The following is a 288358-nucleotide window of genomic DNA, read 5'->3' on the forward strand; positions in this document are numbered from 1 at the left end:
GTTCGTCACACTGAATCATAGAAATCCTTTCAGTCCTACGTCACGTGCTTAAAATGACATCATAGAAGTAAAGAGGATATAAAATGCAGTCTAATAATAGTGAGAAAAGAATTTCTGAAAAATAGGAATATATTAACATCTAACACAAAGTTTAGGGGTTAGAAAGACTTTATTGAAGATATTTGTCTGGAGTGTAGACTTGTTTGGAATTCGAACGTGGACGATAAGTCGTTCATACTAGAAAAGAATAGAAGCTTTTGAAATGTGTTGTTAGATAACAATCCTAAAGATCGGATGGGTAGACTGAGTAACTATCAATGAGGTACTTAATCGAACTGGGGAAAAAAGAAAATTATGGTACAACTAAAAGAAGATATCAGTTCATAGGACACATCTTGAGGCATTGAGGAAGTATCAATTAGGCAAAAGAAGGAAGTATCGGAAGTAAAAATTGTAGAAGAAGACTAAGACATGAATATAGTAAGTAGGTTGAAATGGTCCAACAGTTAATCAGAGATGAAGAGGTTTGCATAGGATACACTAGCGTAGGAGGTGTATCAAACTAGTCTTTGGGCTGAAGCCAGAACATGTGCTACAGTTCATTAGTAAATTGAATACTCTGTCTATTTATAAAGTTCTTAGAGGAGACAGTTCCAAATTTCCATCAGGTTAATTTTAGTTGTTGACATTATCATTACACATTAAGAGCAGTATGGTTTATGTATTATTTGTTTGAAGCACTTAGTCTATTACGGATACTGCGCTGTGAGCTGATCATGTGAATTTGAGGGTTTTGCAAATACCGGAAGAATGTGTCAGTGATTTTTAATTCATTATATGTAGCAAAGCATAGAATGTTTGCTAATTGTAACTGAAGGTGATTTACGCTTCTTTTCTACAGGGTTATTACCCACTTTAGCGTTTAAATAGCCCAGTAACGGAAAATAATAATTTTTTATTGAAATGAATCAGTGCAATTGCCAATTACGTTGATGTTTTATTCAAACAAACGGCTGCGACTCTGTTTTGAGTCATAGTCATCTGTAAATGAATTGGTAACTGAGCCGAAACTGGCTGTATGAAGAAAACAACGACATAATTGGCAACATGGAAGTTTGATTTCAATAAGAATGCAATCAACAGTTGCAGAATAACTCCAGCGCTTCAAGGAATGGCAACTCGACCACTTTTTCGTGAGTAAGACACCAATAAATCTTTATTATTTTTAAATATTGTTATTTGAAGGTGTTGACAAACTTCTTTACTGAATAGTGTTATGTCTTCTTGTGGGACATAGCGGGATGATATTGAGTCATATATTCTATCGATTTTAAAGTTTAGCGTTATCATCAATAACAACTATCTGGTTCAAAAATGGCTCTGAGCACTATGCGACTTAACTTCTGAGGTCATCAATCCCCTAGAACTTAGAACTACTTAACCTAAGGACATCACACACATCCATGCTCGAGACAGGATTTGAACCTGCGACCTGCGACCGTAGAGGTTCCAGACTGTTGCGCCTAGAACGCAGCCGGCCAAATATCTGGCATCGACTCCTGGCTGCAGGCTTCCTCCAGAGCTCTCCACGCATTACACTCTTCAGCTATACTCATCCATGTTACTTATACTACGACTGCAGCTCTGCAATGTGACATTGTTACTGCAAATCGTGTCTAATTAGTTAATTGTATCACTTCGAATGAATCAGCGACATGCAATAATTATTCTCGTGGACTTAATCCCATGGTCTTTTTGTTACAGAGTTTGTAATTATCCGCGTTCTACACTTGAAGAGACTTCCCAGGACATGCCAGTAAGGTGATCTCTTTTACCTGCAACGTGGTGGTGAGCCCTGCCTAATTATATCGCTGCTTTCACTGTGACGTTTTGTGGGAAGACCATTAAATTAGAGAATAAATCCACAGTTGGTCGTTTTGAGTTGTAAATTATTATTGTTCACTTTGCTTTTTCGGCGCCAATTGTTAATATACAGAACTAGTACCAACTGTAGGAGAAAGCAGGGTACGATCTGGTAGCTAATACTCCAGTGCCCTTTGGAGCTAAACTATTTAACCTAGAGATTGTCAGATTTAGTGAAAATAATCATTGTTTAATTGGGTACAATATATTATTACTGAATACTCATAGCTTCAGTAATCTTTTAATGAAACGTTATTTTACAGGAAAAATCTAATTACATGGTCATGCCCAACTAGCGGGTTAAAAGTGGGTACATATTTTAACTTTATAGGATTATAGAAAACAATATTTTCAGTGGAAAAGCAGTAGAAAATCTTTATTGAAGAATAATTTAATTAAAAATATTATTCACAAATTCGCATGTAAAGCAAAACTCATCGTCTGCTCCATTACAGCTTTCTCTTGGGCCCAACAAAGACTTTTTCCGCATTGAATCCACCCTTCTTCTTCTTCCTCTTCTTCTGAGACTGTGAATATGTCGTCACAATAGAAGCAATTGACAGCTGATTTGTTTTTATTGTCTTCGTCCATAGAATCTTTGTCAAGGGATTGTGAATTTTATGATAAATCTCCTTTTTATGTTGGTTTGTCATGTACGTCTCTTTTTGGTTGATTTGCTTTCATGATGTCTCTTTCAGCTTTTCTGAGTCTCCAAAAAAATAATTTTCTCTTTCTTGAGAAGGCCATTCCAATATAGTTCTATTCTTGTTTGCAACTCGAGGTGTTGGCGTTATATCATTTGGTGATATAACAAACACCGACTATGTAATCGAGTTGTCACTCCCGAAAGTTTGTTGTTCCAAATGTTTAGAGCAGCAGGGCTCTTGGGTTCTAGAGGACACCGAGGCCTGTCTAGATTTCCAGGTTTATTCTTTCCTTGTGGTAAAGAATTTTCTGCTGCAGTTAGGTCCTCTTTTGAAATGAGATTTGCCTGTGGATGCAGGTTTATCTTCTAGAGCAGGGTTTTCTGCTAGAAGTAGGATCTCTTCTGGAATAGTAGTTACCTCCGGAGGATCAGGTCTGTCTGCCGTCTGGAAAAATAGATTTGTTGATGGATAAATTCCATTTATTGCAGTTTGCAATCCTGCTGGTTTCAGGAGGCAGCACCACACCATCTGGCTACCTGATGTCCATACAGCTCCTACAGGAAATGTTACAAGTCATTGCTGTCGCTAAGAGGTGTTCAAAGGAACCATGAAAGTCAAGTCCAGCGGCTACATTCTGTGGGAACTATGTGATGACAAGCACAATAAAGAAACATTGTTTTCTTTGGCCAAGTTGATCAGGTCGAGGCTCTTCGTATGTGTGGCGTGCCCTTCCAAAATCAAGAGAACTTGCTTATCTGCAAATGCCTAGGAAAATGCAATAAACTTCGAAACCTGTGTACATCAATTTCTACATCTACATCTACATTTATACTCCGCAAGCCACCCAACGGTGTGTGGCGGAGGGCACTGTACGTGCCACTGCCATTACCTCCCTTTCCTGTACCAGTCGCGTATGGTTCGCGGGAAGAACGACTGTCTGAAAGCCTCAGTGCGCGCTTTAATCTCACTAATTTTACATTCGTGATCCCCTCGGGAGGTATAAGTAGGGGGAAGCAATATATTCGATACCTCATCCAGAAACGCACCCTCTCGAAACCTGGCGAGCAACCTACACCGCGATGCAGAGCGCCTCTCTTGCAGAGTCTGCCACTTGAGTTTGTTAAACATCTCCGTAACGCTATCACGGTTACCAAATAACCCTGTGACGAGACGCGCCGCTCTTCTTTGGATCTTCTCTATCTCCTCCGTCAACCCGATCTGGTACGGATCCCACACTGATGAGCAATACTCAAGTATAGGCCGAACGAGTGTTTTGTAAGCCACCTCCTTTGTTGATGGACTACATTTTCTAAGGACTCTCCCAATGAATCTCAACCTGGTACCCGCCTTACCAACAATTAATTTTAAATGATCATTCCACTTCAAATCGTTCCTCACGCATACTCCCAGATATTTTACAGAAGTAACTGCTACCAGTGTTTGTTCCGCTATCATATAATCATACAATAAAGGATCCTTCTTTCTATGTATTCGCAATACATAACATTTGTCTATGTTAAGGGTCAGTTGCCACTCCCTGCACCAAGTGCCTATCCGCTGCAGATCTTCCTGCATTTCGCTACAATTTTCTAATGCTGCAACTTCTCTGTATACTACAGCATCATCCGCGAAAAGCCGCATGGAACTGCCGGCACTATCTACTACGTCATTTATATATATTGTGAAAAGCAATGGTCCCGTAACACTCCCCTGTGGCACGCCAGAGGTTACTTTAACGTCTGTAGACGTCTCTCCATTGATAACAACATGCTGTGTTCTGTTTGCTAAAAACTCTTCAATCCAGCCACACAGCTGGTCTGATATTTCGTAGGCTCTTACTTTGTTTATCAGGCGACAGTGCGGAACTGTATCGAACGCCTTCCGGAAGTCAAGAAAAATAGCATCTACCTGGGAGCCTGTATCTAATATTTTCTGGGTCTCATGAATAAATAAAGCGAGTTGGGTCTCACACGATCGCTGTTTCCGAAATCCATGTTGATTCCTACGTAGTAGATTCTGGGTTTCCAAAAGCGACATGATACTCGAGCAAAAAACATGTTCTAAAATTCTACAACAGATCGACGTCATAGATATAGGCCTATAGTTTTGCGCATCTGCTCGACGACCCTTCTTGAAGACTGGGACTACCTGTGCTCTTTTCCAATCATTTGGAACCTTCCGTTCCTCTAGAGACTTGCGGTACACGGCTGTTAGAAGAGGTCAAAAATGGTTCAAATGGCTCTGAGCACTATGGGGCTCAACTGCTGAGGTCATTAGTCCCCTAGAACTTAGAACTAGTTAAACCTAACTAACCTAAGGACATCACAACCATCCATGACCGAGGCACGATTCGAACCTGCGACCGTAGCGGTCTTGCGGTTCCAGACTGCAGCGCCTTTAACCGCACGGCCACTTCGGCCGGTCTGTTAGAAGGCGGGCAAGTTCTTTCGCGTACTCTGTGTAGAATAGAATTGGTATCCCGCCAGGTTCAGCGGACTTTCCTTTGTTGAGTGATTCCAGTTGCTTTTCTATTCCTTGGACACTTATTTCGATGTCAGCCATTTTTTCGTTTGTGCGAGGATTTAGAGAAGGAACTGCAGTGCGGTCTTCGTCTGTGAAACAGCTTTGGAAAAAGGTGTTTAGTATTTCAGCTTTACGTGTGTCATCCTCTGTTTCAATGCCTTCATCATCCCGGAGTGTCTGGATATGCTGTTTCGAGCCACTTACTGATTTAACGTAAGACCAGAACTTCCTAGGATTTTCTGTCAACTCGGTACATAGAATTTTACTTTCGAATTCACTGAACGCTTCACGCATAGCCCTCCTTACGCTAACTTTGACATCTCAACATAGGAAAGTCCACTGGACCTGACGGGATACCAATTCGATTGTACATAGAGTACGCGAAAGAACTTGCCCCCCTTCTAACAGCCGTGTACCGCAAGTCTCTAGAGGAACGGAAGGTTCCAAATGATTGGAAAAGAGCACAGGTAATCCCAGTCTTCAAGAAGAGTCGTCGAGCAGATGCGCAAAACTATAGACCTATATCTCTGACGTCGATCTGTTGTAGAATTTTAGAACATGTTTTTTGCTCGAGTATCATGAGTGTCTGGATATGCTGTTTCGAGCCACTTACTGATTTAACGTAAGACCAGAACTTCCTAGGATTTTCTGTCAAGTCGGTACATAGAATTTTACTTTCGAATTCACTGAACGCTTCACGCATAGCCCTCCTTACGCTAACTTTGACATCGTTTAGCTTCTGTTTGTCTGAGAGGTTTTGGCTGCATTTAAACTTCGAGTGAAGATCTCTTTGCTTTCGCAGTAATTTCCTAACTTTGTTGTTGTACCACGGTGGGTTTTTCCCGTCCTTCACAGTTTTACTCGGCACATACCTGTCTAAAACGCATTTTACGATTGCCTTGAACTTTTTCCATAAACACGCAACATTGTCAGTGTCGGAACAGAAATTTTCGTTTTGATCTGTTAGGTAGTCTGAAATCTGCCTTCTATTACTCTTTCTAAACAGATAAACCTTCCTCCCTTTTTTTATATTCCTATTAACTTCCATATTCAGGGATGCTGCAACGGCCTTATGATCACTGATTCCCTGTTCTGCACTTACAGAGTCGAAAAGTTCGGGTCTGTTTGTTATCAATAGGTCCAAGATGTTATCTCCACGAGTCGGTTCTCTATTTAATTGCTCGAGGTAATTTTCGGATAGTGCACTCAGTATAATGTCACTCGATGCTCTCTCCCTACCACCCGTCCTAAACATCTGAGTGTCCCAGTCTATATCTGGTAAATTTAAATCTCCACCTAAGACTATAACATGCTGAGAAAAGTTATGTGAAATGTATTCAAAATTTTCTCTCAGTTGAAACTTCCTGGCAGATTAAAACTGTGTGCCCGACCGAGACTCGAACTCGGGACCTTTGCCCGCGGAAGACAAAGGTCCCGAGTTCGAGTCTCGGTCGGGCACACAGTTTTAATCTGCCAGGAAGTTTCATATCAGCGCACACTCCGCTGCAGAGTGAAAATCTCATTCTCTTTTCTCTCAGTTGTTCTGCCACTAATGCTGCTGAGTCGGGAGATCGGTAAAAGGAGCCAATTATTAACCTAGCTCGGTTGTTGAGTGTAACCTCCACCCATAATAATTCACAGGAACTATCCACTTCTACTTCACTACAGGATAAACTACTACTAACAGCGACGAACACTCTACCACCGGTTGCATGCAATCTATCCTTTCTAAACACCGTCTGTACCTGTGTGAAACACCGGCAGAATTTATCTCTGGCTTCAGCCAGCTTTCTGTACCTATAACGATTTCAGCTTCGGTGCTTTCTATCAGCGCTTGAAGTTCCGGTACTTTACCAACGCAGCTTCGACAGTTTACAATTACAATACCGATTGCTGCTTGGTCCCTGCATGTCCTGACTTTGCCCCGCACCCGTTGAGGCTGTTGCCCTTTCTGTACTTGCCCAAGGCCATCTAACCTAAAAAACCGCAAGTCCCACGCCACACAACCCCTGCTACCCGTGTAGCCGCTTGTTGCGTGTAGTGGACTCCTGACCTATCCAGCGGAACACGAAACCCCACCACCCTATGGCGCAAGTCGAGGAATCTGCAGCCCACACGGCCGCAGAACCATCTCAGCCTCTGATTCAGACCCTCCACTCGGCTCTATACCAAAGGTCCGCAGTCAGTCCTGTCGACGATTCTGCAGATGGTGAGCTCATCTTTCATCCCGCTAGCGAGACTGGCAGTCCTCACCAAATCAGATAGCCGCCGGAAGCCAGAGAGGATATCCTCCGATCCATAGCGACACACATCATTGGTGCCGTAATGAGCGACCACCTGCAGATGGGTGCACCCTGTACCCTTCATGGCATCCGGAAGGACCCTTTCCACATCTGGAATGACTCCCCCCGGTATGCACACGGAGTGCACATTGGTTTTCTTCCCCTCTCTTGCTGCCATATCCCTAAGGGGCCCCATTACGCGCCTGACGTTGGAGCTCCCAACTACCAGTAAGCCCACCTTCTGCGATCGCCCAGATCTTGCAGACTGAGGGGCAACCTCTGGAACAGGACAAGCAACCATGTCAGGCCGAAGATCAGTATCAGCCTGAGACAGAGCCTGATACCGGATCGTCAGACAAACTGGAGAGGCCTTCCGTTCAGCCCTCCGGAACGTCTTTCACCCCCTGCCACACCTTGAGACGACCTCCCATTCTACCACAGGTGAGGGATTAGCCTCAATGCGGGCAGTATCCCGGGCAACCACAGTCGTAGTCCGATCGGGGGATGCGTGGGACGAGCTGGCCGTCCCCGACAAACCCCCATCCGGACCCCCACAGTGATGCCCATTGGCAACAGCCTCAAGCTATGTGACCGAAGCCAACACTGCCTGAAGCTGGGAGCGAAGGGATGCCAACTCAGCCTGCATCCGAACACAGCAGTTGCAGTCCCTATCCATGCTAAAAACTGTTGTGCAAAGAACGTCTGAACTAATCTACAGAGAGCGCAAAAATCGACACAAAATTTAAACGGTTATTAAAATACAAGATTGCATAGTAAATGCAGTAATGCTGCTACTTGCTCACTGCTGACACACTGCTCGGCGGCGGAAGGAGACAACGCGATTTTACACTATTCAGGTACTAAAACGCGATGCTACAACTCTCAAATACTATAATACGCCCGAAATTTATGAATTATACAATGCACGTACCGAAAACACGCAAAGAAATTAAGAATTAAACTATGTACCAAATGAGTGAGCTAGGAGTATACGACTTGCTGCTGCAGCTGCTTATCCAACGGCGGCAGGGAGCACACTGACTGTGACGAACCGACACTGGCCGTTCAAAACAAAAACAGAAGACAAACGACTACGTCATTTTACACTATTCAGGTACTAAAACGCGATGCTACAACTCTCAAATACTATAATACGCCCGAAATTTATGAATTAAACAGTGCAAGTACCAAAAACACGCAAAGTAATTAAGAATTAAACTATGTAACAAATGAGTGAGCTAGGAGTATACGACTTGCTGCTGCAGCTGCTTGTCCAACGGCGGCAGGGAGCACACTCAGTTTGTATCCATCCAGAAGAATGATACTGAGAAAGTGACCTTGTGGTGCTTCATAAATGAGCAAGGGGTTTCCCTCTTTCGAGAGAAAATAAACGTTGTGGGCCTAAAGGATCCCACTGCGCTCATAGAAATTTCAGCGGTTATTAAAGCACCACGATCAGTTGATACCGGTGATCCATTCTCCTTTTTCCCTGGTAAATAAGAACTTGTGATGACCTGCTGGGAACTGTGGTTACTACTGTTTCATCGACAACGTGTATATCACGAGGAGAAAAACTATGCTTCTTGTATACATATTCCAACAAATCAAAAAAAAATTGTTACCAGACTGTTTACTGAAACCCATGGCTCTTGATATCGAAGTATTTTCCGGAAATCATAAATAATGATTGAAACTTGGGAAATTAGTTGCAGAGTGTTTGCGAAAGAAGACAGTTCACCAAGCCTGGAGCAGTACTGTAAATGTTAGCCTTCACTGGAAAAGAAATGAAAAAACTATAGATTTATCAATTTTCCCTGTGCAACGTTCGGGATATTGGCAGACATTATCACTGACCGAAGAGGAAAGAAACAATGATTTTGATTCTGATCAAGCTGGAGAACAAGCCGGCTTTAGAAGTCTATGTAGCACAGTGGACTATCTGAAAGTGGTTAATGAAGTTACAGAACGATGCACTTAGTATTATTTAGCCTAGTGGAGCTTTCTCCCTAGTTAAACTACTCAACATAAATGGAAGTCTGGATAATACCCATTTTCACGTAAAAATGGGAAAATGTCCCACAGAAAATGTACAGGGTGAAATATTTGTCCCCATGTGTTAGGATAATTTAAGTACAAAGGAACAATTCATTGCCAGCGTGAGAACTACACTGATCAGCCAGAACTTGATGACCCAGACATACTTCCGAGGTATACCCGTCCAGGCGATAGCAGAGTGACCTGGAGAGGAATAACTGCTAGTCAGACACACGCACGGTGCATGTAGTATCAGTGAGCGTGCTTTCCGTTTGTACAATGGGGATCTGTGTTTAACCGAGGACAGGTTGTCATGGCGCGGATGTTCGGCACAAACATTTCAGAAACTGCACAATTTGTCGAGAGTTTGAGGACTGCTGTGGTGACTTTCTTCAACATGTGGCGAAACCAAGGTGAAACCATGTCCAGACGTCGTGGAGTTGGGCGGCCGCCCCTCATTACAGATGTCGGACGTTGTAGGCTGGGCAGACTGGTAAAACAGGGCAAATGGCAGAGTAAAAGTGTGTCTGAACGAACAGTGCACCGAACAAACCTAACTATGGGCCTCTGCAGCCAATGATGCCTGCATGTGTCAATGTAAACACACGACATCGGCAACTACGACTGAAATTGGCACGTCACCATCGGCAATGGACGTTGATGCAGTGTCAGAGCATTGCATGGTCTGATGAATCCCGATACCTTCTTCATCATGCCACTGGGAGGGCGCGAATCCGTCGTCTTCCAGGGGAACAGCTCCTTGACACCTGTACTGCGGGACGGGGACAAGCTGGCGGCGGCTCCATTATGCTCTAGTGAACATTCACGTGGACATCCATGGGTCTAGTGGAACTCGTGCAAGGCATCATGACAGCCAAGAAGTATGGTACATTGATTGCAGACCACGTACAGCCCTTCATGACGACCATGTTTCCTGATAACAGTGACATTTTTCAACAAGATAATGCGCCATGTCACAAGGCCAGGAGTGTGATGGAGTGGTTCAAGGAACACAGTGGCAAGTTCCAGTTGATGCGCTGGTCCCCCATCTTGCCACATCTGAACCCAATCGAACACATCTGGGATGTGACTGAAAGTGCCATCAGAGTTCATCGCCTCCCTCCGCGAAATTTACAGAATTTATGTGACTTGTGTGTGCAGCAACCTACCAAGGCCTCAGTGAATCCATGCCGCTACGCATCGACGCTGTTATCGTGTCAAAGGCTGACATACCAGGTATTAGGTAGGTAGTCATAAAGTTCTGCCTAATCAATGTGTATTCGTTATACCACTTTCAAAGTCGTGTAGGACCATCGCACTCAGGGAATGAGTGTAGGGGAGCAAATACAGAAAATATGCATCGCCATTCTAGGAAAAATCCTAAGGGAGATGGTTTGTCGTTGCATTCCTCCGACCTGTTATGAAGTCTGAAATGTGTGCATGTGACGTATGGATGACAGTGATGCAGGATTAGGTTTCTGTTGTTATGGTTGAATGGAAAGGAGAGGACGAAACCCGGTGTTGACACACAGCCAACTCTTCTCAAATATCACCAGTGGGATCACCGAGCTTAGTGACTCCACACCACAGACGAATCACCATCAACAGTGTCACATGCCGTCACTTAATGAGACACTCCAGAGATGTCTGGAATTTAACCCAGGACAATGGCGCAAAGACTGGCGATCAGGAGCTTTATGGCACCAGCCCTCTTCCCCTTGCCAGCTATATACTGGCAGTGAAAATTTTCTACGACCAGAGCTCGAACTGGCATACATCCTTGTCGAGTGTAAGCGCATAAGCGTGCGTTAGAGACCTTCTTATGTCGGTTTAAAAAAACCATATAACCTGCTCGTTACAGCCATCTTCGTTTTATCGTTGAATTTATGCTTCAAATTATTTTTTGTTGCAAGATCGTATGCCAGTCTTGGGACATCTGTCAAAGTTAAAGCAAAAAGCCTACTCTCTAGCATTAACATATGATCGACTAATTTTCTGTCTTATTCTGAAAACAGAAATGGGCATGACGTCAGTCGTCCTTTAATTGCCGCTTCCTTAGATGTTAGGTGATTTGATTAAACTTTTATAAGCTCTGCACTCGAGGTAAGACCGGGTATGTTGAGTGGAGGCAAGACCAGGTAGTACTCGGACTTTCCCCACCGTATAATATTGCACAACAAACTTTTATTGCTTTTTTCTTTTTTTATTCAGTATCAAATACACCGAGAACTTACCAGAGGAAGACAAATGGACAATCATGGAGCTAAGAGAGCGTGGAAGGGAAGTTGACGGTATATTTGACACTGAAAAGAAGGATAAAGACGACAAAATTTTGTTGTGCAATATTATATGGTGGGGCAAGTCCGGGTACTGCGTGTTCTTGCCCCCAATCAACATACCCGATCTTACCTAGAGTGCAGAAATTACAGAAACGAAACAAAAACATGCTGTTGCTGAATCAAATCCCTATAGTTTGCTAATGGTGACCACTTACTAATCATCTAATATTCCTGACTAGCGTTTTTATAAGTGTAATGGTTGTGGAATATTCGCTGTTTAAAAACAAAACAACATTATTCAGTTGAAACTGTAAAACAAACTTACCTTCACAGACAAGGTGAACTGAACAGCACCAACACCTCAATATGGTCGCCGTTTCTTCTCGATTAGTAGAGTCTAATTCTGTACCTCCCCACTTTGCCTAAAACACTTCTTCTGAGATCACTTCTGTACATGTTTCATTATTTTTCCTAAAATCCTCGCTCCTGTCTTGCACCCTCGATATTCTGACCCACGGGTGCGTTTACTTCTGTCCTGAACTGTGATCACACAGGTGCCGACAAAAAAACATCGTATGATACTTCCTGGCAGATTACAACAGTGTGCCGGACCGAGAATCGAACTCGAGACCTGTGCCTTTCCGAAGCAAGTGCTCTGCCAACTTTTTTTTTTCTATTGTTCGTTGTATTTGGTCTTAGCGGACGTGACATGACATCTGTTGAAGTTCGTTGCTGATCCCGTCACTCAGCCGTTTTATCACAGAGACCAGCCAGTTCTCTGACCGAACACGCTGAGCTACCATGCCGGCTCCAACTGTGTTCCCCAAGCACTCCGCACGACCCCTCTTCACATCTATACATCCACCAGTACCGCGTCTCCTACCTTCCAAACTTGTGCTAACATTTCTTTGAATGTCCAAATGCTTATACACACATCAAAAAATGTTTTGCTTTACAGCGGTTCCCAGAACACATGAAGATAGACGCTGACTGTCGACATATTATCACAGACACAGTCCCTTTGACCGTTCATATACGTCACTAAACCCGCCCAAAGATGTAAAAAACCATGCATTTTCAGCGCCTTTTAGACGGAGGGGGTCCGAAAGCCAATCAGTTCCAGACATTCCGCCAGGAAGGAGGTACACGGCTCGTGTTGTCTGTAGTTCAGCCATGCCTAGACGGTCAGTACCGCAGCTCGATCGCGCTCGCATTGTTACTTTGTGCCAGGAAGGGCTCTCAACAAGGGAAGTGCCCAGGCGTCTCGGAGTGAACGAAAGCGATGTTGTTCGGACATGGAAGAGATACAGAGAGACAGGAACTGCCGATGACATGCCTCGCTCAGGCCGCCCATGGGCTACTACTGCAGTGGATGACCACTACCTACGGATTATGGCTCGGAGGAACCCTGACAGCAACGCCACCATGTTGAATAATGCTTTTCGTGTAGTCACAGAACGTCATGTTACTACTCAAACTGTGCACAATAGGCCGCATGATGCGCAACTTCACTTCCGACGTCCATGGCTAGGTCCATCTTTGCAACCACGAAACCATGCAGAGAGGTGCAGATGGGCCCAACAACATGTCAAATGGACCGTTCAGGATTGACATCACGTTCTATTCACCGATGAGGATTGCATATGCCTTCAACCAGACAATCGTCGGAGACGGGTTTGGAGGCAGCCTGGTCAGACAGATAGCCTTAGACACACTGTCCAGCGAGTGCAGCAAGGTGGAGGTTCCCTGCTGTTTTGGGGTGGAATTATGTGGGGCCGAAGTACGCCGCTGGTGGTCATGGAAGGCGCCGTAACGGCTGTACGATACGTGAATGCCTTCCTCCTACCGATAGTGCAAACATACCGGCAGAATATTGGCGAGGCATTCGTCTTCATGGACGACAATTAGCGCCCTCATCGTGCACATCTTGTGAATGACTTCCTTCAAGATAACGACGTCGCTCGACTAGAGTGGCCAGCATGTTCTCCAGGTATGAACCCTATCCAACATACCTGGTATAGATTGAAAAGGTCTGCTTAGGGACGACGTGACCCACCAACCACTCTGAGGGATCTACGACGAATCGCCGTTGAGGAGTGGGACAATCTGTCCCAACAGTGCCTTGATGAACTTGTGGCTAGTATGCCACGACGAATACAGGCATGCATCAATGCAAGAGGACGTGCTACTGGGTATTAGAGATACCGGTGTGTACAGCAATCTGGACCACCACCTCTGAAGGTCTCGCTGTATGGTGGTACAACGTGCAATGTGTGAATTTCATGAGCAATAAAAAGGGCGAAATTATGTTTGTGTTGATCTCTGTTCCAATTTTCTGTACAGGTTGCGGAACTCTCGAAACCGACGTGATGCAAAACTTTTTTTTGATGTGTGTATTTATTTCCCTCTTTTGTTAATTTTTACGCCATCTGCCATATTAAGTTGTGATGTATGATCCCTGCCCAATATAAGGTCTTACTATTTATAAAAATTCTGTTTTGAATCGTTTCTCGTTTCGAATTTCCTTTTTTACATCTCTCGCCGCGTAGCATACATTTACAAAGTATTGTTCAGCTCACAGTTTCTTATCATTTACTACTGTCGTTTTCACCGAACCATCGTCTTCTCAGTAGCAGTTACCTAGTTCCATTCGAAAGTTTCTGGTTTTTTCCTGCTTTCTTCGAACCTGCAACAACGTTTTATATTCACATACGTGCCATTGTTAATTTACTGATCTTTCTGCATCTGCCAGTATAATATTCATTTTATAAAATGCTGATCTTCTTCCGTAATTCGATATGGTAGAACTCCGTTTTCTTAAATAAATTATCATAATATACATTTCTCACATCCTACTTGAAGCATTTATTTATTTCTAATATTGCGTCTATTCTCGCCATGGATGTTATAACTCTACGATCATTCGAATATCCTCATAGGGTTTTAAGACCGTCACATACAGAACAATGTCCGAAAATCGGGCACCTAAATGCAGCTGCAGGACGGTACTAATACACTAATAAAATAATAAGTAGAGAGAAATAATAATTTAATCTAACTAAACTTCTGCTGCAGATGTTGTTTACCACCCAACAACAAGAAAATAACAAAAATTGTACTGTAGAAACAAATCTGTCATTATTACTTTGAAACGCATACTACAGGCCACTGAAGATGTTCCACAAATAAACAGAAGCAAAATGCACATGGCACAATACAAACAGCCTTTCATCTAACTGCCTTAGACGAATTACATCTCCAAGTATAATGTTCTTATTGTTTGATAATTCTAAGTTAATTTCATTGTTAGTCCCATCTCATCCTTTCTAACTCAATTTCTTATTTTTTATATTTCATAGGTATGAGCTAATGACAGACAGGCGTGCTTCTTGGCAAATTATAGTAGAGTATGAACTTCATTATTTCTAGTATGATACCTAAGGTGTACTTGTAAACAATCATTCTTTAATTTCTGTCCTACTTTGCATGAAAGTATCCCACTGTCATGTTACATTAGGATTGGCTATCACTTAACAAATTTTGTATCCGTAATGGATAAACATAATTTTTGTAACCATTTGTAGAAGTCTTTTATCTCTTTATCAAAGATTCTTGCATCTTCTTGAATATTTCCATTCAATATATTTTCTTTATTCCTATTCTGTCTGACGTCGCTTCAATACCTGTAATACTGTTCTTAATTTTCTTGTTTACAATAAAGCTAACTTCTGAGTGTTCTTCCTGCACAGTTATTCTGTAGTAAGATACATGACATTAAGTTAATTCCCTTTTGTGTTAGTTTTTACGTGCATTTTGGTAACCCTACTGTAAAGTTTCTAGGGCTCTGCTAACATGTGATCAGCATGCTAACTGGCCGCACTGGTTCCACGCTCAGGTTCGTATGTACTCACGCTTAACCTGCGACTGCTGCGATGATTGATCTATTGAGATTTAGGATAAACTCTTCAATCTGTACTATGGTTGTGTACCGTAGGGTTGTCAGAAGTTTAAGTACAACGTTGATATGACTACCCTGGTGGAATAACATTGGAAGGGGTGGACTGAGGGAATTCAGGCAATGACTTCAGGCTACAGGACATGCCCTGCTCATTCTACGACATTACTTTGGTAGATGAACTTTTGCTAAAGAGAGAGTAATACGATGTTAGAAACGCAACTACTTCTATCATTTTTTTTAAAATTTTGGGACAATAAGCTGCAAACCTTTAGGTTCCGAAGATTGGTTAGTCAAGATGAAAGATAGTGTCGGAAGTTCCATGCAGCTTTTCACGGATGATGCTGTAGTATACAGAGAAGTTGAAGCATTAGAAAATTGCAGCGAAATGCAGGAAGATCTGCAGCGGATAGGCACTTGGTGCAGGGAGTGGCAACTGACCTTTAACATAGACAAATGTAATGTATTGCGAATACATAGAAAGAAGGATCCTTTATTGTATGATTATATGATAGCGGAACAAACACTGGTAGCAGTTACTTCTGTAAAATATCTGGGAGTATTCGTACGGAACGATTTGAAGTGGAATGGTCATTTAAAATTAATTGTTGGTAAGGCGGGTGCCAGGTTGAGATTCATTGGGAGAGTCCTTAGAAAATGTAGTCCATCAACAAAGGAGGTGGCTTACAAAACACTCGTTCGACCTATACTTGAGTATTGCTCATCAGTGTGGGATCAGTACCAGGTCGGGTTGACAGAGGAGGTAGAGAAGATCCAAAGAAGAGCGGCGAGTTTCGTCACAGGGTTATTTGGTAAGCGTGATAGCGTTACGGAGATGTTTAACAAACTCAAGTGGCAGACTCTGCAAGAGAGGCGCTCTGCATCGCGGTTAGCTTGCTGTCCAGGTTTCGAGAGGGTGCGTTTCTGGATGAGGTATCGAATATATTGCTTCCCCCTACTTATACCTCCCGAGGAGATCACGAATGTAGAATTAGAGAGATTCGAGCGCGCACGGAGGCTTTCCAAAAGTCGTTCTTCCCGCGAACCATACGCGATTGGAACAGGAAGCGGAGGTAATGACAGTGGCACGTAAAGTGCCCACCGCCACACACCCTTGGGTGGCTTGCGGAGTATAAATGTAGATGTAGATGTAGGAGTTTGATAAGATTTCATTTTTCTGTCATTCGCAAAATGATAGGAACGTGTGCTACTCTTCAGGTTTACCTTATCCAGATGGACAGTTAAGCAGAACAACTTCGTTGCTGTGTTATGATTATGCAGGGTGGTCAGAAACAGCCTGAAAACTTTTTAAGGGTACTGCAAGGTAGGTTATGATGCGAAACAATTGTTAAGGAAAAAAATTCAATAGTTTCTGTCCTTCCCGCGTTAATTAGCATTGAAATTAACCAATCAGTCCGTTGCTCCTTCCTTTCGTTTCCTAAAACCGGGCAAGAGAGCAATACAAAAATTGGACATGGGACGGTAGTAAAGCTCGAAACTGGGCCAAAGGCTAAGCAGTCTCGTGCGCTATCATCTAAGCAATGAGAACAACTCACACTAATGGTATATGACTGGCCGCTTGAATTTGCGTTCGCAACGGCTTGTTGGCTAACTTCAATGCTAATTAACTCGGAAACAAAGTAACGAAGCGAATTTTTTCTTAATAAATATTTCTCAGCGCAACCTACCCTGCAACACACTTATAAGCTTTTCAGACTGTTTCTGAACATTAAATAAAACAAGTTTACTGTTACCAGTCACCGTTGTATTTATTTCCATGACGTGTTTCAAAGGTTTAAACCTCCATCATCGGGTGGGTTTACATTAGTTAGTATGAGATTTGTGTGTGTGTTGTGTTACGATTTTTTGGAGGAACTCGGGGCACTGCCTAATGGAGAAACAAGACACTATTTCAGAATATGGTTTTGGATTTCTTCTGACAAAAAATTAAACTGATACCTAATGGTAAACATAAAATGAGTAAAATAGAGTACCTCCAGTGATCACTGTGACTGGTGACTGGTAACAGTAAACTTGTTGTTTCATTTAATGTCAATAACAGTCACGGTAAAGCCTAACCTAAAATGTTCGCATTTAATGTTTCTGAACATACTGTAAATATTTGCGATTACTTTGATCCTTGCTATGTCTTTTTCGTTTTTGCAAAAGCTGCAGTTTCAGTCTTAGTGGTAGTTGTCCGTCACTTTATCGAAGCTGAAGACATTTTTATTTCTCATACAAGACACCGCTCCTGAGTGTACCGAATTCTTTTTCTTTCTTCTCCGCAATAATCAAGTCTAGTACGGAGTCCACTGCACTCAGAATTTGGCAAAATACATTTTATTTAACTTTGCGATGGGCTGCCATTACTGACGCACAGTCATCAGCTACCTGAGAGAGGGAAATCGTGTGAGCCACCTGTCTCTGAATTGTGTAAACCTTGTTCTGTATGCGAACTGATTTTAGTTGTTAGTGTATCGTATTTTCAGAGGGATACATGGGCGACAACCAAGTATTTGCCTAAACGAGCGTGGAAAACTGTCTACACACCACACTCAGACTGATCGGTGCAGCAGCCACGGTCGTTAATCCACCGTAAGAATCGGATCCTGGCCCGGCTCACCCTCCTGTGTGGCAAGCTAGTGCTCTTCGCGTTACGCTTTACGAGCAGTTCTTGATTGTACTACTGCCTCAGTAAGTGTAATTTACTTGACGTGTAGTTAAAGAGTATATTACTTACAATAGCTGTCACTACGTCTCAACATTCTGTGTTAAACTTAAGTCCACAGTTGGACATTTCGAAACTGCCGCGCGGGATTAGCCGAGCGGTCTTAGGCGCTGCAGTCATGGACTGTGCGGCTGATCCCGGCGGAGGTTCGAGTCCTCCCTCGGGCATGGGTGTGTGTGTTTGTCCTTAGGATAATTTAGGTTAAGTAGTGTGTAAGCTTAGGGACTGATGACCTTAGCAGTTAAGTCCCATAAGATTTCACACACATTTGAACATTTGAACATTTCGAAACTGAGAGCTTCAAACAAAGGGTAAAAATAATTGGTGCAGAATGTCAGGCCTCTGTATTTGTGACTTGACAGATGAGTAACTATAGCAATGATGCTCCACCTTGGTGATAACTGTCACGGTAACAATGTTTTAAGATTGCCTGTTCTGACATAGTGAGCTTCGTAAAATTGTCACTGTTCATCCTAAAATGTGATTATAAAATAGGATACACTGTAGCTACACAGAGATTATTCATATATGTGTTATGTGTTGTACAGATATTGATAAAAGTTGTACACTTTAATTTATTTAGTGTCATCGTATTGCAACCATTAGAATATCTGTTAATTCATACAAATAATAACATGTAAGACTTTCAGACGCCTTCCAATCTTGCGCAAGGATGACGGTGTCATCCGCGTAGATTGCCACCGTCGTGTTGTGTGTAGCTGGGAGGTCGTTAATGTAGAGGTTAAACAGTAAGGGCCCTAGGATGCTTCCTTGGGGTACTCCTGCCTGGATACCATGTCGTGTCGATTTTTTGCCCTGCACGTCGCTGTTGTAACTCCTGTCCGTGAGATATGAGTGTATGAGACGTACGAGCCCGTCGGGGAACCCTGCGTCGCTGAGTTTTCGTATTAGGCCATTGTGCCATAGACGATCGAAAGCCTTTTCGATGTCCAGGAACACCGCCCCAGTTGCTTTGTTTGTATTGTATCCGTGTGTTATGTATTCAACGACGTGGAGGAGTTGTGTTGTTGAGTGGTGATTCCTGAAACCGAATTGCTCCGGTCTCAGGGTGTCGTTTGTGATACAGTGCCTGGTGAGTCGTTTTAATATTACCTTCTCAACGATCTTGCTGAGCGCGCTCAGCAGACTGATGGGTCGGTAATTTTGTTGGAGGGAGTGATCTTTCCCCGGCTTCCTGAACATCAGGACCTAGGCCGTCTTTCAAAAGGCGGGGAAGTGTTGGTGTTTGAGTATGGCATTCGTGATGTGTGTTAGGTAGTCTACAGCTTTGTCCGTGAACTCCTGAAGGACACGGTTTTGAATGCCATCGTGACCAGGGGCCTTCCTAGCGGTGGTACGCATGATGGCCCATTTGACTTCAACTGTACTAGCTTTTCGGATGATGTTGCGCGCCGGTTTGGACCAGGATGCGTGTGACCTCCTGGTCGGCAGCAAGTGTGAACGCTGGGACTGAGGGATCCAGGTTCGGTGTGAATGACGCTGCGAGTGTGAGGGCTATCAGTCCCGCTTTTTCTTCCGCAGAATATGCTGGTCCGTCGGGCCATTGTAGCGTGGGGGTGTACAGTTTCTCCCTGGTGAAGTGTCGGGCCAACTGCCACACGCCAGGTCGCGTAGTGTCCAGCCCTTCGAGCTTCTAGTCCCACTGTTGTGTCTTAAATGTTTATATTTTGTCCCGGATTATACCCTGGAGCTTGTTCATGTGCTGTTTGGAGTGCTGGCGCCTGGTACGCTGCCAATGTCTCCTGAGGCGGTTCCTCATTGAGATAAGGCCTAGGATCTCCTGGGGCAGGGCAGCACTGTGTTGTTGTTGAGGAGGGAGCAGGCAGAGTGGGTCTTGGGGTCTTTTAGTAGCTGTTCTTGGTGAGGAGAGGTGGTAACATCTGGTGCGATCTATGAACCGCGAATTTAAGTGATAGCGTGGTGTGCAGCTAGTTAGGACATAGTCATTTTGGCGCAACAATTAGTAACTTTGTTGACAGTAGAGATATTTCTTACTGAACTGCGATTTAATGAATAAGTTATTGCAAATACACTTGAATGAACTGGTTAGACGTGAAGAATTTGTTCAGATTAACGATCTGATGCACTGACAATGCCTTTGGCATACATCAGTCGTTGCCTGCGTGCACTCGACGCGCTCTGTTAGGACAGTTATTTCAGATTTCATTTATAGTAGTGTCTGTAATATTATCCTTTGTAGCGCCATCATTCAAAGTAAATATGTGTCTTCTGTGAATAAAATGTTAGCTAAGTCTAATCGTGTTGTCAGTCTAGATTAATAGCCTGAGGGCCCACAAGCTCTGTTTCCCTTTTTTAATTAATCACTATGTTATTCATGACTGTTTCCTTAGACCTCTCAGAGAATCATTAAATTCTTTCATAAGGGCGCAATGCAACAGTGAACAATCAGATCCCTAGATAAGCAGTCGAGCCACTAAATTAACATATGGTTACTTTCTCGCCCTCCCGTGCTTAGGTGCAACAAATTAGTATTATATGACGCTTAATTTCACTCTGTAAGTTTGTTACCGTAAACCATTCCAGGCGTTGCAGTCGGGTTGGCTCGTCTGGGATACTGCATTAATTTGCCTTCCATTCCGAGATTTATTTCGGAATCGGGTGTCACAACAATTTTTAGGCCTCTGGGCAGTTAGTGTGAGCAGTGGGCTAAAGACCGCTCCAGTACGTTTCGTAAGAACAGTTATACAAAAAAATGAGCCCCAAGCTATCGATGCAAAAGAGAAACAGAGGTAATGTAAATGCAAGGTTACAACTAATACAATTCCTTCGAAATTATTTACGAATAAGACCTAATCACCAACATTACTGAAAACAATATAAACTACAGAGAAACCGCTTTTCACCAGTCCACCATGTACTCCTCTCTATAAGACGATGTAAATGAGTAATTATTGGCCCCTAAACACCAAAATTCTACCATAGATTTAAGGAACGATCTGTTAAAAAGAAATCGTCAAACACATAGCTGCCCAAAGAAAATTTATTTGCAAAAACTCAGGCACTGATGAAAGCTGATCAGGATGAGCTCCTCTCAAAAGAAACCACTCATATTCATTCATGAAAGTCAAAATGTTCAAGTTTCAGTTGTTGAAAATTCCGTGTTGCATATGAAACTGTTGGTCACATCCCTTATGGATAAAAATACACTGACGGAAATGGAAAGTCTGAAACAATGAAGCACCATTCGGACATTTATCAGACTGTGGAGATGTTCATCACATAATTGGTATTAAATGATTAAACTTTCATTCCGCTCGAAACTGATGCCAACCATTAACATCAGCATAAGATGTGAGCCTCACGGGCACGAATACACCCCTATATTCGTTGTGATATGAAAATAAACACTCTCAGAATGTCATCTAGCGCAATTTGTCATGTCTGAAACGACAGTTTATCAAGATTGCTGGCTGAAGGCTGGTATGATAGTCTACGTTATTATCCCATCCCAGACGTGCTCCATAGTTGGCAAATTAAGGGACTAGGATAACCAGTAAAGGTATAGTAAATTCTTCAAGCCGTTTGTGGTGTAAACTACAGCGTGAGGTGTTGCATTATCCTCCTGGAATGTGCCAGCTGCTACTCTAGTTATGAGTGGTTTGACAACATGGTTTACCGTTTTTGTTAGATACTGGCTAAAATTGAGCCTCCCTTCAACAATTACCAAATCAGTCCTGTTGTATCGAATAGTTCACCACATCATAATTCCAGGAGACGGAAAGCCGGCCGAAGTGGCCGTGCGGTTAAAGGCGCTGCAGTCTGGAACCCCAAGACCGCTACGGTCGCAGGTTCGAATCCTGCCTCGGGCATGGATGTTTGTGATGTCCTTAGGTTAGTTAGGTTTAACTAGTTCTAAGTTCTAGGGGACTAATGACCTCAGCAGTTGAGTCCCATAGTGCTCAGAGCCATTTTGGAGACGGAAAGGTATATATCTCGACAACTGCTGCTTTCAGGTCATCTACGGACAAACTGCCGTTGAGCTAACAGCCACAAACAGAAGCGATACTCACCGCTGATTACCACAGAATACTACTCGCTATCCCTGTTGACTCTGACTTTTGCCCCGAGAGTCCATCTGGTTGTGCAGTCATTGCACTACAGCCAGCTGTCTGTGCGGTGGATAGATACGGTGCTCCTATGTCCCCCATGCCAATGATTCGACCATTCTTAAAGCCCGAAAAATGGCGATCAGCTGCACGTGCTTGTCCTGTGGGCACGCTGTGTTGCGATCTGAGCATTGAGAGTTCGAGTAACGTTAGACAGACCAAATAACCATCATGTACTCACACAATTTTTCGTCTGTAACAACAGCTTTTTCTCTGCACTGAAAATACTCAATATATAGACTAAATATTAATCAATATATCCTACAGGCAGATGATTACTGGAATACAGGTTTGATAGCGGTCGATAAGCTGTGGCTATATGAACGTCTAGAGCATATAACAACTTCATTTATACCACAGGTCATGTATTGTCATTACATCACACATGGCAAGAAATTAGTAATCTTTGAGATACTCTCCCCGGAACTGTTCAGAGCTTCTGCAGTTATGTTACTCCATTTCTCGTTCAGTACCATTTGAAGATCACACTGATAGTTTGCGGAAATCAACTCCTGGGAGTGTCCCGTATATACTGTTTGGAGTTGAGATGTGGGGAACACATGGGTGCGCCCCATGTACTCCCTATATGGATGTATGCGTATGGGCTGCCGTCCCACTGAACAAGGGAACAGTCGAATATATTCCTCCACCACCCTGAGAGTTTTTATTAACTCTGTTTGATTGTCTATGGTGTAAAGCGGTGAAGAGATATGCAGCGAAGTTATCGGACTATCGTGATGCTCATATAGGTTATAATTCCAGAGCCACGGTAATTCTCGTGGTTTAGATTTGGCAACACGTTCCTCGTCCTCTCCACTCGGACTACGCTGATGCTGTACTCATCTGAGAACAATGGCTAAATCGCTGTATCTCCTACACCACTGAAAGCTGTCACGGTGGAAGGTGGAAGTCAGTGAAATGCAGTATGAAGGTCTTCATGCAGGCAATCCGACAATGTGTAGTAATCATGTAATGGTTCATGGAAACATGTGGTTGCCTGGACACTAAAAACGTCTGAAGCTACTTCCGAACAGTATCATGCTTGGTCAATTTCGACATTAGGGCTATAACATGATCTTCCTTGTATTGTAAATATTCCATGAATTTCACAGTCACCAACTCTTCCTCGGGTAACGTCAGCTTTCTCTAATCCAAGTATCACACTTTTTGACACATCTCTCGCACTCGCGAAGGTAATGACTTTCTGAAAGGACTCCAGCAGACGTACTATCCTTTCGTAGTCAGCCTGGTGCCACTTTCCAACAGAGATATTAATTTAATGGAGCACTAACACACTAAGACCGATCGGTTTAGCCTTTGAGTTTTCCTGGGTTTGCTACATACCGACTGGCTGCCTCAGGATTGTTTTGAAACGTGATCTCTGTTATATCTGTTGCGCGAATGGCACAAACAGGCTGCTTGTCAATAGCCTAACGCAGATATGCCTCTCTCATCTATTAGGTATTAAGGAAAGTCAGTTCTTCCCGATGGGGGGGGGGGGAGGCGGAGGAGGGGAATGGGCGCCCAATGGCGAGATTATCAGATGAAGTAAAATCACTTCCAGACCCAACAGAACTGCTTCAGGAAGTGAAGGAAGGTCCATCCCAACCTGTTCACGAGAGAAAATTACGATGGAAACTGCGTGCAATGAACATTTGGAGACTGTCTCCTCGCAAGAGACTATTGCTCACACAGGCACATAAAGACGACAACAGCAAAGTTCATCGGGCTCGAAGGATAAGCGACTGTTTCCAATAAGCTACCGGGCAGCACGCACGGACAAATCGTTAAGTCTTTACCGATGGAGCAGCGAATCGAGTCACGTACTAGACCGCGGGTACACTGCCTCTACGTGAGCATAAGGAAGTAGCGATCAGTGAGACATTTACGTTTCAAGTGGACATTGTATGTAAACGTGAGTAAATTTAAGGTCGTGACTGGGTGACACAAAGGGGCAATCGTATTTGGCCGTGCCTGTGGCCATATGGCGTGTGAAATTGCTGGATTTGCTGGTGTTTTGCGGCGGACTGTTCAAAGTGTCTACAAGCAGTGGCGTAACACACGTGGTCAAGAAACACGATCTCAGATTGCTGGTCAGAAAAGATTCTGACTGAGCGGGATCGGAGACGCGTTTCACGGCTTGTGAAGTAAAATCACTTCCAGACCCAACAGAACTGCTTCAGGAAGTGAAGGAAGGTCCATCCCAACCTGTTCACGAGAGAAAATTACGATGGAAACTGCGTGCAATGAACATTTGGAGACTGTCTCCTCGCAAGAGACTATTGCTCACACAGGCACATAAAGACGACAACAGCAAAGTTCATCGGGCTCGAAGGATAAGCGACTGGTTTCCTAAAAATTTTCCATTTCGATTGGTCTGCAAAATCACCTGACTTTGAGACATGGTGGAAAAACGGCTAAAACGCCAACATCAGCACCCCGCAATTTCGTGGAACTGCGCGATCAAATCCTAAGCGAATGGCTTCATCGGTATGTGACGTAACTGCACAAAATTGTGGACTCACTTCCTAACCGAATCCAGGAGGGAATTGCAAATTACTAAATGACAGATGTAATGATTTCTCTACGGATAGTTAATTTTTTGTTCGGTGTGCTTAGTATTCTTAATTAAATTACTCGCCCACACAGATTCCCAGTCACCTATGCAGGTAGCTCTGACTTTTCCAGGCGTGAGATAGCTGGGATAATCCTCCAAGCCGTACATCTCTACATCTACATCATTACTCCGCAAGCCACCTTGGGATGTGTGTGGGATGGTATTTTCTATACCACCATAACTTCCCCCCTCTCTGTTACATTCCCGGTTGGATGGTGGGAAGAACGGCTGCCGATAAAGTTCCGTGTGAGCTATAATTTCTCTCATTTTTTCGTCGTAGTCATTTCGCAAGACATATGTGGGAGGAAGAAGTATGCTGTATGAAACATTCTTGGAATTCTTATCGCGTCAATTCAGGATCGTCGCATTGAGCAACGTTAGTAACGTGGAACGTAAGCGTCATGCGCAATTAACAAATGTTACCCTTTTATATGGATATTAAAATGTGTTTCTTGCACTGGCTTGTTCATTACTTCTCTTCCGCATGTCCCCACGAATGTTTCCACAAAGTTTAATCGTCCTACGACCACTAATTTCTCATGGGGTCTCTCTTAAGTAGCGAAAGTTTAATTATAACCACCCTGTATTTTAGAAAAATCGTAGACCTGTGGCAGCTGTAAAGTCTCGCAACTCACAAGCAAATGTAAAGGTTGCGCTCATCTAGACTAAATTCCTGTTTATTATTTGAATTCTAAATTGAATCAGTGACCTCATTTAAATGTTCTGAAGTGACCGTTCGGAGAATCATGAAGAATATGTGTACATTTCATTGGAAAAGGCAAATGTTAGACAGAAATTTATATCGAGAATTTCAGTAAACTGAAATTCTCTACGTAGGAAGTAGCTCACGAGTCTTTTAAGTTTTATATAGCAGTAAGCATCAGAAGCTCGTGATAAAAGCTATCCGATTACACGAAAATTATTCCAGCAGGACACCATTACAGTTCCTCGGTTGCCGTCATACAAGTAGGTAGAAGATGAGGTGGGTGACTTAGGACAGTGGAGCGCTCCTGTACTCTATGGGCAGACAGTTACCGTTCCAGGCTCGTTAAAGAAGAGATGGGCTGCTAATGGTAAAGCAATTTAAAACAGGGAAAGAATATAGTGGGGCAAATTTTTATCAGTTGTGGTGATGGTTGTGTCCTGGCGTCACAGTGACAAACGGTCACAGTCCCAAGAAAAATCGAGAACATATGGATCGATCACGACTGAAAAATTAATTTCTCCTTTCTTTAAAGGCGAGGAACATCTGCACAAGAAACAGATGAATTGAAAATCCCTTTGATGTCAGGAACGAAACTGTATCCAAAAGTCATTGTCCATTACTATGGAAAGAAAACAAGCTTGAATACCAGATTGAAACAAGATCTCATCAAATTCCATTCTCGTGGGCACAACGACAGCCAACAAAACCATAAAATATACATTAATAGGCTGTCAAACTTTCAGTTTGCATCTGTGAAATAATGTAGATTTAAATGAAGTAAATAGCTGATTTATATCCTGAACTTCCATTACTTCTAAGATGTATGACTACAAGCCACACGCAATCTGTTTATAACTCCACACGGAAGCAAGTGCCTCCTTATCCACGAGAAGTCCTGCTTGCATTACGAAATGTGAAGTATAATGTGTTTCCGCGTATCGCCTTTAAATACCGGATGTCGGACCTAATAGGAATGAGGCTAGAAGACCACAACAACGTATCTTCGCCGTGATATTTCTGTGTCATCGCTTCCGGAAGATTCTTATTGCCATTTTAACGAAACTGCAAGAAAGTGTGACAGGACCGTTACTGTTTATAATGTATATAAATGATCTACTAGAAAGTGTTGGATGCTCTTTAAGACTGTTCAGAGATGACGAGGTTCTCTATATCAAAGTAGCAACGTCAGAAAACAGTATCGATTTGCAATTGACCTGAAGTGGGCTGATGAACGGTGCAGGCTCTGGTTGTTGACCCTGGACGTAAATAAATGCAACATATTGCGAATACATAAGAAAAGAAATCTACTAATGTACATCTTCACTATTCATGGCAGCCAAACTGCTGAAACAGTATCTACCATAAAAATGTAGGAGTAACTATCCAGAACAACCTTAAGTGAAATGATCTGACAAAACAAACAGTGGTAGCAGATGCCAGCCTGAGATTCACAGGAAGAATCTTCAGGAAATGTAACTTAGCCACGATGGAATTGACTTACAATGCGCTCGTTCGACCGATTCTTGAGTATTGTTCACCAATAAGGCGGCCTTACCAGGTAGGACTGATAGAAGAGGTACAGAAAATTCGACAAAGAGCGGCGCGTTTCGTCACGGGATCGTTTAGTAGGCGCAAAGGGGTACCAAGATGCTCAAAATACTTCACTGGCGAACGTTACAAGAGAGGCATTGTGCATCACGGAGAGGTTTTCCATTGAAAATTCCATAGAGCACTTTCCGGAAAGAGTCGGACAACGTATTACTTCCTCCAACATTGCCGCCCGGAGTGGCCGAGCGGTTCTAGGCGATACAGTCTGGACCAGCGCGACCGCTGCGGTCGCAGGTTCGAATCCTGCCTCGGGCATGGATATGTGTGATGTCCTTAGGTTAGTTAGGTTTAAGTAATTCTAAGTTCTAGGGTACTAATGACCTCAGAAGTTAAGTCCCATAGTGCTCAGAGCCATTTGAACCTCCCACGTTCATCTCGTGCAATAACCACAACTAGTGGAATAGGGTAGGGGGAATCAGTTAGTGGTACCAGAAGTACCCTCCGCCACACACCATTAGGTGGCTTCCGAAATATGACGTAGATTTAGATGCAGACATTTTATTTATATTTTCGACGGGGAAACATTTTCCTCGCCTAGAATGCAAAAGATGGCTCTGTCCGTTAAGCTGGCCTGTTATCGTGGAAATGTTCGATACTAATTCGATTAATGATAACAATAATAACATTATTTATAATAATGTCAATAGTAAAAATGACAAGCGTAACAACGTTAAATTCATATTCCAATATGAAAACCACCTCTCGATATACAAAGGCGAATTATTACGGTATTAATGGTGAAGGGGTGCATCCTAGCTGGTGATTCATTCCATACATTGTGTCATTTAATGTTCTAAACAACTTGTGCACATCTCAATTCCTTCCTACTCCTACAGTTTTTGTCCTCTACGTACAGGAGGTGGAAAGAATATGGAAACACCAAAAACACAACACTTCCATGTCTGATACGATGTCGAAAAACAGTTGGCATTCGAAATAGTTTTCAGTCGTCTCGGAATATATAAATGCTGGTCTTGTATATTGTCATATGAATCTTATGCAAGAATAGTGGTAAGTGCAGGTAAAGACGATGGAGGTGAATAGCGATCACGCACCCTTCTCTGCCTAGCAGCCGACAAAGGCATAATAATATTGAGATCTGATGGCTATGATGGCCAGGGTAAGTGAGAGAATTCCTCCTCTTCGTCAAAAAACCAGTCCTGGACGATGCGAGCTGTGTGAACAGGTCGCTGCCGCATTCGAACACAGTGTCACAATTTGCGAACAACCATTCTACCGTGGGATGGACCTGATCAGCCAGAATGGCCTCATAACTGATGCCACTTCTCCCCCTGGAACGGAATTCGTGTACCTCTCTGTCTGCCTGTAGAGTAAATCTTACTTTCAAGTCAGAGAACGTTCCCTAAATGTTTGCATAGCGTGTATCTGAGGCAAGGCGTAAGTACAGCCTGGTATTTACGTAGTTGGATGTGGGAAACCGCCTAAAACCCACATCCAGCCTGGCCGGGTCACCAGACCTCGTCTTTAATACACGAGACGGATTCGAGCCAGGTCGGGCTCGTTTCCCCCCATACAGGAAGCGGTGTGTTAACGATCTCGACTCTTTGGACAGTTCCATTCTTCTAATTAGTGAGTTCCACATATACCTTTCCTCACTGATTCTGCGGAGATTCTCCTCATTCCTTACCTCATCAATCAACTTAATTTTCAGCATCGATTCTTTTCTTTTCCTGGTTTTCCCACAGGCCATGATTCACCTCCATGCCATGTTAAAGTGCTGTGCTCCAGAAATTTCTTTCCTAAACTGAGATCCATGTATGATACTAGCAGACTTCTTTTGGCGAGGAATGTCTTCTTTGCCTGTGCAAGACTGCTTCTTGTGTTCTTAGGCAATGCGCTATTTGCTTCTAAGGTAGCAGGATTCTTGCACGTCGACCTAGTAGATAGTGTCGGAAGTTCCATGCGGCTTTTCGCGGATGATGCTGTAGTATACAGAGAAGTTGCAGCATTAGAAAATTGTAGCGAAATGCAGGAAGATCTGCAGCGGATAGGCACTTGGTGCAGGGAGTGACAACTGTCCCTTAACATAGACAAATGTAATGTATTGCGAATACATAGAAAGAAGGATCCTTTATTGTATGATTATATGATAGCGGAACAAACACTGGTAGCAGTTACTTCTGTAAAATATCTGGGAGTATGCGTGCGGAACGATTTGAAGTGGAATGATCATATAAAATTAATTGTTGGTAAGGCGGGTACCAGGTTGAGATTCATTGGGAGAGTCCTTAGAAAATGTAGTCTATCAACAAAGGAGGTGGCTTACAAAACACTCGTTCGACCTATACTTGAGTATTGCTCATCAGTGTGGGATCCGTGCCAGATCGGTTTGACGGAGGAGATAGAGAAGATCCAAAGAAGAGCGGCGCGTTTCGTCACAGGGTTATTTGGTAACCGTGATAGAGTTACGGAGATGTTTAATAAACTCAAGTGGCAGACTCTGCAAGAGAGGCGCTCTGCTTCGCGGTGTAGATTGCTCGCCAGGTTTCGAGAGGGTGCGTTTCTGGATGAGGTATCGAATATATTGCTTCCCCCTACTTATACCTCCCGAGGAGATCACGAATGTAGAATTAGAGAGATTAGAGCGCGCACGGAGGCTTTCGGACAGTCGTTCTTCCCGCGAACCATACGCTACTGGAACAGGAAAGGGAGGTAATGACAGTGGCACGTAAAGTGCCCTCCGCCACACACCGTGGGGTGGCTTGCGGAGTATAAATGTAGATGTAGATGTAGACCTCCACATAGTCCTCAGCTTTTATGTTAGGTTTGTTGCAAATCCCAAACCTGCTACTCTTCAATATTTTCGTCTCTTTATAGATCCCTCCAGATCTATGTTCTGTGCTCAGCAGATTGTTCACTACATTTAGCAAATAGCCTCATACTCGCTCATTTTCGGAAAAGATTTGTATCTCATCAGAAAATCGTGTCATTTAAAAGATGCCAATTATTCTTTTGATTAGACTGAACCTTATTGCTGATCTTAAGCTTTATTCCAGGTACGGGATACATCTTTCTCCACATCCAATGGACATTGTGGAGCTATTGTGCAGTCAAGTGCCAGCAGTGCGTCTGTATTGGTAAATTCTACAGACTGCGATGTCGTCTCAAGACGGTAAGAGAATATAATGAGACCTGACCCTACAATTTATATAAAATGCACAATGTAATCTGCCTAAAGGAATTCAGTACAACTGATCAGGGAATGAGTTTCACTGAGAATTTAAAAAAGATATTTCTCAAGCACGACAGTTATTATCATTAATCACAGGAGATGGAAAGGAGCAGTAGAAAGCACGTAAGAAAAAGACTAGTGAATCACATTCCATGAAAATTGACATTTATTAATATGAGGTATACTTTCCTCGAGTTTAGCTATAATTTAACAAACATAAGTCATCTTAATATTATAGTTCCTTACATAACTTAATTTCTTAACAATTTCTATGGACATTACTCTGTCAGCAAAGGATCGTGCCATCGTTAGGATGGGGACGCTTCCTTTTGTGAATGCTTTAAAATCCAAAGCACTCGCTACAGCAGTGGAAGAAAGATATTAGACGATCAGTTCAACAATAGTTCCTAGGAACTGCGAGTGGTTGCCGTCACACCTGGTATGTGACCAATCATTCCGCTCAAAAAATCTGAAGAGCACAGTGGAGCAATCCTAACTGGGTGGGTAATGAAAAACAAGTCACCCTTCCAGAAACAAAGTTAAAAATTGATAAAATTTAGACGCACAGTGGAGCAATCCTAACTGGGTGGGTAACTGAAAACAAGTCACCCTTCCAGAAACAAAGTTAAAAATTGATCAAATTTAGACGCAAAAAGTTAGTTAAGATAAGTCTCTTGATAACTGAATTTAATAGGTGCACAAATTATCTACATCACGAAACGAAACGACTAACTAGATTTGCCAACCAATATTTTTTATCCTAGAACTACGAGGCAGCCTACATGTAGACTGTCACGTCTCATATACCAGTCTTAATTTTGTCTGTAATCATTACTATCTGAACTTAGTACCAGTTGCTAAGTAAAAATGTAATGGACAAAATTAACTATTGCCATATGAAGCTGTCCACCACTACACTAATTCCTCCTTTTACTGCTGGCTGTTCTATCTGTAATTTTCTCTTTATCTCAAGTGAGTGGTGAACCAAGCCTGACGGGCCAGGGCAGTGACACAATGTTAGGAACGAACCCCCCGCGGGATGCGTGTTCAGCGCAAGCCACAGCGACTGCTACAGGTGGTTTATGGAATAGGGATGTTGATAAAGTATCGATATATAGATATATCGATATTTTAACCAGAAATTATCCACATATAACGGCGATATACACTATAGCTCATTAATTTCAATACACCCAATAAATGGCATCTAGTTCTCTGTAGATAAGGTCTAATACCGTGCGTACGGTTGAAGAAGCAAAGGAATAGTGCAACAGTTGTACACATGTCATGATTTTTGTTTGTGGACACCGAGATACAATAGTATGTAACAAATAATGTTGTGTACATAAACGTTATGTACCTATACGATATGTTTGTTTACCTATTTGCCGACGGACGCCGCATTTGTAGCATCTGTGTTGTTTCCTGTAGTGACGTCACGTCCGCAGCAAACGGTAAGCATTGCTCCGATATATAACGTGCGGCTTCTGACACGTTCCTTCGTGACACTGAACTGTGCACATCGCTAGTATGGCTCCACGTTTGGAGATATCCATAGAAAAACGTGCTGCAATTGTAGCATTTATCCAAGCAGGTTTATCTATTCGCCAAATTGCGAAACAGTGTAGTGTTTCTATAGGGGGAGTGCAATACACCCTTCACCGCCAGAAGACGACAGGTAGCAATACGGACACACCATAACCAGGACGACCTCGTAAAACAACTAAAAGCAGGCCGCTGTGGCCGAGCGGTTCTAGGCGCTTCAGTCCGGAACCGCGCTGCTGCTCTGGTCGCAGGTTCGAATCCTGCCTCGGGCATGGATGTGTGTGATGTCCTTAGGTTTAAGTAGTTCTAAGTCTAGGGGACTGATGACCTCAGATGTTAAGTCCCATAGTGCTTTGAGCCATTTGAATCATTTTTTTTAAACAACTAAAAGTGATGAATAATATATCAGAATTACCAGTAAGAGAAATAGATTCAAAACAGCGCCCCAAACTCGTGCAGAATTGGTGTAAATGAACACAACAACAATATCTGTTGCAACAGAAACAAGGAGACTAATTGAATCCGGCTTGAAAGGATGTGTCACAGCAAGAAAACCCCTTCTAAGGCCCAAAAATAAACAGGAAAGACTTGAATTGGCTAGAAAACATCGTAATTGGACATCGGAAGAGTGGACGAAGGTGTTATTCACCGATGAATAGAAGTTCGAGATTTTTGGAACCAGAAGGAGAATATTTGTTCGCCGGTTTGTAGAGGAAAAGGTAGCCCAGCAGTGTGCTCTGCCTACAGTTAAACACGGTGGAGGTTCTATTATAGCTCTGGGATGTTCTGTCGGAGATATAGTTGGCGACATTCTGGAAATAGAAGGCTGTATGGATCAGAAGCAGTACCACCGCATACTTCAGTATCATGCAATACGAAGTGGATTGCGCTTAACAGGAAAGGGCCCACCACAACAGGATAATGAACCAAAACATCGGTCGGCATACTGTACGAACTACAGTGCATCAAAGAAAAAACAGAAAGTACTGAATGATATGGTATGGCCGTCCCAAAGCCCCGATTGCAATCCCTTTGAAATGGTGTGGGATGAAGTCGACAAACGTATCAGGGAAGTTAATATATCCAGCAAGTAACATCTCTTGAATATTGTTGAGGTTGTGTGGAATCATATACACTATGTCATTAAAGGTATACGGACACCTGGCTGAAAATTACTTACAAGCTCGTGGCACCCTCCATCGGTAATGCTGGAATTCAGTATGGTGCTGGCCCACCCTTACCCCTGATGACAGTTTCCATTCCCAAAGGTATTCTACAGGATTCAGGTCAGGACTCTGTTCAGGCCAGTCGATTACAGAGATGTTATTGTCGTGTAACCACTCCGCCACAGGCCGTGGATTATGAACAGGTACTCGATCGTGATGAAAGATTCAATTGCCATCACCGAATTGCTTTTCAACAGGGGGAAGCAAGAAGGTGCTTAAAACACCATTGTAGGGCTGTGCTGTGATAGTGCCACGCAAAACAACAAAGGGTGCAAACCCCCTCGACGAGAAACACGACCACACCATAACACCATCGCCTGCGAATTTTACTGTTGCCACTACACACGCTGGTAGATGACGTTCACCGGGCATTCGCCATACTCACACCCTGCCATCGGATCGCCACGTTGTGTACCGTGATACGTCACTCCACACAACGTTTTTCCATTGTTCAGTCGTCTAATGTTTACGCTCCTTACACCAAGCGAGGCGTCGTTTGGCATTTACCGGCGTGATGTGTGGCTTATGAGCAGCCGCTCGACCATGAAATCCAAGTTTTCTCACCTCCCGCCTAACTGTCCTAGCATTTTCAGTCGATCCTGATGCAGTTTGGAATTCCTGTGTGATGGTCTGGATAGATGTCTGCCTATTACATATTACGACCCTCTTCAACTGTCGGCGGTCTCTGTCAGTCATCAGACGAGGTCGGTCTGTACGCTTTTGTGCTGTACGTGTCCCTTCACGTTTCCACTTCTCTATCACATCGGAAACAGTGGAACTATGGATGTTTAGGAGTGTGGAAATCTCGCGTACATACGTATGATAGAAGCGACTCGCAATCTCCTGACCACGTTCGAAGTCCGTGAGTTTCGCGAAGCGCCCCATTCTGCTCTCTCACGATGTCTAATGACTACTGAGATCGCTGATATGGAGTACTTGGCAGTAGGTGGCAACACAATGCACCTGATATGAAAAACGTATGGTTTTGAGGGGTGTCCGGATACTTTTGATCACACAGTGTAGATTCACGATACCTACAAAAACTGAGTGACCGCATGCCTCGAGTTTATGAGGCAGTCATTAAATCCAAAGGAGGATACTTTGATGACAGTAAAATATAATGATTGTGATTGTATTATACAGGGTGAGTCACCTAACATTACCGCTGGATATATTTCGTAAACCAAATCAAATACTGACGAATCGATTCCACAGACCGAACGTGAGGAGAGGGGCTAGTGTAATCTACATCTACATCTATACTCCGCGAGCCACCTTACGGTGTGTGGCGGAGGGTACTTATTGTACCACTATTGGTTAATATAAACCATAAAAAAATGCACAGAAGTATGTTTTTTAACACAAACCTACGTTTTTTTAAATGGAACCCCGTTAGTTTTGTTAGAACATCTGAACATATAAACGAATACGTAATCAGTGCCGTTTGTTGCATTGTAAAATGTTAATTACATCCGGAGATATTGTGACCTAAAGTTGACGCTTGAGTACCACTCCTCCGTGGTTCGATTGTGGGTATCGGAGAGCATCGAATTACGTAGGGATCCAAAGGGAACGGTGATGGACCTTAGGTACAGAAGAGAATGGAACAGCACATTACGTCCACATGATAACACCTTTTTATTGATCTTTTTCACTGACGCACATACACATTACCATGAGGGGTGAGGTACAGGTACACACGTGGTTTCCGTTCTCAATTACGGAGTGGAATAGAGTGTGTCCCGACATGTCAGGCCAATAGATGTTCAATGTGGTGGCCATCATTTGCTGCACACAATTGCAATCTCTGGCGTAATGAATGTCGTACACACCGCAGTACATCTGGTGTAATGTCGCTGCAGGCTGCCACAATACGTTGTTTCATATCCTCTGGGGTTGTAGGCACATCACGGTACACATTCTCCTTTAACGTACCCCACAGAAAGAAGTCCAGAGGTGTAAGATCAGGAGAACGGGCTGGCCAATTTATGCATCCTCCACGTCCTATGAAACGCCCGTCGAACATCCTGTCAAGGGTCAGCCTAGTGTTAATTGCGGAATGTGCAGGTGCACCATCATGCTGATACCACATACGTCGACGCGTTTCCAGTGGGACATTTCCGAGCAACGTTGGCAGATCATTGTGTAGAAACGCGATGTATGTTGCAGCTGTTTGTTGCAACACGCAACTGAACGTCGGAGGTTTCAAGTGTCAACTTTAGGTTACAATATCTCCGGATGTAATTAACATTTTACAATGCAACAAACGGCGCTGATTACGTATTTGTTTATATGTTCAGATGTGCTAACAAAACTAACGTGGTTCCATTTAAAAAAACGTAGGTTTGTGTTAAAAAACATACTTCCGTGCATTTTTGTATGGTTTGTATTAAACAATTACACTAGCCCCTCTCCTCACGTTCGGTCTGTGGAATCGGTTCGTCAGTATTTGATGTGGTTCACGAAATATATCCAGCGGTAACGTTAGGTGACTCACCCTGTATATGTGGAAGTTAATATAATGATATTTTGTGAGAAATATCGTTTGATCTGTGTTGTAAATCTGAAATACCAGGGTGTATTGCAGTTAATGAGCGGTAGTGTATTTTCCTTCCATATCGATATCGTGAAGGCAGTATCGAGTGCCGATATTTTTATTTTATACGTATTACATTTTTTCGCAATTTTCGGTAAATATTTGAAATTGTAATAGAATATAATTTTATTTTCACTGTGTGAAAGAGTCTTACTACTTTTTGAGCTTTCTACACTTTTGAATGTGTGTAGAAAGCATAGGCGGCACAAAGAAGAAGTCCGATTGCACTGGGGGTGGCTGTGCGAATGGAATAACAAGATTTCCGATGTTAAGAAATTGCACACCAGTTACGTTAAAAAACAATTTCTAACGCAACTAGTGCGCTATTTCTTCATATCGGCATTCTTCAAAAACAGTTGCTGAAATGATGAACAAAAGTCTAAATGACAAGCTTGGTCTTTGCGGTAGGTGGAAACGTGTGAGGGGATATGCTGACGTAATCGGCGCTCGGCGCTACTAACAGAAACTGCAACGTTTAACTTCACCACGCAATTTTGTCACTACAACTGATAGGTCGCCGGCGTTTTTAGAAATGAAAAAAAAAGAAACAGGTAATTCGTCATTAAGTGTTCCGGACAATTTCGATATGTGACGAAACCGAATGATGGAATGGAGAGCGTGTAGCTGAACACGCTTCGTAGGTAGAATGTCTGTAATAACGTCGGTAGTCGTCACATCGAGCCCCTGTAGTAATGCATCAGTACTGGTATGTACATATAGTATACTGGGTCTTTTTTGTTTTGGAATAATGTAAACATGCAATATTTAAGCGTTAATACAAACAAATGTGCTTAAGTGATAAATGGACGTTTCATTAGTTTTCATTTCGTGTTTTTACCTAATAATTGTGCTGCTTCATGCCTACTTCAATTTCTCCAGCTGAAGTAGACGGGTTAAACATGTGAATTGAAACAGTTATAGAACGGAAACGGTACGTATCCGAACATGGCTTCCTATTCAAATTACTATGTACTCACTCTCCTATACAAGTCTTAGAAGTTTGTAATAGGAATTTCCGAACACCTTGAACCAATATCTTATGGTTCCATGTTTAACAATTACTGCACTGCATGGTTTAAACAAATACACTCATGCTATGTACCAAGTCTGTATGTAGCAACGTTTCACTGTAACTAACTTGTTCTTGGATTATTTGTCTTTTAAAAACAATGACATCACTATCAAAACTTGGCTTCTTCTATATGTACATATTTCTTATCTTAATTTGTATAATTTATGACCCAAAGTGGCAGAAACACTATGACGTCACTGTTAGGCTGTGTGAGGTTGTCTCCATACTCGTACACGTCTATCCGCTCGATACAATTTGAAACGAGACTCGTCCGACCAGGCAACATGTTTCCTGTCGTGAACAGTCAAATGTCGGTTTATCTCAAGTACAGATAGTGATGAGGATCAGTGGACAATGTTCAAAACCATCGTAAAATATGCATTAAATGAGTATGTGCCAAGCAAGATAGTAAGAGATGGAAAAGAGCCACCAACATGGTACAACAACCGAGTTAGAAAACTGCTACGGAAGCAAAGGGAACTTCACAGCAAACATAAACATAGCCAAAGCCTTGCAGACAAACAAAAATTACACGAATCGAAATGTAGTGTGAGGAGAGCTATGCGAGAGGCGTTCAAAGAATTCGAAAGTACAGTTCTATGTTCTGACTTGGCAGAAAATCCTAAGAAATTTTGGTCTTATGTCAAAGCGGTAGGTGGAACAAAACAAAATGTCCAGACACTCTGTGACCAAAATGGTACTGAAACAGAGGATGACAGACTAAAGGCCGAAGTACTAAATGTCTTTTCCCAAAGCTGTTTCACAGAGGAAGACTGCACTGTAGTTCCTTCTCTAGATTGTAGCACAGATGACAAAATGGTAGATATCGAAATAGATGACATATGGATAGAAAAACAATTAAAATCGCTCAAAAGAGGAAAGGCCGCTGGACCTGATTGGATACCAGTTCGATTTTACACAGAGTACGTAAAGGAATTGGCCCCCCTTCTTGCAGCGGTGTACCGTAGGTCTCTACAAGAGCGTAGCGTTCCAAAAGATTGGAAAAGGACACAGGTCATCCCCGTTTTCAAGAAGGGACGTCGAGCACATGTGCAGAACTATAGACCTATATCTCTAACGTCGATCAGATGTAGAATTTTGGAACACGTATTATGTTCGAGTATAATGACTTTTCTGGAGACTATAAATCTACTCTGTAGGAATCAGCATGGGTTTCGGAAAAGAAGATCGTGTGAAACCCAGCTCGCGCTATTCGTCCACGAGACTCAGAGGGCCATAGACACGGGTTCCCAGGTAGATGCCGTGTTTCTTGACTTCCGCAAGGCGTTCGATACAGTTCCCCACAGTCGTTTAATGAACAAACTTAAGAGCATACGGACTATCAAACCAATTGTGTGATTGATTTGAAGAGTTCATAGATAACAAAACGCAGCATGTCTTTCTCAATGGAGAGAAGTCTTTCGAAGTAAGAGTGATTTCAGGTGTCCCGCAGGGGAGTGTCGTAGGACCATTGCTATTCACAATATATATAAATGACCTTGTGGATAACATCGGAAGTTCACTGAGGCTTCTTGCGGATGATGCTGTAGTATATCGGGAGGTTGTAACAATGAAAAATTTTACTGAAATGCAGTAGGATCTGCAACGAATTGACGCATAGTGCAGGGAATGGCAATTGAATATCAATGTAGACAAGTGTAATATGCTGCGAATACATAGAATGAAAGATCCTTTATCATTTAGCTATTATATAGCAGGTCAGCAGCTGGACGCTGTTAATTCCATTATCTGGGAGTAGGCATTAGGAGTGATTTAAAATGGAATGACCATATAAAATTAATCGTCGGTAAAGCAGATGCTAGACTGAGATTCATTAGAAGAATCCTAAGGAAATGTCGTCTGAAAACAAAGGAACTTGTTCGTCCACTGCTTGAATACTGCTCACCGGTGTGGGATCCGTACCAGATAGGGTTGACAGAAGAGATAGAGAAGATCCAACGGAGAGCAGCGCGCTTCATTATTAGGTCATTTAGTAATAGTGAAAGCGTTACGGAGATGATAGATAAACTCCAGTGGAAGACTCTGCAAGAGAGACGCTCAGCAGCTCGGTAAAGGCTTTTGTTGAAGTTTCGAGAGCATATCGTCACCGAGGAGTCAAGCAGTATATCGCTCCCATCTACGTATATCTCGCGAAGAGACCATGCGGATAAAATCAGAGAGATTAGAGCCGACACAGAGGCATACCGACAATCTTTCTTTCCACGAACAATACGAGACTGGAATAGAAGCGAAGACCGATATAGGTACTCAAGGTACCCTACGCCACACACCGTCAGGTGGCTTGCGGAGTATGGATGTAGATGTAGATCTGGATGTAGACGGGCCCAGGCTGGGCGTGAAACTTTGTGTCGTGTAGTCATCAAGGGCACACGAGTCGGCCTTTGGCTCCGAAAGCCCATATCAATTATGTTCGCACGTTAACACTTGTTGATGGCCCAGCATTGAAATCTGCAGCAATTTGCGGAAGGGTTGCATTTCTGTCACTTTGAACGAGTCTCTTCAGTCGTCATTGATCCCGTTCTTGCATGATCTTTTTCGGCTACAGCGGTGTCGGACATTTGATGTTTTACCGGATTCCTGATATTCACGATACACTCGTGAAATGGTCGTACGGGAAAATCCCCACTTCTTTGCTATGTCGGAGATGCTGTGTCCCATCTCTTATGCGCCGACTATAACACCACGTTCAAACTCACTTAAATCTTCGTAACCTGCCATTGCAGCAACAGAAGTCGATCTCACAACTGCACCAGCCACTTGTTGTCTTATATAGGTGTAGCCGATCGCAGCACCGTATTCTGTCTGTTTACATATCTATGTATTTGAATACGTATGCCTATACCACTTTCTTTGGCGCTTCAGTGTATAACAATGATGGGCCTAGAAACTGCTGTAAGTTGTGGTTCATGCAGGTGTTAGTGGGGTTGTCCATGAACTTGTGCTTGCTACACAGGCTTTATCATTTGATTGGTAACAGCTCCATGAGGACGCCGACTGGTTAGCTGCCTACTTGCAAAGCGAACGGTCACACCAGGAATGAAGATGTATTTCATGAAAAAATTTGAACAATGTAGTACCATATTGCTCGATAATATTACCAACCGTGCTACTTTGCTGGTTTTGACGAACTCTGCTGTGTTTGAATCAAATTACACATTTTAGAGGAAAGGTATGGAGGTCTAAACTGGGCAACTAATGTATCTTTCCGACGAAAAGCCATGGAGTAATGCAAATGTATCCCGTTCTAAATGAGTTAGACCTCTCTTTCATGCCAAAAATATCGCAGCTTTGATCTATAACCACGCTCAGGTTGATGACGTGTTCCTAGCTATCGGAAGGCATTCGATACAGTTCTACACTTCTGTGTCGTGATCAAAACCCTAGCTTATCGAGTATCGTACCAGATTGGTGATTGTGCACAGAGCTTCCTTGGAGATAGGCCGCTATAACAATTATATTAATGAGCTATTGGATAGCATTGGAGGCTTCTTAAGGATATCCAAGGACGACGTTGTTGTATTTAGGGAGGCTGAAACGCTAGAAGACTGTACCGAAATGCAAGAAGACCTGCAGGGACTGGAAATTGACCGAGAGAGTAAATAAATTAACATACTGCGTATAAAAGGCGAAGAGATCTATCACTATTCGATAACGCTATTGACGACATCTCAGTGGAAACAGTAACGACCGTAAAACACGAGGGAGTAATGAAGGGGCAACATCAAATGGAATGACCACATAAAACAAGCAGTAGGATAAGCAGGTGCCAGACTGAGATTCATTGAGAGTAAGTTACAGAAATATGATACATCCACGAAAGAAGTATCTTACAAAACACTCGCTCCACCTGTTGTTGAGTATCTATCATCAGTCTTGGACTGTTACTAAGTAGGATTAATGGAAGAGATAGAGAAGATCCAACGTAGAACGATGCGTATCGTCACGGAATCGTTTAATCGCGGCGAGAGCTTTACAGAGATGCTCAATAAACTCCAGTGGCAGACACTACAAGAGAGGTATTGTCTATCATGGAGAAGTTTATTGAGACAATAGATACCATATGGAGCTTTCTCGACAGCCGTTCTTATGATGCGCCGTTTGTGACCAGAACAGGAAATGGGGGTAAAGAAAGTGGTACCAGATGTGCCCCACGCCACCACTGTAAGTTGTCTTCCAGATTATACATGTAGATGGAGATTTAACGTGCTTCAGCCGACCTCAAGAGTGAGACAATTTACAATTTTACTTCCATCAGGGTTAAAAAAATATTCAGTTACCCATGACGACATCTTGTTCACGCAATGAAGTCTTTTTTAGTGACGTAATTACTGTAATATTCTTATAGAAATTATTATTTTACGTGAAAAACAAATAATTTTTTTTTTTTTTTTTTACATTTACACATCACACTGTTTCAGTTGTACAGAGGCAAATACTGTGCATTACATAACGAGCGAAAAACGCTCCTACTGGAGCACAAAAAGGCGAATATATGCTCCTGTTTAGAAGAGACTGACTGAAAAGTGGGGAAACAGTTTCCTTATTCTACCTTCCTCAGCACGTTTAAAAATGTTCTCAAAAATTTTGGCATGCAAACATATTCGCGCTATTTTAAGATGCAGCTCACCTCTCACTCCCACAAGCTCCCCTAACTGTAACTTGCTCACACCCACTATCCCATCGCAGTAAGTTGCTCATACCCATCCGCTCCCACTCCCCCATTCTCGCACTCTCATTCAGCCCAATTGGAGGACAATGACTGTCCGCGTCCGTGACATTCCTTAAGTCATACGTGTCCTCTGGGTGGTGCTGAAGAACAGTCACTTCAAGGTAAATATCTAAAGCCAAGAAGAAGAGGCAACCAGATAACCTCAAAGATCTGGCTAAAATGAATTTGTCACAAGACAAGGATTCACACGGTTCGTCTCATGACCTTCCAGCTATAAACTTTGGACCTCTTATCAAGATCTGTCAGATCGATCTTGAAGGCATAAGTAACTCAAAATGTCAAGTCTTACAGAAGAATTTATCGAAATATAACATCGATGTTGTTGCTGTTCAGGAAACACATACCGATAATGGAGAAGAAATGAACCAGAAAGGAAAAATAGCAGGCTTTTTACTTACTAGGAGCAACGTACCACCGTACCTATGGAGTGGCAACATACGTACGATCGTCAGTCAAAAATGCATATCTGTGCTCTGTGTCTAATCTCAATGACATCCTCGAAGTTTTAGTAGAAATTGGAGAACTAATACTAATTGACATATAGAAATCACCAGCTATCTCTTGACCTCCACGGGTCACCTCTGTATCACAATACCCCGCTCCATATTTAGGATATTTTAAAGTCACCACCTCAACTGAAGTGCAAGGAAAGTGATGAAAATCGCGAAGCCGTTGTAAACTGGACAGAAGACAATAGCTTGTATTTGGTGGTTGATGCAAAGGATAAAAGAACATTTGTATTGGAAGCTTGGAGACAGGAATATAATCGTGATCTATGATTTGTAACAACTAATGAGAATAAATTGCGTCTTTAGAGTTCACGGTTCATATTACAAGAATTTCTCCACAGCCAACACCGTCCAATATTGATTGAAATAGGGACAAGTATCCCACTCACATCATCCTTTCCACGACCTAGTTGAAACTTTAAAAAAACTAAGTCGGATTTATTTACTAAAAATGTGGATAAATGTCTAGGAATCCCTAAAAGCAAACAAAATTGAGAGGCTAGTTGATAACTACAGCAAGGGAGGCAGTCCCTAGGCGATTCCAGATGCAACATATTCCAGGATGGAATAAAACTAATGAGAAATAATATGACGAATTTCTAAAAAGCAATGACCCGGAAATAGCGGATAACATACTTCATAACCTCGATAGAGGAAGACTTTCCAGTTGGACAGAGACTGTTAGGCCACTCAGTTTTCAAATATCAGATAAAAAAGTATGGTCATTATAAATGAAGTAGGGTGGAAATAAAATTAAAGTAAGGGATAATATTCATTTATCAGCTAATAGCATTGGGTCTTATTTACTGTCCATATCAAGGGCACCAAGGGATAAAACTCATAAAAGATATACCAGACGAAAACTTTCAGCCGGCCGGTGTGGCCGAGCGGTTCTGGGCGCTTTAGTGTGGAACCGCGCGACCGCTTCTGATGATCTCAGAAGTTATGTCCCATAGTGCTCAGAGCCATTTGAACCATTTTGTTGGGTATAAAAATGGTTCCTAACTCAAGGGCTATCCAAAACGCTTTACACTTGACCCTACCTTTCTGTCACCAATAGAACCCGAGGTATGGGCTCCAGAAGAATCCCGTTTGTATGCGTGGCAGCTTGGAACATATTGCTGTCGCATTCATATCGATACAGGAAGTAAATGAAACAAAATAATGTGAGCAGAACATCAGGAAGACACCATTATATGTCATTATATTGCTTTTGCTGAGTTCTGTAAAGAGTATGCCCAAAGGTAGATGCATTTGCAATACAACACACTTGTAGATGCTGCGTCATTACTGAACACACTGCTCTCAACAAATCTGAAGTACTTGAAATAATGCATTGCAAACCACAACTTTATTCCTCTACCGGTTTCGGTTTATAAAACCATCATCACTGTAAAGAAAGGTGGACGTTGGTGATCTACACATGCTTTACTATAAACTTGCGTTTTTACTTGGCTCACATATTTGCTAATCATTACAGCAACATGTGTTAGAATATCACGATCAAAACCTTATCTTCTTACATAAGCTGCTGTAACGATTAGCAAATATTCTATGAGCCAAGACAGAAGCAACTTTACAACGAGGGACCGTTGAACTGATATGTATGTGTAAATTACCAATGTCCCGCTTTCCCTCCAGTGATGATGGTTTTGTGAATCGAAACCGCTAGAGGAATAAAGTTGCAGTAGAGCAGCTGGTGGTTTGCTGTACATAATTTCAAATACAGATGTAGGTTATTGCTCCTAAGAAAATTATAGATGGGAATACTTGATTTACATACAGCAGTCGTTACTTCACTGTTTAATACCCTTCACAGTGTTTAGAACCTCATCGAAGATGAAATGTCTTACATGCTCCCATTGTGAGAAGTGTAGCAACGTCATATTAGCTGATCATGCCAGAAATTTCTGGACGGGATTGGCACTCGCCAGTTCAGAAATCAGCAGTTTAATGCACCTCTTGCTACTGAACAGTTATGAGCAGCACATCCATCATGTTGGAACCACATCTATTGACGGATAATAAAAAATGGTTCAAATGGCTCTGAGCACTATGGGACTTAATATCTGAAGTCATCAGTCCCCTAGAACTTAGAACTACTTAAACCTAACCAACCTAAGGACATCACACACATCCATGCCGGAGGCAGGATTCGAACCTGCGACCGTAGCGGTCGCGCGGTTCCATACTGAAGCGCCTAGAACCGCTTGAGAAATTAAAACGGTAATTTTCTAATAATAAGGTTAAAATACTTATCAATATACCATCATCAAAGTGATGGCTGATGACATACTGCTAAGTGATTTGGTTTCATTTTCAGCCAGTGTTTATTGGTTATTTGATCGAGAGTACTGGACGTGTGGGCGTGGGAGGAAGGTTTCACTTCTTCTGCACTGTGAAGGTGCGCTCTGTGGTCTCAGGGTCCTGTTGTCGGCAGAAGGTAGTCAATGAATGTCCTTAGGATAGGCGAGCCTCGCCAGGGAGATAGGTGGTTTTGGCGGATGTGACGTTGCATCCTGCTTCGTGCTTTTGTGGGCACAGCCAGCACCTGCCCTCTCCATTTCATAATGATTGACCACTGACTTTGAGCTCACATTCGTATCACATCGGATGACGAACATCGATGTGTTGTATCTTGTCGAAATTGTGGAAATGTCTGCTTTTATGTGGTGTATGAATATTACATTTTAGTTGAAAAGAGGATGGCATACTTTATAATATTTCAGAGAACGCGTGTTCTTTTTCGACCATTTTTTGACGTGTGACAAATTTGAGAAGTTATAGAAGTCAGACCGCAATTAGGAGAAACATTTCCTTGACGCAGTTTATAGATTCAATCATACTCAGCTTCCAGACGAATTGTCATTGCTTTCCAGTAAGATGTTTTGTCCTAATTATGGTGGGCGTAAATTTCTGCAATTCGTCTAACAGTGGTATACATTAAAAAGACGAAAACTGTAAATGCAAGCAAGTTTTCACTGCTGTTATGTTTTTATGCACATAAATCTACATAAAGCGCTAATATCACATCTTTAATTTATTTGCTTTTGCGTTTCTATTCGCTGTGTGGTCGCCGGACCTCTGAACAGTACTTCCACTTCACTGTTCATTGTTGCAGTGTTTACATCTCGGCTTCCCGTCAGATAGGAAACGCTCGTGCACCCATGTGTTGTTGTGCATTCGTATGAGGCACTGCTTCTAACATAATTATTTGCCTTGTACTTGTTTGAAACCATGCATCGTTAACTAAGTTGTGAAAAGTCTATGGTGATCAGTGCGCGTGCTTTCTCTGAGGTCAAAAAAGAACAGGTTGCGAGCAGTTCCATATCACAGCCAGTAAAGAGAACTTCTAAATATCTCGGTATTAGTGAAAGTACAGTGAAGAGAATATCAAGAGAATATAGAGAAACTTCATGCCTTTTATCACTAAAAATGAGTTCTGGCAAGAAACAGAAGTTTGTATCGGACGAGTTTACAGAGGGAGTCATAAGAACAAAAATCCACGACTTTAATATGAGAAAACAATTTTCATCAGTGGCAGCCGTGTTGCAGAAGTTGAAGATTGAAGTGTAAGAGTTTCCTGAAATGAGTGGAAGATACCTCAGGCGTACTATTCGAAAATTGGGCTTCAGATACAAAAAAATCAACAAAATTCTGTGCTGAAGAAAAATAACCAAGTAGCAGGAAAAAGAGACGAGTTCTTACTGGAAATAAGAAACACGCCCAACACTGGATGGAGTATTTATTACACTGATAAGAGTTGGTGTAGTGCAGATCACGTTGACAGGAACATAAATGCATTATGCATCAGAAAATGTATACGAATATCACAGTGGAAGTTTTCAAGAGTGGAATGACTGACATTAGGAATTCAAATACAATCCGGTTCTGAAAAAAGGATTACGTGCCACTTTGGGAATAAAGATGGGTTCGTGCAAAATGCTGGTTTATATTTTATTGAGCAAAAAGGAGGTGCAGATTATCATTCTGAAATGAATGCCAGACACTACGAAGAATTGTTTAGGAGCGTTCTCGAAAACTTGCCAAACAGATCTGCGATTGTTTTAGATCCGACTCCATTTCACACGATGACAATCCCAGTGTCACGAAATCCATCTACGAAATGGAGAAAGAACTCTATTAATGAATGGATACAAAACAATTGTGTAGAGCTTCCATCTAATGCAACATCATATGAGTAATTTACTAAAGCCGTCCTACTGCAACACGCGCGACCGCACTTCAGGACGCAGCCGCACGGGTTAGCCGCGCGGTCTCGGGTCCCTGCCTGGCCACGGTTCGCGCGGCTTCCCCCGTCGGAGGTTCGAGTCCTCCCTGGGCATGGGTGTATGTGTTGTCCTTAGCGTAAGGTAGCTTAAGTTACATTAAGTAGTGTGTAAGCCTAGGGACCGATGACCTCAGCAGAAACTTACCACAAATTTCCAAAGCGCAGGAATACCTTTTGGAAAGTATGTTGCTATCAGTGAACACGGAAATTCCCTGATGGACAGGCGCTTATGGCGCCTTATAAGAGTGGCGGCGCACTCATGTGACTGAGCGCCATTGATCTTATTTGAGCATTTGTCAAGAATAAGGTAACAAAAGAGAACAAGAATTTTAAAATAAATTATACTTTACAATTGTGTCGCTCCGCTATAGAATGAGTTCCTCAAAGTGTCTGGAGGAATTCAGTGAGTCATGAACACAAACTTCAAAACAGTTATGCACAAAGAGCCCATTGTCTTGAAATTGCAATAAAACCGTTGCTGATCCAAGCAGACGACTGCAATAGCAGTAGCGTAACCTCAGCCAGCAGCGAAAGCGATTAAGGTAGCTTTTATTTCAGTCATCATTCTATACTGCAAAATTAATTCGGGCTAATCGACTTTTCCATTTACTCTTGAAATATGCTATTCAAGTTTTCATTTATTGTCAGCTGCTTGCATATCGAGCATTTATTTTCAATTGTCGATATCATTTCCCTCTACTCGCAACAAAAACAGAACACGGCAGTGCTGTACTGGAATGCGAGTACGAAACTGCCGTTCTTCCCTGATGGACAGGCGCTTATGGCGCCTTATAAGAGTGGCGGCGCACTCGTGTGACAACTACGCTCCATCACAGCCTCCCATGTATTGCAGCCACTAACACAATTGCTTTACAGACCTTTAACTGACAAACATGGGGAATATTCATTAGTAAAGACATATGATGTAACCAACAAAAGTTCAAGCTTAACACCAGTGCCTTCTCCGCCGCAATAGCTACAACAGTAACCTCAATCGCAGCATCTTGCGATTGACATTATAACGATGAAACGAGTAATTAAAAAATAAGGAAAATCCGCCTGTAAATAGAATAAGATTGTATCTTTAAACTGTGCGAAGAAAATTTTTCTGCTAATTACGGTCTGATTTTTATGCGTCTTTAAAGTTGACAGTCACCGGACAAAGCTAGAAAAAGCACGGTTGCTTTTAAATATAAGCGTGTGTCACGCCCATTTCAGCTAAGATGTAATATTCGTAGACTAAATAATTTCTAAGATTCCGGCAAGGTATAGCATTTCGACATTCGTAATGCAATGTGACCGGAATGTGAGCTCAAAGTCAGGGGTCAATCATGGATATAACTGAGTATAACATTTTTGCCTTTTCTGCACCAAAATCAAATATCTATCTGCCGCAACTCTGCCAGGCCAGTGTGAGAAAAACAGTTGCTTTCACTCCAAAATTTTGGTCATCCAATCAACGTATGCCGTCTCACCACCGTGCTTGGTCCGAAGAGGCCAACCAATCGTAGAGACACTGCTCTAGACCAGTACCAACCTTGTGTTTGCTAATGTGCATTTTCTGTGCCAAGAATGAGAAGTTTCTGCCATGTGTAGTGAACAAGTTTAGTGCGGCTTAGTCGGGCAGCACGTTGAAACTTTAAGCAGTTTGCGTCGGCGGTGACACTGAAACTGCGTTATGCTATTACATTACAATAAAATGTTGTTGCTTATTATCTCTGAATATGGCAAGATAGTTAGCCAATTAGCCAGGAAACAACATTCAGCAAATTCCCCTGCTTTTTCATGAAATAAGCGATATTCTTATCTGCCACATTGACGTCAGCATTCAATCATCCCCTCCACGTAGAGCGAGGTGGCGCACACTGGACTCGCATTCGAAATGACGACGGTTCAATCCCACGTCCGGCCATCCAGATGTAGGTTTTCCGTGATTTACCTAAATCGCTCCAGGCAAATGCCGGGATGGTTCCTTTGAAAGGGCACGGCCGACTTCCTTCCCCGTCCTTCCCTAATGCGAAGAGACCGATGACCTCGCTGTTTGGTCTCCTGCCCCAAAACAATCCAATCCAGTCCTCCATGTAGAGCTTTTAGAAATTAGAGAGCTGAGAGAGAAGTAAGTTTCGTGGTATTCGTGTTCCAGCCACGGTTTATTTTGCCTCCCAGTCGCCATCTGGGGCTGATTTTAGGGAAATGTAAGTTCTGCCATCTACAGTAGCCTAATCCATACTTGAGCAGCTCTCTACGTACTTGTTCTGGCACGCAATTTAAATTGGCCATTTGATTGCAATTTGTGATTTTGTCTCATTTACGTTGAATCTGCGTGTTGCCCAGATAAGGAAAACATGTTGCTTTTTCTCCATGTAGACTTCCGTGTAATTTGATAGCTCTCCACAATGTTAGCATCAGTTTGTGTGAATTCAATCCATATTTTTAGAAAACTTTCCTTTCTGTTACTTGTTTGTGTATTGAGTTCAGTAATCAGAGCCAATAAAAATCTGTTATTCTCTGACTTGATTTAAGTTGCAAGGTCCTTTACATTGTTCTCCAACTTTTATATGGTTTGGCGATCCATTAATAATAAAGACAGCCTGTTGTAGACCTAAGCTTGTTGTTCTCACTGTTTTTTGCTCGACTATCATGTCGTTTTTGGAAACACAGAATCTACTATGTAGGAATCAACATGGATTCCGCAAACAGCGATCGTGTGAGACCCAACTCGCTTTATTTGTTCATGAGACCCAGAAAATATTAGATACAGGCTCCCAGGTAGATGCTATTTTTCTTGACTTCCGGAAGGCGTTCGATACAGTTCCGCCTGATAAACAAAGTAAGAGCCTACGGAATATCAGACCAGCTGTGTGGCTGGATTGAAGAGTTTTTAGCAAACAGAACACAGCATGTTGTTATCAATGGAGAGACGTCTACAGACGTTAAAGTAACCTCTGGCGTGCCACATGGGAGTGTTATGGGACCATTGCTTTTCACAATATATATAAATGACCTAGTAGATAGTGTCGGAAGTTCCATGCGGCTTTTCGCGGATGATGCTGTAGTATACAGAGAAGTTGCAGCATTAGAAAATTGTAGCGAAATGCGGGAAGATCTGCAGCGGAAAGGCACTTGGTGCAGGGAGTGGCAACTGTCCCTTAACATAGACAAATGTTATGTATTGCGAATACATAGAAAGAAGGATCCTTTATTGTATGATTATATGATAGCGGAACAAACACTGGTAGCAGTTACTTCTGTAAAATATCTGGGAGTATGCGTGCGGAACGATTTGAAGTGGAATGATCATATAAAATTAATTGTTGGTAAGGCGGGTACCAGGTTGAGATTCATTGGGAGAGTGCTTAGAATATGTAGTCCATCAACAAAGGAGGTGGCTTACAAAACACTCGTTCGACCTATACTTGAGTATTGCTCATCAGTGTGGGATCCGTACCAGATCGGTTTGACGGAGGAGATAGAGAAGATCCAAAGAAGAGCGACGCGTTTCGTCACAGGGTTATTTGGTAACCGTGATAGCGTTACGGAGATGTTTAATAAACTCAGGTGGCAGACTCTGCAAGAGAGGCGCTCTGCATCGCGGTGTAGATTGCTCGCCAGGTTTCGAGAGGGTGCGTTTCTGGATGAGGTATCGAATATATTGCTTCCCCCTACTTATACCTCCCGAGGAGATCACGAATGTAAAATTAGAGAGATTAGAGCGCGCACGGAGGCTTTCAGACAGTCGTTCTTCCCGCGAACCATACGCGACTGGAACAAGAAAGGGAGGTAATGACAGTGGCACGTAAAGTGCCCTCCGCCACACACCGTTGGGTGGCTTGCGGAGTATAAATGTAGATGTAGATGTAGACAGTGTTATAATTGTGCAAAGTGACCAGACTCAAAGATCATTCTCTTATTATTCAATGAAGGTAACGAGCATGACACTCACTTCTCTTGTTTGATCATAAGTCTGTTTATTGAGTGGAGAGAGCTAGGATTATAAGTTTGCTGTTGTTGTTTCCTGAATAATTGGCTAACGATCTTGCACTATTCAGAGATAATAAGCAACAACATTTTATTGTAACCTAATAGCACAACGCGGGTCCAGGGTCACCACCAACGCTAACAGCTTAAACCTTCATCGTGCTACCCGACTAAGCCGCACTAAACTTGCTCACTCCACTGTCGTTGGTTGAATACTTGACGAAGTCAATGTCGGTTTCTGACCACTAATACATGTATAGGAAATTTACATTCCAATGCTTTATTAAATAGGCCTCGTAAGTAAACAGTGTTTTGTCCACAAAACTAATCTGCTGTACTGTAGACGATGTTGAAAGACTCCCGTGAAGCCCTTGATGTAGGAAAATATCAGACAGACTATACTTCTGCTAATGAAAGATACATAGAACGGTTCTTTGGAAGCTAAAAATCTCTCCTTCTATTTGACGACAACCAGTATGCGGATTTATTGCAGTCCTTGCAGAGAAACTGCTCTTTGGGGTTGTGTTGTTTTGGGGGAAGAGACCAAACAGCGAGGTCATCGGTCTCATCGGATTAGGGAAGGAAGTCGGCCGTGCCCTTTGAAAGGAAACATCCCAGCATTTGCCCGGAGCGATTTATGGAAATCACGGAAAACCTAAATCAGGATGGCCGGACGTGGGATTGAACTGTCGTCCTCCCGAATGCGAGTCCAGAACTGCTCTTTCTCTGGTATAATTTCTCAGTCGAATAGTTTTCTTTGAACGTTCCTTCTAGTATTATGATGATATTAACCATAGTTTATCCACCAGTTAATTGCAGCTATAGGGTCTCTTACGGTATATCACATACAAAATAAGTACAAAATACCCTGTTTTACACCTTATAATGACAATACCAGATGGGCGGGAATCGCTGATTGGTACCAATTGCAATCTTAAATTTTACGATAGTTTAGTAATCTAGGGGTAAGAAAGGACAGCGTATACATGGGGACAGTTCTGCAGACAGTGTCGTTGCTGTTGGTACATCGTGGTGACATTTGCCTCAAATTAAGACCATAGCTACCAATTCTTCAGGATTAAAGGGCATGCTACTTTTGAAAACTATTTATATAATATCAACAATTAGAATAAGTGTTTTACAATCAAAGCACTGCAAAGGAATTGCAGTATTTCTCATAAAAACCCAAACTACTGCACTTCAGTAGAGACCGTTAGAGACCAACACAACTGTAGCTCAAATAGCTCTGAGCACCATGCGACTTAACTTCTGAGGTAATCAGTCGCTTAGAACTTAGAACTAATTAAACCTAACTAACCTAAGGACGTCACACACATCCATGCCCGAGGTAGGATTCGAACCTGCGACCGGAGCGGTCGCTCAGTTCCAAACTGTAGCTCCTAGAACCGCACGGCCACTTCGGCCGGCCAACACAACTGTAATAAAGTATCTCTTGTCTCGACGACGATGTTTCCCTTCGAGTGTGGAGTAAACATCACATATCACTTGCCTCGGTGGTGCCAGTTTCCGTGGTGCGTATCATTAACTTCTGGGCTGTGCAACATCCAAACGCACAAAAATCATGTACTCGTAAATCTGTCTAGTTTCACGCCATCATTTCTTGTTTCACTTAAAAAATAGTTATATTACTGAATTTGCCTCATACGCATCTTCTATTATGGTGCAAAAAATACCATAGTTCTGTTTGAAAATAAACTGTTGATCTCTGTATCTCGGTAACTAATGAAGCTGCGAAACCACGTAGGTATTTGTTTCGTTAGTCCTTCATCGTTGTTCGTTTGGATGAAAATAGGTTACAAATATATTTAAGGAATCAACGTAATTGGAGGTGTATACTGTTTTATGTGCTACTTTATTATGTATAACGTCTTAATATTTTACGCTGTGGTTTTCTTGTTTTTTCGGCCAAACGGCGTTGAGACAGTCAACCGCTCAGAAATGCTGTGAATGAATGTGTAAGATTTCTAAGTGGCTATACATTAAAAACGCTAACCATGTACATAATTACTGTATTTTAGTTAACCGTTTTAGTTAGTATGAATAATTCACTCACATTTCAGCTACAAGAGTCGAAGGACATGAAGCAGTAGTAAGAAAGAGCGGGATAAGAAAATTCAAATGGCTCTAAGCACTATGAGACTTAACATCTGAGGTTATTAGTCCCCTAGACGTAGAACTACTTAAACCTAGCTAACCTAAGGACATCACACACATCCATGCCCGAGGCAGGATGCGAACCTGCGACCGTAGCAGCAGCGCGATTCCGGACTGAAGCGCCTAGAACCGCTCGCGCGATAAGTGTTTAACATCCCGTCGACCGCAAGTAGCTGAGAAGGAACTGAGATAGGGCTGCAGTCTAGCCCTGATGTTTTTCAATGATCTGTACGTTGAGCAAGTAATAACGAACGGGAAGCAAAAACAAATTTTGAAAGGGAAAGATTTGCCTATTACATGATTCTGTCAAAGACGGTAGAGGGCTTGGAGTAACAGTTGAGCGGAATTAATAGTATCTTCACAAGGAATTATAAGATACATATCAACAGAAGTAAAACAAGTGTAATGGAAACTAATTGAATCAGATAAGACGATTCTGATGGTATTAGATTTGGAAATAAGGCACTAAAGATAGTAGATGACTTTTGTTAATTCGGCAGCAGAATAGCTGATGGCCTAAGCAGAGAAGATATGAAACGTAGACTGGTAATAGCATTTCTGAAACAGAGGAGGTTATTAACACCTAATAGAAATTTAAGTCTTAGGAAATCGTTTTTGAGGATTTTTGCCTGGACTCTAACCCTGTATGGAAGTGAGACTTGGATGATAGGCAATTCAGACAATGAGAAGACAGAAGCTTTTGAAATATGGTTTTACAGAAGAATACTGAAGACCAGATGGGTAGATCGCGTAGTGTATCGAACTGGAAAGGAAACGAAATTAATGCACATCTTGACTAAAAGGAGGGTTCGGTTGATAGGATACATCCTGAGGCATGAACAATTATTCCATAAATAGCGATTACTGTGATTACTGAAAATGCCTTTGGTGTAGCGTAACGCGTTCCGGTAAAATTTTCTTTCGGCGCGGGAACCGTGCGTCAGGAAAAATTATTCTCTGCAGAATGTATCAGTGAAGAAAGACACAGTAAAATGTACTTATACACAACTGATTCAAAGACGCCTGTCAGACACTAGAAAGTGACAAGACAGCGGGATGCCCTTCGGTAAGTGATACGGATGAACTTCTCTGTACCGCTGATTATAATGAAAGATTGGTGGATAGCGCCGTGAACTGTCAATGAGCAATCAAATATACGTGTAGCAAAACCATTTACATCATTCTGGCAGAGGAGTAGGCCAGACGAAAAGTGTGTAAACGCTTTGTTCCACATTTCTTTTCCTTATGCCAACAGGAACAACAGATGGTAGCAACCGGAAGCATTTTTGAATTCGTTAATTCATATCTAAACTTTATGAGGAAATATATCTGAGATGACGAATAACTGTGACATCAATATGAACCGTCCACAAAATGTTGTCTCCGAACTAATTTGTTGTAAGACCGTGAAGGAAGAGATACATATCGTGTTTTACCATCCTAATAACTTAATCCATTGCAAATCTTACCTCAAGGACAGACTCCCTACATCTACATCAATATCCCGCAATCTACCTGACGGTGTATGGTGGTTCATACTTCTAGTACCACTAACTGATCCCTATTATCCAGTCCTTTCGCAAATGGCGTGTGGGAAGAATGATTGTCGGTAAGTCTCTTTACTGACTCTATTTACCAGAATTTTCTCGTCGTGGTCATTTCGCGAAATGTGTGGGGAAGTAACATGTTTTCCGACTCTTTCCGGAAAGTACTCCGTCAAAATTTCGATAGTGAACCTCTTCGTGATGTACAGCGCCTCTGTTGTAGAGTCTGCCACTGGTGTTTGCTAGGCATGTCTATAAATGCCAACGGCCTTCGCCTAGCGATATCACGGAGCGATAGCTGAAGCACATTCAACATGTTAGCTCTGGTAAATACAATCCTCTGCTTAGTTAACTTACTCTTTTGCATGATAACTCGCACTCTCACGACAAACACAGTGTCACAATTTCAGTCAGGGAAAAAGAGTGGTTTAAACTGACTCTGGCATATAAGAGTGCGAATTACTCAACTAAGCAGATATTCAGCACGATTTTCGATGAATTGGAAATGTTCAGGGAAAAACAAAATCAATTTCTGGGAAGCTCGTGTAGACAGCGCTATGTTATTTAGCGACTTCAGGATCTACACCTTTTCTAAACGAGCACAAGAATATTCAAAACGCAAAGAAAGTGCTATGTATTTGGCGGTAGTTGTTTAAGTCGAAAAGTGAAATCCACAGTAAAATAGAAATACTAACCATCCTTATTTACTGTCAAATGTGTAGAGGGTGTGGTAATATCCTGGTGGAGGATGGTGGGTAAGGTTGACTTAGAAGCCGCTCGAATGTAACACAGTCCCTTCATTAATTTACTACAAGCTCAGGCCCTCATCTGGCATGTCATTATACATACAACGTTCCCATTCTTGACAGTTTCAGATATCTATATCACGGAAAACACTGATAATAGCCGGCCGGGGGGGGGGGGGGGGGCGAGCGGTTCTAGGCGCTACAGTCTAGAACTGTGCGACCGCTACAGTCGAAGGTTCGAATCCTGCCTCGGGCAAGGATGTGTGTGATGTCATTAGGTTAGTTAGGTTTAAGTAGTTCTAAGTTCTATGGGACTGATGACCTCAGAAGTTAAGTCCCATAGTGCTCAGAGCCATTTAGCCACTGAGAATAAACAATAAGTCTGTAAGATGTTTCGTCATCATTGTAGACCACATCCTTTTCATCTCAAAACATCCTACACGAGACAATACATACTATTAGCAAATCTTTTAGCACGTTGCCCATTACAGAGAAACATCGCTATAATGACCCGACGACAATGAAATTGAGTAACAAACTATCTCATTCTTCCATCCAACTCCTTCGGTATATCTGTCTTACCAGCACCGAAAGTGAAACTAACTATGGAGGCGAAGAGATGCGCAACCATCCGATCTGCTTATTTTCTGTGACACGGACGCTGGATACAGATTCAATTGATGATTATGTAAAGGCCTTTTAATAATTGAAATAAAAAATAACTGTATCTGATGGTATTGGCTATTGTAGACTCCTATATATTTCAGAACTTCATGGAATTACGAGGGAAGGTCAAGGATGGTTCTGAACTATGCAGAAAAAACGAAGAGTATACTTATTCTCAGATGCCCACAGAGAAAGTGCAAATCAAAATCTAACGGAGATGGTGTTATGTGGGTGTATATTATAGAGATATGTTCTCGGCTCTGGTCTTCTTAATAGAATTTTTTTAATATATTGTTGGAGACGAAACGAGATTATTGCATAATATGTGTAATCTAAACAAATGACCTAGCAAAGTGTGTGTGGGTAACTTTAGCTCATGGCATACGGGAAACTGTTGCTTTCCTACAACAAAACGAAGCGCATTTACTTTCAGATACGGTACTCTTGTAAATGCGTCATTTCAGTGAAACAAAATCAAGAAACAGTCAGAGTATTTTTAACATCTGGGACTTAATGTAGATGCCAGCCCTACTTGTGGGTTTCATATTCTGAAACTTTCACTGCTGTTTTCACCATGATTGTGATCTCTATCAGTCACTGATGCTGATACACAAGTGACTGTGTACTTAGTTTACATTCATGTTCGTTCTATTGTGTTCTTTGGTATCATATTTTGGGTAAATTTTGTACATTCTCGAAGAATGTTCTTAGTTATTAAGGTATTGTTACAGCTGTCTGAATTTTATGTCCACGAACGTCTTGTAGGTTGAAATTTACATGATTAGCACTTGGATAAACGTCCCTTAGTTATTGTACAGAATGGAGTATGCTGTTCAGCAGGTTCGATTTTCAATAGTCTCCCATCAGAATTAAGAAACATAAGGAATGAAATTCATATTTTCAAATCTTAGTCGGAAGCTTTGCAGCAACACGGTAAGTTTATTGCGAACAAGAAAAAGGATTCAACGCATAGTCAACATTAAGGTCGTTTGAGCTAGACCTCTAGCTTAGGAGAATTGGGGAGGAAATAGATAGCAATCTTGTTGAAGGAAATATTCCGGCATTCACGTCAAACAATTTAAAGAAATCACAACTAAATGACTATGGTCCAGGTTCATTTAAACCTGCTGATCAGGAATATATTTGCTGTGTCTTAGACACTGCGCCATCTCTCTCGGGAATTTTTACTGACCTCCTCATAAAATCCATTCCGCCAGCCTCTAATACATGAAGTCGTATTTTGGCTTGACGCTGAAGTACTGTTATTTGAACAATCTCAAATTGTTTGACAATTACAGTGCTGGGATAGTCCTCAGGTTTTCGGATATTACAGCGTTTAATACGAAAATTCATGGAGTCCTTAATGTCATATTGATGATGGAGTTTAGGTCAATTTTAAATCTTACACTCATAATAGAAATTTAAAATTATCAAAAATTTGTATCAATGTTTTCTTGTATGTGATGATTTGATACTTCTACGTCGACTGCAAATTTGAAAGTTTAACTAAAGCCTTTAGTGAAAATAATACACTATATTTGATTTATTTGGAATTGTAGCATGAAAATATTTTCCTGTTATCATTGTAACTACCTAAAAAAAGCAAGACTGATGAAAACGCGGTATTTTAGTATAAAGCGAAAATATATATGGTTTCATCTCAATCGCAATTGCCGGAACATATTCAGACTTTTAAACGAATGGGCGCCCGCTGAAGATGAAGCTGTTGTTGTTGTGGTCTTTAGTCCGAAGACTAGTTTGATGCATACGATATTGCAGTGCCTGTGTTATTCTGAGTACGATGCAAAGTTCCTTTGCACATGCATGCACGTCCAAAAGAACAGACACTGCGGCGACCACAGACGTTACGAAACACTTCAAATGAATGCGCAGTTGCGTATAAGGATTATCATCAGCTGTAGAATGGAATGACGACAATGAAAATGAAACCGTATATACCGCTTATCGCGAGCTATCCCCTTACTATTTGGCTATCCGTGCACGATTTACGGCAAGACCCAAACTTCCATACGTCGTCCGCCATGCGTCTACGGTCTGTACTCGTATATCCATTATGTTTAATCCCGTACACCCAAACGTTGTACTTCAAAGTCGCTTGCCCGGTATCGGCAGATAAATACAGTATTGCAGTGCCCGTGTTGTTCTGATTACGATGCAAAGTTCATTTGGACATGCATGCATGTATCCGGTCTGGCCGTGAGTCATGCACGGATAACCAAACGATAAGGCGACCGTTAGCGATTAGTGGGAAATCCGGGTTTGAGTCCCCGTCCGGCACAAGTTAGCATTGTCGTCATTCCATTGTACAACTGATGGTAGTCCTTATTCGCAGTTGCGAATTCATTTGATGTAGTTTGACGCAGTTCTCCAAGCTAGTCTGTCCTGTGCAGACCTCTTTATTTCTGCATGGTTCAAATGGCTCTGAGCACTATACGACTTAACATCTGTGGTCATCAGTCCCCTAGAACTTAGAACTACTTAAACCTAACTAACCTAAGGACATCACACACATCCATGCCCGAGGCAGGATTCGAACCTGCGGCCGTAGCGGTCACGAGGTTCCAGACTGTAGCGCCTAGAACCGCACGGTCACACCGGCCGGCTATTTCTGTATAACCACTGCAACCTACGTCCGTTTGAACCTGGTTTTTGTTCCTAGCACTTAGCTCCATACCAAATTGACGATTCCTGGATGCCTGAGGATATGTCCTCTACCGCGTCGAAGCATGTTTGCGCCATAAGAAGATAAATATACGAATTTTGCAAGGTGAACGTCTACAAATACATCTCATTGTTGTACTCGCAGATCATAGGTTATCATCAAAACAGGCAGCCGGTTTTGGTGTGGGAAGCGGAGCAGTCACCCCGCGGTGGCCTGTGGGAGAAAGTGGTGTCCTAAATTTGGGCAGAAAGGGTAGCAGCAGAAGGCTGTGATGCGGTTTCCCAACAGCGCGGTGAAATGCATCCTCCCCTCCCTGTGAGCCGACGCCGGCCGGCGCCGTGGCTGTTGGCTGGCGGCTGTGCGCATTAAGCTGCGTGCCGGCCCCGCGGACACCTCGCGCCGCCCGGTGAGTAGCCACGCGCTAATCCGCCCACACGACGATCCCGGCTTTTGCCTACCGCTCCACCTGCAACTAGCCGCGATCTTTCACCTCTACCAGCGGGCGATTTTCCCTATGTCCTAAAGGCAATGAAATCATTTTTTTAAATTTTTTTATTCATTGCTTGGGATTTCACGTTTGTTGACAACGGACATAGCTTAATCACATATATGTTCCGTTGCTCCATCCTAGGATTTATCTATCACTTATCACTTTAGCCACCTCTGGCAATGTATATTGATGTGAAAAATGCCTAGTTGCACCGTGGTTCGGAATCCGCGTTAAACTGTAGGTCCCCCTGTAACTAGCAGGGTAGGTCAGTTTCAAAAGTCGGAGGACGTAAACGGCGGCATACAACCTTCAACAGGACCTTGTCCAATAAGGCACTGTGGTGTTTAAAACAATCTTCGCCGGCCGTTGTGGCCGGGCGGTTCTAGGCGCTTCAGTCCGGAACCACGCGGCTGCTACGGTCGCAGGTTCGAATCCTGCATTGGGCATGGATGTGTGTGATGTCCTTAGGTTAGTTAGGTTTAAGTAGTCTAGCGAGTAGTCTAGCGAGCTGATGACCTCAGATGTTATGTCCCATAGTGCTTAGAGCCATTTGAACCATAAAACAATCTTCTGATTGGTGACTACTTTACTTTTTACTCCATCCTAATGAATGGAAATAGCAGGTTCAAATTGTTTCAATAGGAAAGACACTTCACAAAATTGATTTGTCTGGGAACGGATTGAGGTGGCGGAATACTTCGTGCACCGGAGCTATATTCCAGAATAGCAGGGTTCGAATTTCCTTGTGATCACTCTGTTTCAGCTTCTCATGCTCGCCCAAGGTAGCATTAGAGGAATCCTGGGTGTGATTGCTTTATATTGGTCATGACTGGCATCTGCTCAGTACTCGAAACTGTAATGACCAGAGGACGACAATGATCACCATTCCTCTCCCTGATCGGCTAGAAACTGATACAACTGAATTCTCCGAACTTGTTGGGTAATTTACTTCGTTATCCTTGATGTCAATGAAACACCGGCGAAAGACTGCGACTGTGTCATATGTTTGATCAATCAAAAATACTTTTGCCGGTAATTTTTTTATTCTCGCCGTTTTTCATCAACGACGCGTTTCGAAAAGGTCTTATCCTATCTTCCAATGGGAAACAATGTCTTTACATTCATTTTCCGACATCTGAGCGTGTAGAATTTCTCGTCCCGTGTCGTTTTTGCCAATATTGCAGCCCGAAAAGGCGTTCTATTAATTGTGAGCTAATACACACACACACACACACACACACACACACACACACACACACACAGACGCGCGTGCTCTCACGCGTAACCCATCGTTCGCTTCAGAGAGTCCATACACACAGAAATCGCAAGTCGAATGCAAGGTAAATATTGTCCACCTTAATAAGATTAAATATCTTTTCTAAACGAGAATAATAAACTTCATTAGGATGATTATTGCAGTGATAATTAATTTTCAGTCATCAAAAATAAGTTGGAGATTTAAGATATTTCAAACAACCTTCCATACGTCCATCCCATTTCGTCATTTTAAACGATTCATTAAACTTCGTAGTAAGCAGGATAATTGTAGATAAAGTTTTACGAACCTGTAGACATGGATGTCATAGAGCCACTACACAATCTTAGTAGGAACGTGCCTTGTTGATGGGACTATTCCTTTATTCAGCAGAAAAATTATTTAGAAAAATCTCAGTCAACATAACCGGATGAGCAACTGAACCCTGCTCATCCACATTGTAAGTCACGTCTTCATATTTGCGCTCCGTAGGCCTGTAAACAAACAACTTCTTCAGTTCACTTTTTTTTTAAGAACCTTGCGCCATTTGACTGTAAATTACAGTTCATTGATTCCACACAATCATGATACCGGCTTTATAGCACTTCTCAAGTACAAGTTGAAATATTACATAATGTCCGACATGCCAGGATGACAAGTTATCGTCGAAGATTCATATATCTGGTCTTATAAACTAGTCGTCCTATTACAGGATATGAGTGCACATCAGAGATACATAATAAGGATGGCATTGTTCACAGCGAATAAACATTAACAAATTGCGAGGAGTGTTTGACAGAAAATGTACTGCTGTGACCTGCATTCATAAATCAACTCTGTGATGTATGGACGTGATGAATTCAGGTCATAGCAATGTATTGGCTCTCAAATACTCATTACAGATTGTTAATGTTTGTTCGCTGTGCTCAGTGCCAGCTTTATTATGTATCTTTGATATGTACGCATATCCTGTAATACGACGACTGTTTTTAAGAGCTCATATATGTTACTTCGACGATGTCGGTCATTTTGTGATATTTCAGCTTGCACTTGAAAATAGCTATAAAGCCGAATTCACGATTGTGTGAAGCAAATGGATAGTAATTTACAGTCAAATGGCGCAAATTTCTTTCAGAAAGTTTCGTCATGACTGTAATACCCGACGAAGGAAAAATCATTCTTCAGTTTAGGATCAGCATTAGTAAAACCATTCGATAATGAACGGAAATAACTTGATATCGTTTAATACAACGTAGTAGCACAGATTTATAAAACACAGTACAAAAAGACTAGGTTTCATTTAGGCTAACTAACTCCGTTTATCGAAATCTGGTTCCTCTTTATGTATTTATCTACAGAGTAAACGAGGTTTAGCTTTAAGATGAATCCATCACTGGAAGCAGTCGTCCTGGAGATATAAAATTCGAAGCATATTTGCACTGAGAAGCTCCTAGGTATCCCCTCCCTTAAGAATGTCAATGTCATAACAGATATTTCCCGGTTCAATAACTTCAAGGATACTTGGTCACTTTGTCTGAGTTAACTCTCGGTTACTGCCCTGCAGAAGAAAGTCACCGTTGCAAAAATTTAGGAGAACTATGCACTATGAAAACCAAGATGGCTGGCTCAGAATCTTAACCCAAAGCTTTTCAGTATGAGTAACATTACTCCACCGCTTCACTAGCTTACTGCAGTACTTGAGAGCTGCGTACGGTCACCTCTGTGCTTTATACCATCAACAACTGTGGTCACAACTTTTGACTATCAAAATTTTATAAAAATCTGTCCAAGCAACTGAGGTGTTATACTGAAGTTCTTTTGTAAACCACAGTCTGCTTCGGACTAACTGTCATAATTTGATGCAATGGTCGAGCTCCGGGTATCATTTCGTTGACAAACTAGAGTTACTACGCATAACTCATGTTCGTCAGGGACAGGGGTCATGATTTAGATTCTCCAAGAGTCCCCTAAATCTTTGCGGGCAGTCGTCGGGTGGATTCCTCGGACAACACGAAGCCCTGTTTTCGTACTCAGACTTGACCACTTCTAACAACGGCACCGTCAAATAAACTCGTTGATAACAAAACGATAAATTCAGATATTCCTAATCAAACGCCAGTCCGAACGTTGGGTAGAAATTGTGAAAAAAGTAGAAATTCGAATTTTCAACTCATTTTGAGCTGTGGGTAAGAAAGAAAAAGAGTCCTTAACAAAGATAAACAAGAAGTACTGAGAGAATACAAATCTAGAGAGTGACGTAATCTCATAGCTTCTGTGGACAGCTGTTTCAGTGCCACGCAATGTTCAGCACATCAGTGCACAACGACTATTTCAGAGGAAACTGTGTGTGTTGAACTCCATATTGACATATGGACTCCATGCTGACTTACATAATAATATATCTGAATTAATTCAGAATTATTCATAAATTTCTAATATACTTATAGTAATGCCCAGTGGAAAACTAACATCACAAAGTAAATTGCATAAGTAATTTCAACAACACAATGACGCAACGGTAAAATTTCAGTATCTCGTCTACTTATTCTGTCGGTAAGAAAGGATACTGCGAGAACGTATCTCGTATTTTAGAGGAGCGTATCGCACATTACCATCGAACCATCGTGACTGGAATTTTCTACCGTTTCCATGAATTATAACGGTCATTCAGCTCCGTCTAATTCCCTCCCACACCCTTTTCTATCTCTACTGATGCTCAGTCTCCAGTGGCCTCCATATGAACGGGTGCAAAAATTTGGATTTCTGGAAACTGATGTTTCGTAATTTAATTGGGTACTTGTGTAGCGTGCGGCTCGTTGACGGAGTCGAATAGTATCAGATTATTGGAAATTGGAAATTTGTGGTAAGATCTTATGGGACCAAACGCCTGAGGTCATCGGTCCATAAGCTTGCACACTACTTAAAATAAATTACGCTAAGGATGACACACACGCCCTTGCCCGAGGGAGGACTCGAACTTCGCGGGGGGAGCCGCGCGGACCGTGACAAGACGCCCTAGACCGCCCGGCTACCCCGCGCGGCGCATCAGATTACAAATCTACCTTTGTTCCCCGCTTGGCGTTCTAGTTCTTTCTAGCACGTGTGATTTGTTTCACCTCTGTCAATGATTTGTACAGGTAAAAAGTATCAAGTTCTTCGCGATTCGGAATCCGCGGTAAACTTCATGTTCAACACTAACTGGCTGGGTATGGTAGTTCAAAGGTCGGAGGAAGCCAGAGGCGTACCGGCTCTAGTTGGTTAGCTGGTTGATTTGATCAGCGCGATCATCGGTCCTATCGGATTAGGGAAGGATCGGGAAGGAAATCGGCCGTGTCCTTTCAGAGGCACCATCGGGGCATTTGCCTAAAGTGATTTAGAGAAATAACAGAAAACCTAAATCAGGATGGCCGGACGCGGGTTTGAACCGTCCAGTGTGCCGACCCCAGTAGATCCAAGTTTAGTAAAAGGTATTTTGAAGTTTAAATCAGCCTTAGTACTGAGATAGCTTTAACTTACTTACTTTTATAGAAAGAAGGTAATATTAATATTGGTTCCTCAAAGTGCAATAGTTTGCTAGAGTGATCGTATTAACCCATTAGCTGCCGTGACTTCCATTTGGGGATTACATACTGTAACAGGCCCAGTAACGCTGTCTGTGTGTCTAGGACAAAAACTGAATGTTCTCTGCTTCGTGTGTAGCAACGAACTTAAAGTGATTACGTGCGTGCTTTATGTTGAGGACGCTTTCTTTTTTCAACCTCCACTCACCTCTTCCTACGACAAGTGCGTGAATTTTGACGTCAAATCAGACGTTACATTTCGAGGCATATTTTGCTCATCGTGATTTTTTTCTCGATTGCTGGTGATTGTTGATTACTATAGTAACACTGATTTTCATGCCGATATAATTATCGTGGCTACAATGGGCACAAATCTCCATTTGAGGGTTTGATTAAAATGACAAAATTATCAAAAGATTTGGCTGCAATACCGGGAAAGAGGTGACTTACTATTTGTGTATAAAGCAATAGTAACAAAAGAAAAATTTTTCAAAAAGAAAATAATTTGTAGTTAATGGGTTAATATAGAGGTATCAACATAGCTAGTTCTCCTTTTAACTTGTCGCACAAGACACAAGGGCTGTCCGAACGACATGGCTTTGTTTGATCTTTCAAGTTTTCATGCTTAGAAAAGTCCTAGGAACACTATTTAATGATGGCTATACTTTAGAGCATGTGTCGTCACCAACTGATTTCGACCAGTAGTCTTACCCACCATAGCTTTGAAGACACACAGGAACGAACAAACCTCAACAGCCTCGCGAAACATAAAGATACAATGAATGATAGTAAATTATATGTTTCAATACGAAACAGAAAAGTTGACTGTAATAATTTTTGTTAATTACGATTTCTCTTTGCTATTTAATTTGTGGGGAAAGGAAAAATAATGAGCTATTGCTAACTTTCGATACATTTCATGGCCTCTTGGCGGATATTTTTACGATTCTCTGTTACTGTTGATTTCATTATTACTCTTGTTCTCATCCTTATACTTGTCTCCTTGCAGATTCAACGGCTGCCATTGTCTCGAAAATACAAATATGTATCACGCGGATTTACACTTACACAGAAATTAATAGAATATTTTTCGTTAGAATTTGAGCTGGCAAGTTTGCTCAAATAAATAGTAGGGGTTGAATGACACTAAATATCCACAAAGCAATTTGTGCATCTAAAAATCGAGCAGCTGCAGGCCAAAATAGCAGCAGGAGAAAGCATGTGTGGAACCAGACAGAAACATACCTACACCACCAGCTTTTATTCATCAATGTGCGTTGCATCATTTTCAAAATGATAAGCAACTTCTAGCGACGTATTTTGCAGACAAGAAAGCATTCGTATAAGCATTACCCTGTTTAGTCATTGCTGCACAGACAGTCCGATCTAGCAGGCTTTGTAGGTGAGTGTGGCATACGTATATATATAAAATTCCACGACGTTATTTTCTTTCATTCTCTTCTCTATTTCATGCGACACTAGAACTTAAGCTTTCGTAAACATTAAATAATTATTGGTCTTCTGAAACTCTATAATTAGTGCAGACGCTATTGAGTAAAATGTAATAACTTAGTCTTCTACTCTTCGCATTTTTCTTATTAAACTGTTTCACTTTGTCCGTATTGTCTTCTCGGTATATTTATCTTGATCGCTGATTCTGCAGCGTCCCGGCTACTCAGTTCTAGAACCCCTAAGCAAACGTGTATTTTTATTCTACTCGTTGTTTTTCAGTCTTCGAAATATGCAGTTTTCCTTGAAAGCGTTATCAAACCATCGCAGTGAAAGTGACGTCTGAAATTGTCGTCGTGTTGAGATAATTAATCACTGGTACTGCATCCAGGAAATGTGCAGTCACAGTTTGTTTTCCGTGGTTTGTTAAGTAAACAACGGAAAATTATTGCTGCTGGCGAATGTCAGTATGGCTCGTTAAAGAACCCTAGTGTTAAGTCTTTCATCTATTTTCCCCTTGAGTAGCTAACGATTAGTCTCTAGAGTTCTTCTTGTTTCCTCCTTCTCCAGGAATTATGAACGAAGATATTCCTGGCTTCCTCCGTGTAGAACAGAAACAAAGTAGGATGGTGTGGAGACTTGCCTGAATATCAAGGAAAGTACTCAGAACGTCATGGCATGGCATAAAGGCCACTAGAAAGTGGTATAAATCAAATTTTGCTATACTTAACTTTATAGCCGAACAGGACATGCCAAAATCTGAATGCGTTGTTCTTCGTAACGAATGGGCCTAAAATCATTGTACTAAAGACGATTTTGCCTTTGGCTTTGGTAAACTTGATTGTACACTTGCAGTTGTTTACCATTAAAACAATTATTTTTAAACTCTGGAAGTTACTCCGAGTTGATAGTTACGTCCCCCATTTGATTTTCGTCTTGAGCTTCGTTTCCTGTTTAGTTAACCACAATTATTCTCTACGTTGCTGCGTTAGAGAACTGTTGTTTAGAGCAACAGAGTGCTGACTGCGGGGGAGAGGGGCAAGTCTGGTGAAAAGGAGAGTGCGGGTGTTTATAAGAGTGTGGCAGTGGTTGGGTGGAAGGCCACGGTTTGTGGTGACGCAGAGTGGCGCATCGTTTCGCCACCCTGTGTTTCTTGTTTCTCGACCGGCCGCCGCTGCCCGCTGTCGCACAGTAGCCAGCACGTAGCGGCGCCTTCCACATCGCGCGACAACCCGCTGCCCGAATGATGGACTCGCTGCTCCTCCACCTTGTCCCCTCTATTGTCGACCAGGTAACAATACTGTTTTTGATGTTTAAATAGACTTCTTTCCAGTAAAGTTCCACATAAAATGTAAGAACCGTATTTAAAAATAAAAATGAAATTTTATTTCGTTCTTCGGTGGCGTTCTCTCCAAATTTCGTTTACTACAAAAATATCCAGAAAAAAACTGCGACACTATCTTGAGAAGATGTTCCTGTTTTATATTTTTGTGTATTGTGACGATTTCTTCTAAGAATTCATTCTCGTTTTTTTGGCTCACCAGTTTTCGACATTTTATGTGACACGGGGACAAGATTGTTATTTGAGATCTCCATTAAAGTAGTGTAAGTGAGAGAACGTATCATTGCTGTCACTCAAGAGCTATAAATTCAACTACAAATTTTGAAAAAGACTTTTCTTGAGTTTTAAGAATTACTTTTAGATAGAAACGGCTAAGAAGAATATAGCTAGTCGAGATACCTATAGAAATTGCCCTTGAATGTGTTCCAAACCTGTTTTGTTGCTCATCATAGCATTTTATCAGATGGTCGATTTCCAGCCACCTCGCGGGGTTCTCACCGAGTGTAGAAAGCCTGTCCCGCCACTTCTGTACGATATAACAATTATTAATTTGTAGCCGTCCGGAGTGGCCGCTACAGTCTGGAACCGCGCGACCACTACGGCCGCAGGTTCGAATCCTGCATCGGGCGTGGATGTGTGTGATGTCCTTAGGTTAGTTAGGTTTAAGTAGTTCTATGTTCTAGGGGACTGATGACCTCAGAAGTTAAGTCCCATAGTGCTCAGAGCCACTTGAACCATTTTTATTTACTTGTAAGCAGAAATTGTGACATTTTATTTCTTAGAGTTTCTATTTGGCCCTCTAATTCATATCTAGAATGAAACCGAACAACACATTTCATATTGACGTGTTGCATCCTGGAGGAGTTGCAGCAAACCAATTGTCTCCACAAACTACATCGTGCTTTAAGTACCTTAGAGAACCATAATGTTATGTCATCACTTCACGTTTCCGTTAGATGCTTACAACGATACGTTTGCATCTGGAGTTTCTCGGGATATTTGTTTCCACGAAAACTGTCCCTCTACCTAAGATCCATTATGAAACATTGTCAATAGACGGAAAGTAGTATCGAACTGCCTAAATAAAGATTTACTCTAGCAACAAGTACAACTGAAAGTTGACCTAAACGGCTCATCGGTTGTAGCTAATTATGAGTCTTTTTCTTTGAACGTTTTTTAATTATTAGTCACATTTATTGGCGATCTGGTTTCATCAATAGGCTACCTCTAAATAATGATCTATATTTTACGTCGTTGTTCTTAATGGTGACATTTATATGCGACTGAGCTATGGTAAATCATTGACTTTGGAATAAAGAGAACGTTATTTCAATCTCATTCCAGCAATTCTGATTCAAATTAACAGAGGCTTTCATAAAGACAATTCAAACAAATAAGCCCTCGGTCACAATTTTTTAGTTTTATTAACCAGGTTTCAACACTTCTAACAGTGCCTTCATCAGAATTTAGGCGTTTAAACTGGTCTACAACATAATTACCAATTTCTGGGAAGACTCTCCGAGGAGCCCGTTGCAACCTGTGGCTGTACAGGTATGAGCAGCCCTTAGAGGCTCGCCTTCACACATTCCTTTTAAATGTTTTGTGACCAAAGGGCGGCTTCTGGCATGTTATTTGTTTTATTCGTGACATGTAGGTACTGTCTCTGTCTTGTATTGTTAGTCAGTACTCACACGTTTTTAGATAAAAAATTTTTTCTTCCCTCAAATTTGTAATTATGTTATAGACCACTTTAAATGTCTAAATTCTGATGAAGGCACTCTTAGAAATGTTGAAACCCGGTTAATAAGGCTAAAAAATTGTGACCGAGGGCTCATTTGTTTCAATTTTAATTTATAAACGGTCACTGAACCAAGCAGCCATGTTCAAACCCGTGCGTTTCATAAAGACGTTCACACGAATACCTTGTCGGATCACAGAAAGTTCCCCATCAGTAAAGACTTCGCTCGCTGTGGAGGACTAAACTAGATATAACTAAAAAAAAGATAGTCAAAATATTACAAAAAAAAAGAGTTTAGGATACTGATTCAAAAGTATTTCAGACTGGAAGTCTATTGAAAATTATTTGTTCAATTCGTGTCAGGATAGGAAGAAAGTATGTGTTTTAGTAAAATTTCTTCGAAATTTCTGTCAGTTTATGCTTTATACAAGAACATACTATTTTCTTCTCAACTTAGCCTTCTAAGACGAACTGGTATCATCTAGATTTCTTCTCTCACGAGCAACAAAAATTTATAAAATTTTGTGGGATATGAGAGTAGCGTTTCATGGGAGTGACGACAAATTAAGATCGATCAGAAGTATTCAAATTTTATAAAATGGAAAATAATATTGGTATTGTTTTTTGTCCGAAATCTGCGATCCCTGTACGAGAATACGAGAACAAGGAATCAAATGTAACCTTACAAATAAGTTCAATGGCAGATGCAAGATGCCACTGGAACTCATGTCATACCATAACCAAATTTCGAGTGGCGGTAACTGTAGGTCTGAGTTCAGTTACCTATCGGTGTGAGAGAGAGAGATTCAGCAAGCAGAGAAAGGTCCGAGTATTATGCGTGAAGTACTGAAGGAAAAAGCACAGTCGTAACAAAAGTAGTGTTTGGAAAGAGAATTATCAGGCACCAAAGTTTATATATTTGGCTCGACCTGTGAATTGTTTTTAACACCACTACCTCATTGTTGAGTTTTCTCGATACGTAAATTTTGTACTACCTGGAAATACGAAGGAAACAAATTTTACTGCAGCCAGATAAAAAAGGTTTTGACCACAGTACGACTGCTGACGAGAGCGAGCTGGAGAAGAGCAGTTTACGAGGGCTGTGAAGCACGTTGCGCAGTCCTTGTTGACGGAAAGGGCCGGGCAAGTGCGAGACATCCTTGAATATGCGCCCCACCCACGCAACCAAGGACGCAAGCGCTAGTCCTGGCCCCGCTTCCGCCTTCTAAAACCCTTACCTGTGAAATCTAACAACCTTCACCATCTGGTTCTTGCTGTAAAACAGAATATGTTTCGGAATCCATACTTACCACTCCTCAAATCTGCTAAGGTTTCCTTTCTAGGAATAGCGATCTATTATAATTCGGTCATAAGGAAACTTGTTTCTGTTTGTTTCATCAAGTTTCTGTGTGTTATTTGTCTTATACTCCACGTTCCAAAAAAGCAGTTATCACAGACTTTGAATCTGCGTAGCTGTGAATTGGATAAGAGGGAGATGTCGCATAATGTAGGAAATTTACAACATACTGGTATCAAAATGGTTCGACGTGTTTCTAAGCTTTAGTCTTCTCTGGTGCAAGTTCATTGGTTTGTCAAAGTACCAGTGCCCTTGGCCGTCCCTAACAGTGCGGTGCGTAGTGAGCCAATAGTCTGATCTACTAAATGATGAATCCATCTTCACCTACATAACACACTTGTTTCTATTGATGGTCAGTTTCTGTTGTCCGATTCAACTTCTGAAGCGGGTGTTAATCGTCTCACCCCAACATTCTGAATCTTCAGTTTACATGTACCGCTTACTCCATTTGCTTGTAAATTTCAGTAGGTTTTCAATACAATGGCATATACGAAGTGCACTGTCCATATCTCGTTGTCGATACGAAACCTTATTCATCGTAAGTCGTCTTCCGACTTCGTATTTTCGCAGCATCTACTAAATGCACTTTTTAAAGCACATTTTTTTATTTTTAAATCTTATGGGACTTAACTGCTAAGGTCATCAGTCCCTAAGCTTACACACTACTTAACCTAAATTATCCTAAAGACAAACACACACACCCATGCCCAAGGGAGGACTCGAACCTCCGCCAGAACCTTACGCCCAATTCAATTAATTTATTTAAAAAAGACACACGATAGTGGTACAAAAGTATGAATGAAATCTTTAAAATAAAGAAGTGAAGCGTAACAGGTACATAAACAAAATAAGTGGCTCCATCCTTGCACAGGATCAGCCGCAATCATATTAATGTAAATGAGATACTGAGATAACTTTAGACATTTCCCGCGAATCGGCTGCTAGGAAAGATGGCACGCCTGATATATTAAGGACAGTTCAGATTTGTTGTTAAATTCAGAGATAACCAAAAGATGTAAAATTAAAGTGATGCCAAATGTTAGAGAAGATTACCAAGAAAGAAGGGCAGTTCTGGTGCAATAGAGACAGTTTGATTCTCACTTTTTTGGTCCAGTCACGCATTACGAAAATCGTATATGAAATTTCTGTTACTTCATAATCCTGCAAAATAGGTACATTTCACAAATAAAACAGACGAATATTCGTTTGTATTTTGGTCAAAGAAACTTATGAAATCTGTACTCAACTCAAAAAGGGAGTTCTGTTTCGACTTTTAGATTCAGTTTTTCACATTGAGCGTATGCGCTCCAAAACTGAAAATAACCATTTTAATACATTTATGGTCGCTGATATTGGATTAGATCAAGCCAACGTATGAAATAGCTAGCTACAAGATAAAATAATAGACTTTCAGTATCGCAATAAAAAATTTTTGATAACTTATAGGTATCACTTGCTGAGGTAGATAAAAATTCAAAACGTTACCATTTTTTATAATGGAATTCTCTGTCTGTTTTCTGTGGGTGTTGAATTTTTCCGTACGCCATAATTAAACAAGCTATCGAACATCACTATGTTCATTTAAGATACCTTATATTTCAGTTAGAAGACAGAAGTCGGAGGAGACACCATGTTCGTAACTTCCGAAATCTCTGAGAGACTGGTTATATTTAAAACTGATGAAAACACTATCGCCGGTTTGTTGTAAAAAATGACAGAATGATTTCACAGTTCATGACAACCGCTGCATATCACATGTAGCTAAAGACAAGTTTCTATTAATGTTTTAACTTTCACTTTTTGGACCTTTTAATATTTGACAGTTTATTGAATTTGACATATTTTCTTAAAAAGATATTCTGCAACATTATTTATTACAATTACTTTTTATTAATAAGTTAAGTAGGTACTTTCCTTCAATTATGTACAGCATTACTCTTATTGCGCAACAAAACTAAGTTACTGAAATTACTGATCGGAAGTATTTGAAACCTATTCGGAAAGAAATCACTTTGATATCTTTTGACACCCTGGGGAAGACTTGGCATTGTGTCACGGACACGACCTAAGGGTAGTGATTCATTACTTATTCAGTGAAAAATTTAACTCCAATAAGGGAGAATTCAATTACTGTCTGAGGTCAATGAACGCTATAGCAGGTGCAGCCAGAGGTCAGGGCATTGTTTTCATGAGATCACCCGATACTAGTCACGGAAGTATGTTACGTGAGGACAGGAGGATTTCTCAGGAAGCAGTAGTACAAATTCTTATTTTCTTTTACAGTCTCTGGATGTTAAGAAGAGCAGACGATGCAATAAGACAGTGCGTAGATCATCGTTGTACAAACACTAACCATACAAAAGGACTGCAGACAGTCACTGCATTATTACGATTTCAAATATATTACATTTCGATATGTATCGTCAATAGATGCAACACCATTACGAATTAAAAATATTTTGGAGAATATTAATGTACGCTACCAATAACGTCTGTAACACATTAAACAATTGTTAATCCTCGTTTGCATAAGCGTTGTATTGCATAAATATGTTTAATAATTGTTACTTTGTTCTCACCTGTGTTGTAACAGATTTTGATTGCTAGGCTTGGGTAAAAATTACTTATATACTTTGTGAAACTTTTGGAAATATTCAACTAGAACAACTCGTCTGTGTAGTAAGTCCTTACACTCCTTTTGCCAAAGGGAAGAGTTCAGATACTGACGTGATTATTTTGCTGTACTTATGATTTACGTGGTTTTCTTAAACTGGTTCCAAATAACTTATGGCTGGTCAGTTCACGAAGACTAAGGTCAATAATTACCCCTTCATTTTTTTCAAGAGTAGTTGCTACTATGCCTAGAAGGATCACGCCGACTAGAGAACGATAGACATAGATCTTTTTTACATCTACATCTGCGTTCATACTCTGCAAACTTCTATGAAGTTCATGACTAAGATTGCTTCCCATTGTACCACCTGTTAAGGCCTCTTACCATTCCATTCAAGGAGCACGGGAAAAATGATAGTTTAAACGCCTTTGTGCACGCTGTAATTAGTCTAATCTTGTCTTCACAGTTCCTAAGAAAGTGATATGTATGGGGTCGAAGTATACTCCTAGATTCCTCACTTAAAGTTACTAAGTTTTTAAATATGCTTCCAAGTGATAGTTTGCAACTATCTTAGCGTGTCTCCACTTCAGATTTTTCAACATCTGTGTGACTAGCTCCCACAGATGAAACAGACCCGTAATTATTCATGTTGCCCTTCTCTGTATACGTTCATTACCTCCTGTTACCCATATCTGCCGCGTGTCCCACACAATTGAGAAGTATTCTAAGATGGGTCCCACGAATGATTTTTAAGCAATCTCCTTTGTACACTGATGTCATTTCCTTGATGATGATGATGATGATGATGATGATGATGAAGTCCCATACTTCTTTACAGAGCGTAGGGGAACGACGCGGGAGACCCGTGCGGCCTTACTAGGCAAGGTCCTAGTGGAGGTGGTTTGCCATTGCCTTCCTCCGACCGTAAGGGGGATGAATGATGATGATGAAAACGACACAACAACACCCAGTCATCTCGAGGCAGCAAAAATCCCTGAACCCGCCGGGAATCGAACCCGTGCTCGGGAAGCGAGAACGCTACCGCGAGACCACGAGCTGCGGACGTCATTTCCTTAGTATAAATAATAAAACGAAGTCTGATACCTGCTTTACTTGCGTCTGAGTCAATGTAATAGTTTCATTCATACCATTTCAGCGTGTTACACACAAGAAGTTGCATGAATTGACCGATTCCAGTTGTGACTGGTGGATACTATAGTCACAAGAGACAACATTTTTTTCATTTTGTGAAGTCTACAATTCCACATTTCGGAAATTTTAAATCAAGTTGTCAGTCTTTGCACCACTTGGAAAGCTTATCTAGATCTGACCAGACATCAGTGCCCCAAAGAATTTTGCTGGAGCAACCAGATCTTGCTTCGACCTCTGTCGCTGGCTCTCGATCCGGGATAACATGTTGGTTCCTTCCTACAAAAATATCCTCAGTCCAGTCACAAATTTCGCTTGATATCCCATTCGATCATACTTTCGATAATACGCGTACATCAAGAAATTCGTCCGCAAAACGAGATATGTATTAAGGCAAATGAAAACCCTGTGATAAAAGTTACTAATATACTGAAACTTTTTTGAGGTTGTAGTCGCTAACAAACTAGAAAATAGTGTTAATTTACGATAAATGGAGACAATATACACTTGAAAGGGAAAACTAATTGTAACATAATATGTGACACAGTTACTCAATCACAAACGTGAAAACTGTTGCCAAAAGTTTCTAAAAAGCACAATTTAAGTTCACAAATGACGATATACTATGAGATTTTCGCCACACTCGGAAATGTTCTGAAGCACACAGTATATCAAGATACACATAGGTATTGAGACAATCATTGAAAGATTATGAGAAAACAACGCTTAGAGTATTAAAATCTAAAATTTCGAATCAGCACTTGTATCTGTCACATGTGATCTCACACAAAAGGAAAATCCAGAAATCGGCTTATATATGCAAATAAAGGCGCAAATTGTTGTATTTTTTACTTAGCTGAATTTGTGACACCTTCCACACTGTCGTGCCACAGATGAATTCTGCAGAGTCAGTTTGTTACAGTCAGAATAGCGAAAATTCTAGAGCAGTAAAGCATGTTTTCCACATGCTACGGCTAGCAATGCATTCCGTTTTAAACTCTTTGGTTTCCTGTATCTACTCACTACTACATCACTAGAACCCTATCATGAGACTTACTTAGCAATCACAATATGTATTTATCAGATTTCAATCTAATTAAAGAAAAATTTAATGCAAATCCTATACCATTTTTTTCTATCGTAATCTGATTCATTAATGACCAGAAATCTGTACTGCTGCAGGGCCAGACGTAAATATTACCCATATTGCGAGACCCTTTTTGTTTTCATTGTGCTTTGAAATCCGTTAAAAATCCTATCCTGAACAACGTCATGAATTCAGTCTTTATAAAAGAAGTGATGTTATTCAGCTGTCAAGAAGAGGATGAAAATTCAACAATTACAATAAGTTCTTGCACGATCTCACGGATCTAATTAAAACCAGGAAGCTCTCCCCGAAACAAAATAACATTGACTTGGTAATTTTAGAAAGCGGTAGTGTTATTAACATACAAACAGGGCCAGTATAGGAAATGTCGCTGGGTTCTGTCTACATGCTATTTCAATGACGGCCGCAACTTTCGTTTAACTTAGTATGGATTTGTGCTATGCCTTCTTTCTGACACAGCGTCAACCGATTTCCGCAGCTGATGCCGATATTTGCGCAGTAACATAATCTTCTAAAATTACGTCATATATATCTAAGATTACAATAAACAGAAATACTTTAACTACGGATTCGTTAAAAATATTCTTGAGACACAGCGAATCCCATATTGTCCCAAACACATCGATGAAGAAAAGGCTGTAGATATATCAAAAACAGTCCGAAAAAAGAAAGATTTGTCATTCGATGATGATTAAAAATTTGAATATTCGTTGGCAATAGGTGTCTAAAGACAAATCCGTGATTTCACAAGAAAAATAAACTTCTTTGCAATATCTATCAAGGATTGTTGCTCTCATTTGAACTAGGAAAATATTCTTCTCTTCCGGTATGCTCCAACTTCGTATTGTTAAACTGATGTGCTGATGTATAAAAAGGCAAATGAAAAAATTATGTTACATAAAATGCTAAAACTATAAAAGTAAGAGTGAAAATAGTATAGTTCATTGTGGAACACTTTCAGTTGTATATTTTTATACTGGACTAAAAAATGTTATTGGAGTAAGACTGTCAAAAATAATATTTATCTTTATTGTGTTTCAGAAAATGGCTAGCCTCATGCACCTGGTCGTCCACAATTACAATGAACTCATACAACATAAAAAACGTAAGTACTGCTATGAATTAAATAAGAGTTATATTTGGCGACAAAAGGTGGTGCACTTTCATCTTCACTGACACTGACAGAGTACTTAGCTTTGGAATTAAGAACAGTAAACACATAATACTAGTACTGCATTATGCTTCTAGAGAATCGCTCTGCGTTCTTCTAGTATAAAATCTCTTTTCGGAGTAATTTAGGAATTTTGAAAAAGTCAATGATTTCCATTGTATTCATTGGGCTCAATTTTCTACTGGCCTTACCGCTACTCTTTGCAACGTACGGAAGGTGCAGGAGCAATAATTTACATAATGAAGTCAACGTACTGTATCACCGTGTCCGTGCAATCTTCTACTTCATCACGGTTGTTTTGAAAAGTACTCATAAAATTCTGGGTCAACTCGTCTTGCAGCAAAAGTAAATTATGCAAATCATAAGCTTAAGGCTTCCAATTTTAGTTATAATTTCATTTCCTGAACTAATATGGTTCTTACTGACAAGTTGGACAGTGGCAATTGTCCCTCTCTTTACCACCATCGTTCGTTCCAGTCTTAAAAATTACTTCATTGGGAAGAACTTACTGAGATAATTTATCAGATTCAGACGTCGCCTTAATTTTCACATTGGATCAAAATCCGGGTAACAATAAGTAACATAAATTTAAGTGTATTATGTGTAATATTAAAAATAAAGTGTTTTCGTCCATGCTAGAGGACTCTGTGGTTGATATTCTCCTCACCTCCTTGATACTACTGCTTACAGCGAAAGTGTGATCGGTAAGCAGTCATACCATGTCGATGCAATAAACGCAGATCTACGGATGGATGATCAGGAAGACGTCGTAGCAGAAATTATGCTTTTGAAGTCAATTACTGAGTACAGTGAATGTATACCGTACCGTACATTCAGATTATGTCAGGTTTTAGTGACGTTGGAGTATTTCTTCGACCTGTGAATGACGTGAAATGCATGGATAGGTAAACGTCGTAATTAATTTTGCAGTTTAAAGCAGTATTTGATCTATTTTGGAATGATATGAAAATAAAAAAGATATAGAACATGGGTCCCGGTTTCGGTAAATAGCCTACTACTCTCTTTATGACGTGAAGGCGTAACAACTCTCGATTTGTCAGCCTAATTCCACTGATGAAAATATTTTTTACCACCAACACTAGTGACAGCTTAACCTTACCTGAACCCCCCCCCCCTCCCCCCTTGCGTTAATAGGTTTTATTCAACTCTGTCATGAAGGCTGTTGCATATCGGATTACCTCGTTTGAGAGAGAGAGAGAGAGAGAGAGAGAGAGAGAGAGAGAGAGAGGGAGAGAGAGCAGTATTACGGATAAACAAGTGTTAAATGGAGTCACAGAGACCACCAAAACAGAGATGTGAGAGAGAGCAAAGTTCTGTCTACAGGAGTATCAAAGAAATGCACGTAGTTTTAGTCATATGCGGAACCAGTAATTACATAAAATTCTCTCTTCAGTCCGCCGTAGTACTTAGAATAAAGGAGTTTTCTTTCACCAGTGTACTGATATCACTCTTCTCGATCAGTGTACTGACGCGAATAGCCCGCATCTCGTGGTCGTGCGGTAGCGTTCTCGCTTCCCACGCCCGGGTTCCCGGGTTCGATTCCCGGCGGGGTCAGGGATTTTCTCTGCCTCGTGATGGCTGGGTGTTGTGTGCTGTCCTTAGGTTAGTTAGGTTTAAGTAGTTCTAAGTTCTAGGGGACTGATGACCATAGATGTTAAGTCCCATAGTGCTCAGAGCCATTTGAACCATTTGACGCGAATATTAAAACCACAGAATGAAATAGAAACTAAAAGCAAGGCGTTCGGATCACATTAAATTTTTGATTGAGTAGGTTACAAAGTCGTCATCGAGTTAAGAAATTGTTTTCTGGAGGACTCTCGAGCCACTACAAGTATCACGTGAACAGAAGAAATAGAAGACAGGTAAAAACAGTGGCATATTCAAAAATTTAAAAATAATTTATTGTCCGTCGCAGTCTCGGGTGGGAGTGAATCACGGCATCTGTCTCAATGGCTCAGGATAGCCGGTGACAGCCGAAACCGGTAATTTGATTGTGAAATTGTTCTCCTTGTATCGAATAATAAATTATTTTCAAAATAAGCAATCACTGGCTATCCAGTACGACTTAAATTTCATTTTCTTCCAAAACATTCAAACAATGTCAGTAACAACTGGCCACTAGTCTCCATCTGGCTGTAGGGTTCGAGAACAAATTTTTACGTGAAAATGACAGCTTTCTTTGAATCTAGTCAAATACTCTTCCGTAATAACCGTAGATTTGTGATGTAACAAAGTTTTGAACTCCAGCTCGAGCCCAGTACTCACGAGATCCATAACGATTATCCGTACGAATATTCATGCGGATGCCGTGTTTATTAACTTTCATGCTGTTCGATTAATCAACAATGATCACGCTTACAGAACGTATGATGTAGCAATATATTGACAGTTTATTTGAGAACTCAGCATGTAGGTGTAGACAACGAACCACTTTCGGTAACGAAAGTTAGTGTCTTGTTTTTGATAAGTGTTTTACGAACGCTTATACATATAATGCTCAATTAGTCATTCATTCCACTCTTATGTTAGATACTGAAAGAAATGACATCTGTCCAAGACATGAAATCAAAATTTACTTATAGGTTTTTAAAAATATAAGATACATGTTATAAAGTAAAACCGTTTAAAAATTTCATTTTTAAAGTTAATATTAACGTACCACAAACCTTGATTATATATACTATTTTTAGTTTCCTAGCAAGAATAAATAGGAGCGCTAGGGGTGCCTTAACGGCACAGTACTTTTTGCTGGATAGTAAGCCATCCATGTGCCATGTTTAGTTGCAATTTCCTCCATGTGTTGCAGAGTTGTTCTTACCTTTCACTTCGTTCTATCCCTTATCCCACACTCACCGCGGTATTTTTTAGCAATTTGGTAAGTAATGTACGTATCAAGCCTAGTCGACATTGATGATTTGTTGCAGAGTTGTACTTACAAGTCACCACTTTTCCACTTCCACGACAAATATGCGATGGCTGTCTTAGCCCAACGGCAATTATGTCGTGGTACTAAGTCATATATGTAGCAAGATTGGCTGAATTGGCCCCAGACATTCACAGCTGAGCTGGAACGTAGATAAAAACACACAGATTGCTCTCATAATAATCACCGATCGAGATGGTGCAGTGGTAGGACGCTGGACACGCATTCGGGAGGACGGTGGTTCAAACCCCCGTCCGACTACCAGTATTTAGGGTTTTCCGTTGTTTCCTTGAGGCACTTAATACAATTGTCAGGGTGATTCCTTTCAGAACGACTGTTATGATTTCGTTTGTCAGCCCGAGCCCGTGCTCCGTCTGCAATAACCTCGTCGTCGACGGGATGTCAATACATAATCTTCCTTCCGTCCTTTCCTTCTCAAGATAATCATACCAGTTTCGAAATTTTAAGAAAATCTGGATTTGGTTCAGAGAAAGATAAGTAATTACGATATAACTTATAGAAATGGTTGTATTGTGATTTCTGAGTCTTTTTCCGGCGTGATATACGAGTACTGCCAGGTGTCCAGTCGGTTTTATTGTTCCGTCTACCTGCATAGTATTTAGACTACTGATTGTAGGTCATTGTCAGATGCTGTAAGCAATTATCTTTGACGTGCTTCATATCTAAACTACAACCAGACTGTATCCCGACATGGACTCGCAAACATGTCTTTCATTCGTATATATTTCTGTTCCTTGTACAGCATCAACGTAGAAATTGCAGACTTTCATTAGTGTCAATGACATAGTTCAGATGCACAGGAATGACAAAGAAAAGCGATGTATAATGGGTCGACATTGTGACTGAAACAATATTGAGAGGCTCTTACGAGCAGCAGTCTGCACGACATCAGAGAAGGCCAATGTTGAATGTACTTCATATGTCTAATAACACTATCAAGTTCATAACACTGGTTAATTAGAAAAAGGTGTATGATTCGCAATGGCTTTATTTGCTCTGAATGAAACTCTTATACAGTTGCTCCATAAGTTCCAACGGCAAACTTTACGAGAATGATATCGTTCATTTCGCGAAGTAATACAATCCAAAATCAACGTATCTATCTTCATAGAAAAAACTTACATCTTAGTCTCTCCTGAACATATATTCCACAAGAAATATCGCATTATGTATACAATATAAATTACGATACACACACAAATATATGTAAAAGAGTGAAAACACCCTTAATGTCAGAAAGAAGTGCTCACTGCCGTATATCGTACGGTTCGTCTGATAAGCGTTTCTTTTTATTTATTTAAGTCGTCTACGGTGGTAGCAATATTGTCTGATTTCCGCTTATTTCTGAAACTGTCATCTCTCTGCTCATTTGCGTCGGTTTGGCACTGCTTTTGGTCATATTTCTCGTTAGCTTGCAGCATTACACATTTCCTTCACGTACAACACGATAAAACGACGACTTTCATTCAGCTTGTGGTTCTGGAGAATATGAGCACAAATTTCTTTGTGTTATGTTGACTAATGAAGACCAAATTCATCTCTTTCGTTCCATAAACTTTCCTCGCTGTTATGAAATCACACTGTTACCAATTTGTGTAAAACAAAAAAAAGAAGAATCAACAGATAGTGTGTCAGTTGCTCGCTTTATAAAGCGTCTGTTCACATCTCCTTAATAGGATGCTGAATACGAACAAAAATTATCTAAGTTGCAGAAACATTTCCTGAATTCTGAGATTTGATACGTCGAGAAAAATGATTACACGACAGTAAAAACAACAGTTCTACAACAAAAAGCGGAAGCCTGCACGAAAGCAAGAAAATTGCAACTGAATTTATGCGTCCGTTGTTCTGGTCAAACAGTGTATCAGCAGGTTAAGAGAGACACACTCGGGCTTTTCTTCCCAGCACAGTTCTCAACAGGTAATTTATGAGTTTCGTTTCTATTGTGACTACATCTTATTAAATTACAGTACAGAATTTGCGACGTGAGAGTGAACTCCGCGCTACATTTTCAAGTTCTTTGTTTTTTCGAAACTGATGAATGTTTTTAATGTCTTTGTAACCCCACAGCCCTATAATATTGCGTAATACGTCTAATTCATAATTTTTGACAGAAATTAAATAACTTTTTCAATTGCTATTTATTTATTTATTTCAATGTTTCCAATCTAACGTAAAAGAAAAAGAGAAAAATGCTAGAGAGAGACTATAAAATTTTTGAATATGCAAGTGGAAAAACTGAATCGTGGACCACTATTTTCCTGACTTGTAAACTACATGCACAAAAAAATCTATGAGCTGTGCATGTCAACACTCTTCTTTCAGGGCAACTATTAACATGATTCTTTTACGAAATTTAAAATTCTCTTAAAAAGATGTAACAGTGACAGCTCGACACCATGAGATTCCTTCTCAAAGAAGGAAACATTTTTAAGCGTTCTGTGCGGCGTAACTTCGTTCGAGATCCGGGAACCCTAAAGCAGAGAGCAACACTTTCCGATTTGGGAATTCCGGGCGACGTGATGTTTGTGGGGAACACCGTCAACAACCGTTACTCGCACAGCGACGATATCTTCGCACTTTCATTGCGAGCGGCGGTCAGCCGACGTTCAACAGCTTTCATGCCATAGTGACCACTGCGATGCGATCTCCACGCGGGATCAGAAACCAACCAGACACTCCCTCCTTTTTCTGCTTTACGCAAAAGAATTTTAAGAAAAAGCGAAATCTTTAAGAGCATCCGGTTTCCTTCAGAATCTTCTGATCACTGTTGCTTGCTAACTATTGATATTGATATGCTCACAGAAAAGCTTTTGCATACAATTGATCTACATAAAACTACCATTCCGGCAGCTGACGCGAACATTTCCCAAAAAGTTAATGAACAGGTTTTCCAAAAACCAGCACTCTGATCAGTTCCAGTCATGTTCACAAGTGCATTATTTTGTGACCTGCAGAGAAATGAAAATAGTCTTAAGAATGTAAACAGTCAGAATAAATTAGTAAAGGCTTTCAAAAAGCTAATTTTGGCTTTCAGGGTGCCAGTCACGGTTTGCAGAACACCAATTAGTAACTGTCCAGTTATTGCCAGAGTTACTGTTCCTCATTTCAGGACAGGTACTTCAGTGAACTGCCGTATAATTTCCAAATAGCTTCACTGTCACATTCAAGCTGTAGGAAGAGTACATGGATAGGAATATGAGAATGAAGTGAAAGAACTTCTGAGTTATACGGATCGAACAAGGACTCCATCGACAAAATTTAGGAAGCTGTTCAGGAATATTTTATCAGTAAATCGGTAGGAGGGTCACGTGACATCCGGTGGCTCGTTATAGAGTAATAACGAAATTACGATTTATTTGGCTTTGCTATCAAAATTTTTGTTGTTTCTGTGAAAATACTTTCATAACAGTGAAAAAGCCTGTAATAGCCAGTCACCAAAACGTAGTAACACGAAAGGATCCGATTATTCTTGGGTGCTTATGTTCAGATGCCAAAGGACTGTGATGTGGTTGGCGTCGCTTCGGGAATAGCTGACACATGTGATTATACTGTCGTCATGCTGCTATCCCATTGGATTCAGTGAACTCGTACACGAGCTGCATATTGGTCAACTTCTTATCAGTTATTTACGTCCTACTGTGTATCACTGTTAACATACTACTAACACCGTCCGAAAAAAGTGAAACCCGAGACATAACCGAGCAGTGTTGAATGCAAACTTGAGGACCGACAGTGAAGTAGACATTGCTGTTCCTAATAATAAGTTCAATGGGTGAATGGAACACGTTTGTTTCCAGGCAATACACACTGCGCTTACTGTCGACATTTGTAATGTTGTGCAGATATTTTTAGTGTAATCCTGATACAAAGGGTAAGAAACCAAGAAACAAGTAATTACCCTGTAACGAGCCACAGCAGACCCAGGGGCCGTTGTACCAAAAATTCGGAAAATATCCCTGAAAATCTTCTGAAATTTTATCGATGGAGTTCTGATTTACCCCACATAAGGGTGAATATGGCTCAACACCCAATCCTATGCAACAAATATAAATTTTTTATTGTTTTCCAAGACGAAAATCCTTCGATGATACTTTTAGTAGCGTGGCAGCCCATTCCTTTTACTATCCTCGTTCAAATTAATTTGTGCTCCATCATACTGGCACGAACAAAATTTTAAAAGTTAACTGTTACTACTTTTTCAAACAGACAACAGCGATTAAGTACTTAGGAAAATTATACTTCTGTGCAGAATTGAAAAACGGCAAATTTTTCATGACTGACGATAAAACGTTCAGACGAGAACGAGGAAAAGAATAAAGATTGGCTTATATCTGAATTCCATAGCAGAGGTCTTTATTGACATAATTGAATGTATTTGTCTAAATTTCATACTCATAAAAGACGAGTCATTAAAATTAAATTACTGGAAGAATTTAGAAAAGCTAAACATGTTTCGTAGTTGGACTGGTAATTTTTAACTATTAAACACTCTGTCTACCCTTTTTTTGTTGTTATCAAACAAGACAAAGTTTAAAAACGTGGCAAAAGTAGAACTGTTGTGTTTCTATCGAGCTAAGAGTGAAAGTAACACACACTACGTTTTATAGCGGTTCACCTCCTGCGATCCGAATTTTCTAAAACAAATACGTATTCTGTGTTTGAGTGATAGTACGCGCGCATTATGAGTTTGAAAAAAACTGTGAGAGAAAGTTATGTTGACTCTTTAGTACCGCTGAAGGTTATTAAGCAGGAAAGCAGAAGATGAAACTGAGTTTTAGGGTAATCAATTAAGATTTTTTCTACACCTTCGCACGAGAACAGAATGTAATTTGGGTGCGAGAGACTCCTGCGGCATCAGATGCCAATGCATAGATTATTAGATCCGGTCGATTATTTAGTTTTTTATCATTTTGTTTTCCCGACAAGGAAAATAATCATCGTTCTATGAACATATATCTGTCACACTATATCTGTTAACAGTTAAACTCATGTAAAGGCAAAATTAATACGAAAATTTACAATAAAATAGTAGTCAACATCATGAATTATGAACTTAATTTGTTTTAGACTAAACAAATTTCAACATTCTGCACAATGCCCAAGTTCCAACGAACACTGCCTCTACTTCAAATCATGGTCTCTGTAGGTTTAGTTTTCTTGTATTCACACAATTTCAGAGAAGAGATCGTGAGAAGTGAGCTTATTCTCTTTCTGGTATAAGTGACTGCTTCGTAACAATGCAGCCTTCAGAGAATGTGTGTGTCTGCGACAGAAATTTTGTGATGGGTTCAGTATAATGCTTCATGCTGACGTAAGCCGTCTCTCAACACGTGCCGACGATGCTGCTGTGCGCGGCGTAAACTAAAACTTGCACCTTTGCTAAACACTGGAAGAGAAAAAGAAATGTTATATAGTCCTCTTAACTTCCAATTTATAAGTAGCGTGTTGTACACAAAACTTGACGTTATGTACCGTTGTACCTCCTGCGATCTGAATTTTTTAAACTAATACGTATTCTGTGTTTGAGAGATATTATATGTGCACTGATGAACGAAAATAGTTTGAGGTCTTTCCGTTCGTTTATTTTTGTTAGATAATTCTTGTCCATCACTAAAAATTGCGAGTGAACTCCGCAAAATAATGTTGAACTAAAGTAATTACTATGTTTGTGAGTCATACATTTTGATGTTTTATTACAAACTACAACTGTGTGAGCGTGTTGAATCAGATACTGACTAAAATCTCCAAGAAGCATGCGCATCGTTTTCACTCCTAGCACCACTTACTCCATAAATATGAAATTTGCCAAGCAACAATGATTTCATGAAACCAATTTTCGCTAGTTTGTTTGGTGACCTCATAGTGCGTAAATTTTTGTGCAGCAGACAATTATCTGAATCTTTCAGCACCTTTGCCCAAAGATCCATTGTAATAAAATGGACTGAAGAATTTTAACACCATCCTCTCAATTTCATCTTAAAAAATGGAAGGTATTTCTACTTTTCACTGATATCGATCCTCCTGATACATGAAATGTGTGTACCATACTGAAATTTTAAAGTAGAACAGCTGTATTTGAGCATACTGGAATACTGCAAGTTTGAATCGGTTGGTAGAGTTACCATCTCAAGGTAAAGGCTGGTATTAGAATTTTATTGTAGTGTGTCGTCTAATGTAAAATCAGCTATGTCAGTACCAGTTGACACTCTTTTGGGGAGAGAGAGAAAGCTTCAGCTAAGACGTCAGTGTCAGACTTCGTAAAAACACATTCAACATCCTATTATTTTCCCGGGGAAATAAATTTGGGTGAGGAACACGCGATATGCTGAATCCATATGAAAATTACCACATCTAGATATTGCACCAGAAATGAAACATGTTGCAAATAACTCAAGACAGTGCCAGTTGATACGAAATGCATTCAAGTTCTGCGAGCCTGAAAGGAAATTATCAGTAAACAGCAGAACTATATTGATTAAAAAATTCTCTGAGCGCTAAGTTTCAAGTCAAAAGCCATTGTTCCAAATATAGGGTAAATGTGCCAAAGAGTGTGCAGTCCCTAAGTGAGTGCAGCTTGTGTTTCTGACAGTTGACTTAACTGATCGGCTCGCCGCCAACGTGTCTGTGTACAGAGTGGTATTAGAAACACCTTCTAGAAGTTTTGTGAAGAAAACCTGTGTTTCGGAAGTGAAACAGGTAAAAATCACTTTTCAGCTTTCCTGATGCAGTTCTGGTACTCTTTTGCATAAGTAATACACAGAATACACGAGCAATAGCCTTTAATTCTTGACTGCAGTTTGAAATGCTGACTTGCGGCCTACAATGCAGCAACCACATATTTTGCAAATGTGAAGTGTGCTGCCATCTATTGACTTCGCTTGGAATCATTGTTTCTTCACGAAAGAGAGCGCTTATAGCGTTCCCAAAGAGTGCCTGCGATCTCTGTAGGGTACAAATGCAAATTTGTACCTCTTGAATGTGTTGTGGACTCCGAAATGCAGGCACATATTTCTGAATGACTTCAAATTAGGCTGCTGCTGCTCTTGGTACGAAGGAGTCTGCTTTAAGGAAGAGACTGAAAGCTGTGAGTAGAGAACATAGATTTTGGCGTATCCAGAGGACTGGATCCAGTGCATTAAGTGTGAGAGACGGCGGCACGAAGAGTGCTCTTCATTTGAGGGTGATATTGCGTTCATTTGCGACATTTGCTAAATGCGTACTCTTTGGGCAGGAGCGCAGGTTAACGAAAGCGTGCGCATTTCCCGTTTTTTGTATTTTTGAAAAGTTCAATGAAAGTATTATCTCTCTGCTGCTGTAGTTTTCTGAACAAGTAGCTTTTGTGTTAATAAATGTTAATCTAAAATGATTTTGTTTTCCTGCTGATAATAACCCAGATATTTACGGCTATTCCTTAACAGCGCACTCTTAAGTTGGTTCCCTTTGTTACCACAGATCGAAACTAAAACAGATTATATAATTTCCTGTACATATTTCCGTCTATGCAGAAAGCATAGCGGTGAAAGTTCTTTCCTTCCTGTTATACTGTAAAGGCTGTGTTGTCTTTAACAATAAATGTGTTTGAAAATACTGTGAATACTTGTGACATACTGCTGTCGGAACCGTCACGCTCTTGTGTGACGCCTCGGATAATGTTTTACAACTGAACCTACTTTTGTCACGTGCTTTGCGCAACAAAATCCCTCGCGTGTTCAGCTGCTTGTAGCCAAGTGTCGTTACAAGAATTACGCGCAAGGAGTGGATCTCCTAACTGCATCTTGACATTATGTGTAATAGATTTCCTTACAATCAGTGGTTAACACATCAAATGCTAGTGCATTCATGATTTTGTTCGTCTGTTTGACTGGCCCCGTCAGTACAGTCGAGGGACCATATTTTTACAGGATTTAGAAAGTGTTTTGTAAACCGACAAGAATCCTACGTCAAATACACTCACGTTCAGAAGAAAAAGAACTCCTTGAAAGACTAGAGGCAGGAAGTTCATATCTGTAGGCCGTGTACATTAGCATGTTCTGCAGAAACGATTAGCATTTGAAGCATGTCGGTCCTCGGGTTCAGGGTCAAGATCGATATCGCGGCTGCAACACCACCTACTGGTGAAATGTGCCTGCAGCTCTCATTGTCGCTCTAAACGGAAGGTAATGGATCAGTGTGACTTGAGCAGATGTGCAAGATGCCTCGCAAACGTATGCGCGAACCGTACCATGAAATCGGTGAGTTTTAAAGAGGGCGCGTTATTGGCAGAATGGTTCACGGAAGACCGTAGAACACGACGAGATGGGTCAAGTCGTACCACCCAGCTCAACTCCCGAGGAGATCAGCACCTCGTCCGAACGGCCATGCAGGACAGATCTGTATCGTCCTTGACTCTGGCGCAACAGTGGAATTGTGTAACACAGCATACACTATCAGAGGTGACAGTCGGTCTCCGTTTATTACGGCATGAGTTACGTGGGCGTCATCTACTTCTCCGCCTACCTTCGACTAATGTGCAGAAACATGCTAGACGGCAATGGGGCAATGGTGTATGGAACGTCATCACTGGGGATAGGAATGGCATCAGATAATGTTTTGGGACGAAAGCAGGTTCTGTTCGTTTGAAAATGGTGGCTGCATTTTGGTTCGGCGCAGTCAGGGGGAGCGGCGTTACAGTGACTGCATTCGCACAAGACATCGGCGCCAACTCAAGGCCTTTTGATGTGGGGTGCTATTTGGTACAACCTGCGTGTGCAGGATACTGTGACCCGTTTGACCCACGTGAATGACATCCTGCGACCCGTAGCCATACCCTTGCTTCACGACAACCCAGACGCCATTTCTTAGCAAGACAATGCACGGGCACATGTTGCTGCACGAACATGTCCCTTCTTCATGTCTCAGGATGCCAGTCTTTTGCCCTCGACCGCCAGATCACCAGACTTGTCGCCAATCGAAAATGTCTGAGAAATGGTGAAACGACCCCTGTGACCCAGTGCCAACAACCACAGATGAGAATTGGAACCAGGTCAATGTATCCTGGATGACTATACCACAGGACTCCATTCTCGCTTTATATGCGTCGATGCCATAACGCATGGAATAAGTTATCAGGGCCTATGGGGGACCCTGTGCCTACTAGGCAACAGGACACGTACTGAACCGAGGTGACTGAAATGCTCAAAAAATGTTCAAATGTGTGTGAAATCTTATGGGACTTAACTGCTAAGGTCATCAGTCCCTAAGCTTATACACTACTTAACCTAAATTATCCGAAGGACAAACACACACACCAATGCCCGAGGGAGGACTCGAACCTCCGCCGGGACCAGCCGCACAGTCCATGACTGCAGCGCCTTAGACCGCTCGGATAATCCCGCGCGGCGACTGAATTGTAATCATTTCTTCAGAATATAATAATGAACATGTCCTGTGAATATGAACTTCCTATCTCTAGTCTTTCAAGGTGTTCTGTATTTCTGAACATGAGCGCAATATTACTTGATAAAGCGTAAGTACAGAATGCAGAATAGGTTAGTACTATTTGTAAAGAAACATAAAGTATTTGAAAATGAAGCACCTGAAGTATTTTCGCGACAAGGAACGTAATAGGACGTAACAAAGTGATCCGCCATCCGCTTATTTCAAATAATATGAAGACCAATGCTGTTTAACAAGATAAATAACGCTGCACAATTAAAGTTAATAATGCAAAGCTCCATTACACTGTTGTCCGACTCCTTAGCTGAGTGGTAAGCACAGCTGACTGTCATGCGGAGGACTCGGGTTGGATTCCCGGTGCTGCCAGGGTTTTTTCCTCGGTGGGAGGAATCCGGCTAAAAATGACTCTGAGCACTATGGGACTTAAGGGGTCATCAGTCCCCTAGAACTTAGAACCACTTAAACCTAACTAACCTAAGGACATCACACACATCCATGCCCGAGGTAGGATTCGAACCTGCGACAGTAGCGGTCACGCGGTTCCAGACTAAAGTGCCTAGAACCGCACGGCCACAACGGCCGGCTTGGGAGGAATCCGTGCGTGATGAACTCAACCTCATGAGCCCAACTGAGGAGCTACTTGACCTACACTCCTGGAAATTGAAATAAGAACACCGTGAATTCATTGTCCCAGGAAGGGGAAACTTTATTGACACTTTCCTGGCGTCAGATACATCACATGATCACACTGACAGAACCACAGGCACATAGACACAGGCAACAGAGCATGCACAATGTCGGCACTAGTACAGTGTATATCCACCTTTCGCAGCAATGCAGGCTGCTATTCTCCCATGGAGACGATCGTAGAGATGCTGGATGTAGTCCTGTGGAACGGCTTGCCATACCATTTCCACCTGGCGCCTCAGTTGGACCAGCGTTCGTGCTGGACGTGCAGACCGCGTGAGACGACGCTTCATCCAGTCCCAAACATGCTCAATGGGGGACAGATCCGGAGATCTTGCTGGCCAGGGTAGTTGACTTACACCTTCTAGAGCACGTTGGGTGGCACGGGATACATGCGGACGTGCATTGTCCTGTTGGAACAGCAAGTTCCCTTGCCGGTCTAGGAATGGTAGAACGATGGGTTCGATGACGGTTTGGATGTACCGTGCACTATTCAGTGTCCCCTCGACGATCACCAGTGGTGTACAGCCAGTGTAGGAGATCGCTCCCCACACCATAATGCCGGGTGTTGGCCCTGTGTGCCTCGGTCGTATGCAGTCCTGATTGTGGCGCTCACCTGCACGGCGCCAAACACGCATACGACCATCATTGGCACCAAGGCAGAAGCGACTCTCATCGCTGAAGACGACACGTCGCCATTCGTCCCTCCATTCACGCCTGTCGCGACACCACTGGAGGCGGGCTGCACGATGTTGGGGCGTGAGCGGAAGACGGCCTAACGGTGTGCGGGACCGTAGCCCAGCTTCATGGAGACGGTTGCGAATGGTCCTCGTCGATACCCCAGGAGCAACAGTGTCCCTAATTTGCTGGGAAGTGGCGGTGCGGTCCCCTACGGCACTGCGTAGGATCCTACGGTCTTGGCGTGCATCCGTGCGTCGCTGCGGTCCGGTCCCAGGTCGACGGGCACGTGCACCTTCCGCCGACCACTGGCGACAACATCGATGTACTGTGGAGACCTCACGCCCCACGTGTTGAGCAATTCGGCGGTACGTCCACCCGGCCTCCCGCATGCCCACTATACGCCCTCGCTCAACGTCCGTCAACTGCACATACGGTTCACGTCCACGCTGTCGCGGCATGCTACCAGTGTTAAAGACTGCGATGGAGCTCCGTATGCCACGGCAAACTGGCTGACACTGACGGCGGCGGTGCACAAATGCTGCGCAGCTAGCGCCATTCGACGGCCAACACCGCGGTTCCTGGTGTGTCCGCTGTGCCGTGCGTGTGATCATTGCTTGTACAGCCCTCTCGCAGTGTCCGGAGCAAGTATGGTGGGTCTGACACAACGGTGTCAATGTGTTCTTTTTTCCATTTCCAGGAGTGTATTAGTAGTGGTTCCAAGGTCAAGAAACCCGACAACGACCGAGCGACGGTGTGTTGAAATCATGCCCCTCTATACCGTATCTGATGACTCTATTGGCAGAGGATGACACGGCGATCGGTAGGGCCCGACTGACCCGTCTAGGGCCAGAAGGCGCAGTTTCACCCCCGCCCCTTTTCCCATACACTCTTTTCTTTCTAAAATGCTACGGATTTGTGTTTTCGTATCTGAAGCGAAAAGGTAAATCAGGATATACATTTTGCGACCAAAACACAGTCATGTCAGATTTCTAGTATGTTCTCTTAGTCCGCCACATTGCAGTTGTTGAGTTGTTATATGTTCTTCTATCCGTCCTTACACAGCTGTTAACCCCTTCTAAAGATCCACTTCGGGTTGGCACCACATCTCGTTACTCCAGCGCACTGCCCATACTTGTTGATGCGTCTTGCTATGGCATGCCAGAGCCGATAACGCACACAGACTGATCAGCGCAGATCAAAAACGTACGTAAGATTCGCATAACAGTACTGTAACCAGATATTATGGGAGGGAGTGAGGGGCATACTAATACCGACACATCTAGAGAGGTTTCATAAAGTCATTCTCACACTATTCGTGGAGCTGGATCTCAGTCTTGGATAGTACAAAGGCGAAGAAGAAGGTCGGCAGTGATGTTTCTAAAGGAACCATTAGTACATCTGCTCACGTGATGTAGGAAAAACCACGACTAACCTAAATCAGGTTGGTCGGACGATGGACTGAGCACTGATTTTCCCAAATGCAAAAAACTCTCAGGAGTGATGGGGCCTTGTAGACTCTCTGGTCTTATAGCTTTCTAGCAAAGAGCTAAATGAGTACGAAAGAAACACTCTAACTCATGACAGGTCCCTGTAGTGGACAATGGCAGTTGTAAACATTTTATTGCATCCCGAGAGTAGTCTCACGGACTTTAACTGTACACCACTAAAGAAAGGTCAAAAGCCACGAAGTAAGACATACCTTTCTTTAGTGGTGTAAAGTTAAAGTCCGTGAGACTACTCTCGGGATATAAATGGTTCAAATGGCTCTGAGCACTATGGCACTTAACATCTGTGGTCATCAGTCCCCTAGAACTTAGAACTACTTAAACCTAACTAACCTAAGGACATCACACACATCCATGCCCGAGGCAGGATTCGAACCTGCTACCGTAGCAGCCGCGCGGTTCCGGACTGCGCGCCTAGATCCGCTAGACCACCGCGGCCGGCTCTCGGGATATATATATATATATCAAGGTATACAGATATTCATCACATCTCGTCAGTTCAAGGCGAGCTTGTTCCTTACTTCAAGTGCCAAATTACGGTGTTTCTGCACTCGTCCTAAATTCTAAATTCTGTGCTCTTTGACTTTCTGTTATCCATAACAAGCGTAGGATAGTGTGGTCTCTGTACTCTATACCCAAGAGATAATTATGGATGGCACACCAACTCATATGTAGAAAGGACATTAGATTCAATATCCCGTCGACATTAATAACGACCAATCATGACACTGGAGTAGGTCGTGAAGAGTAATTGATCATCACCCTCGTTAAAGAAATATTCGGGCATTTACCTTCAGTGATATAGCGATGCAATAGAAAACTTAAATCTGGGTTATTAGACGGGAATAGTAACCCTGTTCTTCTCGAATCCTAGTCCGGTATTTACATCACTGCACCAAGTATGATGTCGTTGACCAGCATTGGAATGTTATGTAGTTTGGTGCACCATGTGGCTATATTAAAAGTCAGTGCAAAGCTTACACATTTCACCGTCACTGAACGCAGAAATGTTAAAGCAGTCGGTAACCTCCCGTATATTACTCGTTTCATGTTATTATAAAGCCTTGTTTTCTAATAGCTGTTTATCCTTAATTTCTCACAATCTGTAATAACATAAGAAATATTTTCTTTCCTACTTCCCCTCTCCTCCTCCGCCACTTTTTACCTTTTCCTCTTTTCCTTATGCTCCGTCGGTTACGCTTCTGACTTTCTGGTTGAAAACACATTCTAGCGTCAATGAGGCAACACAATTATTCGTAATCTCACCTCTGAGCTAATATGTGAGGTGCTTGTACTCCTTTTTTGTCATTTATACTGATTACGAAGAAGGTAGCACAAGGTAAAGACACAGAAGACGTCCGAACCGGATTCATTTCGATAACGGAAATATCTCTTAAATACTCACTTCTGGACATTCATCCAGACGTGAGGAATACGTCGTCTCAGAGCACATTTGCCTATCGTTGCTGCGATATTATCAGCGCTCTAACGACTGTTTAATGGACAGAAAAGCCAAAACAGAAGGCTCTTTCAGCACAGAATCAGGGCAGTGAGGACGAAGTTCTGCTTTTTCTTTCTGAAAGCAGACATTTGTAACAGCACGTTGCAATATTGAATGACTTTCAGATTTTGTGGGTATTTTGCTGCTTTGCAGATCTAAGTGCGTTTATTCTTTATTTATTAAAACAGACTCCGATTGAAGGAAATATGTTGAAGTGAAATGATAGCTTAAGTGATGTTTATCCGGGTTTTTGTCTCTTATCGCCAATTATTTTGCCTACAGTTTTCTGGGAGATTACGAGTTGTGCATGTCAGTCGAATTACAATTTTACTCTTCTCTGTTGAAATAATGTCCGGGCAGGGAAAGACGTGTGAGGGTGGGATAGTGATGCATTAGCATTTTCCTTGTTTGTGCAGGAAATACATACCTAATCAACTGCATCCTTTTATGCGAATTTGTAATAAAGGTAAGGATCTAAAGTCCCGTCAATGATAGGGTCATTACAGGTGCACCACAAGCTTGGACAGGGCTAGAATGGAGAATAAAACGGCTATGTCAATTTCAAACAACCATCCCTGTTTCTGCCCTTTAATCTGATTAAGGGAACAAGTAAATCAGGGTGACTGGGCTAAGATATGAACCTCGCTACGCCGATTGAGAGTCCAGTGTCTAGCCGTTGCGTCACCTCGCGTTGTGTTATAATCTGACAGAGCATTCCCTCGAGGCAATTACATGAAATTGTGGGAAGTCCATTCCAATTGTTTCATTTCAAATTAGACTTTGGGATACCTTGAAAGTATTGCTAATATTATCCAGAAACCTTCTCCCAATTTCTGCCTCAAAATTTATGATAGAATTTAGCAGTTGTTATATGTTAATGCTAGACAGAGCTCCATCGTTATCTGTCAACGACTATCGAGTGTTACAAAGAAACTGAATAATGTGGTACTATATCGACGGCATGAACCGTTGTCGCTGGTCGTCACTTTTTTTCGTGAATACAATTTTCCACATGATTATTCCCAACGTATTGCGTGTATATCTTCAGCGTGAGTATAATGTCACAGTTTCACAAAAACTGGAGGCAACGTACGAGCGGTGGTTAATAAGCAATGCAACACATATTTTCTGTAAGCATATTAGTTTTATTCAGGATTCCAATACACCATATTATTCCACACTCTTTTGGCTACAAAACCCTATTTTATAACATAATCTCCGTCCAATACGACCGCCTTACGCCACCTTAGTGTACCCATTGTACCACTCCGCTGGTTGGCGTCGGAGCCAACTCCTTGCTCCATCAATAACCTCCCCATCATCAACATACTGCTTCCCAGGGAGTACATCGTTCATTGCGCTACACACACGGAAGTCGGAAGGTGCGAGACCCGTGCTGTATGGTAGATGAGGAAGAACAGTCCAATAAAAATTTGTGGGCTCCTCTTGGGTGAGCAAACTTTTGTGAGGCCTTACGTCGTCATGAAGCAGGAGAATTTCGTTCGCATTTTTGTGGCGCCAAACACGCTAAAGGCGCTACTTCTATTTCGTGAAGGTAGCACAATACAATTCCGAGTTGATCGTTGCACCATGCGGGAGGATATCAAACAAAATAACCCTTCAGAGTCCCAACGTCGTCGCAATGACTTTATCGGCTGAGGTTGAGGTTTTTAACTTTTTCTTCGGAGGAGAGGTAATGTGGTGCCACTCCATGGATTGCAGTTTTGTTTCCAGTTCGAAGTGGTGAATCCATGTTTCTTCGCCTGTGACGATGTTCAACAAAAAATTGTCACGATCAGCCTCGTAACGCTCAAGCAATTCCGCACAGATGGTCCTTCGTTGTCTTCCGTTAGGCGACGAGGAACCCAGCAGGCACACACACTTGAGTACCCCAACTGGTGGACGAGTATGTCAGCACTACCAACAGAGATGTCCTGTTGCGCAGCGAGGTGTTCGATTGTGATCCGTCGATCACCTCGAATGAGAGTGTCCGCACGTTCCAACACTGCAGCAGTCTATCTGTGTGCAGCCAGCCAGCACGAGGCTGAGATCGGGCAGGTTTGCGCGACCTTGTTGCGATGATGACATGCACCTTGCCCAGCGACTCACCATGCTCTTGTTCACTTCCAGGTCTCCCAAGCGGCTATGCATATCTGCGACACTCTGGTTTTCTGCCAAAAGAAACTCAATGACAGGTCTCTGCTTGGAACACACATCCATTACAAACGCCATATTGAACGCTACGTATAGCGCCGCCACCAAGCGGAACTACAAGGGCTGAGACATGAATATTCCAGTATGTCACACGACAAATTCTGCATTTTAGCAGCCGAAATTGCCCGAGAAAAAAAAGTGTTGTATTACTTATTGAAAGCCCCTAGAACGTCGCGCCGAGTGATTGGAGCTTAGCGCCGACGGCTAGCGACGCTTATGTGTTTGCGGCTTGACATCTTGACGTGCACCACCCTCCAAAAGCATAAAGAAATCTTGGCGATATATTCAGTGTGTCTCTCCCCTAGCCTCCATCTCTACACCCTTCATCTCCTTTCCCAAGGTGGCTTCCGTCACCTCCCTCTCTTGGATGATGCCCTCTCTCCCTCCATTTATCCCTCCTATCAACTCTGATCCTCACCTCCCATTGCTTTCCTCTGTCCTTTCCCTGGGCTCCCTCTCCCCCCCCCCTCTTCCATCCTGTTTTTTCCCCAACTATCCTCTCTCTGACTCCCTTCTTTCCCCTGAATCCTTTCTGCTCTCCCCTCCACCGCCTTTCCCACTCCTTCTCGCGTCCGCCCACCCCCCCCTTTTCTATGTCCCCTCCCTCCATCGGTTCCTCCTTGTTTCTTTTCCTCTCCTACCCCCTTTTTCCCCTCATAGGTCCGGGTCCTCCCTCCGCCCCCCATCTGCCGCCGTATCACCTGTATAGTGCTGTTATAAGTGAGTGTTAGTGTTGCGTGTCCCCTGTCAGTGTTGCGAACACCTGCCATAATGTCGCTAGTTGTGTTTTTTATCTTGTGCGAACAGAAACCAGACTGTCGCCATGTTTTTTAAATGTGCCTGTCTACTTCTTGTGTGTCTCCATCCGCATCGTCACCGCAGTGTTTTCATATTTTAAATTACACAACTTACCTCCATTTTACAGTTTTTTACAATGTCACCGTTTTATCACCTGTTTTTCTTGTTTGTTTCTATTCTCATTATGTTTTTTAACTTTTCTGTTGTCTGTAGAGCAGCATATTACGCTGATGCCAGCCCCCCCCCTCTGTGTCTACATAACACATCAGCTGCTGCTTGTTCTAATGCTGTGTATGACATGTAAATAATGTAATCTACATGACTTTTCTCTATGCAGATTGCGCAAATACTTTTTGGTTTCTTGTTGATTAGTGGTGAATCTGTCATACGCATTCCTGTAACAGCAACTAATTGTTGCAGCTCCTCTGGTGTGAGAGTCGTCCCTGAACAACAAACTTCAACTTTTAATTGTTTCTTCCTGTCTGGGAAACGAAAGCCTTCTCTGCAGGAATCAACATGGGTTCTGATAACGGCTATCTTGTGAATCTCATGTCCCTGAGTACGCCCATGTGATCTAGGGTGATGCCGGTTTCCTTTGCCTCCTAAAGATATTCAGAATAATTCCGCATTGTCGCCTAGTGAACAACACATGAGTTTACGGAACGTCGTAATGGCTTTGTGACTTTGTGCTTCTCGTCAGGTAGAACTCAACACTCCAGGATTAATTCACGGATGTTAAATTAAGTCACCCAAAGAAGTTTTATAGAGTCGTTAACGGTGTAAATAAATAAACTAGTGAATAACATCAGAAGCTACAGGAGGCTGTTCGTGGGTTATCAATTTGTATACAGACAAGTCGCAACGCCAGAGGCGGGAAGAAAATCAGTGCTTGAAGCGGGGACTTGGCGTTCAGCACAAAAAAATTAACGTTTTGCACATAATTAGGTGAAAAGACCTATTATTATTTAATTACAAAATTGGCAGTCAGTCACTGGAAAGAATCACGACCGTTACATATCTAGGACTTTGCGTCACAACGGTACAACGTAGAATGGCCACATTAAGCTAGCTGTAGGAAAATACCACGACTTAGATTAGCTGAGAGAATTCTAAGGAAATATAAGTCACTTACTAAAGAGCTGGTTTATATAACCCTCGGTCCGTTATTACTAATAATCCTCAGTGTGGGACCCTTAGGAGGTAGGATTAATAGATGAAAATCCATAGAAGAACAGCAAGTTTCCCCATATGGTCGCTTACTGAGAACTGGCTGTCATAGAGGAGCTACTGGAAGTCTGGCAGCTGTGCATCACGGAGAGATTTACTACTGAAATTACAATAACATACGTTCTCAGAAGTGTCGCGCTATATATATATTACTTCCTTCCACATACATCTTGCGAAATGAGATAAATCTGATGTCATTCGAAGGCTTAGCGAGCGTCATAACTTAACGTAAAACAATTCGCGATTTTAACGGAAGAGTGGATCATTGACGTACCTACAAGTTCTCTCCGCCACTGACCGGAAGGTCACTTGCGGATACAGAAGTAAAAGAAAATGTAGAACATTGGAGAAATTAGTCTACACGTATGTTGGTACTAACAAGTGCGATGGACAGCAACTAGTGCCAAATACACACATCAAAATAGAAGTTTTGCATCACCGCGGTTCCCAGAACTCCTGAAAATAGACGTCGACTGTAGATATTGTATCACAGACACAGTCCCTTTGACTGTTCAGAGATGTCACTAAACCCGCCCAAAGATGCAAACAACTATGGATGACCAGCGCCTATTAAACGGAGGGGTTCCGACAGCCGATCACTTGCAGTCATTCCACCAGGAAGGAGGTACACAGCTCGTGTTGTCTGTAGTTCAACCATGCCTAAACGGTCAATGCCGCTGTTCGATCGCATCCGCATTATTACTTTGTGCCAAGAAGGGCTCTCAACAAGAGAAACGTCCAGGCGTCTCGGAGTGAACCAAAGCGATGTTGTTTGCACATGGAGGAGATACGGAGAGACAGGAACTGTCGATGACATGCCTCGCTCAGGCCGCCCAAGGGCTACTACTGCAGTGGATGACCTCTACCTACGGATTATGGCTCGGAGGAACCCTGACGGCAACGTCACCATGTTGAATAATGCTTTTCGTGCAGCCACAGGACGTCGTGTTACGACTCAAACTGTAGGCAATAGGCTGCATGATGCGCAACTTTACTCCTGACGTCCATGGCGATATTCATCTTTGCAACCACAACAACATGCAGCGTGGTACAGATGGGCCCAACAACATGCCGAATGGACCTCTTAGGATTGGCATTACGTTCTTTTCACCGATGAGTGTCGCATATGCCTTCAACCAGACAATCGCCGGAGACGTGTCTGGAGGCAACCTGGTCAGGCTGAACGCCTTAGACACACTGTCCAGCGAGTGCAGCAAGGTGGAGGTTCCCTGCTGTTTTGAGGTGGCATTGTCTGGGGCTGACGTACGCCGCTGTTGGTCATGGAAGGCGCCGTAACGGCTGTACGATACGTGAGTGCCATCCTCCGACCGATAGTGCAACCATATCGGCAGCATAATAGCGAGACATTCATCTTCATGGACGACAATTCGTGCCCCCATAGTGCACATCTTGTGAATGACTTCCTTCAGGATAAAAACAGCGCTCGACTAGAGTGGCCAGTACGTTCTCCAGACATGAACCCTATCGAACATGCCTGGGATAGATTCAAAAGGGCTGTTTATGTACGACGTGACCCACCAACCACTCTGAGGGATCTACGACGAATCGCAGTTGAGGAGTGGGACAGTCTGGACCAACAGTGCCTTGATGAACTTGTGGATAGAATGCCACGACGAATACAGGCATGAATCAATGAAAGTGGACGTGTTACTAGGTATTAGAGGTACCGGTGTGTACAGCAATCTGGTGCACCACCTCTGAAGGTCTCACTGTATGGTGGTACAACATGCAATGTGTGGTTTTAATGAGCAATAAAAAGGGCGGAAATGATGTTTATGTTGATCTCTATTCCAATTTTCTGTACTGGTTCTGGAGTTCTCGGAACCGAGGTGATTCAAAACTTTTTTGATGTGTGTATATCTAAGTCTTCTTCATCTTCAAGTTCCTGGCCTTATCCCGTATCCGCTGAAGGATGGAATGTTAATCTGGATTTGATCATGTTAGTGGCAGAAGGTGGCCCCCGCTCCGCAACGGAATTTGTGTTCCCCATGAGTCTGCGTCTAGTGTTATCCCACATGAATGTGTGTGAACGTATTTGGAAATGATTATGAATCGTGTGAGCGACGCGGGACGTAGGTATTAGTCCCGTATTCACCTTGTAGGATGTGAAAAACCGACCAAAACACCACATCCAGGTTAAAAATCACACATAGACTAAGAACCACATCTTGGCTGGTCGGCACACCAGTCCTCGTTATCAATCCACCTAGTGGATTCGACCTGGGGCCGGCACGCCTGCCCGATGCCGCAAGAGGCGTCCTAACGCGCATATATCTGTGCGGGTCCAAATATATCCAAGCTGTAACCTACCATAATAGCTAAAACAAATTTATCTTGTAGAAGATGAGACAAAATTTCGATTTTGGAAATGATGGTGCAAATATTGGCTTTCCTCATCATATTATGCTAACTATGTGAAAGAATGGCAGGAAAGAAAATAAACAATTTCATTACACTTATCGTGCGTGACGACAGTACACTAACAAATATTTTGCCTAAAAAGATTTTGCCTAAAAAAAAAAATTATGTACCTCGTACAACCACTCAGAGTTCAAAAATTCCCATTTCTTCCTCTTAACGAGAGTAATAACTTTTTCCATATTCATTTCTTTCCAACTTTTGCTTACCCCTATAGTATGTATACAGGAGTGCGTTTGCGAAGCGGTTTTAATGGTTTTAAAGAAGTGGTTTTAATATGGGCCAGCCCATATTCAGAGCACAGTATATAGCCTGTAAGTAGACCAAAAAGTATGATGTTTAAAGGGATACCAGCCATTTGCAAGCTACAATATTCCGCCAAAAATGCATGCTTCCGAATACCTTGGATGTCTGCAGTGACACACTTATTACGAAATGGCATCTACTTGAACAGATTTTCTAACAAGAAATACACTGAATATACCTCCAAGAAGTTTCAGTATGGAAAAACACACAATATAGTGCACTTTGAAACACTGCACGTGTACTTCAATTCCCTGTTATTTCTCAACTGTTATTAATCACTCCCTGCGTGTCAGAGTTTTGATTTCAAATGGTACCTACCCCACCAGTCTGCAGCACCAAATCGTGCCATCACTCCTTATAGCTTATGTTTAAACCATACACTGTAATGCAAAAAAGTATGGTTCACACCCACATTTCTCTTTTAACCCATGAATAATATCAAATGATTCAGACATGTTATGGCCCCACCTCCCTTCACAGGGGCTCCAGAGATTCATCCAAAGCGCTTATAACAGTTAGCCAAACCGAATCAGTAATCACATAATTATGGATTTAAAAATAGGACAGATTTACGTTTGCATGTAATTCAGCTGCTTAACGATTAAATGTCTTATTTTCCTTCTGATACTGCAAAAAAAAAAAAAAAAAAAAAAAAAAAATGGTTCTGAGCACTATGAGACTCAACTTCTAAGGTCATGAGTCCCCTAGAACTTAGAACTAGTTAAACCTAACTAACCTAAGGACATCACACACATCCATGCCCGAGGCAGGATTCGAACCTGCGACCGTAGCGGTCTCGCGGTTCCAGACTGCAGCGCCTAGAACCGCACGGCCACTTCGGCCGGCGATACTGCAAACTTTCAGCATAAGGTGCCTGTGCGTATCTGTGTTTTCCAATGGCTTTCGTTATCCACCACACAGATTAAATTTCTTAAGTATTATTGCAAAGTGGCCATCTGCTGTCCCATGTATAACAGTCCACATGTTTGCGCTACATTTCCTAGTCTCTGCACATTGTACTTTGTGACTATCAGTGTTTGCCATTCAGCCTTCAGCTATAATCATACTGACGTGACTGGCATTTCTCACTGTAGATCTGAGGTCCATCGTTGTAAGTATACGTCCATCACATATCGTTTACTTCCACAAGAGTTACTGTCTTGCTTAGAGATGCTACCATATTACAACTACTTCACCTTCGCTAACGTCAATTTTCGCGTGTCATATGATATCTGTTGCTAAGGAAAAATACTGCGAAACAGTGACAACATCGTCAAGTCTGTCAATGGAAGTATATGAAAAACTGTCAAAGTGATGGGTGAAGGTGTTTCGGCCTATGAATCTGCAGCAGGCTATGAATTAGTAAGAAATAATAAACAAACGTCACTTCTGGTTGGCTGGTTCGGGGGAGGGAACCATATAGCAATGTCGTTGGTCCCATCGGATTAGGTCAGTATGGGGAAGGAAGTGGGCCGGGTCCTTTCAAAGGAAACATCCCGGCGTTTGCTTGAAGTGATTTAGGGAAATGACGGAGAACGCGAATCAGGATGGCGGCACGCGGGTTTGAACCGTTGTCCTCTCGAATACGAGTTCAATGTGCTAACCACTGCCCCACCTCGCTCGGTCAATGCCATTTCTTTCTGATTAGGGTGGTCGAATATTGAAGCGGTTTGCTACGATCAAGTGACGTCAGAAATCATTAGGCAACTCTAACAACTTATTTCCGCCATGGGCTGATACATATTTCCATCCGCGGTCGATAACGTCCGCCCCTGCACTGCCAATCGGACGAAAGCTACGCTTCAGTGATTTGGTTAGGAAACATTGTAACATCCTCCATACAGCATGGACCGTTCATCGTGTGATTTACACATGATTAGCGACCTGAAAATAGACATGCGTTGACGTCGGATTCAGTGGGACGACGCCGTTGCTGTACAGCAGGTTAGTGATATTTCTAACAAAATACCCCACACCCCCCACACACAGAAAATCAGCAGCCTCGCACTGCAAGGTTTCTATAAGTGCTCCATAAGCTTAGTGTGGTGTCACCGCCAGACACCACACTTGCTAGGTGGTAGCCTTTAAATCGGCCGCAGTCCGTTGGTATATGTCGGACCCGCGTGTCGCCACTGTCAGTGATTGCAGACCTAGCGCCGCCACACGGCAGGTCTAGAGAGACTTCCTAGCACTCGCCCCAGTTGTACAGCCGACTTTGCTAGCAATGGTTCACTGACAAATTACGCTCTCATTAGCCGAGACGATAGTTAGCATAGCCTTCAGCTACGTCATTTGCTACGACCTAGCAAGGCGCCATTATCATTTGCTATTTATCTTGTGATGCATGTACCGTCAGACCGATGTTCACCAATTATGGATTAAAGTTAAGTATTCCAACAGCAACGTACTTTATTTGCTAGACTCAAATCCTTTAACTGTTCCAGACCTCACGCCAGCCTGCGTGAGCTTAAACGCGTGCCTACCCGTCACTGTGGATTGGCTGTCTTGCCAGTCCACAACACTTAGATACTTACAAAAGCCAAAAATGTTACGGGCATTAATTAATAGGGTAAAACTGTGAAAATTGGTCAATTTACTGGCAGCCTTTCTTTCCTATCGTTTATACCATAGTAAAAAGTCCGCAGTTATTCATAGTTAATGAAATTTATTTGATTTAATTTTGGGGCCGGATACTATACCTAAGGCCACAGTCGTGTGCGACATCTATCTTTGTGTAAACTTTGTTCTGTGTGTTATCGTATTTTAAATGCTTGTGTAACGTATTTTCTGAGGGAGAGACTGGTGACTAGCACAGCATTTTATTAAAAGAACGTGGAAAATCCCCTTAGGACCACACTCAAACTGTTATTGTACCAGACCAATGGCGGTTAATCCGCTACGATCAGTCTATATTGTGACAGTACCTCTCAAGGATAGACGCTGTGCCCCGTTAACAAACGCATCTATACTGCGTCTCTAATTTCAGTTCGAAGGATCGAAGGAAGATTAGGGTTTAATGTGCCGTCGATGACAACGTCATTAGGGACGGGGCACCAGTTTAGATTGGGGAAGGATGGAGAAGAAAAGTGGCAGTTTTCTTTCCAAGGCGTAGTGGCATTTGCCTTAAGAGATGTAGTGAAACGCAGAGAATATAAATCCAATGGTCATAACCGTATTTCAACTGCTGTGCACCCTAAAATAGATAGTATCTTACCAACGAGCCACCTCTACAGGTAATCTAAAATCTAAGCAACATAGATGTCTGAAATTAAAGTTTCACTCTTATTGTGTTTTGTATGTTAGAAATTTAACAAGTTTGGCTACTTTAATAATCTTCAAGGGCAATGTGATATCACCTCAACATGTTCTCCTATATACTTCACGGACTGGACTAAAACAACGCAAAATAAATAACATAATTCTCTTGTGGTTTTCTTTTATGAATCTTTACGAAGTAATTGATATAAGTACCCTGAAATTAAGTGCTTCATTGATCCGAACTCGGCACATCACTGTATATATCTGTCATACACAGAGGTGACAAAAGTCATGGGATACCTCCTATTATCGTGTTGGACTTCCTTTTGCCCGGATTAGTGTGGCGACTTGACGTGGCATGGACTCAATAGGTCGTTGGAAGTCCCCTGCAGAAATATTGAGCAATGCTGCCACTATAGACGTCTATAATTGTGACAGTGTTGCCGGAGCACGATTTTGTGCACGAATTGATCTCTCTATTACGTCCTATGAATGTTTGATCAGGTTCATGTCGGGTGATCTGGATGACCAAATCATTTGCCTGAATTGTCCAGAATGTTCTTCAAACAAATCGCGAACAACTGTGGCCCGGTGACATGGCACATTGTCATTATTATTGGATATAGATTCCGTCTTTTATGCAAAAACACTGTTTTTTCTTGCTACCCAAACATGTTTCGGTACCTCTGTGCCAACATCAGTGGGTTTTGTTTACTGAAAACTGTGAAAAGTGAGAATATTTTAGGTTTTATTAATCTAAGAAAGTGAAATCTAAAGAAAGTTTTTGTTCGTTTTTCTTCGTACCATGATTTTACATTACATGGTTTTGCAGGAACATTTTTATGGTGTCCCGTACTGATAGCTAGCCATCTGCAAAAGGTGGAACCTGTAACCAATAATTAACAGCAAACACGGAGAGAAAGACTAGACCTGCAGATCCAAAAGATTAACACATTGTCATCCATAAAAATTCCACCGTTGAATGGCAGAAAATGGTCTCCAGGTAGCCAAACATAGCCATGTCCAGTCAATGATCGAGTCATCTGGACAAGAGGACCCAGTCTATTCCATGCAAACATAGTCCACATCATTATGGAACCATCCGCAGCTTACACAGTGGATTGTTGACAACCTGGGACCACGGCTTAATGGCATTTACGCCATACACGAACCCTACCATCCGCTATTACGAACTGAAATCGGGACACATCTGACCAGGCCACGGTTTTCCAGTCGTCAGTCGTCTAGGGTCCAACTGCTATGGTCACAAGCCTAGGAGAGGCGCTGCAAGCGATGTCGTGCTATTAGCAAAGGAACTCGCGTAGCTCGTGTGCTGCCATAATCTATTAACGGCAAATTCCGCGCACTGTCCTAACTGACACATTCTTCGTACTTCCCACGTTCATTTCTGCTGTTATTTCAGACAGTGTTGCTTGCTGTTAGCAGTGACAACTGTACGCAAACGCCGTTGCTCTCGGTAGTCTAGGAGGGCTGCCGCCCACTGTGTTTACCACGGCGAGATGTTATGCCTGAAATTTGGTGTTCTCACCACACTCTTGACGCCGTGAATCTCGGAATATTGAACTCCCTAATGATTTCGGAAACTGAGTGTCCCATGCATCTAGTTCCAACTATCATTCAGTGTTAAAAACATGTTAATTCCCGCCGTGCGGCTATAATCACGTCGGCAACCACTTCATATGAATCACACGAGCAAAAATAACAGCTCCTCGAATGCACTGCCCTTTTGTACCTTGTGTAAGCGATACTACCGCCATCTGTATATGTGCAGATCACTGTCCCATGACTCTTGTCATCTCAGTGTAAATATGTAGTCTAATAGAAAACAGTTTAGGAACGCAGTGTTTTGATTGTAGATTTTCTCTGTTTAATTTTGCACGTCGTTTTGGGCACGTTGATGTAATGTTTTTACATTTGATGTAACTTAACTGCTTGTCACTTCCGACGGAATTACTCTAACCTTCCCCAATACAAAAAGATTGCGCCTTCTACAATTTTCTGAGTTTTCCATTTATCAGCTTTGGGGTGCAAGATTAGCTGCTGTTATGACGAATATACTGACTGTAAGAGAGGTTATTATCAGGTCTTTGCACATGAAATTTGTTTCCTGTGTTTAGACTTGTCCTCTGAACAACTCCAATAGCTCACGATTATCAACTCTGGGATCTGAGTGCCAACTGTGGGATAATTTGGACTTATACTACATCGTGATTCAATTTAAAAACGAATATACCGAAACAAGGCAAAAAAGAAAGAGTAAAGCAGGCAGGTAGATAGATAGATAGGTAGACAGACAGATCAGAGTACCCTACACAGTCATAAACTTCTAAATTAAGACATTCTCGCGTTGTGAAATCTTGGAAGTTACATGAAGTCCCAGCGGTCTACTGTCTCTATATAAGAAAACATCTACAGTCTAGTCTACAGTGTAATTATTTGAAGTAATTCACAAGCTAGGAATATAGTGTAGACAGTTTCTATAGTTGAGATTTACTTCTAACACTCACGTGTTTTTATGAGTCTTTGTGTGTCATTTCAGTGGCTCTGAGAACTCTGGGACTTAACGTCTGACGTCATCAGTCCCCTACAACTTAGAACTACTTAAACCTAACCAACCTTAGGACATCACACACATCCACACCCGAGGCGGTATTCGAACCTGCGACCATGTCATTTGAGTTCATCTAGATTTTCAGCAAAGACTTTTTCTGCGTAACTTACTGTTTACGACCGTCCTTCAGTCTTAGTGGCGGAAGACCCACCGCCTCCGTAGTCAGTTGTCTCCAGGTAATGGAAGGTTTTCATCCCGTTGGAACAAGTCCAATCTCCAACTCACAATCACAAATTGTTTTTTGTTCCTCATTAGTTATAACTGTGACATTTGTAATGGGATGTATTAGTAAGGTGGTATTGCTGTTTTCCTGATGTTCCTGACGGATGCTGCCGTTGATTTCAGCCGGCCGCGGTGGTCTAGCGGTTCTAGGCGCTCAGTCCCGAACCGCGTGACTGCTGCTGTCGCAGGTTCGAATCCTGCCTCGGGCATGGATGTGTGTGATGTCCTTAGGTTAGTTAGGTTTAAGTAGTTCTAAGTTCTAGGGGACTGATGACCGCAGATGTTAAGTCCCATAGTGCTCAGAGCCATTTGAACCATTTTTTTCGTTGATTTCACTAACGCCAATGCCTATGCGCTGTCATTCCTACTATCTTGTATTTCATTAACGTTGTCAGTTGTTTTTATTCGGTTTCCTCCTTCAGTTCAGCAAATCCCGCATCTTGACTCACAATCATATTTCATCTCGTCTTAACAGATAGTTTTACAGCTCATTATGGGATCTAATATTCATTACTTGATGATTAGCCCACTTCACGCAAATCCTTAAGCACGTGACATACTGGAATCTTGGGGAACTCAACGTGGAAAACACTGAATGTAATCATATGACATACATTCCGACTAATACTTTTTTTTTAACCCAGTAGTACCGGTATATCATCCTCCTACGTACTCTTTAGATGCTACTGAGAGTGAAACTGCTCTAAAATGGCAGATTTGTTCTTCGCATTCAGAACATATTCTCATTTAATGGAAATTTCCGTTTAACTCTTTATGAAGCATTGTATCAAAATAATCTGGATGTACAATAGTTCTCTAATTCCAACAGAGAGTACAACAATCATAAAACAATTGATTCACTGTCTCAGAGGATATAATATACACACATCAAAAATAAATTTTGCATGACCTCGGTTCCAAGAGTTCCGGAGCCTGTACATCAACATCGACATCATCTCTGCCCTTTACATGTTGTAGCACCATACAGCGAGACCTTCAGAGGTGGTGCTACAAATCGCTGTACACACCTGTAGCTCTAATACCCCGTAACACGTCTTCTTTTATTGATGCATGCCTGTATTCGTCGTGACATTCTATCCACAAGTTCATGAAGGTACTGTTGGCGATTCGTCATAGATCCCTCAGAATGGTTGCTGGAACACGGCGCCCATAAACAGCTCTTTTGAATCTGTCCCAGGCATTTTCGATAGGGTTCATGTCTGGAGAACATGCTATCCACTCTAGTCGAACGATGTCGTTATCTTGAATGAAGTCATTCACAAGATGTGCACTATGGGAGCGCGAATTGTCGTCCATGAAGATGAATGCCTCGCTATTATGCTGCCGATATGGTTGCACTATCGGTCGGAGGACGGCACTCACGTATCGTACAGCCATTACGGCGTCTACCATGACCAGCAGCGGCGTACGTCGGTCCCACACAATGCCACCTCAAAACAGCAGGGAACCTCCACCTTGCTGCACTCACTGGACGGTGTGTCTAAGGCGATCAGCCTGACCGGGTTCCCTCCAGACACGTCTCCGACGATTGTCTGGTTGAAGGCATATGCGACACTCATCGGTGAAGAGAACGTAATGCCAATCCTGAGAGTTCCATTCGGTATGTTGTTGGGTCCACCTGTACCGCGCTGCATTATGTCGTGGTTGCAAAGATGGACCTCGCCATGGACGTCGGGAGTGAATTTGCGCATCATGCAGCCTATTGCACACAGTTTGAATCGTAACACGACGTCCTGTGGCTGTACGAAAAGCGTTATTCAACATGGTGGCGTTACTATCAGGGTTCCTCCGAGCCATAATCCGTAGGTAGGGATCATCCACTGCAGTAGTAGCCCTTGGACGGCCTGAGCGAGGCATGTCATCGACAGTTCCTGTCTCTCTGTATCTCCTTCATGTGCGAACAACATCGCTTTGGTTCGCTCCAAGACGCCTGGACACTTCCCTTGTTGAGAGCCGTTCCTGGCACAAAGTAACAATGCGGACGCGATCGAACCGCGGTATTGACCGTCTAGGCATGGTTGAACTACAGACAACACGAGCCGTGTACCTCCTTCCTGATGGAATGACTAGAACTGATCAGCTGTCTGATCCCCTCCGTCTAATAGGCGCTGCTCATGCATAGTTGTTTATATCTTTGGGAGGGTTTAGTGGTTGCTGTGGCCGAACAATGCTGGGCGCTTCAGTCCGGAATCTCGCTGCTGATACGGTCGCAGGTTCGAATCCTGCCTCGTTCATGGATGTGTGAGATGTCCTTAGGTTAGTTAGGTTTAAGCAGTTCTAAGTCTAGGCGGACTGATGACCTCAGATGTTAAGTCCCATAGTGTTTGGAACCAAAAGGCGGGTTAAAAATGGTTCAAATGGCTCTGAGCACTATGGGACTTAACAGCTGTGGTCATCAGTCCCCTAGAACTTAGAACTACTTAAACCTAACTAACCTAAGGACATCACACACATCCATGCCCGAGGCAGGATTCGAACCTGCGACCGTAGCAGTCGCAAGGTTCCGGACTGCGCGCCTAGAACCGCGAGACCACCGCGGCCTGCAAAAGGCGGGTTAAGTGACATCTCTGAACAGTCAAAGGGACTGTGTCTGTGATGCAATATCCACAGTCAACGTTTATCTTCAGGAGTTCTGGGAACCAGGGTAATGCAAAACATTTTTTGATGTGAGTATATAGTCTTCATCACGCAGTAAATTACATACAGTAACTTGGGTACATATTGCAGTCCAAATAAAAAGTGATCGTATGGCATTCATGGCCGGGAGTCCCCACCTGGGAAGTTCAACCATCGAGTTGCGTTCTTCCCAGTTGATGCCACTTTGGGCGACTTGCGTGTCGATGATGATTAGGAAAACACAACACCCAACGACTGAGAGTAGAAAATCACCGACCCGGTCGGAAACCGAACCCAGGCCCCCTGCAGGGCAGTCAGACACGCTGACCCCTCAGTTAAGGAGGTGGCTTGATACAAACAAACAGCACATGAGATTTAACAATACCATTTTAGTCCTAGGATTATTACATTGCAATGCGAGTACTGCTTGATCGTATCAACAGTCGTTTAGGACCTTGAAAATCGTAGAAACAATTCGTTGCCATGCGTCACGGAACAAATTTATGTTGACTCACGAGCAATGTACCCTCATGTTGTATACCATTCTGTCGGCAGTAATCAATCATTGTACCTCTTGGGGTCATGAAATGGATTACAGCAACATGGGAATGCTTTTCCAAACGTTGGGCTTCCCATGCTGTCACTGAAGAGACGTAGAAAATCGTTTGTGACGTAACCTTGTCGGACTTCATGACTAAGTAAAGCGTGGGATGTTCTCGTCTCAGTAGCAAGGACGGACGCCGACTTCAATTGTGATCGCGTTCGCCTACAAAGTAGGCTACTTGGTGAGGCCCATCAAGAAGTCATCACATTACTAAAATTCCGCACATAATATCTGACTGTTCAATTGTTCCTCCAAGAAGGCCACGGCCGATTCCCTTTTCAGCCCTTGCCAGGCTCATGTTAAGGCTTGTCGCTAATAACCTTCACCTTGCGGGATGTTAACCTCCAGATTTTTTCAACAAATTTTGTTGTCCATCTAGGTTTAATTCATTTGATGGGCAGTAAAATTTGTTGTACAAAAACTGAATGAGCGTTTCTCCCCCAAAACCGCAATATGTCCATTTTTTAAGTTTTTTACTGACTTTCATATCCAGTAATACCAGTACAGTTTGTAGCAGTTTTCCATTAATATGTGACAAAGTCAGAACGATTGTAGGTGCACATTTAAGAAAATGAATCTGCTGGAAACCAGAGCACACCACCGGGCGTAGCACCGCGTTGATTCAGACAGCGATCTCATTATGAGACCGACCGAAGGGGCACAAAGGTTAAAACACTGAACTCACATTAAGGAAGAAGAGGTTTAAATTCGTCGTCAGATAATCTAGTTTTAAGTATTGAACAGTTTTCCTAAATCATTTGAGACAAATGCCTGAATGCCTTTGAAACGGGCCCAGCCGATTTTCTTCCATATCCTTCTTCGTTCTGAGTTTGTACTCCGTCTAAAATGACCTTATCGTCGATGTGTCTTTAAGCTCTTATCTTACTTCCTTTGTTTTACGTCCAGAAGGAGTGGCGTTCAAATTTCCTTCCGGCATTTCTGAGTTCGGTATACGTGACATTCTTAAATCGTTAAAGGATTTATTGAAAAAGGTCAGGACCGATTTATACCCAGATCTTTTTCTAGCAAATGTATATCTGAGTCTCTAATTATTTATATGTTGACAGTATCGAGATGATTTAAGTAATGATATTTCCTTAAAGATGGGAATTGTGTTTCTATTTCGAAGCCTTGCCTTTCGCACGCCATACTTTTACGCCGAACATATCCGGGCGCGTTGTACGAGGGCTATGTTTCTTTTATATTATTATTATTATTTATTTTTCAACTCTCCAATCGGTCGCGAAACTGAAACCACAGTGAAAATCAAAAATTTTTATTTGAAACATTGAAACACACCTTGGATGAGAATTCCGCCTTATGCAAGAAACCTTTGGAGTTTTGTTTTACCCAGACATGTTACAGCACTTTTTATGCTATCTTCAGTGGGTTACTTTATTACCTTTCTGTAGAACTGTTGTTACATATTAACGTTTAGAGAAAACATTTGGGCCGGCCGTGGTGGCCGAGCGGTTCTAGGCACTTCAGTCCGGAACCGTGCGACTGCTACGGTCGCCGGTTCGAATCCTGCCTCGGGCATGGATGTGTGTGCTGTCCTTAGGTTAGTTAGGTTTAAGTAGTTCTAAGTTCTAGGGGACTGATGATCTCAGATGTTAAGTCCCATAGTGCTCAGAGCCATCTGAACCATTTTTTGAGACCATTTGGTACAAAATATTTACATTTGCAATTAAGTGACTTGTCAAATATTATACATGGGTTGTTTACAGTTTACAGTTGTGATATGTATACTGGGCTGATTCGTTGTACGTCGTTTATTACAATATGTCTAAAGTTCTGGTTTTATTGCTTATTTGCAAAAAGGAGTGGATGTATGCATTAGTTTATACACCTTACCTGAGGCTGTTGAATGTTTATGTTGGTATCTGTGAGTCCGCTACACAGTCTAGAACGTGTCATCTGCAGACAGCAAACCGTAATTTTTATTTTTACTTATTATACATTTCTGTACGAAAAGCCGTAAGTAACACGCAAAATAACGCGGTAGGTGCTCATTCTCGTTTGTAAGTACATAAGAAACAAAAATAAAAATTATATTTTGCTGTTTTCAGATGAAAAGTTGTAGATTGTGTAGCAGGCTCACAGATACCAACATAAACACTGAATAGCTTCAAGTGTGGTATCTAAACTTATGCATACATACATACCTTTTTGCAAATAAGCTATAAAACCAGAACTTAAGACATATTCTAATAAACAAGATACAATACATCAGCCCAGTAATACGCATATCAACTGTGAACTGCAAACAAGCAATGAATAATATTTGACAACAATCACTTCATTCACAAATGTAGATATCTTGTAACAAATGTTTTCTCTAAACGTTAATATCTAATAACTGTTTTACAGAAAGGAAATAAAGTAACCCACTGAAGATAGCGCAAAAATTCCTGAAACATGCAGTTTTTTAGCAAGCACGGAAATAAGAAGAACTGCAACACCATTAGATGATTACTGAGACGCACCTTCCAGCTTCTCTTCGTACACGCCGCTCCTATTTAGACATTTATCGCAGCGTGGCACAACCTTGCCGGTACCCTCGCCATAGACGGCAGCCACATGTGCTTCCTGGCACTGCTGGTCTGCAGTTCGTTGTCTGTACCAAACTACTGTCCTCATAACCAGCGTTTCATGTGAGCAGAGACAGTTACGTCATGCAGTTTGCAGGAAATGAGGCGGAAACCCTCAGCAGGAACTTCACACTTTCGGGAGACACAACTATGCTAAGCATCTTACGGGCTCACTGTTCTCAGAATTGTAAAGTGCGACATGACGTAATCGCTAGGCATACTAGAGACACTGCACAACACATCTGTGCAAAGTTTCCTTGGATTTTCGCTAATTTCGCGATCGATTGGCGGTTGAGAAATCCAGCTGTTATCCCTCTCCTGTTGTTCAAATCATACAGAAGCTTTCCAGTATCCTGTTGAGTTGGTGTAGTATATCTTTGCCCGGAAAAGTTAAGCGTTCAGATATGTGCCCGGGGGCTACACACGATTTTATTCTGTCAAGAATTTTCGAAGCAAGCTACACTTTGCTGCAGTGAGAAAGATTTAATTTGGAATTATAAATGGTAATTACATTCTGCTGGATCCGCCTCAGTAGCTGAGTCGTCAGCTGCCATTTGGGGGACCCGGGTTCAATTCCCGGTACTCCCAAGCAATTTTCCTTGGTGAGAGGAATGCTGCGGGGTACACTCAGCCTTTTGATGCCAACTGAGGAGATACTTGAAGGAGAAGTAGCGGGGTCCACGGTACGGGAGATCGATGTGCTGACCACATGCCCCTCCATATTGCATCCGAGTGATACCACGAGGCAGAGGATGATACGGCGGCCCGTTGAAATCCCTTGGTGCTTCACTGCCTGGACGAGGAGCTTATTACATTCTGCTGATCGTTGTCACCGAGGTGTTCGATCTGAATAATTCCCTAGATATCTAATTATGAATACTTAGTGATAGCTATATGTATTTTGAATATAAACTGAAGAACCGAAGAAACTGGTACACCTGCCTAATATCGAGTAGAGCCCCAGCGAGCACGCAGAATTTCCACGGCACGACGGGACATGGACTCGACTAATGTCTGTAGTAGTGCTGGAGGGACTTGACACCATGAATCCTGCAGGGCTGTCCATAAATCCGTAAGAGTACCAGGGAGTGAGATCTCTTCTGAATAGCACGTTCCAAGTAGCAATTCTGAACTTGTTGAGTATCGCATTGTCCTGCTGGAATTGCGCAAGTCCGTCAGAATGCACAATGGACATGAATGGGTGCAGGTGATCAGACAAGATGCTTAGGTACATGTCGCCTGTCAAAGTCGTATGTAGACGTATCAGGGGTCCCATATCGATGATGTTTCGTTCAATGGTTCGCTGATGGCCCAGCATCGAAATCTGCAGCAATTTGCGGAATGGTTGCACTTCTGTCACGTTGAAAGATTCTCTTCAATCGTCGCCGGTCCAGTTCTTGCAGAATCTTTTTCCGTGCGCAACGATGTCGGAGATCTGATGTTTTACCCGATTCCTGATATCACGGTACACTCATGAAATGGTCGTACAAGAAAATCCCCACTTCATCGCTACCTCGGATATGCTGCGTCTCATCGTTCATGCGCCGACTATAACACCACATTCAATCTCGCTTAAATCTTGATAACCTGCCATTGTAACAGCAGTAACCAATCTAACAACTGCGCCAGACACTTTTTGTCTTATACAGGGTGTTACAAAAAGGTACGGTCAAACTTTCAGGAAACATTCGTCACACACAAATAAAGAAAAGATGTTATATGGACATGTGTACGGAAACGCTTACTTTCCATGTTAGAGCTCATTTTAGTTTCGTCAGTATGTACTATACTTCCTCGATTCAACGCCATGATTTCATACGGGATACTCTACCTGTGCTGTTAAAACATGTGCCTTTACAAGTACGACACAACATGTGGTGCAGGCACGATGGAGCTCCTGCACATTTCAGTCGAAGTGTTCGTACGCTTCTCAACAACAGATTCGGTGACCGATGGATTGGTAGAGGCGGACCAATTCCATGGCCTCCACGCTCTCCTGACCTCAACCCTCTTGACTTTCATTTGTGGGGGCATTTGAAAGCTCCTGTCTACGCAACCCCGGTACCAAATGTAGAGACTCTTCGTGCTCGTATTGTGGACGGCTGTGATACAATACGCCATTCTCCAGGGCTGCATCAGCGCATCAGGGATTCCATGCGACGGAGGGTGGATGCATGTATCCTCGCTAACGGAGGACATTTTGAACATTTCCTGTAACAAAGTGTTTGAAGTCACGCTGGTGCGTTCTGTTGCTGTGTGTTTCCATTCCATGATTAATGTGATTTGAAGAGAAGTAATAAAATGAGCTCTAACGTGGTAAGTAAGCGTTTCCGGACACGTGTCCACATAACATATTTTCTTTCTTTGTGTGTGAGGAATGTTTCCTGAAAGTTTGACCGTACCTTTTTGTAACACCCTGTATAGTCGCTGCCGACCGCAGCGCCTTATTCTGCCTGTTTAAATATCTCTGTATTCATACACGTAAGCCTATACCAGTTTCTTTGGCGTTTCAGTGAATATTGACTTCTTTTTTTCGTATGGCAGGCCTATCATAATCTTAGATAAGCCTGTGATTTTCTAAGATATTTCTTGGCGTGGAAAAGTGCTATCAGGACGAATATCAGTGTATGTTTATGAACAACGCCTAACCATTCTAGCCTGCCGGAGTGGCCGAGCGGTTCTAGGCGCTCCAGTCTGGAACCGCGCGACCGCTACGGTCGCAGTTTCGAATCCCGCCTCGGGCATGGATGTGTGTGGTGTCCTTAGGTTAGTTAGGTTTAAGTAGTTCTAAGTTCTGGGGGACTGATGACCTCAGCAGTTAAGTCCCATAGTGCTCAGAGCCATTTGAACCATTTAACCATTCTAAACATTTTAACAATAATATTGGAGTCACATATTCCTACTGGCGTTTGTTTATAATGATAAGGAAACAAAAAAGAACTACAGAAACCACTAAGCAAAGGTTTGAAAGAAAAGTGAATTGTTCTTGTACACAACTTCCTCTTAAATCTTACATATAAGGAAGCATTACTCTGCTGGTTCTATTTTCTATGTATTTACTCAGATGGTTGTACAGAACCTGAGACACATTAACAATCAAAATAATCATAACTAGTAAACGATCCATTTTTAATGCTCACTGGACATAGTTTCTTGATTAACTGATGAACTACAGCAATGAGGCACTTTTAGGTACTTTATTTCGCAGTGGCACCTTCTACGATCTCACTCAACTGCAGCTAGTGAAATCCCAAAATGCGTCATGAGAAAATATAGTACAAAAAGTGGTATGGCCTTGTATTTCTTCAACTGACTGAATCTAATGCTGCGGTTCTCAGACAACACTCTCATGGATGTAACAGTAATTATTTCTTTTGCACGCCTGGAGTTTCTGTACTTAATTACGAGACGTCCAGTGAAACGGGTTTACTTCGATAGTAAGACATTATTCTTATACTTAGATACTAACAATGATTTCCTTGGTGAAGTTTGATATTCATAACCCACATCTAATACGAGCAGATTGCTAACAGGTGGCACGGCTTAAGCAGGTAATTTACTTGCGAGAAAGAGAGACGTAAAGTAATGCGCGAGTGTTTGCAGACCCCCTGGTGGACCAGTGGCTGCTGATGGACTCGCCGGTGCCGCTGCTGCTCATCCTGGGCTTCTACCTGTACTTCGTGCTGAAGCTAGGACCCGCGCTCATGGCCCACCGCAAGCCCTTCGAGCTGCAGAAAGTGCTCATCTTCTACAACGCCTACCAGGTCGTCTTCAGCGTGTGGCTGTGCCTGATGGTAAGTAGTGTGCTAACTTTCGCATGTCCTACCCACGTGCCACTCTAAGACATAAGGAAATTCCTTACCAAACGGTCGCTTCAAGGTTACCTTTTTTTTCTTTTTTCTTTTTTTTTCCTTCATTAAATCAAGCTCTGTCTCTGAACTTTTCACCATTGTAGCAACAACACATCAGGTCTTTCCTCTTTGAATGTATATAGCTATAATTATACTGAAGGAGGCCAAAGGGACACATCTCTCCTTACCTGATGTACGAAGTGCCATAGTTGTTTTGGCTTGGCGAGAACAATGAACATTTCGCCATGGAAACAGAAAGATAGCATCTACCGGTTTCTCGTGTTCATGGTTGCACTAAATTACACTCTAATCTGTGGATGTGCCAGCCATAAGACGAGATGAAGCTTGGCATTTATATTACGTTCTCTTATATCTAACAGAGAGGTACTTCGAAATTAAAAACTATTTTCAGAGAATTCTATGACAGCCCCAAATGTTACTAATGTCCTGAGTTCATTAAAAAACATAAAGCAATTTCGTTCCAACAGTTAACAAAGAAAAATATAAGGAATCAACATATCCGACTGAAGGTAATTCAGATTAAGAAAAATTATGTGAAAGAGAAATGTGATGAAACAGAGAAGTTGCATAAAAAATTGATACTTTTGGAGTTCATTAAAGACTAAAAAATTTACGGGAACGGGAAAAAGGAAAAATCCTAGTTTAAATCACAAATAAACCAGGAAACCTAATTCTGGATAATGATACTGAAAAGATAGAACGATAGGCTTGATGTCGAATACTCTAAAAGTCGTCTTCAAAATCATTCACAATCTTGTATACGAAAAAAATTAATAATATGATTGAAAAACAGTTTGGATTTCGTAACGGTATGGTTACCAGAGAAGCCCGATTTGCAATGAAAATTTTGATATAAAAACGCGCAGGTTTGCATCAGGATGTAGTGCTGGAGTTCACTGATTAGGAAAACGACTTTTACAAGTGAAAGATGATAAACTGGTGATTCCATTGGAAGAAAGTGAAATCGGCCATCGATCTATTAGAATAGTTAAAAGCATGTACTGGCAACAGACCGCTATTATGAATTGCGACAGTCAGACGTCAGAAGAATGCAAGGAGTAAGACAACCCTAGGTTCTGTCTCCACTCCTATTTAATTATTATTCGGAGACAAATACAGGCAAGATATATAAAACATAGAAATAGAAATGAAAGTCAGTGGAAAAGTGATTAGCAAATTAAACTATGCTGATGACGCAATAATACTGCAAAACGTTTAACACAGCTAAAGACACTATTTGAAAAAAAAAAAAATTAGTAGAGTGAACGACAATTTTCACCTCAAAAAACAATTTAGTACAGCCAAATACATTATTATTAGCAAAACTACAAAAATCTCCCCCGGTGTTACTACTTACACCATACCAATTGAAAGAGTACCAAAACACACTCTGACGGCAAAAAAATAAAACAATCGCAATACCAACAAGGAGTTGTGCGACATAAACAAAAGTTGGTAGGCATGTTTCTACATCTGAAAGATGATTTATATTAAAACTTTGCGCCAGTCGCATAAGACGAAAGCCGATTTCACTTTCTTCCAATAGGATCATTATGAGGATGCAAATCACGTTTGCTCTAAATACACGTTGTAACGATCGTGAATGTTATTTACCTTTGAGACTGGACGTGGTGAGCTTATGGCGGTCAAGAATGAGTTAAAATGCGACAAATACATTATCAACACCTTACTGAGTAATGGCTACGAGAAGCTGGATGTTCCTTCTACAATATTGCAGAAAGCCTTGACAGGAATGTAGCCACTGAACATGATTGTTGGTAATGGTGGTCACGAGAATGTACAGTCGCAAGAAGACGGATTCCGGACGACCACGTGGCACTACCGAGAGGGTAGGCCATAGTGTTCGGTGTATGGATCTAGTGCATCGCACTGCATCTGCAGCAACAATTTGAGCACCAGTTGGTATCACAGTGACACAATGAACTGTTACAAATCAGTTACTTCAAAGACAACTCCGAGCAAGACGCCCTACAGCACGCATTCCACTGACCCCAAACCACCAACATTTGCAACTTGTCAAGTGAAAGCTGGTTCCGCCTCGGTGGCAGCGATGGCCATGTGTTGATTAGGAGGCGGCCTGTTGAGGGCCAGCAACCAACATGTCTGCGTGCTAGACGCACTGGACCTACACTGGAGTTATCGTCTGGGATGCGTTTTCATATGACAGGAGGAGCACACTCGTGTTCTCTCACGTCCCTGATTGCAAATTTGTACGTCAGTCTGGTGATTCGATAGGTTGTGTTGACATTGATGAATAGCATTCCAAGGGGTGTTTTCCAGCAGGATCATGTTTGACCACACACCACATGCTCTACAGAGTGTCGACATGTTGACTCGGTCTGTTCGATCACCAGATCTGTCTCCAATGCCGGAACATCATCGGACGACAACTGCAGCGTCATCCACAAACACCATTGCCTGTCCCTATATTGACCGACCAAGTGCAATAAGCATGGAACTACATCCCACAAACTGACATCCAGCACCTGTACAACACAATACACACATTTTGAATGCGTACAACGGTTATAACTGTACCAGCACCCCAAATTTGCAATAGCTTATCTGCAGCTTACATTAACGTGTGATCTTGCAATGTTAATCAATTAAACATGTTACCTAGACAAACGTATTCCCGAAATTTCATTACTCTACATTAATCATTTTTTGGTGCTGAGATTTTTTCCGTCAGTATTTTGATCAATGATAACCCTCGATCAGATCCAGGAAATCAATAGCAAAATTGAATAAGTTAGAGTTGCCTTTTTGAAGATGAGAATGTTTTTTACCAAAACGTGCAGTTAAGACTCTGAATTATTAAATGTTACGTAATCCCCGTACTCTTGCACGGAATGGAATCATGAACACTAAATAAGGCAATAATGATGAAGATTAAGTTATCAGAAATGTGGCTATATCTACAAGTGTTAAAAATATCCTGGACACAAAGAATTACTGGTGAAGAAGTTCTAAGGAGAATCGATAAGAGTAGGAAACTGAGGAACAGAATCAAAACCAGAAAACTACAATAATTTGTCCATATTATGAGGAGAAAGGTGCAATATTCTGAGATTCATAATGGAAGGAAAAATTGCAGGGAAAGGATCAATAGGAAGAAGATGAACATCGTGGGTGCAGAGTCTGAGAGAGTGCTTCGGATGACCTTCCCTGTAACTGTTTAGATAGTCAAATTCAAAGAAAAAATATTTGCCATAATGACTACCAACCTCCGAGGAGAGGTAGTTCCAGCAGTAGTTATTAAACGATATAACAACAAAGGTACGCATGCAACAGAACACGCTAACAACACGTTCTAGAACGCCACGCATAAAAACGGGATTTATCCGGGGCTCACACCTCGGGTTTTGTTGGTGATAGTAAGGTAGGGTCAAGTGTTTTGGATAGCGCCTGACCTAGCGACCATTTGTTTACCCAACAGAAGGATCGTCTGAATCTATCCTACAATACAGGGTCAAAGTATGAATATTACACACTTCCTCCTGCTTAGGCAAATGAAGATAATGAGTTGGTTCTTTTTGCATTGGATGTTGTCTACCGTATGCCTTAAGGAATTATGGAGGCACCATTTAGTTCATTGGCCGTTCCTGAGAAAACCCCGAAAAAAGGGATTTTCACCATTTTTACGCGATCAGCAGCGGATATCTAAATAACTAACGGCCTAAAATTGCTCAAATTTCAACGGTATATTCTCTAGGCATTTATTTAGAATTGCCATGTTCCCGTTTTCAGAAATCTTTACCTCTTATCGAGAAACACCTCAAAAACATGGTCTCTGGGTACCAAAACCGAGCCACAGATTCCAAGACGGCTATGGGCAGCAAATAGCTGAAATTTTTGCTATATATTCTTAGTATAACTATCTGAAAGACCTTGAAAATTTTCTTGATATCCTTATCCGTTTCCTAGATATAGAGTTAGTAATTAACCTACCTGTACACGTAATATCGGTATGAGGGGCAAACGTGATTTTTAAAGTGACGTAGCACGGAGAAATATACCGTAAGGTGTCTTCATCATCATCAGAAGGGTTTGGGGAACCCATTTTGTGGTACCGAAGCACATGCAAAACTTTGTTGCACGTAAAATTCGATCTGAGGTATAAAATTAATTCTGAGTTTTTTTATTTCACCTAAGTAAATCACCAACATTTTACTGACCCATAAAATTCTTTTCATATGAGTGATACGTCACGCTGTAGCAGAAAAAGAAAGGAACCAGAGCACAAAAAGGCGAATATATACCTGTGTAAAAGACTGACTGAAAAGTGGGATTCCAGTTGCCTCATTCTGCCTTCTTCAGACCATTTAAAAATTTCTCAGACATTCTGGCATCCGAACGCATTCTCGTTTTTATGCTGAGAGAGAAGGAGACAGTGGCAGTGGGAAAGAGACGGGAAAGTAATAAATACTGGAAGATAGTAGACATTCATTGTGGTATAGAAAGAACTACGGAGAAAATGGCAGTGTGAGAGAAAGAGAGGGACACAATGGTAGCGGAACAGTGACAGGACAGTACCAGCAAAAAAGTTAAGGAGACAGTGCCAGAGGGAGAGGGATAAAGAGAAGGAGAAAGTGGAAGGAGAAAGTGGAAGTGGATAATGACAGTGATTTGGGAGGAAAGAGTGAGTGAGAATGGGCAAGTGGGAGTGGATGGGTATGGGCATGTACAGCGCTGGATTAGTGGGTGTGAGGCAGTTATAGAAAGGGGAGCTTGTGGGAGTGAGAGGTGAGTTGCATGTTAAAAAGAGCACGAATATATTCGCACGACAAAATATTTGGGAAACTTTTTCAAAATGCTGAGAAAGGTAGAATGAGGTAACTGGTACCCCAATTTTCAGTTTGTCATTTAAACAGAAGCATATTCGCTTCTATCGGAGCATTTTTCCTTTGGTTTCTGTACGAAACTAGTTTATTTTTAAAGAAGTTCGATGGAAAGTGGATAGCCCTTTCAGAAAAAGCAGAGTGTAGGAAGGAGAACTACAGAAACTACATGTTTATCACGTCGTCTATTTGTATTAAGAAGGATGTTTGAGGGCAATCGTTCCTTCGCATGCTAAGAATTTTATTAGCAAATGGTCCAGACGCAAGATCTGACTTATGAAACTACCTCTGGATGAAAATGTGAGGGACACGTGTTGCTGGCTGTCTACTGCCAGACGATATGACGATATAAGACAAGGAGTATCATCAATATCTTCACTCTGAATTGCTAGAGCGGTTTGTGAATAATCGAACTGTGAGTCCATGTTGCCAAGAGGTGGTCAGGATGGAAATAGTGCAATTAAAGGAAAGTACCTTGGCCAGATAGAATAATAGCTGAACTGCTGCCTTAATTAGTATACTACACTATTCCATATCTGGCAAAGTTATTAAACTCTTTTGCAGGAATGGGAATCCAGAGTTCGGAAGATCTCGAATATCATTATACCAAAAACAGGGAGAATACAAAGACCTAAGAAAAATGTAATACTACAGGCTTGCCATGAGTCCCCTGCAGAACGAATTCAAGATAGTGTCAGAGCTTTGGTTAGTTGGTTGATTCGGGGAAAGGGAGCAAACAGTGAGGTCATCGGTCCCATTGGATTAGTGAAGAATGAGGAAGGAAGGCGGCCTTGCCCTTTCAAAGGAAGCATTCCGGAATCTGCCCGAAGAGATTTGATGAAATCACGGAAAACCTAAATCAGGATGGCCGGACGCGGGTTTGAACCGTCGTCCTCTCGAATGAGAGTCCAGTGTGCTCACCACTGCCCCTCTTCGCTCGGTGTCAGAGCTTTAGACGACAATTACATGATAACGATCGATACGGCTATGGCGTTCCATAAATCAGTGCAACAGCGAAAATGTAAATTGCATCCAACCAGCTAATTCTTATCAGTTCCACTGCGCTGATGACGATGTTGATATTGATGTTTGGCTCGTGGGGTGCTCAACTGCGCGGCCATCAGCGCCCGTATAAAGTCCCAATTTTTACACAGTCCAAATTTTTTCACAGTCCAGTCTAGTCACTGTCGCGAATGATGACGATGAAATGATGGGGACAACACAAACACCCCGGGCAGAGAAAATCCCCAACCCGGCCGGGAATCGGACCCGGGACCCCGAGATCCAGAGGCAGCAACGACAGCCACTAGGCCACGAGCTGCGGACTGCGCTGATGACGAATGTCACGAAGGAAACTGAAACTTATTTCTGGTTTTTGTTCTACGGAGGTTTTCATCCACAAAAGAAAATAGGGGAAATGTATTGGCAAATCGTTATGATTGTTACATATTAGAAGGATGAAATAATATAACAAAGGTATTATTGAATGCTCACGTCAGACAAGTTCAGCACTTACTTCAGTGAGTATTGCAGGTAGTTACGATTGTAATTTCTCCCTGTTTTGTAATCAAGTGATCTTTACATAACCAATGAAAAATTTTGTAAAGAAAATAAATCACGAAGGTGAGATAAAAATCAAAGGGGCTATATTCGCTGGCCCACAGATTCTAGAGCTTTTCGGAGACAAGCAATTCGATAAAATTATACATGACGATGAGAAATCTGCCTGGGAAAATTTTATAAATGTTCGTGTCTATCTCCTAGGAAATAAGAGCATAAAATTATAAGACGCATGTGGGTGAACTCTTGTCATTTTCCGAAAAGCTTGGCTGGAACATGTATCTGAAAATAGACTTCCTTCATGCCCACCTTCACTTCTTGCCTGAAAGTTGCGGAGCAGTTCCTGACCAACATGCTGAGCGATTCAATCACGACGCTGTAGTCGTGGAGAAGAAGTATTCAGGCAAGTGACCTCAAGCCTGTTTCGCCGACTCTTGCTAGGGATGCTCCAGGTGTAACACATAAGCACCAAGTCAAGCAGGCACACGCAGCCGTTTTACAGATAATTCAGAAATCCTTCAAAATGAAACATAAAAGCACTATTGATGGTAAAAGTGTTTGTAGTACTGAATATTATGTTATTTTATTTATTCTTCATAAATTAATGGATTTTTGTTTGTGTATTTGTGATAATTTATATAAGAAACTTCGCAAACCAAGGAAAATTCTTCGCTTTCTTTTGGTTGCGTATAACAGTTTTGTGAGTTAATGTTTATCGAATTTTATCAGTTCAAGTCTAATATAGTACTGTTAAGTGTATCAACCCATGAGGTGAAATAAATGTTCCAGAAAATAGACAACCGTGCGCGGAGTGTTGGGCTAAAAGTGAATCAAGACAAAATAGAATTCATGAAATCAGGAAGAGGACAAGTGTAGATGAATTTCTTGAGATACAAGGCACGAGGTGCAAGGGAGTTCACCAGTAATTTACAACGTGTATTTTGTAATAGTGGGCACAATACAGTAGTGCAGTAGAATGCACCTTTTCGCTCTTAACAATTATTTACTCTTCCCTTCTTCCTCTATTCCTCTCTCTCTCTCTCGATTTCCTTTCTTTCTTACTTATTTTACATTTCTCCTTTAAAATTCTTGACACTGAGATACATCAATAATTTCATATTAATATCTTAAGTGTTATACTCGTACACAACTGTATGTGCCACAAATAGTCTGATTTAGAATTTTGATAACAGTCTAAAATAAAATACAGAAAAAGTTATATATAAACCCTGAAGGCATTGGTCTTTTCCCAAGGAATATTTAAAGTATTACCGTCAAACATTTCTTTCATTAAATTAAGATCTTGTGCTCACCATAAGAAAATATATATCGGAACAGACAATCCTCTAACTGTCTTGTCATTTGTTGTAGCTATGGAAATATTACTGAAATAATTACGAGAATGTAGCTGGGTAATGTCCTCGACAACCGCCGCGCGGGATTAGCCGAGCAGTCTTAGGCGCTGCAGTCATGGACTGTGCGGCTGGTCCCGGCGGAGGTTCGAGTCCTCCCTCGGGCATGGGTGTTTGTGTTTGTCCTTAGGATAATTTAGGTTAAGTAGTGTGTAAGCTTAGGGACTCATGACCTTAGCAGTTAAGTCCCATAAGATTTCACACACGTTTAAACATTCCTCAACAACCGCCGAGGCCGGCCGCGGTGGTCTTGCGGTTCTAGGCGCTGCAGTCCGGAACGGCGGGACTGCTACGGTCGCAGGTTCGAATCCTGCCTTGGGCATGGATGTGTGTGATGTCTTTAGGTTAGTTAGGTTTAAGTAGTTCTAAGTTATAGGGGACTGATGACCTAAGATGTTAAGTCCCATAGTGCTCGGAGCCATTTGAACCATTTGAACAACCGCCGATATTTCAACAGGTGACAACCAGTCATTTTCAAGGCACAAATGAAACAACTGGCAACTTAAACTATCGATGACCGAAAGAAACTATATGCTGTACACAATTAGTGCCACCACGCAACCAAAGATAACCAATACCAGACGTTCTCGACAGCGGTTGAGCAAGTACAGCTCTCTCTCTCCTTCTGTTGTTTGGCCAGGTGGAGAGCAGGATTCCAAGCGGAATTTAAGCAGAAACTGCCGTCCTTATTAATACAGTCACTTGCCGCGCGGTTTGAGGTGCCATGTCACGGACTGCGCGGCCCCACCCTCCGGAGGTTCGAGTCCTCCCTCGGGCATGGGTGTGTGTGTTGTTCTTAGCGTAAGTTAGTTTAAGTAGTGTGTAAGTGCAGGGACCGATGACCTCAGCTGTTTTGTCCCTTAGGAATTCACACACACACATTTGGTAATTTAATCTCAACTGCGTCTTAAACACTAACCAAGTAACTAGAAATGCTCGTCAGGCTGTGATGTATTTCATGGTATGACCGGCACCGAGGTATTGTTCTGCAGTCGCAGATCTGCTTGGTGGTTCTTTCTGTCTGGAGCTCTGCTCTCTCTCTCTCTCTCTCTCTCTCTCTCTCTCTCTCTCTCTGCTCAGCTGACGCAGGGACACAGGGTTATTTCCTTACTTGTCGTTAATTAATATTTCGCTATCGTTAACATCTGGTGTTGGTTATCTCTGGTCTTGTTTTGGCGCTACTTGTTGACAGCCTGTGTTTTCTGTTGGCATACGCCATCTTTTCTTTCTGAATGACACAGCTACAACCGAGGTTTTAAGTTATACACAGTGATCTCTCGTTTCATTTGTATCATGAAAATTAGTGTTGTTCACCTATGGAAACATCAGTGGTTATTGAGAAAATTACCCGGTTGCATTCCCCTTAAGTTATTTGAACATGCGATACGCCGGGAGAAGCTCAAATATCACATATGAAGGTACTGATCGATTAAACTAGTAAAAACTTAAACATGTCAAAACAAACCTTTTCTTGGTGACAGTTTATTGAGGCCTGAGCAAAACTTTCAAATATATTTCAGAAAGGAAACTTGTTTTTCTATGGAGAAAAAAAAACATGTAGTTCAGTCAGGACCAATATTTCCTATGTACTTAATTTCGTCATCTTGCGTATCAATAACTGTACATATCTTTATGTGTGAGCCGCTAATTACACTAACGATGCTATTAAGAACACTGCTACTGACATCACTGTTATTGTAGAATAGGAGAAGGTAACGGAGAGACAACACTAATCCACCAACATAAAAGAAAAAAGTAGCACGGGCAGAAAGAAGTCACGTGTTCGTTCCTTAGATATTGCCTAACGAGTTTTAAGTTCCGACAGTTCCTTTTGAGTCTCGTTTTTCGCTCGAACTTTGCTGTATCATTTTAGGTTTACGGAATCGATAACGCCTTTGCTGGGCTTCCTTGTGTTAAAACATATCTGACACATGTTTAAAACTTATTGTGACCGGTAATCTTAATGTAAGTGAAACATCACCAACCGTACTTACACTCACTTTCTTGTTGCAGCCAGTTCGAGTGGGAGCGATGGATTATCTTTTTAAGCATGTCTGTCAACCAATGGAACACAGAAATCCATTTGCGTACCAGGTAAGACCGATATAGTACCAAAAACTTCATTCAGTTAAAAATTGCTTTGTAAGTAGAAAAATTTCGTGTAATACTTCTCAGTATATTTCATTTATGATGTAGACTAAAATCTGAGAGGAAGCTTACGTTTATGTAATGAACGAAAATTTTATATTACAATCTCTCAGAGGCAGTAAAAAAAGTCATCATCTTTTCCCTTAGGTGTCGAGTGGGGCCTGGTGGTACTTCTTCTCAAAAATTATTGAGCTTCTAGATACGGTAAGTGTGGGAATATGAAAGTTGTTCTGAACACTCCACACACATCCTTTCTTTTTCATTTTGCTGAAGAGAATTATTTCACATGTTTATTAAATGAATATTTGTTCGTTGACGCATTCAGTGTTTCAGAATCTCTTCCTGTGTGCAAGGGGTTCCAAATAAGGAATGTAGGCCTGATTAATGAATTCAGTGTTGAAACGAAAAAAATCAAAGTTACTGTATGTCCAACACATTAATATAGAAGAGGTAGCTGTGTAACAAATTTTCATAGAACTCACATCCAATCTTCCTAGGCCTTATGCATAAACAATTTATAATTTTATCATTTCAACTAACATTAGTACAAGAACAAGCCGGACGTCTGTAAATACTTATTTACTTCAATACGTCTCGTTTTCATTTCTGAAAATAAACTTTATTTTAGAAACTTTCTATATCACTGACTCCACGTCTATTCATGAACATACACCTACTCTGATAATGAGCTCCATTGACTTTCCTTTTAATGCTGGTTAAAATATCTTTCTTGAATATAAATATCTTTTAAGTGCATGTACGTGAAACATCTGATGTGAAATTTGCAGTGTATAATTATACATATCATAGACTTTTCAGAAATTCACCTTTGTGTCAGACTTGACTAAACCACAAAGACGTGGTAGGCCTTGATAATAAAGTCATTGTTTCGAATACAAATCATGTAATTTCTGAGACCATTATTTGCAGCGTACACACTATCTGATCAAAAGTATCTGGACAGTCTTATGTAATGGAGAAGTGATCACTAAATGTCAAGGGAGGTGGAGCCGCCAGTATAGCGTGTATCATCAAAATTTCGAAAAAGAAGAACCTGGAAACATTAGAAATGTAGTGCTGTCGAAGTATATTAAAAAATTTAGTGAGTAGATAAAGCATGAAATGAAAAAAAAACACCAAAAAGGATAAATGGTGAAAGAGGTCTACGCAGACGGTTACCAGATGAATCGACTGATTAGTGGGACATATGATAAGGTATCGAGGAATACCTAAACTAGCTCTGGAATGTGGGAAGAGAAAGGTAGATTGGGCAGACCAAGATTGGAGTACGCAAAAATCGTAGAGCAGCTGTGTAATAGCTACATAGAAATGGAAAGATTACCACAAGGCGGAATCAAACCAGTCGAAATATTGATGGGCTGAAAACACACAGACAATTGTGAGTATTACTTGCGCCCTGAGGGTTCCGAACAAACTTTTAATCTGTGTATGTAAAAGGCAATGTCCTGACTGACTGATTGACCGACTGACTGACTTACTCACCCACTCACTCATCATCGTCGAGCCCATACCACTAAAAGTATAAACTTGAAATATGTAGAGGGTGTTGACCTTATACTATAGGCGTCTTTTAAGAAAGGGTTTTTCGATATTCTATCCCTAAGGGGGTGAAATAGGGAATGAATTTTTTTAAAAATATGTCGCTATTAAGGCAATTCTGAAGCTAGACCTACGGAAACTGATATCTGGTATTTCGGTCAGAAATGAAGAAATACGTATGTCAGCATTTTTTTTTAAATTTAACCCCTATGGGAGGTGAAACAGTAGGTGAAAATAAATCGTTATTAAAGAACAACCAAAGTATTTTTGAACTTACGTCTATGATAACTGGTATTTGAATTCTTGGTTAGAAATGTAAACTGCTTTTGGAATTCAACCCCCTAAGTGAGTGAAATAGGTGATGAAAAGTTTTGTGAAATTCTACCATTATGAAAGCATTTTCAGAGCTACTCCCTGAAAATTTGTATTTGACTTTTCTTCCAGAAATTTAAAAAATACATGTTTCATTATTCTTGGAAATTGAGCCCCTAAGCAGGTGAAACAGGAGATGAAAATTTTTAAGAAAAGATTTCGTTATATTTAAAAAATTTTAAAGCTAAATCTGTGATATCAGATTTTCACTTCTCGGTTGGATATAAAGAAATTTGTGTTAGGGGGCGAAAGTTTCAATGGCAGTATCACCATAAGAACGCAAAAGCCATGATTAACAAAAGCTTGGCTCAAACTCGTCTAGCGGTTGAGCCGCACGTATCGCATTACACGCCCTAAATTAGACAGTTGTGACCCTTTGGTTAAATTTTCTAGCTGGTGTTTTTTTTTTTTTGGTCATCAGTCTACTGACTGGTTTGATGTGGCCCGCTACGAATTCCTTTCCTGTGCTATCGTCTTCATCTCAGAGTAGCACTTGCAACCTAAGTCCTCAATTATTTGCTTGACGTATTCCAATCTCTGTCTTCCTCTACAGTTTTTGCCCTCTACAGCTCCCTCTAGTACCATGGAAGTCATTCCCTCATGTCTTAGCAGATGTCCTATCATCCTGTCTCTTCTCCTTATCAGTGTTTTCCACATATTCCTTTCCTCTCCGACTGTGCGTAGAACCTCCTCATTCCTTACCTTATCAGTCCACCTAATTTTCAACATTGGTCTATAGCACCACATCTCAAATGCTTCGATTCTCTTCTGTTCCGGTTTTCCCACAGTCCATGTTTCACTACCATACAATGCTGTACTCCAGACGTACATCCTCAGAAATTTCTTCCTCAAATAAAGGCCGTTATTTGATATTAGTAGGCCGGCCGCTGGTGGCCGAGCGATTCTGGCGCTACAGTCTGGAACCGCGCGACCGCTACGGTCGCAGGTTCGAATCCTGCCTCGGGCATGGATGTGTGTGTTGTCCTTAGGTTAGTTAGGTTTAAGTAGTTCTAGGTTCTAGGGGACTTATGACCTCAGCAGTTGAGTCCCATAGTGCTCAGGGCCATTTGAACCATTTTGATATTAGTAGACTTCTCTTGGCCAGAAATGCCTTTTTTGCCATAGCGAGTCTGCTTTTGATGTCCTCCTTGCTCCGTCCGTCATTGGTTATTTTACTGCCTAGGTAGCAGAATTCCTTAACTTCATTGACTTCGTGACCATCAATCCGGATGTTAAGTTTCTCGCTTTTCTCATTTCTACTACTTCTCATTACCTTCGTCTTTCTCCGATTTACTCTCAAACCATACTGTGTACTAATTAGACTGTTCATTCCGTTCAGCAGTTCATTTAATTCTTCTTCACTTTCACTCAGGATAGCAATGTCATCAGCGAATCGTATCATTGATATCCTTTCCACCTTGTATTTTAATTCCACTCCTGAACCTTTCTTTTATTTCCATCATTGCTTTCTCGATGTACAGATTGAAGACTAGGGGCGAAAGGCTACAGCCTTGTCTTACACCCTTCTTAATACGAGCACTTCGTTCTTGATCGTCCACTCTTATTATTCCCTCTTGGTTGTTGTACATATTGTATATGACCCGTCTCTCCCTATAGCTTACCCCTACTTTTTTCAGAATCTCGAACAGCTTGCACCATTTTATATTGTCGAACGCTTTTTCCAGGTCGACAAATCCTATGAAAGTGTCTTGATTTTTCTTTAGCCTTGCTTCCATTATTAGCCGTAACGTCAGAATTGCCTCTCGTCCCTTTACTTTTCCTAAAGACAAACTGATCGTCACCTAGCGCATTCTTAATTTTCTTTTCCATTCTTCTGTAAATTATTCTTGTAAGCAGCTTCGTTGCATGAGCTGTTAAGCTGATTGTGCGATAATTCTCGCACTTGTCAGCTCTTGCCGTCTTCGGAATTGTGTGGATGATGCCATTCCGAAAGTCAGATGGTATATCGCCAGACTCATATATTCTACACACCAACGTGAATAGTCGTTTTGTTGCCACTTCCCCCAATGATTTTAGAAATTCTGATGGAATGTTATCTATCCCTTCTGCCTTATTTGACCGTAAGTCCTCCAAAGCTCTTTTAAATTCCGATTCTAATACTGGATCCCCTATCTCTTCTAAATCGACTCCTGTTTCTTCTTCTATCACATCAGACAAATCTTCACCCTCATAGAGGCTTTCAATGTATTGTATCCACCTATCTGCTCTCTCCTCTGCATTTAACAGTGGCATTCCCGTTGCACTCTTAATGTTACCACCATTGCTTTTAATGTCACCAAAGGTTGTTTTGACTTTCCTGTATGCTGACTCTGTCCTTCCGACAATCATATCTTTTTCTATGTCTTCACATTTTTCCTGCAGACATTTCGTCTTAGCTTCCCTGCACTTCCTATTTATTTCATTCCTCAGCGACTTGTATTTCTGTATTCCTGATTTTCCCGGAACATGTTTGTACTTCCTCCTTTCATCAATCAACTGAAGTATTTCTTCTGTTACCCATGGTTTCTTCGCAGCTACCTTCTTTGTACCTATGTTTTCCTTCCCAACTTCTGTGATGGCCCTTTTTAGAGATGTCCATTCCTCTTCAACCGTACTGCCTACTGCGCTATTCCTTATTGCTGTATCTATAGCGTTAGAGAACTTCAAACGTATCTCGTCATTCCTTAGTACTTCCGTATCCCACTTCTTTGCGTATTGATTCTTCCTGACTAATGTCTTGAACTTCAGCCTACTCTTCAGCACTGGTGGCAAGTTCGCGAAATGCAAAGTTAACATAACATATGATAACAGTAATAATAATATTTGGAACTAAATTAACTACCCATAAATGATGTAAGCCATACAGATGCGATTTGGTTAGAATAATGTTTATTCAGAAAGCAAACTAATAGCGAAAGTGGTCGTATTTAGAGTTACTGTTACACTCGAGCGCATATCCATTTGACACAGTTCGAACGTTCACAATCTCATGGCGAAACACAATACTCCACCTCGATATTCACACGCAAAGTTCACTCCAGGCTCGCGGCTGCTCACCACTCAGAAACTAGGTCCCGCGAGACCACACAACGCGACATTTTCTAAGTCGTTTCACTTCCTAACTGCCTAAAGACCGACAGTCCGTTTTCGTGTCCCAGTTATGCACAATCCTTTGGTGTCTCGACCTGAACTGTCCCTCTCTGCCGGGCGCCGAACATCGTCACTCAACTGACTAGGGAAGTTCCCTTTCCTGAAGCTGTCCATTTGATTGGCTACAACTTATTCTACATCATTTTACATTTTAACATATTTAAATAATCAAATCTTGACCACATTCACGTTCTAAATAAGGTAACAATAATATCCATTACATAATAAACGTGAAATTCTTTTACATAAAACCAACACAATTTCCTTCTTAACTTTGAATGTCACGGCCAGTAGCCTTGCACCAATGTGCTTTCTGATAAGTAAATAAAGAACGAAAGTAACTATTATGCACTAAACTTTGCAACAAATTTTCTATTACTGAATGATTCAATAAGGTGTCATGCTGTCAACGTTCAATGTGTTTTGTGTGGAGAAAATGATGATCTGACGCTTAACTGAAAATACTGATAATTTAAATTTACTATATCTTTGAAACAAATAAGTGACAGAGTTGATATTTACAACATTTGTCATTTTACTGGTGCGCTTCTGTATGAAATGTCAATCGTTAAGATCGAACAGAGCGTTCCGATTTTGGCATTCAGGTGTTTGTTACAAAAATTGTTAATTTCACTTTGACAGTGAATCCTAAACTATTATAGATATGATCAATATTCAAGTTTTATTGGGATCACCATGAAAATTTATGGATGATAGCAGGTTAAAATTACTGTGGCTTGATTCCCTGCATTACTACAGAGTTTAATAGTTTTCATAAATGTTTCCCTTTATGGGCGATCTTAGGTCCGCCATATTTAACACTGCTACGTCTCCTGGGCCACAAACGGATTCTGCTGTGTTCCCCTATGACGTAGGCTCTCGTCTGTCTCACTCGCAGACTACAGCGCTTAGGCCTCAATAGACAATAGACGCCTGTGAGTTTCCCCATCTCGTGATGAATCTGCGCTCTTTGTGGCACTCGGTCCAGGACGCCAGGGTTGTTTTCACAATTCCTGTAGGCTGACTCTTTCGGCCATATACTTAAATGAGAGCAAAATGCTCGTTAACTCACAAGATTTTGATGAGTGAGTTTGTAAGCATCAAAGTATATGACATAAATGGCCGTCCCTTAAGATTGCAGTGATTTAGAAACTTAAATTTTTTACACTGCCAAGAGACCGTTGACCTTACTCTTTGACATAAATTTCAACTTAATACCTCTATCTATTCCTGATAAAGAGGGATCTTTACACACGCACAAAGAAGTGATCCCGTAAGGGTTCAGTTTTTACCAATTAAGGTATGGAATCCTATACAGAAGAATTTGCGGCTTTCGTTTCCTGACTAACTGACTATACTTTATTCCCTCTCAAATGTCACACCACACTACGTTATCTTACTGATTATGACCAAAGATTTATTTTTGATGTTTCTCCACTGATTATGGATATTAATCGCTGACTTCTATTACTTCTAGGGAGAGCTAAATTATATACCACCACCACGACAATACTTAGAGAACAATTAGCTTAAGAAGAACGGGAAAAAGCTCAGGTGCCGTGTATAATTAAGAATTTGACATTATACAGGGTGATTCCGTGATGTTGTTACAAACTTTCAGCGATGATGGAGAAGGATAAATATTTCAATTTGAGGTAAATGACCTTGGTCCGGAAACGACCAAGTCGAAAGTTATATGCTAAACTCGTTCTGATACCTCTGACAGTGGAATATATGTACCGATACAGTTCTTTCTACGATTGTGGGATATATGACTTTTAGAGGTTCTAGAATGGGCCAAAACAAAAAAAATCTAGTAAACATGACCTCTAAAATGCGTACCTTAAGAGCTATGGGCACCTGTTCAGTAGAAGAGACGTCTTCCACAGTAGCGAAGATGAACAAATGCTCATAGCTCTTACGGTACACATTTTGGAGCACATGTTTACTAGACTAATTTTCTTGTTTTCATCCATACTGAGACTTCTGAAGTTGCCTACCCCACAGTCTTAGCAACAGTGTACCAGTCAATGTATTCCACTGTCCCTTACCTCAAAATGATACATTACCCTTCTCCATCATCCCTGGAAATCCAACGTCATCACGGAATCACCCTGTATTTTTGCGGAGTGCAGGCAATGACAAATCTTCTAGCTTATCCTGACACAGAACATAAATGTACGATGCTCTGAATAAGTGAAAACGTCCCTTAGATTTTGGTTTTCCAGGTATGTATCCCTGGTGCATTAGATTTCAGTTATATGCATTATGAACCTACCAAAATGTACTTCAGTTGTATTTTTACATGATGTTAGGTTAAATCCCGAAACCTTTAAGCAGTAAGATAACGACTGAGGTATTACCAAAATTGCACACAGTTATGGAAAATATGGCATAAATTAACATGTTTATGTGCAAGCGCTGGACATAACAGACGTATTTGGAACTACGTGTACAGTCACACGCAGGAAAACTTTTTCTGTTGTAGGCAAATTTGTGCTAAAACCTTAAGCATCTGTAGAAGTATTTTTAGTTGAAAATCATTTATCGGCAGCAACCACTACATCGTCAGTAACTTTAACTCATCATTTTCTTCTACACGCTCGTTTTGTACTTAAGTGTTTAAATTTTCCCCCCACAACGGTTGCTTCCGATTCACTGTTGCTCCAGTCTTCCTAGGCACTTCGGTTTCTCATACAGATTAAGTAAGGCGCACTAAATTTTAAATCTCTTTTCTATACTTTCAGATTATGTCCATTTGCTTCACGCTGTTATACCACTTACAGCTACCAGGAGTAAAGCATCACCGAAAGTGTTTCTCCTTTCAGTGTTTATCAGTTTCACACACAGTGAAGCCTTTTCCAGTTATTTAACATTCTTCTTTGAAGTAAATAATCCTGAATTTGAAACTAGGAACCGTACAGTGAAATAGTTTTTGTGATGCATCAGATAATTTTCTGTTCTATACCTTTTATGGCATGGCCTTTGGTTTCTATTTCTATTTATGTTCATACTTCGTGTTTCCAGCAATTAATTGTTCATTTTAACAACATTTTTCATACTATTTTAAGTAATATCTCTGTCAAAACACAAATTTTACAGTTTTGTCATCATTTTGTAAACGAATCTCTGCGTTCCAAAAATAATATTTGCTGTTTCAGAATGACTTTGTTCCTTTCTTAATAATTGCTTTGTAATCAAGTAATTTCATATGTTTCTAGTCTCTTTTGTTCCTTATCTTGATCTGAATATTCAGTTTAACAGTCATTTGACATTTGCTATACTTTTCTTTATGACTGTTCTTCCTCTGGCTTTATTTCAACAGCTCAGAGATCTCATTTAAATTCTGGTGCAATAATATATCATTCTGTATTAAAAATGGCATAAATAAATATGAGTACAATATACCATGATACTGTTCTGATTTTTAAGATCACCTCCGTTATTAAAGATTATAAGCTACTACACTAACACTCGTTAACAATATAATTATGATCCATGATTGATTACTCACTCAAGTTATTCAAATAAACAATAATTAACTGTATATGAGGGAGACATTTCTTTTGTTCTTTAACAGAGAGCAGAAAATTCCTTTTGTTGTACCCTGTACACTTATTATTCAATTATGAATGAATTTATGTATTTATCCAATATAATATACAGTTATCTTTTCTACAAAAACATAAATGCCATGTCGACCACAACTATAAACCCCTGTCTGTGTCTACCTCTACATCTACACTCCAGGAATGACAGTGTGCTTTGTGGCAGAGGATAGGTTTATGCCAGCATCACTATACGTTGTACCTTTTCCATTTACAGATGGTTTTTGCCATACTAACGGACTGAACTAGTCTTCCTGTTTCTAACATAGTTTACCTTACAATACTTTTCTTGTTCAGATCTTTGCACAAGCAGATTCAAGAGTGATTGTTGATCAAACAAACCTGCAGTAGCGAAATTTAAAAAAAATTGTTGATATCACGAGATCTATTTTATTGACTGCTTGCAGATCTACAAACCTCATTCCTTTCTTAAGTCATATGATAAAAAATAGTAAGGGATTCATTATGACTGACCAAAACAATATTAACTTTCAATAGATTTTTGCCACTGCAGTCATTATTATACCAGTACAAATGTTCGGAAACCCTCATGTTTTCAATTAAATATTAGTAGTTCATGTACCTTTATTGGAGGAGAGTTTTTAACATTTTCTGGAAAAAACTCAATAAACTGGATTTGTATGTTTAACTACAGCTAAGTGTGTACAATGCATTCTGTTTAGGCATGGATGCATCACCTGTTTTCAGTCTTGAAGCATATGTCTTCCTCGTTTTCTTCCTTGTTTGGTAAGTCACAGAATCAGCTCCGTTCATGGCCTTCCATCCAGTTGGGTCATGTCTCAGATGCAGTACTTCCCTTTTCCCTTTTTTCTCACTCTTTTTGCTCCATCCGTCTTCGTGAGTTATAACACACCATCTTAACTGAGTAAAGTATTATGCGTGAAACAAGTCATAAACTGAATTTATTTTTTACGGATTCTCATTCCAAAAGTAATTAGATGCTTTCTAGCTAGTTTTTGGGCAAATCACTGTTTATGTTACTGCTCTTTTATGTATTTACCAACATGAGTAGTGAAATACAGCCATATACTAAAAGTGACCATCTTGAAAGGTATCATTACACATTATTTTATCTTCGTTTGGTAGCTATAAATAAGGTTGGCAGTTTGCAGCAGACGTTGTTGTTGTTGTTGTTGTTGTTGCAGTCGTCATTCTCAAAATTTATCTGTTGCACCTCTCCACATTTGTCTATCCTGTGCAAGTTTCTTCATTTCCGTATAAGTACTGTGAACTGCTTTCATTCGATCCCAATTACTGCATTCAATCTTAAAATGTTTACTCTTACTCATACCAGTACTTTACTTGTACTCATACTTCCCTTCATAACCAAATTACCTACTCCTTGATGCCTCATGCTGAATCGTATCAACTAATCCCTTCAGTGTTCAGGTTGTGCATAAAACTCATTTTCCACTGTTGGATTCTGCACCTCTTCATTAGTTATCCGATCTACCCAACGTATCTATAGCATTCTTCTGTAATACCTCACTTCGGAAGCATTTATTCTCTTCATGCTTCTAAATTTCATCATCCTCATAAGGCTACAGTCCAGACAAATACTTCCAGGACCTGCTTACTGTGATGTTGAGATCATTACATTCTTCTTCAAGCCTAAAGGGACTTCGCTTGGCTCACATATCAACCAGGTTAATGATATTTGTGAAGGAATGTCATCCACTATAGGTATCTTGTTTCTACATGGGTATTTCACAGCTCTGTCAAATTATTCTCGCGGTACTGCACCCTCCACTCCCTCTTCCTTTTCGATAATATTATTCTCATTTGTCTTTCCTTCATATAGTCCTATAATTTTTTCCTGTATTTCAGACTTGTCTTCTTTGCTAAAACTAATTTGCTATTTTAGCTCTTCATGTTTATATAGCTGTCTTTCTTTTCTCCATAGGTTTCTTTAATTGTCCTATAAGTGGCTCCTCTCCTGTCTGCAGTCGTGTATGGATGTGCAGCTTTGCATTTCTCGTGTATACATTCATGCTGTACCACTTTCCAGTTTCTGTCAGTCTCATTTTCAGGCGATACTATTTCCTTTTAGCTATTCCATTTCTTGTAGTTTTATATTTTCTTCTTTCATCAATTAAATTTAATCCCAGTCCTTCTGCTAGATTTTGTCCTTTGACTTGTTTTTCCTCTGCTGCCGCTACATCGTAATTCAAAGCTAGCCACCTGTCTTCTACCGAATTCTCTTCCTGTGTTTTTGCTAGCGATGGCCTCATGAAACTTTAAAAAATTCTCAAAAAACTCTGTTACTTTCAATTTATTCAGCTCTCCCTTGTTAATGTCTTACGTTTAACAATTTCTACAGCTTTAATCTGCAATCCACAATTAATAAATTATGGTCAGAATAAGCATGTGATCCTGCAAATGTTTCTCAATACAAATATTAGTCCTTTCTTAATATATTGTAATTGTCACGTCTATGGTAATAAAACAGTTATGGGTTTGTAGAAAGACTTTAACTTGAATATATCTGTAAGTTATATCTTTAACTATTATAAAAGAGTATATACAAAGTAACTGTGGTAGTTAATCATATTTATATCCTGCGTATTATCATTCATAGAATGATTTTTAATTTCATCTGCATTTGCGGTTGTGACTGTACTGGTTGCACGGGAAGTACAATAACTGTGTACATAATTAGCTAAATTACGAGTTCTGCTGAAGACAGAAACAAAATCTCTTAAAAGAAAGTTAGCCATATGTCGACGTTAACTGGGAGGCCATGGTTCAAATGGCTCTAAGCACTATGGGACTTAACATCTGAGGTCATCTGTCCCCTAGACTTAGAACTACTTAAACCTAACTAACCTAAGGACATCACACACATCCATGCCCAAGGCAGGATTCGAACCTGCGACCGTAGCAGCAGCGCAGTTCCGGACTGAACCGCCTAGAACCGTTCGGCCACAACGGCCGGCGGGAGGCCATGAATGCTAGGTTCAGTTACCTCGTTAGAAATACTTCCATCTGTGTTGCTGTGGTGTGCGTACTGTAAGACTTTCGGTACACACACCATCAGATTATTTGACTTGTCGCTCTAACGAAGTAGGCGAGTGTCAGCAATATGTCTCGTGGTCTTATCGTGGCGTGTTTATCTTCTGCCGTTAGGTCAGACGATAGAAATGCCACTTGCACGCTTAGAGTAGCAGATTGACGGTGACCAACTTTAAACAGAACTTCATTAATTTTCACACACATTTATTAAAATAATAACAATCATAAAAATAACTTAACTTGGTTCTGGATGCTATTTACAAATGACAATCTGAAGTTCCTTTGGCCTCGTACGTTAATCTTATTCTCACATATCTCTGATACTTGACAAAGTGTCTATTCATTTATCTTCATGGCTATGTACAGGAATATGATAATCTTATTAGGCGCAGACTGAAACTTGACTACAGACTGATGCAGACTAATGCATACTGATGCAGACTGACTAATCGGAGGTCCGTACACTCGTTATAATACCTCGCGCATTCAGGTATCACTGCGCGAGAGTGATCCGCGAGGAGAAAAGGTTCTACGTTAGCAGCAATCTCATTGGCTGCGTTACATATTAATACGCGGATCGGAGGAATCAGAATTTGGTCCGTCTCTATGACAGCGCCATCTCATAGTGCGGAGACGGACGAGCGCTGCGCCTGCGCTGTTGTGCTTAGCGGGGCGCGCTCTAGTGGGAAAGTTGTGTACACGCTGACTACGCGGAACTATGTACACAACAGTAGCCAAGCTATGTCTAACGCCTATCTGTCGAGTATGGTGACGCTAATGATTACATACAAAGACTTCTGTTATGATTATGTTCTTGTTGAAAATGAGAGACGAGAGAGGGTGACATCTAATTCCAGCAAATAGCCCACTCATTTGAATAGCGCACAGCTTGCCGTCGAGCTTCATTTTGCCATCCAGCAGACAGACCACCTCGAAAACTGTTACGTATCCTCAGTCCATGTTGCAGTGCAAAAAGGTTTGGAATTTTACCCAGGACATTGGCGCAAGGTTTGATGATCCGGAACTTCCCTCTTTTTAAGTCAAATGCTATTGCAAATTTTTTTGTGAGACTGAGACTGGGAACAGCTATCACAGGATAGTAAATACCGTACTGGAGTGTTAAAGTAGCTGTGGAAGCAGGTACACGACATCCTTTATGAGGGATAAATTACATAAGAACTACATGCATTCATTAATTTGTGTACACTGGTGAACCGCGATTTATGATCACGTCCTTAAAAAGAGAATGTCCTGATCACGTTGAGGACAAATGAAGCAGTGCACTGCATGTATAGAATAGGCACTGTGTATATATAAATCCTCACGTAATAAATATTTGTTCTGGATGTATACCACTTAAGAACAGATGATAATGAAACACTCCCACTCTGCTATTCAGCACGCCGTTCTCGTGATTTAGAAACCAAAAAAAGGAAAAGTTGTGATTTTGTAAAAAAAAAGGCTGCTTACTGTTAGCCGTTATATTGTATACTATAGCTTAGCCGAGAATTTTGTGAAAATGTAGTCCTCTCGCTAGTCTATTAACGTAGTTCTTCCATCTCTGCATCACTTGAATCACAATCTAATGCAAAAAAATTGGGTGGAAATCGGTAGATGAGATGTAAATGTACAGACAAATAAACGATTACATTTTCAAAGAAATTGAATGCTTTATTAAAGACAAAAGCCTTCACAAATTGAAGAAGTCACTAACCCGTTGATCCACCTCTGGCCCTTATGCAGGCAATTATTTGACTTAGCACTGATTGACAGAATTGTTGAATGTTCTCCTGAAGAGTATCGTGCCAAATTCTGTCCAACTGTCGCGTTGGATCGTCAAAATCCAGAGATGGTTGCAGAACCCTGCCCATAATGATACAAACGCCAAGGTACGATTTGATAAGCATGAAGAAAAGCAGCAGAAACTCTCGTCATGTGCGGGCGCGTATTATCTTGTTGAAATGTAAGAAGTGGTCCCGATATGAAATATAATGGCACCCCAGACCATTTCTCCAATTTGCCGGGCCGTATGGCAGGTAATCGTTATGTTGGTATCTCACGACTGTCCCGGCGTCTCCAGACACATCTTTGCTGGTCATCGGGGATCAGTTCGGTACAGGACTCATTGTTGAAGACAATTTTGCTGCATTCAATGAGATTCCAGCCCGAAGAAGTCCAGAGACGTCTTCAGACTGGAATCTCACTGGCTGTAATAGAATTGTCTTCAGTTGTGTGTCCCGCTGCGAACTAACCCCCTATGACCAGTGAAGACATGTCTGGATACGCCCCGGACAGTGGTGGGGTACCAACCTGCCTGTAACTCGCCATACGGCCCGACAACCGGGAGCGATAGCGATGGTCTGAGGTCCCATTTCTTTTCGTAGCAGGGCCGCTTTGGTTGTTAACAACGGCACCCTTACACCACAGCGGTACGTCTACGATATCCTACGCTCGTTTTGTTGCCTTTCATAACAAGCCATCCTGGGCTTAAATTTAAGCAACATAATGCCGGCGTGCACATGGCGACAGTTTCTGCTGTTTATCTTCGTGCTTCTGAAATCCTACCTTGGTGTTTGGAGTATTATGGAGAGGGCCCTGCAACCATCTCGGGATTTTGATAATCTAACGCGACAATTGGACAGAATTTGGCACGATATTCTTCAGAGGGACATCCAACAACTCTGTCACTCAATGCTAAGCCGAAAAACTGCTTGCACAAGGCCCAGAGATGGATCAACGCGTTATGTACTAATTGAGTTGGAGAAGTTCTTTCTCTTTAATAAATCATTCAGTTTTTATGAAACTGTAATCTTTTGCTTGTCTGTACATTTGCATCACGTCTATCTATTTCCGTCCAATTCGGATAATTTCTTCGTGGTGCGTCGTTTTTTTTTTTTTTTTATCTTAGGTGTACTGGTTCACCTTATTGTAAGTAACTTCTTAAATAATATGACGAAAGTTCAAATTTCAAACGATTATTCTAACGAAAGTGGAAATTCGGAGCAGAATATAACTTTTTAGAGGCATATGAGGCACTTCCAGTTCACCTCTCTTCGAGCTTCTTAAAATTCCAATAGTACTGTTGATGAAGCTTTATAACGTGAAACGTGTGTGGTCAGAGAATGCTGGCTGTCCTCTACCGTGTTTTCTTTCTTGATGTGAAGGCTGATCTTAGGATCCTATGTTGAGATTCTGATACGGTTTTCACTAATAGACTGATTCACAAGGACGGTTTATTTATGTCGATATATATTATAAACAAGTCGTCCGGCCGTATGTACTTCATGCTACCAGTGCGATGCCAGGGCGGGTCGCTAGTTTTCGATAAACTTGTGCTAGTTGAGACCGAGTGAGGTGGCGCAGTGGTTAGCACACTGAACTCGCATTCGGGAAGACGACGGTTCAAACCCGCTTCCGGCCATTCTGATTTAGGTTTTCCGTGATTTCCCTAAATCGCTTCAGGCAAATTTTGGGATTGTTCCTTTGAAAGGGCACGGCCAACTTCCTTCCCCATCCTTCCCTAATCCCATGGGACCGATGACCTCGCTGTTTGGTCCCCTCTCCCATATCAACCAACCAAGTCTGCTAGGAAGTTTCGTATCAACGCACACTCCGCTGCAGAGTGAAAATATCATTCTGGCACCAACCAACTCGTTAAGGGGGTAGGACGTCAAACGGGACGACTTGGAGCAGGAGAGGCACCAGAGGACATTTTAATTTCCACTGTCTATACTTTTACGAATAAATTCATAAAACTTTGTCAAAACGGCCAGAAAGGATTCAGGATTTACACTCATAGCAGTGGAAGTTCAAAAATATAAGAAAATAATTTTTTTTTACATTTGAAATTTGACCTTTTTTCACTTATCATTGGCTGCATTTGTTGCTATAGGTACACTTTTCTTCATAAGTAAGGAAGATTCTTCGATGAATTTTGCACAGCCTACAAACCATAATTACAGGTGTATGAAACTCTAGAATTTTCCAAATCTATTGAAAACTGTGGTAAAAATTGAGATAATTAACGGTAAAATTTGAGTTTTTTATAAACGTGAAATTTAAAATGTAACAGCACGTTCATTTTTTAATAAATTAAATAATTTCGAGAGTGTCATACACCTGTAAGTATGGTTTGCATGCTGTGCAAAATTCATCGAAGAATCTCTCTTACTTATGAACAAACTTGTACCTACAGCAACAAACGTAGCCAATTGTAAGTGAAAAAATGATGAACTTTCACATGTGAAACAAAATTAATTTTGTTATGTTTTTGAACTTCCACTGCTATGAGTATGAATCCTGAATCCTTCCTGGTCATGCTGACAAAGTTTTATGAATTTATTCGTAAAAGTATAGACAGTGGGAATTACAAAGTCCTGTGGTGTCGCTCCTGCTCCAAGACGGCCCGTTTGACGTCCTACCCCCCTTAAGAAAACTTGGAAGATTATGACTGGGGAGGAAATCTACCGAGTCCTTTTGAAAAAACCCTCCCTAAGTTTACCTCACATGCCGTAGAAAACCACGGGAAACCTATGCGTCAATGGCGGGGCAGTTTTTGAACTTCGATCCTCAAAACGCTAGTCCAATCCGATAACAATAGTTTCGGTTGTACTCCCTATTCCATTATGAGATTTACGAAATATCTAGATCATTAAATTTTCCAAAAATCAACTATTAATTTGTAGACAAACTACCTGATACTTCAATTTCTAATAAAGAAGTAGACGTACCTTCTCCATCTGTCGAATACGCACAAGTTGTTAATACAACAGTATGTGCCTCTTTACGTCTGCCTCAATCTTCACATTTTCTACCTAGCCCTGGTCGCAATATTTCGGTGGCCTGTTTTAAAGACGAGGTTTAGTTATTGAAACTTATCGTATGTGGCCTGTTATAAGACCTGACAGCTTTTCTTAGTCGTCCTTGCCACCGTGAAGCACTCAGGCGTACTTGAACTCCGACCTACGTAATGTATGAGCAGACAGTGCTCGTTTCCTGCAACCTATATTCCCGACGTAGAGCGGGACACATCTACGGTCACTAGGGTCATCGCTTCCATTGTAACGTCATCGTACGGAAGTCTTCTCCCGGTAATCTATTCCGTCCGCCTACACAAGCACGTGACGAGCGAAGTGGCGCAGTGGTGAACATACTGGACTCGTATACGGGAGGATGCTGATTCTAAACGCGGATTTAAGTTTTCCCCGCCTTCCTGAATCTTCGGGGAGCCGTTTGGAAAGCACACGGCCAATTTCGTTGCACATTCTTGTCCAGTCCCAGCTCCTATTCCGCGAATTATGACCTAAATGTTAAACCTCAGTTTCATTTTTTATTTGTTGATTTGTTTAATCTCGTCTGATTAGGCCATCAGGCTCTCTCTTACATCGGACCAGGGTTTCACACATTGAGTAGCTATTACATCATAGTTACCCAAGAAATAACAGTTTTAATATATCACCTAGTATCAATATGATATGAGTTTCTGAAGCGACTGTATGAGTAAATTATACTGACTATGAAATAGTAAACTTAATATTGGCAGTATCTGTACTACTGCAGCTGCTGCCATTAATAGTGATAGTAATAAAAATAATAATAATAATAATGGCAATAACTGCGACATTAATAACAATAATCCTAGTGATAGATACAAGAATTTATGGGTGTTCAAAATAGATGTTTTTTGATGCAGCGAGTTCTGGGAAGCGGAAAATTTAAGGAGACCCCGTCAACTAAGAATACTGGGAAACGAGGGAGATCAGGTTGGAAAGGTAACGAGTGCATACAGAGACAATGGTAATCTTTATTTTTGCTTTAGTAGATAAGTCACTACCTGTCTTCTGAAGCTGGATATGTTATTAAGATCTCTGATACAATGCGGGGGGTTGTTCCAGAGACATGTTACTGCTACTGAGAAGGACTTCGAGAAGATGGCGTGAAGGATGGTGTGGAACAGAAGGGATTTTGCTCTGATGGGAAGGGGTGTTTCTTCTATGTTGATCAAACAAGAACGTTGACTTCGAGGAGAGACATGAGGGACAATGTTAAGTGATAGCCGCCCGCTGTGGCCGAGCGGTTCTAGTGGCTTCAGTCCAGAACCGCGCTGCTGCTACGGAAGCAGGTTCAAATCTTGCCTCGGGCATGGATGTGTGTGATGTCTTTATGTTAGTTATGTTTACGTAGTTCTACGTCTAGGGACTGATGACCTCAGATGTTAAGTCCCATAGTTCTTAGAGCCATTTGGACCATTTTTTGTTAAGTGATAAACACAGTAGAGAAGACAGAGGGGATGGAAATCTCTGGGCTTGCATGCATGCAGCCAGGATAGCTGCGCATGTAATGGTTAAATGTAATCAAACAGTCTAACATCACAGATATAACGAACAGCGGCATTCGTAACCAGTTAACATGCGCCGTGAGCATACCTTCGAAAGGCCTTGGAGGATAACATCGCTGTAGTCAATAACTATAAGTGTAAGTGTTTTTACAAGTTTCTTTTCCAGATCAAGAAGAAACAGTTTTTATAGGGCAAGGGAAGATGCTGCTGCCTTCTTGCACACTGCAGTTACGTGCTCAGTCCAATTTAGATTTTCATATATTATTGCTTCGAGACTCTTTTCTGAAGGAGAGAAGTTGATAGTTGCGGCATTTAGGGTTAAAGATGGTAGGGATTCTGGATATTTTTGGCTAATGAGCCTAGAATGTCCAACCAGTACCGCTTGCGTTTTGCATGGGTTATGATTTAACCTGATATCCTGCACCCATTTTTATAGTTTACACAGGTCTGAACAGCTGTCTTCAGGGTGACTGATTTTACACTTGGATAAAACTACTGCTCGTCAGCTTACATGTGCTATTTGCAGTAGGACAAAACGGACGACACATCATTTACGCACCAAATATTATAGGACATAATACCGAACTTTTGGGGATGCCTGATGCTGCCTGTCTCCATTGTGATTTTATGGTGCCGGAAATGACGCACTGCTGGCGAAACGTCAGGTATGAGCGAAACCTTCGCACGGCACATGGAGAGAAATTTAGGTTGACAAGTTTGGCATGCAAAACGTCAATGGTCCTTCATCTTTCCCTGCAAGCTTGCATCGATGGTGACACACGTCTGTCTACAGCTACAGTTTCGATACACTCTTAACTCAAAAATACTACTGACGCAAGTTACGGTATTGCAGTTTGAATATTCGTCAGAAAAGTGCATATGTGCATCTGCAATGGAAAATTGCAGTTAACTCGGGTTTTTTTTCCTTTACTGGCCATTAAAATTGCTACACCAAGGAGAAATGCAGATGATAAACGGGTATTCATTGGACAAATATATTATACTAGAACTGAAATGTGATTACATTTTCACCCAATTTGGGTGCACAGATCCTGAGAGATCAGTACCTTGAACAGCCACCTCTGGCAGTAATAACGACCTTGATACGCCTGGGCATAGAGTCAAACAGAGCTTGGCTGGAGTGTACAGGTACAGCTGCCAATGCAACTTCAACACGATACCACAGTTCATCAAGAGTAGTGACTGGCGTATTGTGACGAGCCAATTGCTCGGTCACCATTGACCAGTCGTTTTCAATTGGTGAGAGATCTAGAGAATGTGATGGCCAGGGCAGCAGTCGAACATTTTCTGTATCCAGAAAGGCCCGTACAGGACCTGCAACATGCGGTCGTGCGTTATCCTGCTGAAATATAGGGTTTCGCAGGGATCGAATGAGGGGTAGAGCCACGGGTCGTAACACATATGAAATGTAACGTCCACTGTTCAAAGTGCCGTCAATGCGAACAAGAGGTGACCGGGACGTGTAACCAATGGCACCCCATACCATCACGCCAGGTGATACGCCAGTTTGGCGATGACGAATACACGCTTCCAATGTGCGTTCACCGCGATGACGCCAAACACGGATGCGACCATCATGATGCTGTAAACAGAACCTGGATCCATCCGAAAGAACGACGTTTTGCTATTCGTGCAGCCAGGTTCGTCGTTGAGTACACTATCGAAGGCGATCCTGTCTGTCATGCAGCGTCAAGGGTAACCGCAGCCATGGTCTCAAAGCTGATAGTCCATGCTGCTGCAAACGTCGTCGAACTGTTCGTGCAGATGGTCGTTGTCTTGCAAACGTCCCCATCTGTTGACTCAGGGATCGAGACGTGGCTGCACGATCCGTTACAGCCATGCGGATAAGATGCCTGTCATCTCGACTGCTAGTGATACGAGGCAGTTGGGATGCAGCACAGCGTTCCGTATTACTCTCCTGAACCCACCGAATCCATATTCCGCTAACAGTCATTGGATCTCGACCAACGCGAGCAGCAATGTCGCGATACGATAAACCGCAATCGCGGTAGGCTACAATCCGACCTTTACCAAATTCGGAAACATGATGATACGCATTTCCCCTCCTTACACGAGGCATCACAACAACGTTTCACCAGGCAACGCCTGTCAACTGCTGTTTGTCTATGAGAAATCGGTTGGAAACTTTCCTCATGTCAGCACGTTGTACGTGTCGCCACCGGCGCCAACCTTGCGTAAATGCTCTGAAAAGCTAATCATTTGAATATCACAGCATCTTCTTCCTGTCGGTTAAATTTCGCGTCTGTAGCATGTCATCTTGGTGGTGTACCAATTTTAATGATCAGTACTGTATATTGTGTTCGAACATTATGAATTACCTCGAAGAAAACGGTCTATTGACACACAGTCAACACGGGTTTAGAAAACATCGTTCCTGTGAACACAACTAGCTCTTTATTCACGTGAAGTGTTGAGTGCTATTGGCAAGGGATTTGAGATCGATTCCGTATTTCTGGATTTCCGGAAGGCTTTTGACACAGTATCACACAAGCGGCTCGTATTGAAATTGCGTGCTTATGGAATATCGTGTCAGTTACGATATATGACTGAATTTTGATTTCCTGCCAGAGAGGTCACAGTTCGTAGTTATTGACGGAAAGCCATCGAGTAAACCAGCAGTGATTCTTGGCGTTCCCCGAGGTAGTGTTGTAGGCCCTTTGCTGTTCCTTATCTATATAAACGATTTGGGAGACAATCTGAGCAGCCGTCTTCGATTGTTTGCAGATGACACTGTCGTTTATCGACTAATAAAGTCATCAGAAGATCAAAACAAACTGCAAAACGATTTAGAAAAGGTATCTGAATGGTGCGACAAGTGGCAGTTGACCCTAAATAACGAATAGTGTGAGGTTATCCACATGAGTGCTAAAAGGAACTCGTTAAACTTCGGTTACACGATAAATCAGTCTAATCTAAAGTCCGTAAATTCAACTTAGATTAGATTAGATTATTTTTTTGTTCCATAGATCCGTGCTGAGGAGATCCTCGTGGATGTGGAACATGTCAATTTTTTTAAAAGCTGAAATAACATTACTAATAGTATGAATATATACATCATTTGTTTCTATTAAAAAATTCGTCAATGGAGTAGAAGGAGTTGGCCACTAGTAAGTCTTTCAGGCTCCTTTTAAATTGATCTTTATTTGTAACTAAATTTTTTATGTTTGCTGGCAAATTATTGAAGATGAGTGTTCCTGAGTAGTGGACCCCTTTTTGTACTAAAGTAAGTGCTTTTAAGTCCTTGTGCAGATCATTTTTGTTCCTGGTATTGTATGTATGAACTGAGCTGTTTGTTGGAAAAAGAGATATATTATTTAGGACAAATTTCATTAAGGAGTAAATATACTGAGAGGCAGTAGTTAGTATACCCAGTTCTTTGAAGAGTTTTCTACAGGACGTCCGTGAATTTACTCTACAAATAATACGTATTACACGCTTTTGGACTCTGAAAACTTTTGTTTGACTTGAAGAGTTACCCCGAAATATTACACCATATGACATTATGGAATGAAAGTAGGCAAAGTATGCAAGCTTTTTCATTTTTATGTCGTCTATGTCTGCTAACACTCGAATTGCAAATACAGATTTGTTAAGGCGTTTCTGCAGTTCTGTGGTGTGCTCCTCCCAACTGAATTTATTGTCAAGTTGTAATCACAGGAATTTAAGACTGTCATCCTCTTCTATCTGCTCTTCTTCATACTTTATGCATATGCTGGGTGGAAACCTCTTACAGGTTCTGAATTGCATATAGTGAGTCTTTTCGAAGTTTAATGTCAGTGAGTTGGCTTTAAACCATTTATTAATATCCATGAAAATATCATTAGCAGATCTTTCTAGAACTACACTCGACGTACTATTTATTGCAATACTTGTGTCATCTGCAAACAAAACGAACTCAGCTTCTGGCAGTGTAACTGATGAGAGATAATGAATGCACACAAGAAAAAGCAATGGCCCTAAGATGGATCCTTGGGACACCACATGTAATTTCTTCCCATTCTGATGATGACTGATGACTTAATTCACTAGTCCCTTGCACTGACACCCTTTGTTTCCTGTTAGTGAGGTATGACTTGAAGCATTTTGCAGCACTGCCCGTGACCCCATTGAATTCTAATTTATTTAAAAGGATGTTGTGGTTCACACAATCGAATACCTTCGACAAGTCACAGAAAATACCTTTTGCTTGTAACTTGTTATTTAATGAATTAAGTACATTTTCACTGTAGGTGTAAATAGCCTTCTCGATATCAGAACCCTTCAGAAATCCAAATTGTGTTCTTGATAATATGTTATTTGTGGTCAGATGGTTGAGAAGCTGCCTGTACATTACTTTTTCTAAAATTTTTGAGAATGCTGGCAAAATTGAAATCGGTCTGTAGTTTGATGGTATCTCTTTATCCCCTTTCTTGAATAGAGGCTTAAGGTCTGCATATTTTAGCCAGTCAGGAAACGTCCCAGTTATAATTGACTGGTTACGCAAGTAACTTAGAATTGTACTAAATTCACAAGAACATGCCTTAATTAACTTTGTTGACATTTCATCATAACCACTAGAATTCTTTGTGTCTAAAGATTTTATTATGGAAGTTATTTTTTTTGGTGAAGTGAGTGACATATTCATGTACCTGAAGCTATTTGTAAAGGCTAGTTTCAGATATTCAAGGGCATTATTTACTGATTCTGACAATCCCATTCTATCAGTAACGGATATAAAGTACATGTTAAATAGATTTGCCACACTATGCCCATCGGTTACTAATGTGTCATCTACCCTTAGTGCTATTTGCTCCTGTTCCTTTCTGGTTCTACCTGTCTCCTCTTTCACTATATCCCACATTGTTTTTATTTTGTTCCCTGACATTGCTATCTTCTTCTCGTAGTGCATTTGTTTAGAGGTCTGAATTACTTTTTTTAATATTTTACAGTATTCCTTGTATTTAGCTAAATCATCAGCATTGGAGCTATTCTTGGTCGACAGATACATTTTCCTTTTTGTCTTACAGGAAATCTTTATTCCTTGTGTAATCCATGGCTTTATTATAGACTTCTGTTTAATTTGAGTAACTTTTAGAGGAAAACAGTTTTCAAACATGGTACTGACATTGTTCATGAATGTGTTATATTTTTCATTCATGTCGTGAGCACTATAAACATCTTTCCAGTTTATATCTTTGAGTAGTTTTCTAAAACACTCAATTTTTGGTTGATTGACTACTCTCATGTACTCAGATTTAGCAGTCTTGATAATCTGCTTAGAATTTACATTTAAATCAAGGAGCTGCATGTCTTGATCTGATAGTCTATTTATAACAGGTTTTATGATATGATTTTGTTCCTTTGATTTGTCTGTAAAAATGTTATCAATGGCTGTACTTGAGGATTTAGTGATCCTAGTTGGAAAGTTTACAGTGTGAGTTAGATTGAAAGACAACATAAACTGCAGTAAATGTTTACTGTTGCATTAGAAAATCTGTATTAAAGTCACCAGCAATCAAAATTTCTTTGTTTCTTCCTGTTAAATAACCCAAAAGTACTTCTAGATGATTTATGAATAGATTATAATTTCCTGCAGGTGCTCGGCAAATAGTTACTATTATATAGGATCTGTTATGGAACTCTACTTCTGTGGCACATGCTTCTAGATGCTGCTCTAAACAGAATTTATTAATGTCAATGTTCTTGAACTTATGGCAGTTTTTAATAAATGTGGCAACTCCTCCTCCATCCATATCTACTCTGCAGAAGTAGTAAGCTAGCTTAAATCCTGAAATGTCTAACATATGTATACCAGTGGTCACTTGATGTTCAGAGAGGTGATTATGTCAATTTGGTTAGATGAATTCAGTTCATCGATACAAATGAGTAGTTCATCAACTTTATTTCTTAGTCCCGGAATGTTCTGGTGTAATAAAGATAACTGATACTGCGTACTAATAGGATTATAACTGCTTTGGCGAAGATGAACTGGCAGTTTCTGATTACTTTCTGTTAAACATTGTTTAAATGGAAGCTGTACGCTAAAATCTGACTCCTGTTCATCTGTTTTCTCAAACTGTGTCTGCCAATCTCTCTTAAAACTCGTTTTCTTTCCCCCTTCCCTATCCTAAGAAAGGCATCCCTCGGACACCTGTGACCACTGGTATTTAACACTTGTGACAGTGTCCCCCCTTAAGTTTTCTGCAATCAACCCAGACAGTTTTCCGTTCCCTTTCCTGTTGAGGTGAAGGCCATGCCTAGTGTAGTCCCACCTATCGATAGCATCCACAGGAATCAAACCAATATGAGAACCTATATCCGTCCTTAGCAGCCACTCCAACTCCATGTTCACTCTCCCTACGGAAGAGTTCAAACGAGGCCGGTCATGACGTCTCAACACAGACACAAATCCCACACTCGTATGCTTCGTTGCTGATGCTATCTTCACCAGGTCACTCTCTATCGAATATTCAGAGTCTCTGTCAATGCTATTTCCTGGACCACCCACTATAACCACGGCATCCTACTTTGTGAAATCTACATCTACATCCGTACTCCGCAAGCCACCTGACGGTGTGTGGTGGAGGGTACCTTGAGTACCTCTATCGGTTCTTCCTTTTATTCCAGTCTCGTATTATTCGTGGAAAGAAGGATTGTCGGTATGCATCTGTGTGGGCTCTAATCTCTCTGATTTTATCCTCATGGTCTCTTCGCGACATATACGTAGGAGGGAGCAATATACTGCATGACTCTTCAGTGAAGGTATGTTCTCGAAACTTTAACAAAACCCCGTACCGAGCTACTGAGCGTCTCTCCTGCAGAGTCTTCCACTGGAGTTTATCTATCATCTCCGTAACGCTTTCGCGATTACTAAATGATCCTGTAACGAAGCGCGCTGCTCTCCGTTGGATCTTCTCTATCTCTTCTATCAACCCTATCTGGTACGGATCCCACACTGCTGAGCAGTATTCAAGCAGTGGGCGAACAAGCGTACTGTAACCTACTTCCTTTGTTTTCGGATTGCATTTCCTTAGGATTCTTCCAATGAATCTCAGTCTGGCATCTGCTTTACCGACGATCAACTTTATATGATCAATCCATTTTAAATTACTCCTAATGCGTACTCCCAGATAATTTATGGAATTAACTGCTTCCAGTTGCTGACCTGCTATTTTGTAGCTAAATGATAAGGGATCTATCTTTCTATGTATTCGCAGCACATTACACTTGTCTACATTGAGATTCAATTGCCATTCCCTGCACCATGCGTCAATTCGCTGCAGATCTTCCTGCATTTCAGTACAATTTTCCATTGTTACAACCTCTCGATACACCACAGCATCATCTGCAAAAAATCTCAGTGAACTTCCGATGTCATCCACAAGGTCATTTATGTATATTGTGAACAGCAACGGTCCTATGACACTCCCCTGCGGCACACCTGAAATCACTCTTACTTCGGAAGACTTCTCTCCATTGAGAATGACATGCTGCGTTCTGTTATCTAGGAACTCTTTAATCCAATCACACAATTGGTCTGATAGTTCGTATGCTCTTATTTTGTTCATTAAACGACTGTGGTGAACTGTATCGAACGCCTTGCGGAAGTCAAGAAACACGGCATCTACCTGTGAACCCGTGTCTATGGTCCTCTGAGTCTCGTGGACGAATAGCGCGAGCTGGGTTTTTCACACGACCGTCTTTTTCGAAACCCATGCTGATTCCTACAAAATCCTTGCATAAAGAACCTACATCCTCTGTTACCTGACCCAGATCTGCATTAGGCTTGAAAAAGTTTGTGACCTGGTACTCTGGACCTAGATTTTCCTGCAGTAGTTGGCCAACACCTCTACCATGGGAACTACCTACAACAGAACTTTCTTTCTCTTTACAAATTTCCCTACCTTTTTCAATTCCTTGAAAGCTTGTTGTGCCCTTTCTACAGCTTCAGCTACATGAGGCTCATCCGATTCTGACTGATGCAATAGGTCAACTCTATTTTCAAGGTTTATGACAAAGCTGTCTGATGCTCTCCTTTGCCTGTTCCCCCTATTACTTATTGCCACTTCCCACCTCTGTTCACCCTTCTCCCTCTTTAACCTGTCCAGATCCTCCCTTGCCTTGTCTAGGTCAGCTTGAAGAGCTGCAGTTTTCCCTTCCTGTTCCAGTATTTTCCTATCTCTACTGTAGATCCTACAATACCACTGGTGAGCCTCATTTATGTCCCCATTTCCCATGCCACTACATTGGCCCCAATGAAAGAAACTACATTACGAATAACTTAAGTTGGAAGGAACACATAGAAAATGTTGTCGGGAAGGCTAACCAAAGACTGTGTTTTATTGGCAGGAAAGTTAGAAAATGAAACAGACCTACTAAGGAGACTGCCTACACTACGCTTGTCCGTCCTCTTTTAGAATACTGCTGCGCGGTGTGGGATCCTTACCAGATAGGACTGACGGAGTGCATCGAAAAAGTTCAAAGAAAGGCAGCACGTTTTGTATATGGACGAGAGTGTCACAGAAATGATACAAGATTTAGACTGGACATAATTAAAATAAAGGCGTTTTTCGTTGCGACGGAATCTTCTCACGAAATTCCAGTCACCAACTTTTTCCTCCGAATGCGAAAATACTTTGTTGACACCTACAAAGGGAGGAACGATCACCAGGATAAAATAAGGGAAATCAAAGTTTCTACGGAAAGATATAAGTGTTCATTCTTTCCACACGCTATACGAGATTGGAATAATAGAGAACTGTGAAGGTTGTTTGATGAACCCTCTGCCAGGCACTTAAGTGTGATCTGCAGAGTATCCATGTAGATGTAGATCCCTGAAAGTTACGTATCTGTGTCTGTTTTATTTACTGATTTACCACACCTTTTATATCTATTTCATTATGCAAATGTTTTTTAGAACATCGTATCCGCCACAGTTACACAGTAACTGATTACAGCATCAATACCTCATATTGTCATACTTGTGTTTTACGCTGAAGAGCCAAAGAAACTGATACACCTGACTAATATGGTGTAGTGCCCCGACGAGCACGCAGAAGTGCCGCGACACGACGTAGCATAGACTCGGCTGATGACTAAAGTAGTGCTGAAGGGAACTGACATCATGAATCCTGCAGGGCTGTCCATAAATCCGTAAGAGTACGAGGGGCTGAGATCTCTTCTCAACAGCACGTTGTGAGGCATCCCAGATATGCTCAGTAATGTTCATGTCTGGCAAGTTTGCTGCCAGAGGAAGTGTTTAAATGCAGAAGGCTGTTCCTGGAGCCACTCTGTAGTAATTGTGGACGTATCGGGTGTCACATTGTCCTGCTGGAATTGCCCAAGTCCGTCAGAATGCACAATGGTCATGAATGGATGCAGGTGATCAAACAGTATGCTTACGTACGTGTCACCTGTCAGAGTTGTATCTAGACGTATCTGTGGTCCCATATCACTCCAACTGCACACGCCCCACACCATTACAGAGCCTCCACCAGCTTCAACAATCCCCTGCTGACATGCAGGGTCCATGGATTCATGAGATTGTCTCCATATCCGTACACGTCCATCCACTCGATACAATTTGAACTGAGACTCGTCCGACCAGACAACATGTTTCCAGTCATCAATAGTCCAATGTTGGTGTTGACGGGCCCAGGCGAGGCGTAAAGCTATGTGGCGTGCAGTCATCAAGGGTACACGAATGCGCCTTTGGCTCCAAAAGCCCATATCGATGATGTTTCGTTGAATGGTTCGCACGCTGACACTTGTTGATGACCCAGTATTGAAATCTGCAGCAATTTGCGGAAGGGTTGCAATTCTGTCGCGTTGAGCAATTCTCTTCACTCCCGTTCTTGGAGGGTCTTTTTCCGGCCGCAGCGACGTCAAAGTTTTGATGCTTTACCGGATTCCTGATAGTCGCGATACACTTGTGATGTGGTCGTACGGAAAAGTCCTCACTTCATCGCTACCTCGGAAATGCTGTGTCCCATCGCTCGTGCGCCGACTGTAACACTACGTTCAAACTCACTTAAATTTGTTAACCTAGCATTGTAGCAGCAGTGACTGATCTGACAACTGCGCCAGACACTTGTCTTACATAGGCGTTGCCGACTGCAGTGCATTATTCTGCCTGTTTACATTTCTCTGTTTTTGGATATGCATGCCTATACCAGTTTCTAGGGCGCTGCAGTATATTTAATGAAGAGTTAACTATTTTGCCAGAGACTTTATTTAAATGTTGATTGAAAGTGCATTTAAGAAACTGTGCTAATTTGTTTTGTCGCTTGTGTTAGCGGACACCACAGTTGAAAAGAGAAATAGAAGGCACTTCTGTCAAGAAGGCATAAATAATTATTCAAACAACCTTAAACGCCTCTGTTGATCCATTGTGGACGTGGGACAGTGGCTGGTCAAATATTTAAAAATGAAATTCCGTAAACAGCCGTGCAAATTGATAAGTTCTTATACAGGGTGTTACAAAAAGGTACGGCCAGACTTTCAGGAAACATTCCTCACACACAAAGAAAGAGAATATGTTATGTGGACATGTGTCCGGAAATGCTTACTTTCCATGTTAGAGCTCATTTTATTACTTCTCTTCAAGTCACATTAATCATGGAATGGAAACACACAGCAACAGAAGGTACCAGCGTGCCTTCAAACATTTTGTTACAGGAAATGTTGAAAATGTCCTCCGTTAGCGAGGATACATGCATCCACCCTCCGTCGCATGGAATCCCTGTTGCGCTGATGCAGCCCTGGAGAATGGCGTATTGTATCACAGCCGTCCACAATACGAGCACGAAGAGTCTCTACATTTGGTACCGCGGTTGCGTAGACAAGAGCTTTTAAATGCCCCCATAAATGAAAGTCCTACCAGTTTCGGTAGTTCATAATACCATCTTCAGGTCCCATATGTGCCTCTCAAAAAATAATCGATGATGGCATACCGGGGCCATATGTTTCTGGATGTCTTGAATTCTCAAGTGCTTTCTTCGAAGACTTGACTTGAGTTGCAGTTAAGTCTTCGAAGGAAGCACTTGAGAATTGAAGCCATCCAGAAACGTATGGCTCCAGTATGCCAATATCGATTATTTTTTAGAGGTGCAATTAGGCTTGAAGGTGGCATAATGCATTAACGTAACTAGCAGCGAAAATAAGTTAAAAGAACTTTTCAATTTGCACGGCTGTTTGGCGAATTCCTTTGTTAAGTGTTAAAGGACATTCTGTTGTCATTTATTGTGAGCACATTTGCGCAAGAATGCTGGCTTATTTATTTATGAACCAACCATTACTTATATTTACTGTAAATGATGTTAGTGGAGCCAAATGTTTATTCATTAATTTATTTAAATATTGTTGTAATATGCTAGTTAAGTCCGGGAAGTGGTCAGAAAGTGACTCAAATGATATCTCTATCACGTAACGACGATGCATTTTTGTGGGTTCAAAATGGTTCAAATGGTTTAGAGCGCTATGGGACTTGACATCTTAGGTCATCAGTCCCCTAGAACTTAGAACTACTTAAACCTAACTAACCTAAGGACATCACACACATCCATGCCCGAGGCAGGACAGGAACCTGCGACCGTAGCGGTCGCGCGGTTCCAGACTGAAGCGCCTAGAACCGCTCGGCCACACCGGCCGGGGATAGCTGTTAGCCAGACCAGCGGCGTTGCCGCAGGGGTAACACGGTTCCCGTCAAATTGTTGAAGTTAAGGGCTGCTGGGCAAGGATAATACTTGGATGGGTATCCATCTGGTCTGCGGAGCGCTGTTGGCAAGCTAGGTGCACTCAGCTCTTTTGAGGCAAACTGAGGAGCTGCTTGATTGAGAAGTAGCGGCTCCGGTCTCGCAACCGACATACGAGGGGGGACCCAAAAGAAACCCGACTCCGAGGGCGCCGCCCCTCGTAGACGTAAAGCAGGGTTCTCACGCTAGATGGTGTTAGTAGAGACCTTCATGAAACAGCTGTGCAGACGGCGTTAGTGTAGAGCTGAACGTGCAAGTGTGGTATTGTGTTTCTCTGACTGTTGGCGGGTTACCTCTGCGAAGTCGTTATGGCAACTTTAAAAGAAGAAAGACTGTGTGTGAAATTTTGTTCCCTGCTTAAAAAAAAAAACTGCAACGGAGACACCAAATGCTTCAGGAAGCTTTCCAGGAGGACGCTATGAGCCGCACACAGGTTCGGGCACTTTAAACGTGGTGAGATTTGTGTTGAAGACCAAGCTCGTTCTGGACGCCCTTAAACATCGCGAAATGAGGAGAACATTGAAAAGGTCCGCCAAAAGATCAGAGAGGATCGTCGCCAAACGATTGACCGAATTTCAGCAGAGACAGGAATCAGTTGGAGCTCGTGCCAGCGGATTTTGAGTGAGGATTTGTACATGAAACGTGTTGCTGCTAAATTTGTTCCGCGCCTTCTTACACAGGAGCAAAATACCATCCGCATGAATGTGTGTCAGGACTTGAAAATAGAGATTTCATGTGATCCAAACTTCTTGAACAAAGTCATTACAAGGGATAAGAGTTGGTGTTACGGATATGACCCACAAACCAAGCAAGCGTCAAGCCAGTGGAGGACTCTCAACTCTCCCAGACTAAAAAAAACAAGGCAAGTGAGGTCAAATGTGAAGACGATGATCATTGTCTTTTTGGATGTTCGTGAATTATGCATCGGGAATTCGTACCCCCTGGCCAGACTGTTAACCAGCATTTTTACTTGGATGTTTTAAGGCGTCTGCGAGAGGATGTGATGAGGAAACGCCCGGAACTTTGGCCATCAGGTGACTGGTTTCTGCATCACGACAACGCTCCAGCACACACGGCCTTACGAGTGACCCACTATTTGGCATCTCAGAGGAGGTCTGTCGTTCCCCACGCTCCGTATTCGCCGGACCTAGCCCCGTGCGACTTTTTCCTATTTCAACGAATGAAAAAAAACGCTAAAAGGGGTGCGTTATGACGATTTGGAGGCGGTAAAAACAGCTTCGCAAAGGGCACTGCAAAATATCGCATGTAATGGAGAGTATTTTGAAGGTGACTGAAGTAATTTTGCAAAAAGGTTCATCAATAATTTTTTTTTATGACAACAATCCGGTTTCTTTTGGGTCCCCCCTCGTATGGCCGGAATAGCGGTGTGCTGACCACATACCCCTCGATATCCTCATCCAGTGACGCCTGTGGGCTGAGGATGACAATGCAGCCCGTCGGTACTGTTGGTCCTTCATGGCCTGTTCGGGCGGAGTTTAGTTTAGTTTTATAGCCATCAGCCAATGGAAAATCTGACAGTAGCGGAACACTTCAGGAGTCAAGTGGAGACTGGGACTTCTCGGGTGAAGAGCTCAAGGGAGCGATTCTGGACACTTTGTGTCGAGTGCTAGAGAAGGCAGACCTGTCTAAGCTAACGTGCGTCATTCAGTCCTGTAGGTGGTTGATCCTAAGCGGTTAATGGCCGCTATAATACTGTAACCTATGAAGGGACTCTCACTCGCGAGAGCTCTGAATGTGCTATAGATTAGGACTCTAACTTTTTCAAAATGGCTCTGAGCACTATGGGACTTAACAAAATGGTTCAAATGGCTCTGAGCACTATGCGACTTAACTTCTGAGGTCATCAGTCGCCTAGAACTTAGAACTAATTAAACCTAACTAAGCTAAGGACATCACACACATCCATGCCCGAGGCAGGATTCGAACCTGCGACCGTAGCGGTCGTTCGCCTCAAGAGTGTAGCGCCTAGAACCGCACGGCCACTCCGGCCGGCGCGGGACTTAACATCTGAGGTCATCAGTCCCCTAGAACTTAGAACTACTTAAACCTAACTAACCTAAGCACATCACTAATATCCATGCCCGAGGCAGGATTCGAACCTGCGACCGTAGCGGGTGCGTGGTTCCAGACTGAAGCGCCTAGAACCACTCGGCCACACCAGACGCCTAACTTTTTCCTTTTGTAATAGGGAACTGAGGACAGACAGAGTATGAGTAACTGTTCTTCGTATCGTGTGTGTTCATTTTTGTATCACCATATTGAACTCTGGACTGTCTTGAGCGTCCGCAGCTCGTGGTCGTGCGGTAGCATTCCCGCTTTCCACTCCTGGGTTATCGGGTTCGATTCCCGGCGGGGTCAGGGATTTTCTCTGCCTCGTGATGACTGGGTGTTGTGTGATGTTCTTAGGTTAGTTAGGTTTAAGTCAGTCCGGCTTTCGCCGCCGTGCAGTGCGGACGTGTTGCTGTTTCCGCCTGCGAAGCGCGCGCGCTCACTGTTGTTTACATTTCCGCGGCCGTCACTTACGTGTCGCTTACGTGCACTAGAACCATGGCCAACCGTTTTAGAAAATCCACTTTACGATTCACCTTCTGCAACGACTACGCACGACCAAAGGCCTTGGAAGTGGAACGCTTCCTACGCGACGTTGCTAAGATCCCAGCTTCCGATATCTTGGGCATCCATTTGTCTATATTAAGCAGTACGGTGTACGTCAAAGTCGTCAATGACGCGGTCTGTGAACGAATACTTCGTGACACCAACCATGGCTTACGCTTTTGCCACGCCGACGGCAATGTCGGAGCGGTCACCGTCGACCATGCCGGCTTAGGAATGCGCACCATACGAGTTTTCGAACTCCCGTTCGAGCTCCCGGCGGAAGACGTTATCGCGGCTTTCCGCCCATATGGCACTGTACATGGCCACACTGCCGAACGCTGGGCGCAATTCCAAACGTACCCCGTTCTTAACGGTGTACGGCAGATCACCATCGATCTCCATCGCCACGTGCCATCTTACCTGCAAATTAGCGGGTGCCGCGCGGTTGTCATATACGACGGCCAACCCAAGACCTGTTCCGGGTGCGGCAAAGAAGGCCACCTCAGATCTGAGTGTCTTCAGCGACGAATCACCCAATTGCCAGCCGCTACAGTGACACCTCCGGCTCCGACGACGGTTTTACCGGTCACCTACGCATCGGCGCTCTCTTCTCCTCCCACCGGCCGCCGCCCGTCGGCCCACGTACCGGTGACCGTTCCAGCTGCTACGGATACCGCCGGGGCCGGCACGTCGCACTCGAAGCCTGACGCTACTCCGGCGCCACTACCAACAGCGACGACTTCCGACCCCCACCCGCACGACCATATGGACGCCCCGTCAATTGACGTTCCCGCGACGGCCTTCCTCTCGGAGCGACGCGACTCTCTTCCGTCTTCCGACACGGAGGGACGAACCCGCAAACAACGTTCACCTAAGAGGCGCAAGAGGCGGCGCCATACGGTCTCGGAACGAGACGGATCACCTCCCCCTGATGCTGCAGAGGCCGTCCGACCCGACGAGACCTCGGAAAACCTACACGACGACACGAATGACGACAACGTAACGCCGACTGTGGCTGTGTCGATGCCTACTCTACTGGCTCGCACAGGTGCTCCTGAACCAATGGACTCCACCGCTGCGACTGCCGCCGAGACGTCCTCCGCCCCTACGACCGACGTGGAACATACGACCATCACCACGACAGCGCCTTCAATGGTGTGGAGTGAGGACGTCGATGAAGACCCGGACCATACTTTGGGGACAGAGTTACCCCAGATGGAAGCATCGTTACGCCGCTGATAACGCCGTCAGGTGGCGTACGGCACGACTCGCCGTTGCCACGCCCCTCATCGTTCTCCGCCGGTGGAGTACCCCTCCACGGCGGGGTACGGCTCCAAACCTACCGAATAGCAACGATCAACACTAACACCATTAGCTCACCGGTGAAACTTCAAGTGCTGCGAGAGATGATATGGGCGTCAGACGTCGATATCGCACTACTACAGGAAGTACACTTGGCCACACTTCCAGACGTCGCGGGATATGACACTTATCCTTCTCCTGGTGACCACCTGGGACGCGGCGTAGCTATGTACGCCAGAGAAGGCATTCCAGTGACCGATCTCACGTACCTTCCATCTGCCAGAGGCATGGCCGTCACCGTCATGGGGACGCGTATCGTCAACATTTACGCTCCGTCAGGCTCCACCCGCAGACGCGACAGGGCCCTCTTCTATTTAGAAGAAATCGCTCCTTTGTTTCTTGGACGCTGCGACCATTACTTGCTTGGGTGTGATTTTAATTGTGTCTTGCACCCTAAAGATCAAGTGCCCCACTACAACACCTGTCAAGAACTGCGTCTTGTCGTCCGAGATCTGTTGCTCCGCGACACTTGGGAAGTTCAGCACGGCGACGCACCTGGACATACTTACCAGATGAGTCACTCCGCGAGCCGCCTTGATAGAATTTACGTCTCTCGGGAACTCACACCTGCAGTCCAAGGTGCAGAACTTTGGCCCCTGGCCTTTTCGGACCACTGCGCCTACATCTGCAACATTCTCTTCCCCAAGCAAGTGGTCTGGCGTAGTCGTGCACCGTGGAAGCTAAACACCACCCATCTTAATGATCCCGAATGTCTTCAACGTGTTACCGAGACATGGGCCACCTGTGAACGTCGCTTACCTACATACTGCACGACCTTGACCTAGTGGCTGGAATGTGCCAAACCTGCCATTCGACGTACTTTGATTCAGTATGGAAAGGAAGTAGCTGCGTGGCGCCGGCACACTACCGACTATTTCTACGCCGTTCTCCGCGACCTGGACGCCCAACCGCCCACCCCCGACACCCAGAGGGAACGCAGCAGGATTAAGGCGCAAATTGTAACGTTGACACGCCGCAGACTGCAGGGGGCTATGGTGCGAACCCGATGTCAAGATTCGGCGGAACAAGAACATCCCACCATGCATCATATCGCCTCCGATAGGAAACTTCGACGACAACAACTCATCACCGAGATCAACACCTGTCACGGCCAGCACGTCACTTGCCAGGCCGAAATCGTCAGTGCCTTTGTCGACCACTACCGCACAATGTACCAGGAGGCGACCACCGACAACCACGCTGAGGAGTCTGTGTTACCACACGTAACTCGCACCCTCACCAACGACGAAGCGGACGAGATGATGGAGCCAATTACGCGTGACGAAGTCCACGATGCCATCAAAAAAGGCGCTCTGAATAAGTCACCTGGTGTCGACGGATTGCCGATAGAATTTTATTGCGCTTTCCTCACACTAATGGCGTCACGGTGGACAATGATGTACCACGAACTGCTGACGATGGGGAACGCCGTACCGCCGTCCTTCGTCACGGGACTTATTATACCCATCCACAAACCGACACCAGGCGTGACGACAGCACATTACCGTCCCCTGACCTTGCTAAACGCAGACTATAAAATTTTTACACGCCTACTGGCAACGCGATGCCGCAAGGTCCTGCCTAGCATTCTATCCCCGGAACAGGCAACTCCGGGCGTCTCAGTTAATATACAAACGGCCACAGGAGAATGTCGCGATTTAATTGCACTGGCAGCGGCGTGCAAACTCCGCGCCGCAGTGGTTGCCATTGATTTTGACAGCGCATTCGACAAAGTGCGGCATCTTTTTCTCTTCTCAGTGATGAACCGTATGGGTTTTCCACCAGTCTTTATCGACGTTATCCGGCGCCTGTACGGCACAGCTGAATCGCTGATTCAGGTTAATGGCCGTGTGGCGGGACCAATGGCGATCCGGCGTTCCGTACGGCAAGGCTGCCCACTTTCGACCCTACTCTATGCCATGAGCCTGGAGTCACTCATCGGGAGTCTGACTAGCCACCTTTCTGGTCTCACCTTGCGACAGCACAGTTTTAAATGTCGTGCGTATGCGGACGACCTCCTCCTCTTGATCCGCTCACGGAGTGAAACACACACGGTACTTGATTTGATATCAACGTACGGCACTGCAGCGGGCAGTACCATGAATGTGGCTAAATCCGCGGCGATGTCCATTGGACGCGGCCTCTCACAAGCCGACTTAGCACCTCTCCCGTGTGTACAAAAACTACGATACCTTGGTATTATTTTCACCTCCACCGTTCGCCGCTCCGCTGCCATCAATTTTCGGCGTGCACTGCAAACTATCCGCACGACGGTGAGACGAAATCTTCTCCGACGACTCGATTCTTTACAACGTGTCCAATACCTCAATCAACATGTGGCGTCCAGGATGGTCCACATCGCACAGGTCCTTCCGCTGCCATCAACAATTGGACGCAGCCTCCAGGCAGCCTTCGGATACTTCCTTACGGCCGGTACGCTCTTTAAGGTCCGCTACGACACGCTCACCCTTCCCACGCGAGCGGGAGGCCTCGGCCTTGTCAACGTGCGACTCCGAGCGGCGTCCTTGTACATGTCCACCATGCACAAGCAGTGGCGCGGGGGCACCTCCCTTACGCGCAGCTTGCTGGAAATTCTTGTACCCGCAACCATAACACCACCAGTACCAGTAGGACACATCAAGCACCATCTGGCGCACATTTCTGATTTCATCGTCGACTTCAGTTACGCTCACACACACTTACCGACCACGCGTTCTCCTCAACCTAAAGATTTTTACACCCCACTGCTTCGTTCCATATCCAACAACAATATTGAAGTGAGACATCCGTCCAAGCGGTGGCCCACGGTTTGGCGTCATATCCACCAGCCTTTTCTTCCCTCCCACGTCCGGGCAACATGGTACCAAATCGCAAATGAAAAATTCGCCACAAATCATCGCCTTCACGCCATCGGACTACTGGACTCTCCACTTTGTTCCATTTGCCACCTCGTGGATGACGATGTCCATCAACTGACTTGTGCTGCCACCAGTGACGTCTGGAAACTGGCCCGACAGTTCGTTGCCTGTTACCTCCGTGTTCCGCTGGACTCGGTTGACCCATGGACTTTTATCCATCCCGAGAATACTTATTTCCCCGCCGCCAAAAATCATGCGGTTGTATGGGTCAAGGGATGGACAATTACCTACATGTATACTGATAGCGACAAATCACGCCTTGATTTCTGGCAGTACTTACAAACCGCCCACAGTCAAGTCGAACACCGACCGCGCTACCGCGCCTTCTTCGCCAATTACCTACATGCGATCTTTACGTCACCCCCGCTCAGTTGGATGGTGCCCCACGCCGACAACACTCCCGCCCCCCCTGCTGACATCTGAGACTCCCCGCGCTACTTTATATATTGTAACCCACAGTGGAGTAGGCGCATGGACACGCGCCTCCTTTCGTTTATGCACTATACCAGAACACAGTGGTTTTTCCCTCACTCCACTGTATATTGCTTCACACCTCTTGCTTACATCAGGATCATTATTCTTTTTTTCCTACACCTTGTTCATAAAAACAAAAAAAATTGCTCGCCTGGCACGAGTATAATGTCTTGTGTTATTTTCGCCGGAAGGATGGCATTTCTGTTGTATTAAGTTTATACCAATAAAAATCTTTTGTTAATTTACCCTGTTCCTGCTAAAAAAAATCTTAATAATAAAAAAAAATATAAAAGCTACTTTGAGGGAGTGATTCAGGGACGGGAGGGGGGAGACATCGCGGCCGGGCCTCGGGTTCCGACCCCTGCCCGCCTTGTCTCCACCTACTCATAACTGAACACTCTTTAACAAAAAAAAAAAAAAAGGGTTAGTAACCCGAAGTTCGCCGGTTCGAATCCCGCGGCATAAAAAAAAAGCTGGTAGAGCACTTAAAAAAAAGTTGGTAGAGCACTTAAAAAAAATAAAAAAAAATAAAAAAGAAAATAAAGAAAAAAAGTCGTTCTAAGTTCTAGGGGACTGATGACCATAGATGTTAAGTCCCATAGTGCTCAGAGCCATTTGAACCATTTTTTGAACTGTCTTGAGCTGGTGAATTTTGCGTGTATTGTGATTACGAAATGGACTTAATTTTCGCGTGTCTTCGATGACTATTTATTCTGAGGATTTTGCTACCATTCTCCTAACGCTCTCATCGTAACTTTACTACATTTCACGATGGTATTTTCTGTCTGTATTTTAACTGAATATCATAGGTCTACTTCCCGTTTATCTGAGATTTCCTTTCTTAAATAAACATCATTCAACAAAATTTTCTATCTTCTACATCAATTACAGACGTTAGAACAAATCCTTTCTATTCAGTTATTCACTTAGCTTTTATTCTGTATTCTGTATTTTACTCACTTACAAATTCTAGCCATTGCCTAGACTATTTGACTGCAAGATCATAACTACATGTTATTATTTGCAGCGTTTTACCTACTGGGCATGAAAGCAGACGTGCATGGCTCGACCCTATGACTACATCGAGCTATTCGTTTTAAACAGAGCCGTGCATAACCTAGGTACCTAAAGTACGAGTAACCACAGGTAAAAATGAGAGTGGTTCGCTCGTATGTGGTGCTTAAAAACCATTCACCAGTCAAGATCGCATAAAATATTTTTTTTTTTTTTTATTTAAGACAACCGGTTTCAAAAGACTACGCTGTCATCTAAATGTCTTAAAATCTTTTGTTGTAAAGCATGATAATTTTACGCTAACCACACGCATGAGACGTCAAGTGGGTAAAAATAGCACATTATAAAAGATCTCTCATCGCTGAAATATTTAAAAACATAAAACACTTTGTGCAGCAGGTTATGTCCACATACATGTCGCTCACAGATAAAACAAAAGATTTTAAAATCTGATGATGACAGTATAGTCTGCTGAAACCGGATATCTTAAACTAAAAAAAAATTTTATGCGATCTTGGCTGGTGAATGGTTTTTAACAATTAAACAAATCGCCCATCAGTTCTCTGAAAACGATAAAATTAAATCAGTATGTGATGCTGTTTAGAAGAGCAACTACACAGCAGTAACCATTAGGTACCGTTGCATGTTCTGCAGATCATTCAAAAAATGTTCAAACGTGTGTGAAATCTTATGGGACTTAACTGCTAAGCTCATCAGTCCCTAAGCTTACACACTACTTAACCTATATTATCCTAAGGACAAACACACGCTCTCATGCCCGAGAGAGGAGTCGAGCCTCCGCCGGGACCAGCCGCACAGTGTATGACTGCAGCTCCTAGACCGCTCGGTTAATCCCGCGCGTCTGAAGATCATTCTAAAGTACCTGCGAAGGGGCACAGTTTACTCTGTTCAGTAGTAAGAGTTCTTCGTATTCCATTTTCGAAATGAGTACGAAACCTACTTTTGCGCGCTGTTATTGCTCCAATTTTATTTGCAATATTTCTACGTGAGAGATATATCGGCAGCTCAAGAATATTCGTAGATTTTGATATAAAACCGGCTCATGGAATTCCGTAAGTAGTTTTCGCAGGACATTACATGTGTTTCTACAAGGGTCGTTTAACCACAGCGTCCCCGCATCGAGAGTGGTGGGCTCGAGGAAGTTTGAGCGAGTAAGACACCCTATTTGCAGACGTCTACCCGACATACCGTAAAGCAAGTAACTTCCTTCGTTTCAGTAACAGCAACGATCAATGTACTTAAGTAATCGACGTTTCCACCTTTCAAAACCAGTTTGTTACGTAAAATAGCTTTTATAATATTTTAATAACCATCTGTAATTACGTTCAGATGAGGAACAACTAACGAAATGTATGACGCTGTTTGGGTGAATCACTCCTTGTTTGCAATGCATTAGTGATGTCCTGTTAGGATTCCAAATAAGGACAAGGACACGTAATTATGTATCCCTCATTCTGTCAGTGAATTTCAAGTGAAACTAAATCTCTAAGTATTAAAAGGGTAGTCGGAATGCATTTTAACAAAAAATCAAACATTAAAATGGTCAATGCATGTGAGTTGAAGCACTGGAAATGTAAATAACAAATGACTAACACGAAAGTTCGTAGTAAACGTAATTGGGAATGAGTCCCTTCCAGAAGAAAATGCCTTCCCAATACTTTTCTCAGGTGGTAGTTACAGCACATGTTTCTCTTTTACAGGTGTTCTTTGTGCTGCGGAAGAAACAAAGCCAAGTGACTTTCCTGCACGTGTATCACCACACAATTACTGCACTTTTCTCTTGGGGATACCTCAAGTTTCTGCCAGGTAAGCGTCTTGCTTCTAAACAAGTGTTATCACGAGTCGCCCTGCAACGTGAATTTTTTCTCCTTTTATGAAAGTATGTTGTTCAAGATTTTACTTTCACCTCTTTAGGTATAACTGCAGCTATAAGTTTACATTAGACAAGAAAATTGCGGATCTTTGACCATATTATCTGCAGAAGCATGTTGTTAGCATCATCAACCTATCTTTCCCATTTTTCTGTTGCATCTTAGAGTTGAACTGTGGAGAGCGCCGAGGGTTTCGTTGAACAGCGACTGCGATTAGTAGTGAAATAATTTTCCTGAGGGAGAGATCCGTAAACTAATTAATCTGATAACTCGTTATATAATTTCACATCATTCTGTTATCTGTCAAACCAAGACCATTTACTAAGATATTAGATCTCCATATTTCCGAAGAACTAGTATGTTGTTCAAATTATCAGTTATTTTTTATAACACAGACCTCATCTGTTCCAGTTAAAAACTAATAACTAATTTTAGGTTTGCGTGTATGACACCATCGTGTGAAATTATTTTCTAACAATTAATTGTATCACCTATAGCAAAGTCAATTCCAACTTTAATCTCGTGTGTGAAAGTTTGCGGAGTATTTTATTTTGCCATACGTTTCACCAGGTACAGATAGATATAGCGTAAGAGCCACTAGATAAATAGATTTTAACGTAAATTCAGTATCAATAAATATACGTGGTATTCTACTGAGGTCTAGGAAAACCGTTTTGAAGTACATAAAAGAGGTAATAAGTATTATTACCCACAGCGCACATATCACTTGAACAACATAACACTCTCATATTTCTTCCCTGCAAGTACCATTAATACAGTGCAAAAAAGTTTACAAATACAAACCATACAAGTTGCAATAAAGGTATCACTGCGAAATATTTCGTCTTCAGAGACCTTTCTGTAATAATGAAAATCATAACATTTGTTAATAACAAGCAATGCAATGACTGAGTGGCTAAGTGTTTGTGATATAATTTCGTAATCGATTATCGAAGCAAAGTCAATCGCAACACCTAGCAACAAACTAGTTGACCCTAACCTAAATGTCCATTTTTTTATATGTAAGCGATATTTAGGACAGCAGCACAACATTGGTGATTTCTTGCTGATTCCATAGATAACACATGACCCTTCTGAAACTGCATTTTAAGATGTTAATTCATCACCCTATGTCTTTTACAATGTACTGATGGTTTACAACAGCTCAAGAACATAAGTGGATAATGCTGTGACTGGTCATTTAGAGCTGCAGTATATTTAATTTCCGTGATTGCCATCTAAGTGTTGGGTGAAAACAGCGCATAAGCTTGTCGATTGTGAGTTGCTACATTGAGTGTCATGAGTAAGTTGTTTACGAAAGAAATATCGTGCTATGAAGAAATATTTTCACTTTTCAGTATGTACTGTCACGCTCAAAAGTATCCGAACGACCTGAATAGCGTTCCACCTGATTCGTATGCAATTCACACAACTGGACTACCTTGTAGGTCCTCTGCTCTCTTTTCGGTACAGTTGTTTGACTATACAAATTGGTTACTGTAAGAGATCATAAGAGATAACTGATGGCTTTCATTGTGGAAAACTGGTACACACTTTGTTCAGCACCAGAATCCAGATGTCATTCAATTCCATGCCCTCCTCCTTCCTATTGAAATTCGTGGGGGTGTTTCAAAACCTCTCAAGAAAGAAGATGGTAGTTTAGGCCACACGGTTCACCGAAAACCCACGCAAACAAACCGTTACCTACACCGGGATACGAAACACCACCCACTACAAAAGCGAGGCATCATAAAAACGATGCATTGCTCAAGAATGGTCATTTGTCAGCTGAGGTCAAAGCCGTTAAGACTACCGCCCAGAAATCATAGCGATACCAAATGCCTGTGAAATCGAAAGTTTTCCTTCCTTTCATTAAGGACATTGCTGACCGCACAGGGGGAAAAAAACACGAAACAGCGCGGTAATCCACAGACCCACCCCGAAGCTACAAAATCACCTAAAACTGGACAAGGATGTACGCCAAACGCTGGAAAAAGCAGGTATTTACAGGATTCCATGTAATTGTGGGGAGATGTACGTGGATACTACAATAAGAACGGTCAAAAAAAAAAAAAAGACTAGAAGGGCACAAGGACAATTGAAGAAGCGGGGAGATTGACAGATCAGCTGTTGCGGAACATGTTTTGCAGCCAGAAGACCACCACATCATTTTTATAGAGTTCAAGTACTGGCAACCACAAGCGGATACCATGAAACGCTATACAGAAAGGGCATAAAGATTGTAAAACACACCCGGAATTTCAGAAAGAAGGGGAAAGGTTTTAACTGAATGACATCTGGATTCTGGCGCTGAAGAAGATGTGTATCCTCCCACCATGGGGTGATAGCAACAGCGGATGACGACAGTTGACAACGGCCAATAACATTGTGCTCGGGCACCGGTATTTAAAACATGTGACGTCGTGTCACTGCGCGGAAGCTTGCGGAAGCAGAATTCTGCTGCAGTCAGTAGCCAGCTAGGGTGTGAATCGGACACTCAAAGAAGCTACGATCTCCCTTGAAAATGTCCTTCGCAGATGGGCACGACAAGTTGGGCTTGAATGTGAAATCCATTCGACCACCGCATAATAGCCCGTAGAATTTTATGAACTGTGAGTGAAATAAAGTGCTCAATTGCTAATTGCAGCATACTTTTATAATCATCTTGTGATATTTTTCTCCCCATATTCATATTGAAATAATCATAAATAAGTTATAAGTTATCTGATTTATCGACAACACACCACGGAAATGTAAATGTAACGCTGTTGCGTTGCAGCATGACGTTGATGAAATCCCCAAGTTGGATTTCTGACAAGATTTAATGGCAGATCAGAATTTATTTTTATCAACCACCAAGCATGACGCAAGTCACATGGTATATTGAAAATGTAAAGGTTTTGGATTCAATTTCAAGTCGGTCTTACGATTCTTTTGTCACTTTTCGCTTCTTTCGCCTCTGGCAATGATTTATTAATAGGAAAAACGTAGGAATGCACTTTGTTTCTTAGTCCACCTTAAATGCTAGGTAAGTCAGTTCATAGGTAGGCCATTGCATATCATTTCCTGTAGTATAATAGTTAGTTAAACCTTGGTGCGTCCACACCAACTTAGAGCCCGGGGAAAGCTTTACTTTTATCTTTCCGCGGTAAAAATCGGTCAGCTGGCGTGAAAGATTGCGTCGCAGTTCGGTAAGCAATGGTCGCTACCTCACATCATTCTCCTTTCGCCATAGCGACCACAGCTCCGTCACGGCAGTTACCGAAGTTCAGTACAGTTCAAATAAAGTAGCCCGGAGAACGGAGTTCCAGGATACAAAGAGACACAACAGAGAAAACGAAATACAGTACTAACCTGATTGTAGCAAATGTTTAAAGTGACCACCATTCATCCTTTAGCAGTTTTGGGCCCTGTTCACCAAGCCACTGAAGGCGGATCGAAGCTGGACTGCTGGAATTCCTTCAGTCTCATCAGAAATGTTCTGCTGCAGATCTTGCAGACTATGAGGGTTGTTGCGATACACCTTAGACTTGAGGGCTCCTCATACAAAGTAATCGCACACCGACAGCTCAGATGACCTGGGTGGCCAGTTAGGGCCGTGACCACACTGACCTCTGCTAACAACCTCATCAGGCGTGAAGATCGTGCAAACGTGCTCGAAGGTTCGGCCGAATGTATGGGTAGTTGCTCTATCCTGTTGGAAGTAGCTGTAGGTCTTTTCCTCCTCCGTTAATGCTGCCACAAATGGTCGGGACCGCTTTTATTTATCCCCCCCCCCCCCTGTATAAAAAGTTCTATAGACGTGCAGGACAGCAGCGAGAGGACTGCGGAAAACACTCGATGCGTCGTAGAAGGAAAAGCACAAAAAATAGCTCTGAGCACTATGGGACTTAACTTCTGAGGTCATCAGTCCCCTAGTACTTAGAACTACTTAAACCTAATTAACATCACGCACATCCATACCCGAGGCAGGATTCCAAGCTGCGACCGTAGCGGCAGCGCGGATCCAGATTGTAGTGCCTAGAACCGCTCGGCCACCCCGGCCGGCAGGAAAAGGACATTTTTCTGTGTCAGAGAGAACAGAATCTGTGGCTCTGTCGCATATCAACTTCAAACTATGGACCAGTGGCTTCTTAGGAGGTGGAAGAGAGCAACGGATAGGAGTATAACATCAGTTTTCAGCATGGATTGGAATGTATCCCGAAATCCAAACAGTTCGTTTCATTCCAATGGCTTACTTTTCCAAGGGTTACAATGTAAGCAGTAGTTTAAATTAACTAAAATGATTTTTCATTTACATCAGATGTACAAATGAAAATTACAGTAGAGACAAGAAACTGAATAGAAATCGTAAAATAAAAAGGAGTCCAGTGCTGATGACACGGAAGTAATTCATGTCTAACATTTAAAAGAACACTGAATTTAAACAGTAAAATTAAATAATATTTGCTAAGCATAGGTTCACGTTTACAGCGTCTTCCGATGGCACAGTGGATTCAATTCTAATACAGAACGAGGTTCACCATACGCTTTGGAGCATGTCGGTGGGTTTTTGTGAAGTCTAGCAGTCGCGGAAGATTGATTCTATAGAGCACTAGTAGAGAATGTGTTCAAGTCGTTTTTGAGTCTGCAAGCCCTTGCACCCTACCTCAACCTCCATCCAAGGTTGATCATGCCAGGCGATAAACATTTCCGAGTTGGCACCTCCCGGATTGCCTGTCATAGGTGTAGCGCGAACTGGGGCTACCCACAGATATCGGTGAAAGAGAGCTCAAGAAGTTGTTCCTAGATTTCAGTATTGATCCGAAAGGTTGGTGCCCATGTAGTGATTAAGTCAACATCAGTAGCATCATCACAGCTGCACCTTTACATCTATAAGTTCGACAATGCTATAAACAGTGATGCCTATTTTCTATGAGTTTTGTAAGACATTTGATACATTCCACACTATCGCCTAGGTAACAAAATTTGAGGTTAAGAATTATCGGACCAGCTTTCTAATTGTTTTAGAGTTAGCTCTTTGTGCTGGTCCAAACCATCTTCTAAGTAGTTTTCTTCTTCATTCTTTAATTTTGGTGTAGGTCCCCCATATTTTTCTCCTTTTTTTAGCATTTTGTTTCATATGCCTGTTTCTTCTTTATCACTTGAGAGACTTTAGGCTTCCTCCCTAACACACGTTAAACACAAAAGCTTTTCGTAATTTCCCTTTCGTCTGCATCCGATTTCATCGAAGTTAATTGCTGTATCTTCTTCTGTGCCACTTTTGGATTCTGTGTGAATTCTTGTGTGTCTTATATCGTTTGTCATGTCGAGGAAAAGGAAACCATTTTAGAGCACGAACATTTTTATTACTTGAATTGTTCCATCGATATGTGCGATATTACTTCAGTTAAATCAACTTCTACAGGTTATGTAACATAACGTTTGTTAGCACCGTTCATGACTGTATTACAATTTATACTTCTCTTTCTCTATACACATGCAAAGAAGCACTCCTGAAATCTGGGAAGCTAATGAACTAGAGATAGAATTTAAGAGCAGCTGAACCAAAAACAAATAGGTGGTTGCGTACAGCAGTACCTTTTGTACTATGAATGACGACAGCTGCACGAGATACGTTAAGCGTTGGAGAGGAATAATCTCTCTAATACTGTGCACAACTAAAAGATGCAGGTCGTGTTTATGTTGCTTCTGAGTCTGCAAGCCCTTGCACCCTACCACAACTTCCATATAAGGTAAGGTTGATCATGCCAGAAGTTCTCCATTGATCGGAAGTCTAGTTAATCTGAGAGGCGCACAAGTACTCTCATATAAGTAGAATGTTAAACTTCCTGGCAGATTAAAACTGTGTGCCGGACCGAGACTCGAACTCGGGATCTTTCCTTTCGCGGGCAAGTGCTCTACCAGCTGAGCTACCCAAGCACAACTTACGCCCCGTCCTCGCTGCTGTACTTCTGCCAGTTCCTCGTCTCCTACCGTCCAAACTTCACAGAAACTCTCCTGCGAAACTGTTCTGCAAGTTTCTCAGGAGAGCTTCTGCGAAGTTTGGAAGGTAGGAGACGAGATACTGGCAGAAATAAAGCTGTGAGGACGGGGCGTGAGTCGTGCTTGGGTAGCTCACTTGGTAGAGCACTTGCCCGCGAAAGGCAAAGATCCCGAGTTGGAGTCTCGGTCCGGCACACAGTTTTAATCTGCCAGGAAGTTTCACATCAGCGCACACTCCGCTGCAGAGTGAAAATCTCATTCTAGTAGAATGTTCCTCAAATAATTCTGACACAATGTGAGGACAGTGGATGGTAAATGGTCCGTTTGAAAATTCAGGGCAGCTGCAGTATCCTGTAGCTTTACAGACAGACCCACGTCATCGGACTATATGTTAGGGGCGAGTGCTGTACCTAGAGGGTAATGTACCTAAGAGCATGTGATTTTTTTGGTCGGTACTTCAGACTCGTTACTGATTTTAGTGTAATATGAAGGAATGCGACTAGAGACCACCGTAAGCAGTTTGGACAAATTTCTGCAGTTTTTCATGTTGCTAGATGTGAGGAAGTGTTTTGTGCATCATTTGCAAATATTTAAAGTTTTACACTTTGAAAAGCTGTACAAAACATTAAAGCTATTTGGAATAGATTGTCAATTCTTCAGTTACAGAATTTTACGGCGAGTGAAATTCTACGTATTTTTAAGACTAGTTATATAACACGTGGACTGTTAAACCACATTTCGTTGGTCGTGCACCATCATGCACTTTGAAACAAAGGAGGATCTTTTACCATGGAACATACAATATTTTCAGATTAACTGAATTTCGGTAATGTCTTAACAATTTTACCTGTCTTGAAAATGGAAATTTGTGTTAATATCCAATAACTTCTATTTCAGAATATATTTAGCTTGTAACTGGTTTTTAATAATACTTCTACTTAAATTCATTTCACTTACGGATTATTAGAGTGAATTAGCGCAATAATGTAACAGACAGACGACTAAATACTGTACTGATAAGATTTTCTCTGTTGCAATGGTTTTAAATTTCAATAGAATATTTGTTCTTAAGTACATGGTCGTGTTGTACCTTGGAACATGTTTTCACATATGAAAAATGACAACTTAATTTTCTGGCGTAATTTCCGTAATTTCAGAAAAAGTTAATGTCATCATTTACAAACTGAATAGAAAAATATATAAAACTTTTGCTACAGGTCTACAGGCGAAAGTCTGAAAGATGTTCCATGTTACAACACTCTCCCCAACAGTATGGTTCTTTGGTTGGAGACAAGGTAGATATACAGTATATTAGACAACCCTTTCCATGTCCATATCGAAATACTTCCAACCCTCTGTCTTGTCAGCCACAACGTTAGGCGGGTTATGGAGCCCCTCAGGAAAATAGCGGGTAGGTCGGGGAAGAATGCCAGTGTGCACTCGGTGTGCTTGCCGGGGGGTCTCGTCCGTAATGTGGAGGAGGCCCTTCCGGCAGCTATTGAACGCACTGGGTGTGACCGGCTGCAGATAGTAGCACATGTCGGAACGAATGACGCCTGCCGCTTGGGTTCTGAGGCCATCCTTGGTTCCTTCCGGCGGCTGGCTGATTTGGTGAAGACAACCAGCATCGCACGCGGAGTGCAAGCTGAGCTTAATATCTGCAGCATAGTGCCCAGAGTCGATCGCGGTCCTCTGGTTTGGAGCCGTGTGCAGGGTCTAAACCAGAGGCTCAGACGACTCTGCGACTATAATGGTTGCAAATTCATCGACCTCCGTTATTGGGTGGAGAACTGTAGGGCCCCCCTAGACAGGTCAGGCGTGCACTACACACCGGAAGCAGCTACTAGGGTAGCAGAGTACGTGTGGCGTGCACACGGGGGTTTTTTAGGTTAGAGGGACCCCCCCTTGGGCGAAACGATAAAATACCTGACGGCTTACCAGAGAGGGCATTATCATCGTTGATAAAGAATGTCCGTCCTCGGAGACCAAAAACAGGAAAAGTTAACGTAATATTGGTAAACTGCAGGAGTATCCAGGGCAAGGTTCCTGAATTAGTATCTCTTATTGAAGGAAATAGTGCGCATATAGTATTAGGAACGGAAAGTTGGTTAAAACCGGAAGTGAACAGTAACGAAATCCTAGACACAGAATGGTATATATACCGCAAGGATAGGATAAACGCCAATGGTGGAGGAGTATTTATAGCAGTAAAGAATTCAATAATATCCAGTGAAGTTATTAGCGAATGCGAATGTGAAATAATCTGGGTTAAGTTAAGTATCAAAGGTGGGTCAGATATGATAGTCGGATGCTTCTATAGACCACCTGCATTAGCAACCGTAGTAGTTGAGCGCCTCAGAGAGAACCTGCAGAACGTCGTGAAGAAGTTTCGTGATCATACTATTGTAATAGGGGGAGACTTCAATCTACCAGGTATAGAATGGGATAGTCACACAATCAGAACTGGAGCCAGGGACAGAGACTCTTGTGACATTATCCTGACTGCCTTGTCCGAGAATTACTTCGAGCAGATAGTTAGAGAACCAACTCGTGAAGCTAACGTTTTAGACCTCATAGCAACAAATAGACCGGAACTTTTCGACTCCGTGAATGTAGAAGAGGGTATCAGTGATCATAAGTCAGTGGTTGCATCAATGACTACAAGTGTAATAAGAAATGCCAAGAAAGGAAGGAAAATATATTTGCTTAACAAGAGTGATAGGGCACAAATCGCAGAATATCTGAGTGACCACCATCAAACGTTCATTTCTGAGGAAGAGGATGTGGAACAAAAATGGAAAAAATTCAGAAACATCGTCCAGTACGCCTTAGATAAGTTCGTACCGACTAAGGTCCAAAGCGAGGGGAAAGATCCACCGTGGTATAACAATCATGTACGAAAGGTACTACGGAAACAAAGAAAGCTTCATCATAGGTTTAAGAGTAGTCGAATCATAGCTGATAAGGAAAAGCTGAACGAAGCGAAAAAGAGCGTAAAGAGAGCAATGAGAGAAGCATTCAACGAATTCGAACATAAAACATTGGCAAACAATCTAAACAAGAACCCTAAAAAGTTTTGGTCATATGTAAAATCGGTAAGCGGATCTAAATCCCCTATTCAGTCACTCGTTGACCACGATGGCACCGAAACAGAGGACGACCGAAGAAAGGCAGAAATACTGAATTCAGTGTTCCGAAACTGTTTCACTGCGGAAAATCGTAACACGGTCCCTGACTTCAGCCGTCGCACGGACGCCAAAATGGAAAATATTGAAATAAACGATATCGGAATTGAAAAACAACTGCTATCACTTAGTAGCGGAAAAGCATCCGGACCAGACGAGATACCCTTAAGATTCTACAGTGATTATGCTAAAGAACTTGCCCCCTTTCTATCAGCAATTTATCGTAGATCGCTGGAAGAACGTAAAGTACCTAGCGACTGGAAGAAAGCGCAGGTCGTTCCCATTTTCAAGAAGGGTCATAAATCAGATGCGAATAATTATAGGCCTATTTCGCTTACGTCAATCTGTTGTAGAATAATGGAACATGTTTTGTGTTCTCGTATTATGACGTTCTTAGATAATACAAATCTCCTTCATCATAACCAACATGGATTCCGCAAACAGAGATCATGTGAAACTCAGCTCGCCGTATTTGCCCAAGAAATTCACAGTGCCGTAGACACTGGCGAGCAGATTGATGCCGTATTCCTGGACTTCAGGAAGGCATTTGATACGGTTCCGCACTTACGTTTAGTGAAAAAAATACGAGCTTACGGAATATCGGACCAGGTTTGTGATTGGATTCAGGATTTCCTAGAAGAAAGAACACAACATGTCATTCTTAACGGTTCAAAATCTGCAGATGTAGAGGTAATTTCGGGAGTACCGCAGGGAAGCGTAATAGGACCTTTATTGTTTACAATATACATAAATGACTTAGTTGACAACATCGGTAGCTCCGTGAGGCTATTTGCAGATGACACGGTTGTCTACAAGAAAGTAGCAACATCAGAAGACTCGTACGTACTCCAGGAGGACCTGCAGAGGATTAATGCATGGTGCGAAAGCTGGCAGCTTTCCCTAAACGTAGATAAATGTAATATAATGCGCATACATAGGGGCAGAAATCCATTCCAGTACGATTATGCCATAGGTGGTAAATCATTGGAAGCGGTAACGACCGTAAAATACTTAGGAGTTACTATCCGGAGCGATCTGAAGTGGAATGATCACATAAAACAAATAGTGGGAAAAGCAGGCGCCAGGTTGAGATTCATAGGAAGAATTCTAAGAAAATGTGACTCATCGACGAAAGAAGTAGCTTACAAAACGCTTGTTCGTCCGATTCTTGAGTATTGCTCATCAGTATGGGACCCTTACCAGGTTGGATTAATAGAAGAGATAGACATGATCCAGCGAAAAGCAGCGCGATTCGTCATGGGGACATTTAGTCAGCGCGAGAGCGTTACGGAGATGCTGAACAAGCTTCAGTGGCGGACACTTCAAGAAAGGCGTTACGCAATACGGAGAGGTTTATTATCGAAATTACGAGAGAGCACATTCCAGGAAGAGATGGGCAACATATTACTACCGCCCACATATATCTCGCGTAATGATCACAACGAAAAGATCCGAGAAATTAGAGCAAATACGGAGACTTACAAGCAGTCGTTCTTTCCACGCACAATTCGTGAATGGAACAGGGAAGGGGGGATCAGATAGTGGTACAATAAGTACCCTCCGCCACACACCGTAAGGTGGCTCGCGGAGTATAGATGTAGATGTAGATGTAGATGTAGCAATAGCGATATATTGTTTCATGTGATTTTCGAAGTACGCGTACCCTGTTGTTGAAGTATAGCAGTGTGCACCTCTCCTTATCAGTTTGGGCGACCTTTTTCCGTGCTTCCAGAGTCCAATAGTGGTGTCATTGCACCAATGATAATCTCTGTTTCTTGTAACATGGGGTGAAAAAGATATACCTGTGGGGATATTGGTTTTTGTAGCCCAAAGCGAGGAGTTGTTTATGGATGGCATCCTTTCCCATCGGTTGCTATTGTCGGCACTGCATTGACGAGAGATTTGCCTTGTATTCGCTGTGACAATCTACGACCTACCGTCGACACGTCGTTTCCCACAGTAACTGACTCTGGCGATGACGGTTTTCCCCGGATCGAGCTTCTCACGATACATTCTCTACACAGTGGCACATGAAAAGCATAGTTTCTTCAAAACCTAGGAAATAGTGTCCACTGTGTCGTGCACACACGATCTGGTCTCGATTCCATGCGCTAATGTCGCGCGTCCTACCTATCCAGTCACGACGTTGGCCAGTACTAAATCAGACGACACCCCTGCCACTTTACGCGGCGAACTAGTCGATCCGCATCAGTAAGACTGTACCTATACGGTCCATTCATATCAATATGACCACCGCCTATGTTCGTCGTCAATGTGCAATACCCATTCACAGACACCAGGCGGCAGCATTAGCAATGGAAGGTATATAAAGTGCGTCGGGGGGACGCGGGAAACAGTGCAGTCGTTGTTGTAATGCGGAAACAGAACACTTTATCCCACGTCCAAAAGGGCATGATCATTGACTTTCGGGCGAAGGGTAGAACCATTTCCGAAACAGCTAAGTTTCTAAACTGTTCGCGTGCCACCTTGGTCAAAGTATATCGTATATGGCAAAATGGCGTTACTCAAAACTGGCAACGAGGCAACTGGTGCACCATGGGCCATAGATGACAGGGGTATATACGCGAGTAGACGTGCAACTGCTGAGGAACTGACCGTCCAGACGAACCTAGGCGCTGCCAACAGTGTCTCCACAATGACCGTTCAACGAACGTTGCTGCATATGGGCTTCCGCAGCAGGCACCTGGTTAATGCACCCATGCTGACTGCTGTCATTGGAGTCGACATGACTGGAGATTTCTGTCGGTACCTTCCAGAACCTCACTGACTCTACTCCAGCACGCCTCACAGCCGTCCGCACTGCAAATGGTGATCATCCAGGCTTCTGACAGGTGATAACATAGCAACTGGTCATAAATGGGTCTGTCGTAGAACTCTTCGCTACAAACCTTATACTGATGATCCAAAACATCACAACGAACTGTTCAGTAGCATGTTGATCCACCTTTTGAATGCAATACAGCAACGATCCTGCTTGACATGGATGCGACAAGTGCTTGGTAGGTCTATGCAGGCACAGATGTCTACACATAAGTCACGCAACTCTTGTAAATTACGGGCCGGTGGTTCGTGGGCGCGGAGTTTGCGCCCGATAGCGTCACAGACGTGTACTGTCAAATTCAGGTAAGGCGAATTTGGTGGCCAAGACACCAAGGCGGGCTCACGGTCATGCTCCTCAAACCACTGTAGAACGATTCTGAGTTTGTGACACTAACAGTGATCCTCCTGGAAGATTCCATCGTAGTCGGGAAAGACATCAAGGACGAAGGGACGCATTAGTGTGCAAGTAATCCACAGGTCCCTTGGAAGCCTGCACGAATCTTCCGACCTCCATGTTCGGTGGTGGGCCATGGACGTTCAACAACATGTCGCCTGTTTGTAATTTAATAGTCTTTCAACCACCATCCATAGACGCTTACGGCAATACCAGGCAAACAGTTGATGAGGTTCTGAAACACTCGTTCCAAGTCTTTGCCAAAGCCGCTAATGTCAGTGAACTTACTCATCTGAGACCTGTATCGTTGTTACACGTATACCCCATTCGTCTCTGCTCCATTTGTATCCTTACCTTACAATGTCACATGACCGGAAGGCCACCCGGTCGCATTCAATTTCGCGCTGGACAATTGTCATAATGTTTCGATTCATCAGTGAATACTAAGTATTACTCAGCAAATAGCTTGAAGAAAACGGCAGTAATTGCTATCAGCGTTTCAACAGATCGTGCAATTGATCTACTGTCAAGTTTTGCGTATTTGATATTTATGGTTACGTTCGTTTCCATACATCTAGTCTCTCCCAATTTTATTCCTGTACTTACTGATGCAATTCAATTTCTAAAATTGTTCTTCATTTTTTCCCTCCACAGTCCTCCCTCTGAAATAATAGTTATTTTATTTTATTTCATTTAATGCCTGCTACAACAGCTGTCAATTATTTTAGCATCAAGTTCAAACTGTGCCTTGAATATTTTTGTCGTATACAATCTGTACTTGATTCAATGAAAACTACTCAAAACCACTTACTTGTGCTATGCTTTTCCAGCTTCTTTAGACTGGAGTTCACTGGCTATGTCCAGCTGATTTTCATCCCAGTTTTTAACAAACAAATAGCTTTTGTCTTACGTTTGTTAATGGTATCAAAGCTTACTACTGAGTCAAATAGCCATTCTTGTTTTCCTTCATATTTCTTATTATTCCGTTATAAAATTCCCTATCTACGCTTTGCTTCCGTTTTCATGCTATTTAATGAACGCCATCTACATAACTACTTACCAGTTGTGCAACATTCAGTAATGCCTAAAACATTTTCTTCTTCCTCTCCACAAATTTGTTTTTACCTTAAAACATCCCTCATAATACTGCTATATAATCGCTACTTACTACTTACGTCTTAATCAAGGGTTAAATTCACAGTATTAGATTCATCTGTGTCGATTTTTCCGTAGTCGTGATCTACCCACCTAATCTTCAACATTCTTCTGTAGCACCACATTTCGAAAGCTTCTATTCTCTTCTTGTCCAAACTATTTATTGTACATGTTTCACTTCCATACATGGCTACACTCCATACAAATACTTTCAGAAACGACTTCCTGACACTTAAATCTATACTCGATGTTAACAAATTTCTCTTCTTCAGAAACGCTTTCCTTGCCATTGCCAGTCTACATTTTATAACTTCTCTACTTCGACCATCATCAGTTATTTTGCTCCCCAAATAGCAAAACTCCTTTACTACTTTAAGTGTCTCATTTCCTAATCTAATTTCGTCAGCATCACCCGACTTAGTTCGACTACATTCCATTATCCTCGTTTTGCTTTTGTTGATGTTCATCTTATATCCTCCTTTCAAGACGCTGTCCATTCCATTCAACTGCTCTTCGAAGTCCTTTGCTGTCTCTGACAGAATTACAATGTCATCGGCGAACCTCAAAGTTTTTATTTCTTCTCCATGGATTTTAATACCTACTCCGAATTTTTCTTTTGTCTCCTTTACTGCTTGCTCAATATACAGATTGAATAACATTGAGGAGAGGCTACAACCCTGTCTTACTCTCTTCCCAACTACTGCTTCCCTTTCATGTCCCTCGACTCTTATAACTGCCATCTGGTTTCTGTACAAATTGTAAATAGCCTTTCGCTCCCTGTATTTTACCCCTGCCACCTTTAGAATTTGAAAGAAAGTATTCCAGTCAACATTGTCAAAAGCTTTCTCTAAGTCTACAAATGCTAGAAACGTAGGTTTGCCTTTCCTTAATCTTTCTTCTAAGATAAGTCGTAAGGTCAGTATTGCCTCACGTGTTCCAGTGTTTCTACGGAATCCAAACTGATCTTCCCCGAGGTCGGCTTCTACTAGTTTTTCCATTCGTCTGTAAAGAATTCGTGTTAGTATTTTGTAGCTGTGGCTTATTAAACTGATTGTTCGGTAATTTTCAGATCTGTCAACACCTGCTTTCTTTGGGATTGGAATTATTATATCCTTCTTGAAGTCTGAGGGTATTTCACCTGTTTCATACATCTTGCTCACTAGATGGTAGAGTTTTGACAGGACTGGCTCTCCCAAGGCCGTCAGTAGTTCCAATGGAATGTTGTCTACTCCGGGGGCCTTGTTCCGACTCAGGTCTTTCAGTGCTCTGTCAAACTCTTCACGCAGTATCATATCTCCCATTTCATCTTCATCTACATCCTCTCCCATTTCCATAATATTGTCCTCAAGTACATCGCCCTTGTATAGACCCTCTATATACTCCTTCCACCTTTCTGCTTTCCCTTCTTCGCTTAGAACTGGGTTTCCATCTGAGCTCTTGATGTTCATACAAGTGGTTCTCTTATCTCCAAAGGTCTCTTTAATTTTCCTGTAGGCAGTATTTATCTTACCCCTAGTGAGACAAGCCTCTACATCCTTACATTTGTCGTCTAGCCATCCCTGCTTAGCCATTTTGCACTTCCTGTCGATCTCATTTTTGAGAAGTTTGTATTCCTTTTTGCCTACTTCATTTACTGCATTTTTATATTTTCTCCTTTCATCAACTAAATTCATTATTTCCTCTGTTACCCAAGGATTTCTACTAGCCCTCGTCTTTTTACTCACTTGATCCTCTGCTGCCTTCACTACTTCATCCCTCAAAGCTACCCATTCTTCTTCTACTGTATTTCTTTCCCCCATTCCTGTCAATTGTTCCCTTATGCTCTCCCTGAAACTCTGTAAAACCTCTGGTTCTTTCAGTTTATCCAGGTCTCATCTCCTTAAATTCCCACCTTTTTGCAGTTTCTTCAGTTTTAATCTACAGGTCATAACCAATAGATTGTGGTCAGAGTCCACATCTGCCCGTGGAAATGTCTTACAATTTAAAACCTGGTTCCTAAATCTCTGTCTTACCATTATATAATCTATCTGATACCTTTTAGTATCTCCAGGGTTCTTCCATGTATACAACCTTCTTTCATGATTCTTAAACCAAGTGTTAGCTATGATTATGTTGTGCTCTGTGCAAAATTCTACCAGGCGGCTTCGTCTTTCATTTCGTGGCCCCAATTCATATTCACCTACTACGTTTCCTTCTCTCCTTTTTCCTACACTCGAATTCCAGTCACCCATGACTATTAAATTTTCGTCTCCCTTCACTATCTGAATAGTTTCTTTTATTTCATCATACATTTCTTCAATTTCTTCGTCATTTGCAGAGCTAGTTGGCATATAAACTTGTACTACTGTAGTAGGTGTGGGCTTCGTATCTATCTTGGCCACAACAATGCGTTCGCTGTGCTGTTTGTAGTAGTTTACCCGCATTCCTATTTTCCTATTCATTATTAAACCTACTCCTGCATTACCCCTATTTGATTTTGTGTTTATAACCCTGTAGTCACCCGACCAGAAGTCTTTTTCCTCCTGCCACCGAACTTCACTAATTCCCACTATATCTAACTTTAACCTATCCATTTCCCTTTTTAAATTTTCTAACCTACCTGCCCGATTAAGGGATCTGACATTCCACGCTCCGATCCGTAGAACGCCAGTTTTCTTTCTCCTGATGACGACATCCTCTTGAGTAGTCCCCTCCCGGAGATCCGAATGGGGTACTATTTTACCTCCGAAATATTTTACCCAAGAGGACGCCATCATCGTTTAATCATACAGTAAAGCTGCATGCCCTCGGGAAAAATCACGGCTGTAGTTTCCCCGTGCTTTCAGCCGTTCGCAGTACCAGCACAGCAAGGCCGTTTTGGTTATTGTTACAAGGCCAGATCAGTCAATCATCCAGACTGTTGCCCCTGCAACTACTGAAAAGGCTGCTGCCCCTTTTCAGGATCCACTCGTTTGTCTGGCCTCTCAACAGATACCACTCCGTTGTGGTTGTACCTACGATACAGCTATCTGTATCGCTTAGGCACGCAAGCCTCCCCACCAACGGCAAGGTCCATGGTTCATGGGGGGGATTTCACAATTACTGCTTCCAAATTTGTTCAGAATTTCGTCAACCCTACCATTCAAAGTAATTGTAGTATTTCTCCTCGTTATTATACCTTCCTTACCTTACCTTTTTGTTCCAAATGATAAACATTGTCACATGATATTATATTACACGAATTATAATAACAATAAAAGTAATACTTTCAGTCACACACTTTCTGATGATAACTTTATTTGGTCTTTTCAATGTTTTGTGTAGTAATTAACTGTTGATTGGTTCAACCTACGGATTGCTTTCGCAGGTGAACAAGGCGTCGTTATCGGAGTGCTCAATTCTTTTGTGCACGTGTTCATGTACACATACTACTTGCTGGCAGCCCTCGGCCCGCGCTATCAGAAGTACCTTTGGTGGAAAAAGTACATGACTTGGATCCAGCTCGTAAGTACTTTCATATTATACTCCTAAAAATAATTATCAAACATTTGTTGCTAAAAACACTTCCTAACAAGATGTACGACAAGATATTATTTCCTCTCTTTGAAGCTTACGTCTGAAGTCAAAAAACGTGATTTCTTGATAGTAACGTGTGATGGTCTGCTTGTAGCGGGTAATTGACTTAATAATAAGATAAGTGTCTTAGAGGTGTTTTCAGATAACTGCTGTAGCTGGATGGCTCCTATAAACGTACAGATGTGTCTCCATTCTTTAGCTAGGTGACAAATCATATTAGATATTTAGGCAAGTGTTACGTTTTCAGAAGAAAAGAATTCATAAAGAACTATGATCATATTAGTCACCAATATATAAGTTTAAAGAACACTATTTGTACAAAAACAAACTAAAGATATGGAAGATTTTGAAACAATTCCATAAAACAGGAACAGTATGCACAGTCAAGGAAGAGAACGCTAATTGTCAGATACACTTCATTTGCGCTATACGATTTCTACATCCAAATTTATAGCTATTAATAATTTAAGGGAATCACTATGAACTACTTACGGGAGGTATATTAAACTGTATTGTATCTGAAGGTTGCTTTTCATTCCACTCATGGACGGAGCGTGGGCAGAATAATTATTTAAATCCACTCACAGATTCTGTCCTGAAATTCGGTTCTTAGAAACCTATAAGTATGTTTTCGACTGGTATTAGCCATCTTCCTTCGAGTTTCGGCTAGTGACTCTTTTTCAGTGTTTCTGATTCAGTTTCCCATTAGCCAAACAAGTCTGTGACCAATCACACTACCCATTTTTGTGTACGCTGTATCCCCTATGGCTGACACATACTTGAGCAGCGTTCCATTACATGTCGCTCTTCGTGTAGTCACCCAATATCCTACCAATAAATTGAAGTCTAGCATTTTCTCTAACTAAACCCGAGCTTATGAGGTCTTGTTGCTTTCTATCATTTCTATGACACATAGGCAAGGCTACTACCATTGAAAGTTCCCTGAAAATAGGAGAGATATATGTGTTTCTAAATTCAAGGATAGTTGCCATTCTTTGCTTGAGGTTAGTGTTATTTTTTCGATGCCTGACTAGATAGTACTACATGTTTTTATAGAAAAATCGTTTCCACGTAGTCTGCTAAAAGTCTGAAATAGCATATTTGAAAAGAAAAACGTTGCAAGGACGCAGATCAGGTGAACAGGGAGCCTGTGGATTCCGTGATGGAAGTGGCCGTGTGACATGGAGCGTTGGAATGAAGCAGCATCCACTTGTTTACAATGTCCGGTCTCACTCAGTTCACACTTTCCTGAGACTTTCAAGGACATCTTTGCAAAACACTTGGTTGCTATTGTTAAACGTCGGTCTGACTCACAAGAGCACACACACGTTCGACATTTTCATCGGTTTCTGAAGTTGAATGTCTCCCTGAGCGGATTCATAATCAACACGTTCTCGGCCTTCCAAAAATGATTTGTGCCAGCGAAAAACTTGTGCTCTTGATACGGAATGTTCCCCATAGGCCTGTTTCAACTTTTCAAAGGTCACACTCGCGAGTTCCCCAAGTTTAACACAAAACTTGATGGCATAACGTTGGTATAGAATCCGCTATTTCATTTTCGTTACACGCAGTTGAAACAAAACGTCACTGATGGCGCTTTCAAAAATCACGTGAAGGCTGTAGGAAGCTGAAACTCGGACTGAGCGGCTAGAAGGAATGAACACACCGGTTTACACAAGTGGAACAGCACAGCATTGCCAAATCGCTTGCAGTGTTGTCAGCCTCATTACTTTTCTCACACAGCTCGTAATTTAAGAGAAATACGCGGCCTGAGCGTAGAGATACCAGAGAACCTAGCAGCGACCTATCGAATCAATTCCACGTAGAATCGCTGCTGCACTCCGTTCCAGATTTGGAGCAAAACGCTGTTAAGCGTGTGACGATAATGTCTTAGCTCATGAGTGTATGTAAACCCTAAACCCTAATGCAGTAGAAGCGACCAGCATGCTGTGAAGTAAGTGTCTGTTGAGCATGAAGTATCTTGAGAAGAATGCATGCACAATACAAAAGGTATAAAGCGATATATGTTGCTTAGTACGAGACCGAGTAAACACTGAAATTGTATAACTTGTCTATTAATGGACGAGAAAATAAAGAAATTGTATTTTTCCGAGTTTCGATCATTTTCATGTCAGCTGGTATGTATCTATAGAAATAAATTCTTGGAGTTTAGCATTGGACAATATAAGTGTCACATTTTTTCTTTTCTTGTTTTCAGGGGCAGTTTTGCATCATGTTAATGTACCTGCTATTCCTTTTGGCCTACGACTGTGAGTTCCCGAAGGCGCTGACATTCTTCTTCGTAGGAAACGTGGTGATCTTCCTGTACCTGTTCTTCGACTTCTACAGAAATGCGTACAAGAAACGCGCCTGACATTTTAGCCCACACAGCGCATAAGCTTCACAGACGCCAGCTTTAAGCAAACTTGAGAAGTGTGCTGTATCTCCCATTGTAAATAGTGCCATCACATGTGTATCGGTTAGAAGCTAAGTACGAATCACTTTCACCTCTGCTATACTGATTCATTTCTCTGTTAACATTCGGTCAGTATACAGAACACTCATTTCTTTAAGTGTGCCGTATTTATTGCTATCGGCTTTCGTAGGAACTGGTTCACAGAATGTGTTTTACGCCTTATATATATATTTCTTCTATCAGTAATCTTTCACACGTCTCACGTCTGAGAATTGAGAGGTTGATAAGTGAAAGGATATATGTCATTTATCTGGACAGCAATTGTAGACTCTGTGGTATCAAGGTGTTCTGTCTCTCGGAAGAGTTTCAGTGTCGTGTTACAAACACAAGAATAAACGAAGACAATGAAAACATTGATGGTACTTGGTTGTACGTCTTTCAGCTTATACACACAACCACTGGTTCCGAAACTTATTTTTAAACCTAAGAATAAAAATTCTAAATCTTTATTCAGCAACATTTCTGATGATCTGAATGAGAGAGCGGAACGTTCACTTCCGTTATTCATTTTAGTTATGAACAACGGATGAGTTTACATGTTCTGAGACAAACACTTCTAGAAAATAATATGACCCTGAAGAGAACGTAGTGTTGTGTAAACATACACGCATTTATTGTGTCTGACAGATTCTCATGTTAATAAATAATTTATTGTTGCTGATTTCATATGATTGCTATCATATTAATTTGACACTTGTTCATATAAGTTCATTATGAAGAGTATGTATGAGAGGTTCGTTGTTTCCGACATTTGCAACAAAACTGTTTCTATGCCAGAACTATTACATTCTTGAAAGTATTTAATTTTTTCCAACTTCATGTGTATCTCATTTCATAAAATGTACAACAAATAAAATATTAAAAGCGTGAAACCTAAAATATTTCTCGTATTTCTTTTAAATTCGCAGCACTAAAATGAAACAATATCCGCCTGACATCGTTAAGGTTCATTCTTGCATGATAAACTGAGAGGTTCCAATGGAGAAACACAGAGCTTTTCGTTCCAGTGGTTATCAGCACCTCCATGGTATACAGCGTAATTTAGTTGCCCCTACCGATGTCGTTTTATGCAACCCGTAATGCTATATCTAGCTTTAAAAACCAAGCACAAGATTTTCGTATTCTCTCGCTCGCAATGCGCAGACTATTAGTCCTACAGAAAAAAATGAATAGGACATTTTTGTCGGAAATTTAATATAGTTAAATTTCTACTGGGATACGTTTTCGCTTGATGCCACGGGTTTTGAGTTATTTAAGGTAAACGTACAAAAGTCACCTTCAAACGCCCCCGCACTCCCACACTTACCCCCACCAGTCACGATTTCTAATATGTTGTTCATGGCACTTCCTTCACCAATGTACAAAAGTTACCGACTGCACGAACTATTCCCGATATTCGACATTCTTGGTCTCTATTGACTGAGCTGTTACGCCACCAGCATAGTCAGCTGTTTAGTTAACATAATCAATCGATACGTGCCGGTGAGGGTAAAGAACTGACGAATACAGCGATGTAATTGTTTATTCCATGCTGTTAATATTCACAAAATTATCAGGTAAAATTTACACAAACGTCAATTTTACAATCTGCAACTGTCCGACTAGGCCGATGGCTTAATAAGGCCAGTCAGTGAAAAGGTCGAATGTGGGAAATAATTCGTGTAGATGCAAATTTTTGTTCAGTGCCATGAACAACATGCTAGAAATCCTGACCGTTAGGGGTTGAGCGTGGGAGTGGAGGTGCGTTTGAAGGTCACTTTTGTACGTTGTTCTTCAACAACTCTACAACTACGGCTCTAGCGAAAACATACCCAAGAACAAAATTTAACTACACTAAATTTATTACAAAAAGGTCCTATAGGACTAATAGTTCGCGCCTAGCTAGTGAGAGAATGTGAAGATCTCTCGCGTGGTTTTTGAAGGTCAGAATAACATTGTAGGTTGCATAAAACGACTCTGTAGGGACAGCTGAATCACCCTGTATATGAAAGAATGATCTACTGCCTGAAGTAGTCTACACTCTCTCTCTCTCTTCCAGTGCCTTTTATGCAGCCAAAGCCTATTCCGACCAGTATGTTACTGCTCCAGTTCCGTGGTTAACCAACCGTTCTGCTATAGAGGCTGTTATTACGATTATTTTAGCCATAGGCTGCCCATCGGTCCCTAGGCATTTGGAGACCGGCCGTGGTCGTCTACTGTCATTCAGTATTTAAACCAGACAACTGTTCTGAGTGAAGTAGACACTTCTATTCCAAACTTGTCTTGTTTTCAGGAACGTCTGTTGTCTAGGTGCAGCCTAAGTGGAGCCATTTGTTCTGAGCACCTGACGGTTAAGTATTACAAAACTTAGTGGTATCAAATTGGAAATTGTGTCGAAACCATGCTACGTCACACACCAAGGAGAAAGCATAAACTTGTTTAAATGTAAATTGCATTATACGCGTATGCAAGTATGTTGTAACTGCATAAGACATAATGTGTCCATTTACTCAGAGTTCACTGTGCTAAGTGTATAATAAACCTAAAAATCTGCCATCACCTCCTCACAAATAAGGTGAAGGTAGCACTGCTGTTGATATAGGTCGTCCTGTGGTAGATGGACATAAACCCCAACCAAACTGAATCATAGTTTCGTGTAACTCATTTTTATGCATTCTGTAATGTTAACTATAAACCTCTAAGAATACCTCTGTAAATGCTAGAGAGGTACTGAGGACCCTGTTCCTGTCACGTCAAATAAATGCACAAATAATTTGTAGGATGACTTATTGCACCAAATGACAGCTGGCCCAAACAATCCTGAAAAAGCCACAGAAATGTTCATCAACATCAAGGGGTAATGGAAGGAAACAATTGCACACATCAGCTACCACTTCGCAAAAAATGGTTCAAATGGCTCTGAGCACTATGGGACTTAACATCAATGGTCATCAGTCCCCTAGAACTTAGAACTACTTAAACCTAACTAACCTAAGGACATCACACAACACCCAGTCATCACGAGGCAGAGAAAATCCCTGACCCCGCCGGGAATCGAACCCGGGAACCCGAGCGTGCGAAGCGAGAACGCTACCGCACGACCACGAGCTGCGGACACCACTGCGCAGAAATTCATCCTAGCAAGAGGTGAAGTGAATGTCTACGGCCAGACTTCATCGCGACGTTCAAGAATGCTCAAATTCTGACGGAAATCACGTAATTAATGGCAAGTTAGTGTATCTTTGCACAACAGAAGGACGTGGAGAACTGAAGGTAACCAGATGCCGGGAGCTTGATTATACTCAGATACCAAATTACATGAAATAATAGAAAGAAGTTAATGTTGTAGACTAATCGTTGTGTAAGTAGTAAACGTTAGTGCATTTTGAGGAGCACGTGTCTGTGTCTGTCTGTGTTTGTGTGTGTGTGTGTGTGTGTGTGTGTGTGTGTGTGTGTGTAACGTTTCTTACACCTCTGAACCTTCAAGTTCAATACTTTTAGTCGTAGGAAAACAGGCATTACTGGTTCTTTGGCTGGACTGGTTTCCTGAACGCTCAACATGGCAAAAACCATATGTTTCTTATTCTTACGAAAATCATTTAACTGGATAGATTTTCTTTATCTAAACCGTAACATCAGTCATCATATTGTTACGGAATATAAACTGGCTGAAGTTATGATTAAAAACATAATGAAATTCAAAAACTGGAAGCTACCTTTGCTGGAATGTTACACAAAATTAATAACATTTAGGTTAACATTTGTGAAAATTCCAGCTCCAGGTAAGATACACGTGACAAACCGACATTATGGCTCGGCTAAGGTACACGACCTCATTTCGATAATTCAGTACGATATGAGGCCCCGACGTGCTGCAGGCACACTCAAAACCTCGTTGCATGGAATAAACGAGGGTTTGGATATACACTACTTGAACAAAAGTATGTGGACATCAACCAGTGCACATTAATATGTGGTGTGTCCATCCCTTGTCTTTGTGAAGGCTTGATCTACGCTGGGGGTGCTTTGAAAAAGATGTCTGAATGTATGTGGAGGAATAACGGCTCATTCTTCCTCAAGAGCCGAAATCAGCGAAGGTAGTGATGTTGGACGCTGGGGTCTGGAGCGTATTCGACGTTTTAATTCATCCCAGAGGTGTTCATTGGACCCACGTCTGGGTTCTGAGCAGACCAGACCACTTCAGGAATGTTACTGTCCGCAAATCACTGTTTCACACAGTACAAATGCATTGTCACGCTGATACAAACAATTTTCGTCTCCGATGTGTTCCTCTACTGTACGCAGTACACAACACTGTAGAACGTGTTCATATCATTACGCATTTAGGAGTTTTCTTAAGCACCCACTTAAAACATGTCCATACTGCAACACCACCTCCCACATACTTCACTGTTTGCACTACACATGATGGCAGGCAACGTTCTGCAGACATTGGCCAAACCGAAACTTTCCATAGGATTGCCACAGAGTATAGCGTGATTAATTACTCCAAATTCCTCGTTACCAGCCATACACTGTCCAGTGACATTTACACCGCCTCAAGTGTCGCTAACCGTTCCATTGACGACATAAATATGTGGGTTATGAGCAACTGCCCTATCTTTTTGTCCCATTTTTAATCTCATTACGTGCGGCCATTGTGCAAGCTGTGCTGCTGGGAGCACGAGTGATTCCTTCTGCTGATTTCAGGCGCTTTTTTTACAACAAAACTCCGCAGTGCTCGACAGTCACTGTCAGTCAAGTACTTAAGGCCTGCTTGGGCATAGTTTAGCTGTTATTGTTCCTTCGCGTTTATACTTCACTACTACTTCACCAACAATAGACTTGGGCAATACTACAAGGGTTGAAATGTGCCTGATGCACTTGTTGCTCAGGTGACTCTAGTCCACGTTAGAAGTCACTAAGCTCTCCTGACGGACCCATGCTGCTGTTAATGCTTCTCTTGTGACAACACAATACTCCTCGGCTCCTTTTATGCTGGTGAGTCCGCCTTTTGTGACATCTAGTGGTCAATTCCGTATTACATAAGAGTATCTCGATTCTTTTGTTCAGATAATGTGTTCCTCGGCAACCATCCTACTCGTGGATTGTTCACGAGTCCAGGAGGTATTAACGGTGATTTCTGACAGATTGTGACAAACAGTCTGCAAGCCAGACATTTTCGAGACCTGTTCGAAAGGGAAAGTATGAGGTGAACGTGTAGGTCAGGAAAGGAGTAACTAGCATCTATTGTGCTGCCAAGGTGGCTTTTACGTTCCTCATTATATGCAGACAAGTATTGCCCTGCTGTTATATGGCATGTGAAATGTCATGAAAACGGGACAGAACCTCGAGCTCTAAAACTTCCCTAATGTAGTGATTACTGTTCAGACTACCTTTAATATGTAGAAGTCGAGATCGTGTGTTGTATTCAATGAAGCCCCAAACGATCCAACTCCTCGTTTGCCCGCTATGAAGCTTAAAAATGTAAGCTGCCACACTGTGGTCACTGCGGTAGCATATAAAAAGACTAAGGCCATCGACTGCAGAAGACGTTGAAGCGAGACTCCTTTCGAAAACATTACATTTCGCCAGTCAGCATACCAGTGACGACGTTGATGTGACCATAGTACTCAGAGGCATTTCTGATTTCTGTGCAACTGCAAGTCAACACAGTGGCTTGTGTGGGACCAGTCCTATCTGCAGACGAACTTTCAACGCGGACGCTTCCACGCCTGTTTCCACGCTCTTTCGTGTAGTTAACTGTGACGCACGTGTACGATCCGTCGTGGTCATGTTGACAAGACGGCAGTCTTTCCAGGGGTGGTACATTGCCTTGTACAGTGCTCGTTCATCACTGTGTGTGACTCTTTTGTCCGGTGGTTCCATACACATATCACTGTCATGGAAATACACCCTATACGATCTGAAATGACATGGTGCGACAAAACCGTTTCCTGAAGACCTAAAGACCGATTACTCAGCCTCTCTAGTTTTCCTGCATGTTTCCACTTAATCTGACGGTTTTTCAGTGACTTCTCCCGAAATCGGAAAGACCTACATGTGCACAACTTTGGAGTTACAGGACACAGAGAGCCACGATGAGCTGTTCTGGATCAAATCCACTAAGCTGCTTGTTACCCATTCCATGTGTAACTGGCACTCGCGGCCGAGTACCGTGTCTGGCGATATAATAATCGCTTGCCACACAGAGCTTGCTTATTCACAGACACAATAGGTCCACGAACCTAAATTAAATTACTTATAAGTAAAGAAGTGGATCTATTGTGCTGTGCTTACTACTTTGGTACATTTCCTGGCTTCTGAAACCTAATATCCTTTGAACTTCAATGATTCAAATGGCTCTGGGCACTATGCGACTTAACTTCTGAGGTCATCAGTCTCCTAGAACTTAGAACTAATTAAACCTAACTAACCTAAGGACATCACACACATCCATGCCCGAGGCAGGATTCGAACCTGCGACCGTAGCGGCCGCTCGGCTCCAGACTGTAGCGCCTAGAACCGCACGGCCACTCCGGCCGGTTTTTGAACTTCGATGATTCACCACTATCTTCACAGCCTTGATTGTGTTTCTGGTGGAATAATGCTGTTAACAATATTATCTTACAGTGGTGTTAATAGTTCTCATGGTATCTGTCCGGATGCAGCACAACAAGCGGTCATATCAGGTGTTCTGCACGGCTGTATTCCAGAAACATGACTGACAGCAGCAACGACAGTTTCACGTCTAGTAAAATAAAACGTTTGAATAACGTAAGAAAAGAAGCAAATTGACAATAACCAGAATAAGGACTCCGGTGAAGATTAGGAGCACACATCAAGGAAAGGGAAGTTAGTCACTCCAGTAAAGGTTAGTCGGATAATGCTTTCTGTAAAAGCATTTAGCATAAATCAGTATACTGATGCTGCGTGCATTTTAAAAAACACAGTCTATACCTAATGACAGACATGTAGATCACGACTCGAACGTAACAGTAATAAAGAACTACAATAAAACAGGCATAAGCAAAGCGAATATTTTATGGTTGACAATTACACGTGATATAAGATCATGTAAACTTCTTCGTGAGCATGAGAAATAGCGAAATAACTCATATCATTTTCAAAACTCGCTTGAAATCTTATTTCCGTATCCAGGATAGAGTCTGTGTTCTAGTTGATACTTCAAAAGTGATTCTAAAGACATATAGCTTGGAGCCAAGTTGAAGTTGTACTGGGAATATCACAGTTTGACTTGATGAGCAGTTTGGTGGTTTCATAAAGTTGTAGAGAACATACCGACAGTTTTCAGTATATAAAGTCTGCGACATGAACTAACACTGTAAAACTAAGGCTTTGCAACAATATTCCAAAATAAAAAACAAAAAGCTTTGTTAAAACTCTTAGAATCCACTATTAATTCCACGACTACTTCTTTACACCAGACTTTCACAGAAGACGCAGTTATCTACAGGATTTTACAAAAAGGTACGGCCAAACTTTCAGGAAACATTCCTCACACACAAATAAAGAAAAGATGTCATGTGGACATGTGTCCGGAAACGCTTAATTTCCATGTTAGAGCTCATTTTAGTTTCGTCAGCATCTACTGTACTTCCTCTATTCACCGCCAGTTGGCCCAATTGAAGGAAAGTAACGTTGACTTCGGTGCTTGTGTTGACATGCGACTCATTGCTCTACAGTACTAGCATCAAGCACATCAGTACGTAGCATCAACAGGATAGTGTTCATCACGAACGTGGTTTTGCAGTCAGTGCAACGTTTACAAACGCGGAGTTGGCAGATGCCCATTTGATGTATGGATTAGCACGGGGCAATAGCCGTAGCGCGGTACGTTTGTATCGAGACAGATTTCCAGAACGAAGGTGTCCCGACAGGCGCTACAGTCTGGAACCGAGCGACCGTTACAGTCGCAGGTTCGAATCCTGCCTCGGGCATGGATGTGTGCGATGTCCTTAGGTTAGTTAGGGTTAATTAGTTCTAAGTTCTAGGCGACTGATGACCTTAGAAGTTAAGTCGCATAGTGCTCAGAGCCATTTGAACCATTTTTTTTTTTTTTTTTTTTTTTGTCCCGACAGGAAGACGTTCGAAGCAATTGATCGGCGTTTTAGGGAGCACGGAACATTCCAGCCTATGACTCACGGCTGGGGAAGACCTAGAACGACGGGGACACCTGCAATGGACGAGGCAATTCTTCGTGCAGTTGACGATAACCCTAATGTCAACGTCAGAGAAGTTGCTGCTGTACAAGGTAACGTTGACCACGTCACTGTGTGGAGAGTGCTACGGGAGAACCAGTTGTTTCCGTACCATGTACAGCGTGTACAGGCACTATCAGCAGCTGATTGGCCTCCACGGGTACACTTCTGCGAATGGTTCATCCAACAACGTGTCACTCCTCATTTCAGTGCAAATGTTCTCTTTACGGATGAGGCTTCATTCCAACGTGATCAAATTGTAAATTTTCACAATCAACATGTGTGGACCGACGAGAATCCGCACGCAATTGTGCAATCACGTCATCAGCACAGATTTTCTGTGAACGTTTGGGCTGGCATTGTTGGTGATGTCTTGATTGGGCCCCATGTTCTTCCACCTACGCTCGATGGAGCACGTCATCATGATTTCATACGGGATACTCTACATGTGCTGCTAGAACATGTGCCTTTACAAGTACGACACAACATGTGGTTCATGCACGATGGAGCTCCTGCACATTTCAGTCGAAGTGTTCGTACGCTTCTCAACAACAGATTCGGTGAGCGATGGATTGGTAGAGGCGGACCAATTCCATGGCCTCCACGCTCTCCTGACCTCAACCCTCTTGACTTTCATTTATGGGGGCATTTGAAAGCTCTTGTCTACGCAACCCCGGTACCAAATGTAGAGACTCTCCGTGCTCGTATTGTGGAGGGCTGTGATACAATACGCCATTCTCCAGGGCTGCATCAGCGCATCAGGGATTCCATGCGACGGATGGTGGATGCATGTATCCTCGCTAACGGAGGACATTTTGAACATTTCCTGTAACAAAGTGTTTGAAGTCACGCTGGTACGTTCTGTTGCTGTGTGTTTCCATTCCATGATTAATGTGATTTGAAGAGAAGTAATAAAATGAGCTCTAACATGGAAAGCAAGCGTTTCCGGACACATGTCCACATAACATGACGAGAATATCAATGAGCCACAACTGCGATCTGTGAACTAATCCAAAAACATGGTTATAACACTTTAATTATATGAATTGGAGCGATTACGTATGTTAGTCATAGGTAAGTAGGTGACAGACTGCGTTTCTTTAGTGGAATACAAGGGAAGTATAACCAGTCTGCAAAAGAGATTGCTTATGAAACATGCGCTCCCTCCTAGAATATCGCTCAACCTTAGTACTTACTAAATAGGACTAGCAGCGAATATTTAACGGCCGGGGTGGCCGAGCGGTTCTAGGCGCTACAGTCTGGAACCGCGCTACCGCTACGGTCGCAGGTTCGAATCTTGCCTCGGGCATGGATGTGTTATGTCCTTAAGTTAGTTAGGTTTAAGTAGTTCTAAGTTCTAGGGATTGATGACCTCAGAAGTTAAGCCCATAGTACTCAGAGCCATCTGAACCATTTGAAGGCGGCAAGAATGGTAACAGGTTTGTTCGACCATTAGAGAGTGTCACGAAAATGCTGAAAGAACTGAACTTGTAGACGCTTGAAGAGAGAAGTGAACTATCCTGTCGAAACCTGCATAGAAAGTTTTTAGAACCAACTTTAAGGGATGGATCGGAGTACGTTACAGCCCTCTACATATCGTCCCGAACACGGTCGCGAAGACAAGATCAGACTAATTGCAGCATGCACAGAGGTATTTAAGCTAGCATCGTTCCCCACCTCCATAACAATGGGACTTACCTTCTTCCATGTACTTGCCAGTGGTTTGCTGAGTATAGATGTAAAAGTAGATAGAGAATTACAATACTTACAAAGAAATTGCTAGTTACTTGTTTTATCATTATTTTTGGGTACCTAGCGCCCTGTTTTTCCTTTTCTGTAAATTAGCTGAAACGTGCCGTGTAGCGTTCTTCACGCACACGACGCAAATGACACTAATTTTTGTTTAGTAATACTGATAAGTGTGTACAGACCACATGCTACATAAAGAGAGTGTCTAATAACTGTTTGAGTCACAGAGTCTACTGCAAGGAGAGGTAAGCGACTACAATGTAATAAAGAGCGTATGATACTAAAGAAGGATAGAAAAATAGGAGAAATTGTGGAGTAAGTTCTTTGCAAGTCTCTGACAAGTGATCTCCAAGGGTTGTTGAAAACAGCAACAGAATTAAGTCGTAAACTGTTAAACCTTAGTACATTTTCATTATTCAAGATTTGCATGACCTTTTAGACACATTGGCTGTGACACTACTATAATTGAGTACAATTTTGTTTCTCAAAGTTCTTATGCAAATACCACAAATATCCTCGTAGATTACTTTTAGATTTGCTTATATTGGAGTGATTAATTTTTAGTGAGAAATAATATGCAGCTTCGGAATTCTGAATTCATATTTTATTGCTAATATAAATAATGAAGTCAACTCGTCACAAGTGTTTACGTCTGTAACTTTACAGCGATTCAGTGAAACATATTCTGAAATATTTTATACGCTTTCAAAACTGTAGATGGGAAATTCTGTTTTAACAAATGATGACGTTGAATTCAAAATGTGTCACAAAATTTTAAACAAATCAAGAGAGAAAATTGAATGATAGCTTGCTGTTTGCATACAGGGATTTAAGACACACAAAAAGAAACACACCAGAAACATATCGAATCGGAGAGATCAAATTTGTGATCTTGAGACTGAAAACAGGAAACACAAGAAATTATAAACACGACCACTAGCATGGGTGATGTGCTGACTGGTTAAACGCAAAAGTAAAAAAACGATGTATGGTTCACCACCCAGATACAGTTGTGACTGCCCGCTGGAGTGGCCGAGCGGTTCTAGGCGCGTCAGTCTGGAACCGCGAGACCGCTACGGTCGCAGGTTCGAATCCTGCCTCGGGCATGGAGGTGTGTGATGTCCTTAGGTTAGTTAGGTTTAAGTAGTTCTAAGTTCTAGGGGACTGATGACCTCAGAAGTTAAGTCCCATAGTGCTCAGAGCCATTTGAGCCATTTGATAGTTGTGACTAATACTGTGTTCTGTATTTCACATGACTAACTATGAGCAGACAAATGTTATTTCAGAATCGTTCACAGCCAGGAACATAACCAAACCCTGACCACTCATTATTTTAAGAAGCTCTTAGAAAATAACTGAATCGCTGCAACATATCAACCGCCGGCTTCATAAGGCTCATCCTTAAATAGCTTTCCTTTTGACTCTAAATCTGTATGGTTGTTATTAACGTAATTTAAATACAAAAATCACCCTTTAAAATTACAATCGTCATCACCGTCATCATCATCATCATCATTTCATCATCATAGAATGATGTACGTAATTCCTTAAAAAGAACATTACAATTTAAACATTCGAGTCTATTTCTACGGAAAATCGAAGCACTAATAAATCGAAACAAATTAAGTAAATTGGAAAAATCCCGACCAAAAGCCATAAAAGATAATAACAATACGAAGAAAAAAATCGTAAAAGGTAATACAGTAACATTCGAAGATTAGAGTAAATTATTTCGACGCAGGAGTTAGCGAAGTCAAAGCCGGTACATCCTACGGGCACCAGTTATTTATAGTGTGAATGCATCCAATGAAAAATAAGAAAAAGAAACATACCGACTCCTAGATTGCAGCCCAGAAAGGTATGATCAGTTGACTACGAAATTAATGAAAAAGAGAAAGAAAAGGTATCTAGGTTTCCTCGTATTGTTTATTTGCAGTAATTAGTTTATTGTGACGAAATATTTAGGCAACTAAAGACGTACGTTTGAGGTATTTACCGAGTAAGGTGTATGGTATGGACAACGTATTTTATCATCTGAAAGTGTTATTAAATAATTAGAGATCCTGCGTATTGTTGTATTTTAGAACCACCCTATTTTCCTAAGGAAAGAAATTTGGAAGCATTGTATACGTCATTACTTTAAAGCTTCTCAGTTACAGAAAAAAAGATGGCTCTTGAAAACAGTACTCATCTCTCGACGCTATACTGATCTCACAACGACTGTTTATAGACGAGTGAACAAAATAAAGCAAAACACATAATATTCACAAACTCTGAGCTGATTGTTAATATGATGTTACGTGTAAAGTTTGGATCAATACTGACTCGTGCACCTCTCATAGGAGAAAATAAAAGCTGAGTCCTCTTGAACGTTATGTCAATGCCATCAACCACAAAAACGCTGCATTTCATGGGCAGTGCTCTATCACCCCAACGCGCCACAGGGAAGACCTAAAACCTACATCCCGCTTGTGTTTCCTATAGCATCTAATAATCACGTCCACACTGTGATAAGCAGCTAAAACTGTGAACGAAAAATGATTTGCAACTCAATTTATTTACGTCGAAGTCGTTCCGTTTAACTGATCTCTCACTTGTATTTATCAGCAAAAACTCTAAAAACGGGAAACTATGGAATAAAAATCAAAATGAATATCTGAACGAAACAGAAATAGTGTTTTTATTTAATTCTGATAATCACTCGATTCAATTTCTTGTTTACAACACTATAGTAAAACAATGTGTTATATTTAAGCTTCATGTTGCAGCTTGACTGATGAGTATAAGAGTAGCGTACGAACCGTAAACACACGCTAGTTCATCGCTTCAGATGTTCATAAGCGCTTATAACTAACTGATAAAAGCATAATCTGCCTCAGACACAAAATTTGGAAATTAGTTAACGACAGTAGTTTCACAAAGTATATTACGCAGTCCCCTTACATCCACACCCCTTTTCCCCCTCTCATCCCTCCCCCCCCCCCTCCCACCTACACACACACACACACACACACACACACACACATCCAGTGTGACATTTTGAAATAAGATATTACAGAAACTACCCCGACTAAAGTTAAAAGCTATAATCTGACCTCTTTTGAGCTTAAAATCCAGCTGATGTCTGGATCGTTCTGGATGAATTCAAAGCTCGTGAAAGAACCGACTTCTAGATCACGTGCAAAGTGGTACAAAAAAAAGCAACAGAAAGCTAAAATGAGAACAATTCGCCCGTGATCGAATTCAGTTTTTCGTGTTACGAGTCCCGCAGCAGCACTGAACTGTTTCAAACTGTTGGAGAGGAATCTCACTGCTGTTATTACACAACGACAGAACGACTACTCATGGACGTGTTTTCCGTCGATCTTAGCCTTCAAAACGAATACCAAGGGTGCGGCGCAAATAACCTAACACCACCAGCCAAAGAAAGGAAAATGCTTGCTGCATCAGCAGGAAGCCCAGTTCCAATACTTTCGTAATGCGGAAAAATATTTCGCTGTGATTGACAAACTAATTATCGATATATATTTTTGTAACAAGTCAGATGTTGTGAACATTCACCATACTAAATATCCTGCTATTTTTCTTGACTTCCGGAAGGCGTTCATACAGTTCCACACTGTTGTCTGATAAACAAAGTAAGAGCTTACGGAATATCAGACCAGCTGTGTGGCTGGATTGAAGAGTTTTTAGCAAACAGAACACAGCATGTTGTTATCAATGGAGAGACGTCTACAGACGTTAAAGTAACCTCTGGCGTGCCACAGGGGAGTGTTATGGGACCATTGCTTTTCACAATATCTATTATTGACCTAGTAGATAGTGTCGGAAGTTCCATGCGGCTTTTCGCGGATGATGCTGTAGTATACAGAGAAGTTGCAGCATTAGAAAATTGTAGCGAAATGCAGGAAGATCTGCAGCGGATAGGCACTTGGTGCAGGGAGTGGCAACTGACCCTTAACATAGACAAATGTAATGTATTGCGAATACATAGAAAGAAGGATCCTTTATTGTATGATTATATGATAGCGGAACAAACACTGGTAGCAGTTACTTCTGTAAAATATCTGGGAGTATGCGTGCAGAACCATTTGAAGTGGAATGATCATTTAAAATTAATTGTTGGTAAGGCGGGTACCAGGTTGAGATTCATTGAGAGAGTCCTTAGAAAATGTAGTCCATCAACAAAGGAGGTGGCTTACAAAACACTCGTTCGACCTATACTTCAGTATTGCTCATCAGTGTGGGATCCGTACCAGATCGGGTTGACGGAGGAGATAGAGAAGATCCAAAGAAGAGCGGCGCGTTTCGTCACAGGGTTATTTGGTAACCGTGATAGCGTTACGGAGATGTTTAACAAACTCAAGTGGCAGACTCTGCAAGAGAGGCGCTCTGCATCGCGGTGTAGCTTGCTCGCCAGGTTTCGAGAGGGTGCGTTTCTGGATGAGGTATCGAATATATTGCTTCCCCCTACTTATACCTCCCTAGGAGATCACGAATGTAAAATTAGAGAGATTAGAGCGCGCACGGAGGCTTTCAGACAGTCGTTCTTCCCGCGAACCATACGCGACTGGAACAGTAAACGGAGGTAATGACAGTGGCACGTAAAGTGCCGTCCGCCACACACCGTTGGGTGGCTTGCGGAGTATAAATGTAGATGTAGATGAACGACTGAAATGGACCGAACAAAGACACTCTTCCTGGGCTCCTTTAATAAGCTAGAGTTTCTCCCTAGCAAAATTGTAAGTTAATCAATCGTGTTAGTAAGGAAGCGAAGGCTCTCCGTTCGAAGCCAAGTGCAATCCACGTTTTTCGGATTTCTATAGTTTTCTTCAATTACTAGGTCGTATTATAGGAGGACTGCCTGTACAAAATCTGGCTCCAGTCCTCCAGCAAGCTTTCACTAACCTGAGTTACAGTTTCACCCTAAACCAACAAAGAGACCCCATGCCATATTACAGCTCGCAAAGAAAACTTCCTACACAAAACCGAAAAGTCTTGCATGATTATTATTTTTTAAACATTTCCTGTTTCCAGTATAATTTCCGCTCAGTGATTTTATCGCAAAAGCAATGTACTGTAGAACAAAGGAGCTTTCGTTGGCTTGAACCGCGACGGAGTTCCGCAAAAGTCTTCTGTCACCACAACATTATTTTAGAAATAAATGTAGCTAATAGTATGAGAGTTACACATAGTTGTACTTTAAATAGATTCCTGTTATTTTTTAAATTAAAATAACCACAGTCTCAAGTACTAGTGCTTCTTCACGGCTCATTGGTTAAGTACCAGAACACAAATCCACAGGCACATGGTCTCAGAATTTTTCCTGGCCGTAACGCTTCTTTCGCTTCTATCAGTGGTTTGTCTGTGTGAAAAACGCCAAGCTTCAACGTGATGTGGAGTCCATATTAAACCATACTGGGTGGTAAGTCAAAAGGGCACACTACCTCCAATTGAAGCATCCTCAGAAAGCACTGCCATCTCCAAGTTAACTTACTTCGGTTGAAAGACATCTTTTCATATGTGTAGAGTATTGACTTCGTCGGAGGAAAATAGTGACCTCTTACAAAACTTTTTCTCCATAAATTCATAACTGATTCAACAGAATTCTGTGGCTATTTGATATTATCTTTTATGAAATTGCAGTAATTTAGTCAATCAGAAGCTTTTACCTAAATATTCCTAAAAGACACGGAGCTCTTTGCCAGTTTTTTTATTCGACACAGTTTCTTCAGGACTTGATCACTCGAATATTCTGTGCGCCTTTGATACCCAGCGGTACGATTTGGAAGACAAGGTGTGTTACGGCTTCGTCACCTCGATCACGCAGTCTACACCTAGAGACTTCTTGTTCCATACGCATCATGTGCAGGTGTTTCTTAAAGTTCACAAGGCCTGTCATTAATCATAACGTGAATCTAGTCTATCTCTTGTTCAAGCCAAGGATTACAGAATTTCTCTTAAAACATGGCTCTGGTATATTTAGTTTGCCAAGTTTTTATTTTTGTATCATAGTTCAATAATCTTCATGTTACCTTCTGATCCAGTTTCGTAGTTCTGATTTAACCATCGCCATAGTAATGATTAGGGAAGCTTCTATGACACCTTTCGTGGCCAGCCTGTCAGCTTGTTCATTGTCACTGATTCATGGGTGACCAGAAATCGACAGCAGGTTTACCCTGTGGCTTTCTCCTAGTCTCACAAGAGCTTTGTGGCATTCTGCAACGATCTTTGATCTCGTTACAGGGGCTCATAGATGCTTCAGAGCTGCTTGGCTGTCTGAATAAATGTAGATGCTACGATCATTGTGGCACTCTGTCTTTAGGCCACAAGTGGCCCATCGGGACCATCCGACCGCTGTGTCATCCTCCGCTGAGGATGCGGATAGGAGGGGCGTGTGATCAGCACATCGCTCTCCCAGCCGTTACGATGGTTTTCTGTGACCGGAGCCGCTACTATTCGATCGAGTAGCTCCTCAATTGGCATCACGAGGCTGAGTGCACCTCGAAAAACTACAACAGCGCATGCTGGCCAGGATGGTCATCCACCCAAGTACCGACCACACCCGACAGCGCTTAACTTGGGTAATCTGACGTGAACCGGTGTATCCACTGCGGCAAGGCCGTACGATCATTGTAGCACCTACGTAAATTATCTTCCACAGACATCCTAATAGCTGCCTAGAATACCGTGGTCTGCCTCCCTATGGAGATACTTCGGGGACAAAGTGCGCATTGACGTGAACTTCTGTTATCGATTACGAGAGTAGAGCGAACTGGAATGGGTCCCACTGTAAGCAATCTATCATGCCTCGAGGTTTCAACTAAAAAGCAAAATTGTCACAACACTCTTCTTTTAATTTTGTAAATTGTCCACTCACAGTAGCCCATCAGCCAGTCCGCAACAATTAGTAATTTAGAAAATCATTGTAATGTTTATCGTGGCAGCGCTACTGGGGTTTACAGGAAACCGAAGAGCCGAACAGAGCTAGATGAAATATGTGAATCTGACCACGAGACACCAGACAGCTCTTTGGAATAACAACAACAGTGAAAACAGTAGATTTCTGACTGAGTCATACCCTGGAACAGTTTCAACCGACAAAAGAGTTAACCAGCAGTCAATAACTGTCAAAGAACAGTCCGTCGAATCACAAACTAAAACGAACAGTTAACATTGTAAACAGCGTCCGTATTTCATATGAAAATGCGTCAGCAGAATTTGGACCTTTTTCGTACCTGAATATTCAATCACTGTCACATTTTACTGTCCCAGTTGTCGGTGAGGTATTTAATAATAAGAAAAAAAAATTAAAAGAATCAATTTTTTATTCATATTTTCATAATAGCACTAAAACACATTCGATGTGGTCACCTCATTTCTGTCTGCTTCTGAGCACTAATGCGAAAAAATTTCCAAGCGATTAAAATTTTTTGTTGATCTTAAGGAAACTTCACAAAATCACAAGTCGCAGCGAGACTTTAGAAAAGGACACACTGCAACACTGCTACAGAGTGACAATACGTCTAATCCACGTTCTTTGTCTCTGTAATGTTATCAGTTACAAGCTTAAAAGCTGGCTAGAAGTGAAAAGTTCTTTGTTAGGTGTGATGCTTTAGAAACTGATTTAATGAAATTTTGGACACTTGAAAAGATAGTCTGTGAGAAACAATATGAATACCGCGAACAGAGATCTTGTCAGTTTCAGCTCGTTGTGTTCATCCATGTGATTAACAAGGCCGCAGATAGCGACTGAGCCGAATTCCTTGACATTGGGAAGACGTTCGATAGAATTCCGCATTGTCTCCTAATGAACAGGGTATGAGCTTACTGAATACACACTGAAGAGCCAAAGAAACTGGTGCGCAGAAGTGCCGCAACACGACTTGGCATGGACTCGATTAATGTCTGAAGTAGTGCTGGAGGTAACTGACACCGTGGATCCTGCCGAGCTGTCCATAAATCCCTAAGAGTACGAGGCAGTGGAGATCTCTTCTGAACACCATGTTGAAAGGAATTCTAGATAAGCTCACTAACGTACATATCAGGAGAGATTGGCGGCCAGCAGAAGTTTGTGAACTCGGAAGAGTGTTCCTGGGCTCACTGTGTAGCAATTCTGGACGTGTGGGATGTCGCATTGTCCTGCTGGAATTGCTCAAGTCCTTCGGTCTGCACAGTGGACATGAATGGATGTAAGTGATCAGACAGGATGCTTACGTAGGTGTCACCTGTCAGGGTCGTATCTAGACGTATCAGGGGTCCCATATCACTCCAACTGCACACGTCCCACACCATTACAGAGCCTCCACCAGGTTGAACAATCTGCTGTTAACATTCAGGGTCCATGGATTCGTGAAGTAGCCTCCTTATCAGTACTCGTCCATCCGCTCGATACAATCTGAAACGAGACTCGATCGACCAGACAGCATGTTTCCAGTCATCAACAGTCCAATGTCAGTGTTGATGGGCGCAGGCGATGCGTAAAGCTTTGTGCCGTGCAGTCATCAAGGGTACACAAGTTGGCCTTCGGCTCCGAAAGCCCATATCGATTATGTTTCTTTGAATGGTTCGCACGCTGACGCTTGTTGATGCCCCAGCGTTGAAATCTGCAGCGATTTGCGGAAAGGTTGCGCTTCTGTCACGTTGAACGATTCTCTTCAGTCGTCGTTGGTCCTGTTCTTGCAGGATCTTTCTCCGGCCGCAGCGATGTCGGAGATTTGATGTTTTACCAGATTCCTGATATTCACAGTACATTCGAGAAATGGTCGTACGGGAAAATCCCCACTTCATCGCTAACTCGGAGATGCTTTGTCCAATCGCTCGTACGCCGACTATAACAGCACGTTCAAACTCACTTAAATATGGATAACTTGCCATTTTAGCAGCAGTAACCGATCGAACAACTGTGCCAGACACTTCTCCTCTTATGCAGGCGTTGCCGTCCGCAGGGCCGTATTCTGCCTATTTACATCTCTCTGTATTTGGATACTCATGCCTATACCAGTTTCTTTGCCGCTTCATTGTAGAACGAGCGTTGTGATTCCACTGATAAAATAACTTGTCACATCGATCTCGATTGGGAGAAATTTTCAGATGCAGAACCAATTGCTGCCGTACCCCAAGTCATTGTTACGGTGCCGTGACTTTTCACGATACGTGAAATATCTGATGAATAATTCGGATGCTCCGTGAGACTGTCCCCAAGTGATGCAGTTGTATCCTTCATTGAAGCCACAATGCGAGATAATTGTAGGGAAACGCAGGACGCCGCTTCGTTCAAGGACTGGCAGTTGATCCACAACATAAACCAAGGGAACGTACTGAGCATAAACATATGGACAGTCAACTATTACTCGATAACATGGTTGGTGATGACACACTGGATATAGTCACAATATTAAAATATCTAAGGAAAGTAGTCGGGATTGAATTAAATTTTAATGACCACACGAAACTACATTCAAGCGCCAAACTAACTGATATAGGCATGCGTATTGGCTCAATCGCTCTAAGCATTATGGGGCTTGACATATGAGGTCATCAGTCCCCTAAAGTTAGAACTACTTAAACCTAACTAACCTGAGGACATCAAACACATCCATGCCCAAAGCAGGATTCGAACCTGCAACAGTAGCAGCAGCACGGTTCCGGACTGTGAAGCGCCTAGAACCGCTCTGCCACATCGGCCGGCACATGCGTATTCACATACAGAGACATGTAAACTGGCAGAATACGACCCTGAGGTCGGCAACTCTTATATAAGACAACAAGTGTCTGCCGAAGTTCTTAGATCAGTTACTGGTACTACAAAGGCAGGTCATCAAGATTTAAGTGAGTTCGAACGCGGTGTTACAGTCAGCGCACGTGCGATGCGACACAGTGTGTCCATGGTAGCGATGAAGTGGGGATTTTCCCGTACAACAATTTCATAAGTGTACCATTTCAAGATGGCAAGAACTATGCCCCCTACGTGAAGTTATTAAAGATCACCGAACTCACGTTGAGAGAACAGTAGGGCTGAACAAAAATGACTGACAAGGCACAATGCATCTTGTAGAGGGTATAGTACAGATGTATTGGAATAATTAATGTTGGGTGATGGTTTTAAAGTAATTCCCGGGACGTAAAAACTTTGTGGAAACGCGTCAATCTACTGGAGGCTAGTTTATCCCAGGGAAGTATTCAGGGTTGACCGCAGCCAGGTAGCGGTGCGTGAAGGGAAGCGACAATAGGTAGCTTAGGGTCGCTCAAACTCTGAGAAAGCGGTAACGGGGCGCGACCTCCAGGTGCCTTAAGATGAGTGACAGTGAGGGGATGGTTGACCCCATGCTGGTGTACCGGGAAGCAGACGGAAAATGGTACGCATGTTGATAAATGTCCATCGTCCCATTTTCAATAAAACATGCGAGAAAACCGCGCAAAGCTACGGTGGAGCGGTCAAAAGAGGCCAAAATATGCGTGTTCGTGACTATAGCAACTTCACACTGAATTCATGGTCCACAGAGTCTGAAGTAAATCAGGTGAAGAGCGAGAGAATGAAATACGCCGGCCTCCGATGGGAACGTAGGACCAAGGAATTTGAAGTACTCTCCTGGGAGTCAGAATTTCGGAAAAATTGGTGTTTTATGCAGATGCTAAGCTTGATGGGTGGCCTGGCAGGAGCTAAATAGCAGAAGTTGAGAGGAAGGGAAATTTTGTGGGAATTTGTTCACTCCCCAGAGTAGGCATTGGTCGGCACTGGGAAGCGACCCATAATGCACGCGACTGGCGCTGCCATTGGCGTAAGTGATTTAGCTGGAGGGGAAACCAAGGCGAAGAGTGGACTGGCAGAAGTCTCTGTAGAGATCTTTCGTTCCCAGCTTGCCTAGAGTGCAGACGTGGCTTTCTTTACTCAGTTTGCCTGAGAGAGAGTGAGCATTTCTGCAGTTTATGACTTAGCAAACGGAACGATTGAGCTTGGAGATAGAAAGTTTTCTTTCAGCTATGTACTGAGCAAGATAGCTAGCAGTGAATCGACGAGCGCAGCCTTGCAGCACCACGAGGCTGGCCGACGTCCGGACAACAACAACGCCCCACCACGCTGAATTCGGTGATATTGTGCCCGCTCCGGTTTGAGTTAGGAAACTTATTAATTTGTTGGATCACGCCGGCAAAGTTTCTACGAGGGTTTCATGGGCCATGTATTATAGAATTCTTCTCGCACTACGCCTGGGTCAGTCGATAGGAATTAATTTTGATTTATCGCGGTTTACTCCACGTAAACGCAATTTATTCCCACTGCCTGTTAGGAGAGTCATGTAATGTGATGGCTGAAGGTCGTGAGTTAAAATAAATTTGTGCAAATCGATTGCATCTGTTTTCAATCAAGTAGTTGAAATCCCAAATCACTTTCTTAATTAATTTTACGTTCAACATTTGCATTTGGTGTTCAATAGCTGAATATAACATCAATGTGCACCCCTTTTTAATTAAAAAGGGATCAATTCTGAATCAATTAATGTCAACACTGCCACTGCAGTTCAATCAGGAGTCACAGGGCCTTATTACCTTCTTTGCGTTATCCGATATTGCGGCAGTTTTGCTCTCTCTGTTGATCTGTTAGTCAATTAGCTGGGGTGAACACACGCCAATACCAGATAAGTGACGGGTGGGGTGTTAAACGATGAATATCAGGAACCTGGTAAAACATCAAATCCCCGACATCGCTGAGGCCGGAAAAAGATTCTGCAAGAACGGGATCAACGACGACTGAAGAGAATCGTTCAACGTGACAGAAGCGCAACCTTTCCGCAAATTGCTGCAGATTTCTATGCTGGGGCATCAACAGGTGTCAGTGTGCGAACAAAAAAAAATCAACATCGATATAGGTACTCATTATGACTGCACGACATAAATCTTTTCGCCTCGCTGGGACGGTCAACACTGACTTTGGACTGTTGATAACTGGAAACATGTTGTCTGGTCGGACGAGTCTCGTTTACAATTGTAGCGAGCGGATGGACGTGTACGGACATGGAGGCAACCTCACTAATCCATGGACCCTGCATGTTAGCAGGGGACTGTTCAAGCTGGTAGTATGTCTGTAATGGTGTGGGGCGTGTGCAGATGGAGTGATATGGGACCCCAGATATATCTAGACACGACTCTGACAGGTGACACGTACGTAAGCATCCTGTCTGATAACGTGCATCGGTTCATGTCCATTGTGCATTCCGATGGTCTTGGACAATTCCAGCAGGACAATGATGCACCCCACACGTCCAAAATTGCTACAGAGTGGCTTTACGAACACTCTTCCGACTTTAAACACTTCCCCTGGCCACCAAACGCCCCAGATATGAACATTATTGAACATTTCTGGTATGTCTTGCAACGTGGTGTTTAGAAGAGATCTCCTCCCCCTCGTAATCTCACGTACTTATGGATAGCCCTGCAGGATTCATGGTGTCAGTTCCCTCTGGCACTACTTTAGACATTAATCGAGTCCATGCCACGTCGTGTTGCGGCACTTCTGCGTGCACGCGGAGAGGCCCTACAATATTTTGTGCAGGTGTACCAGATTCTTTGGCTCTTCAGTGTAGTTGCACGAAAAGCAGATACCAGACTGAGATTCACTGTAAGAATCCTGACAAAGAATATTTCACCCAAGACTGAAGCGGCTTTCAATACGCTCGTTCGTCTGATTCTTGAGTATCACTCGTTAGTCTTGGGTCCCTACCAGATTTTAACGATAGAAGACGTAAGGAACATCCAACGAAAACAGCATGACTCATCACGGTTTCGCTTAGGTAGCTCGAGAGCGTTCCGGAGATGGTTATCAAATTGTAGTGGCGGATGTTGCAAGAGGTACGTTTTTTATCATTGAGTGTAATCCTGCCGGAGTAATTTCCACAACTGAGCATTATATTAGAGATGAAAATACTGCTTCAGTTAAAGGTTTTTTTTTTAATTTTTCATTGTTCATACCACGACCATTTTCGGGCTACTACATGCCCAACATCAGCTGCGATACTGAAAATAAGTACCATATAACATTTTATTTAAAAAAAGAAAAGAAAAAAACAAACATCGGCTAGGCTATGTGTGGCAAAACGTTAAGTCAGTGCCAAAGCGACTCTGGACAATAAAACAGACTACTGCCTGGATAAAGATGTATGTATTGAACACCTGGGCACTTACTCGTACACTCGGTGCTGCGAACCTGAGCTCCGCAATGGAGAGTATAGGACGCCGTGTTCCACCAGCGAGCGCAGAGCACGGCGTAGTGTACACGAAGGAGGACGCAAACTGATAAACCACCTCGGCAAAAGTACTGCCATTTGTTGATTGGAAGAAAGACACAGTGCCAACTAGCCCGGTTGTTCACCATTTGAATTAGTAATCTACATGCAAAAGGAAAAAAACATTACAAAAATTTGCATGAAAAGCGTTAAGACTACATTATGAGTGGTGCAGAAACATAACGAAATAGGGGCAGTACAGAACTGTAGTAAAATTAATAACTGGCAGCTGGTGACTTAAAACTTATGTATAAAGCGTAACACAATGAAATTTTCTTACTTTTCCATGAGTGGTGCGCAAATTTGGATTTAGTGTGGACACACATGACGACGTGGAATAAACTGCCGCAGTCATGAGTTAAACAACATAAACATGTGCTACGCCTTTTAAAAAAATAACATGTAACTAAGCAAAATGGAAGGTAGCTAAATATTACATCCTCATTGTCAAAAATCCCTGTACTACTTAATAGCTACCAACAATAGCAATAAAGGGACACACCGATAGTAGCAGTTATACAGCAAGGTAATAAAACTCCTAACTAAAAGCCGGCAACTCAAGAAGGCTGAGTAAGATAAGACGTGAGGCAAGCTTTACATCGTGAATGACAGGTAAATTTTAATTTAATGAGGACGCAGATAGCTACGCACAATTAAGCGCCGCAGTCATAGGCTAAAAACTAAAAATATGCTAACTTCCATTATGAGAGAACATTTTACAGCCATACAAGGCAGAAACTGGGTGAACCATGAAGTAGTCGCCGTGGGAAATAGGCATAAGGCGTTGTCTGTCGCATCCAATGTAGTGAGTGTCCTTTCGCCCACATAGGCCAAACTGGCCGCTCCTTTAGCATGCGGTTCAGAGAGCGTCAGGACATAAAGCAATTCTGAATCCGCCCTCACCGATCACCTGAAAGATCATAATCACTCTATCTCAGATATAAACACGGATTGTAGCATTTTATATATTTAACATAAGGGCCATGTTTTAAATATTTTAGAAGAAATAGAAATTATCCGCAGCTCTAACCATGATCCGTCGTGCATTTTGAATAAACGAACCTCCTTTAAGTATGCAGCCCTTTTGAACAACTTTTCTTTTTTGAAGCAACAGTCTCATTTCCTTCTGAATATTATCTGTTACACATGTATACTTCTTAACTGAGTCAATCTTTTCGACACTGATTTGGTTCTTGGCAACTAAATGTTTCCGATAGTGAGAACCTCAAGGTTCACTCAGTTTATATTTTGCATGGCTGTAAAATGTCCTCTCTTAATAGAAGTTAGAATATTTTTAGTTTTTTAGCCGATGGAAACGGCGCGTAATTATGCGTCATTATCGGCGTCGTCATTAAATTAAGTTTGCCTGTCATTCATGACGTAAAATTTGTCTCACGTCTTGTGTTACTTAAGCCTTATTGAGTCGCCGGCTTTTAGTTATGGGTTTTATTAGCTTGCTGCAATGCTTCTGTTTTCAGTTGTCCCTTTATTGCTATTGCTGATAGCTCTTAAATAGTACAGGCGTTTTTGACAGTGAGGACTGTAAGGTTTAGCTACCTTCCATTTTGCTTAGTTACAAGTTATTTTTTAATAGGAGTGGCACATGTTTACGTTCTTGTAGCTCATGGCTACTGCACGTTATATTACGTCACCATGTTCGTCCCTACTAAATTAATATTCGCATGCCACTCATGGAAAAGGAAACAATTTAATTGTGATAAGACGCCGGCTTCCAGTTAGGAGTTTTACTTCAGTTCTGGACTGCCCATGTTTCAATATGATCCTTTACTACGTAAACCACCTCTTGTCTGTCACGCCTTTGACGCAGAACAAAGGTTGTACCACCTGACACTGGCTAAGGTGCATAAATCATTTCCTTGATGTTTTTATAAAAAGAAACATTACTGTAGGTTACACCAATAGGCTAATCATGTTTCACGACTTTTAGCTCAAGTCAGCAATCTATGAACACTTTCACTAATTAACAAGGCAAAGTATATTACATCTTCCTTCTAATCGGACAAATAAATATATAAACAAGACACTTAACTTGCTTCACGCTGAGTTCTGATTTCTCTAAATTAACATTCGCTAAAAAGTTTTCATTGACATCAACAACCTATCTAGCATCTCTTTATAATTTACTAAGCCATTCTCCGTGATCTAACATCGCTATGCTCTTCCTTAAATCAGCACGTAAAATGCTGTTGAAACTTCTAACAAAAGCAGCTGAGCTCGCTATAAATCCTAAAAGTAGCTTACAAGGTTGATAACAAGACCCATGAGCCAAAGATGCCTTATATCTTCGACTTGAGGGATTCATTGCAGTCTGCCACTAACTTTCTCTCTAATCAACAAATGACAGAACACGGGCTTCAAGAATTTTTTGTAAAACTTCAGCCAATCTCAGAGGCATATCAGTTTTTAATAGAATAATGGTATTTATCTATTATAAGTCCCATAAAAGTCGAATATCATCAACTTCTTTCACTACAATCAATACTCGATTATCATTGAACTAATGGTGGGTTCTATGACATTCGGTTTTAGCATCTTTTCTATTTCTACTCTTTCTTTATAAATTAATGGTATTGGATAAGGCTCTGGCAAAGAATTTAATGTGCTCCTTGACTGTAAACTGATAAGAAAAAGCTCTAAAAGTACTTCTATGCTCTGAAAATACTGAAGAATGAAATAGAAAAACATTAAATAACGCCTACTTAATTCCATATCTGTAACCGAAATTAAACACTGCTTGGTGTATCAGCAAAACATTCAAATCTGAAATTGCCTCTTGGCACAGTAACAAAATTCACAGGAAATCTATACCGTCGACACTGAAATTCATCGTACGCTTGTCTCTTCATCTCTACACTTCTCTGATGATTGCCACTTTCACCTTTGTCCATTGTAAGGATAGAAATGATCAAGAACCTACCCCTTCACGCCTCTGAAATGCAGGCTTCCTCAGTACTGACACCTGACTCCCTGTGTGCAGAACACGTGACAAAAGAACACCATTTACATATATTACAAGCAGCGGATTTGCTACTGATTTGATATTTTCTTAGTTCCCGCTTAACAAACACTCCCCTCACATCCTCAAAATTTAGCGTATTTAACTGTTTCGTTTATCCTTTCTGCAGCTACCATATCAGCTCCTGTCATTCTCTAGGGGCAGACTCTCCGATGGGGATTGCTCTTTGGGTCAGTTGGTCAAACCTCAATGATTCACAGACATGAATCTCCATTTTGCCATCGACCATCATCACTATTCCGTCGACTACCATAGTTGCAACCAAACCTCCTGTGTTTCCAGTTGCCCCGTCCTCTCTCAACTCTTAAAATTTTCACCATTAATCAAATAAATCCTCCTGATTCTCCATCTGCCATTTCTATACCTATGTCTGCAAGAATCATGGTGCCCAGAATCATAATTACGATGATGATGTAGGCTAGGATATTTAAAATGATTTTGTTTTCCACCCAGTGGAATTCCACTCTCCTATCATGTTCGGGCTCCAGAAGTAAACTCTGAACTCTTTTGAGGTCATTTTGCAACATCTCGCAAGAATGATCTGGTGCAAACGTGAAGGTAATTTCTGTAGGCTGATAGAAACTAGTTCAGATGGGCTGTACGGATTATATAGAAACTGATTTTATAAAAGCATATCCTCAAAGTATTACTGAGTTTTTAAAATCACATTTACTAAAATTTTTATCATTAATGTTCCATGTTTTACACAATCTTCATGTGCTTCAGATCAATGTGCAAAAGAGAATGAATGACTGAATTCTTCATATGACTAACAATTTCTAGTTAATGTATGCATACGCATTGCATGTTTCCCCTCTAAATATCCACAAATGGAATCAGCTTTATGGCAGCTGGCCATGTGAGACGAAGAGAAACATCTAATTGTTGCAACCAGGCATGAGGATGAATGTTATTTGATATATTACAAAAGATTTGAAAATTGGTTACCAATAGAAAATGGCTGTAATCAAATAATAATCGTTGTGAAGATTTGTTGCTATTATAGTTCTTAAAGCAACTGCATGACACAGGTGTTTCTCAAATTCTTTGACTTATGTATTTCAAATTATATACGTAACTGAAGTGCAATTCGTTGGAAGTTATGCTGAAGTGGTGTACTAAGCACTGATGTAAACAAATTATGTAAAATATATTATTAAAATAATAATATATTACTATTTTTAATATCTTAACCCACTGTGGCTCGCAAGAATTGAGAGTCAGGTTATATTATTATGTTACATTCGGGGAGGGGGTGAGCTGATAGAAGTAACAAGCTGTAACCCCCTCTCCCCCTCCCCGAGAACCAAACCCTAGATTCACTACTGGCACCAACTGTTACACGCTGCACTCATGTTCGTTCGATAACAGAGAACTTCGATATTTTTTTTTAATGTTCTTCCAAAAATACATTCGATTTATTCACATACAGTGTTCCAATAAAGCATCATGAAGAAGGACCTTCAAGGATGTGGAACGAGTCAAATAATACATAAACACGTGGAATCAACTTCTGTAAAGTATGCTAACAACGTATTGTGACTCTACTCCAACTGATAATTACTTCTAAAATAGTCAATATATCTGTGTCAGAAGAAAACCAGAGTGGCTAATTAGGTGTTCTTATACGTTGTTTTCGAATATTTGGGGATACTCAATCTACTGCCTGATGTCCACTTAAAACCTATTATAGGCATTTCCCCAGAATATAAAACTACATTCTGAACCTAAGAGAGGGATGCACAGTGTCTACGGAAATTATTTCTACTTCTACTGCTGTAGTTGTGAATTTCTGAGTGCAGCCTAAATTCACTGTCATCGTTAAGCACAATTATTATGAAGGAGCAGAGGTATTGACGTGTGAGTAAAGATCAGATATCTCAAAGTGAAAAACACTTAAGTTTTTCAATACCTGGACAAAAAAAGATCCTATAACGTGTCTAAATAGGAATCAATTAATGAAAAATTTTTCACAAAATAACGTTTTTTAACAGTGAAAATGTCATCTCTATTGAAGGAGAAAAATGCAGTTTTCACATTTGATACATATGCTCTATGTACGAGTATTGCCTGGTAAGTATTGTTTGATGCGTTTGTATCTACAGTCTTCCCTCTATATTTCAAATTTATGGAAGTTCGACTGATGGAATGGAATAAGGGTACTCAGTAAGAAAAACAGATACAAAACAAATCAATAATGTAAGGGCTAGAAGCTTGGAAGTATCAGACTCATCCGTACACGCATGCGAGCTGCTGCTATCACTGAAAGCTGACCTACTATTTGTGTCGTGCTTGAGTCAGTAGAAACGGATGCCAGGAGCAAAGCGCCTACATAGTGAGTCGGTAGCTGCCTGGAGGCGGTAAATGATGATGATGTTTGGCTTGTGGGGTCCTCAACTGCGCGGTCATCAGCGCCCGTACAAAGTCCCAATTTTTACACAGTCCATTTTCTTTTCACAATCCAATCTAGTCACTCTCACAAATGATGCTGACGATAAAATGATGAGGACAACACAAACACCCAGTCCCCGGGCAGAAAAAATCTCCAACACCGCGGGGAATCGAAGCCGGGACCCCGTGCTCCACAGACAGCTAGACTACGAGCTGCAGACGCAGGTGGTAAAGCTGTTCAACGCGCAGCCAGGGGGCGGACAGAAGGAAAGCGGGTAACCTGCGTAGCGGAACACAGCGTAGGGTGGCTTGAACAAGTGCGGGAAATATCCCCTTGTTTTAAGACGAACATTTTAGGTTAGGCTTTAATGTGACTGTTACTGACATCGAATGAAATAATAACGTTACGGTTACCAGTCACTGTTTACTTGTATCTACAACGCGTTTCAAAGACTGAAACCTCCGTCATCAAGTGGGGTTTATATGTTTTGATATGGCGTGTGTGTTGTGTTACGACTTTGGGGTGAACTATGGCACTGTCTAGTAGAGAAACACAGCACTATTTCACAACACGGTTTTGGGGAGGTTTTTTGACTAAAAACTAAAGGTAAATGTAAATGTGGAAATAAAATAACTATAACAGAATAAAAATGGTTCAAATGGCTCTAAGCACTATGGGACTTAACATCTGAGGTCATCAGTTCCCTAGACTTAGAACTACTTAGACCTGACTAACCTAAGGACGTCACACATGTCCCTGCCCGAGGCAGGATTCGAACCTGAGACCGTAGCAGCAACGCGGTTCCGAACTGAAGCGCCTAGAACCGCTCGGCCAGCACGACCGGCTATGATAGAATACCTACAATGGTGACAGGCTCGTTTCTCTGTCTTAATACAGCATATATAAACTGTCACACATTGCAAACAAAGACTGTGTCTGGAAACCACAAGGTGCACGGAACATACAGCAAAAACAGAAAGTATTTCGAAATACATAGAAACATATATCAAAACAACACTATTATTACAGAGTATGTTGACTGAGTTGATGAATACATACGACAGAGTAAATATTTCAAATGGTAAACATTGACGTGACAAAAGCCATGTGATGCCGCCTAACATCTTGTCGAACGTCCTTTTGACCAGCGTAGTGCACCAGCTCGACGTGGCATGGACTCAAAACGTCGTTGGATGCCTCCTCAGAAATGTTGAGCCATGCTGCCTCTGAAGCCGTCCATAATTTCGCAAGGGCTGTTCGTGCAGCATTTTGTGGGCGGACTGACCTCTCGGTTACGTCCCATAAATATTCGTTGGGATTTGTATCAGGCGATCTGGCCAATACATTGGCTCCAGTTCTCCAGCATGTTCCCTAAAGCAATTGCGAACATTTGTGGCCTGGTGACATGGCACATTCTCATGCATAAAAATTCGATGGTTGAACATGAAGTCCATGAATGGCTGAAAATGGTCAATGATCAGTCCAGTTGGACCAGAGGACCCAATCCATTCCATGTAAACACAGCCTGCACCACTAAGGAGACACCACCAGCTTACACAGTGCCTCGTTGACAACTTGGGTCCGTGGCTTTGTGTGGTCTGCGTCGCACTAGAACTCTACCATCAGCTCTTACTAACTGAAATCTGGAATCATCTGACTGGGCCACGGTTTTTCAGTCGTCTAGAGTCCAACCGATGTGGTCACAAGCCCATGAGAGGTGCTGCTGGCCATGTCGTGCTGTTAGCAAAGGCACTCGCGTCGGTGTCTGCTAGCATACCAAACCTGCGCCAACTTTCGTCACACTGTCCTAAAAGATACGTCCGTCGTACATCCCACATTTATTTCTATGGTTATTTCACACAGTAATGCTTGTATGTTAGCAATGGCAACTCTACACATACGCCGATGCTCTCGGTCGTTAATTGAAAGCCGTTGGCCACTGCGTTGTCCGTGGTGAGAGGTAATGCCTGAAGTCTGGTATTATCGACACACTCTTGACACAGTGGGTCTCAGAATATTGAATTCCCGAACGATCCCGAAACAGAATGTCTCATGCGTCTAGCTCCAACACGAAGTCCGCATGCAAAGTCTGTTAATTCCTATTGTGCGGCCATAAGAACGTCGGATACGTTTTGACATGAATCGCCTAAGTACAAATGACAGCTCCGTCAGTACATTGCCCGTTTATACGTTGTGTATGGAATACTACCGCCATTTGTGTATGTGCGTATCGTTATCCAATGACTTTTGTCACTTCAGTGTTCAAACCCCTGTTGTCAAGAATGAGATTTTCACTCTGCAGCGGAGTGTGTGCTGATATGAAACTTCCTGGCAGATTAAAACTATGTGCCGGACCGAGACTCGAACTCGGGACCTTTGTCTTTCGCGGGCAAGTGCTCTACCATCTGAGCTACCCAAGCACGACTCACGCCCCGTCCCCACATTCCCATTCTGGAAACATCCCCCAGGCTGTGGCTAAGCCGTGTCTCCGCAATATCCTTTCTTCCAGGAGTGCTAGTTCAGCAAGGTTCGCAGAAGAACTTCTGTGAAGTTTTGAAGGTTGGAGACGAGATACTGTCAGAACTGAAGCTGTGGGGAGGCGTCGTGAGTCTTGCTTGGTTAACTTAGATGGTAGAGCACTTTCTCGCGAAAGGCAAAGGTCACGAGTTCGAGTCTCGGTCCGGCACACAGTTTTAATCTGCCAGGAAGTTCCCTGTTGTCAAGTTTATATAGCTTGAGTTTCTTACTCTTTTATTCATTAGGTGACATGTTGCAAACGTTAAGTGCAATAGTTATGTTGCTAACAGTGGTAAAATTATAAACAAATAATCATTTTGTCTGGGATTCAGAGACGGGGGATGAAGGGATTGCGAGAAAGGGAGCTAAGTTTTGGATATACGAGAGATGTGGGTTTTTTGAACTTACATCTGTTATGTGTTATAAATAAGTAAATATTGAAGTACCGGTATTACACAAATATCGAGTTAAAGAAAGGCATACAGATATTTGCACATTTGCATTTATGCGTAACTTTTTATCAAGGAACCTCCCAAAACCATGTTCTGAAATACTGTTTTGTTGCTCTACTAGATAGTGCCACAGATTACCTCAAAATCGTAACACAACACCCACATCTCGTACTAAAACATAGATATCCACCTGACGATGGAGGTTTAAACCTTTGAAACGCGTTGTATTTAAACCTTTTAAACCTGTTTTGGATATAAACAAACAGTAACTGGTAAAGTAAACTTGTTGTTTCATTCGATATCCCTTTGTTATCTAGCGAGGTAGCACACAGTGGCAAGCGGTTAGTAGCGCCGACTGTTGTCGACCCGAGCCTGCCAGCAGGCCGCAAATAACGTGACGTTGTATGCCTGCTTTCGGCGCGCTGGTTAGCGACACGCTTTGCTAACAGAATCGAAGCACGCAACCTGCAATTTTTCTCAAACAATTTTGCAGAAACTGTTCGGTAAAAAAAATATTTTTACTTTACTTGTAACTTTATATGTCAACTTCATGGTGAAGTACCCATCAAATCGTTAATGGGTACTTACTGCAGTATTCCACATCTAAATGCACCAAATTCGAAAACGTTGCAATGAAAAACAGAAGTTGCTATCAATTTGCGTTTTCCACGGGGATCAAAATCTGCTTCCAGCCTCGAGAATATGGATTTCACGTAGTGTATTCACATCCGATCGCACTAGCGTGAGAGTGGAATATCCATAATAACTTTCATATCTCCGAAAACCACTCAAGATATCGAAAAGAGATGTTGGCAAATGGTAGCACACGAAGACGAGAGTGTTTATCCACATGGTTAACGTACGGCATTTTCTTATCTATGGGAATATAGTAGAAAATATAGTTTTTATCTTATTTTTTCAATCTAGTACCGTAATTTTTTAAGTGCCATGGACAGCCTGTGAAAAGAAAATTTACTGCCAAGAAAATAAACACGAAATGTTCAAATATATGTGAATTTCTAAGGGACCAAACTGCTGAGGTCATCGGACCCTAGTCTTACACACTACTTAAACTAACTTAAACTAACTTATGCTAAGAACAACACACACACCCAAACCCGAGGGAGGACTGGAACCTCCGGCGGGAGGGGCCGCGCAGTCCGTTAAACACGAATTTTTTTCTCTTGTGTTACTGCAAAATAACATACGGGGTTTTCCATTAGCCGTTGACCTTTCTGGTCACCAACTGCCTGTTTAATAAGACACTCGGTTTCAGTATTCTGTCAGAATAGCTACTGCAGTGTTTTGGCAAAAGAAGCAAAATTAAACCTGTCAAAAAACAAATGTAGCCATTATTCATAATTTATTATCCTTCTTCAGATGAGAAAAGGTTAACAGCTCAGACAAAAATACACTAAAGAACCAAAGAAACTAGTACACCTGCCTAATATCGTATACGGTGCCCCCGAGCACGCAGAAGTGCCGCAACACGACGTGGCATGCACTCGACTAATGTCTGAAGTAGTCCTGAAGGGAACTGACACCATGAATCCTGCAGGCCCTCTGAGCACTACCGGATTTAACATCTTAGGTCATCAGTCCCCTAGAACTTAGAACTACTTAAACCTAACTAACCTAAGGACATCACACACATCCATGCCCGAGGCAGGATTCTAACCTGCGACCGTATCGGTCGCACAGTTCCAGACTGAATCGCCTAGAACCACTCTGCCACTCCGACCTGAATCCTGCAGGACTGTCCATAAATCCATATGAGTACGAGGGGTGGAGATCTCTTCTGAATAGCATGTTGCAAGCCAACCCAGATATGCTCAATAACGTTCGTGTCTGGGGAGTTTGGTGGCCATCGTAAGTGTTTAAACTCAGAAGAGTGTTCCTGGAGACCCTCTGTAGCAATTCTGGACGCCTGGTGTGTCGTATTGTCCTGCTGGAGTTGCTGAAGTCCGTCGCAATGCAAAATGGACATGAATGGATCCAGGTGATCAGACAGGACGCTTACGTACGTGTTACCTGTCAGAGTCGCATCTAGACATTTCAGGGGTCCCATATCACTCCAACTGCACACGCCCCACAACGTTACAGAGCCTCCTGCTGACATACAGAATCCATGGATTCATGAAGTTGTCTCCATACCCGCACACGTCCATCCGCTCGATACAACGAGACTCATCTGACCAGACAACATGTTTCCAGTCACGAACAGTCCAATGTCGGTGTTGACGGGACCAGGAGAGGCGTATAGATTAGTGTCGTGCAGTCATCAACGGGTCACAAGTGGACCTTCGGCTCTGAAAGCCCATATCGATGATGTTTCGTTGAATGGTTCGCACGCTGACACTTGTTGATGGCCCAGCATAGAAATCTGCAGCAATTTGCGGAAGGGTTGCACTTCTGTCACGCTGAACGATTCTCTTCAGTCATCGTTGTACCCATTCTTGCAGGATCTTTTTCCGGCCGTAGCGATGTCGGAGATTTGATGTTCTACCGGATTCCTGAAATCCACAGTACGCACGTGAAATAGTCGTACGGGAAAGTCCCCACTTCATCCCTACCTCGGAGATGCTATGTCCCATCGCTCGTGCGCCGACTTTAACACAACTTTCAATCTCACTTAAATCTTGAGAACATGCCATTGTAGCAGCAGTAACCGCTCTAACAACTGCGCCAGACTACTGTTGTCTTAGATAGGCGTTGCCAACGGCAGCGCCATATTCTGCCTGTTTACGTATCTCTGTATTTGAATACGCATTCCTGTACCAGTTTCTTTGGCGCTTCAGTGTAAATCGTCATTTTTGTTGCAGTTTTGACGGAATCCCATTACCCATAGTATTTTTGATAGTGAACGACTGGAATGGAATCTTACCAAAGGATTTTCTTCGTGTCCTTCATCGAGAAATATGAAAATAATTCGCAGCAAATGGTGTACCATTTTTTTTCTCTCCTCGTTCAGAATGAAGCTTCTCCACTTTCATTTTCTTTTCATATGTTAAAGATAGATTATATATATTTATCACTCACTTTAACATTAAGGGAGTAGTTTCATACGGTTCATAATGTAATGACTATCATATTTTTGTAACCCGTCATCCACAGATGAACAGGCATCAAATTTGTTATTTCTAATAGAAAAATGCTGCATTTTTGCTGCAGAGTAGAACTGACGCAATAAAACTTTCACAACTCTGAAGCTGTGAACACACTGACGACTCGCAGAACCTTGCCAGCTATTCGTCAATGTCAATATCACTGATGAATTAAATTATTTGCTCTTTACAGTGATAGGAATGAAAAGATGTAATACTATTTGCTCTACTTTTCCGTATGTTAACGATAACTGAAGGGTACAAAGAAGACTCTTTGGTATGTTTCAGTCCCAGCTGTTAATTGTCAAAGATACTCTGGGTTACAAGGTTGCCCTGAAATTGAAACAAAATTATCGATTTATTTTCGTCTGACTTGTTAAACTTTTTTCTTCAGAGATGTGTTATCAGTAACGAGTTTTAAGTAATACATACATTTATGTAATTGCCACGTTAAATTTAGTTCATTTGCCAAAACACAACAGAACTTAAAAAGAACTTAATCATTATAGGCATAAATGGAATATAGTTTATTATCAAGCTACACAATTAGTGTACAAATATTTTTTACCAAATTGTTTCTTTGTAATCGCTAGAACAATTCTGCGTAGTAGGTTTCTAATCAAAAATCGTCACTCATGACGCTTTTTTGAAAGAGAAATGGTTAACAAGTCAGGTGAAAATAAATCGCTCCTTTTGTTCCAGTTTTAAAGAAATCCTGTAACCCAGTGTGTTTTTATTAAGGAACAGCTATTGCTGAAACTTACCAAAGGATTATCTTTCTGCGTGTTAAACCTCCTGCACAGAGGTTTATTAAGTAAGGACCTGAGGGCAAGTCAGGTCAAAAGCGCACTAAAAGAATATCTTCTGTATAAAAGGAAACATATAATTTCTTCATTTGTTGTTACAAAGCCATACTAACGCTCATTTCACCAGCTATTCATGACCCTTAAAAATTACATCAGTCTACTGAAAAAGACTATAGCTATTCATACATCGCTGCAGATAAAAATTTTATGCGTGTAAACCCTATAGCAAAATACTCTTTCTTTGTGTGCTATCATTTGGCAACGATATCTCGAACGATTTTGGTGATATGAGAGATGTTATGAATGCGGCGCGCACGTTCCGCACATGTCACGCTGGCCCAGCGCATATTGCGACGCGTGCACCAAACTTGGCACGCGCCGACTGGCGACGCTCTGCGCTGATAGAACCGAAGCGCGCGCACCCTGTTCTCTTTCTCAAACAATCTTATAGAAACTATTCACTGAAAATACTTTATTTTCGCCTTACTTGTAGCGTTATATATCAGCTTCGTGGCGAAGTGCCCATCATCTCGGTAATGGTCATGCTCTTTGTGACGTACACATTTTAGTAAGACACGACGCAAAACTCAAAAAGTTTGCAACGAAAATTAGAGGCCGCTATGATTTTGCGTTTGGTGCGTATTACACCATATGTTGCTGCGTAAATTTAGCTAACATACTGAATTTTTGTTTAGACTTGGGAGGAGGTCTCTATCTGTCCCCGATCTCAAGAAAATGGATTTTATGTAGCGCATTCACTCCCGAACTCAAGCCCACGGGAATGAAATATTCTTACATCTCTCATATCTCCTAAACCGCTCGAGACATCGAAACGAGATTTTGGCGAGTGATGGTACACAAGGAGGAAAGTAATTTGCCGGTTCGTAAACACACTGAACTTTCTTATCTACAACGATATATCAGAAGTACTTTCTATTTCATTTTTTTTTTTCATTCCAGTGACTGTAATTCTTTAGGAGTTATCGACAGTTAGTGAGACAATAGTATGAAAATAAACATGAAATTTCTTCTCTTATGTTACCACAAACCGACACAATGAGGCTTTTCGTAAGCTATTGAGCTCTCTGGTCGATAGTTACTTGTTTAATGAGACACATTGTTTCAGAATTCTGTCACAATAGCTGCTGCAAAAAATAGTTCGTGCAAATTATACTGTGTTTTGGCAAAAGAAATGCTATCAAATCTGTGAACAAGAGAAATGTGGCCGTTACTCGTAAATGGTGATGCTTCTTCAAATGAAAAACGGTTCACACAAACATAAATCGCCAGTTCTGTTGGAATTTTGGTTGAATCCCACAACCCATCGTATTTTTAACACTGACAGGCTGGAATGGAAATTTACCAAAGGATTTTATTCCTTTTCTTCATCTGAGCAGTATCAAAGTCACGATAAGCGTACCCTTCAGGCGGAACGACACGCATATGCCTGTTGCTGGTTACTCACCTACGCCTTGCCAAACTGTCAATGCGTGATTCGTGAATAAAATAGTTGTTATTGATAGAAGTAAACAATTGGTACGTGGCACAACACAATGGTCAGTGTGTCATCAGCAGCTGAGCATAATGTGCACGACAGGAATGCAGAAGTTAGCCAAATGTGCTTTGTGAGAGGAAGAGTTCACGTCGTTCAGAAAACATTGTCATGGAAGTAGCAATGCATTTCAACAAATTAAATATATCAAATCACCACACTCTTTCACGATACTCACACTTTCGTAATAATACCAACCACTACTTCATTTGTGTAGCCTGTTGTATAATTAGTTTATTAATGCTGATAGTGTGTATGTGACAACTGAAATGCTTTTTCTCGTCGCGACGATACGATTAAAACATTCTTATTCTTGAGGACTGCTCGACTGTTTCTACCTTCCAGTGGAAATGTGATGTCCACATGTACGCAGTATAATGTCTCTTATTACATTCATATCCAAATAATGATAACAAAACTTATGCAGTTCATATCTCGGACGCTTTTTACCAGTAACAAAAAGGGGTCATACCGGTGGAAATTACACCTTTTCGACTTTTTGTAACGGATTTCAGAGATACTCCAGCATAACAGGTAGCAATTATATAACGTTGTTTTACTTTCCTGATGTTTATGTTGATATCTATTCCACTTTTGTGTACAGGTTCCAGAACTCTCGGAACCGAAGTGATGCAAAACTTTTTTTGATGCGGGGTGATTTGTGATGATATGACAGAATTTCAAGGATGATGGAGAAGAGAAGGATAAATGTATAAGTCTGAGGTAAGGGTCCTTGTACCGGAAATGAAAGAGTCGAAATTTATAAGCGAAAACCGTTCTACTACCTCTGACAGTGGATTATATGTACCAGTACTGTTGTTGCTAAGATTGTAGGGTAGACAACTTTCAGAGATGGTAATAGGGTCAAAACCAAGAAAAAAATATCTAGTAAACATGGGTTCTAAAATGTATACCTTAAGAGCTACGAGAACTTGCTCAGTAGAGGAGGTGTGTTTCACACTAGCGAAGATGAGAAAGTTCTCATAGCTATATTCTTAGCAACAACAGTACCGATATATGTATTCCACTGTCAGAGGATCTAAATGACTTTCGCTTGTAACTTTCGGCTCGTTCGTTTCCGAACCAAGGCCCCTCACCTGAAATTGGTACATTTATCCTTCTACATCACCCTTGAAAGTTTGTAACATCATCACGGAATCACCTCGCACATACATACATTTATAGGCGCTGGCGTCTATAACTTTTGACGGTCTGTAGCATCGTTGGATGTGTTTACGGACATAGTTTCCCCTCTACAGCCTCCAGAAGTGTGTAACATGAATTGTGAAACACCCTGTATAATGTGTTAACAATGTGTAGCAACTCTGGAGGGGAAGCTGAGTGCTGTCAAGAAGTAATCGTATTCCTCAGTGTGTGAGCAAAAGGTATGAGCAGCCACTCAGGCAGAGAAGTTACGGTAAGAAGTGCTTTGACACTGTTACAGTGAAGTGTCCCCCTCATAGTTTCATTTTGTGTTGCATTCATTAAATAGTTCTCATGACACCAGAATCATAATTATAATTATGGGATATTTATGTATATGCACTATTAGGAACTTGCAATGGTGCTGAGTAAGGAACATGGCTCGATATGTAAGCATGTAAAATAGTGAGGAGTGTTGGGTAGTGGTACGCTTAAGTCGTGGGTGTCTGTGTGAATGATGCAAGGTTTATCTTGTCATGGTCCGGTAACACCAGGAGGATAGTTTTGAGTACCATAAGTGGCTGCCACAGAGAATGTGTTAATATTATATAGCAGATGAAGCAAATAACATGCAGGTGGACAACGCAAAGAGAAACTCGAAGCACTTCGGGCAAGGGTGAAGGAAATATCGTTTCACAATTCTCTGGAGTATACTGAAGAGAGGCAGAGAAGTCTAGACGACTGGTAGCTTGAAAACAGATGTTTGGAGGTTAGCAACTGGAAGATTTTGGAGAAGATGGAAAGAAGGGAAAGGGAGGAAGGAGAAAGCTGAAAGGGGAAGAACAGATTTGTGTCTTTTTCGCATGTTCTCGCAAGATGTACAGCTACCATTGGTGCAATTAAGCATGTCAGTCCTGGGTACCTGACGACTGGTGGGGCAATCTTATAGTTAATGAAGAAGATACTGGTATCGAAAAAATCCGTGAGTGTGTACACTGTACACAGAGTACTAACGTTACGGATGTTAAAAGGAATAACGTAAAAGTATCAGTTCCAGTATCGCGTGGAATTGTGGAATCTGAGTTAGCTGTAGACCCGGATGGTGTAACTGTGGGCTATACCGACGCAGTAAGTCTGTGGTTCTAATGTGGGTGATTTAAGTGTAATAGTATCTACTAGGGCCATTAATAAAATTTCGATATATCGATATTACACCCACAAAATATCGATACTCATCGGTGTGGTTTCCCTACACGATATATCGATAGATGTAATAACAAGATTTCCAATGTGAAGATATAGTGCACGAGTTGCATTAAAAAAATTAACGCAACTAGTGTGCTGTTTCTTCACATAGGCATTCTTCAAAAACAACTGCTGAAAATGATGAACAAAAATCTGAATGACCAGATTGGTCTTTGCGGCTGAATGAGCAGATTGGTCCTTGAGGCAGGTGGAGACGTGTGAGGGGTTATGCTGACGTAATAAACGCTCGGCACTATCAACATAAACTGCAACGTTCTTAGCTTCATCAGGCAATTTTATAACATCAGCCCGCAAAAAGGTCTGTTTCGACGTGTAGCCAATAATAGATTAAGAAAATAAGGTATGAGAGGTTAATTGGAATTCAATATTCCTAAGACAATGCAAAATATATACAGTTGTTAATTAACAACACAACAGTCGACGAAAAAAGTATTGTAATACAAGTTTTTCATCTGAACATCTCATCATCGAAACGCAATTCGCCGAAGTGGCATCTACTAAAAAGACTTGCACCGGCGACCGGTCTACCATATGGGAGAACCTCGCCACACGACATTTCATTCAATTTCATCTACACAAAGTCCCATTACTTACTTACAAATTTTCAGATTAAGTGTTGTTCTTTCAACTCTTGCTGTAATGGGGATAGGCAGGCTGCTACCTTTTTGATGTACAGAATGTATGATAATAAAACAATACTTACATATAAAACTCTAAAACTGGCAGTATATTTAGAATGTGCAGCCAACAGTTTATAGGTCGATATGTCGATACATATTTTCTTTGATACATCGATACAGCTCGTCGCTATATAGAGGGCCATAATGATACTTTTTAGCCGCGCGGGATTAGCCGAGCGGTCAGAGGCGCTGCAGTCATGGACTGTGCGGCTGGTCCCGGCGGAGGTTCGAGTCCTCCCTCGGGCATGGGTGTGTGTGTTTGTCCTTAGGATAATTTAGGTTAAGTAGTGTGTAAGCTTAGGGACTGATGACCTTAGCAGATAAGTCCCATAAGATTTCACACACATTTGCACATTCTTTTTTTAACTTTTTAAATATCGATATATCGGATTTCCGATTTCTTTTTATAAATATCAACAGTCCATCTCATCAGGTGATGATGGATATTGCTTAGAGGCCATAGAGAATGCAACTGACTTGCAGGGAAGAGCATGCGCCAGTGCTTGTTGCGTCATGCAGAGTGGAACTTCAGACAATGATGTTATTATAGACAGTGTGAGGAATGCTGAGGAAGTTGTTGATGTTGATAGCTGTGTTGCAGATGTTGTGGCAAAAGCGGTACAGAGGCATATAGAGAATGTAATGGGTAAACGAGTATAAGTGCAGTTATTTTTATATGTGGACGTTTATATGTGCAAACATCAGTGTGTTGGCTCTTTTCTTTCTGTGTCGAACAGTCATCCCACAAATACGTCACAAACTTTACGACCTAATGTTTTCTGCAGGATCATAGCTGCACCACTAAGTGGGCTGCACCTGTCAGTATAGACTAGCAGTTTTGTGTCCACCCATCCACACTTCAACAACTGATCTAATGACAAAGGGAAAATAAGCATTAATGGCTTGCTCTTGCTAACTGTAGGGGAAGCTGGGGCAGAACGGAACCAGGGGTCAGGACAGAACTAGGTGTTTACTTTGGTTGCAGAGTGGTGCACTCTAGAATCACTTTCAGAGACGATTATCCAAGCGACAAGCGTGGTGAGAAGCGACTGCAGAAGAAGCTGTTCTGGCAGTCCCTGTCATCATGGGGCCGCTCCTACGCAAGAACAAGATGGTGCAATGCTTCAGGTGTCAGGGACTCGATCACATAGCCACCCACTGCCAGATGTCCGTGCGCTGTAGAAAATGCGCCGAACCCCACGAGCCAGCCGGTGTGGCCGAGCGGTTCTAGGCGCCTCAGTCTGGAACCGCGAGACCGCTACGGTCACAGGTTCGAATTCTGCCTCGGGCATGGATGTGTGTAATGTCCTTAGGTTAGTTAGGTTTAAGTAGTTCTAAGTTCTAGTGGACTGATGACCTCAGATGTTAAGTCCCATAGTGCTCAGAGCCATTTTGAACCGAACCCCACGACACCAGGACTTGCACAATAAAGCACATGGACCCCCATCGTAAGGTGCGCACTGTGTGTGAAAAACCACATGGCAGGGTACCAAGACTGCGAGGTCCATAAAAAACACACACAGAAGGCAAAGGGTGCGAAGGCCACCCCCCCACACACACACGAAAACAAGACACTGCCACCCCATCAAACCACACAGAGAGACAAGACAGGACAACCCACACAGACAAAACTTGGGTAAAACCAAGGCCTGACACTCCAAGGGCAACATATGCAAAGTGGTCTCTCCACCAAAAGCCACGAAAACGTCGAGAAATCGACGCAAGCCCTGTCACCACAACACCAGACACACACGCAAGAACAACACCGGGAAAAACACAACTACGACCAGGTCCACCAGCCATTTTGAACAAAACTCCATCATGGATAGATGACCAAATATCCAAGGTCTGACAATGTGCATCTTTAATGCAGATGGCATTGTTAATCAAGAGTCCGAGTTCAGAGAACTCATGAAGGAGTTCTCCATCGACATATGCATGATGGGAGAAACCCACCTAAAACCGGGAATAAAAGCAACAGTCCCCAACTATGTTAGCTACCATAAAGATAGACCAACCCAAGGCGGAAGAGTGGCCATATACGAAAAAGGAGGGATCCCACACCACAAGGTATTCATATCAGCTACCAATAAAATCAAAGCAGTGGCCATGGAAGTAACCACAGTCATCGGACCCCTAACAATTGTTGCAATTTACCAACTCCCATAAGACGAGATAGACGAGGGAGATATAGCTGCACTAGGGCAAATTGAAGGCAAACTCATAATAGGGGGCGACTGCAATGCCAAACACCCCAATTGGAACTCTAGAGCAACCTCCAGAGCAGGCGCCACTCTGCAACGACTAGCGCGCGACCACCACTTCGAATCATGGAATCCAGTCGAGCCCACACATTTTCCAAAAAATGGAGGTACGACCGATGTGTTAGACATAGCTCTCACTAGGAGGATTGCGGAGTTTGTGACCACAAGGACAATCAACAGTATGTCCTCCGATCACAACCCAGTGATTCTAGAGGTCGATGTGGGAGAATGGGTAGCACTCCCACAGTAACAGACGTCCTACAAACGTACAGACTGGGAGCGATACCGAGAAACTGTCGCCACTGATATCGCTCGCGCTCCGCCACCTACTGCCGAAACAGTAGAACAAGCGCTACATCGCTACGAAGGGATGGTCTGGCCCCACAAGTACAACTCCCGGAACATTTACTAGCCCAAATCCGTCACAAGAACGGAGTGGCAAAAGATCACCAGAAATCAGGCCACCAGGAGGCTGCTCAATAGTCTACAGAGAAAGCTGAAGGTAGCGCTCAATGAGCACAGACATCAGCAATGGCAAAACCGCTTCTCAGCCCTCAAAGTAGACGATCACACACTATGGCAAGCGACCAAACAATTTACCAAAAGACGTGATAGATTGCCGCCACTGCACGGCGAGACAGGTCTGGCCTAGAGACATGCTGAAAAGGTCAACGCCCTCGCCGACAGCTTTGAGAAGCAGTTTCAAGCGGCAGAACCCCAGGATGAAGAACATAAAGAGGTAGTCCGTCGTCAACTGGCCGTCTTCCTTAATGCTGAGGAGAACCCAGAGGACGAACCCCCACTTTTCACCCCCTAAGACGTGGCAAAAATAATTAGGCAAACTGCAAACATGCGGATGTGGTCGCGATACACAAACCAGGGAAAGACCCTCTATTCCCGCAGCACTACAGGTCAATTAGCCTCTTGCCAACTCTCAGCAAGATCTATGAGCGCCTCCTGTTTATTCCCATATGAGACCACATCACCAACGAGCGACTTTTGCCGGATATCCAATTCGGATTCCGACAGGAGCACTCGCCAACAGCAGATCATGAGGCTGGTGGAAGCAGCCACAGAGGGCTTCAACCACAGAGGCTACTGCAGGATAGTGCTACTTGATGTAGCCAAAGCCTTCGACTCAGTATGGCATAAAGGGCTACTGTACAAGGCGTATTCGTACTGGGGCGCCACAGGGATCAGTCTTGGGGCCCGTTTTGTACAGTCTGTACACTGCGGACACTCCCACAGCCCCCGTGGTGCACACCGCACAGTACGCTGACAACACCACCTTTTACACTCATAATGCGAATAAGGACCTGGTCATTCGAAGGCTAGAAAAGGTTTTACATAACACAGAAACCTGGGCCTGTCGCTGGTGCATCACCATCAATCCTGAAAAGACACAGGGTATGCTGATCACCCGGAGGCTCGGGAGACGTGGACCCCCTCAACGCCCCCCCCCCCTTTCACCTGCACCTACGTGGATCCCGACTCCCCTGGCGCAGATCTGCCAAGTACCTCGGCGTAACCTTGGACTCGAGACTAATGTGGAAACCCCATATAGACGAGATCCACAGGTAGGTCTGCGCCAGAATGTCCATCCTATACCCAGTCTTCAACACAACCAGCCCCTAGCCTGCTCTGTAAGACTAAACGTCTATCATGCCCTTATACAGCCAGTAATGGAGTATGTGTGCCCGGTCTGGGGATATGTGGCAAAGCAGCACCTGGACAAACTCCAGAGGCTGCAGAACCACGCCCTCAGAAGGGCACTGCACCTACCCATGGGATTCCCCACCGACGATCTGCAAGCCACTGCCGAAATCCCCAAAAATGAGATGATTCTCGTGGGTGTGGAACACGTCAGAAAGTATAACACAGAAATCATAAAATATCTTAATATAATCAGCCCTACTCACTACTCTGATCATTCGTCAGGAGATTGTCAAAATAGGTGAATGCATCACAGTGAACTGGAACTGCTACTATTTACAGAATTAACCCACTGTCAAAATGAAACATAGTTATGCACTTTTAATATATTTATTACATATAAAAAACCTAATTTTGACTTTTGTAAGCAAGTGCTGTCGAAAGTGAAATCTAGCAGACAGTTTTACTCGAGCTGGTCTAATAAAATAGTCCCTATTAAGATATTCATCTACAGCTTGCATTATGTACATTAAAATTTGCTTTCTGGCTGCCTGTTTTATCAATGTAAATGCCATTTTTGTTGTACTGCATCAGAAACGGTAGACTGCTGAGTTTATTAATGCTGCTATGTAGTCAGATTGTCTTCTTTCTGGAGTGCTGACTACAAAACAGTGGACACAGTTGAGGGAAAATTGCTTCACAGCAGTTGTAACAAATATTGGAAGCAGTCAAGTGAAATTACCAGTAGGCACATCTTGACATAGCAACTCTAGGAGGAATGGTTTAACATTGTTAACAAATTCCTTGAGTGTCAATACTGCCAGTCAGATGTACGTGAGCTTTGCTGCCCCAGAGAAAAAACACACAATGAAATTGGCAAATGACATGCATTTTTATTCAGTGTTTACGTCGTGAACATCGGCTGCCTTGTAGAGATTCCCAGTTAACAAATCCCATTTACATTTAAATATTCCACTATAAACTTAATAATGTATTGTCACCTATCTATAACTATTTTTTGTTTAGTTTTGTTTTGAGTACATAAATGTGTGTGTAATGTAACTACTTACAAGACATCAGTGCCTGTAGTGAGTGACAGAAATAAGTGTATTTAGCATTTCAGACATGCTTTAATTATTTTGGAAGAAGTAACATAATACATCATGGTTATTATGAATAAATAATGTAGTGAATAATATCCCGTAGCATTTGTAAACTTCTATATATTTGAGTTAAAGAGATTTTTACCATGTTTGGCAAGTTGTAAACATTGTGGAAATAGAGGAAACTATAGAGCAAAGACTAGGTTAGGTGGAGAGTGTTTGATGTAGCCAGTGTATGTGTATGACCATGTTTAACATTGTATGTATCTCAGTTGGACTGACTGATGGATCACAGTGCCCCAGAGTAGAAGTTTAAAAACTCATTTCATACAGATGAAAGAAGATATGAGCAACATAACTTCTAGAATGAGATTTTCACTCTGCAGGGGAGTATGCGCTGATATGAAACTTCCTGGCAGATTAAAACTGTGTGCCGGACTGAGACTCGAACTCGGGACCTTTGCCTTTCGCGGGCAAGTGCTGTACCAACTGAGCTACCCAAGCATGACTCACGCCCCGTCCTCACAGCTTTACTTCTGCCAGTACCTCGGCTCCTACCTTCCAAACTTTACAGAAGCTCTCATGCAAACCCTGCAGAACTAGCACTCTTTAAAGAAAGGATATTGCTGAGACATGGCTTAGCCACAGCCTGGGGGATGTTTCCAGAATGAGATTTTCACTCTGCAGCGGAGTGTGCACTCATATGAAACTTCCTGGCAGATTAAAACTGTGTGCCGGACTGAGACTCAAACTCAGGACCTCTGACTTTCGCAGGCAAGTGCTCTACCAACTGAGCTACCCAAGCACGACTCACGCCCCCGTCTTCGAGTCTCGGTCCAGCTCACAGTTTTAATTTTGCCAGGAAGTTTCATATGAGCGCACACTCCGCTGCAGAGTGAAAATCTCAGTCTGGATACATCCCCCTGGCGGTGGCTAAGCCATGTTTCCGCAATATCCTTTCTTTCAGGAGTGCTAGTTCTGCAAGGTTCACAGGAGAGCTTCTGTAAAGTTTGGATGGTAGGAGACAAGGTACTGGCAGAAGTAAAGCTGTGAGGATGGGGCATGAGTCATGCTTGGGTAACTCAGTTGATAGAGCACTTGCCCGTGAAAGGCAAAAGTCCTGAGTTCGAGTCTCGGTCCGGCACACAGTTTTAATCTACCAGGAAGTTTCAAAGTAACTTCTGTTGATAGGCTATCTGTTATTACAGATTGAAGTGTTTAAGAGACTGTGAAAATTGTTTTATTTTGGGCAATGGACAGAGTGTGATTTACATGAAAATTTGTAAGTATTTCATCAGATGGAAACAAGGCTTTGGTAGATGAATGCTCTCTTTCCAAGGTATATACTGTTATACCATATTTGTCATTCACAAACAAATAGGAGCAAATAATTTGATTATTCTCTCGCATTTAAATGAAAATAGTCAATGGAAGCTCTGGGTTTAGCCAGAATACTTCACATTTTAAATTTACTTTAATCTATAACAACTCTTTTAGTTGTCTTAAGTCCAGTCAATATTTAAGTCTTTCAAAAATTTAGCATCACCCTGAACACTGTCACACACACAATCAGAAAATTTAATTACGAAGTTAATGGCAAGAGTGGGTGCACACTTACAATGAAGAAAAACTAAGAAGTGGAAGCAAAAATTCACAAAAATAGGTTAGGAATTCTGAATACTGTCAAAAGGCATTACGAAACTAACAGAAGGTACATTTGCACAACCAAAGACCAACTTACCAAGCCATTTTAGGTATAATTATACACACAATGTCACATAAATGCTACTTTTTGGAACCATCGGTTCCTCCAACCAGCATAATTGAGGAACGTGTGAAGGAGCTATTGTTAAATAGTGATTTGCACTGTTTTCATGGGAAATTATCCAAAGCCAGAACAAGAGTGCCATGACATAGCTGCAAGGCATAAGATTGGAAATTATTTAAATGAAAATGAATTTTTAATAAACCTCATATTTAAATGAGACTAAGAAGTACGAAACAATTTCTCCTAATCCCATACAGAGTCCTAACCCCATACAGATAGTCCTGGAAATTTGTGAGTGATTTTTAGTAGCAATGACAATATTTTCAAGATTTAAAATGAACAACTTGGAATGTGTCAAACGGATAACAGTAAGTCAGTGAAATACTCGTGCATCAATTAGTAAGCAGTGTAATAGTAAGGAGATGAACAATTCATGCATCATTGATGGATCAGTTACGTATTGCATACACAGTAGCTTCATAGCTATTAAAAGTTCACACTCACGAATTTTCAGTACTGTGTGTATGGAGTTAGGAATCTGTATGGTGCTAGGAGAAATTATTTTATACTTTTTAGACCAATTTAAAAATGTGTTATCTTAAACATTCACTTTTATTTTAGTAATTAGTTTGTGTTTTTAATCATATGTATATGAAATTTTTCAGCTGATTTCCAACATTTTGATAATATTACAACAGAAACATTGTAAATTTCAGGTTTATTTTAGTTCCTCTTCACTTGCCTCAGCCAATATATTGCTTCATGCTACATATAACTTATTTGTGGTGAACAGAAAGAGAGGGCAATGGTAGTGGTACACAAAGTAACCTCTGTCACACACCAGACAAGAAAGTGAGTTAATATTCAACTGTCATCCACTACTGAGCTATGTTTAAAATTTCAAGTCTCTAGCTCATCAGTAATTTAGCTTAAAATCAATTACAAAATTTGTATGGAAGAGACAAACAGAGTAAACAATGACATAGGACTAATAAAAATATGGTAAAATGAGGAGGCATAGGGAGTCATCAGGAAGGCACATTCTTGGGGATGGCAGTGAAAACACACCGACTTTACTAAAAATGAGCAAGAACAGATGAGAAGTGAACGAAAAAGCAACCTGTAGGAAATGTACAGTCAGTGGATGATTATAAAAGATATGTCTCCATGTGTAAGTATCACAGGCAGGAAATATGATTTTATTTCATCAAACGACTGCTGCGTACTGTATTTATAACATTTGTACAAAAAGGATTTAAAATTATAACCCTAAATTACATGTAGAAGTTATTTTAATTAAATATTGAGTGGAGAGTGCCAATCCCCCCCCCCATACAACATCAGGATATGATTACCTGGAAACTGTTCTACTGAAACTGCTCCTGTGTTGCATATGCAGCTGCAAGATACTTTGGCATGCATGATTCATGATATAACATCAGGAGCAAACACAAGGCTGTTATTAGCAACTGAGTCCAACTGAAGCTCATCTTAGGAACTTGTTCCTTACTGCAAATAAAAAATTTTGTGTGATGAAAACAGATGAACTTCCTTTGGCCTCAATTGCTGATAACAGTCTTCTTATTAATGGTCAAAACTTTCAAAGAGGTAATTTTTCTATCCATGTACATAAGCTGTACACACTGTGCATTCATCTGAATCGTCCTCTGAATTCTTTTTGTGATAAGAATGGAAAAATTCTACCAACATTACTCTCATCAGCATCACACTATGTTGAAGTGACACTGTCACTGTTTACATTGTATTTGTTGCAATACTGAGGTAGAGTATTTTGTTATCACTATTATTCTTCCTTCCATACCAGTAAGTTTTCTCAGCACAGGAAACACATACAATTATTTTGTTGTGTTACAAATAAGTAGAAAGTTTGAAAAAGAAATGTAAGAGGTTGATAATAAAAGTAGCACACTGTTTCTCACAATGAAAAGGCAATCACTGAGGTTTGGATGTGCAAGTGCAGCATGATGTGCCTCATTTAACCCAAATTATCTCATTTTAGAGATAGTCTAGAGGAGATAAAAATACAAGTAAAAATTCATTTGCATAATGTGTTCACCTAAATTCAACATCAAAAACTTTTCCACATGGTGGAAATTCAGAAACATGAGGAAAAGCATTTTTCTCAACTTCCCAAATGTCATCTTCAAAGTTCATTGCAGCAGATAAAACTGAACTGGAAACATAGTGCAGATCTTCCAAAAGACATTGATGCTAGTACTATCTTTGTATACTTAATAGTTTGTGAGTTTGAGCAAGTTGAATGAAATGTAAGATTATGCATGTGTTTTGTGTGCGACTTGGCAATGCTGCTTTACAGTTTTAAGCATTTCTGTCAAACTGTCAATCCTAAAGTAGTTCTGAGCAGACTATAATGATGTCAGATGTTAATCGCTGTGTTCTACTTGTTTTTACACTTACTACCATTACACAATGAACATTTCTCACTGAGTGATACACAATTGTTTTTAATTATTTACCAGGAACATATTAGCAAGACTAGTGGTTCCAGCTGTGTGCAGTATGAACCAATTATGTGACTGTCACAATACTGGCAGTCATAAAGATATTCTCCATGAATGAATAATGACCATAATTTTTGTGACCACACTTTTGCTTATCAGAGGCAGTTTATGGTATCAGTAGTGTTCTCTAAAAAAGACAGTCTTACATGAAGACACTGTCCAAGCTCACACTGCTTTATCTGCTCACAGAAATTTTGGTAAACATGCAATTGAGTTTCAGTTGCTCCCCTGCATTCTCAATGGCCTAACTGATGTTACTATTATCAGTTCTACTATAGATAATACGAAACAGATTTTCTCACAATAATATGACACAACAAATTGATTCACTGAATGACAAAAAATTAAAAATTTCTTGGAAAACCATACGCAAATTATATGTATTAATTGATCAATGAACCACAAGTGTATGATATGATAGTGATTTACTGCATTAATTACTTGTTCAGGTTTTGCTACCCTTGTCTAAACATTGTTGCATTTTTTAACTGTTACTTCGCTGGCTGAGTCATAGAAGCCCTGAGAATGGGACTACTAAGACATGACTGTCAGCTGAATGAGCCTGAAGTACTTAACTATTATGATGAAGGTTGAAATCAAATAAAAAGATGTACAGTAAAACACAAGTAATAAGGCCATGCTATACTTACTAAATGTGGGTATCTTATGCATTTGTTTTGTGCAAACAGTTAATGTACAGTTCCAAATAAATCACTAAATAATAATATTGTTTATTTACTAGATAGACAGCACAGCACAATGATGAAAATAGTGAAGGCTGAAGTGAGGAGGAAAAATAGAGCCTCACATTTTGTCGACGATGAGGTCAGTAATGATGGAGAGCTAGCTCATAGACAAAAATGGGGAAGGAAATCAGTTGTTACTTTTTTAAAACAGTCATCTTGGCATTAATGTAAGGGTGTGTGTGTGTGTGTGTGTGTGTGTGTGTGTGTGTGTGTGTGTGGTTTTTTACTAGTATTATCAATCACATGAAATAATCATGAAATCTATTACTAACATAACATTTGTGTCCAGCTTCAGCTATAACTGTCAACAAGCATACATGCAGTGTGTCCACCAATGTTTCACAGTAGTAAACTTAAAGTTCCTCCCATCCAACATCACATTAATGTGGTAATGGCAAAATAGTGGGGTAAGTGATCATGGAAAAGAAAGTCCACTCAGTTCCCTCAACAGACAAAAGGTGACTAGATTCTGTATTGACTGTATATATATTACACAGATAAACTTTATTTCCTTTAAACAATAGTTTATTGTAGGCAGCTGGAGGAATGAAGCATTGCACAAGTGTAGAAAGAAGCAATGGTGATTGAAGTTTTCAAGAAGTCTTCACACAGTTTCAAATAATTACAGGCCAGAAAGATCAATGCCACACAAGTGGTAATCACTGGAAACAGACAATTACAGCAAGCTCCTGATTATCTGGATGTGGATTGTCCATCCACATTTTGGCAAACAAAAATAATACATTAAGTATTTAATTACAGTTGTAACTAATATTTTCATTTAGGAACATAAATTTCTGGTTCTGTTGATGCAAGTAACAAAAATATCAGAATTTGGTTAAGTAATGATGCATTGGACTCTGAATTTAAGTAGCTAAGTGACATCAATATAGAGAACAACATGAGCTTGATAGAAGAAGGTAGCGAAGATGAGGTTATCATGGAAGCCATTAACACGCATACCAAGACACCGATATTAAATCATCTGTTATTAGAGTATGTAGGACAAAATTTGGATAAGAAAAATGTTGGTGAAAAACAGAAAAAGGCAGAGGATTTCCCATAAATTAAAAGAAAGCAAGAGATACAAAATTTGTATTTTATGAACAATTTTGTAAATAAGTTGTTAGGTTTGTGGTAACATCTGATTAATGCAGTGGGCTTCCAAATGTGACATGTAGCATGCTTTGTAAATACTTCAAATAGTTCGCTGTAGAAAAGAGTTTCGGATTACCATTGTTTTAAAGTTATATATGCAATCCCAGATCCTCATTAAGCTGGATATTCACAGCTGTGCTGAATAAAATATCTAGAAGGAATACAAAAAATTGATTTTAAAGTAACCACTCACAGTATAGTTAATTTTTAGTGGTCAACAGGCATGTAAACTAGATTAAACTGTCACCCAACTCTTAGACATTGCCCTTCCCCTGAGCTAAATGACTGACTAAACACATGTAGGCACCCCTGATATCTGGTATAAAGTAATGGGTAAGATTTTCCCCATATTCTCTGATCTCTGTATCAGAAACTGAACTGTGTTAGTCTGCTATGTATCAGTAAGATAATATGACCATTACTGTGAAGGATTATTCTAAAAGCAGGTAATTGTCACAAAATTGCCTTGAGACAATGCATGCAGCATGAAAATAATTGCTGGGCTATAGATTAAATTTTATTACTTTTTACTGACAGCTGAATATGATCTTGATGTTGTTTCTCAAGCTTTTGAATATTTTCTGATGCCTGGTGAAGTGACTCCTCAAAGAAACTGTATTGTTTCTACCCTGCTGCTTTTGTGTCTGAAACTGCCGTGCTTACTATAGTTTCCAGTTCACAATTACATTCTTCAGTCCCACTCCTAACAGCTTAATCATACAAAAAACTTCATCATGTTTTAACTTAAAGACTAATATCAGTCTTTAGGTATAAATGTACTTTTTATTGTCCATTTTCTGCATTATTTACAATTACCTGAAGCAAATTCTTTTTTACTCATATTTATTGTAAATAAGCAACTGAAAATGGCAAAACTAATACCCCTATATAACAAAAGGTGATCATCAATGTTTGGGTAACTATAGGCCTGTGTCTCTATCGTCAGGGTTTTCGAAAAGTGTTCCTTTCAAAACTAATTACATTCTTTGCCAAGAATAATATTATTTCTGGATGTCAACATGGCTTCAGATCACAGCAATCAATTGAAAGTGCCACTTTCAATCTGATAAACCATGTCTTAAATGCAGTGGACAACCACAGAAATATCTCAGGTTTAATCTTGGACCTAACAAAAGCTTTTGATGTGATTGATCATTCTGTACTCCTGAGGAAGCTTGAATGGTATGGTCTAAGAGGTGTGCCAAATCAGTGGGTTCAATCATATTTGGAATATTGCTCTCAGGTAACTGAAATTAAGTACATGGAAGGAAATTAACTCCAGGTACACCTTTCAGAACCATGTGCACTAAGTCATGGTGTTCCACAGGGCTCCATTTTAGGTCCCTTTCTTTTTATGGTCTACATTAATGATTTCCCATCACACGTTAGGGATTCTGAACCAGTACTGTTTGCAGATGACACCACTCTATTGATTGAAGGGAATGATACTCATGAATTTCCACACTGATCAAAATAAAAATCTGGCACAACCTGTAATATGTATAGATAACCAAAACATTAGCGCTGTCAATGAAACTATTTCTTGGGATTCATATCCAGGAAAATCATAACTGGAGCACTCATATCACAGCCCTAAATTCAAAACTATCAAAAATGAGCTATGTAGTAAGAATTCTCTACAACAATACTAGTTCAGAAACAGTTAGGGCTGTATACTTTGCTTGTGTACATTCAATACGGAAGTACGGTATCATTTTTTGGGGAAACGTACACCAGGCCATAACAGTTTTCAGGAAACAAAAGGCAATTATAAGAATAATGAAACAAGTGAGCAGCAGAAAACCATGCAATCCTTTCTTTAAAGATCTAATAAAGATCCTACCCCTTCCCTGCATTTATATACTGGAAGTAGTCACACATGTCAAAAAAAAAAAAAAAAAAAAAAAAAAAAAAAAAACTGAGAAAAAAAGCCTTTTTCCTCAAAACAAAAGTGTCCATGATTACAGTACCAGGTCAGACAGTGACATACATGTTAATCATTGTAACACCACATTATGCCAAAAACATGTATATCATGCAGGAACAAAACTTTACAACAGATTACCGAGACATATAAAATCTCTTCCTGAACAAGAAAGCTTTAAAAAGTCTGTGACATCCTACCTTCTGAAAAACTGCTACTATTAAATCTCACACTATCTTATGCAAGAAAAAATGTAATTTGTGTCTTTAATTGTAGAAATACACTCCTGGAAATTGAAATAAGAACACCGTGAATTCATTGTCCCAGGAAGGGGAAACTTTATTGACACATTCCTGGGGTCAGATACATCACATGATCACACTGACAGAACCACAGGCACATAGACACAGGCAACAGAGCATGCACAATGTCGGCACTAGTACAGTGTATATCCACCTTTCGCAGCAATGCAGGCTGCTATTCTCCCATGGAGACGATCGTAGAGATGCTGGATGTAGTCCTGTGGATCGGCTTGCCATGCCATTTCCACCTGGCGCCTCAGTTGGACCAGCGTTCGTGCTGGACGTGCAGACCGCGTGAGACGACGCTTCATCCAGTCCCAAACATGCTCAATGGGGAACAGATCCGGAGGTCTTGCTGGCCAGGGTAGTTGACGTACACCTTCTAGAGCACGTTGGGTGGCACGGGATACACGCGGACGTGCATTGTCCTGTTGGAACAGCAAGTTCCCTTGCCGGTCTAGGAATGGTAGAACGATGGGTTCGATGACGGTTTGGATGTACCGTGCACTATTCAGTGTCCCCTCGACGATCACCAGTGGTGTACGGCCAGTGTAGGAGATCGCTCCCCACACCATGATGCCGGGTGTTGGCCCTGTGTGCCTCGGTCGTATGCAGTCCTGATTGTGGCGCTCACCTGCACGGTGCCAAACACGCATACGACCATCATTGGCACCAAGGCAGAAGCGACTCTCATCGCTGAAGACGACACGTCTCCATTCGCCCCTCCATTCACGCCTGTCGCGACACCACTGGAGGCGGGCTGCACGATGTTGGGGCGTGAGCGGAAGACGGCCTAACGGTGTGCGGGACCATAGCCCAGCTTCATGGAGACGGTTGCGAATGGTCCTCGCCGATACCCCAGGGGCAACAATGTCCCTAATTTGCTGGGAAGTGGCGGTGCGGTCCCCTACGGCACTGCATAGGATCCTACGGTCTTGGCGTGCATCCGTGCGTCGTTGCGGTCCGGTCCCAGGTCGACGGGCACGTGCACATTCCGCCGACCACTGGCGACAACATCGATGTACTGTGGAGACCTCACGCCCCACGTGTTGAGCAATTCGGCGGTACGTCCACCCGGCCTCCCGCATGCCCACTATACGCCCTCGCTCAAAGTCCGTCAACTGCACATACGGTTCACGTCCACGCTGTCGCGGCATGCTACCAGTGTTAAAGACTGCGATGGAGCTCCGTATGCCACGGCAAACTGGCTGACACTGACGGCGGCGGTGCACAAATGCTGCGCAGCTAGCGCCATTCGACGGCCAACACCGCGGTTCCTGGTGTGTCCGCTGTGCCGTGCGTGTGATCATTGCTTGTACAGCCCTCTCGCAGTGTCCAGAGCAAGTATGGTGGGTCTGACACACCGGTGTCAATGTGTTCTTTTTTCCATTTCCAGGAGTGTAAATTATAAATATACAATATTTCAAAAATTTGTAATTATTAACTGTACAGATCCAATTTGTCATAAAAATTTAAATAATGTATGTTTGACATTTGAAAAATCAATAGCTAAAAAGGTTTCCTGTCCAATATCGTGTGTACCATATATGTACTGAAAAGGGGATTTACATGGACAAATAAATAAATACTGTAACATAATGTTTTCATAGTTTGAACAGTAAACATAGACCTGCATGTAAGTCACTACATTATTGAATATGCTTTTAGTAACAAAGGGCAACAGTAACATTACTCACAACTCAATGAAACAAGTAAACAAGATTCAAGGATACCTTAACATACAGATCTTTTATTTTACTATTGTTCAGTCTAAAAACACTCCTATGCATGCCATGTCCATGCAGACTCCCACAGGCAACACTACAGTGTCTTCCCAGCACCTAAACTGCTATCCTTCCCCTTCCTGTACCACACCTCTTCTGTACATCCACAACCCACCTAAGAGTTTGCTGCTCACCACAGTCACAGTCAGGTTTTAGCACCTGGAGATTACAGTAGACAGTGTGTGTGTTCTGCATGTTAGAATGTGTGTGTGTTTCATCTACATCTGATTAAGGACTTCGTGTGATAGCTGATAATACCAAGCAGTTTTCTTTCAATGTGCATTTCGGCCACTCTGTGCCTCATCTATGTGCTGAGTAGCTATTAATCCTTTCTCATATTGTTACAGTATATTGTGATCCACATGTAGAAGAATTTCCCAAGTTACACTGGAATTTTGTTGCAGTCATGTGTATGTTTGGGTTAGTATTTTGTTGTGAACTCATCTAGCATGAAGAGAATTAAAACATCAGAATCTTCCCGGCTTCATGTTGCATCTCTAGAAAACATTTTGCATCTTGCAGCAGCATAGTGTCTAACATCAAAATATATTTAAACATTTACAGATTAAAAATTCATGTTCCACAAATGGATTAAATGTTTGTGTAAAACACCTCACTCGCTGGTAGCATTGCATGCACAGTGCTGACATCACATCTGAGTGCTGTTCACTGATCCCTGTCAGTGGGCAACATCTTCTCATGCATAGGCACTCAAGTTGGGAGAGCATAGTGTCTGCGCCAAAATTGCGCAATTCTTCGGCATCTCCAGCTCTTTTATTTAAATCCACACAGTACTGGACAAGTCTCTTTGTGGAAATAATGAAGCAACTGATCAACAATTACCATATATATTAAATCAAAAAGTTCCCTTTCATTCAATTATATTTACATAAGCTTTACAATACAAAACTTTTCCTTGTGTGATACTTTTGAAACTCTTCAGGCTGGAGTGTTTCCATTGTCACTTCACTTTAATTTTTTACTAATGAATCACTGTCATAATCAAAATCATTGTCATGTACATCATTGTCACTCTTGTTTTCCCTTAGACATTCCTCACAAATCCCTACAGCCTCTTCCTTGGAAAGAAATGTGCATGACGAACTAGCCCTTTTGTGCTTACTAACTTGAACATAATTATTACAGCCTTTCACTCAACACAGTTGCTACATTTTGACACTGAGTTAACATAGACTTTCCTGGATGACAGCACTATGCAGTATTGATGCCTGATACAGTCAGATTCATGAATGGATCATGAGAGAGCTACGAAAAATATTGTTGAGTGAGACTTGACATTGGAGTGGAAAACAAAATTCACAATGTTGAGCACCACTTGGCACTGGAGTGGAAAGAGTTAATCAATAAAGACAGCAATAATTACACACTGTACAACATATTGTATACAGACTGTACAAATAACTTTTTTCAGAGAAGTTTCGCCCTTCAGACTCGTGTGTTGACAGAGAGAATATCACACTCTTGCAAACAGTATTTCAGAAGCTGGCATTGTGGCTACAGAGCTCAAATACTTCAACACAGTTTTATATCTCTGTATAAGCTGTACAGATGTAGTATAAGATCTAGAAGGCTATCTTTCAGATATTAACTAAACTGTGATGGAGGGTTCATTTCAGTTTCAGTTTGCAAATTATTTTTTATTAATAATTTAGATTGTCTTTCAACATGCTGAAGCATCTCCAAAATACACTGACAGGTAAAAAGTTTCAGCACTAAAAATAATTAATGTAGAGTAATGAAAATTTGGGAATTAATTTGTCTAGGTAATATATTTAAGTGAGTAGCATTGCAAGAGCATAGGTTAACATAAGGGTGAGATAAACCACTGCAAATGTGAAATGTTGGTACATTAATAACTTGAGTGGACACCAGAATGTTGAATGCAAGCTTGCAAACCTGCATGCAATGTGTTTTAGAGGTGCTGGCTGTCAGTTTATGGGATGGAAATCCATGCCTGTTGCACATGGACGAATTATGCTGTTTTATTGATGAAACTGGATTTATAATCTGATAACGTCCTATATGTGCTTTATTGGAGACAAATCTGATAATCAAGTATGCCAAAGTAACATGTCAACACACTGTAGAGCATGTTGGATTACAACAGCAGTGTGTTACCTGTTGGAAAACACCACCTGGAATACTATTCATGAATGGCTGGTTCAAATGGCTCTGAGCACTATGGGACTTAACATCTTAGGTCATCAGTCCCCTAGAACTTAGAACTACTTAAACCTAACTAACCTAATGACATCACACACATCCATACCCGAGGCAGGATTCGAACCTGTGACCGTAGGAGTCCCGCGGTTCCAGACTGCAGCACCTAGAGCCGCACGGCCACCGCAGCCGGCATGAATGGCCACACAACAGTTTGACTCACCAGACTGACACAAATGTGGAGTCAGGACATATGGGATGAACACAAGAGTGCACCTTCTGTTATACAAAATTGCACCCCAGACCATAACTCCTGGTGCAGGTCCAATGTGTCTAGCACACAGACAGATTTGTTTCAGGCTCTCAGCTGACCTCTTTCTAACTGCCACACAGAAATTACTGGCATCAAGGCAGAAATAGCTTTCACCAGAAAATACAATGGCCCTTTACCCTGCCCTCCAATGAGCTCTTGCTTGACATCACTGAAGTTGCAAATGGCTTGGGGTCAATGGAATGCATGCTACAAGGTGTCTTGCTCATGGCGGTCCTTGTAGTAACTGATTAATAACAGTTTGTTGTGCAGTACAATGCACAAGAGCCATATGTTGAACGCAATAATCTTCCCTCTCTGTAGTGTCAGGTGGCCATATGGAGCCCAGTCTGCTTGTGACTGTACATTCTGGAGACCACCACTGCCAGCAGTCATGTAAAGTGGCTACATTCCTACCAAGTCTTTCCAAAATATAGCAGAAGGAACAGCCAGCTTCTCATAGCCCTATTACACAACCACATTCAAACTCAGTGAGGTGTTGATAATGACATCTTTGTCATGTTAAAGGCATTCTTGACTAACATCAACTCACCATATCCAATCTTAAAGGTAACTAATGCTCACAACTGTCACAGCATGTATTTAAAACAAATCTGATTTGCACCCACATGGTGGTGCTACTAGTGCCACGTTTATGTGACTGGCTTAAAATTTGAATAAAAATCATCTTTCAGATGTAGAAATACACCTATCAATTTTCATTTATGTCACACAACTCCTCCTTGGTGCTGCAATTTTTTTTTTTCTGTCATTTTATATGTCCTTCAATATCGGATCAAGCAGCACTGATATGGAAAATATGTTCAGCTAGTAGTAAGTGCTTTTTGATTTCTGGTATGTTATTACTCTACATATTCTCTCCAATAGTCTATATCAGTCGCATGACAGATATTTTGATTTTCAACATACTAGTTGTTAAGATTACTTTACTGCTTCATACTTCTCTACACAAATTCCATGTGCAGCCACTTCTGTAGGCTGGAGAATGTCACAACTACCTGCCCGATCTACATCTTTGGTTGTTAGCACGGGTAGTGCTCTAGCATGGCTATTAATGATACAGTTAATCATTGGCTTCAGTTTCAAAAATTTCTCCATCATATAGAACATTAATTTGCGTCTAGCGTATACTTCTTAAATTAGTTTGAGATCTGATTCTTTTCTTAGCTGATCACTTGTTACAGCATTTTATTCAACCCATGTTACTATCCTTTTCACAGCGGTAGTCACCTCAGGCAGGCTGTCAGTATTTTCAGCAGATTTTTTTTTGCAACCACATTCTGCATATTTTCTTCCATACACTATTTCTGCCCTATTAATCATAGCACTTCTGTCATTACAAAACACGTTCAGAAAGAGATTTGTCTAAATGACAAAAAAATTATTGACAACAGTAACAAGTATCCTGGATTTTTTTGTCAGTATCAGAGATCAATATTTTGTCATTGCCATCAATGGCACAATATTAAAAGGACTTAAGTATTGATATTGAAACATCCATTTTTAGAGTCCTGCCATCAATATTCTGTAAATATCTGTCATCATAGATCCCTACTTTAAATAATGTTATGGCAGTATTATGAGATTTTTCATTTATGTTCTTAAAAGAAATTAGTTTATGTACCTCAAATATTTCAGGGACAAATATAGACTGAAGTGACAGTAAAACATTTTAAAAAAATGTTTTATTGTGTAAAAACTTAGTCCTTGTTCTCACCACCTTCCACAAAACCTAACACATCAGCATCCTTACATTGTAAAATATTATAGAATCCCTGTCACAATGGTCAATCTAAGTGCATTGATCTAAAGTAAAACAATTCACATCCAAATATCACATTCTTTTGTATGCTGCTGCTGTCAGAAGATTACATGGTTTTTGTGGTAAAACACTATTAAAACTTCTCAAGATAAATATCTGCTGAAAAGTTATTATCACTTCTGAGGATAAATCTGTTTCAACAAGTTCTATAACCATTTGTCAGTTTCAGTTCAATAGCTGTCTCCTGCACAAGAATTCAAATACTCACTTTCATGTTCCACCAGTACTGAGTTCTAACAAACTTGTTACAATGTAATAATAATAATAATCTGCCTATATAAACTAGCACAAAAACCTGTAGCATGAATTACTTCAAGAAATAGAAATAAACAATCAATTATCTGCACTTAACCTTTCAATAAATCCTTTGACTACCTTTGAAGTTTCACCCCATCCATCTCTACACTAGTACAAAGATCATAGCAGCGCCTCTGTCCTGTTTTTCCAGCAGTAGATACCATAAGATCAGCTATATCTGTATTTTGCTGGATCAGCTGAAAATCATCATCTGGTCCTGATCCATGACTTTTTTCTTCTGTAAGAAATTCTTGATTACTTCTCTCGGTATTTAAAACAAGTTCTATTAGTTTTTAAAAACTGAAGACCAGCTCCTGTAAAAACAGTGATAATACATTAATGTGCAGAAATGTCTGTAGCAACAGTTATTATCTTCAAAGCCTTTATCTAACATATGACCTTCAAAAATAATTTAAAACAAAAGTTAACTGGAGCATTCTGAACAAGTGAAATGATTAACATTAAACTAAATCCAAAAATAGGTTCCCAGCTATCAGATCTGTTGTAACATTGTACAAACACAATGTCAGAAGTAAAACCACATGAAGAGATCCACAATAACAATGAATGAAGTATACAAGAGTACAAAGTCTCATACTATAGAACACATCAATATACGGTCTCATGGGTAAGCATAGAACATGCAAGTAAACATAAGGGAGGCTGAGGACCCAGTGTAGCAGGTTTGTATTGTCAACACCTGACCAAATGACAATCTTTTCCTTGGAAGGATTGCAGTATCCAGTTGTGATGGACACAGTTTTTGTCTCAAGATTTTGAAGATTTTTGTACAAAGAGTGGCATGCAACACATTATGACCCCTCCATTTCATCCCCACTCAAATGGGGAGGCAGAGCAGCTGGTCCATAGATTCAAAGCCCAGGTTAAAAAAATGTATCTCTGAATCTTCTCCCAAGGAAGACCTCGATAGCTCCTTGAGCTTGTACAGGTTCGCTCCAGTTGGTGACCATAGCCCAGCAGAGCTATGGAGGTAAGAACCACTTACCAGTCAAAGGGTTGGGGTGCTGCTAAAAATTAGTGCAGCTCACAATGCATGAATATTCAGACTTCCTTCATCCAGTATTTCAGAATAAGAGCACTTAGTGATTTGCTACTAACTTTATACATAATTTCAAGACTTTATGAAACCTTTTCTGGCTCACCACCCCCACAAAGCAATAAAAAGAAAAATGTTTATCAAATCATTTTTGTTGTTCATGCAATAAAACTGCCATTTGAAACATGATGTAATGACATATACCAATTAATGCACCTGCAAATTTATATCTTTGTTTGACACAATTCAGTATATATGATGTCATAAACAATGAGCTTCATGAAAACAAAACTGCAAGTTGAACTTCACTAGAAGTACATATGAAATATCTGTACAAATATGTGTGAGGTATATTAGGTGACTTACCGAACAAAAGCGCTGGCAGGTTGATAGACACACAAACAAACACAAACATACACACAAAATTCAAGCTTTCGCAACAAACTGTTGCCTCATCAGGAAAGAGGGAAGGAGAGGGAAAGACGAAAGGAAGTGGGTTTTAAGGGAGAGGGTAAGGAGTCATTCCAATCCCGGGAGCGGAAAGACTTACCTTAGGGGGGAAAAAGGACAGGTATACACTCGCACACACGCACATATCCATCCACACATACAGACACAAGCAGACATATTTAAAGACAAAGAGTTTGGGCAGAGATGTCAGTCGAGGCAGAAGTGTAGAGGCAAAGAAGTTGTTGAAAGACAGGTGAGGTATGAGTGGCGGCAACTTGAAATTAGCGGAGATTGAGGCCTGGCGGATGACGAGAAGAGAGGATATACTGAAGGGAAAGTTCCCATCTCCGGAGTTCGGATAGGTTGGTGTTGGTGGGAAGTATCCAGATAACCCGGACGGTGTAACACTGTGCCAAGATGTGCTGGCTGTGCACCAAGGCATGTTTAGCCACAGGGTGATCCTCATTACCAACAAACACTGTCTGCCTGTGTCCATTCATGCGAATGGACAGTTTGTTGCTGGTCATTCCCACATAGAATGCATCACAGTGTAGGCAGGTCAGTTGGTAAATCACGTGGGTGCTTTCACACGTGGCTCTGCCTCTGATTGTGTACACCTTCTGGGTTACAGGACTGGAGTAGGTGGTGGTGGGAGGGTGCATGGGACAGGTTTTGCATCGGGGGCGGTTACAAGGATAGGAGCCAGAGGGTAGGGAAGGTGGTTTGGGGATTTCATAGGGATGAACTAACAGGTTACGAAGGTTAGGTGGACGGCGGAAAGACACTCTTGGCGGAGTGGGGAGGATTTCATGAAGGATGGATCTCATTTCAGGGCAGGATTTGAGGAAGTCGTATCCCTGCTGGAGAGCCACATTCAGAGTCTGGTCCAGTCCCGGAAAGTATCCTGTCACAAGTGGGGCACTTTTGTGGTTCTTCTGTGGGGGATTCTGGGTTTGAGGGGACGAGGAAGTGGCTCTGGTTATTTGCTTCTGTACCAGGTCGGGAGGGTAGTTGCGGGATGCGAAAGCTGTTTTCAGGTTGTTGGTGTAATGATTCAGGGATTCCGGACTGGAGCAGATTCGTTTGCCACGAAGACCTAGGCTGTAGGGAAGGGACCGTTTGATGTGGAATGGGTGGCAGCTGTCATAATGGAGGTACTGTTGCTTGTTGGTGGGTTTGATGTGGACGGACGTGTGAAGTTGGCCATTGGACAGGTGGAGGTCAACGTCAAGGAAAGTGGCATGGGATTTGGAGTAGGACCAGGTGAAACTGATGGAACCAAAGGAGTTGAGGTTGGAGAGGAAATTCTGGAGTTCTTCTTCACTGTGAGTCCAGATCATGAAGATGTCATCAATAAATCTGTACCAAACTTTGGGTTGGCAGACTTGGGTAACCAAGAAGGCTTCCTCTAAGCGACCCATGAGTAGGTTGGCGTACGAGGGGGCCATCCTGGTGCCCATGGCTGTTCCCTTTAATTGTTGGTATGTCTGGCCCTCAAAAGTGAAGAAGTTGTGGGTCAGGATGAAGCTGGCTAAGGTGATGAGGAAAGAGGTTTTAGGTAGGGTGGCAGGTGATCGGCGTGAAAGGAAATGCTCCATCGCAGCGAGGCCCTGGACGTGCAGAATATTTGTGTATAAGGACGTGGCATCAATGGTTACAAGGATGGTTTCCGGGGGTAACAGATTGGGTAAGGATTCCAGGCGTTCAAGGAAGTGGTTGGTGTCCTTGATGAAGGATGGGAGACTGCATGTAATGGGTTGAAGGTGTTGATCTACGTAGGCAGAGATACGTTCAGTGGGGGCTTGGTAACCAGCTACAATGGGGCGGCCGGGATGATTGGGTTTGTGGATTTTAGGAAGAAGGTAGAAGGTAGGGGTGCGGGGTGTCGGTGGGGTCAGGAGGTTGATGGAGTCAGGTGAAAGGTTTTGCAGGGGGCCTAAGGTTCTGAGGATTCCTTGAAGCTCCGCCTGGACATCGGGAATGGGGTTACCTTGGCAAACTTTGTATGTGGTGTTGTCTGAAAGCTGACGCAGTCCCTCAGCCACATACTCCCGACGATCAAGTACCACGGTCGTGGAACCCTTGTCCGCCGGAAGAATGACGATGGATCGGTCAGCCTTCAGATCACGGATAGCCTGGGCTTCAGCAGTGGTGATGTTGGGTGTAGGATTAAGGTTTTTTAAGAAGGATTGAGACGCAAGGCTGGAAGCCAGAAATTCCTGGAAAGTTTGGAGAGGGTGATTTTGAGGAAGAGGAGGTGGGTCCCGCTGTGACGGAGGACGGAACTGTTCCAGGCAGGGTTCAATTTGGATGGTGTCTTGAGGAGTCGGATCATTAGGAGTAGGATTAGGATCATTTTTCTTCGTGGCAAAGTGATACTTCCAGCAGAGAGTACGAGTGTAGGACAGTAAATCTTTGACGAGGGCTGTTTGGTTAAATCTGGGAGTGGGGCTGAAGGTGAGGCCTTTGGATAGGACAGAGGTTTCGGATTGGGAGAGAGGTTTGGAGGAAAGGTTAACTACTGAATTAGGGTGTTGTGGTTCCAGATTGTGTTGATCGGAATTTTGAGGTTTTGGAGGGAGTGGAGCTGGAAGTGGGAGATTGAGTAGATGGGAGAGACTGGGTTTGTGTGCAATGAGAGGAGGTTGAGGTTTGCTGGAAAGGTTGTGAAGGGTGAGTGAGTTGCCTTTCCGGAGGTGGGAAACCAGGAGATTGGATAGTTTTTTGAGGTGGAGGGTGGCATGCTGTTCTAATTTACGGTTGGCCTGTAGGAGGATGCTCTGAACAGCCGGTGTGGATGTGGGAGAGGAAAGATTAAGGACTTTTATTAAGGATAGGAGTTGACGGGTGTGTTCATTGGCTGAGTTGATGTGTAGGTGAAGGATTAGGTGGGTGAGGGCAATGGATTGTTCAGTTTGGAACTGGTATAGGGACTGATGGAAGCAAGGGTTGCAGCCAGAGATGGGAACTTTGAGTGTGAGGCCTTTGGGGTTAATGCCAAATGTCAGACAAGCCTGAGAAAATAAAATATGCGAGCGTAATCTGGCTAGGGCGAAGGCATGTTTGCGGAGGGAATGTAAATACAACTTAATGGGGTCATTGTGGGGGTATTGTGAGGGTGACATGGTATTAGAAGGTGGAAAGTGTAACATGAGGTGAAATGAAAATGAAAATAAAAATATATGGGGAGAGATAAAGGTGAACCGGAAAGAAACTGGAGATCTGGAATGAAAAAAGGCGAAAAGGTGTTGGTTACAGCTGGGCTATGTTGGACTTGGGTTGGTAGACAACGATGTGCATAAAGGTTAGGTGGTTGTGTTGCCGCCAAAACACGTTAAAGGACGGAGAAATTCGGGAAAATTTCGAAAAAACTGCGTGTAGTATATTAAAAGGAGTGGTATTGTGGTGTCAGATTATGAAAATGAGGCTAACAATTGTCTGACGAGGAAATAATGGCGTTAAAACCTGTGGGAAGCGGCTAAAAATGATCAGTGATGTGGGAAAAACGGAAATGGAAATAAAGCGAAAGTTATTAGAACTGGCCGAAATGGTTGTTTAAAAGGTGAAAGGAGCTGTTTGTGAACTAGAAACGGTGGATATTATAGCGGCGGTAGTGCTGAAAGCGGCAAAAAATATTTTTTTGGTTATGGTTTGGAAGTGGGTTCGTATTATTGAGTATATATATAGGCGGGATAAAATAGTATAGCAGATTACGGTAAAAAGGAGAAGGTGAATATAAAGTGAAACTACTGGCAAAAACAGAAAGAGGAAAATAAGACGACAGAAAAGATTTCGAAATGCAACAGTGACAATAACAAACGTAATTGTTGGATTCAAATTAATGATATCAATATAATGGAAGGAAACATTCCACGTGGAATGTTTCCTTCCATTATATTGTGAGGTATATTAAATACATATGAAATACATAGGATGTGCATAAGGGGGCAAAGCACAACTCTACTCAGTTTCAACCAAATTTTGTACTCATATGACTTACTATCTGGAAAGAAATACTGTGATGGTAAGAACCAGCAGCCTCATACTGGGGTAGGGGTGATAACATGAAGAGAAAAGAGGGAGGAAGAGATGGACAGAAATAGGGGGAAGGAGTATATAGACACAAATATGGAGGAGGAGCAGATGGACAGAGAGGGGGGGGGGGAGGAGCAGATGGACAGAGAGGGGAGGACCAGACTGGCAGAGAATGGGGAGAGGAGCAGATGGACAGAGAGGGAGAGAGAGTGGGAGAAGGGAGTAGCAGACGGACAGAGAGGGAGGGGAGTAGCAGATGAACAGAGAGAGGGAGGAGGAGCAGATGGACAGAGAGAGGGAGGTGGAGCAGATAGACTGAGAGAAGGGAGGAGCAGCTGGACAGGGAGAGAGATAGGAGTAGTAGATGGGCAGAGTTGGGCATGATGAACAGAGAAAAGGAAAAGGAGATGGACTAATAAAACTGGAATAAATACACACACAGGCAATGCTGGGTACTCAGCTAGTAGTGCTAGTAGTTGAATAAATTAGATTTTCTAGATTCATCTGGCTAAATGGCATATAATAATAATAACAATAATAATAATAATGAAAAACAAAAATGCAGATACTCTCAGAAATTTTCTACACACTGCATCAGAAAACTCTGAAAATTAAGAATCATTTGAGACACCATTAAGCACAAGGTCCCAAAGCATAGACACAAAGTTTGGAGAAATATAGTTTTTTGTGAAAATCAAATTTATTGGCAAACTACAAGACTCATAGGTTTGAACTGTTTTTTTTTTTTTTTTTTAATTTTAATTTTAGGTGTGTGGATGCTACCAAAGGGCAGTGAAAGAGAGAGTGGTATGTGTAGACTGTGGGTTGGAATTTTGCTGGAGTGACAATAGTGGGGAACTGAATGGGGAACACAACGTGGCTCTCTGATAGAACTGTAGCCTTTGCAAAAAAGACAAGAGAATCTCTGAGCAGGAGGCAAAGATTTGTGCCCTTTGGGCTGAATTTACATAAAATTCGAATTAGACAGGTTGAAGGGGGAAAAGATGTTCGGAACTGGGTAAAGGTAACAAGCACTGCGCAAAAGAAGAACAGCTCTTCAACTTCATCTACATTTGAGCTAACAATATTGAACAGATTTTACTTGTTACCTAAAGTACGAGAGGAAGAGCCTCATGCAGCTGTAGGTCACAGACTTCTAGCAAAGAAACTCAATGCAGGTCAGTACTGTAAGAAAATAAGAAGAAAAGAGTCTTGCTGCTAGATAATAGACATGGGAATGTTGTAGGCCAGATGGTACAGAACACATTAGGGACAGGGCACCATGTCACAAGTATTGTGAAGCCAGGTGCTAGCCTTAGCCAGGTGACAGAGGACACATGGAGTTTGTGCAAAGGTTTTAACAGAGAGGGTCAGGTTATTAAAGTTGGTAGAGCCTGGCTGAGAACAGTAATTACAGCATTAGGAGTGATGAAATAGGAGTAACAACTACGCACACAAATGTGAGTTTTGTGGAGGTTCTGCAGTGCTATGACCAGGGCTGGGTAAACACTACTGTGAGCTGTGTGAACACTGAGCTGAGCAGGCTGCTGCTGACTGAAATGAAATCTCATATGAGTACAGTGCCAACTGCTACAGTTTGGAGATGGGAATACACTAGACATGGCCTGCACCTGAATAAGAAAGGGAAAAATAGGTTGGATGAGCTTCTTGCAGGTAATATAGAGGGGCTGCCATTGCACACAGCAAGATCCCTGTGGTTACTGATGTCAGAGGGGCACCTTTTTAGGTAAGAATCAGGATTCAGGCACCCTGTTTTGAAATAATTGAAAATAACAGAAGAGCCCCACAAAATGCTTAATAATACACAGAAAAGTAAGGTCAGCTTATTTCATCAAAATATTATAGGACTCAGTGAGAAGACAGGAGTCTTTCTAATCTGATTGGAAAATTCAGAGAGCTCTGAAAAGATACACATCCTGTGCATGCCTGAGCACCACATAATCACATGGTTAGATAAGTTACATATAAAAGATTGTACTGTTGCAGCTTACCCATGCAGAAATAACATGGGAAAATGAGCTGTTACATACATTAAGACAGAACCCAAGTCCAAAAACATTGAGACTATTAGATTTTGTAGTGGTCAGATAGAAGCATCTGCTTGTGAATTAATGCTGAAAAATAGTTCACTTTTAATTGTAACTGTATATAGATCCCCACTGGGAAATTGTGGACTATTTATGAGGATTCTGGATTCCTTACTGTGCTATCTGTCAGACAGCAGCAAACAGTTATTAGTCTGTGGTGACTTCAGTGTAGATTTGATAAGGCATTCTGATAGGAAAAATGATCTGGAAACCTTATTTCGATCCCACAGTTTGGTGTCAATAATTAACTTTCCAACATGGGTGGATAGTGACAGTAGGACCTTAACTGATAATGTTTTCTTTGATGAGCTCAAAGCTTTCACCAATGGAAATCAATTAATGACTTCAGGACAAATGTTTTTAAGAATAGTTTACAGGAGATGATGTGGGATGTAATTTATAATGAACCAAATGCTAACATAAATTTTAATCTATTCTGTGATAATTCATGTCATTATTTCAAAATAGCTTTCTGCATAAGCTAATCAGAAAGGACACTAAATAGCCATGTAAAAAGCCATGGATCATTAGAGGGATTAAGGTATTTTGTGAAAGAAAAAAGGAATTGTATCTTTTGGCAAGAACAAGTAGGAATCCTGCAGTAGTTCTACACTACAAAAACGACTCAAAATTACTAAGAAAGCTTATTAAAAAATCAAAGAACATGTGCAAAGTGTCAGAAATCAGTACTTCCGACAACAGGCTTAAGGCTATATGGAATGTAGAGAAATGAGAGACACAACAGTCTGTCACATAACAAGACATCACTATTGAACTTAATGGAATGGCTATAAATGATGAGTCACAGGTAGCAAATGCATTTAGTGATCGTTTCTTGAATATAGTAGAAAGCATAGGGCCCAACAGTTCAAGAGCAAAATCACAACAGTATGTTGAAAATGTAACTTTCATAAAATCCAATCATATGAATGTATCACAAACTTCTCCTTCTGAAATTAAGGAAATTTTGCATTTTCTCAAAAGTGGAAGCTCATCCAGTTTTGATGTGTTCCCAATAGAGTACCAAAAATTTGTTCCCATGTAAGAAGCCCACTCTTATCTAAAATATGTAATGATCACCAGCTCAAGGTATTTTTCCAGAGAGACAGAAATACACCATTGTTAAATCCTTCTATAAAAAATGTGATAAGAGATATCAATGAAGTACTGACCTGGATCACTGCTGACATCATTCTCCAAAATTTTTGAGAAGGTAATATATTCTAAAATAGTATCTCACCTTAGCAACCATAATATCCACAGAAAGTCACAGTTTGGGTTTCAGAATGGTTGCTCTTCTAAGAATGACATTCACACACTTACTCACCAGATTTTACAAGCATTAAATAACAAAAAGACGCCAGTTTGTATTTTCTGCAACCTCTTTAAGGCACTTGCCTATGTTAATCACACTATTCTCTTAGATAAATTGACATTTTATGGGATTGATGGCATAATCGATGAAAGGATAATGACATATTTAATCAGAAGAATTCAGAAAATTGTACTTAGTTAAGTCAAGCAATATAGTCCAGGGACAGAATTCTGACTGGGGAGAAATAACGTATGGGGGCTCCCCAAGGTTCAGTCTGAGGTCCACTTCTGCTCCTCAAATATGTAAATGATCTTCCATGTAGTATACAACAAGCAGGATTAGTTAATTTTGCAGATGATGCTTGTATTGTAATCAACCTACACATATGTATGGAAACAGAATAAATGGTAAAAAATGTTCTTAAAAGTGTCATTGACAGGTTTTCTGTGAATGGTCTCACCCTCAATTTTAAAAAGACCCAACATATTCAGTTCTGCACTTCTAGAGGTACTACACCAATTATAAGTGTGACAAAGTGAGGAAATAATAAATAGGTTGGAAACTTCAAAATTCTTAGGGGTCCATGTTGATGAGAATTTAAACTGAAAAAAACATGTTTTGGAACTTCTAAAACAACTTAGCTCAGTCATGTTGGTGCTCAGAATTCTTGCAAATCTTGGGGAGAGACAAATCAGTAATTTGACATATTTTACACATCTTCATTCAGTAATGTCATATGGTATAACATTCTGGGTAAGTCATCTTTAAGAAAGACAGTCTTCATTGCATAAAAATTTGCTGTAAGGATAATATGTGGTGCTCACCCAAAAACATCTTGTAGACCTCTGTTTAAGGTTGGGAATTCTGACTACTGCTTTATTCCCTCATGAAGTTTGCAGTAAATAATCCACTAGAGTTCAAAACGAACAATGAGGTACATAATTACAATACCAGAAGGAAAAATTACATTCATTAGTCCACATTAAAGTTGTTTTTAGCACAAAATGGGAGCACAATGTTCCAACAAAAATTTTTGATTATTTATCCAATTATATAAAATGTCTGACAGACAGAAAAATAAAATATGATAACAAACTGAGAAAGTTTCTCCTTGACAACTCTTTCCATTCCATAGAAGAATTTCTGTTATTGTAATGTGTAAAAAATGCTCTTCTAAATGCTCAGAAAGTAACCATATATACAAATTAATTTATGATGTGTACACAAAATGACTTGTTCCATATCATTATCACCTATTATGCAAAGTGATCCATGGAACATTTAACTAACTAACTAACTAAATAAGTGTCAATGTTTTATGTTTCCTAGGGAAAAATAAAATAACTGCATGTAGTAAAATATTAATATTTTAGATTAATAATAATAATGTTAATTTATAACATTTTCATATATGGGCTAGTGACAATAGTGTCTTTTTGACAGATGTAAAGTTTGTAATAAATCAGAAAGTAGAATCAGAACATAAAAAACAGATACTAAATGTAACTTACACACAACTAGGGAGATGTGTTCCAACATTTCATGTTCCTCAGTATCATCTTTCTTTTAGCACATTCTGTGACTTGAGGTTCAGATAAAGCTGCCTGTTCACTTCAGGTGTGAAATTTAGTAGTTCTGAATTTAGTACTTTTGTTTAGTCTTTGTGTTTCAAGGTTGATATTTGCCTTTCACCTAAGTAATTAGGGCATCAGATTTTGCGTGGCATCTACAAACTGTGGGGAAATAACAACCTGTCATCTCCCTTGATACGTCTTTCAAAAAATGGTGGCCTCCCAGTACTCCAACGAAGAATATGTTACTTTAAACAACCTGTGTAAGATTTCATCATTGTAAAATTCCTGAAATGTACAGTATCACTATGGACATCAAATTTTGTTTTTGTACTGAGGTCAGTAACATTCTCAAAGGTTCTGAAATACTCTATGTCCATTTACAGACTATAAAAGGCTTAGGTTGCCTTGCTTTCTGTACAACTTGACATCAACCATCAGGTGAGGAAACTGTAACAGATTTATGTTTGCAGCCATAGATAACAATAGAGCAACACAGAGCAACAAAATTATGTTTAGCACTTCATTCCCATATGGAACTGAATATTAGAGAAACTGGTGAGATAGCTTTTCATGAATGTTCATATATGCAATGTGGGTCGATAGCAAAGATAGAACTGGTTCAACATAAGATCAACAGATGTCAGAAGCATGCATACATGTTACTAACTCAAAATCTACAATGGTACACTTTGAAACCTTATGGTTCCCAGTGCCTCATTTAGAATAAGAGTTCTGTTTATGGCATTTTCAGCTAGAATTCCCACGTAACATGGTTATCTTCTTATCAGCAATGAAATCTCTCTTTTAAAGTTTGTAGTCTGCCACTTGAACACTTTTGCCACAAGGTTGTGCATCATCTTGGTGTGATTTCATCAAGATACCTCTTCTGTCATACACAATGTGCATCAAACCAAGACCAACTGCTGACAGAGATTGCAGTAATATGAGGGCCAGCATTTAAGTTTTGACCAAAAACAATCCAATAGAAACATTTTTGGTTCACTTACTTATACCATATTTTTGCAATGTTATCCTTTAAAAATTACATACTTTTGCATGATTTGAACCTATTCTGGAAACTTATTCCTTTCTGACATTGATACCTTAAAAATATGGTTTTGGAAATATGATGAAAATTGCTGTCTATGTATTTGCTTGTTCTTCCTGATTTCTTTAATGATTCACAGCAATTTTAACTGTTTTTCAGTCGTATTAAAAACTGTCATGACATGTCCAATGTAACTGAAAAAGCAAGGATTGGTTGTGTATTTCAATGTTCAGCTGAGTCATCGTTTCCATTTTTTGTGCAATATTTCAATGACTGACCCAGTATTTTTAAGGTTCTGCTATGCTATTATGTGTAGTCACTGCCTGAACTCCAAGCAGAATTAACTCCTGGTGGTCGTCTCTCATTGCTATGTACAGCTGATATGAGTTCAACTCCTGACACCCACTACACCCTAGATGATTGTTTCTCATAGCCCTCACTGATATTCTGAAACACACACTCCGTAGTGTTCTCCATATGGTGGTCAACAAGATCACAGGTAAATTGAGTGTTTCATGCCAAACCTTATTTAAATTGAAACCTCCATCCCAGTTTATTAGGTTTTCCAACAGACTCCTTATTACACTGTCTCAGAAACTTGGCTTTTGCACCATGAAACTAGTCTCTTTATATTTAATCTCAGATTATGTTCAAGTGGATGATTTGCTTGGTTCTTTCGGTTGGGTATCTCACTGATATTCCTTTGCATCTCTCCTTGACTGTTCTAATCATCTGCCTCATGTAACACATGCCACAATCACATGGAATATGACAGCTTTCAGAGACCTAGATCATCTTTAACATTGAGAAGATTACTTTGCATCTTTGTTGAGGGGAAGAAAACATACTGTATGCCATGTTTCCATAGAAGTCTACTAATCTCTCCAGGTACTGTCCCAGCATAAGGCAGATAAGTCATTCTTGCTTCTCTCTCCACTTCAGTTTCAAATTTTTTTATGAGTTCTTGAGTTTGACAGAAATGCTTGCTCAGATTGATGATCTCAGTGCCCATCCCTTTGGGACACTATTCATAGTTGTTATTGTTCTTCAGAGAGGCTCTGCTTGTCAAACTGCAAATTGTTCAAGCTCTATAGACCAGAGACTTAAACACTGGTGGCTCAAAGCATGGAGACAAGGGTCACTGTGCATTGGCTTTCCAAGTACACTGACCCAGAGATCTGTCTGGTCTTCTCTTAAGAAACATGTTGAGGAAAGGTAGTTGGCCCTCTTTTTTTTCAAGTTCCATCATGAATTTTATATTTTGATGGCTAGAATTTAAATGTTTAACATACTGTTCAAGCTTTTTCATTCCATATGGCTACACTACAAATATGTCATCCATGTGACAATAGAAACATGATGGCTGGAACTTGGCAGATTTAATGTCTTTGCTTCAAAGTGTTGCATGTATAGGTTCACTGCACCAGCAATAACTGACCATCTATTGACACATAATCTGTTTATTCACAATATTTTCTGTTGAACAGGAAATAAGTTCACATCAGCACATGCCTTAAAATTTCAGTGAAACACTCATCAAATTTTGTCCTGATTGTTTCCAAGGATTCAGAAAGGGGGACTCATAAAGAGGAAGACTACATCAGAACTGACCATAATATTCATATCTCACAGCTGCAGTTGACTGAGTTGGTTAACAAAGTGAATGGAGTTATGATTGTGGAGTTTCCAATTCTCCACATATTTGCTGATAACATGTTTCAAGTATTTTGCCAAGTGGTATCTCATTTCAGCAATATTATTGTGAGTCTTGTGGAACAACTTTCTCATTTGCCTTAGGAAAGTCACTTAGTCATGGTGGTGCAGTTGCTCATATTCTAAGACACTTAATGATGTTATGTGACAAGTCTGGCTCACCGAGAAGGGTCATATTCCTCTCCATTTTATTCATAGGATTGATACCTATCTGTCTGTATGCAAAGTTGTTCAAAATATTAAAAGTCATCTTATCTTTGTACACACATGACACTAGGATCATGATGTTGCTGTTGCAGAATTATAGTTTCCTTTCCCTTCCATAGGTTTATTAGTACTACTTTTCCTTTCTTGCAGAAGTAGTAGTAGCTTTATTCATCTGTAGATCTCTTTTTACAAGTGTAAAGTATACGGGCACTTCTGACACCAATTGTAAATGTATTTATCCCACGTCTGGTACCAATTGTAAATGTATACAAGGTTAGGGAAAGGGGGGAGGCGGTTGTTGCATTTGCCTCATGACAACAGGTTGCAGGAGGTCAAGCAGTCAGGATTAGAGAGTGGGCGTCCAGGACTGCTGTTAAATGACAAATCAGGAAATTAGGTGCAATAAAGAGGATGTATTTCAATGTACGGTGTACAAGGGGTTGTGCCTAGGGTCAGAAGTTACCAGGTTTAGGCCAGTGTAGGAGGCTGAACAATTAATTGAATTAGGCAATGGAAGGGGGAGCAGTTCATGTTAACTTACGTTGGTGGCCAGGAGTGAAAAGCAGGGCCAGAGGCTCTGCCTTCCGAAAAGACATCAGTTCTGCTCGAGGTCTGGATTACAAGAGAGAGAAGCAACTGTGTTCTGCACCACAGAACACTCCAGCATCCACGCACATGATCAGTATCCCACACACGCTATTCGCTAAAACCAATGGCATGAATTCGCTAGCAGTTTCAGCAACTTTAACTGGACAGAACTGCCTCTGTTTTGACAGACAAGTGACTTGTGTCACGTAGGCATGGCATAATTACTCGGGGTGAACACTTGTAAAGATTTGACTGGGGCTATTAAATCAATTTTTTAAACCAATTCCCTAAGATATTCACTGACTGGCTGCCACCATGCACATTCCTTCCCCCTTCCAGAGAAGCGGTGACAAACATTGTTTACAAAACAGCATCAGTCACTCCCTGGATAGATGGTTTGACCTAGTAGGGGCCTTAATACTATGGGAGGGATCTGTTACAATATTTCATTTAGTGTATGTAAGTGGGAGGGGATTTACATACAGTTAAGTTTATCAAATTTCATCCGTTAAGAAAATAGTAAGATATTAACTGTTCAAATTACAATACAATATTTCCTGTAATAGTTGAAATAATCAGTGTCCATATAATCAGATCTTAAAACATATGATGTTAAAATCATACCAGAAAGCTTCACAAAAGAGAAATACACTATTTTGGTTTCAGTTAGGTTGAGGGAAAAATTTGCTATTGTAACAAAATACTTAATTTCTATGGTAATCAAAATATTTGGGTAAAAAATCCTACTAAATCAGCTTCATGCAGTCGTTAGCATCTGATTTGGGTAAGAACTGGGTGAAGTACATTTAAAAAGAGTGATAAACATAATTGTGCTATATCCTTCACATATTAGTTATGGGTAATAGTTGCACAGTTCCACAGGCTACAAAATAATAACACATTTCAATAGAATGGAGGGTGCAATTAGCAAGCTGAAGAGATGATGTTCCATAAATCATATGAAAATCTTTAACCACATTAACTCATGTTAAAATGCAAGGTACAAAATTTTCTTGTAAAATACTATAATTATGGATATATTCAGGGGATAACAAAGGCTACACAACAAAACCCATAAATATCTAATGCCAAAATACTACCTTCTCACTTTAAAAGACCTTAAATTATTTTACATAGCAAACATCCTTCAAAACATGGCTTACTGGAATACTCAGGAATACACAGTAAGGGAGTAAAATAGTGAAATGTTGCAGCTATGTCAAAATTACTCAGTAGTTTCAATTGGCAAAATTATAGCATAAAGTAACCAGAGCATTTGATGAGCTATCACTACCTCAACTTGGATACAACATTTAAAATGGCCAATACTGCCAAATGATGGTTAAAATCTCAGCAAAGCAAAAGGAAGAAATATACCTATTCACAAAATTTCACATAAAAGAAGGAAAAGAATGCAGTGAGTTTATAATCAGATCATAAAATACGAAAAGATTCACAGCTAGAATGCGGTTCTGTGTGACAGAAGAGCATGCATTTTTTATAAACAAAGTTTTGACAGACAGGAGAAGAGCACGTGGCTTGTCCGGTGGGGAAGTGTGATGTTGACAAAAGAGGGGGGAAGGCGGGAAGGGGAGGGGGTGAGGGGGAGGCAGTGTGTGCTTGCTAATGCAATCTTGAAGCAAATGTTTTTTAAGCACAGCTGGGGGTGTGTACATCATTTTTCAGATGTAGAAACATGCCTACCAGATTTCATTTATGTTGCACAACTCCTTCTTGGTGTTGTGATTTTTTGTCACATCAGGTTTTTCACACAGGCAGGTTAGAAAATCTGAAATAGTGGGGATTAGTGAAGTTCAGTGGAAGGATGAACAGGACTCCTGGTCAGCTGAGTAGAGGGTTATAAATACAAAATCAAATAGGGTTCATGCTGGAGTAAGTCTAATAAGGAATATGAAGCTATATGAATGTAAATAAACTACTATGGTCAACCTATTGTATACATTATCACAGCCCAGAGAGACACAAAGCCAACACACACCACATTAGTACAAGTTTATATGCCAACTATCTCCACAGATGATGATGAGATTGAAAAAAAATGTTTGATGAGATAAAAGAAATTATTCAGATAGTTAAGAGAGAGTAAAATTAATTGTGACATGGGACTGGAATTTTACAGCAGGAAAAGTAAGAGAATTACCACTAACTCTTGGTTTAAGACTCATGAAAGAAGAGATTCTAAACGTTTTCAGATTGATTATATGGTAAAACAGAGATTTTGGGGTCAATTTTTAAATGAATATATTTCCAGGGGCAGATGTGGACGCTGGCCATAACTTATTGGTTATGAACTGTAAATTAAATCCAGATAAATTTTGAAATGGTAGGAAATTAAAGAGATGGGATCTGTGTAAATTGAAAGAATGAGAGGTGGTTGAGAGTTTCAGATGGAGCATTAGGCAGCAACTCACTAGAACAGGGGAATGGGATACAGAAGATGATGAAAGGGTATCTCTGAGAGATGAAACAGTGAGTGCAGCATAAGTTTAAATACGTAAAAAGACAGAACCTAGTAGAGATCCTTGGATATCACAAGAGTTATCAAATTTAACTGATAAAAGGAGAAAACACAAAATGCAGCAAATGGAGCAGGTGAAAGGGAATACAAAACATCTAAAAATGAGATTGACAGGAAGTGCAAAATGGCTAAGGCAGACTGGCTGGATGGCAAATTTAAGGGTATAGAAGCATATACAGGGTAAGTCACAAACTATTGCCACCAAAAATAGCTCCAAAAGTATGATAGGAGCTGACAAGTTTGTGGGACAAAAGTTGCATAGGACAACAGGGGCCTTAATATGACATTGGTTTTCTGTTGCTAGGTGGGGTCACTTCAGAGACATGAAGGTCAACTTTGTTTTTTTAAATGAGATGCTATAGTTTGGTTCTTATTTTATGACAGTGGCTATCAAGATGAATCCAATGATGTGTAACAGTAAGGTCTTTGAAGGTCCACAAAGGTGGCATAAACGTCCATTTACAGAAGGTGTTCAAAGTGATGACCATTGGTATCAATGCAGTGCTTCAATCTTCTTATCATGGATTGAATGGTATTCCTTATCACATTAGCACTTATTGAAGCACATGCTCTGACAATTCTCTCTCACATATCTTTAGGTGTAGTTGGGAAGTCTTTATAAACAATGTCTTTTATGAATCCCCACAAGAAAAAATCCAGAGGCATCAAACTGGCAAACGAGCTGGCCACAACACATCTTCTCTGTATCCATTCCAACGATTTGGGAATTGTCTCTGCAACTCATTTCTAGCTGTCAGCAAAAGCGCACTGGGCACCCGCCATGTTGATACCACATTGTTTCTTGCAGAAATGTGTTGTACTTCCTACCATTAAGATTTCCTTTCATGAAATTCTGTCCTCCTGAAACCAACACCATACATTCACCAACCACGGTTTTAGGTGTGCAACTTGCAGCAGCCGACAAGGATTTTCAGATGCCCAATAATGCATGTTATGCAAATTAACATTTCCATAATTCATGAATGTAGCCTCATCCGTAAATAAAATCAAATTAATAAATGTGTCATCCCTCTGAATCTGAAGTTGAGCCCATCGGCAGAACTCAATACGATGCATACAATTCGTACCAGTTAATTCTTGGTGGAGACTGATATGGTAAGGATGATATTTATGGTGATGCAGAACATGAACAACACTACTCTGGCTCATGACAGATTCCCTTGCGATTTGACGCAAACTAACACAAGGATCTCAAACCACAGTGGCAAGAGTACCAATTTCCGTTTCCTTGTTGGTAACTTTCCTTTGCTTGATATGTTTCCAATGCATTAAAGATCCAGTTGTTCTCAACTTACCATACACATATTTAAATGTACCACATGTAAGGTGTGCACCTTCAGGATATCTCTCAGTGTATTAGTCTCTTGCTTGCTCTCACTGGATTTTGTTGGCATTCTCCATAACTGAGAAGCATATCAACTTGTTCTTCAAAGGAATGCATTATTCACATACATTTGATTTGATGATACTAGTCTTACTGTTCCTATTAGTGTTGTATTGCAAAACTGTCAAATGGTGTTTATTAGATGGATACACCGTATTCACTGAATATTTACTATTTGCAAGATATACGAGAGATAATTGTCAGAGCATGTGCTTTGATAAGTGCCGAAGTGATAAGAAATACCACTTAATCCATGGTAAGAAGATTGTAGCACTGCATTGATACTGGTGGTCATCACTTCGAACACCTTTTGTAAATGGACATTCATGTCACCTTTGTGACCTTCGTTGACCTGCAAAGACCTTACTCTTACACATCATTGGATTTGTCTCGATAGCTGCTATCAGAAAATAAGTACCAGACTATAGCATCCCATTAGGAAAACAAAGTTGACGTTCATATCTCTGACGTGACCCCACCCAGTAACAAAAAACCAATGTCATATTATGCCCCATGTTGTCCCATGCAACTTTTGTCCCACAAACTTGTCAGCTCCTATCATACTTTCCGAGTTATTCTAGGTGGCAATAGTTAGTGGCTCACCCTGTATAATGGAGGAGGGAGGGGGTGGGGTGGGGTGGGGCAGGGGGGGGGGGGACAAGAGAGGTAGATGCTGCATTCAGGAAAATTAAAGAGGCCTCTGGGGAAAGAATAGCCTTGTAAACATTAACAAGAAAAGAATCATTCATCCTTCCTAACTTTTGGAGAACATTTTACAGTTATACATGGAATGTATCTGAAGAAAAATACAAAGGTATTTATTTCTCAGTTTCAAGAAATTTGAAAATATATCCATTTCACATAAATAAAATCCTGAAAAAAAAAAAAAAAACGTCTCAATAGTCCAAAAATACGAGGGCCATTCAGAAAGTAACCTCCGGTTGATTTAAAAAAATACACCAAGTTAAATAAAAATATTTTAATATATACATCTTACAACTACATCTTTGCACTATTTTTCTACATAGTCTCCATAGCGATTGAGGCACTTATCGTATCTCTTCACAAGCTTTGAAATTCCTTCTGCATAAAAATCACCCGCTTGTGCCTGGAGCCAGCCTGTGACCGCATCTTTGAGCTCTTCGTCGTCATCAAACCGCTGTGACCCGAGCCATTTCTTCAAATGCATGAAGAGGTGATAATCACTTGGCGCCAGGTCTGGGCTGTAAGGTGGATGGTTGACAACGTCCCACTTGAAGGACTCAAGAAGGGCCGTTGTTCTGCGAGCAGAGTGAGGACGGGCGTTATCGTGCAAAAAAACGATACCGGAAGTCAGCATACCACGGCGTTTGTTCTGTATAGCCCGTCGTAACTTTTTTATTGTTTCACAGTACACGTCTTGATTAATGGTCGTGCCACGTTCCATGAATTCAACCAACAACACCCCTTTGGCATCCCAAAACACCATTGCCATCAGTTTTCTGGCAGAAAAATCTTGCGAGGCTTTTCTTGGTTTGGTAGGCGAATTTGAATGTGCCCACATCTTTGATTGTTCTTTTGTCTCAGGGTTCACGTACTTAATCCAGGTTTCGTCACCGGTCACGATTCTGTTTAACAATGGTTCTCCTTCGTCCTCATAACGTGACAGAAAGTCTAATGCAGAGGCCATTCTTTGAGTTTTGTGGTGGTCGGTAAGAATTTTGGGCACCCATCGTGCACAGAACTTACGGTAACCCAATCTTGCTGTCACTATCTCGTACAAGAGAGTCTTAGAAATCTGTGGAAAACCAGTAGACAACTCCGACATTGAGAAACGTCAATTTTCACGAACTTTTGCATCAACTGTCTGAACGAGTTCGTCAGTCACCAATGATGGTCTACCACTCCTCTCTTCATCATGAACATTTTCTCGTCCACTTTTAAATAAACGTACCCATTCACGGACAACTCCTTCACTCATAACTCTTGGTCCGTACACGGCACAAAGCTCACGATGAATAGCTGCTGCAGAATATCCTTTGTCTGTAAAAAACCTTATGACAGCACGCACTTCACATTTGGCGGGGTTTTCTATTGCAGCACACATTTCAAACTGCCACAAAAACTAAACTAGCGCAGGTACGACGTTCACTCGACCACGGCTTGATGCCGACTGACCTGTTGAGTGCGTGAACGCACAGATGGCATCGCTACTCCCCCCACAACCCGCACTGTGACCAATCGGAGGTTACTTTCTGAACTGCCCTCGTATATTCACAAATACCACAAACAATGGTGATCCAAATAGTGAATAAGGTAAAATTATTAAAATATATCAATATTATTTACACATACAAGTGAAAAGAATTATATGTGCATTGGAACTGTATTCATTAAAGTTTTTTTCAGAATTGTAAAATAATTGGCTTACTTTATAGTCATAGGTACTAATGATATGAAAGTTAACTAGACTATCAGACTGTACACTACAGAAAATCTGAAATAGGTTATTCGTAGAAATGTTTATGTCTTACAAATGTAAGTTTACTGAAAATTTGATTTAACTTCATATGGAACTTATTTTTATTTTATTTTATTTATTTTCATTAAATTGAAGGTTATTACTTTTGTTGTGGACAACTAAGCTAATAAATGTGTATATGTTTGCTATTTTCCACATCAACACCTTCCGTATTTCTTATCATGACACACTGGGGTTTAATTGACTGATGGGCATGTTTTGCAACATGGAACCACATGTGCCAATGTCATGTTCATGCATGCATCTAATAGTAGCAGCTACACAGTTAGCAGCTTCACTCCACTAAGCTATCCGGTGGGTTGGTCGCAGTGTCACCTCCAGTCTCTGCTGAAGCCTGACCACAATCTCCACTGAAACTCACCGAACAATGGCTGCTGGGTATCTGGCAGCCGGCTGAGCTCATCGCTATTAACGTTATTGCTCTGCTACTGTCTCCTGACTACGACTCTGCAACTAGCTGTTCTTGTGCCCCTTCCAAGCACCACTGAAAACCTCTGAACTCACTGCTGCTGCACTGACACCATCTTGTTGTTTGTGACTATCGATCTCTCTAGTGGTAACTCATGGGACTGTGGCTTCCTACGTTCCTGAGGGACTCTGAGTCATGCTGAATTGTCTACATCACCACCTCTCATAGTCAGTTGTAATGTGTCGCCACCATTATAGTATTTGTGGTGCTGCTGCTCCTTTTGGCAACTAGTTGGACTGCTAGCTGTCTTGTAACAAATGAGCAAGCACCATGTGCCACCTCAATATTCATTTGTTTCCAAGCCATTGCAAGCTAAATGGTGCATCACTTCGTAAAACATGTCAGCAAAATATTAGGCCACAACTTCAACTAATCTATCACAGTGCCATGACACACATTTAATTGTGCTAACTGTGCTGGCTACGGGCATCCAACCCAAACTGAGTGTAATAAGAATTTCAGTCAAATGTATAACTGACATCATTCCTTGTCAGACATGGTTTCATGAACTCCACATGTTCACTTCTATGAAGCTTCCCACTGGGATATTCTTCCAACTCCAATGTGTTTATCCCACTTGGTTCAATAACATGTACTAAAAAATACATTTCTTGTCTTACAAACTACAATTTCTGAAAATTCAATTGAGCTCCTGCTGATGCACATCTCTCAAATACCCCCCTTATCATTTTAAATGTCCCTTCCAGTCTTTGCTGGCTATTAGCAAATCAACATATACAGTTACTGTATTCAATAGTTCTTCACCAAATACCCTGTCCAATATCCATATGAACACTGCAACCCAAAAGGTAACATTCAGTACTGGTAGCAACATCCTTTGTATAAACATGCTGTAAATGGTCTTGATTCAGGACCCACCAATACTTGATGATAGTTCAATGTCAAATCTAGGCTTGTAAAAACTCTTCTCCTTAGAAATTTTTGAAGTGTCTTTTCCATATTTACAGTTCTGTCTCTTTCAGGTTCAAATAGCTTATTCACTTGTCTTGCATTTAAAACCAAGCAAACTTTCTCATTCTTTTTAATGACTACCATCAAGGGGCTTTTAAGTTGACTCCTGGTTAGTTCGATTAGTCCATGTGATAATGTCCTTTGGAGCTCCTTCTTATTGGCTTCCTTTCTTGCTTGAGGTATTTTATATGGAAGCACAAAACACGATTTGTGTGGTTTTATTTTGATCCAAAAGGTGGTCCTTTTCCTTGGTTTTTGACTGAATACCTCTTTATGTTTTCCAATCAACTTCAACAATTTTTCTGCTTTATTAGGTACCAATATCACAGAGCCATTAATTTTCAAACACACTTCATCTGGATGAAGTTCATGTTTTTCTCCTGATTTCTCTAAATTTAATTTGTTTTGACCTCATGTCCCTCTGACACATCGTTTTCACATCCTTCTGGTTCAACTACCTGGTAGATTCATGAAAATTTCCTATTGACTGCCATCCTTTTTGTAAATTGAATTTCCTTGATTCCACCATCTCTTATTATTCTTATCTCATTCCTTCCCTAATCTACTTTCACTCCCTGCTCAATGAGCCAATCTGATCCAATAATAAATTTCTGCCTACCCATGTACCAGCATGGCATCCATTTGCTATGTATCTTCAGCTATTTTAGCTTCTAATATGGATTGACAGCTAATTGGTTTTCCTGCTTCTCCCAGAGGTCCTTTAATCTTAAAACTTGTCACAGTAAAACTTGGTATTTTTGAATTCTCTTCCAATAATGTGTTGTTAACTCACTGCCAGAGTCAATCAGCATTCAAACTTTTCTCCCGTAGATTTCTGTCATTATAACTGATACTATTACTGCCTTATCAACACAAATTGCCTCTTCTTCTATCAAATCTTCTTGGTCATCCCTTAATCAGTCTTTTATTCTTATGAAAACTTTGTCGGTCTCATTCACATTGTAATGTTGTGACCCCACTTTGTCCGGTTCAGGTTGGACAACATCTGAAACTACGTTCTGTTTTCCATCTGATTATCTGCAAAAGGTTCTACTCCGCACACTCTCTCTCAAGTAGTGCATTCATTCCCACATGTGTTATGCTCATCTTACTCCCGTCTGTGATATCTCTGCTCCCTATAACTTTTGTATCTGTAACCACATCATCCCCTGCCATGTGAAGTCCAAACATAATTTCTTCGATTGGTTTCATACCATCCTTCTGGCTGTCACCCAGCACTGCTGAATTTTTCTCTAAATGCTTCCCCTATTCTTTCTTCTCTCTCCAGTTGGGCAAATATTTTGCTTGCTTCATTGACAGACTCAATGACAGTTACTAGTAAGTGGCTGTGTGTATTTCTCAGTAGTCTTTGCACCATCCATCACAGCAGTTCTTCTGTCATATGGGGTGCTTAAGTATTGGTTTCTTTCAAGTTCCTTTTCTAAATATTCAGCATACATCCTGTCTAATCTCCTGTTATATGGGCCATAGCAAACAGATGTTAGTACATCATCCTGTTTGCTTTGTGGCCAATACTTATCCAGAAACATTTTCTCAGATCCTTTCTATGACATTTGTTCCTTTTATAGCTTTGTGTCCTAATTATATGCATCACCTTCCATCTGATTCACCATGTATGCAATTTTCGTTTTATCATCCCAACTTGCAGGTAACAGGTCGCAAAAATTTCTAATGAAAGCTATGGGGTGCAGCTTTCATCTTGGATGAAATTTTCTGAATTTACAACTGCTAATGAACTTAATTTGTGGCTCATTTTTACTAATCATAGTTGTTTGTCCAGTAAAAGTTTTCATTTCCTGCTTCAATTTTCTTTTTTCTACCATATAAACCTACTGCTCTACAGTTGTATCCCTTTCACAGCTTCACCTACTGTTTCTACCTTTTTCCCAACTTTATGAACCCTTTATGGCTGTCTGCTCTTGACGTTGTGTGGTATCATTTGTGAGAACTGAAACTGCTACCACACTATCCTCTAATATAGCTTGCTTTTTGCAAATTTCACTGATTTTGGCCTTTTGCAAATTCATCTGCTGCATTAATTTTTTATTCCTCTTTTACCTTTTCTATTTTGTTGATTTATGTCCTTTTTCCATTCTATGATTGAGTTGTGAGTTATTTCCTCATGCATTTGCAATTTTTCCTCTAGTTTTTTTCTGATGACTGCAGTTTTTTTTTTTAATTTTCCTTAATGAAAGCCATAATTTGTTTGCTAAAAACTTACTTATCTATTCTTCTTATTGGTGTTTCTATCACTGTATAACAGCTTTCTCCCGTTCTAACTACCATTTCCTTCTCTACTGTATTTTCCATTAATGGTGTGTTCTGACTTTTTTGCTTTTTATCTGCCATACTCCCATGTTTCCCATGCTGTCTATTTCTGCTCTGTTTCCTACTATGATTTTGTAGAATTTCCTACCAGACCTTGTACTAATCTTATGGGTGTATTATCCTCCTGAATTTGACCTTCAATTAATGTCTGTTTGGAAACACTTTCCCCTTCATAATATCTGGTCTCCTCTTCTACTTTTCCTTTTGTAGCTTTGCCTATGGTAGTGCACAGTTCCGTTTAACCCAATATTCATTTCAAAAATGTTACACAATAAACAAAACACTCTTTGATAATACTTTTATTCACTCACCTTCATACTTCAGTCCTATTTCCAAGTGCATTGCACTGTGATTAGTTCCTTTCCTAATCTTTCAAAAAATATTATTGACCTAGGCATTTGCAACATTTATATGTTACATACTGACCTCCAGCTGCTGCTTGCTGCGGCTTCTCTTGTTCCCACACTTGGTGCATGTGGTGCTGTGGTATCTGCTTCCTGTTGTTTGGCATTTCTTCTGCTGTTCACTATACTTTTTGAAGGTAACTATGGATTCAAGAAATTCTCACATGTGGTGCAAACTGTGATCTGTTATTCATATCTATCAAGGCCAAGCATCTCCCTAAAACCGGCTGTGTTGATATAACTAAGGTGATCAGAGTGGACACCTTATTCCCAACAAACATGCACCTGAAGACTAAAAATGGGACTGTGTGCCTACCGATACATGCCCTATCAAAATCACCACACTTGCCATTAAAAATTGTCATACTCAGTTTCAATAGATATGAAAAGAATTCAAAAGGAGACCCTCACTTCACAGAACAGATAGATTTATTTTCTCTAGTACAAGGCATGACACAAATTACTAAAATTTCTGTGCACATGTACTAACAATCACTCATATTTCGGCTTATTACTTTTTTTGTAACCATTGCTTCTACCAATCTTTGCTAATGATCTGCTTCTAATATTGATGAGTTCTCAATCTCATCCAAGAATACTGCAATATTTAACTTATTTATCAAACTTCTCATGGCACGCAGTGATATGCCATCCAACCACATCTGACATCCAACCACAACCACCCACTACTCTTGACTACTCTCGTCTTCCATGCCACCAGTAATGGATGGTGTGAAACCAAGCTTCTCAATCACTGAGGGTTCCCCTGGTGGCAGTGTTAATGTGCTAGGCCATTAAATGTAAGGTATAGGTATCACTACTCAATGAATAACTAACTATATGTGAAACCTTACAAGGTACTGGGCTGGAGCATAACCTTGAATGGAATTAGAACATGGATGATAAATAACAGCACACACAAGAAGAGAATAAAAGCTTTTGAAATGTGGTGTTACAGAAGAAGGTGGAAGATTAGATGGAAAAACAGATGAGGTGTTGAATGGAATTGGCAAGGAAATAAATTTGTGTCATAAATTGACTAAAAAGAACAAATCAGCTGATATCACACATTCTGAGACATTAAAGACTTTTCAGTTTAGGACTGTAGGGAAATTTAAGGCATAAAAATTGCAGAGGGATACTAAGAAATGAGTACAGTAAGTAGGTTCAAATGCATATGGGTTACAGTAGTTATTTGGAGGTGGATGGGAGATGAAGAAAGTTGCACAGGAGAGGGGGGGGGGAGGCTTTGGCTGCCTTCCAACGAGCTCTCATGGAAAGGAAAAATAAAGTGTAGTCAGGCATTTTTCTTTCAGGAAAATGATTTAAAAGTCGCTATTATGTCGGTTTTTAACAGGGTCAGTACTGAAACATTTTTATGGTCATGTACAAGTCATCGTTCGTCTTCCCAAATATCAAAAATAATCCATACCCCCAGGTATAGGCTCCCCCTGCCACCAACTCCACCCCATTAAAACTACCATATGGGTGCCCTTGACAGAGTAGTGTGGAGAGTTGCACCAAACCCGCCCTCAGACTGAAAACCACAACAACAAGTCATTCAAATTGCATATCCCAAGTAAAGTTCATCCCGTAAGATCAAAATATGCACTATGTGATAGCAAATACTCATACACTGATAAGCCAGAACATTATGACCACTGTCCATTGCGACATTGGATGCAGCTTGGTGGTGTTGGGGCCACATGATACTGTAAGAAAAGTATGTAAGCCAAGCAGAGATGGGTAGAGGATTATCCTAGTGCAGTAATGGGCTGCAAATGCATTGAGATAAGTGACTTTGACAAAAGGCATATTATTATTACACAGAACCTGTGGAAACAAAAAACCTTCTCCTGAACAGGCCATGAAGGCCCAACAGTACTGACTGGCCGCCTTGTCATCCTCAGCCCTTCGGTGTCACTGGATGTGGATATGGAGGGGCATGTGATCAGCACATTGCTCTCCTGCCCGTATGTCAGTTTCCAAGCTCCTCAGATTTCCTCACAAGGGCTGAGTGCATCCTGCTTGCCAACAGTGCTCGGCAGACTGGATGGTCAACTGTTCAAAAGTTAGCCTAGCTTGACAGTGCTTAACTTCAGTGATCTGATGGGAACTGGTGTTACCACTGTGACAAGGCTGTTGGCAGAGCCTGTGAACAAGTGTCTCAAAAACAGCAAAGCTGGTTGAACGTTCATATGCTACTGTCATGAGCATCGACGGAAAGAGGTAAAAGGGCAATGAAAGTAGCACTGGGTGCTAAATGGTTGGACGTCCACAACTCTTCACAGAACGTGAGGTTTGAAGGCTTGTCTTCTCTCTAAAGATGGGTAGGTGGTGATCTGTGACATCTCTACCTAAAGAGCATAATGCCGGTGCACATGCACAAGTGTTTGGAGCACCTTGTTCATTCTACATTGTTGAACATAGAGCTCCACGGTAGACCACCCCTACACATTCACATGTTGACCCAACAAAATCATCAGTTATGACTGCAGTCGACATGGGACAATCAGGAATCAACTGTTCATGAATGGGAACGTGTTGACTCTTTGGGTGGATCACATTTTTGCTACACTAGATCAATGGTTGTCTCCACAAACACCATCATCAAGGTGAACAGCAGCTCAAAAAGTGCAGCAGGCCATGGACACAGGCTGGTGGGAGCAGTGTTATGCTATGGGAGGCATTCTACTGAACTTGCATAGAGCCTGTGGTAGTAAGCGAAGACATGCTGATGGTGGCAAACAACCTGCATCCCTTCACACTTCACGTCTTCCCCAATGGCGATGTCATCTTTCAGCAGTATAACTGTCTGTGTCTCAGAGCCAGTACCATGCTACAGTGGTTTGAGGAGCATTATAGTGAACTCTCATTGATGTCTCAGTGAGCAAATTCATCTGATGTAAATTCTATGGAACCCATCTAGGTTGCTATTGGGCATCATCATCGTGTATGTAAATCTGCAAACCATTATTTACACAAATTACATGATTTGCATATAGACATCTAATGCCACATACCTCCTCAAACCTACCAATAAATATTGGATACCTGATATGCAGAATCAGTGATGTACCTCATTCCAAAGATGGACAAACAAGATATTAAGCAGATGGCCATAATTTTTTGGCTCATCAGTGTATGTACTGAAAGCCCAAATTTATACAGAAAAGTAGAACAGGGTGGCACCAGAAAAGAATCAGGGAATGAGGGTAGTTGTCTATGTCACTTCTGACTTGCAAGATCAGAGTATCATATGCGACAACTCTCTTACTTCATACAATTTGGAACAGCTGCTCCTGAAAAAGAAATCAACAATGTTGTGAACTATGCACAAAAAATAAGCCAGAGCTTCCACGAAATATCATCAACAAGGAAGTTCATAGGTGTTCATTTTACTTCACAAATGACACTCCTGTGTTTAGTTATATTCCTAAGAGCAAAAAGAATTTTGTACTAATGAGCACACTCCACTATGACATGAAATCAGTGACAGGGTTGATAAGATGCCAAAAATGATCATGAATTATAATTCAACAAAAGGGGCTGTAGACTCACTTCAACAGCTAACAGGTATGTATGCATGCAAGTGTGAAACCAATAGGTGGCCCATGATAATTTTCCAGAATATTCTTGCTATTTCTGCTCACAATGCTCATGTTTTGTGGACTTTAATTGACCATAAATATAATGAAAGAAAGTTAATAAAAGTATATTTTTAGAGGAACTCGGGAAGTTGCTTGTAGCAGAACACATTGTATCAAGGATGCATTTCGCAAGAAAAGAGGGTTCTCAGGTGCATCTAAAACTCTGAATTTGTAGCAGGTGTGTCAGAATCAGTGAGAACAAGAAAATCTACTAAGCATGCATAATGTAAATTATCACAATAAAAACCATTGTGTGGAAAATGTAATTAACACACATATTTGCAAAACATATCACCTATTTGTGTCCAGACTGAATTAAGTAAAAACAGGAGTCAGAAAATAAAAGTAAATGCTTTCTAAAATAATTTCCTTTATTGCAAACTACTGATTCATGTTTATGATTTAGTTAGTGCTTATGTGGCTACTTGTGTGCAAACTGCAATGAGTAAAGCAATAAAAAGTAATGAAAGAAAAATAATGTAACACTTTCCAAGATGAATGTCTTATTGAAAACTGTTCTAAATTTACTATATGTGAATATTATAATAAGAAATTATCTATTATTATTATTATTATTATTATTATTATTATTATTTGTAAAAACATATTGGAATACAACAATGTCAAAAAGTCTGAAAAACTTGTGTTTAATGAAGTTCTTTGCAATATTTTAATGTCAGGTCACATTGACCCAAACAGTGCATTTGTGTAGTACAAGTGACCAGAATAGCAGGGTCTAACACTCACTGTAAAACTACTTGGCCAAGTTCTGAGTTGCCATTATTTTTTTAACAATAATAAATTTTAAAACAGTAGTATAATCACATCTCAGTAGCACCACCTAGCGGCAGTTTGTAAAAACTTGTAATGTGATTCTCATTTAGGAGTGGCAGCCTGCCTTCATCCCACTCATTTCTTTCTCTCACAAGTTTGCAGAGATTGAGTTTTCCAAACATGAACTCTGTCATCATGTGGTGAGGTTTCTGATATCAATACATTTTTAAGTAGGTATAGTTCCACAAACCTATATTGCCAAGAGCTGTTCTGCATGGAATGTAGAGTGGCAGTTAGCATCTTGGCTGGCAAGCTGCTGGACAACAGTTCAAATCTGATCACAAGAAAATAATCATTATTTTGTATTAATCGTTTCTAAAATGTTCTTGGATTTTCTTATGTCTGTAACATTTACACATTCTGGAATATTTGATGTCTGTGTAAGTAGCAGTCCTTTTCAGCCTGGAGGCAGTTCTTTTCTATTTGTACATTGGTGTCCATAATAAAAGTGCTTTCAGTGTTAAGTGTTATACTTACTTCATTGATGACATTGCTTTTGTATTTGGACTTTACTGTGGTTACCATACTACAATATCAAAGTGCCATATAAAAGTGAGTTGTCATCGTGGACATTTATTGGACGACAAAGATCATAGCTAAGTTGACTGAATACAGTCGTTCTTCCTGCGAACCATACGTGACTGGAACAGGAAAGGGAGGTAATGACAGTGGCACGTAAAGTGCCCTCTGCCACACACCATTGGGTGGCTTGCGGAGTATAAATGTAGATGTAGATGTAGAATAATATCACAGACTGAACTCTTTTCAGGATACTGAAAAAGAAATGTAAAAGACTGGCAAAACTGCTGTTTAGACTAGAATATATTGACAGAGTCTGCTGTTAGACAATTTGCACCTTGAAGATAATTACACAAATGTCATTCTGGCAAATCCAATTAGACACCCTTAAATGTAAACTCTGTGCACAGTTCCTGGTGGGCACATTGGTACTGACTGACGTCTGTATCATTCTCTGCCAGTAGCATAATTGGATGTGGTATGGAAGGGCATGGGGCAGCACACTGCTCACCCAGCTATTGTAGGTTTTGTAACCTGCAGTCACTGCTACCCAGTTAAATAGCTCCTCAACTGGCATTACGAGGCTAAAAGCACCCATTCCAGCCCCTCACCAAGAAAAATATCTGGCAATACTAGTATTCAAATCAATATCCTTTTGAAAGGCAGTCAGCTGCACTGACCACTCAGCTACAGAGGGAGACAAAAGTGAAGAATGCAGCAAGGCAGGAGGAGGAAACAATGTGAAAGTATGAGTCTACCAGTATGACATTTTACTCTCTTTGACCTGGATGCATGCACCAGTTTGGTTGGAAAGGATGTCAGAGAAGTTACATCCTCTCCTTAGGCAAGATAGCCTCAGCTGTTTTAACTGGTTGTTGGTACCCTGGATACTGGCACTGAGACTGATACAAAGTGGGCATCCAAGCTGGTCCCACACAAGTTCAATTGGGGACAGATCTGCTGATTTTGCTGGTCTTGGGAGAACCTCAACTTCACAAAGACAGTTCATATAGGCACATTTCATGTGAACTAGCACTGTCCTGTGGAGAAATGGCACCATGATAGTGTTAAATAAGAGATAACCCTTGTGACTGCAGGATGTCCCTGATGTACTGTTGTGCCTCAGTCACTACTAGCCTTGAACTGAAGTCATATCTGATAGCTCCCCATGCCTTGCTGCCAGAAGTAACACCACTCTGCCCCTCCAAAACACTGTAAGAATGGGACCTTTTCTCAGGTAGCACCTTACTCACTGATGATGGTCATCTGGGGTAGTGTAGATACGCAATTCACTGCTGAACCCAATATGATGTCACTCACCCACAGTCACAGAACCACTTCAAATGCAGTTATTTGTGTTGCAGTGCCAACAGTAGCCTGTGCATGGAATGGTAACAACCAAGTCCGGCTGCTACTTGTCTCTGACCAATGGAGCGGGCTGACACAGATTATTGCTAGGAGTCCATTATCTGCTGTCTGATGGTAGGTGCAGATGTGAAGGGGTTACAGTGTGATTGATGGCCAAAACTGTAATTCTACATTGTGGTGATGAGACATGGTCAACCAGAGCCTTCACAATGAATATGCCAGCCCCACACATTCACATGGAGTCTAACATTGGGCCACTGCCACACTCGAATGTCCCACAATTCTGGATATTGCACAATTCGACCAGCCAGTCAAGTGGAGATCCATAATGCTACCCTTTTCATACTGTCAGGTGCTGATAACACACTCTCAGATTAGTGCATAGCATCTCTGTGTCCTTCACAGTCACCATTCAACATCTGTTACTGTTCACACTCTTTATATACACTCCTGGAAATTGAAATAAGAACACCGTGAATTCATTGTCCCAGGAAGGGGAAACTTTATTGACACATTCCTGGGGTCAGATACATCACATGATCACACTGACAGAACCACAGGCACATGGACACAGGCAACAGAGCATGCACAATGTCGGCACTAGTACAGTGTATATCCACATTTCGCAGCAATGCAGGCTGCTATTCTCCCATGGAGACAATCATAGAGATGCTGGATGTAGTCCTGTGGAACGGCTTGCCATGCCATTTCCACCTGGCGCCTCAGTTGGACCAGTGTTCGTGCTGGACGTGCAGACCGCGTGAGACGACGCTTCATCCAGTCCCAAACATGCTCAATGGGGGACAGATCCGGAGATCTTGCTGGCCAGGGTAGTTGACTTACACCTTCTAGAGCGCGTTGGGTGGCACGGGATACATGCGGACGTGCATTGTCCTGTTGCAACAGCAAGTTCCCTTGCTGGTCTAGGAATGGTAGAACGATGGGTTCGATGACGGTTTGGATGTACCGTGCACTATTCAGTGTCCCCTCGACGATCACCAGTGGTGTACGGCCAGTGTAGGAGATCGCTCCCCACACCATGATGCCGGGTGTTGGCCCTGTGTGCCTCGGTCGTATGCAGTCCTGATTATGGCGCTCACCTGCACGGCGCCAAACACGCATACGACCATCATTGGCACCAAGGCAGAAGCGACTCTCATCGCTGAAGACGACACGTCTCCATTCGTCCCTCCATTCACGCCTGTCGCGACACCACTGGAGGCGGGCTGCACGATGTTGGGGCGTGAGCGGAAGACAGCCTAACGGTGTGCGGGACCGTAGCCCAGCTTCATGGAGACGGTTGCGAATGGTCCTCGCCGATACCCCAGGAGCAACAGTGTCCCTAATTTGCTGGGATGTGGCGGTGCGGTCCCCTACGGCACTGCGTAGGATCCTACGGTCTTGGCGTGCATCCGTGCGTCGCTGCGGTCCGGTCCCAGGTCGACGGGCACGTGCACCTTCCGCCGACCACTGGCGACAACATCGATGTACTGTGGAGACCTCACGCCCCACGTGTTGAGCAATTCGGCGGTACGTCCACCCGGCCTCCCGCATGCCCACTATACGCCCTCGCTCAAAGTCCGTCAACTGCACATACGGTTCACGTCCACACTGTCGCGGCATGCTACCAGTGTTAAAGACTGCGATGGAGCTCTGTATGCCACGGCAAACTGGCTGACACTGACGGCGGCAGTGCACAAATGCTGCGCAGCTAGCACCATTCGACGGCCAACACCGCGGTTCCTGGTGTGTCCGCTGTGCCGTGCGTGTGATCATTGCTTGTACAGCCCTCTCGCAGTGTCCGGAGCAAGTATGGCGGGTCTGACACACGGGTGTCAATGTGTTCTTTTTTCCATTTCCAGGAGTGTATGTTCCCAAGTCTGGTAGAAACATAAAGAAAACATGAACAACACTAATTCACTCTGCTAGCTGTTCTCCTTATCATAAAGAATTGTAACTTTCATCATTCACATACCTGACAATGGTGTGTACATGAATGAAGTTACTGTGGCATCTGGCTATGTCTCCTGGGTGCTTTATGTTTTTTGTCAGGCAGTTGTACTAATGTCTTCTATGGAGCTAATAAGCTTAAGGTCATATAATCATTAACACAAATGAGAGATAAGATAGACAATGCCTTCTAATACCTCTGTTCCTGTTCATATCATAAACAGTTCTCACATTTTAACAATACCATGATGACATAAATAGGCTTAGACTGAATTTTTAATGCAACATTAAAGAATAATTGGAACAGTATGTTTCACACAGTAACTACTCACCTGCTCTAGCATATGATGTGCAAAACCATAATTTCCAGCTTTTGTGTGAAGAATGTGATGTAGACATTTCAGATTCGGAAGCAAAAATATTTCTGTTAACCATGTGTCTACAACATCCATATCTGTATCTACTATCCTTCTTGTACCTTGGAGCACACATTGCTTATTTTATTGGACTGACAGGAGCACATTTTACAATTATAGCACAAGTGGTCTGAATAAACTGCACCTAATTTTTAGACTATGCTGTCTTTATTTTGGGCAAGTTTCACTTTACAGTCTACAGTTACAAACAACATGATACTGTGAACAACAACTTTGTGAAGTTTAAATGAGAAATTACTGGTGTTATTAAGAAGGACCTTTCATCAAAGATGAAATAATGACCCATATTTGATGTCTGCAGAACCTGGTTCATTGTTTTCACCAGAAGAAGAGCCAGAGCACAAATGCTATTTAATACTGTGTTCCATTACATGTTATTGCACATCAGTCTGCTAAAGGTGAGTGGTTGCCTTTCCTTTACTTTATGTAATCTTCATTTTTGTGAATTGTGGTTTATTTGTCTCGTAACATACATAATCTAAATCATTTGATTCAGGTACAGGAGACATGTCAAATTGTGGTAAAATTTCACCATAAAAAAGGACAGCTGACGTTAGTTAGTTAGTGTCATAATAATAATACAGTTTTGTTAGGAGGAGGAGGAGATTACTGTTTAACATCCCGTCGGCAACGAGGTCATTAGAAACGGAACAGTTTTGTTATACACACATGTAATAATATCTAACACTTTATTACTCCTTGCTCCAATTATCACTTCATTCTCTATGAATTCCTCTATTGAATAGTAGCACTTCTCTCACAGAACCTGCTGTAGCCTCATTTTTAAATTTTTTGGCTTCATTTAAATATGTTTCTGCCCATTAACTTGTTGTGTATTGTCATCCACATACACTGTGTAGTCTGTGCATGTAATTTCAACTGATGTTTGGGTAGCATAAAATTATTTTTATTGCTTGTGTTATATGTATGCTTAAAATGATTCTCCTCAAATAATTTTTGGCTGCTATGTATAAAATTATAATTTCACAAATGTATATGGAGTGAAGAGTTAGGATTTGTAATTTCCAAAATAATGGGCAACAAGGCTCTGTTTTCTGAGCAGTACATGTGCACTGGACAATTTTCTTTTGCAGTTTCAGTATTCGAGATACACTATGTGAACTTCCCCAGAAAATTATATCATATCTAAAAACAGATTCAAAATGATTGTTGGTGATCCATTTTCCGTGTACTCAAGTCAATGGAATTTGCTAGTACTTGCACTGAAATGGCAAAACTGCTTAGTTTATTTGATAGGAAGTCAATATGTGTATTCCAGCATAAGTTCTTGACCACATTTAGTCCCAGGAATTTGACCATGTCTACTTCTTTCATAGGTTGATTGTTATGTTGTATTATAATTTCCACATATTTTGAAAGTTTGGTTTTGAAATGTACCATATGGGTTTTTGCAATGTTCAGTTTCAACACATTTAGCTTAACCAGTTTTCTAAGGTAGCCAGTGTACTTATGATGGAGCTCGGAATTTTTTGTGCATCATCATCTTCAATTAAAACAGAAATATCATCTGCAAACAGAACTGATGGGAAATTTATATTTATGAGTAAGTCATTTACGTAGAATAGGAACAGGATTGGCCACAAAATGGAGCTTTGAGGCACTCCTTGTGATACTGTAGTCCATTTAGGACAGTAATTCACTGCCTCTGAGGTGATAGTTACCCTTTGTTTTCTGTTGGGTAAGTATGATGTGAGCCAATTTAGAGCATTTTCCTTAATCCCATATTTGTCTAATTTGTAGATAAGCAAGTCATGGTTCATGGCATCAAATGCTTTTGTGAAATCACAGAATATACCAGCAACTTTACTCCTCTTATCCAATGATTTGCCTATCTTTTCAATAAATTTATTCGCTGAGTATTTTTTCCTGGTTGAAATCCATATTGGTTATTTATAATAATATCACTTTTACAATAAAGTTTTTGACCTGATTTGCAGCTTCTTTCTCTAACACTTTAGACAGGACTGAAAGAATAAAAATAGGCTGATAGTTTCCCATGTCTTACCTCGATCCCTTCTTGAACACAGGTCTGACTTTTGCATATATCGAAACATCGGGAAAGCATCCCTGCTCAAGAGACCGGTTTGATATTTTAGTTAGGGGAGATGCTCTTATGCCACACACTGTTTTAATCACTTTAGTAAGATTTTCTGTAGCCTAGCTAATGGTTTACTAGCTATAAGACATTTTCTTGTGACAGTTATATTCTATTCAAGCATGTGTCTGCATAATAGCTCCATCAATCAATGCCACAGTTCATATATGGTTAAACTGTCCTTGGATAGAGACTATTTTTGAGAACTGGCTGATGGGGCAGAAGGGTCTACTGATTTTACTCACAAAAAAATGTTTTTTGCTATAAGCAGATTTTTGTCCAGATGAATGTACAAAAATTTAATTTTACTGTCAAGGAATTGCGTACATAATTTTCATAGGTGTGGCTAGTTCCTAATGTTAATAACTGTGATTTACTAATAAATATATTGAAGCACTTATCAATCAGAAATTGTTTTTTCTGTTACACTATCAGTAAACAAAACATTTGAGTTTCACTTTTTCTACTACAAAATGTAACTGAATTGTCATTTATTGTTAATGAGCCACCGAGTATGTGTTTGTGAATTGCATACATATATTGCTAATATTATGTGCATACAAAGTTAAAAGGATCAAGCGTATTTCTCAAGTCTGAATTTATGCCTACTACGTGAGTCATCTTGGCTGGTAGCCAACATAATTTGCAGTAGAACTGTGCTTAGATCTTTCTCCAAAACCATCTGTAGTTCTAAATACAATTAGTGTCTGATGAAGAAGAAGATTAACTGAAATTTAGCAGCAGTTTCAGATACATGAGACTTTATCATATTTAATTGTATGTGACAAGCTAAAACTGTAGTAGAAGTGGGTTTAAAATTCAGATCTCTGCCTTTTATGGGCAGTGTACTCCTGGTGCAAAATAAAACTTGACTTTTTCGTTAATTGTACTTTCAAACTTCTTTCCTAAGGTATCATGGAGACTAATAGATAAATATCTTAACTGCAATAAAGTGATCTTTGATTCAGTAAGTACTATAGGTGATGATGGCATAGTAAAAACACAAAGGTGATAAATGAAATATTAATAAGCAATTTTTCTTCTATTGTTGAATCATCTGATATTATAGACAAATGTGCAAACAGCAGATCATTTCATACAACAATGGACTTTGAATTTTTTACAGGTTCAACCACCTTATTGGAAGGTTTTTCCCTCCATCATGCACAATGCACCTTTCCTTCATGAAGTGTGGAAGTTGTGTATTCAAGTGTACCTGATAAATGTAGGTGACTTTTCGTAGTGTGGTGCTATGTTTCTGTTGGATGATGACAAGAGAAGGGAGAGGCTGAAACCCAGTGCTGGCATACATCCTATTCCTCTCAAATAGAACCAAGGGAATAACAGAGCTTAATGTCCTCATTTGACAAACGGTTAACCATCAACAGTGTTACGTGCCTACCCTTCATGAGACACTGCAGATAGGTTTGGAATTTAATCCAGGACATTGGTACAAAGATGGGTGATCAGATACTTTACACGACCACCTCTTCGTCCCTTTACAATAAAGACAAAGGAAAAGCAACCAGCAGTTACTTACCCCATTACTGGCTTCGCCCAACATTGCTTAACTTCAGAGATCTCATGAGAACTGGTGTATATAACAAAGCAAGGCCATTGGTCAGTACGCATGATAATTCATGTGCTGGAAACATATACTCGACCAAGAAGTTCAAATAAACAGTGTTCTTACATACAGGTGAAATCTATGTTTTTGTCACCTTACTTATCAGAGGGCAACGGCCTTGCTGCAGTGGATACACTGGTTCCCGTCAGATCACCGAAGTTAAGCACTGTCAGGCGTGGCCAGCACTCAGATGGGTGACCATCCATACCATCTTGCGCTGTTGCCATTTTTCGGGGTGCACTCAGCCTCGTGATGCCAATTGAGGAGCTACTCGACTGAATAGTAGCAGCTCCGGTCAAAGAAAACCATCATAATGACTGGGAGAGCAGTGTGCTGACCACATCCTCAGCTGAGGTTGACACGGCAGTCAGATGGTCCCGATGGGCCACTTGTGGCCTGAAGACGGAGTGCTTTTACTTATCAGATGTAACTTTTTAGAGAAAATGTGTCAAGGAAAGGGAAATAATGGATAAAATATTATGAGTTGCAGAGGCATGACTGTCCTCTGTGTGTCTGTTGCTTGGTTTACACTTTGACTGGAGCTAAATATTACCAAATTTGTACAAAACATGGTCGTAGTTATTGGTCACAATTATCAACATAAGGAAATGTAAATCAAATCAAAAGTCAAAAAATTTTCTACACCATTAAAAATATTATTTAATCAGATATCAGGAAAGGGTATCCATAACCATGATGTTAATAATGTTGCCTAATTTCATGAGACAGAAATACATATACTGAAAGAGGTGTATGGACAAAAAACGTGAGACTGCCGTACATCTTTGAGAGCAAGTAACGGACTTAATGGGTTTTCTGAACAAAAAACCATTCATTATCAGTCCATTAGTCTCTAATGATGTATTTTCTCATCACTTTCATTAAACTTTCATAGTGTATTTCACAGAGAAAAATAAGAGTGCATGGATGAAGAGTAAAGAGTTAATTGAAATATTCAGTAAGGGAATTTTAATTTTTTGTATATTAATCAAAGTTTCAGATATCTTTAGGTTATTATCAACGTGTGGACTAGCATAAGGTTAGTTTTGAATGATTAGGTATTAACATGCACTCTAAGGAAAAAAGTGCACCATGAAGAAATTATCCAAATAATTACAGTTTCAGAAAAGTTGGACGTTTTATTCAAGAGAAAGTGCTTCATAAATTGAGGAAGTCAATAACCCACTGGTCCACCTCTGGCCCTTATGAAAGCAGTTTTTCAGCTTTGCATTGATCGATAGAGTTGTTGGATGTGCTCCTGAAGAATCCATCCAGTTGGTGCACTAGGTCATCAAAATGCTGAGATGGTTGGAGAGCCCTAGGTAGGATTTGGTAAGCATGAAGACAAGCAGTAAAAACTCTTGTAATATGTGGGGAGGCATTATCTTGCTGAAATGTAAGCCCAGGATGGCTAGCCATGAAGGGCAACAAAATAAGGCATAGAATACCAGCAACATACCACTGTGCTGGAACAGTACCATGGATGACAACCAACATAGTTCTGCTATGGAAAGAAATAGCACCCCAGATCGGCCCTCCTGGATGTTGGGCCATCTGCTGGGCGACAGTCAGGTTGGTATCCCACCACTGTCTGTGGTGTCTACTGACAAGCCTTCAGCCTGGAATCTCATTGAATGAAGTGGATTTCTCCCCAGCTGTGAACATTTGGATTGTTATAGCCATGGCCCTCCAACTATCTCAGGATTTTGATGATGCAAGAGACTACTTGAGTAGAATTTGGGATGATATCCCTCTGGAGAACATCCGACAACTCTGTCAATCAATGCCAAGCTTACAAGATGGCCAGAGAGGAAGAAATGTGGTACTGACTTGCTTAGTTTGTGAAGTTCTTTCTCTTGAATAAATCAATCACAGTTGTGTTCTACCAAAACTGTGTTTCTGTAGTTCTGTTATACTACAAAAATCAATAAATGATGTAGTAAATGGTAGGATTATATGTAGTATTGGTAGGGAAACTAACACAAATGCATATTTAAGAAAAATGGGAGCCAATAACTTCCCTTTGATCTTTGTTTGTTTGTTTTGCACACAATTAGAACCTCTCATTCAATATAAGTACCTTGTATATTCTGCACACATCAAAAAAAGTGTTGCATCACCCCGGTTCCCATAACTCATGAAGACAGATGTTGACTGTGGGTATTGTATCACACAGTTCCTTTGACTGTTCAGAGATGTCACTAAACCAAACCAAAGATGTAAACAACCATGCATGAGCAGTGTCTATTCGATGGAGAGGGTCTGACAGCTGAACAATTCCAGTCATTCCACCAGCAAGGAGGTACACAGCGCATGTTGTCTGTAGTTCAGCCATGCCTAGACTATCAATACCACAGTTCAACCACATCCGCATTGTTACTTTGTGCCAGGAAGGGGTCCCAACAAGCGAAGTGTCCAGGTGTCGTGGAGTGATCCAAAGCAACGTTGTTCGGACATGAAGGAAATACAGAGAGACAGTAAATATCAATGACATGCCTCGCTCAGGCCACCCAAGGGCTACCACTGCAGTGGATGACCACTACCTATGGCTTATGGCTCGAAGGGGCACTGACAGCAGTGCCATCATGTTGAATAATGCTTTTTGTGCTGCCACAGGATGTTGTGTTATGACTCGAAATATGTGCAATAGGTTGCATGATGCGGAACTTCACTCCTGATGTCCATGATGAGGTCCATCTTTGCAAAAACAACACCATTCAGTGTGGTACAGATGGGCCCAACAATATGCCCAATAGACTGATCAGGATTGGCATCATGTTCTCTTCATCAATGAGTGTCACATATACCTTGAACCAGACAATTGTCGGAGACAGGTTTTGAAGCAACCCAGTCAGGCTGAACATCTTAAACACACTGTTCAGTGAGTGCAGCAAGGTGGAAGTTCCCTGCTGTTTTGGGGTGGTATTTTGTGGGGCCGACATACATTGCTGGTGATCATGAAAGGTGCCATAACGGCTGTATTATATGTGAATACGTTCCTCTGACTGCTAGTTCAACCATATCGGCAGCATATTGGCGAGGCAGTCATCTTCATGGATGACAATTCGCTCCCCCATCATGCACATCTTGTGAATGACTTCATTCAGAATAACGACATCACTTGACTAGAGTGGCCAGAATGTTCTTCAGACATGAACCCCATCAAAGATGCCTGGAATAGATTGAAAAGGGCTGTTTATGGACAATGTGACCCACCAACCACACTGAGGGATCTATGCCACATCGCCATTGAGGAGTGGGACAATCTGGACAAACAGTGCCTTGATAAACTTGTGGACAGTATGAACACAGGCATGCATCAATTCAAGAGGACACGCTGCTGGGTATTAGAGATACCGGTGTGTACAGCAGTCTTTACCACCATCTCCGAAGGTCTCACTGTATGGTGGTACAACATGCAATGTGTGGTTTTCAGGAGCAATGAAAAGAGTGGAAATGATGTTTATGTTGATCTATTCCAATTTTCTGTACAGGTTCTGGCACACTCAGAACCGAGATGATGCAAAACTTTTTTTGATGTGTATATATCAGTACACAATATAAACTACATTTTATAAGTAACAGAAATTAGTTGAACACATAGCTTATGCCCTTTTATGTAACAAAAGCAATTGGTTTTTATGCAAGTAAAGTTTACACGCACAAACATAAAATGTTTGTATAATTATTGTTGTTATTTTCATTATCATGATGAAACACAAGTGTTTCCTGTTAAGGTTGTTTATAATTGACATAAACATTAATTTTTGAAAACATTTATCTTCGAATACAAAAGTTTCTTTTATTACTTAAAAATGAACACGAACAGTCAAAAACACAAGAAACTTCTTTTTTTATGAGGTTACCGGCTTCAGTCTGTTTTAGATCATATTCAGACCTCACACCATGATGGTAGATGGTGACTGTTAACAGAGTAGGTGGTATGACTGTGAACGGAGCAGGTGCTATGACTCCATGAATTGCAGTTACCATTCATGGAGTCATAGCGCCTGCTCGGTTCACTGCCACCATCTACCATCATGGCGTGATGTCTGAAGAGGGTCTAAAACAGACTGAAACTGGTAACCTAAAAAAAGTAATTTTTAGCATAAACATTTTGTTTTATATATGCTCAATGAAGTATTGAAGCAATATTTGATTTTTAGCCAGCAGTGCAGGTCTCCCGCATTGTTCCCCTACGCTCCTCAGAGTATGGGACCTCATCATCATCAACATCATCATCATCATCACTTGTAACAAATCAACAATCTGTGAATAAAAGTTTAATTAACCATTAACAATTTCAATTTTGCTATAAATCCTTTTTGTCTTTAAGTAACAGGCAGGAAGCAACTAAGTAGACAAAAATGTCCTGTAGGTTACATGACGCTTCACATATTCTCACTCAGTTTCTAGATGGTTAATGACTTCTGGTTTCCAGGGGAGTTTAGTAAGACACTGATTGCATATGCAGACAGAGAGATCAAAATGGGGTAACACCCGACATGTGTGCAACACACCAAACATATGACTAATGCAGTTATGATCTTAACTGACAAAAGCTACTAGGAAAACAACCATAGTCTATGCTTACTTATAATAGTTTATGGTAGTCTACAGTAGTTTTACAACTCTACATCCAATTTTTCTAAAATTGTAATATTTTGTTTATCTGTACATCTATGTCACATATACCAGTTGCTGTCCCATCCAGGTAATTTCTTTATGCAGCATTTTTTTTTTTAATCTTAGAGTGTATAAATTGTGAAGTATTTATGTATCTTGTTTGTTATTTAATTGGTTATCAGGGCTGGTTTAAGAACCAAGTGACACAAGTGGCCATCACGCTAGGAGAGGAGGGCGGAGGGGGGAGGGGGGATGTAACAGGCACCCAACACCCAGGTGCAAAATTATGTACACAGTGCATACCATCATTAGTAGTAAAAACTGACAAGTAAATACATATGATAACAGAAGCAAAAGCATTCCAGTAAACATGGACCTGCAAATGAGCTGCTTCTGAAATAATTACAAATGTGTAGTCATGAGCTTCCACTGACTTTACTTTCAAGTATTATCCTAGTCGATATAAATGTATTAAATGTATTTGAAACATAATATTTCGATTATTTCCCCATCTAGTTGGGCTGTATGTTACAATTTACTGTACACTTGTACCTACTAAAAGAGGAGCTCCGCATGCCATCCTCACATTTGAAGACATTACTACACTCATCTATGCAGTGTGTTGTGAGTTCTTTCAAGTACCTTTGGGTTATCTCATAAATCCTGACAAGACTGTACAATCTGCTGCTCAAATTTTTCATACGTATCAACAAGAGTACTGTATGCTTCATTTTTAGATAGCCCAGACAAGAAATTTCAAAGGAATGAGGTCAGGTGATGTTGAGGGCCAAGGTACAGGTTGAGCTTCATCTGTCAATTTTGAGCCATGTTGGCACATTAGGTGTCTTAATCAGTAGCAGAATTTGTCTCCACCCCTTCATGCATGTGCCTCAGGTTTAATAGACAGCACATTTGGTTGAAGCTATAACATCCAATTTCTTTTACTTTCAGTAATAGCCTTTAAATATCTCAGGAATTACCTTAAATGGAAATGAATTGTGCTTTACTTTAAAATTTACAGCTGGAATAAGATTCAGAAATCTACTTCTGCTACAGAAGAATGATCATGTAATACTTATTTTAAAAGGAAAACCAATTTGAGGAATAGGTGGCAGGAAGAATTGGGAGGGTGATATATCACTTGTGGAAAAACTTTATCAGACAGGCCTTATTGATTATACTTTGTACAGGAAAGTTAGCACTCCTAATCAGGATCATTATATTAGCAGAAAAAAGCTGCCTGTCAAGGAATAGTAGTTGAAAATGAAAAATGATCACCTCTAAAGAAATAACACTAAGCGTTATTCTCGAACGGAGCACTGGCAGAGGTCAGCTAATGCCACGATTAAAATTATCATGGTGAGTACTAAGTAGGAATCATATGCTGAACATGAAAATACTGATCTCATAGGAATGGTATTTGACTTCAGAAAGAATTTTTCCTCTGCAGGGGAGTGCGTGCTGATTGAAAATGAAACCTGGCGAGATTTTATGTGAACTGTTGA

The 288358-nt window shown here is 41.5% G+C and overlaps 1 protein-coding gene and 1 pseudogene across 1 annotated transcript; both read left to right on the top strand.

The window, feature by feature from the left end:
• The first annotated feature begins 30521 nt into the window (after positions 1–30521).
• LOC126471630 (elongation of very long chain fatty acids protein 7) lies at positions 30522–185433 on the top strand. The gene is made up of 8 exons (XM_050099866.1): positions 30522–30583; positions 75528–75591; positions 114966–115156; positions 125082–125162; positions 125364–125420; positions 165156–165261; positions 182233–182369; positions 184660–185433. Exons 2-8 carry the CDS (start codon positions 75531–75533, stop codon positions 184813–184815), a joined length of 789 nt encoding a protein of 262 aa, XP_049955823.1. The 5' UTR covers positions 30522–30583; positions 75528–75530; the 3' UTR covers positions 184816–185433.
• Positions 185434–282335: 96902 nt separating this feature from the next.
• LOC126472213 (5S ribosomal RNA) lies at positions 282336–282453 on the top strand (annotated as a pseudogene).
• The last annotated feature ends 5905 nt before the right edge of the window (positions 282454–288358 follow it).

This window comes from Schistocerca serialis, chromosome 3 (assembly GCF_023864345.2).
Source record: "Schistocerca serialis cubense isolate TAMUIC-IGC-003099 chromosome 3, iqSchSeri2.2, whole genome shotgun sequence".
Lineage (NCBI taxonomy): Eukaryota > Metazoa > Arthropoda > Insecta > Orthoptera > Acrididae > Schistocerca > Schistocerca serialis.

Coding starts and splice junctions, on each gene's coding strand:
- LOC126471630 (XM_050099866.1), top strand. CDS start 75,531: ATGGCTAGCCTCATGCACCTGGTCGTCCACAATTACAATGAACTCATA. Junction 115,157..125,081: donor GCGTGTGGCTGTGCCTGATG/GTAAGTAGTGTG, acceptor TTCTTGTTGCAG/CCAGTTCGAGTGGGAGCGAT. Junction 125,421..165,155: donor TTATTGAGCTTCTAGATACG/GTAAGTGTGGGA, acceptor TCTCTTTTACAG/GTGTTCTTTGTGCTGCGGAA.